General features: G+C 49.7%; 2 protein-coding genes and 1 pseudogene across 2 annotated transcripts; 1 reads left to right on the top strand and 2 right to left on the bottom strand.

Moving 5' to 3' along the window:
- Window positions 1-46,540: 46,540 nt before the first annotated feature.
- Window positions 46,541-192,549, top strand: PHACTR3 (phosphatase and actin regulator 3). The gene is made up of 12 exons (XM_075527683.1): window positions 46,541-46,601; window positions 150,239-150,400; window positions 151,174-151,251; window positions 153,839-154,018; window positions 156,052-156,255; window positions 159,137-159,302; window positions 159,642-159,895; window positions 171,597-171,750; window positions 184,266-184,321; window positions 190,361-190,422; window positions 190,961-191,101; window positions 192,454-192,549. Exons 2-12 carry the CDS (start codon window positions 150,244-150,246, stop codon window positions 192,547-192,549), a joined length of 1,548 nt encoding a protein of 515 aa, XP_075383798.1. The 5' UTR covers window positions 46,541-46,601; window positions 150,239-150,243.
- Window positions 192,550-193,831: 1,282 nt separating this feature from the next.
- SYCP2 (synaptonemal complex protein 2) lies at window positions 193,832-271,114 on the bottom strand. The gene is made up of 30 exons (XM_075527682.1): window positions 271,091-271,114; window positions 269,850-269,993; window positions 268,870-268,998; window positions 266,222-266,326; window positions 265,483-265,507; window positions 262,737-262,822; window positions 261,452-261,537; window positions 260,847-260,881; window positions 258,547-258,689; window positions 258,413-258,465; window positions 256,776-256,821; window positions 256,152-256,244; window positions 248,969-249,029; window positions 242,021-242,169; window positions 241,214-241,288; window positions 233,822-233,947; window positions 232,062-232,161; window positions 229,672-229,829; window positions 226,710-226,770; window positions 226,364-226,421; window positions 225,556-225,689; window positions 224,570-225,009; window positions 223,397-223,523; window positions 222,624-222,661; window positions 218,024-218,094; window positions 217,876-217,933; window positions 217,359-217,414; window positions 216,879-216,946; window positions 216,100-216,249; window positions 193,832-193,935 (listed from the first exon to the last, which is right to left on the bottom strand). Exons 1-30 carry the CDS (start codon window positions 271,112-271,114, stop codon window positions 193,832-193,834), a joined length of 3,003 nt encoding a protein of 1,000 aa, XP_075383797.1.
- A 341-nt stretch (window positions 271,115-271,455) lies between these two features.
- Window positions 271,456-272,525, bottom strand: LOC142422318 (uncharacterized; annotated as a pseudogene).
- Between the last annotated feature and the right edge of the window lie 15,833 nt (window positions 272,526-288,358).

Raw genomic sequence — 288,358 nt, 5'->3', positions numbered from 1 at the left:
GCATGTGAGAATAGGAGGAGAGGCTGGGCAAATGTGGATGAGCAAAGTGAGGTAAGAAACTGCGACAATGGAAGCCCATGCCTTTGAAGAAGAACCTCTCTGTCGGTTGTTTAATCATGGCTGGTGGGTATCAAAGTCATGCTGGCATTGGGGTTTTCTGTTACTTTTTCTTTCCTGTGTTAGCCTTGGCTTACCAGCGAGGTGGGAGGCGTGTTAAGTACTTGTTAGGCCATGAAAGCCGTCCTTTCTGGATGTATTGACAGAGCTCTCTGTAAATAAAGGGCCGTTTGCTCATACCATGTATATATGTTTTACTCTCCAGTAATGTTTGCGTGTGTGCATGCGACTTATCTATGTCATTATCCATGTTTACACAGATCTCTGTCTGTTCTGCCGCATACCTCTCTGCGTTACTCTTCCCTGCATGTTTGCCTAGGTCTACCTGCGTATCTCTTTTTGATGTGTGGTTTTCATTTTAAAAATAATTTCTCCTCCTTTTCTTCCCCTCTCTCTCCCCCTAGTCTCCTATAACTATCAAAGGCTGCTTGTTTGGGTGTCAAAGCCATTTTTGGGGGATTCTTTTCTTTATGAAGGTGGTCCCATACAGCATTAGTTTAGTTGGCTCAGCTAACTCTGCTGAGCACAATGTCTTCTGGACTCACACACGGACACCCACCGTGGTCTCTTCTTTCTCTGCTGTCCCTTTAATGGCCATGGCTGTTCTTCACGCATGATGCTCTCCGAGGGATCCCTCCGCTCCTCTGGTCTTCAGTCCTTGTGTTCCCTTTCTTAAACCTGTGCTTCAGGTGGCCTCTGAATGCAGGTGGGAGAGGCTCGAGGCTGCGTGCTGTCTCTGTGGTCTTCCTTTAGCTGTGTCCAGCTGCATCCTGAACTTCCATGGGAACAATGGGTGCCTGTTCGGCAGTCGGTCCCAGACCTTGTTCTGTATGCCGACACTGAGCTTCTCCATCGTCTCTTCCCACAGATGGGTCCATCAGACCCCCGTACATTCCATCTGGGGAGGTTCGTATGGGCAGTGACTTTGAGGCTGTTGAGAAAGGGTATCTACAACGAAGAAGTCTTACAAAATCCTACCATACGGTCTCCAGCTTCGTTTCTATCACCAAGATCACGTTATCTAAAGACAGCCTTCCTCTTTGTTTCTGGGATTCCTAGAATGGAATGGCTCCAAATCCCAAATCCACGGTTGTGGAGTGAATTCTGACTCATTGAGACCTGTGTAGGGTTTGGAGAGGACAAATCCTGATAGGAGTGAATGGACAGCCTCATCTTTCTCCCCTGGAGTGGCTGAAGGTTCGAACCCATGGCCCCGAGGTTATCAGCTCAGCCCCCAAGGGTAGTCCTTTCTAAAGGGGGGGCTCGTTTGCTTCAACGTACCTTTGTGATATGCACACTCATACTGTCCCCCACTCAATGGGCTTGAAGGGCGGGGGCCTTCAGAATGAATAAAAGAGGTGAGGACTGGACATTGGCTCATGGTCCTGTCTGGGGGCGGGGGGGGGAGGCTTTAAACCCACAGAATGCTGTGAGTTGTCTTTTACCTTGACATTTTGAAGAAAAATAAAAGCAATGATTTTATATTATATAGCACTCTTAAAATGCCTTTAGAACCTAAGGTGTATAATTCCCAAGGAATGTGACAAAGCCAAAGAACCCAGACCTGCAGAGGCATTTCCCCCCACCCAGTGGTGTCGGGTGCCCACCCTGCCACAGGGTCCAGCCTGCAGCTTAAAGAGCCTGGGCGGGGGCTGCAATTTCTCTAGTAGCCACTAGAGGGCCACGGGGTCACTTTCCGGGCTTACAGCTTCCGGGGCTCACAGCCTCCAGGGCTTACAGCTTCCGGGGGACGAGTGGGGTGGGGAGGGAGGTAAAGCCTTTTATTTCTCAGGGACATTTTAAGCAAAAAGAGGTGGGGAAACGGAATAAAAATATCATAGACTTTGTTCCCACAACTTGTTGAGCCTACACACAAGTGTGCGTCCCTGACCGTTCATGATGAACCACAAAAAACGAAACTCCCACCAGAGAGACCCCATAGGACACAGTAGCACTGAGCGGCTGGTGGTTGTGAACTGTTGACCTTGGAGTCAGCAGCCCAGCACACATAACCCACTAGGCCACAAGTTCCTAGGAACTTGGTGGAGGGTTTCTGAGGCTGTAAATGTTTACAGGAGCAGGCAGCCTCGTCTAGCTCCTGGGCAGTGTCTGGTGTGTTTGAACCGCTGAACTAAATAGGATTACATTAAGTCATATGGACGTTGTGTGAACACCACTTGTAAATCAGAGCCCGTTTCTGGTCAGCCTCATGGCTGAGGTGGCAGGCAGAGGTCAAAGGAATGGTCGTGGCAGCAGCTAAAAGAATGGGACGGGGGCAGGGACAGAGGAAGTGGGAGAGTGCAGAGTATGCCAGGCCCTGCTCACGGTTCTGCCCACCTGAGCCACAGGCCACGCTGGAAAGCCCACGTTCAGGACCATGTATTCTGTGCCCCTCTGCCTGCTTCTTCATGGTTGTCCTGTGGGACCAGAGTGAGGCTTGGCGTCTTTAAAACCACCAGGGAAAATCCACAGAAAACAGAACAGCCTGTCCCTTTCAATCAAGCAAATGAATGCTACGGGACCACGGGCACATCAATGTATGTGTGGCAAGATGTGGCTGAAGGGACATGAAGCAGCACAGACCTGCCCACATGAGGAGCCATGGTGACGTAATGGGTTTTCTGTTGGGCTGATCACTGCATGTTCAGCCGTTCAAAACCACCAGCCACTCCATGGGAGAAAGATGAGGCTTTCTAGGCCCATAAAAGGTTTACCGTCTTAGAAAACCACAGGGCAATTCTGCTTTATATTAGGGGGTTGCTATGAGTCAGAATCCACTTGGGGACAGTGAGGCCAGTTCACAGACATGTGCATGTATGCGCACACGTACACACACACACACACACACACTCATAGCAACTCCCTGTGGGTGTCTGAAACTGTTAACTTTAGACGGGAATAGAAAGCCCTGTCTGTCTCCCTCAGAGCTGCGGGTGGTTTTGAACTGCCAACCATATCGATGGCAGCCAGTGGCCCAGCATCTAACAACTACACTACCAAGTTGTTTGTGGGAAGAAAATTCATTGTTTTAATTGTGTTTTAAACCTTTTAAAGCCCGTGTGTGTGTGTGTGTGTGTGTGTGTAATTCCTTATCAGTTTCAAGATATGCCCCCTCCCAGTGGGGGCCACAAACTCACCAATGCCTTCATTTTAAGCCCTGGGAAGGTCCTTTGCACAGCAGACACAGGCCCGACTTGCACCATCTATTGGCGGGGCTCCGTAAGCTGTAGGCCAGTCTCAGACACAGATGATCAGGCCCAACTGCTCACAGCCTGTGGCCGGAACATCTCTGCACCTGGCAACAGAAACAAGCCCCCTGGGGTAGAAAACTCTGGCAAAAGTGACCCCTCGGGGCTTGGGTGAACGGTCTTCTCAAACTTGTCCCCAAGAACTGCGGCCCAGGGCCTGACTGGGGAGCCCATTTCCCAGTACTGTTGCATTTTGTCCCATGCTTTCCGGGTCTCTTGAGATAGTGATGGGCTTTCTAGCCTTTCATCTGCAGATACGGTGACTTAACTCTGTTGTTTAAAAGATTAAACCCAGGTTACGTTCAAGGGATAAGCCCCATTTGTTTACGGAGCATTATAAGTTGGTGGAGTGGATCTGTTAGTGTTTTGATAAGGATTTTGTACTTAGGTACGTGAGAAAGAGGGAGCTGTAATCGCTCGTTGCCATTGGTCTAGTTTGAGTTTTGAATGACCTTTTTCTCCCGTGAAGGGCGACAGTCTCGGAAACCTGCAGGGGCAGTTCTGCCCTGTCCTATAAGGTCGCTATGAGTCAGCATCGACTCAAGGGCAGTGAGTTTGGTTTAGTTTGAGTTTGGTCTTTATTAGACTGTTGGGTTGGGTTCCCTCAATCTGCTGCCTGTAAAAACGTTGTACAATGCCCCTCCCCCAAAACAACAACAACAAAAACTTTGTACAAGGGTGATGTTATATATTGAAAGTGCCCTGGCCTGCCAAAGAAAAACAACCGGATCTGTCCTGGAATAAAAACAGCCAAAATGCTTCCTAGAAGCAAGGACGGTGAGACTTCATCTCATGCACTTTGGGCAGGTTCTCAGGAGAGACCCGTTCCAGGAAAAGCACATCATGCTGGTGGAGTGAGAGACAGCAGGAAAAGAGGAAGGCTCTCCAGGAGCTGGCCTGACACAGCAGGGTGGCTGCAGCCGTGGGCTCACACCTAGACAGCCTGAGGAAAGTGCAGGGCCATATGCAGGGTCACTGCACGTCAGAACCTGACAGCACCCCATAACAGCAGAAACAAGATGGGGTCCTTCTGCACATTGGGCCGCGTCACCCGCCGGGCCATCTGGCCAAGAGTTGTTCTTGGTTTACAACGGGGCAGTTTACAACGTGAAGCTTCATTCCGCATCCTAACTAGAAGAGCCAGCTCCTCTCTGCCTTTAAAATCAGCTGGGACTGTTTTGTCTTTCATGGGAGTTTCGCCTTTGATCTGAGATGTCAAAGGCTGTGGCCTAGAACTGTGGGCCATGTGCCCTGCCACCGACGGGCGGACATCTGTAGCTCTTCTCTCACGTCCCACGCTGCTCATTGAGCTGGTCTTTGTTGTCTTAAGTCTAGCTAGAGAGGGGCCTATCGCATGGACCGTTGCTTGAGGCTTTATTTCTTTTTCACGGCTGTTTTTAGATCCTCTTCTTCTTCGGTATGCTCTTGTTATTTTCCTTTCATCTCTTTACTCTGCGTTTCATTTTCCTTTTATGATTTAAAAGGTCACCATCATACCTTGCTTTCCAGTGTTAGGAAGGTGCATCTTTCACCCCAAGATTTTCAAATATCATATTTAGAGTTAGGTTATGAAAGCTCATTCTTCGCTCCAAGATTTACAATCATCATTTTTATATTTTTAAATGCTTTACCATGTAAAAGCTCCAAATGATCGATGTATTTTAAGATACTAGGTTTGGAATAAATTGGGGGGTGCTGTCTAAACCAAACCTCTTTAGGGTGCCTCATCCAGCATTGGGCTAGCAATGATTCATCAGAAATGAAGAATTAATTTCCAGGAATTTTGTAAGCTGCCTGTTAACCACACATGGGGTTAAATCCCCGCCCCACACCAACTTACAATTGGATACATTGTATTAAAAACAGAGATCATCTCTATTGGAGCAGCATAACCTCCTAATCATTTTACTAGGTTTTCTGATTCTCTCTCCCCTGTGAGCACACGCACGGTACAGAAACCAAGAAGCCGACACTCTGACAGAAGGGAGTGTACGTGGTTTAAAACCCGGAAGGGTGGGCATCAGGATTGCCTGCTTTTGCCCTCCGTATGCAACCTGTGTGCTGAGCAAATCCTCCGCGAAGCTGGAATGTGTGCAGAAGGACAGGGCCTGAGGACGGGACGGAGGCTCATTAGCAGCTGGTGACAGATGGATGAAACGCCGTCGATAGTGGACGTGAAGAAGGCTGGAAGCACGTGCTGGCATGAGCCAAAGACAGTGGCCTTCCGTGTCGATGGCCCCTCAGCGGAAAGGACGCAGACCCTCACCACTGGACCAGAGGCGGCCTCCTGAGGAATGGAAAGAAGTGTCCTTTGACGTGGGCTCACAATAGATGCTCAGGGTGGCAGCATGCAAAGGAAGAAAAGAAATCAAACCCCGAATCACACTGGACGTGGCTGTTGTCCAGTGCTAAAGAGCACACATGTCCCAGGCAGGACAAGGTGCCTGACCTCAGCCAGGGCGCTCTCAAGCACTTCCGATGGTTTCCAAAGCTGGACAATGAGGCACGGAGACCACTGAGCATGCCACGGGGCTGCCTGAAGGGTGAGCAAATCTGTCTCATAAGAAATGCCATGGGGTTGCCCCTTAGAAACAAGAACTGGCAAGGCTTCGTCTCACACGCTTTGGACTTGTGGTCAGCAGGGGACAGTCCCTAGAGAAGGACCTTGCGCTTGGTAAAGCCAGGGACAGTGACCAAGAGGAAGGACTTCGAGAATGTCTTTGTGGTTAAGCTCCCGTTGAGTCTGCTCTGGTGCACAGTGATCCATGCACGACAGGGTGAAACCTTGCTGCGTCCTGTGCCGCCCACGTCATTGTGGGAGCCGCCCTCAGCCCCGCCCATGGAAGGTGTTCTTCTTGTACCTTGTTCCGACCCTCTGCTTCCCAACCAAGATGTCCTTCCAAGGGACTGGTCCCCTCGATACCATGTGCCCAGTGCATGCGATGAAGTTGCCTCATCCCCACCTCTCAGGGGCTTCTGGCTGTCCTGCTTCTAGCGCAGTCTGTTTGTCCCTCTTGGGGGTCCACTGCACGTTCAGTACTCACTGCCAACACCCCGCTCTTCTTGGGTCTTCCTGGCCCACTGCCCAGCTTTCAGCAGCACAGGAGACGATTGAGGAGCCCCTGGCACCTTGAGTCAGGCACGCCTTCGTCCTCCAAAAGGGACATCTGTGCCCCCAGACACTCGACAGAGAGCAGATCGCACTCAGCAGCTGCAAACACTCTGGCGCATTGCTTTCCAATTCCCTGCTTGGTGGCGTCCCATTGGTAGCTGGCGGTCGGCCGCGCTGGGAGGGTTCCCCTGGAAATCAGCCCTCGACACGCTGTTGTGTTGGTTGTCAAGTCGTCTTAGAGCGATGCGGGAGTGTTCTTCATGCAGATGAGCTTTCAACGAGTCTCATGTCTGTAGTGGTTACACGATAAATAGCGCCAAAAATTTCTCGAGGAAACAGTCTTCCAGTATTTGAAAACTACTCTCTAGTTCAGCAAGGAAGTGACGTGCGCACGTCACGGTTGGGGCGTGAAGTTTTGACCCATGTCTCTGTCACTGGGTTTCCATCTCAGTAAATGGAAATATCAACCAACGTTCACGTGGAAACGTGTTTGCCAACAGGCCGAGAGCCAACTTCTTGGCTGAATTGGGTGTCACTCAAGCAGTGTCTCTGCGCCTGGCTTTGTCACACGATTGTTGGCACGGAGCCAGTTGCTAACCAAAAGGGTGGCAGTTCAAGTCTACCAGCCACTCCACGGAAGGACGATGTGTCACAAAAATGCCAGCCTTGGAGAGCTAGTGGAGCGGTCTGCTCTGCCCTCCAGGGCTGGCAGTGAGTGGGCAGGGATGGTTTTATTGTCAGCAAGAGACTTGCCCAACTACGAGTGGGGTTTGTTAAGCAGTGATAGTTTATAAATTATCTTAACCGCGTTATTGACATGTAATTCATCCATCATACACCTCAGTGATTGAAGCATGGAGAAGGAGTTGTAAGATCATCGCCACAGTCAATTTAGAGCATTTTCTTCATTCTTGTCCTCATTGTCATTGGCTTCCTCACTTTGCCCCAACCTCTCCTGCCAGAACCCTGAGAAATGATCACCCGCAGCCAGTAGCTGTCTGTAGAGATCGGCCTCTCCTGGGCGTCATATAAAGAAAGTGGACCAAAATAACAGCAGCAGCAGCAGCAGCGTGGAAGCAGACCTCAGTCGTAATGAAAGTAGCAAATAATAAAACCAGAACAAATTTCAAATGGGTCACAGGGGATTTCAAATGTCAAGGGGTTACACTTTCACTCGCTGCTTCTGCAATGATTCCCAGTACAGTGCACTCGCCCTGAGGGCGAGGCTGTTCACGTCCGGGCCAGTGGTCAGAGCGGATTCCCCAGTGGTGCAAACTGGGTGCTCAGAACGTGAACTCCAATGCCATCCCCTCCTCCGACCTTGGAGTTTATTGGTTACAGTATCACTTTGTCCACGTGGACTTAGCTGTCCTCATGTAGACGGCTGCTTGTTTAGAGACGGGCCTTGGTGACCCCAGATGCCACCTGTTCCGATAGTCAGACGCCATCCGATTTCTTCAACACACTGTGCAGTTGTGATGTATGATGAGACTGCAGGTGTGTGTGGTTTACAAACCAGAAGCATCTCAATGTGAAAAGTAAGTTTCGATGAAAAGGTACATGCAAGGAAGTACCCCCGCCGCCCCCACCCACCAAAGAAAACATAAAATGTAGAGAAGCTATACCGGGCTTTACTATGCTTTCACAGTACACATTTCCCCGCTCGGCGAGCACTGGACAATTGCTCTGAGTTAGTGCGCCCAGTGGCGTCACCTGGGAAGGTTCTGTCTGGACACAGTGATTATTTTGTAAAAGCGGTATTGCTCAAGCCTCGTTTTTGTGTGATGGTTGATTGAAGCAGGCAGCTGTGAGATTTTGCTTCCTGCTCTGGAAAAATGCCTCAGAATCTGTTGTGATGCTGAACGCCGCTGACAAGGACTGCACGATGGGGGACTCTCAAGTGTATGAGTGGTTTCCTCCTTTCAAAAAGGTGAAACGTTGATTGATGATAAGCCTCGCTCAGGATGTCCGTTAACTCCCCAAACTGACAAAAATGCTGAGAAAACTTGTCCCCTGTGCTTGAGGACTGATGATGGACCATTCACGAGACGGGGAAGTTATCTGGATTGTCTTGGAGCTCGGATCAGCAAATTGTAATGGAAGATTTGGGAATGAGAAGGGTCACTGAGAAATGTGTGCCCTGGGCTCTGACCGGCCAGGAAAATGGGCATTGACTGGTCTATGAAAGGGCAGCTCTGAAGTGAACCAGACTTTTCTCCCAAGGTCATTACTGGTGATGAGACATGATGCTATGCTAAACATCCATCACGCTAGTGGACGACACCATTGAAACCTCGCCCCCCACCCCTACCCCCCAAAACTCATCAAGTGAAATCAAAGAGCAAGATGATGCTCATTGATTTCTTTGATGTGAGGGGGATGGTGCCTTTGGAGTCAGTCCACCAGGTCAGACTGTTCATCAAGCTTCCTATTTAGAGGTTGTGAAAAGATAGCGGAACAGTGTGCGACAGCAGAGGCCTGCTTTGTGGCAGATGGGGCCTGGTTTTGCCACCAGGACAAGGCGCCTGCTCGTGCAGCCACCTCAGTGTGACATTTTGGGCAAAAAAATAGGATGCTTCTCTTGCCACATGCACCTGACTCACCTGACCCTGCTCTGTGTGGCTTCTTTTTGTTTCTGCGAATGCAGAGGGACATAAAAGGAGAGCAATTTTATGACAGACGAGGTAAAGAAAAAAACAAAACAAGGGAAGTGCTGTTGGGCATCCAAAATCATTTCCGTGTTTTGGGGGGTACCCCCTTATAGTCTGCGACTGTGGCGTGTCGGAGATTTTAGGACAGCAGTCCGTCTCCGAGAGCCTGGGGCTGCAGAACACTGCTTCCTCTGGTGGAGGGGCCTGGAACAGCCCGGGCAGGAGCAGCAGGGGAGCCAGCTGTGCAACCCCGGCCACTTACAAGCCACAGGGGCTGGGCTGGGTGGCTTGTGAGGGTCCTGCAGTTGCTCGACCAGGGCCATGAAAGCCAGACACAGACTCTGGGTGTTCAAAGCTTCTGTGCCGCCACCACCCCAAGTCCTCTGGGGCATAAGGGAGACAGGTGACAAAGGTGGCCTTTCTGGTCACTTTTCATTGATGTGTTGCTCCCCTCCCTCTTCTTTGTCCTCGTCGCCCATGGTGTCTCAAGAGCTGCAGTATCTTGGTCTCCTCCAGGTCTGGGACTTCAGGGGCATCCCGGTCACCTAGACCCTTTCATGCCATGACCCCTGCACTGTCTTTGCTGCTGGGGTGACGTCACCAGCTCATTCCAGTCTGCCAGGACCTTCCTGGGGCTCTTATCCTCTGTCCCAGGCTGCCCCTCAGTCCTGGGCAGGCCAGCTGGCAGTCCTAGGAGTCAGGCCCATGTAGCATCTGACCTTTCACACCTTCCAGCTCCCTGGCTCCAGCCTCTGGGTGGCATTGTCAAGCCCTGGCTCTGGCCCCAAGCCCAGGGAGTCTGGCTGAGTCACCCAGGGGTGTGGAGGGGAGAGATGGGGTTGCGGGGGGGGGGGCTTGGCTGCTTTTACATTTGTATCTACAGTCAGAGTTGAGGATCTGTCTTCTCAGATCAAAGTGTGCATGCACACCAGCGGCTCCTGGGTCACACACTCTGACATCCCAATGTCACCTATCAGTGTCACCTGTCTGTCCTGTCCCTGCTTGCAGACGCAGGTCATCTGTCGGCGATGCAGGTACAGAAAGGGGCCCCTCGGAGAACGGGCTCCACCACCCCAACCCCCAGGAAGTCTCCGTGAGGAGCTTGGAACTGGAGCGCCCCCCTCCCTCTCTCCTCTCAGCCTTTCGGGGGGATCACACCTGCTCGTCAACCTTCCCCAACACATACACGATGCCTGGTGGAGAAATGGTGTCACAAAGAGGTTCTGCTGTGGCCCAGGGTCCCCAACGGAAGATGACAGATTTACAAAGAAGGTAGAGAATGTGTTTCACCTGGGAAGAGACAGTGCAGCAGAGCCCGTTTGTGTACATACATATGCATGAGCGTGCGCGCACGCGCACACACACACACACACACACACACACTCACACACGACCACTCCCCAACCTGCCGGGCCCTGTGTAACCCCCACAGTGTGCCCAAGGAACAGACCGTCAGGCTGTGAGATGTTCTTGCCACAGTTGGGTTATACCTGGTAGATGGCCGATAGCTAACCTGTCCTTTGAGGCCCCTTTTCCTCCTGGGCCTGCGGATGTCCCCTGTGACCAGGCCAGCCTGGCCAGCACAGGTAGAGAGAATAGTCACAACTTTCAGGAACCCAGGAGCCAACGAACTCTGATCCAGGAGCCAGAATCCACTGGGAGGAGGTCTGCAGACCCACAGGGAAGGCATTTGCAAGTCAGGGGTCCTCAAGACTGACAACCCTGCCCCACCCCAATGCATATTCATGAGCGTGGTTCCTTCCCCCTCCTCCCTGCATGATTCCTTTCAAATCTGCATGACTCCTTCCCTCTCCTCCCTGGTGCACAGGTGTCAAAGCCTAGACCCTCTTTATTGCAGAGCTTGCCTGGGGACACTGGTCCCGGCAGGATCAACCAAAGTAAAGCCTTGCCCTCCCCCCTTCATCCAGAGCGAGGTCTGGGTTGAAAACTGGTCAAGGAAGACTCTCTGGGGGCCCTGTGGGTTGAGAGTAGGCCTGGGAGCTGCCAGGCCAGCAGCTGGAAACCACCAGCCACTCCATGGGGAACGATGAGGCTTTCTGCTCCCATACAGCTGCAGCCTCGGCAATCCAGGCCAATCCATAGAGACCGAGTCACTGTGGGCTCCATGGTCCCCCGGGGCACGGCAGGGGAGGCTGGGAGTGCATTACTGGTGGGGCACATTCTCCCTCCCTGACTACGGGACAGACTCACTTTCTACCCTGGTTCCTGTCTGTGTTGTGGCCAATGTGTGCCGAGGGCAATGTGTGTTGCTCCGCCATCGTGGAAAGCTAATTATCCGCTGCTTCCCTCCCCGGGCCAGTGACCACCCACAGAGAGTGCCAGGGTGCAGGGTCCAGCGCAGAGCCCTCCTTCCACGCAGGACAAAAAGCAGGTGAACTCAAGAGGAGGCCCCACCTCACCTTGGGGTGGGGTACGGGGAGCTGCGGCACAGAGCCAGCCAATGGGGGACTCCTGCCGGATCGATGGGATGAAACACCCCAGACAAACCTGTATCTTCTAACTTGAAACTTCTTCATTTCTAAAGTCGTTGTTTGATACGACAAGACACATGACCAACCATATTAGGTGTAAAAACGTGATGTTTCCCATTAATTTCAAAGCTCCAGGGGACAAAAACATGAAAGTGTCTGAAGGCTTCCATCCTTCCTCCGGAGCTCAGCAGGGTGCCTGGTGTTCCATTGGCTCGGTTAAGGGGGGCTTTGATGGGGAATTGCTACAATTCACCTGCAGCCATTAGAGAGGAGCTCACTCACTCCCAATCCACAGCGCTTGGGGGCAAAAAGTACCACAATCACTGTCTCCAGGCTGCGGCCTGGAGGCTCTCCTCCTCCTCGCTCTCAGGTCTGTTTGGCACCCACTACCCTGGTCCAACTCTCTTTGCTTTCTAGCTTCCTCCATTCAATGCAAGGAGCCCGGTGGCCGTGGGTTCTGAGTAGACTGCTAACCACAAGGTGTGCAGTTCAAACCCGCATGTCACTCTGAGGGAGGAAGATGAGGCTTTCCGCCCCTGTACAGATTTACAACCTTAGAAACCCACAGGGGCAGTTCTGCGCTGTCCTATAGGGTCACCATGAGTCGATGGAGGGTGGGGGCGGGGAGTTGTTAGCTGGCTTGTCTTTGGTATCACTCCATGCAGGAGCCCTGGTGGTATCGTAGGTAAGAACTAAACAGAAATGTTGGTGGTTCAGATCCACCCAAGGGCTCCTTGACAGGGAGATGGGTCTGCTTCTGGGGAGACACAGCCTCACCCGGCTTTCAGCCCAACTACAGCCAGGCAGCTCCACTCTCCCCAAAGCAGCTGGGCCTGTGGGAGCCCAAGGGTGGCGTTGGCCCAGGAATGCAGCTCCAAGACAGGAAGAAGCGGGAAGAGGGATGGAGGGTCCTAGGAAATAGGGAGGAGTGAGTGGGAAAAGTGCGGCTCCCCTTGGGGACAGCAGCGCCTTCACAAAACAAAACGTGGATGAGTGGTTGAGTGGGAGACCCCATTCTCCCTGACTGCGAGGAAGATGGCGCCCGGGAAACCCCTGTGGGCTCAGTCAGGTTGCGCTGACTCACTTCTAGGGCCCAGCTAGCTCACGAGTGTTTACCTGGTCACAGGTGTGGCGAAAACCCAGCTGGCATTGTCCACAGCAGAGAGGCAGGGAGCCAGCAAGGTCCATCTGTACGTTGCTTACTGCTCCATCTGCTCAGAAGGTTGGCGGTTTGAAACCAGCAAACACTTCTCAGGAGAAAGGTCACGCGTTCTACTCCCACAAAGAGGTAGAGTCTCAGAAACCCACACGGGGCAGTTCCACCCTGTCCTCCAGGGCTGCTGGGACTCATAACTGCCCGGAGGCCGACGGGGTTCTGCTTATGATTTGATGACCCATGATGCCTTTTGACCAAGGAGGCTTCTCCCTGGACCAGTGCGTCTTCCCAATCTTTGGCATGGTTGAGTCTGGTGGGACAATATTTATTTGTGATCCTAGGGCTAATTTTCAGAAGGAGATGACAAGACCTAGTCTTTGTCTAGAATAATGGTTCTTCAACCTGTGGGTCGTGACCCCTTTGGGGGTCCAACAACCCTTTCGCAGGGGTCGCCTGATTCATAACAGTAGCAAAATGACAGTGATGAAGCAGTAACAAACATAATGTTCTGGTTGGGGGTCACCACCACATGAGGACCTGTATGAAAGGGTCACGCATTAGGAAGGTTGAGGACCCCTGGTCTAGAAGCTCCGTGGAGACCTGTCCACCCTGGCTGTCCCGGGTTGTATATGAATTGCTGGTGACACAGCATCCCGTGTCACAGCAGTGTGCCAGCCACCACAGGACCACACACTGTGGCACCTCTCCCACGGGATCTCAAAACAAGTGGAGAAGAATTAAAATGCCCTGAGTTCTGGACCTCTCCAGGAACACAGAAGAATCAGGCTGAGACTGCAAATTCAGAAGGAGGAGGTTCGCACAAGAAGCCCCCAAAGGCTGTGAATTTGTGGATGCCCTGATGAGATGCTGCTGGGTGGTCCCTCTGCAGGGTGGTCCCTCCGCAGGGTGGTCCCTCCGCAGGGTGCTATGGACCGCGGCACCAGAAGAATGGAAAAGGTGGACTGACTCCTCGCTCCCCACCCCCTCCTAATCGAGTCCCACAAAGGACAGTGGCTCTTCTCTGCCAACCTGGCCCACTCGGGTAGGGGTGGCAGGGAGAAGAGCGAGCCTGACGGAACTCACTTGGAGGAAATTAGTCGGACAGAGCCTGAAGCTCCTTAACGCTCCGCATCCCCTCTCCGCACACACAGGTTCCCTGGCAGAGAGGATGCGCTCGGCTGACTCTGGGGCCTTGCTCGGACATCCAGCTGCAGCCAAGATGAATTCGTGCAGAGCCTCCCGGACATTGTCTGTCCCCTCCCTGCATGCCCGCTATTTTACTCACTGCCTCCTGGAAACCACAAAGGCTGACCTCGAGGTGGGGCCCTTGACAAGAAATGGTAACTACTTTTGTTTGCCTTCAGGCCGTGCGCAGAATAGGTGACTGCGACACAGGTGCCTCACTTACCATGTGCGCGGCTGCACCCAGCGCACAGGGGGTGTTACTCATGCTCACGCCGCCCGACCAGCAAACAGACACGCAGAAAGGAGTCGCGTCTCAGAAACCACCGGCTCTTTCAGGGCCATCAAGTAAACAAGGAGTGGCACCCAAGGGTGGCCTCTGTGCAGGCGCAGTTTCCCGAGGGAGAAAAGGCCCCAGCGCTACTCACCCGGGTGTTCAGGAGAATGAGACTCCACTGCTTGCAACAGACAGAGGGGGAAATCTGACAGCGCTGCAGGGGGGGCCAGACGAGAAGAGAGATGAGCCCGGACGGCACTACAAGAACACTAACAACACACGCAGAAGAGGAGGCGTCCTTCCGTCCCCCACCCCAACGACTCCCCGTGGAAACCCAGAAGGTAAGGCTTCAGAACTGGCCAAGACGCTGACAGCAAACCCACGGGAAGCACGGAGCCCTGAGCCCCAACTAGAAGGGAAACAGTACGTACGAAACAAACAACCCCCAAAGCCACGGAAAGCCTCATAACTCCGGGACACGATCAAGAGGCACAATTTATGTTTGCTGAACACCCCGGACCCGGAGGAAGAACAAATATCCCCAGAGAAAACAGACCAACAAGCTCTACAAGGAGATCCCCCGCCACCCTGACAGAGTAAAACCTAACAATTTAAGAAGAAGAAAAACCTCATACCCACGAGTGCCATCTAGTCAATTCTGACTCACAGCGACCTTGCAGGTGACTGGGGCTGTAAACTGTTATGGGAGCAGAAAGCCTCGTCTTTCTCTGGCAGAGCGGCTGGTGGGTTCGAACCGTGGATCTCAGGGTTAGTAGTCCAACTTGTACAGCACCAGGGCTCCCACGAAGCTCAAAGAACCCGAAAAGAAGATCACCACGATACATCATAGTTAAACTCTCTAACCTCTAAGAAAAAGGAAAGAGTCCTGAGTGTAACTTGGGAAAGGGGAAGGGGGTGGTGGAAAAATAACCTATAAAGACTAACCAATAAGAATTGGCCTGCATTTTTCTATTAAAATGGTTAGGGAAATAACAGGGAAGCTGGAAATTTCTACAAGACTTCAGCTGATAAACGACACTAAATTTCACTAAGTCAAGGACCCCCCAGGAGCAGAAAACACTCTCCCACCCTGAACATGGTGGTGGGGAAGAAGCTAACCTAACTGGGCCCCGTGGCCCGTGTAATGATGGAAGCAGCGCCCACCAGCGCCACGGCAGTTACCGCCACTGCAGTTGCCATCACAGAAGCCACTTCCAACCTACCAGAGAAGAGAAAGCGAGGGATGGACCCACAGCCTATCGGATGTTCCCCTCAATTCCCTGAACAACCATGTAAAAGTAGGAGCCAGGACTCCACGTGGTACTGCCCTAGGTCAGCCCCCCTCCTCACAGACGGACGCTTCCTCCTTGGGAACGAATGTATGTTCGCTTTGCAATCAGTGCTTGGCTGAGTGGGGGGGGGAGGGTGTGTGTGTGTGTGTATGTGTGTGTTGGGGGTAGGGTGTGTGTGTGTGTGTGTGTGGCTTTCCTGCTGCGGCTGGGCCACTGACTCTGATTCTTCGGAGGTAAGTGGAGCGGGAGGGCGGGGACGTCCAGAGGGGAAGCATCTGGTGCCCACACGCAGCTGCAACTGTAAGGACGGTGCCCTCTCATTGACTCAGGATTTTGGTCGTTTCTCCTTCCTGCTTGCTTCGTCTCCGAGGTCGCCTCTGGCTGTCTCTCAGTCAAGTTGCTGAGTGTACTGTCTTGGCCCCTGGTCCCAGTGCTGCCCAGGCGGACGGGCCCTCCTGGCTCTTGGGCACCATCTGTCTTCCTGTGTTCATGTTTCTGATAGGAGGCTTGGCAGCCCCTGGATCAGGCAGGTGCACAGGCACCAGACTGGGCGCCTCTGACAGTCTGTCCGGCCAGGCATTGCCTTCTGGAAGCTTTACGGTGTGGAAGTCATTTCCAGTAAGCCATGCTGGAAGTTTTAAAGATGCTCGAAGCCGGGCAACCCCGTGGTCCTGGCTGGTGCAGGTGACGCCAGGGACTTTGGAGAGCCAAAGGCTATGAAAAGGAAAGTGGCAGGTGAAGGATGTACAACTGCCAGAGAGGCGGGAGTCCCTCACCCCACCCTAGACAGGCTCCGGGCTGTGGGGCAGTGTGCAGAGACCCGGGGGTGGGGTAGAGGTTGGAATGAGAGGGGCAACCTGGAACACCTACCCGTCTCCCATCACCTGGGCCTCCCGGCCAGGCCAGAGACACTGAGCTGTTTCCTTTCTCTGTACACCTCACGGGACAAGGACATGCCACACCTACCGACTCGTCTTTAGGTCGCCTGCTAAAAACCTGGAAGGGAGTGGGTCCCGTGAGCCTCTGTAAGTGAAACACAAAACACTGATCCTCTTCAGTCCTAACCCTGCCTGCCCGAGTGCCCGCAGGGGGCCAGAGACAGGCCGGTGCATGGCAGTTGAACCATCGTCCCATTTGACAGTGGCTCCATCAAGGGGCCCGGGCACAGGAACAATGGGGGTGGCACGGGACCGGGCAATGTTTCCTTCTACTGGGTGGGGGCGCTGTGGGCTAGAGCCAACCTCATGGTTCCCGACAACCACAGCCCTTTGCAACCAGGTTTGTTTTGTGAAAGAGAAGCAATGTGATCCGGGGCTCCTTGTGCCCAGGCTTCCAGGTGTGAGACACCCCCACGTGGGCGACGGGCATGTGGTGAAATGCTCCCTTGGAAGGAGGCAAGAGGGGGCAGCACCCATTCCAATCAGCCCAGAGATGGAGCGCCCTCCTGCCCATTCTGCTGAGGTAGCACCCCGTCTCCAGCACTCCAAGCGCCCCCAGACTCCGGGAGGGGCCTTTCTCTCCAGCACTCCTTAAGGCCTGCAAAGAAAAGTCTGGAAGGTTCTCAGCTGACCTCTCCTCTTCATTGGAGAACCCAAACGTGTGAACGTGGCCTTTGACTTTGCCCACAAAGACAGAAGAGCAGCCTGATGAGAGAAGCCATCTCTTCATGCTGTGGGGCAGGCTAATGGGGACCACCGCCACACCCCTGGGAATCGAGCGAGGGGACCTCACTCAAGACCCGGAGTGCGGGCCCAACAGGGCCAGCGGAGCCGGTCTGAGGAGCCAGCACAGGCTCACTGTGGGATGGAAGGAAGGCAGGCATCCACATAAAACCCAGGAACTTTGGCGAAGTCTCCGAGGTCGTGCGAGAGGAGCAGGCAGACGTGAATCCCAATTCCCCAGAGGCAGTGCTCGCTGGGGCCTTCCTGAGGAAGTGATCGAAAATGGCACTGGAAAACAGAACGGCACTGCCTTAAACAATACAAGTGGACATACTGCATGGCCCAGCCGCAGTCTCTCTGCCCGGTCCGGTCCGTGCCCTCGCCGAAAGAAAGGCCCAGCGTGGCAGACGCACTCACAGAGCCAGAGGAGGGGAACAGGCAGAGGGCTCCCCTGTGGAGGGTGGCTTACCGGCCTCTGGAACAGTGACCAGAGAGGCTGGGGGAGGCGGGGAGGGGAGCACGGAGAGAAACAAGCCGGGGCTGCCCCCAGGGGCCTTTCTCTGCGCCCTCAGTCTTCTCTCTCTTGGTCCGGGGGGGCGGGTGTGGGGGTGACCCGGGTGGTGCTTTCTAAAACATAAAACAATCGCATTTCAATGTAGAGGATAGTTCTTAAAAACCCAAGGACACAGATTCTCAAAAGAGGAGCCTACTGGTGCAGCAGCTCACCCCCCCGCCCCCTCCCCTGGCTGCTTCCAGGAGGTTGGTGGTTCCAACCCACGCAGCGGCTCCGCAGGAGACAGACCTGCCCCTTGGCTGCCAGAGAGGCCTGGGTGGGGAAAGCCCTGTGGGCGGTTCTCCCAGCCCCGCGCAGCCACCAGGGAGTCTGTGAGCACGGACATCAGAATGTAGGTATGCCCCGCTCTCGGAAGGTGGCATTGATACCATTTCACGACACAAGCCCCACACTAGCAGCCCTTTCTCTAGCTGAAGGAAATTCAAGGAGAACTTCCGCTCTGCCTTATGAAAAGAAGTGGGACAGGAACCCGGCACTGAGCATTCCTTGCAGGCCAGCCGTGAGGAACACCCCCTGCACCCTGAGCACCTGGCGGGGCATCGCCAAGCTTCTTTCCTGCCCACCTGCCTAACTTCCCACCTTCCCGCCAAGCCCCTTCCCACCTTCCCACCTTTCAACCAACCCACCTTCTCACTTTCCTACCTTCCCACTAACCCGCCTTCCACCTTTCAACCAATCCACCTTCCCACCAACCTATTTTCCCACCTTCCCACCTTTCAACCTTCCCACTAACCCACCTTCCCACCAACCTACCTTCCCACCTTCTCTCCTTCCCACCCTCCCACCAACCTACCTTCCCACCTTCCCACCTTCCCAGCAACCCATGTTCTCACCATCCCACCATCCCAGCATCAGACCTCCACACCTGTGAGCTGTGTGAAAGCTGTGTCCATGTGCTTTGGGGCACTCTGGGTGTGTAGTGCTGTTTGGTCAGTGACTTGGGGGCCTGGGAGCACTCAAGCATGCTTCCACGCCAACGAACGGCACATGCTCCTTCACTGTACAGGCTCGGAGCGTTTTGCGGGACACTGCTTCCTGGGAGCAGGGAGGTCTGGACAACGCTCTGCACTCTGAGTGTAGTTCCCGTGCACACAGTAGGGCTGCAACAGAAACGCTTCCACCTGCTAGAACAAGCACCCCTGCCTTGGGTTTTTGGTATGTTTTTTTTTTTTAAGTTTTCAGTCCTAAATGAAAATTTCTTGGGAAGTTAGATGCTGTGGCGTCTTGTGGTTGGGTGGTTCCGGTCAAAGCACGCCTTTGCTGGGGCAGACTAGTGTCCTGCCTCCGATGATGGTCATGTTCGCTTCTCCTGGACCCTGGCCACATGGTGGGCATCACGGCCTGAGGGTCTGGGATGAGGGACACACAGACACAGAGAGAGAGAGAGAGAGAGAGAGAGAGAGAGAGAGAGAGAGAGAGAGAGAGAGAGAGAGAGAGAGAGAGACACGGAGGGTCCCAGGGTCCTCCATGCAGATGGAGCAGGGGAGCGGTCCTTCTCCCTACAAGGGAGGAGCCTGATCAGACTGTGCTGCCACTCCCAGTCTGTGCACCAGCCACGCAGTCCCTGGGGAATGTGGGTGGAGTACGTGTGCAGTGGACAGAGTCCTGGCTCTAGGAGACCTTCCCGGATCGCCGCCATCGCCTGCCCCACCCTGCCCACCGCGGGCTCCCGGGCTGGGAAGGCCGTGAACTGGACTCAGCTGGATGGGGAGGTTTGTGAGGCCTCAGCCCCTGGGCATTCTCCTGGGGCCATGCCCACCTGTGGTATGCAGCATGGGTTTTATAGATGACACAGGCAACCCAGGACTCTGAGTTCATCGTGCTCTATCAAGCATGCCTCTCCAGGGTTAGATACGTAATCACCACACAGAAGGAAAGCACAGTCTTCCCAGGGCATTCGAAAAGGCTCCCTGGTTTTTGAGAAATGGGGTAAAAGCCTCTTCTCATAAGGAGGCCTGGCTATGGTCTCCGCTGGTCCCTGGGAAGTTTCCAGTTCAAACTCACTGAGCAGCTCCGAGGCAGAAAGACCTGGTGGTCTGCTCTCAGCCAGACGGGGCCCTCTCTGTCACTGGGGTCCCAGAGAGCCCCCAGCCTCTGCCCAACCCACTGGGCCACTGGTCCCTAAAATCCCTTCAGTCTGGACACCCGGCCTTCTTCACAGCTGCCACCAGAGGGCAGACTGAGCAAGTCCAGGGTTCAGCGCCCCCAGAATGCATTCCTCCGGGTTCCGGTTCCGGTTTGACCAGGCGTCCCGCTTTTGGCGGGACAGTCCCGATTTTTAACTACTTTTCCCGCGTCCCGCGGCATTTTTAAAAAGTCCCGATTTTTGGAAAGCATGCACGACAAGCTAGAGTAGGCGGTTTCCGGCTGCCGTGTGGCTATTTCCCCAGGATCTGAGCTTTCTCAATGGTGTCCCGCTTTACCAATGTTAAAGTCTGGTCTCCAGTGAACCCCAAGGACCCTTCACCAGCCCCACATTCGACCCGGACTAGCCGGATCACGCCCTTTGTGCCCTCAAGTAAGAGCAGGCTTCTGAAAGTGTGTGTGTGTGGGGGGGGGGGGGGATGGAGTAACAAGTTACCCTTAAAAAAGGTCAATGTTCGTTCTCAAGACACTGCCGATTCCAGACGCTGCTGGAAACACGGGCACATTTAGTTCAGTTCAGCCCGACAGAGCAGGGCGTCCTGGGAATTTCGCCACGTCGGGGCAGTCTCTTTTTACATCATTCATGGAAGAAAATCGGGTGCTCTTTAAAGGTTTTCTTGAAGATTTGCTCACTGCCATCAAGCCTATTCCAAGTCCCGCTACCGGTAGAGCTGCCGCCGTGGGTGCCTGAGACGGAGTGGAGAGCAGAGAGGGAGCAGAAGGCCTCTCGGTCTCCCTCGGAGCAGCTGGTGGTTCTGAACAGCAGACCTTGCGGGTGGCAGCCCTACAGGTAACCACTCCACCAGCGGGGCATTGATTTTTAAGATTAGGAAACAAAAAGAAGCCAAGGAGCCATGTCTGCACTGTCAGGTGGATGCCTGATCATCTTCCATCAAAACTCTCACAATGACGAGTGGGCCCCCGGGCCGGCGCAGCCCTGTGCTTGAGAAGGAAGGTGCCACGCCTTCCTGGGTGTTTTTTCTGAAAATGCTTTGGCTAGCTTTCTCAAACACCCTTATCACATGAGGGGGTACCCCCCCCCAAACAAATTTAAAAACCAGATTTGAGCTGGGTGGAGCAGAGCTTTAGTAGTATGCATTTTCCCCACTAGGCAAGTGTCCAGCAGCTCGTTCTGAGTTAGAGCACCCAGTGGCATCACCTGAGAAGGTTCTCTATGGTCACGGTGAATTTTTTCATGAAAGCAATTTTGCTCGAACCTCATTGTTGTGATGGCCGAGGTAAGAGAACAGCATTGGGCTGGGAAATTTTTTTTCCTGTTTGGGAAAAATGCAGAAATGGTTGTGATGTTGAACGCAGCTTACTAGGACAGCACTATGGGAAAAGCTCGAGTGTACGAGTGTTTTTTTCTCATTTCAATAAAGGTAAAAAGTTGATTGATGACAAACCTTGTTCTGGACATGCATAAACTTCCCAGATAGATGAAAATGTCCACTTCCAGTGTATTTACAATTCATTCCACCAGGTTAAACTGTTAATCAAGCTTTCTCTTTAAAGGTTCTGAAAGATTGTGTAACAGTGTGTGACAAAAGAGGTCTGGTTTGTGGCAGAGGGGACTGGTTTTACCACCACGACAGTGCACCTGCTCATGCGCCATCTCAATGTGCCAGTTTTGGGCACAGCATGCCTCTCTTGCCCCACGCACCTTACTCACCTGACCTCGCTCCGTGTGACTTCTTTTTGTTTCCGAGAACGAAGAGGGACATGAAAGGACAGTGATTTGATGACATAGAAGAGGTGAATATAAAAATGAGGGAGCTGCCGTCAGCCATCCAAACAGATGAGTTTGAAAAAGGTTTCCAAGAATGGAATGGCAGATTTGGCAAATGTATGAAGTGTCATGGAGAGTACTTTGAAGGTGATAGGTTGCTTTTCTTAAAAATCATTTTATTAGAGGCTCATACATCTATTATCACAATCCATACATACATCAGTTGTGTAAAGCACATTTGTACATTCTTTGCCCTCATCATTCTGAAAACATTTGGTCTCCACTTAAGCCCCTGGAATCAGCTCCTCAGTTTTCCCCTCTCTCCCCACTCCCCTCCTTCATGAAACTTTGATAATTTGTAAATTATTATTTTGTCATATCTTGCACTATCCGACGTCTCCCTGCACCCACTTTTCTGTTGTCCATCTACCAGGGAGGTGGTTATATATAGATCCTTGTAATTGGTTCCCCCTTTCCACCTCACCCTCCCTCCACCCTCCCAGTATCACCACTTTCACCACTGGTCCTAAAGGGATCATCCACCTTGGATTCCCTGTGTTTCCAGTTCCTATCTTTACCAGTGCACATCCTCTGGCCTAGCCAGATTTGTAAGTTAGAATTGGGATTATGATAGTGGGGATGGGGGGAGCATTTAGGAATTAGAGGAAAGTTGTATGTTTCATAGTTGCTACCCTGCACCCTGACTGGCTCATCTCCTCCCTGCGACCCTTCCCTAAGGGGATGTCCAATTGCCTACAGATGGACTTTGGGTCTCCACTCCACACTCCCCCTCATTCACCATGATATGATTTTTTTGTTCTGATGATGCCTGATATCTGATCCCTTTACACTTCGTGATCTCACAGGCTGGTGTGCTTCTTCCATGCGCGCATTGTTGCTTCTGAGCTAGATAGCTGCTTGTTTACCTTCAAGCCTTTAAGACCCCAGACGCTATGTCTTTTGATAGCCGGGCACCATCAGCTTTCTTCACCACATTTGCTTATGCACCCATTTGTCTTCAGCGATCGTATCGGGGAGATGTGCACACGGTGATATGATTTTTTGTTCTTTGGTGCCTGATAACGGATCCCTTCGGCTCCTTGTGAGCATGCAGGCTGGCGTGCTTCTTCCATGTGAACTTTGTTGCTGCGATAAGGTTGCTTTGTAGAAAAATGAAAATACAACTTCAAGCCGGCAGTGCTGAGTGAGCGCTCTGGCCCCACCTCCACTTTGAGGGACCCTGTGTTGACACAGGCCCAACCCAGCTCACCCAGAACAATCTCACCCTAAAGTCTGCTGCAGAGACCTGGTGCTCACGCATGGGACTGCTAACCGCAAGGTCAGCAGTTCAAAACCACCCACCTGCTCTGAGGGAGATGGATGAAGCTTTCTCCTGCTGACATGAGTGACCGTCTCAGAAACCCACAGAGCGGTTCTTCTCTGTCCTGTAGCGTTGCTATGAGTCAGCGTCTGCTGGTGGCAGCGGGCTTCTCGGTTTGAGTTTTGAAAGTCAGCTGAACTGTCATTGTTGCTGCTGGAGGCTGTCGAGTCAATTCCCCACCCAGAGCATAGTCTTCTGTGACGGCGTGGAATGCCCCCACTCCAACCCCCAACACTGGTTTCCTAAGCCATCATCTAGACCAGGAGTCCTCAACCTTTTAAAACAGGGGTTAGTTCACTGTCCCTCAGACCATTGGAGGGCCGGACTATAGTTGTTTTTTTTTTAAAACTATGAACAAATTCCTATGCACACTGGACGTTCACTGCTAAGCAGGACAGCCAGTGGTTGCAAAAACACCCAGTGGGCTGGATAAATGGCCTCTGCGGGCTGCATGTGGCCCACGGGTCATAGTTTGAGGACTTCTGATCTAGACCAGCAGTTCTCAACCTGTGGGTGGCGACCCCTTTGGAGGCTGAATGACCCTTTTGCAGGGGTTGTCTGATTCATAGCAGTAGCACAATGACAGTGATGAAATAGCAACGAAAATAATGTTATGGTGGGGGGGGGGTCACCACAACATGAGGAACTGTATGAAAGGGTTGCATCATGAGGAAGGTTGAGAACCTGGTCTAGACGGAACCAGTTCGCCAGGCCTGCCTGCCTTCCTCCGGGTCACCCGTAGTTTGAGCTGCTGATGTTCCAGTGCACCCCATGCAAGCGAACCTCCAAGCTCCTCAAAGTCAGCTGGGTAAAGCGAAGCCTGCGCTAGAGCCGGAGCTCCATTCCCTGGTCTGTGTCCTGGGGAGGCCGGCGCCCAAGGAAGGACAGTACCGTGGCACTCAGCTCTAGGCCAAGAGCCACATATCTGGACACAACCAAAGCTGGGGGAGGGCCAGCGTACCTCATTGCAGCAGGATCTGCCCAGAAGGAGACGGGGTCAGATAAAGGAGGCCATGGGGCATCCTGCCTCCTCCAGGGCCCTGCGCACAGCAGCAGACGCCAGCAGGAGCCGTGGGCGCAGCGTCACCCCCGCGCGCAGCAGGTGAGAGCCCTCATAGCCACATCCTGGACTGGGACACCCAGGCTGGCTTGAGCAGAGAGGGCCTGGCCCAGGGCCCAGGCTGGAGACACCCAGGAGCCATCGCCAGCCTTAAGTCCACCTGGCTCCAACAGGCACAACTGGTATGCTGGGAAGAAAGACAGGGCGCAGGGCAGGGGTGCAGTCGGTACAGGGGGACTGATGGGGGCAGGAGTACATACACACACACACACACACACACACACACACACACGTCACATGACCCCCAGGCTGAGCAACGGAACCTGCAGGGCAACAGGTAAGTTGACTTCCTGAACAACAGGCCTTTCATCATTTAGGTGGGCCCCAAACATTTCAAGGACATTCTTGTCAGGTGCCATCGAGTCGGCTCCGACCCTTAGCGACCCCGTGCACAACAGAACCCAACCCTGTGGGTCCTGCGCCCGCCCCACAGCTGCCCCTCTGCGTGAGCCATGGTTCCAGTCACTGTGTCCATCCGCCTCCCTGAGGGCCCTCCTTCTCCTCGCTGCCCCTCCACTTTAGCAAGCAGGATGTCCTTCTCCAGGGGCTGGTCTCTCCTGACAACGTCACAAAGTCTGTAACAATGAAGTCCCACCATCCTCGCCTCTAAGGGCCAATCGGGCTGCTCTCCTTCCGACACAGATCAGTGTCCTCGTAGCTGTCCCTGGCACTTCCCATACTCTTCGCCAGCACCACAATGCAGGTGCACCGATGCCTCGAAGGTCTCCCTCATTCGGTGTCCAGCCTTCATCTGCGTGTGAGGCAATGGAGAATACAGCCGTTTGGGTCAGGCAACCTTAGTCCTCAAAGTGACAGCCTGGCCTTTCTGGATTCTAACGAGGCCAATCGCTCACATGTCAGTTTAGGATAAGGCTGGAGAAATTTGAAACAAGGCTATATAGGAGCCAAAATATGACCTTGAATCTATCCCGCTTGAATTTTGAGAACGTCTCAAGAACAGATGTTCTTAATATTGGAAAATATCATGACCTGAGTCAGGCGCACCTCCGTCCTCTCAGCACCGTCCTTGCTTTTCAATCCTCCACAGAGGGCTTGTGCAGCAGCTTCACCCAGCGCAACGCGTCTTTTGCTCTCTCACCTGCTGCTTCCATGAGCGTTGCCTGTGGACCGACGTGAGACCCAAGTCCTCGACGACAGCAGCCTTTTCTCCATGCTCAAGGGGACTCCCTGTCGATCTGAAATGCTAACTGAACTGGGCAGCCTGTCTTTGCTACAGTGACTACCTCTCAACCCTAGTCGGGTGCAGGTTCAGTTCTAAGCTCTCCCCAGTCTGGATGTGGTGGCCAAGGGCATAACCCGGGCGTCCCCACCAGACCTAATGATCGCAATCATAACGGAGTACCATGAAGTCCATCGCAACTCATCCCCCCAATGAACCCACTGCCGTCGGGACGATGCTGACTGGGAGCCACCCAATATGATGGAGTAGAACAGACCCATGGGTTTCTCAGACGTTGACTCGTTATGGAAATAGAAAGCCTCATCTTTTCCCCACAGGGCAGCTGGTGGATTCAAACCACTGACCTTGAAGTTAGCAGCTGAATGTGTAACCACCATGCCATTAGGACTCCTGAGAGACCTTACACGCAGTCTTGGGGGCTGTATATCTTTACGGAATCAGAAAGCCTTCTCTTTCTCTCAAGGAGCAGCTAGTGGATTTGAACTTATGACTTTGCGGTTAGCAGTCCGACACAGAACTCACTGCATCTCCAGGGCTCCTTACAGGGGCTGCCGGGCACGGTTTCACAGTTTTCAAATCGCAGCTCTCTTAGGAATTAAAATATGAAACTCATCTGAACAAGGAAGTCTCGGGCTGCTTAGGGACGCCCTTCAGTTGATGCTTTCACGCCCTCCTCCTTAGGGGACCAAGAGGTTAGGCTGCAGTCCTCCCGGCGGCCGCAAGAGGGAGACCTGGCAGCGCTCACGACTCGCGGCTTCCCAGCCGGCAAGAGCAGAGTAATCCACGCGGCCTGGTGCCGCAGAGGTTAAGCACCTACCTGTCGACTGGAAGCCGTGAGTTTGAACCCACCCAGAGGTCCTCCTCTTGAGAAAGACCTAGCGACCGCCCAGGAAACCCTCTGTGTCGGAATGCACCTGGCAGCACCCGGAGTCCCTGCTCCTGAAGGATCAGCCCCTGGCAACGGGGTACAGCGCTGGCACCTGGACTCCACCGAAAGCGGCAGCACCTCCACAGGACGACGTCGAACAACCTGAAGTTTAAAATAGGACGGCGGACCTATTCTCTTGTGGTCAGTCGGCCCTGACCGGCAGTGATCCGGTGCACAACAGAAGGAAATGCTGCCGTGTCCTGCGCCTCCTCACCACTGCCCCTACCCCCGAGCCGGGGATGCAGCCCCGGAGTCCACCCATCTCCCTGAGGGCCTGCCTCTCCTTCGCGGACCCTCTCCAGGGACCGGTCTCTCCTGACAACATGTCCAAAGGATGGAGACAAGTCGGGCCATCCTCCCCTCTGAGGGGCCCTCTGGATGTACTTCTTCCAAGAGGGATCTCTTTGTCCTATCAGCAGTCCACGGCCATGAAATTCCCTCTCTGAGCTCTGTCCTTGTCCCTGAAAGATTTACCGTCTGCGAACCCTCAGAGGCAGTTCTGCCCTGTGCTTTAGGCTGCCCCCGCCCCAGCTCATCAACCATAAAGCTCACCGCTCACAATCCAGTGGTTCTTAGTATGTCACCGCGGCCTCCACTGTCCAACCACGGCACTGCCTAGCACCAAGAAGAACCCCACCCCCCACAGGCTGGCCCTCTCAGCAGCCCCCTCCTGGTCCTTGGGAACCGGGAATCTGTTTCTGTCTCCACAGATGTGCCCCTCCTCCTCCTTCCCTGCAGAGCCGAACCTTCTGCAGCTCAGCCATTGTATTGGTGGTGTCTCGCTTGGCACCATTCTCAGATTCGTTTGTGTTGTCACATGTACCTCATTCTCCGTGTGGCTGGACAGGTTTCACTGTCTGTGTCTATAAGTGTGTGAGCGAGTGTGTGTGTGAGGTCTAAGTATGTTTGTGAGTGTGCATACGTGGGGGTGTCTGTGAATGTGTGTGTGCACACACATGTGTGTGTACCTCATTGTGTCAATCCCTCTGTCCTCTGGCCTGGTCCCATATGGGCAGCCAAGGACATGCTGCTGTGGACGCCGTGGGCCAGCTTCCCAGGGAAGCGGTTTTCTTTTATCTGGGGCTTGGCTCTGTCAGGAACGGCCAGCCTATCTCCCTGAGCTGCTGTGCCAGCCTCCTTCGGGCAAGCAGGCACTAATCTCTTTATCAGTCTCTCCGCCACGTTCTAAAGAGGGTTTGAGACCACGAACGTGGATACCTGAAATACTGCGTGAAGATGGCAGAGCGCGGGGAGGGCAGGGGCACAAGGAGGTTCCAAGCGCGGGGCAGAAGGAGGTCAGACTTGGAACTTGAGGTGCCAGGCAGCTCCAGGCCAGGACCTCATAATGGGGAGGCAGAACCCCACAGGTCTTTGGAAGCAGCCCCCGATCCTAGGGAAATACCATGCATCTTCCTGCAGCACTAACTTTGTTTAAAGATTTGGGGAGTAGGCGCTGACTGCGTGTGGAAGGACACCAGGTCACGCGTGGACAGAAAGCAAACGCACGCCACTAAGGACTCCAACTTTCTGGAGGGAATTCCCGGCTGTCCAGCCGTCCCTGTAGCAGCTGTGTCTGTCTGTTTTGTTTGAGATGAACTCATCAATAAGGCTCCAAGTTCTTTCCCCTTGTTCTTTTCCTCTGTTTCTTCCAAGCCACAGGGACCATTGCTTCGGCGGAGGACAGGGGCTTCAGAGGGAGAAGAAACAGACGGCATCTCTTTCCACAGCCCATTTCAAAAGGGAAACCCACGGCAGAGCCTCTGAAACTCTCCCTAGATGTTTCTTTGTCCACCCCTCCCCCTTCCCGCCCGCATCCCTGGCCTCTCCACGGTCATCGAAGTCTCGTCTATTGGGGTATCAGCCATGTTTCTTCTTTGTTTGCCCTCCCAACAGTGGCGATATTAACTATCTCACCAAGATTGACTGGGTCTGTGTCAGGGTAAGGATCGTAGTAAAGTTATAGAGAGCACGAGAGACAGAAGCGAAGTATTGAAATAAATGGAGTCAGTCACGATTCATGGTAGCATGCTCATCTCAGCCACACATGATGGTCCACATGGAGGGAGAGAGAGATCTTTAATGCTAGCCCAGGCTTTCTATATTCTCCAGGGACATGCAAGCCCCTAATTACAGGTGAGGACATACATCACAGGGAGGGGTGGTGCTATAGGTGATACAGTAATGAGAGGGGGTGGTCTAGGGACGTACATGCAATAATAAGAGGAGGGATTGGGGGTATACATGTGATGAGATGGGCGGATAACTTAACTTTGGATGTCACAGAGCCAGTTTGGCCTGTTGGTAGGGTGAGAACGCTTGGTAGCAGGCCTCAGGGAGGAATAGTTTATTGTCCCCAGTAACAGGGAGTGAGGCCTGCCATACAGTCTGGTGACTAACTGCCCTCAGGGAGGATGTCTGTAAGCGTCTGACCTCTCCCCACAGGTCTGCCCAGCATCACGGTCTCTGGCCGTGTCCGTGTCCTGCGGTGTTTGAGAGAGTTCTCAATGTTTTTATGGATGCACAGTCTCCCGCTGTCTGCGTGCACCAGAGCAGAGCTTGCTGACCCATCCCTCTACACTTGGGGTTCTTATGTCTCCATGGTTTTGCTGTTGGGGACATTGCTACAGTAAACATAGGTGTGCACGTGTGTTCACGTTGAATTCTGGATTTCTTTAGGGCTGACCCCTGGCAGAGAGACTGTGGGATCATAGATTTTTAAAAACCAGGTTTATTATATAAAACGCATATCATTCCCATATAAAACAATTCGATCATTCAATCACACCAAGAAGAGTTGTGCAGTTGTCACCACCATCAGTCTGAGAACATGTTCTTCACTCTTATCCTCGCTGTTACTCACCCCTCCTCTACCCCCAACCTCCCTGCTGCCCCTCCCCCCCAAGAAGCCATTCATCGAGTCACTACCTGTGTTAGTCCGGGTGAACTAAAGAAACACACTCATAGACAGATGTGCACGAGAGAGAGCTTTATCCCAAAGAGCAATTGTATATTGAGAAAGCATCCCAGCCCAGTCCAGATCAAGGCCATAAGGCCGATATTAGCCCCTATGTCTGAGAGCAGTCCATAAATTCCTCTTCAGACTCATGCAGCACAGGCAATGATGCCGAATGCAGGGAGATCACAGGGTGGTGGGTGGAAAGTCTGGTGGATCCAGTGGCGGTGGAAGCATCTCCGTGCTGGTGCGGGTCTCCACCGTGGCTCCTCCAGCTCTCCGAGCGTGGCTCTTCAACAGGCAGGGAAAACACAGAGAGGGGCTCCTCACAGGCCTCTGCTGCTGGGAGGTGAGCACAGAGCTTCCCCCGCTGCGGATGTGGGGCTGCTCACAGGGGCCTAATCCTGTTGGGCCAGGTACACCTGCAGCTTTGAAGACCCTGACCCCCACAGGCAAAGTCGTGGGCGCACCCTGAGCTGTGGGTGGAGGAGGAGTTCTTGGGACCCCACATGGAGGGGTGTAGGTAGCTGATGGCTCAATTCTCATTCTTCCCTATCCAAACCAACTCGCTGCCAGTCAGTGCTGACTCACAGCGACCACTGTGGGTTTGTTTCTGAGACTGCAACTGTTTACCAGAGTAGAAAGCCCAGTCTTTCTCCCGTGGAGCTGCTGTGGTTTCGAACTGCCGACCACGTGGTTCGCAGCCCAGTGCTTGCTTAACCACTGCACCACCAGGTTTGCCCTATAGATAGGCATTAAGCTAAATACATGTTTTCTTTTGCAACAAAGTGGTTAAAAGCCTTCTTCTATCACAAGTGCGACAGCGCGGCCTGGCCTCCAACCCAAAAGGCAGCAGACCCCTCGGGGGTGAGGAACATAGGCCCTCCCCGCGCCCCAAGCCCAGCAGGTGGGCCACCGCGGGTCCCAAGTCAGCGTTCCGCGCTAGACCGCCCGCTCGCATGGGCCCAGCTAGGCGCGGCCACGTGCCGGGGCGGCGCGGCGGAATCCCATCAGTTAGCAGAGGGTGCACTTCACCCAGGTGCCGGCCCCTTTAAGTCCAGGCGGCCCAGAGACATTGGCCACCCCAGGGGGGAGGGGGCGGCCCAGCTGCCCCGCCCCGCCTAGCCAGAGGGTCCTCAGGTCAAGGTCAAGCGGCGCGCCCCCGCCCGGGGCCCAGCGGCCCGCCTCGCGCTACGCCGCGCCCCACCACCCCCGCCCAAGCCCTGGCGCGGTGCGAGAGGCGGGGTCTGCAGGGACAGCGCTCGCAGGAGCCCGAGCCGGCGGCGGTGTCCCTCCGTCTGTCCTCGGCGGGATGGGCGGCCGCGCTGCGGGGCGGCCCGGCTGGCGGGCGCCCGTGCGCTCGCTGCTGCGCGCCTTCCGAGGCCGGTGCGCCCCAGCCGCCCGGGGCCTGCCGCAAGGTGAGCGCGGGCACGGGAGCTGGCGGGCGGCGCGGCTGACACCCGGGGGCTCTGGGTGCCGGGCGGGCGGGAAACTGCCGTCTCCAAACCGAGGTCGCGCGGCGCAGTGGTTGGGGCGCGGGTGAGCGGTTCGCGCGGTGGCTTCCGCGGCGCTAGCCGCAGGACTGCTCTCAAGATGTTGAACCGCACGCGAGTCCCACAATGTCGGTGGCTGCAGAATGGGGAAGACCCAGTGTCTTGGGGGGGTGTCACGTGAGTAGTGCCAACCGCTCATTGAGTAGACAGGTGTGTTCGTGCCTCCACAGCTGGCCTCCTTGTTCCGGAGGGCAGACATCTGGCCTTGGGGCAGGACAGTCACCCTTAAAGCTGAGAGATGGCATGGGGTGTGTGTGTGTGGGGGGGGGGGTCAGGAGTGGTAGGGGAAGCCCCACAGATTGACCAAAGAGGAGGTGGACAGTTTCCTAGACCGTCAAGCAGGGCCCCCTTTGGGGAATCCTTCTGGGGAGCCTGTAAAAACTCGACCTGACTTCGCCCCGACCCTATGCTGCAGCCTGGGCTTTCCAGCAGCCGAGCCAGCGACTAGCCGACCAGCGGGGTCCTGTCCAGCGCAGGGCAGTCCTGTTCGGCCGGCAGTGTGTCGGGGAAGCTGCCCCCGCACCATTTCCGTGAGATAACTCTGTGCACTTGTTCCCACATTAGCATCACGCTTTCGCTTCTAAAGACATCCCGGCTCAGGTGTGACTTCTGAAAACGTGTTTGCGGGGCGGGTTGAAAGGCAAATTCCCACCAGGTGTGGGCCAGCTCCAGGGTGCTTCGTGGATCCTTGTGTAGAAAGGTCAATGGCTCTTTCCAGGGGGTCTCGGCCAATTCTGGTCCCCCTCCCCTGGGACATTTGACAATGCTCAGACACAATGTGGGTGTCACAGTAGTGGGGGGCGCTGGCATCTGGGGGCAGGGACGGGGTGCTGCTCAGCATCAGGATGACCCCACATAGAGGCCCCGCTTCACCGGTCAGCTGTCCCTGCGCTGGGAGATGTGGGGGTTGGGAGGGACCCAAGAGGGCATTGCTTTGCAGAAAACCTCAATCCCTGTGTGGAGCAGCTGCCCCCAGCCAGGGCTCAGGCGGCCCTTTTGGATGCCGAATCCATCCGGCAATGACTGTGGCTCAAAGGAGGCAGTGGCATGGTGGGTATGTGTTGTCCTGATAACCACGAGGGTCACCAGTTTGAAAGCATCCGCCGGCCTCTCTAAGGGAGCAGGCCGGGACTTTCTATTCCCATTAAAGAGTCACCGCCCGCTCTACCCTGCCCTATAGGGTGGCTAGGAATCCACATCGACATGAGGGCATTGAGTTTTGAGGGAGTTGGGGTTCTTGTTTTGTTATTTTGCCCTATGGGTCAGGGAATCTGGGTGGCCCTGAGGTCAAGCACCTGGCTGCTAAATGAAAGGTCACTGGTTGGAACCCACCAGCCAATCAGGTCGGACTCCCTCTTTGGAAACTCTGGGCAGTTCTTCTCTGTCTCTGTAGGCTCTTTGTGAGTGGGAGCCCTGCTGGCATAGAGGGCTATGCTTTGGGCTACTAACACTGAGGTCAGTGGTTTGAACCCACCAGCTGCTCTGAGAGAGAACAAGGAGACTGTTTCCATAAAGCGTTGTTGATGCTTTTGCTGCTCTTGTTAGGTGATATTGTGTCACTTCTGACCCTTGGCAGCCTTTCTATGTGGAAGGAGACACTGCTAAACCCCACACCATCCTCACAATCATCCCTGTGTCAATCCATCTCCTTAAGGACCTTCCTCTATTCCGTTGCCCCTCCACTTTACAAAACACGATGTCCTTCTCCAGGCACTGGTCTCTCCTGACAATATGTCCAAAGTCTGTAAGGCAAGTCTCGGCTTTGCTGCTGCTGAGGGCCAATCTGGCTGCTCTCCTTCCGACACAGATCAGCGTGTCCTTGTAGCTGTCCCTGGCACTTCCCATACTCTTCGCCAGCACCACAATGCAGGTGCACCGATGCCTCGAAGGTCTCCCTCATTCGGTGTCCAGCCTTCATCTGCGTGTGAGGCAATGGAGAATACAGCCGTTTGGGTCAGGCAACCTTAGTCCTCAAAGTGACAGCCTGGCCTTTTGGACTCTAACGAGGCCAATTGCTCACATGTCAGTTCAGGATAAGACATTGGAACAAGTCCACAGGGGTCAAAAATGACCTGGAGTCTATCCCACTTGAATTTTGAGACTATCTGAAGAACAGATTCGGTGCGCTGAACACTGCACAGGAGACCCGAGGCGCGGTGGGCGGGCGGACATCCAGACCGTCATCCATGAAGAAAGTAGAAGGTCCTTAAAGATAGGAAAGGGGAATATTAAACTGGATGTCCGAAGAAACTCTGAAACTTGCCATGAGAGTAGCTAATGCAAATGGAAGAAAGGATGAAGTCAAGACACGGGAAAGGTGGGGAAAGCTGATTGGAACACTTCAAAGGGCAGCCTGAGAATGTGAAGCCAGAAATGATCATGAAATGTGCAAGAGCCTGGAATTCGGAAACTCAGAGGGAAAAACAGCCTCAGTGCATTCGAAACAGCAAGAAACTCGGGAACACATTTAAGTCTTGAATTGCAATTTTGAGAGATTCTATGGGCAAAATATTGAATGACGCAGGAAGCACCCCAAGAGGATGGAAAAGAATGCACGGGGTCACTGTACTCAAAAGAGCTCTCCGGCAGGCCCACCGTTGCAGGGGGGCCATGAGCAGGAACCAGCAGTGCTGCAGGAGGACCCCCACCCGGCGCTCAACGTGTAAGGTTTCCCGAGTGGGTAACACTTGGCCCTTGGCTTCCCACGGGAAAGAATTCACACCAAGAATTTGTAAGCCAAGTGGGTCTGTATGAAGAAGCAGAGCAGTTTCAGGTTTTACAGTCTCCAAAGGGTACCCGCTACTTCAGGAATGTCTGCCAAGTGGCGTGGAAGCTGCGCTGGGGCTCACAACTGGCCAGAGCAACCTCATGGAACAGCGTACCCACACGCGGAACTGGGGGAGGGGTCCCAGGGACCCAGGGGTCTAGGGAGAAAGAGCAAGAGGCCCCAGAGACTGAGCACAGGGCAAGAGGACTGGGGCCAGAGAGAGACAACGCTGGGGGAAGAGAGGCTGTGACTGAGTCACCCTCAGCCCCACCTCCCTGCAGATGACCAGGAGCAGGGGTAAAAGGGCTTAAGAGGAGGTCCCAGAGCGAACTTCCTGCCTTTATTCCAGCCCGCTGGCTGGCTGGGGGAGTGGGGTTGTGGCTGAGGGTACTGATTGACTCCATTGTCTGTGTTAAGCCCAGCCTCCCAAGTGTACCTCCCACCGGACTGGGGGGGCTTGAATTTGAGCATACTCAGTTTGGGAGTCTTCACAGACATCTAATGGTCACCTGACTTCCTTCCAACCTCCTCTAGGGCACCTGTGCAGGCATGGAAGGGACAACACCTCCATTGTCTCTGTATCTAGTTACCTAACAAAAGCATTAGCCAAAAACAAAAATTAGCATTAGCCAGGAATTGATGGTATACTCACTGAAAAGTTCTTCAGAAAACTGAAGCATTGGAAGCACTTGTTGGTCTATGCCAGGATATTTGCAATACTGCTACCTGGCTACCTGACTGGAAGCGATCCAGATGTATGGCAATTCCAAAGAAAGGTGGCCCAACTGAGCACCTCTACCTAATGATGCCAGGGGAGCGCACACAGTAACATTTTGCTGAAGATCATCCAAAAACAGTTGCAGCAGGACATGGACAGGGAGGATAGAAGAGGATGTGGAAGAAGGGATATTGTTGCTGATTTAAATGTATCTTGGCTCAACGCAGAAAATACCAGAAAAATATTTACTTGTGTCTCGTGGATTCTGCAGAGGCATTCAACTAGGTGGGCCAAAATAAACTGTATAGAACCTTGAGAAGAATGGGACTTTCAGAACACTTCATGGTGCTCCTGGGCAGCCTACATGGATCAAGAGGCAGTTGTGAGAACTGAACAAGGGAATCCTGCCTGGTTTAAAACAGGAAAGGTGTGTGTTAGGGTTGTATCTGCTCACCACACCTGTTCAATCTGTGTGCCAAGCAAACCATCAGAGAAGCTAGCTTCTGCAGATGAAACTAAGGAGGACTTGAAGCCCCTGCTGATGAAGATCAAGGGTTGCAGCCTTCAGAGTAGATGACAACTCCATGTAAGCAAGACCCAAGTCCTCACAGCTGGACCAACAGGAAACATCATGATGAACGGAGAAAAGATTGAAGTTGTCCAGGATTTTGTCTTACTTGGATCCACAATCAAGGCTCATGGAAGCAGCAGTGAAGAGATCAACAGACGTACCGCACTGGGTAAACCTGTACAAGAGCGCTTTAGAAATTTGGAAAGCAAGAGAGTTACATTGAGGACTAAGGTGCACCTGGCCCAAGGCATGGTATTTTCAATTGCCTCATATTTGTGTGAAAGTTGGACATCGAATAAGGAAAACCAAGGAAGAATGGGTGCTTGCAAAGAATATTGAAGTACCATGGACTGCTAAAAGGACAGCCAGATGCTCGGTAGACTTAGAGGCAAGGATGCTGAGACTTCTTACCTACTTTGGATACTCTGTCAGGAGAGACCAGTCCCTGAAGGAGGACAGCATGGTAAAGTGGAGGGGCAGCGAAATAGAGGAAGCTCCTTAAGGAGATGGAGTGACGCCATGGCTGCAGCAGTGGTCTCAAGCAGAGGACCGATGGAGGATGGTTCAGGACCGGGCAGTTTCCTTCTGTTGGGCAAGGGGTCGCTCCGGGTCAGAGCCCACTTGGTGGCGCCTGAGAACCACCAAGAGGTGGTCTTGAACTGCTGACCTTACGGCTAGCAGCCCAGTTTGTAACCACACACCATCAGGGCTCCTCAAGGTGTTTGCAGTTCATTAGGTGTCTCTGGGCCTTAAGGACTGGAGACCAGGTGTGCTCCTTTGTGAGGGGTGGGCGCACAGCTGGGGGTTGGTTTCTGGGTTTCAATACCCCCACTTCGGGTAAAACAAGGCCAGAAGCCCTGGGGCAGCCTGGGGGGTAGTCCCTTGGCCACCAGCAGCTTTGGGGTGCTATTTCCAGGCACCCCCTCCAGGACTTCTCAACACCCACCGGGTGGACAAGGAAGTTACCTTGTATTTGGTTTTGCTACATTGTTTCCCTTTGCCATAGTCTCCTGCTAACAATAGTGTCTGTCTTCTACCAGCTGTCAGGTGGGGCCCAACAGCCCGCCTTCCAGGTAGCAGCCAAGCACTTAATGTTTGTACCACCAGGGCCCTTCCATACTCCTCCGTGATGCATGTCTTCAGAGTCGTGATTTTGCCAAACTGGTAGCAGGCAGTGGACCGCCGGGTGACTTCCTCGTGTGTGAGCTGGCTGCTGGGGTCTCAAGGTTTCCAAGTCCCCCTCCCTGTGTCTCCACCATCCTCTCTCGCCGTCGGCCCTGGTCTCACTGGGTCCGCAGAGCTGGTGCCCGATTCCCATCCTTGTCCTTCCAACTTCGATTATGACTCTTTAGGAGCCCTGCTGGAGCGTAGTGGTTACGACTTGAGCTGCTAATCTCAAGGCCAACAGTTCAAAACCACAGGTAGACAGCTCAGGCTTTCTGTCCCTGTAAAGATTTACAGCCTGGGAAATGCACACGGGCAGTTCTACCCTGGCCTGCAATGTGGCCGTGGGTTGCAGTCAGCTTGAGGTTTTGGGTGGAAGAGCAGTTTTTGTTTAGCCCATGCACCTCTGCTCTCTGTGCCATCCCTAAGGTATTAGTCTCTGCTGCAGATTAGGGTGAATGCCCATCCCGTCTGCCTGGAACATTCCTCCTGTGAGTGCTGCAAGCCCCACGGTGAGGGGTGGGGGTTCTCAGTACTGGGCATCTGGGCATACTGAGGTGATTGGTCAGCCTCTTAAATAGGCATTCATCCGTCTGCCCTTGTATCACCTGTTGCAGGGGCAGAAGATGATTGAATGTGGCTCTACTAGCCAGAGTCTCTACGTCCCACCCAATGACCTTTCCCTGCGGGTCTGGTAGGAAGGGTGGGGAAGGTAGGGACAGGATTCACCTGTGAGTAACAACAAACGAGACTCCCTGCAGGCCGGCCTGCGGTGTATAAAATGAGCCCTCTGAGAAGGAGGAGGGGAAATCTCATTACCTGAGAGAGCCAGGAGTGGAGTGCATGCTCTGAACCCGAGATCCCTGCGCAGTGAACCTCCTGGATCCAGATGACAGCTGTGACGTCAGAGGAGCAGCCGCAGAACCAGGAGCCAGAGTGCCGAGCAGAGGGATGGATTTGCCACCCCACGAAGCAGGTAAAGCTGAGTGTTGCAGTGCAGGAGGCTGGCTCAGAGTGGGGCGCCTCCGGGCACTTAATTCAGGGAGCTGGTTGGCTCACCCACCAGTTGGAGCTGACTGCCTCCGGGGTGATGTTTCTAGGTGAGTGGTATACCGTTTGCGCATTGGTTAGCAGACCTGACAGCACGTTGTAGCGTGTCCTGATCAACAGCCCTACCTGAGCGTTGCTCACGGACACATCTTGTTAGCCCCCTCAACAAGCCCTGTGATCAGCAACGTGGGGCTCTGTGAACATGGAGCACCCTGTATGACAATGCACACCTGCATGGCATTTGATTTTGGAACCCCCGCGGTGCGCTGGATTCCGTTGGGTGGCTCCTGGCTGTATGGCCTGTCTCCAGGCGTCTTTTGCAAAGGAAGGTCCGGCAGGTTTCTGGCACCGTTTTTCCCACTGCGTGTGCTCAATCCCAACCCAAGTCTCACGGTGGGAAGCCCCCACAACACAAGGGGCTTCCTAGGTTCATGGAATATTCCATTAGCTTTGCATCCCATTTCCAGACGAACTCTTTGTACTCCCCTGGTGTTTCCAACTTGTTCCCTGGTGGCGTAATGGTTCCATATGGGGCTCTGGGCTGCGCACTGAAGGGTCGGTGGTTCAAAACCACCAGCCACTGCTCAGGAGAAAGATGAGGCTTTCTACTCCCACAGAGCAGAGTGTGGGAAACCCACAGGGGCAGCTCCACCGTGTGAGCCCCCGTGAGTTGGAGTAGACTTGGGGGCAGCAAGTTTGGTTTTGTGTTTCTTCCTGCCAAGGCCCACTTCCGAGATGGATTGTGAATGAGTTTATGTGCACTGGGGAAACAAGAAAAAACTGTTTGCTTGACTGCCAGGGGTGGGGAGTGAAGGCACCTGACCTCCGAGGACTGCCCATTGGTAGAGGGCAGGAGGAGGTGATGGTGGGACTGCGTGTCCCACTCTGAGTTCGCAGTGCAGTGACCGCATGTGACAGTCAATGTACCCTGTAAGGCTTCCTAGACAGGAGCCTTTTGGGGAGGGGCGGCTGGTGGCACCATGGTTAAAGCACTAGTCTACACTGGAATCTGTGGTTTGAGCCCACCAGCTGTTCCCCAGGAGGAAGAAGAGGCCGTCTGCTTCTGTGGAGATGTCGGCCTCGGGAGCCCTGTGGTCAGAACTGACCCGGGGGCTGTGGGCTTTCACCTTTTTTGAGGGGTACAGGTCACCCCCGCAGAGCCACTCTGTGGGTCCAAATGGGGTAGCCTCTGGTGCTTAACCATGAAGCCACCAGAGCATCCCACCAGACGGGGCGGCCCAGCAGCATGTAGCCCAGGGTACTGCCATCCTGTTGGGCATCCCCTCCCCCCAGCCACCACCTCCCCTCTGAGTGCCTGGATGAGGTGGGGGGGGGGGCAATGTTCCTCTTTGTGTATGCCTCCCCACCCCCTGATGAGGGGTCCAGAGCTTCTGAACCCACATGGAGAGTGTGTCCTCTGTGGTCCTGTTTTCTCTCAATGGGCCATCAGGTGTGCGTTGAATGATGCCCCCTGAAGGGGCAGGAATTCCTTGAAGGACCTCAGCTGTGCAGAGACGCGCATCTTCCTCACGGACCCTGTCCTGGGGTGGGGTGGGGGGGGCTTCCTGAGGGGCTGTCAGGAGACTTGGGACAGTCTTTTGTCAGTTTTCTGTGATTTTCTGTCCTTGGGAATGGTGGTCTGTGTGGGGTGAGGGGGTTCCCACACTGGAACTGGTTCTCAGGAGCAACTTTGCAGTTGTGGAAAACGATAAAGACAGATGTACAGACAGCAGGACACGGGCTGCTTGTCCCCATGTCCGGACCAAAAGAGTGACTTCTGTGTTTTCTAGTGGGTGTATAATGGGGTGTACAGATCTTTCAAAAGCATGTGTGTCATACAGCCACGTATTACATAGTTGATGGGGTACTATCATAAGGGGGTAGCCTAATGAACCCGCCGTGAGGTGGGTCATCGTCTTGACCTCGGGCGCCCCGAACCCTGCCCAGGGGGTTGCCACATGTAGGTGGGCTTGGCTCTAGAACCAGCCTGCTCTGATCTACACACATCCTCCACGCACAGGGAGCAGCCAGGCGCAGGTAGGAGATGTCTTTTATGACTGCTCCTTTATGGGGGGCTGTGTTTGGTCATGCGAATGTGTGTTAAGATTTCTATCTCATAACCCTGAGGGTCTTTCTCCATGGGAGTTGGCTTTCCAGACACACAGGTATGACATCTAGGGGTCAGCTGCCTGACGCTCTCATCCAGCCCCTCAGTTGACCACCGGTCGGAACCACCCAGGGCGTGGCCTTTCTGCAGACCCTCCAGGTGCAGTGTAATGAAGCCCAGCTGCAGATCTCCCTAGTCTGGCTGGGTGGGCGGCTGGCGGGAGGGGCGGTAACACCCTTGCACCTTCTTCAAGGGCTTTGGGTATCCCCACCCTTTTTTGCTGGCTGTCTGCTTAGATGTTAAGCACCATTGTAAGTGAAATCGTAGCCCCCACATTTGCTGTAAATCACACACACACACACACACACACACACACACACACACACCATCCCCCCCCCCCTTCTTGGTCTATTGCAGGGGAGCTCTGGAGGTGCAGGAGGTTACACGTTGGGCTGTTAACCACGAAGTGTGTGGTTCAAACCCACCAGTTGCTCCTGGGGAGAGAGATGAGGCTCTCGACTGCAGCAAAGACTTTACTATAGCCTTGCTTGTCCAACTCCCCTCGATGTGGAGGAACTAGAGTTTCAGCCTCAGACCCCCACAGAGGTAGTTCGACTCTGTCCAGCAGAGTCATTGAGGCAGAATCCAGTCTACAGTAGTAGTGACGTTGGGGTCCGCATCCCCCACAAAGTTGTGGTTGGAGCCTTTAGCAACAGGGAGGTTTTACTTGTTATGTGCGTGAGGGGAGGGATCCCTATAGAAGGCAGGACAGTAGGCCACCAGGGGCAAGGGGCTGCTGCTCCGCTATAGTGAACTGAGACCAGAGCTCAGAACCCAGGACCTTCGCCCAGAGAGGGAGGGAGGGGGAGAGCGGGGAGCAAAGCTTTCTCTGGAGCAGGTGCCCCGGATTGAGCCCAGGCCGCCTCAACCATGCGACGATACTTCGTTAAATCAGCCCAGTTGTACTTTGTTAGGCATCCCCAGAGAACCTTGAGGAACCCTGGTGGCAGAGAGGTTATCAGTTGGGCAGCTAATTGCAGGGTCAGCAGTTCAAAGCCACCAGCTGCTCTTCCTCAGGAGTAAGGCAGGATTTTCTACTCCTGAGGGGGTTACAGCCTCGGAAACCCACAGGGCAGTTCTACCTTGTCCTAGCGGTCCCTGTGCATCAGCATCCGCTAGAAGGGACTTTGGGTTTTGGTGGGGAGAGACCTATGACAATTAGGTTTTGTGTCCACTTGACTCGGCCAGGGCTCTCCAAGGTTTGGTGGTTGAGACCGAATCCTCCCCCAGTGCTGTGACCTACAGTGACATTCATCTCTAAAGTGGGATCCGCTGAGAGCAGCCGATCCGGGACTAGAAACTCTCAGATCACAGACCTGATTCAACCAATCCAAAGGGCATTTTTGGGGTGTGTGGCTTGCTTCCAATCTAAGTGGATGCTGTGGAAAACGTTGCTTGCATTTTGCTGGGTCTGGATCTTGCATTTGCACCTTCCAGGCTGCCTTCTGAGGTGCCTCGGGAAGGATTTGAACCCCCGACCTTTTGGGTCCACCAAGCGTGTCTGTCCCCTGTTTGCACCAAGCAGGGCTCCTGGGTGACACGCTTGCCCGGGTGTGAAGGAGCCTCAGTGACAGGGCTGACCTTGTCTTTCTCCCCAAGCACAGTCGGTCACGGGTGATTCACACTGCCGGAAACGGCTCTTCCTGCTCCCCATTTCCGGCCTCTGGAACCAGGGATTCTCTGACTGGTCTCCTGGACGTTGGGGCAGACACACAGAGGGGCAGCCTGCTGACTGCTCACTCCCAGCACGGCCCAGGAGGAGAGAGAACACATGCTCACAGGGACTGTCAGAGTTTGTGTGGCTGTGTCAGCCGACAGCTCAAAGCTGGGGACCCTCCAGGTGCCTCAGAGGGAGAAAGTCCTGGAGAGGGGCTCCTGTCCACATGGCAGCTTAGGACCCTGGAGGAGCAGCCCCCTCGGCCACATGGGGTCACTGATGTGCCTGCAGCGGTTTTGGTTTGTTCTATTGAAAGCGGTGGTGTTTTCTGAGCATGATCCAGCTTCAGTGAACAATTTCCTATTAATTCCTCCTCAATGATAATGGGGCAGCCCCTGGGTATTGGAAGGAGCCGTGGCAGCGGCGCTGTGGGTTAAGCTGCTGGGCTGTTAACCACAAGTTCGCTGGTTCAAACCCACCAGCCCTTGCCGGGCGGGGTGGAGGATGAGTCTGTCTGTCCTGTAATGAGGCAGGAGCCAGGGTCTCTGAGTGGGCGGGACCCTCGAGGCCAGTCCTGGAGTCATTTGTCTTTGCAGTGGCAGCCTTGCAACAGCCTGTTTCTCCCAGCAATCTAAATTAATCTAAAAAATCAACTAGTGTCAATCTTTAAAAAAAAAACTTGTCACACCCCCATATAGGTTTGAAAACATTTGTGGGCCAGCAGAAGGAGAGGAAAGCCAGGAGGGGGGGTTCCCTCTTATGTTCTGAATCCCCGTCCTCCTGCGGGGTGCACTCTGTGCCTCCACCCTCACCCCAGTCTGTTCCACTGGAAGAAGTACGCCCAGCAGCTCCTGAGAGGCAAGGACGGCGAGTCTTCGTCTTCCATCTTTTGTGGATGCTGTCAGGAGAGACCAGGCCCTGGAGAAGGGCATTATATTTGGTAGAGGGGAGGGGCCGTGAGTAAACAAAGGCCCTCAATGAGATGGACGGACGCCGTGGCGGCCTCAGTGGGCTCAGGCACAGGGACAGCTGAGGATGGCGTGGGGCTGTGTTGCCTTCTGCCGTTCACAAGGTACCTGCAGACTGGACACGTCCGGTGAGCTTGCAGGCCTACCTGTGAATGGACTGGCAGGCGCTACCCATAGTTCCTGGTCAGGGGGCTGGGTGTACCCCCAGTGCTTGCTTGCACATCGTCATCTTTGTAGGGGTTTTCCTTTTCCTTGGTTGTGTTGGTGCCGCCCCCGTACTTGGGTCCCCGCCCCTCCAGCCTGTTAGGAAGCGTCTGGGGTGATTTCGCTTTCCTCCCTGGGGACCTTGGAAGCATGCTCCTGGCCCTGGTGTGTGGCCCTCTCCCTGACTGCATGTGGTGGTCTGTCTCCTGCAGTGCCTGACCTGGGGGGCGGCGGGGGTGGGGACTGCTCCCTCTCAGCGCAGCACCTTCAAGGTCACCATGAGTCCCTGTGCTCTGGGCGGAGGTGGCAAGGGGTCTGCAGACTCCTTGTTTGGTGCAGGATTTCATGGGTTTGTCTGCGCACTGCACGAGTGTGTTCCAGCCTTTGCTTGTATGCTGAAACTTGGGGTCCCCACCAGGGTGGAGCCCCGGGGCGCTGTAGGTAAGGCGTCCGTCGGTTGGGCTACTAGCTGTAAGGCCTGTGCTTCGAACCCACCGCCGCTGAGCCTGGGAGAAGGAGCAGGCCCTCCACTCGCATGAAGCTGCGCTTTGGGAGACCTGCACAGGGCCACTAGGTGTTGGAATCCACGCCGTGGTGGTAGGTTTGGGGATTTCCATCTGGAATCGAGGTCACAGGTGAATGCACTCCAGTGGCCTGTAGCCAGGGAGGGCAGGGCAAGGTCCCCCTCTCAGCTCCTCCCACGTGAGTGTAACCTTGGGGGCACAGGGGTCAGCCCAGGCAATGCCGGGTTTACTGATGAGCAAGAGAGGGTCGCAGTGGGCTCACTTGCCCGAGGTCACGCCCAGGTGGAGCTGATTCTGAACTTGAGCCAGGGGCTCTGGGCTCTTAGACCCTTGCTGCTCTTCCTCCGCAAGCCTCGGTTTTTGTGCTCTCGTGAGTAACATGGCGTGAGGGCAGGGGCGCAGGTCCGACCCCCTCTAGCTTTCTGATTGCTAGGAGACAGGTCAGACACACCTCACCCTTCTTGACGCATTCTGACGACTGTCCTTCCCGGGGCACTACGCTTCTTTCCTGGGTTCCTTAATTCATGGCAATGGCTCTACACAGCTCAGAACTCTCGGTGATGGGGGTCTGTCGGGAAGCCAGGAGGTTACAAGTCAGGATCAAGAAACAGGAAGGATATAGTAAGGATAGACATTTCAGTCATGTTGGACAGATCCAAGCATGGCCTCCCAGTGGTCCTGGGATTGTTGTGTGTCCGAGGCGACCCTTATACAGGCTGCGGAATGGCTTTGATGGCGGTGTGGCTTTCATTCAGCAGAGTCTCCCCCCCCCCCCCAAGGACACGGTGTGACTTGGTTCACACCTACTAAGGTGGACGCTAAATCCCACCTCGGTCCTGCCTGTTAGCTTAGCAGAGCACTGCTGCCCAAATAAGATGACTACTGGCTTGTAGTCAGGTGCCACGGAGTCTTTTCTGACCCATGGTGACCCTGTCATGTTCCAGAAGTGACCAGGTGGTGAGGTATGGCAGCGCTCAGCTGCTGGCTGAGAAGTTGGCAGTTCAAAGCCACCCAGAGCAAGGAGAGGGGAAAAGGTCTGGCATCTGAGCCAGTGGGACAGTGGGCATGCACTTCGCTCACATACCCCTTCCAGGTCTGCCCCTCTGTTCTTAAGAACATCATGCCCCCCCCCACACACCTGTCACCTGACTGGTGTGGGGCATCTGTGCACCTGGCAGGGTGGACGGGGGTGCTGTGAGGGCGTGGGGTCAACTGGAAGGCATTGAGGTAGCATGTACTGAAGGGACTGCTGTGAGTGCAGTGCCTTCTATGGCCAGCAGAGGGCGCGCCTGTCCTTCTCACCTGATTTGGCCCAGGTGGGTGGGTTTATCTACACTCTGGGGTGCGCTTGGATCCAGTGCCCACAGGGAGTTCTGAGCTCCAGTCCCTTGTTGGAGGAGCGCTTGACTAGGTAGGGATGGCCGGCTGAGCAAGCAGCACTTTCTCCGGTGCCTAGGTGTGTAGGTGTAAAGTCCTCTTCAGTCAGGGTGAGGAAATGGAAATCAGCCTTTTGGGGGGCTTCCTCCAGACAGGAGCGCAGAAGGAGAAAACCTCAAAGATCAGAATGGAGGGGGTGGGTTGATTGCTTGTGAATCTTCTGTCCTGAGGATCCGTCGGCCAAGGCCCAGCGAGCGGTTCTTGGGTGTTGTGGCATTCCCACCAATTGCGTGCTCTTGGCACATGGCACATGGGTGCTGGGGGCCTGCTCACTGCTGAACAGAGACCCGCTTTGGAGACGGGGAGTCACTGGGTCCCCTCTGCAGCCCTTTGTGCACCCCACCCCCACACAGTGAGGGACTTCTAGCTATACTGCATGTGGGAGAGGGTCCCCTTTGGTGGGCGCCCAGCCTGGTGGCCCCTCATTTGGTTTTACATGTGTATTAAAGGGGACTGTTTTGGCCAGCTCTGCCTTTGTTATGAGGTTCCCTGGAAGGACACACTGCCCGGCCCGCGTGCACTGGCCCCAGGTTGAGCTCATTGCTGCAGCGGCGGTGTGGGGCCACCTCATTGAGGGGGTTCCTCTTATGCCTTTGCCTGCATCTTAGCTGTTCTCTACATCGGGGAGGGGGGACCCTTTTTCTGCTAAGGTCCATGTGTCTCTTCATAACGTTGTTCCACCCTTAGTGTGACAGCTGCAGCTTCTTCTCTGGGGGAGAATGTTGGGGTCCCACTATGTTGGGGTCCCACTATGTTGGGATAATGGTAGCTCCCCACTATGGCTCTGCAAGAGGTTCCGTTGGCATCCTGTCCTGTGGGGAGATCCCAGTGAGTGCCCCATCCATCTCTTGAGGGACCTTGGGCTTCGTCCGTGTGGCTTCGCCCACCCTGCTTGGAGTTTTGCTGAGCGTCCCCATAGCTGAGCCACGGCCTTACCCCTAAGTGGCGACTGTGAGGTTCTCGCCTCCCAGCAGCCACCTGGCTGCTGAATACACGTTCATGCTCACCTAGTAATTGTGGGCACCTAGTCCCTCTCCTGCTCAGTAGTGACTGCCCCCTGTGAGTGGAGCATCTATGGGCTTGTTAGTGGTGCACCCCCCCCCCCCGCCCCCGCAACTGTGTAGTCGTGCCCAGTCCTGGTGCCTTTGTGTAATCAATGAATGAGTAAGTGCTTTCCCTGGAGGGGAGGGGCTGACCCCACCTGGAGCCATGCCCTCCTTAGAGAGAGTCCACTGTATCTATGGCATTCCTATCTGCTTTGGCCCTAACTGGAGTGTCCCCATAGCTTCCAGCGGGGACTCCTGCACCCCTAAGCCCTGGTGGGGACCATAGAGAGCACTCCTAGAGCTGTCGTCTCTGCTGTCACCATGGTGTGGGGTGCCCCACATGCCAACTGTAGAAGGGGATCGAGGAGTGCCCCCTGGGGGGCGCTGTTTGGAGTCTGGCAGTGTGTCCCCTCCCCCTAGCTGGGTCAGGCTATGTGACCCAGCACCAGTCTACTCCCTGCCCCACCTCCAGGCTCTCTGCTTGTGCTGAAGCTTTCACATGTGTGTGCATGTGTGTCTGCGTGTCTGTGGTACACCTGTGTGTATGTACCTGGGGGCTGCACCCTGGGCATCTGAAATTGTGAGAATCTGCTCATTAGCACCTCTGAGGACACCTGCTACTGTTGCAGACCCCTGCCCCCCTCCAGTTCCCAGGGAAGCCACTGGAGGGGGGCTACCAGGAAGATGGGCCCTGCCCCTGGAGGCGGTGCTCCAGGAGGGACCCCTCCCAGTCTGCTGGGGGGTGGGTGTGGGTAAGGGGTAATCCTCTTCTGCATTTCCTACTTTCCCAGAAGGAGGGGGGGGACGGGGGCGGGGCTTGTGAACACCTCCTAACCCTGGATCCAAGCCCAGGCTGCTGGCAGCCCAGGTGCCTGAACCCCTCCCCATCACCGCCCAGCTTCACACTCCCCTCTCCCGTGACGTCATTCTCCTCTCGCGTGGCATGATGGGAGAATCCTAATGTTTTCCAACAGATGCTCCAAGAACCGCTTTCAGATTAAAGCAATTGCGAGAGCAAAGATTCTTCCCTTTCCTTTTCCTCCAGGGGGTGGGGGGTGGGGTGGGGGGAAGGGAGCGCCCCAGACTTTCCGGACAGAACCTCCTGCCCCAAGCCCGCGATACACACTGACCAGAAAAAGTTCTTATTTCCTGGTTCAACTTTTTTTTTTCTTCCCCCTTTTCTGGAATATGGACCGAAGAATGGGAATAAACAGGAATAAATAACAAAGCCAGCCGGGTGCGGGATGCTTCCGGCTGAGGCGCCGCGCCATTGTTCCTGCTCCGGAGCAGCCCCTCAGGCCGCCTCCCGCGCCCATCGCCACCTTTTCTATTCGCCGTCTTTGACCGGAGGCCCCTCTGGCCCGCGCGCCCCGTGCCGGTGACCTTGTCTGCGGCGGACGCGCTGACGCCCCGCGGCGGCACCAAGGGCCCCGTGCGCCTGGCCATGGCCGAGGCCGAGGTCAGCGGCGTCTGCCTTGCGCCCCGCGTCCGCTCGCAGAGTGACCCCAGCGTCCTCACTGACTCCACCACCTCCGCTGACGCCGGCGACAACCCAGGTAATGGGCGCGGGGTGGGGGTGGGGGCGCTGGAGCCAGCTCGGTCCCTGCCTGCTTTGGGAGAAGCCGGAGACAAACTCGCAGGGTGGGGGAGTCTTTGTGCCTTGGAGCGGCCCCAGGCCGCCTTCCTGGCCCCCTCCAGCTCAGGCGCTGGGGGCGGGCCAGGTGCAAACCTGTGGTCGCTGCCTCCCAGAGCTGCCCAGGTGGCCCTTGTGGGCGTCCCTACCGGGCAGGGGGCGTTCCCGTGGTCAGGTGCCCGGGGCTTTCGCCGGTGCCCCACTTGGCAGGGCCTGCACACCTGGGCAGCTGCCTCCGGACAGGTGCAAAGGACAGGTGGGCGGTGGCTAGAAGCTGTCTCAGGCCTTGGAAATCCCTGGGCCCCTTCGGTTCCCCACCCCCAGGGCAGCCTTGATGGTGATAGGTGATCGATCAGGCCACAAAGGCAGCCAAGAGCCTTGTTGATTACTTTCCACCCAGGGAAGAAAGGCCTAATAAAGGGGGTGGGGGGTGGGCTGTGCCTGTCACCATGGAGACAGAGAAAGCAGTGTGGTGATTAGATCCCGTCTCCATTGGAAGGCCATTTTCTCTGGCAGAAGTCAGGGCTGGCATGTGGGGCTGGAAGCAGCAGCAAGCTGGTGCCCTGGCACGGAGCTGCCAGGACTGGGTGTGCATGCTCTGAGGCTCCCATCAAGGTGCTATCAGATTGCAATGGTCCCCCCTCCCATTGAGGCTTCCCTTTGTAAACTGGATTGACCCAGGGGATCCTAGGGTGGGACCAGGGAGCAGGTTGGCTTTGGGGACCTTTCAAACCTGGGAGCATGGGAGCTTGGCCTCCCTCTGCCCAGTGAGCGCCGAGTCTGCCACCAGGGCCCAATGGCAAGTGTGAAACAATAAACCCACCCGAGTGGGGTGCTGGCTCTTTGTCAGCCGGCAAGACTCTGTCATGTGGGTCCTGCTGTGGTGTGGCCACTGGAAGTGGACATGCCGGGTTCGGCTGTGCCTGGGAGGGCCCATGACTGCCCTGGGAGTTTCCAGGGGGATGCAGGACCAAACCCTTCAGGCTTGGATTAATCCCTTGGAGAGGAAGGAGGCCAGGAATCTAGGCTTGTTCCAGTTACAGAAGTTGAAAGGCTCCTCCAGAGAGAGAGAGAGACACCCCTCCCCAAGTCCTTTTGTCTCCTGGCAGAAAAGGAAGCATGAACTTGACATGGAAATTGAGGTTTAGCCTTTTGACTGGCTGTGGCTTGGTGCCTCTCTGGGTGGGCATGGGAGCGTGAACAGTGGGCTGGTGGTAGGTCCATGTGAGAGGTCAGGGGGAGGCTGGGGAGGGCTCAGTGCTGCTTAGGTATGTCCCCCCCACCCTCCACCCAGGTGGTCTCTGGACTAGGTGGTGAACTCCGGCCCTGGACAGCCGGCTTGGCATATGAGGGCACAGTCAGCTTGGCCTCACTGACAGCTTAGAAGTCTTTCTGGGGCCCATGAAGTGGAGGCGTTTTGGAAGCGAAAGACCAGAGCTCTGCCATGGGCAGCCTGAAGCTGGGAGGCCACAAGGATCTGACATGGGCCTTGCTTAGTTGGTACTGCCCCTTGATTGGGGCCTGGCCCCTTCTCAGCTAAAGCAAGTGCAGTTTGGACAGTGCTGTGTGGAGAAGTGTCTGTAGCACTCAGAAAAGTGTCTGCTGTCTTATGAACCAGCTACTGGGTTTGTGCTGGACTTGGTCGGCGGGAGCCTCTGATATCACCCCCTTTCCCTCCTCCTCCAGACTTGATCTGCCAGGAGCTCATGGGGGGGGGCGCGGGTGAAGGGGGTTGAAGGGCGTGTCAGCCAGATCCTTGCTTGCAGGCTTTTCTGTCTATGTTGACTTCTTGGGAGAAGAGTCCTGGTGGCATAGTGGACTGCTAACCGCAATGGTCAGCAGCTCGAGTCTGCCAGCTGCACCATGGGAGAAAGAAGAGGCTCTCTGCCCCGATGAAGTGTTGCAGCCTCAAACTCATGGGGCAGCGCACTCTCCTCTACGATCACTGTGAGTTGGCATCGATCGATGGCTGGTGTGGATTTGGTTTTGAGTTCTTGGACAATGGCATCTAAGGATGCCAGCCCTGGGTGATGCTCCTCACCACACGTCTCTGGGCACTGGGCATTGCAGATCCAGCCACTGGGTCAGGATTGCCTTCAAGACCTGGTGACTGCCAGGAGAAAGTGCTCTGTCGGGTCTTCCCGTCTCTGGGTTAGCAGCCTGGTGGTTTTGCTGTTTGTACCCCCCATGGATTCAGCGTTCAGCCGCTGGACACTAGGAAAAACAGCCATTTTTATGGGAGCAGAAGCATCATCTTGCTCATACAGAACAGCTGGTGGGTTTGAACTGCTGACCTTGTGGTTAGCGGAGTGCTTTACCCACCACATTACCAGGGCTCGGCCTGGGCCTCCATGGCCTGTCCTGCTGGCAGGTGTGGAGAAGTTGCCTCCAGAGCCCCCGGCCCGCCCAGCCGTACTCCTGCTGTGCTCCATCCTGGCTGTGCACCCTTCCTCCTGCTCTGCACTTGACACTCCAAGTCCTCCTTGCAAAATGGAGTTTTCAGAGATGGAGGCAGCTCCTGTGACCTGCTGCCTCCTGGGAGCTCAGTGGCAGGAGTGGGTCCGACCTTCCGTCTTCATTTGCTCTTAGGCTGTGAGGCCGGGCCTCCCCTCTGCCTGTCCTGGGCATTGAACAGGTGACTCCTGACCTCCAGCCTGACTTCCTCAGCCATCTTCATCCACACTTCCCTCAGATCTTTCCCCTGCACATCCCTCCCTTCCCAACCTCCTCTTGGTTTTAGCTATACTACTCCCCCTACGTTATAGTGGGTTGCCCATTGGGCAGTTCAATCCCATCAGCTGCTCCATGGTAGAAAGACGAGGCTGCCTGCTCTCATAAAGATGTGCAGTCTCAGAAACCCTAAGGAACAATTCTACTCTGTCTGTTGGGTTGCTATGAGTTGTAATCGACTCAGTGGGATCTTTATATATTTTTGGCTATTCTTTTGAATAAACACATTGGCAATTAGCTATTCAGAACCTGGTGGTGCAGTGGATAAAACAGCCTCAGATGCTGTTTGCAGGTTTAATGATCTAATCCCACTCCACACCCACGGCAGAAAGGCCTGGTGATCTGCACCCCTACCGCTGGCTGTCTAGGAGCCCTCAAGGCACATTTCGCTCTGTGCCCGAGGGCTGTTCTGAGTCAGAGCTAGTTTGGTGGCCGGAAGGGGGCTGGACCCCTCCTGGCTCTAAGCACCTTGGTGCTTCCTGGGGTACCATCTCTGCTACCTCTGTGTTCCCTCTTCTTGGTCCCCTTGCTGGTTCCCAGGAACCAGGCCACTCTCCCAGGCTGAGAGCCTCTTGGGACAGCCTGAAAAAGTAACTGCAGGGTCTTGGGATTTGCCTTCAAGGGAGACAGCCCTTCTAGGGAGGATCTGTGACCCAGCTGGGGTGGGTGGTCCACCAGGCGGTCAGGCGGGGATTGCCCTGTACCCTGACAGTGCTCAGCCATATCCCTGGTCTCTACCCCCTCACTGTCACCCCTCCATACTAGGGACCACAGTCAAATCCAGTGAGACCTGCAGAAGCCAGAAACCGGGTGAGGCAGACCAGCCTGTGGAAGCCTGAAAATGCCCCAGGGCACCCTGGGATCTGGGGTGGGGGGCTGCCTGAAAGCAGGTGGGATAGATGCATTAGTGGAAAACTCATGTGAGATGGAAACTTGACATAACATGCAACTCTTTCCCCTCAAAGTGAGTGATCCTGGCCTCCCTGGGGGCATCACGGGCTGTGTTGGGCTGCTATCTACCAGATCAGCAGTTCGAAACCACCAGCCTCTCTGAGGGAGAAAGGCGAGGCTTTCTACTCCCATAGAGATTTAGTCTCGGAAACCCACAGGGGCAGTTCTACCCTGTCCTGTAGGGTCGGTCACACAACTCAATGATAGTGAGGGAGGAAGTGATAGCAGAGTGCCCGGCTGCCCCTGTCTAGGTTGGGGGCACTGAGAGGCCCAGAGGAAGAAGGCAGTGAGTGGTACCGTGTTCCATACCCCAGTGTCTCCTCAATGGGTGATACCACCCCCAGGGGCACTGGTAGGACGGGCTGGAGGAGAGGCATTTTTAATTGCCGGGGTGCTGGGTAATTTCTTCTTAAAGGGGGGGCAGTGGGCTGAATGCTCTAGGAAGCACCTGCTGCGCCTCATTTCCACAGCCTTCCTGCATGTGTCTACCCACTCACCGCCATCCACTCCATCCTGGCTTGTCGAGACCCCTGCAGGACAGGGCAGGACTGCTCCGCAGCTTTTCCCAGGCCATGTGTTGTCATGGGAGCAGACGGCCTCAGTTCCCCCCATTGCGTGGCTGCTGGGTGGGGGCTGCCGACCTTTCCGTTAGCAGCCCAGTGCTTAACTGCTGTGCCGTCATGGCAGCACTGTCGTGGCCACGGCACTTCCTGTCTGCATGGGGTGGCCCTGGGTCAGAGTTGACTGGGCAGGAACCATTGACAATCGCCCTTTGGATCAAATGCAGACCTCGGAATGCGGCTTCCAGACTCCGGCCACCGCTGGGCCTCCCTGGGGTGCCCCTGGCCACCGCCTGGCTAGCAGGACCCTGCTGCCTCTCCAGTCGCAGTTCTTGCAGCCTCATTCCTGGAATACTCACCTCATCCTGGAGTTGAGTTTGGGGGCGTCTCCCTCCAGCCCCATGTAGGGTGTCTACATGGCCCAATTAGCCGCAGAGTTATGCAGTAATTACCTGGCCAATTTCCACAGGGTTCTTAAAAATAAATGCTGGGTGCTTTAAAAAAATAACGCATTTTTATTCTCAGGTTATGAAATTGGTACATTTCATTATAGACAGGGGACTGGGTGACTTTAAAATCCCCAGTCCCCGTTCCTGGCTCACCTAAGCCAGTGTGGGGAGCTAGGACAGTGGTAATGTGGACTTTGGGGCCTGTGTAGTCATCAGGACCTCTGACACCATGCGCACAAAGCACGGTCGGCCTGGCCCCACCCACTGCGCCTCCTGTTGCATGCCACCCTCCCTCTTCCTCTTCCTCTTCCTCCCCCTCCCCCTCTTCCTCCCTCAGATGTTGAAATGATCTGTGTGTGCTTACTTGGGTCGGAGTCCTGGTGGCATCGCAGTTAAGCACTCAGCTGCTAGCCAAAAGGTTGATAGTCTGAACCCCCCCTCCCCCACTGTGCCTGGGCCAGCGAAAGGCCTGCCCCACACATCTGTAAAGGTGACAGCCTTGGGGACCCTGCAGGGTCAATTCTCTGCAGTGTGACACCAGCATGAGTCATAGCTAATGACTCATACCATCTCCACCACCACCACCCATGCCCCTGCCACCCATGCCCCTGCACTCACTACCATCACCACCCTAATACCCGCCACCCATACACCCACCACCCATGACCCACGCACTCACTACCATCACTACCCACATACCCACCACCCACACATCCACCACCCACATGCCCACCACCACCACCACCACCCATGTACCCACCACACACCACATAACCCACCATCATCACCCAGGTACCCATCCACCACCACCCACCACCCATCCACACACCAGCAGTTCTTGGACTAGTTGATGCCTAGTTCTAGATCCACACTGTGCTGCACGTGTCTGCGTGAATGTCAGTAAATGACAATGACCGTCTTCTGCAGTTTCGCTATCTGCTACAGTCTCTGTAGCCACATGTGGTTGGTGGCTGCCATATTGAATACTGCCATTCTGGAACATTCCATCCTTGCTTTCACTGTTGGCCTGCGGGGTCCTAGCATGGGTGCTTCCTGAGGGCAGGACCTTGTCTGCTGTGTCCCCACCTGTGTCCTGGGGCAGGGCGCTCGCAGGATGCTTGTTGAGAACAGGGCACTGGGCATTGGTGGCTGGTCTTGGAATGTTCTGGCTGGAGGGCAGCCTCAGTTTTCCCTCTGGAGGGGGGAGGGCGCCTCATTCCAGGTCGATACACCTTCCTCAGACACGCTCCATTGAGTTTTCATTGTCTGCCTCTGTGGCCGCTCTCTGAGGATGCTTCTCTGTCTGGAGTTGGCTGGAGAAGTCCCCACCCTGGCTTGTGTGGGTTGGCCCAGCCCCTCCATGCTCTGAACTGGTTTCCTTCCTGCCCCGCAGCGGTTCACACAGCGCCTCCAGGGAAGAGTGGCAGCTGCTGTCGATCATGGCGACTCCGGCATGGGGGCAATAGTTAGTGCATGGCTGTCCGTGGGTAAACCTTTCCTGAGTCTTTATCACAGTGGCTTGCACCGTGCCTGACCTTTGGTGATGGATGGAGTTCCCTGCTCAGTGTGACGGCGGCCTCGGGTCTGATCGGGTCTGAACTCGGTCCTTGGTGAGGTATGCCGGCCTGTTGTGGTTGTGGCCCTTCCTCCTTTGGCGGGCTCGTGCACTGCCTCCTCCATGACTGGCCAGTGCCGCGGCCACCGCGGGTGCACAGCACCTGTTCACGGCGGGCTGCGTTTCTCCAGCACCGAGTCGAAGCTACTTCTCTCTGAAGATTCACCCACTGCTCTTGAGCCCCTCTGACCCCTAGAGGACAGAGGAGACCTGCCTCAAGGGATTTCTGAGAAAGGAACCTTTATGCCTGCCCACCTCCGTGACCTCCCAACATCTTCCTGTCCATCTACCTGCCCACTGTCTGTCCCACCCACCTCCATGTGCCCACCCATCTCAGTAACCCCCTCCCTACCCACCTAAGTCTGCCTGCCCTGCCCACTCACCATCTGTCCTGCCCACCTCCATGTGCCCACCCATCTCAGTAACGCCCTTCCTACCCACTGACATCTGCTAACTCACTATTGGTCCCGCCCACCTCTGTATACCCCACCTCAGTGCCTTCCCTACTTCCTTCCCACCTACCTCTGCCGGCCCCGTCCACTCACCATCTGGCCTGGCCTAACTGCCCCAACCACCTGTCTGTCCCGCCTACCTCCATAGGCCCAGCTCCCTGCTGTGTCTTGCTCATCCTGTGGGCTGTAGCTCCTCCCTCTTCCTTGCCCACTTTTCTGCCAGCCCAGCTTCTTCCTACCCACCCTCGGTCCCTCATCTGCCCCGCCCACCTCTGCGGGGTCACAGGTCTTAAGGAGTGGTCTTTTCTCAGACGCAGCTGAGCCGTTTCTTCCTTGTTTGGGGGCAGGGGATCCATCCGACAGAGTTGTGTGTCCACTGCCCTTTAAGCAAAACACAGCCATGTCCTCTGCCCCTTGATTCACTTAGCCAGAATGGCTGCCCAGACAAGACATAGGATGGACAGTCAAGCCATGGACAGTATCAGGTCGTCTGTCTGTATAGCCCCTGGAAGGCCCCACCAGTAACAGGAGTGGTTTTGCGGGCATGTCCATCACAACTGGGCAGCTTGGCGGTGCATCTCAGCTAATGGGTGGGGCAGTGACGATTCTGACATTGTTGAGCCTCCAGGCTGGATCAGCAACCCGCTAAATCCAAGATGGCTGGACACTGGCTTACACAGTTCCAGAAGCACATGGATCACACACAGAACCGGGGAGCTGCTGTCTTGAGGACAGGCCCGCTCAGCCTGTTAGTACTAGTTCTTTTGGGTTTTGTTATTTCTTAGAAGCTTGCGGTCAGAGGCAGTGGATTTTCGGCCTGTGATAACCAGCGTGGGGGTTTGATCATGGCTGGGAGGAAGTGCCAGCAAGTGCTTCATGCTTTTCCCTCGCAGGCTGGCTTTGTCCTAGGTGACATGAGCTGAAACGACTATTCTTGAGTCCACGAGCCAAGGAGTTGCCAACCTCCACCAGGTGATACCTGTCTTGGCAGCTGCGTGCCTGCCTGGCTAGGGTTCGCTGCCCCGGCCCCCCTCCCCCCGCCATGCGGTCCTCACACCTCGGCCCTTCTGTTCATGGCTAGGGATGCTGCTTCTCTGGGCATCCATCCTTGAGCATCAATACAGCCGAAAGGATGGCTTGCAATACAGACTCCTTTTCTCTTACCACTCAGGAGGCCGGAAGCTCCAGCTCAGGGCACGGACCCCAGGGGCAGGCTCTTTGTCCTCTCAGGTTAGGAGCTGGGGGGGTGGGGGTGTCCTTGTCGCAGCGTCCAGAGCCCCAAGTGCCTCCGAAACTGGGCAGTTTGCTCGTGATGCTGACTTGCCACCCTTGTGTGGGTGCTGCTCTCTGTGAGTCAGTGGCCCCTGGCTTGTCGGGACGGTTTTCTGCTCGGAGTTGTTTTGTTGGTAGCACGTCTGTTCAGGACTGGAACACGTGCTGAAACCAGGGCAAGATTTCCTTGAGGTCCTGTGGAGTTGGGTACAGGGATACAGACTGGCAGCAAGCTTGGTGGGTGGGGCTTTTTGGGGGGCCCTGCAGTTACAAAGGTCCTCTCCAGGGTGGCAGCACATACCACAAGTGGAACCATGGGTCCCACGAATGTTGGTGGGCACTGTGTGTCCCATGGGGTACAAGAGCGTTAAGACAGAGCAGACACAAATGTGGCACCATTAACCTACAAAGAAGACCCAAATGAGATTCCTAAGTGGGGTCACCTCCGCAGGTTTAGGGGCGAAGAGCCTAGCACATGGTTTCTGAGATGCCCATTCTGCCCCTAACACCCACGTGCAGTGGTGGTTGATGTTCAGTGTAAGCCCTCAGCACAGAAATGGGGGCTTAGGAATAGTAAGCGGTGGTGACCATGCACGGAAGCGGGGGAAATCATGAGTGTGGTGCAGGCAGGCCACACATTGCACCTCCCAGGAAAGAAATTGTGACAACCACTACTGTCGTGAGGTCCCCGGCTGTTCTTTGTACCCATGCTAAGCTCTGATGTGGGAGTCAGGAGGATGTGTCCAGGGGGTACCTGCTGGCAAGGGTCACGTTGTTCTGATTGGTGAAATGACAGCATGTGTGTGTGTAAAAAGTGCTAGACCTGCACCCCAAATCTGTTCTGTATCGTGTTGAGATTTGTTCACGCACTAGTCTGGGCAGGTCTCGTCTACCTAGGTCAGTGGTTCTCAACCTTTCTCATGCCGCGACCCTTTAATACAGTTCCTCATGTGGTGACCCCAAACCATAAAATTATTTTCATTGCTACTTTATCATTGTCATTTTGCTACTGTTATGAATCATCATGTAAATATCTGATCTGCAGGATGTACTTTCATTGGTACACATTGAACATAATTAAAGCATAGTGATTAATCACAAAGCAATCTGTAATTATAATTGTGAAATATTCATTTCTAATTACAAATAAATGAAATTTTGTCTTGAATCATGGTGTAGCATGGGTAACAGTCTTAATACAACATTAAACTGCATTGCTACATTTTGTGACGGTATGCATTAAAAGCCAAGGTGAGTGTGAATGTTGAGATAGCTTCTTTCTCACCAGATCAGCATATTTGCCTGTGGGTGGACCTACCTGGAGACAAAGAGGAGTGATGTCTTGGTTCCTAAGACAATTGGAAATATGTGTCTTCCCATGATCTTAGGCGACCCCTGTGAAAGGTTCATTAGACCCCCAAAAGGGTCGAGACCCACCAGTTGAGAACCGCTGACTTAGAGGCACTTTGGAAGACAGCCCTGGGAGATATACTTCCCAGCACGGGGCCGTTGCAAACACCAGGGAGCACAGGTCTACTCTGAGGCCCCGGGGCTTACTGCGTGTGAGTCAAGGTGCTGAACCAGGTGCTGTCCTATTGCACCTGGCTGGACTGGTGCTGGATTCCTGTTTCTCTACCGAGTATTTCAGGTGACTGCAAAAGCAACTGAGGCCTCAGTGGCAGACCGCAATCGCAGGCCGCCTCTGGCATCTGCTGCTTGGTGGTGTCGGCTCGTCTGGGCTCTGCTGGGCGGTTCTTCCACGCACACCTCTCACCTTCCCAGCAGTCTAGCCTTTTAATGCTCATCTCCTGCAGCCACGGACGTGCTCAGGTCTTCCTGTTCGCAGCTGAGCACGTTCACGCCTTCATCCTATTAGAGGAGGCACGTGGGCCACCTCAGGGTGCTGGGGCAGGGGATTCTATGAGGACAGTCCCATGTGAACACTAGCCTTGCCATCTCCTGCACCTCTCATGTACGGTGCCCGGACATCAGGAGACCAGCGGACTGTCTTGTTGGGCGTCACATTTATGGTATCAGGATTCTTTGATATCAGGCCCAGGGTGGAATTCCAGCTCCACATAGGGGACTCACTCAGGTGATGCCTCTGAGCTTCAGTTTCCTGACCTGTGAAGGGAGGTACTTTCATAATGGCATCCTGCTAGTGATGGGTAGTCATGAGGGCAGGGTAGAAGCCTCAGGGTAGACACCAGTTCCTGTTATGTTGACTGGATCCTGAAGACCCCACATGGGCCAGAGTTGAACTGTCCACTCAGATACCTGGTGAAACCCACATGGCAGAGCCCAGCCCAGCCCAGGCATGCTCTCTGTGCAGGAGGAGAGACCGCCTCGCAGTGGTTGGAGTTCAGTCACTTACTGGGTTCCAGGCACAGGGCTAGGCCTTCGCTGGGCAGTCCCATGCCTAGAAGCTGCCTCTGCACGCTATTTCTAGGTCCCCTCATCCTTGCTAAGTGGCTGATGTTATCCTAGTTGGAAAGAGCCAGGGATTGGGGGCGAATCTATTTCATTTCCTTTATCTCTTGAGAGAGACGTGGGAAAGGGGTGTGTGTGTAAGACGTGTTAGCACACCCTCTGTCTTGGTGTTTTGCTCACCTCAGGGAGGTGTGTTCTGACTTGGGGTGGGGGTGGCACTTGGCCTGTGAGCTCTGTATTCCATTCCTGGGCATGCTGGGAATGAACTCAAATGTGCCATTCTGCATGACAATGGCTTGGGCAGCGTGTCCTCCATGTCCACCCAAGGTCTCTGCGAGTTGCAATCAGTACAGTGGTGCTAAAGTTGGCCTGCACCTGTTTTAATAATTGGTCTCACTTAGCTTTTAATTCACTAGGCCGTTTCTCCCAGGAGGGCGTGCGAGTACAGCGGCTGTTCTGAGCGGGTGATGGTGGTTCCCACTGCTTGGCTCTTGTCTGGCGATCTTCGGGGCGGAGTTGAAGGTTGCATGTTGCTTGGGGGAACTGGTGGTTCCTGGAGCACGTGTGGGGGGTGGGGTCAGGAAAGAAGTCTGGTGAAGTGAGGGCAGTGGAGTAGGAGTGGCCATTGTGCCGACTTAGTAGCCACCTGGCTGCAACAGAGTGGAATGTGCTCGGGTCTGTTAGACTAACTGCTCAGCTGCAGTTAGAGCTCACCCAGCAGCTCGGCAGGGTCCAGAGCCCATGGGCAGTGCTGCTCCGTCTCACAGGGTCCAGATGAGTTGTAGTCAATTGGTGTTTCTCCAACAAGCTTCCCGGAGTGTTAGGGAGGTCCTAAAGGTGAGAGCGGCCACCTGAGAAGCTGACCTGCCTCTCCTCCCCTCTCTTGCCCTTTCTTCATGCCCCCACCCCCCCCCCCGCAAGGAGAAGGACTGGACCTGGGGAAGGGGCTCCGCACCCGAGGGGAGGTTGGGGACCAGGCACCGGGACAGCTGGCTCCATGGACTAGAGTAGAAACCAGTGACAGATTGGAGGCCCTGTGCTTTTTGTCCTCACGGTCTCGGGTAGTGGCTTCGAATGCCCCCTGGATTCTTCTTTGTCTAGCACTACTACTTTGGGGGGCCCTAACTGTCCAGCTTTTCACCCATCCACTTACCCCCACAGCCCCACCATCCATCCATCTACCACTACACGAGTCCATCGGTCTGTCCATCCACCCACCCACCGACCCCCCCCACATCAGTCCATTCACCTAGCCCCCCTCCACCTGGCTTGCATTCCTGCACACCTTCTCTAACCTTCCTGACAAGGTAGGGTCTTCTCTCTGCTGGAGTGCCCATGTCACAGGGAAGACCCCACCACCTCCACCCCAACCAGCCCTGTGGGAGCTCCCCAGTGCCACCGAGCACGTGAGACACTGGGGACTGAATTCCATCCACACTGGCCAGGTCAAAGGTACTGGTGGCTCAGGGGTGGGCGGGCCCTGGGAGCAGGAAGACCAGCCTCATCCCCGAGCGGATGCACCGAGCTCAGCTGTGCAGCCTCCCTGGCTCCGGGCAAAGGCGGCTTTGTGCTGCTTGGGACAGGCTGGCCATTGAGGTGGCCTGGACACGGGGAGAGGACATGGCAGCTAGAGAGGCCGAGTGGGCATTTCGCCGGCGGGCAGCCTCGCGCCCTCTGGGCACAGTCGCTCCCAGAGAGCCCCGTGAATGGCTCTTTTCTCTGAGCATGGCATCCAGCGCTGCTGCTCCCAGGGAGAAAGAGGAGCCTGTTCTGAGCGGTCGGAGGAAATGGTCAGAAACTTGGAGGGTGAGAGGGCAGGGGTGCTTGTCACCTGGCAGGACGTCGGGGGCCTTCCCAACCTGCCTGCTGCTGAGCCAGCTGGGGAGCCCCAGATCTCCCCACCTGGTGCCGACTCATGGGCAGACCGAGGCTCCGCCTGGTTCTCAGGGACTGGTTTTCTGCAGCCATTAAGACTTTTCTTCGGCGGTCCCCCCAGCCTCTGGGTTTGTGGCTGAGTGCGTCAACCATGGGCATCCCCCACATCCCTACACCCACTAGCAACCCCCGGGGCTCCAAGCTCCTACTCAGACAGGCTGGGGGTGGGGGGCGTGGGGAAAGGGCCTGCTGGGCCTCAGGCTGCCCTGCTCAGAATGTGTTTGGACTGATGTGCTTGGGAGTCACGTAGGACTGGATAAAGAGTTACTGCCTCAGCCACCCTAAGCAGCACAGATGTTCTGTCCCAGATGGCCCCTCTGAGTTGGAGTCTACTGATGGCCTGGGGCTTGGGGTCCCCTGTGACACTGACTGACAGTGATCCCAGAAGACAGGGTAGAGCTGTTCCTGTGTGTTCCCGAGACTTGAACTTTTTACAGGAGTAGAGAGCCTCTTTCTCTAAATGGATGGAGCAACTGGTGGGTTCGAACTGGAGACCTGGAGGTTAGTAGCTCAGTGCTTCACCACTGTGCCACCAGGGCTCCAAGCAGGCATTTTAAACGTGTTCCTATCCACGCAGGTGGCTCCTTAAGGCACAGGCCTGGGGAGCTCTGTGCCCAGAGAACCAGCCAGGGGGCCTTGGTGTTGGAGGTAGAGGCATGAGTGGATGAAGGGGTCCCGTCCAGCACACCACAGGTGGAGTGTTGTGGCCAGAGCGAGGGCCAACAGTGCCCCCATTGGAAGCTCCTTGGTGTACTTGGGGCCCCTGGAGAGGGCTGCTTGCCCGGTGTAGTCGGGTGGCAGAGGAAATATGGACCCAGGGATTCGGGATGCAGCGTGACCATGCTGGGCTGGCACACAGTCTAGGCCATTAGTTGAGTGAAAGCTGGGGGTGGGGTGGGTGTGGGGTTCCTGGAGAGCCTCTGGGATCATAATGAACCCTGTGCTAGGGGAGAAGCCACTGCCTGGGCAGGGTGGCTCGGGTCTGCAGGTCTGGGGCAATGCCCATGCCCTCTGGTGGCAGAGTGAGTGGACATTAAAAGGTGCCTGGATCAGGTGTGGCCCTTGCTGCCTCACCTGCAGAAGGGCCCACCAGGGAGCTTGTTAAATGGATAATGAGACTCCCCCAGGCTGGCGGGACTCCCCAGGTGTCACTGCTGAGTTCCCTTTACCCCAGGGACAGTGGCCATTTACTGCTGTCCGCCTGTCCCCTCCCCTCCTCCCTTGAGACTAGGGAAGAGGGCTGTTGAGCAGCTGCAGGGCTTTGGAGGGGTGTGGGGAGGGGATGGGGGGGACACATGCAGCATTGATCCAGAAGTTAGAGGTGGCTGTCGAAAGACAGGAAGGGGACAGGGATGCCAGCTGTGACCTGTCTGATGCCTCCCCACCCGCGGACATCCTGACAGGCAGAGTGATGGGCCTGCCACATAGGGCCTCCCAAGTGGTCATCCCCAGTGGAGCTGCCTCGTCTTTCTCCTGCAGAGCGGCTGGTGGGTCCAACTGTCAGACTTGCAGTGGGCAGCCTGATGTGAACGCCAGGGCCACTGGACCAACCACAGGGATGTTTAAAGATGGAGAAGATGACCCCAAACCTACCTAGTGCGGCCGAATGGATTCTGACCCCGAGCCACCTCTCTATAGGGTTTCGGAAGCGGTAACTCTCTGGGAGCACACAGCCTCTTCTCTCTTCCTGGGAGCGGCTGGTGGATTGGAGCCCCCGACTTTGCAGTGAGCATCCAACAGCTAACTCCAGAGGACACCGAAACCAAATTCACTGCCCCGAGTCGATGCCGGCTCATGGGGACCCCGTTGGAAAGGGTGGACCTGGCCCTGTGGGGTTCCAAGACTGGCACTTTTAAAAAACATTTTATTGGGGGCTCTCACCGCTCTTCTCATTATCCATACATCCATTGTGTCGAGCACACTTGTGCATTTATTGCCATCATCATTCTCAAAACATTTTCTTTCTACTTGAGCCCTTGGTTATAAGTTCCTCTTTCCCCCCTCCTTCCCCACCTCCCATCCTCGTGAACCCATGGTAAATACTGTATTCTCATTGCTTTCATGTCTTAAGCTATCTGCTGCCGAGACCGCAACTCTCGACAGGCATAGAAAGCCCTGCGTCTCTCTCTGCTCAAGCCACCGCTTCTAAATCTACTTATCGACACCGTTTCCTGACGGCGGACTGTCGCCTCCAGAGTCGGGGAGGCTGACCCTGGTGGCGTCTCATGCCGTTCACCCCTGGCGAGTTTGTGCGCAGGGACACAGCACTGACCGTGCTGACCCCTGTGACCTGGTGCTGCTCTGAGCATTGTGACCCACGTACTGGCCACTGGCAGAGTTGCTCAAGTTGGTCCCTAGGCGCTCTCCCTGGTCTCTGAAACCTGTCCAGTCTCTTAGCCTCCTCCCTGGTCTCCCTCTGAACCCTGTCCAGCCTCCCGTGATGCTTGAGGGGGGCTGCATGTGAGGTGGACCGGCCGAGCCAGGGCTCTCAATGAGAGAAGAGTTAGACTCGTCTGCTGGGGCACTGTGGTTGGCCTGGGGCTGCGGGCCACGCCGCCTCTGGAAGTCCTTGCATAGGTGTTCTTAGGAGCTGCCGCCACCACCTGTCATCTTAACGTAGCGCCTTGCCCACAAGTTCTGTGATGTCTGTGACTTTGGCCTGATGCTTCTGGTTAATGGGCAGTGCCATGAATGATTCAGAACACTGTGGCGGGAGGCTCTGATACAGCTCACAGTGTCGTAACGGCTTGATTAATAGGTTCTTAATTATCATCTCGAGTTTCCCAAAGATGCTTACCGAGGCCATTCAACTAGGGGTTAGTGGGAAGTGTCTGACATTTGTTCCTTAGCCAAGTGTAATGGCGGGCATGGTTATTGGGCCTTAGCCATTCGGCTCTAAGCTGTCCCGTCTTTGGTACTGTCGATGATTCAGGGTCGGGGCGTCCCAGGAACGGTGTGCCCACAAGAGGCGGTTTGGAGCTGCTCTACTGTTCCTGCCATGCGGGTGACTGTGACTCACAGCAACCCGAGGGGCACAGCAGAACCGCCTGATTCTGAGGCACTACCTCCTTACAGGAGTAGAAAGCCCCATCTTTCTCCGAGAGCGGCTGGTGGTTTCGAACTGCTAACCTTGAGGTGAGCAGCCCAGCACCTGGCCATGGTACCATCAGGGCATGTTAATGCTGTCATAGATGTTGGGGACACACCCAAACTAACAGCTCCCTGCCATGGTGTCGACCCCAACTCCTAACAGCCCTGCAGGATGGCAGAGCTGCCCCGTGTTTCTGAGGGGAGCCCAAGGCCGCCTCTTTCTCCCACGGAGCAGCTGGTGGGCTTGAACTGCTGGCTTTGCAGTTAGCAGCCCCCTGTGTATCCCCCCCCGTCGGGTCCGTATCCCCCCGTCGGGTCCGACTCTAGGCCCCAGCTCCTCTGGGGTTGGTTCATGTGACTCTTTCCTGGGAGGCACGATGGAAGAAACAGCATTCCTTTGGCCCGGCCATGCTGATGCTGTTGACTCACGGAGACACATGTGACAGGACTGTACCTGTTGGGTTTCTTGTCTGCACTCTGGTTTTGAGTTGTGGTTTTATTACTTTTAATAATTTTATTGGGGGCTCTTACAACATTCCATACATCAATTGTATGAAGCATATTTGTGCATATGTTGCCATCATTAGCTTCTAAATATTTTCTTTCTATTTGCGCTCCTCTGCACCCCACCCCATGACTCCTTGATAAATTACAAATTATTATATCTTACTCTGACCGCTGTCTCCCTTCACCCACGTTTCTGTTCATCTCCCTGGGTGAGGGTGTGTATGTTATCCGTCGGTTGCAATTCCGTCCTCCCTCCCTCCCCTCATCTGCACTCTGCCTCTCCTTCGCCCTGTGGAGTGCATGGGTGGTCTTGAACAGCCAGCGCTGCGGTGTTTCCTTGGTGAGGGTCATGGTTGGTGAGGATTGCAGGAGAAGATGTGGCTGATGAGGTGCGTCACATGGTACCCAGCACAGAAGGATGACGGGAGTGCTCCCTTTAGCGCCGGAACTCAGGCAGCAGCAGATGGTCTAAGGGCTGAAGCTGGTGCACTTGTGGTTTTGTCAATAAAGCTTTATTGGAACAGCCGGTGCTCCCTGCACTGCGTGGCTGGCTAAGCCTGAGGTGCTTACCAGATGTCTTCCCATGTTCTGCCCTTCTCCAGGGACACAGGCAGAAAGACCTGCCCACCTCCCTCCTCAGGGATGGGAGCCCGGGAAACCTCTGGGGCAGTTCCAGCCCATCCTGCAGGGTCGATGAGAGTTGGATGCGACTTGAGAGCAGGGGTTCTGATTGGCTGGTGTTTCGTGCCTATAAATCCACACCGGGGATGAGGATTTGGGTGAGGAATATCAAGTGTACCAGACAGCCAGAAGGACAACCAAGTCTGTCTGGGAAGAGCACAGGGAGGACGAGGGGGCTTTGTCTGATACTCTTGGTCAGGAAGACCAGCCCTGGAGAGGGGCGCCGTGCTTGGTGAAAGGGGGAGTGGACGAGAGCCCCTCAAGGAGATGGAGTGTCCTTGGCTGCAGTCAGGGGCTCCAGCGTAGCCGCCTGTGAAGCTAGCACAGCACTGGGCTGGTTGTACATCAGGCTGCTGTGAGTCGGGACAGGCTGGGTGGCACCTAACTGACAGCCAGGGCTACCAGGCCTGCATCGCTTTGACTTTGAAGGGAATCGGTTCTCGGAGGCCACCGTTCAGAGGGCTCTCTGGTCGATCTTTTGGGCAGATGGTGCGTTCTTGTCTGTGTGTGTGTACAAATGCATACATGTACATACTGTCACACAGTCAGTGTTTATACCCAGGTGTTTTCATCACAGAAACAGAGCCTCTGGCTGCTGTGAGCAGTCCCCACACCTCCTGCCACCCTCTACGAGGAAAGGAGGCCCAGGGGGCGTCGTGGGCTGTGTGTCGGGCTGTGGATGGCAAGGTCAGCAGGTACTCAGGGAGAAAGATGGGGGCTGTCTGCTCCCCTAAAAGTTGAGTCCCAGAAACTCCAGGGCGCTCTGCTCTGCGGGTGCCCGTGGGCCGGTTATTTGTTAAACCACGAACCTGCCTCTGCCTGCTGACACAGCTGTTATGCAGGTGAGTGTGGGAACATGTGACTCCCACCCCCTGCTGCCTGACTGCCTTCCACTCGGTGGGCGTCTCTGTGGTGGGCACTGGCTCTCCCCTGACAGGGTTGGTGGTGTGAGTATGTGGCCCGGTGCCATTCTGCGCTCTGCTCCACGGTGTGTGTTAGTCAATGGCTGGTGCTTGGAATTGGACCTACAGTGGCAGTTGCCTGGGGAGGTGGTGGTGAGGCTGCTCCCCGCAGGGTGGCGGAGGACACAGAGGCCCTCTGTTAGTTAGCTTCTTGGTAGGATACAGTGTATCTTCAGGAAGAGCTCTGGGGGTGCAGGGGGTCGGCATTGGCTGCTGACTCAGATGGGTGGCTCGAATTTGCCCTTCAGCTCTTCGGGAGAGGAGAGAAGGCAGGGGTGACGAGTTCCCACGGGGATTGCAGACAAAGCCGTGTGATCATCACCTAATCTGGTGTCAATTTGAGGATTAAGAGTAGGGGTGGAGTCTAGGCTGTCAATCTGGAGATAACTAATGAGACTTCTGTGTGGGTGTGGCCTTCTCCTGAGAATGCTGGGAAATCTTGTACTTCCTCCTCGGAGGCGGAAGACACCTCTTTCTCTCTGCTACTCCCTGGGAGACATTGCAGAAGACAAGCCACATGGACACAACCAGACCTCGGAAGCCGGAGAACCTACAGAGAGACCCCTGCCAGCACTGAGATGCTTACAGTGCCACTGGACCCAAAGACTTTCTACCCACTGGCGTGTGATCGTCCTGCATTTGGCGTCATTGCATGTGTTTCGTGAGTCTGAAGAGGACTTTATAGATGGGTATTGGACATATGGGCTAATATCAGACGTATGGCCTTGGACTGGACTGGGTTGGGATGTTTTCTTAATGTACAATTGCTCTTGTGTATAAACCTCTTCCTTATACACATGCGTGTGTCTATGAATTTGTTTCTCTAGTCCACCCTGACTAGTACAGTGCCCCTGGCCGGCTGGTCTGCTCTGCTGTCCCCTGGGCCGAGAACAGGCATGTTCTTGTCTTGTAGCACAAGGGGTCACGAGGGCCCGGGCTGTCCACGGGCCCTGACGGGCCCATACTATAGCCCCTGGGCTGTGCTGCTCTTCCAGGTGGGGGCTGTGCTGTCGGAGGCAGACGTGGGAGTGTGTGTGTGTCCTGTGGGGTGTGCCCTGCCGAGATGTACGCGTGTGTAACTGTCTTGTCAAGGCTAACTCACAGCCCAGGGCAGAGGTTAATTCTGACCTGGCGGTTTCCAGTCTCCTTATGTGCAAGTAAATTATGCAGCAACAGTGCCCGGCTCCCTTTTATTAATCTCTCCTCTATTAGCCTGCTTAAAATCAATTAAGTCTGCCGCGCCTCTCACCTTGCTGAGAAGCAGGCCCTGCACATCACCAGGAGGCCACGTGGCGACTGATGCTGCCTCGCTCTTGGGGACTGGTCCCTGCGGCTCTGGCTGCATCTAGGACTGTAGACTTGCCCAGCAGCAGGCATGGGCCGAGGTGTCCTCCTGGAAGCACCGGGAGTCTGGAAGGAAATGGTCCAGATTAAATGGAACCAGGGGTGTGGGCACTGGCCAGCTCCTGCCCAGGCCTCTCATCTTCTACCTCTGGGCCCTGCCTGCTGGGTTTTAGACCACGAGGCTCCTGGTTCAACCCCTGCTGGCTGCATCTTGGAAGAAAAGTGAGGTTGGCCTCTCCTGTCAAGAGGGAGCCTTAGCCCTATAATGCTGAGTGCGATGTTTTGTAACATTTAATTATGACATTTATTATAAATCCATGGATGAATGTCACAATTTGGTTACATTTAAAAAACCATTGCAAATTTTATATTCTTTAAATACATGTTTGTGGTTATAGATAACTATGAAAGTAAATAATAAAAACAAAACAAGTTTCCCCTGAAATTAAAAATTCAGGGCCACAGTGAGTTTTGGGATCAGCTTCGGGGGAGGGGGTGGTTTAGGTTTGGACTGCTCTTTGGTGGGAAATTTAGGCTGAAGCTTTGATTTAACTGTATTAGTGGCACCTCATCTACCTCAACTCCACAGTCAGTGACATCAAGAAGAGTGACACAATCATCACCACACTCGGGTTTAGAACGCTTTCTTCTTTTACTCAGTTATTGGTGCAATTTTATTTTCAGTTGTGGCAAAACGCATACACAGAACACTCTCCAATTCAACCTCTGCCTGTACAGTGCAGTGCCATTGACTCGACTGTGTGTTGTGCAAACCACGATTGCTATCCTTTACCAAATGATTGCACCTCCATTCACATGAACTCGGGGTCCTCTAAGCAAAAACTCTTCCTCCTTCAAACCATCAGGCAAGTGTGTTACTTTTTTGGCTAATACTTTTCTTAATGTAGTCACATGTCATACACTTCCATGGTTAAATCCCCTTTAAAAAGAAATGTGCCATTACACTCAGCTCTGTACTCCGTCTCCACTCTCCCCTTCTGCTCCCCTCCCCGCCCCTTCTCTGAGAAACCATTGCATGTTAAGGCATCAGTGCCTCCACCCTTCTGCGTTCCATTAACTGGAAAACCTAATGAATAATAAACAACATGAAACGGAAGGAAATAATAACAGATAAAACTAAGAAGAAAGAAGAGACCTCCATCGGTATTTAAAAAGCCAGAGTAGAAATTTCTTCATGGAACAATTGAGAAATAATTGATCCTAGAGCAAATTCAAGTTGTGTCAAAGGGAGGTCAGCTGACCAAGTATGTTATACCATGGTTCGATCCACCGTGATCCAGTTTACAGTGATCTCTGTCCGATAGTAAAGCTGTTGGAGGCCCTCCTGTGTGGCCAGCGGGGCTCGGCCAGGGGCTTAACCCGACTAGACCCTCCGCAGAGGGGTCGGGGCGCCCACGTCCTCCAGAGCCGCCTGTAAATTGGGTGTTCACAGTTTAAGCTCTGACGTGTTTCCCTTCACCATATGTGGGTTTGTGACTGTCACCATTGGATCACACAGGCTGGCGTGCTGCTTCCGTGTGGACTTAGTTGATGCCTGGCTTACATGGCTGCTTGTTTGAATGCGAGCCTTTACGAATCCAGACACCATTCCAAGTGATAGCCGGGCACCATCTGCTCTCTTCACCACACTCCGCTGCAGCACCCTCCTCTGCAGCGATCTCTTTGTGAAGGTGCACACTGAGCTAACTAACTGTTGTTGGGCTGGGGCTAGGATTACGTGGGAGCCCAGAATCCAACTGCTTATCCACAGTTATGAATGCTTTTGGTTTACTTTGGCAATCAGATTATAACAAAAACAAAGACCACAACAACACTAACCAAAAGAACACCTCCCCACCTTGCAAAAACAAAACAGAACATCAGTGATCCCCTTGGGGTATAAGGATTTATCCAGTGGCATAGAATTTCAGGCACTGCTGATAGGCATTTATGCAAGTCCCTTCTGCAATCCATGAGTTGCTGCTTTGTACAGATTGATTTCTCAAATGATCAAACTGTTTATACTGAGCATGGGGGTTGGTGTGTGCGGAAAATTTCCTGTATCATTTCTTACAAGGGTTGATCCTTGCCTCTCAGATTAAAACCCGTCTTATTAGTGCCGGAGGAGAATTGAGGTGTGCTGACTGTATGGTGGTTCTGAGTCCCCTTTCATTGGACACCCACTTAGCCAGGATGTCCCACCCAAGGTCCAACCGCCATTGCCGCAGTGTTGGGTGGCCATCCTTGGCTTCCTCTCCCATCAGAGTATTTCAGTCCCAGGGAGTTGAGAGGTTGGACGCAGTCTGTTCAGTTGAGTCCTCTGGTGTGGCCTTTGGTGGTGGGAATGAGGCTTTGTGCTTTGCTAGGAAGTGTTTTCTGTGATGGACCTGGGCTTCACCCACCCTTGGGTACATCTCTGGTCATTTCATGAGATGAAGCTCCTAGAAGTAGGAGCCGTGGGCTCAAGCTTGGGAATGGGAGGTTGCCTTAGACTGCGCTGCACCACCAACCGCTTCAAGCTCCTGCCGGCCGTGTGCATGACCCCACCACAGACCAGACCCACCCCATCGTATGGATGCCAGCTCGTCGCGGGAGCAGACTGCCTCCTATTTCCCTCGAGGAGCAGCAGGTGGATTGGAACTGCTGGCCCAGCAGCAAGCAGCCCAACCCCTCCTCACAGCGTGACCTGGGCGGCTCTGTGTAGGGGGTTGAATCACATGGCCCTAGAGAACCTCATTCCACCCGGTGTCATTGTTACCACGGAAATGCCACCCGTGGGTGACGCTGAAGAAGGTGCTCTTCAGAGCGGCTCTGCTCACTTGCTTGGGTGCTGGGTGCTTGCTGGCAGTCGTTGGCACTCCTGCTGCTCCATGGGCTCTGTCTGCTCTCAAAGCTCGGCCCCCAGAGGGGCTTCGACCCAGGACCCACCTGGAGGACCCCCGGAGCATGACAGGAGCAATCCTCTCTGGGCATGTTCACGGCCAGCAGGCAGAGGAAGCACGCTGCCTGGCATTTTAGGAGCCCTGTAGCACTCAGGAGGCGGCCCCTCGAATCCCTTCCTCATCTTCCGTGTAGCCACGTCCTTGTTCACGGGAGCTGCTTTCTCCGATTTCCTCCTCTCCCTCTGCGGGAGCCCTGGCAGGGGTGGGGTGGGGGGTGTCATCGTGGTTTACTTGGGCTGCTAACCACAAAGCCAGCAGTTTGAAACCACCAGCCACTCCCCAGGAGAAAGATGAGGCTTTCTATTCCCATAAAGATGCACAGACTTGGACATCCACAGGGGCACCTACTGGGTCTGTAGGCTCATGAGATGGAATCGGCTCAAAGACAAGTGGGTGTTTGGGCTCAGTGAAGCAGAGGGGGAATGTCGGGGCACAGGAGGATGCTCTGTTTGGGTGATTATCCTGGGAAGTGGCTTGATGGGAAGCGGTTTGTGTGTCTACCCCTCCCCCCTTCACAGGAGATGTAAACCCTAAAAAGAGAAGGTACACCACAGTGTTTGCACTTCCAGGGTGAACTTGGGCTTCTTGGCTGTGCAGGGGACCCTGGGGTCTGAGGGGCCTCAGAAGTTAGCAGGACTGAACCTGCAGGTAAATGCAGGGCTGGTGCAAGCCCTTCACCTCCAACATAGGAGGTCCAGGGTGGTAGGGGGGCAGGGGGAGGGGAAGACCCCTCTTGGCCACCCTGCTGGTTGCCCGCTGGCCATGTGCCTGTTCTGCCCAGGCAGGATGGAGTCCCACTTGCCCCACTGCCTCTGCTCTGGGACAGGCAGGTCAGTGGCTCTGTGTCCCAGCAGCAGCGGCCAGGCCCCTAAGGTCCCAGGACCACCCCCATCCACCCTGCACTGGCTAACGCAGGATCAGGGTGCTGCCGAGAAGAGTGAGGGGTGGGGGTAGGGCTCTTGTGCCATATCAAGTCAGTATCTACAAGAACCTACTAGGTGCTGGGGATGGGGTGCGAGGCTGAACCCAAGGGCCTTGGCGGAGCCCTGGGCAGCGGTTACCACCAGAACCAACTCACTGCCAGGGACAGTGGCACCGGCACCGTGGGCGTCTGTGTGCATGTTGGTGAGGGTGTGTGTCTGGGAGCTCATGTTTATGTGTGCTATGTCTGTATGGAAGAGGTGAGCACATGAGCTTGCCTGTATAAATTGTGTGAGTGTGCACGTGCTGGTATGTATGTTTTATACAGCTGGGCCACTGAAAGTGCAAATGTGTGTATGCATGCATGTAAGTATCAATGTATGTGTGCTTGACTTGTATGTGGTGAGTCTGTATGAAAATATATGTATATACAGATCTGGAGGGGTAGTGTATGTGAGATCCATGCTGTGGCATATATGTGCATGTGTTTATGTGCCTGAGAATGTGTATGTATCTGTACAGGTGAATTTGTGTATGAAACTCATAACATGTGTGAATGTACATAAGGAGGTACCCCCTCAAAAAATGGAATTTTTTCAAATCTTGTATTTAAATTATTTTACAAAACAATCACCTTCAGAATACTCTGTTACACTTCATACATTTGTCAAATCTGTGATTTCATTCTTAGAAATATTTTTCAAACTGTTTGGAGGGCTGACAGCACCTCCCTCGGTGTTTTTCTTCACGCTTCTACGTCAGCAAATTACTCTCCTTTCATGTCCCTCTTCATTCACTGAAACAAAGTCTCACAGAGTGAGATCAGGTGAGTAAGGTGTGTGGGGCAAGAGAGGCATGCTGCTTCTTGCCCCAAAGTGGCACACGGAGATGGCTGCGGGACCAGGTGCCATGTTGTGGTACAATCAGTCCCCATCTGCCAGAAACCGGGCCTCCTTGCCACACACTGCTCTGCAAGCTTCTCAGAGCCTCTGAATGCAGGAAAGCTTGTGGAGGTGGAGGTCACGTATGCATTCGCTGTGAGGTGCGTGTATATGCGGGTTGCTCTGTGCTACGTATGTGGATGCAGGTACATGTGTGTGTCCCCGAGCTCCCTCGGCCAGGCAGCACCCCTCCTCCTTCCGGGTGTCCCTACTTGGCAGTGAGGTCCAGTTAATGTCTATACTCGGCAGCATCCCTTCACATCACCTGGTCCCCCTGGCCTGGCAGGTGCACCGGCAATTTTTTGCCACTGTCTGTCCTCGGAGATACACTGGGCAAGGTGTGCTAACCTGGAGGCGTCCAGGACACAGGTTTGATGTTCTCAGAGAGGGCAATGACTGACTGCAGGCCCGGGAGGGAGAGGCATCCTCTCAGCTCCCAGGGCTTTTCAGGGTCCGAAAGCGGAACACCAGACACCCAGTGAGAGTCCAACCGAGAGAAGGAAACAGATTTTCGGGCAAAGATTTTCCAAAGCATGTGTTTATATTTGTACGTGGTCACATCCAGCAGACCCCTGGCTTAATGAAGTCAACCCAGCAAAGGGTTAACAGGCAGGTGCCCAGCTGCTGGTTTCCTTTCAATGGCCTTGCCAGGTGCGAGGAAGGGACTGAGGTCTACAGGTGGGTTGTGTCAATGTAATGCATTCTGGACCTATGACTTTCCATTTTTAAACGGAAGTGCATAGAATGTAGCAAGTCTGGCTCAGCTGTTTCAGCTGGGCGGCTCCACCGCCCGTATGGTTCTCATCACATAGGGCCCGACGCTCTCCGCTCCTGAGTCGGTCAGCATCCCAGACAGCCCCTCCCCGGCCCGGGCCCCTTCTCATCCACTGCGCAGGAGGCTGCCCGAGCCGGAGGAGCCTGGTCTCAGCAGGTGCCCTGCAGAGGAAGGGTGGGACCCTCTGCCCTGTGAAGAGGTGGCGCTTTGGAAACCCCTCAGGGTGCGTGGTTCTCCTCCCTCCTGCCGGGCAGAGGGTTGTGTGCCAGGTATTTCCTATCCATGGGGGTCACCGTCTTTGTCATCTGTGCCCGACTGCTTTCACCGCATATCTTCCGGGTTGCTCGGGGCTGTCGGGGGCACATGAGCTTGTTCCATGGGGGAGTCCTTGCCCTCGCACATGGACCCACACTCCGTGTCCCCTGTCCTGGTGCGGGCGCTGGGGCTGCCTCTTGCTGCCCTGGGGAGGTGCAGAGTGCTGAGGCTCAGGCACCTGGGTGAGCCCTTAGCTGGTCCTTTGAGTAGACGAAGGGGCTTCAACAATTCCGTGGGAACGTTCCCCATCTGGCAATTTCATTACCCAGGACACGTTTGGCATCGCTCGCTGGCTTGCACACTTGCGAATGCAGTTGCTGGAGATGCAGACGGGGTTGTGCTGCACTGCTAGCTTAAGGTCGGTGGTTCAAGCCCAGGGTGCATCTGTGGGAGGGAGATGCGGATTTCTGGTTCCCTAAAGATGTCCCATGTTGGAAATCCACACGGGCCATTCTGTCCACCTGACGGAGTGCCAAACGTCAGAATCCATTTGCAGGCAGTGGGCTTGGCTGGGTGTGGTGCTCCTCAGGGCCTGGTGGTGCAGTGTTCCACCCTGGAACTGGAGTGTGTGGCTGGGACCTGGGAGTAGAAAACCTGTGGTCCGGTTTCCATAAAGATGGGGGTCTAGGAGGCCCCCTAGGCCACTTGGCTGTGACCTGTAAGGGGGGCTGTGAGTCGGGACCCTCAAGTCATTACTCATCCTGTGTGACTCTTTCCAAGGACCCCGGCTGGCTTTCCCAGCACCGTCCCCGTTTGCTACCCCCACCAGCAGCAGGGGGGTCCCATTCCTCCAGTTCTCAGGACACAGGCTACTCTCTGCTGTCTTGGCAGGATGGCCCTCCCAGAGGGCCTGTGCATTTTCATGCAGGATGAAAGGACTTCGCCACCGTCCTGTTGGCTTCGAGTCTAGACACGGGTCACCCAGCAGAGAACTGGTGCCAGTGAGGAGCATAGGGGGGAGGACTGAGTCGGGGATGCGTTTGTTTCAGACGCACCCATGGTATGCTAGCACTGTACCCTCATAGCACCTGATGGGCATTGACCTTCACACATTCAGCTTTAAAAAACAAACCCAAACCCCAAACATCCCCGGGGATATTTCTAACTGCAGAGTGTGCACTTTTGCCAGCCAGCCTGCTTGGGGCGAGTTTAGTTGCACCGTGCGCTGGCTGATTGCTAGGTTTAGAATTCTTTTGACTTTGAGACTGATAACTCTGCTCTCTGGTGCTGCTGTAACAGATATGCTGCTGGTGGGGGCTCTGTGGCAGTTACGTACTCTTCTGTCAACTTGAGGAAGGGGTGGAGTGTAGCCTGTCAATCAGGTTGCAGCTTGATGACCTCATTTGGAGGCACAAGGGAGATAAATAACTCATTGGAGGCCGGACACAAACACACTGCTTCATCTTCCTATTGACAAACCAGATGGAGCTACACTGATGGAGCCAGAGCCCTGGAGCTGGAGGAGCCACGTGGAGACCCATGCCAGTGCTGAGATGCCTCCACTGCCACTGGATCCACAAGACTTTCGACCCACTGGCCTGTGATCTTCCTGCACTCGGCATCCTTGCATGTGTTGCCGGAGTCTGGAGAGGAGTTTATAGGCTGCCATTAGACACATGGGCTAGCATCAGATTTAGGGACTTGATCTGGGCTGGGATGTTTTCTTAATATGCAATTACTCTTTGATACAAGTCCTTTATTGCACACACACGAGTGTCTCTGGATTTGTTTTCTAGTCAACCCAGACTTACACAGGCTCTCACAGCCAAGGTGATCTCTTGCTACCATTCAGGGGGCTAAGGTCTGAATTCAGGGCCTGGGCTCTAGGGGAAGTCTCTCCCCCCTTCTCTGTATCTCGACCCCTCCCCCTGGTCACCTGTGTCCCTTCCTCTCCCCATCTCTCCTTTTCCTCTTGCTCCCCTTCTCCCTCCTGCCTTCTCCCCCCTCCCTCTTCCCCATCTCTGCTCCTCAGGAAGGTCCTTGTCCCCTTTCAGCATCGGGGGACTGAGTGTCCCTTTGAGATGGCCTTGTGTCTTGACAGGGACCGTGGGTCCAAATAACATGCTCCATTCTTCTTGCTCAGTGACACAGACCCCTCTGATCTCTGCTCTCCTGTTGTTAGAGGCCAGGTTGACGAGAGAAACAAATACACTAACCCCTCATGTGTGTAAACTCACAGGGAAGTTCTACCCCGTCCTAAAAAGGGTTGCTATGAGTCAGCATTGACTTTATATCAAGAATGAACTATATATCAAGAAAACATCCCAGCCATGTCCCTAAGTCTGATCCTAGTCCGTCAGTCCCTCTTCAGACTCACACAGCCACATGCAGTGATGCAGGGTGCAGGGAGAGCACAGGCTGGTGGGTGCAGAGGCAGGTGGATCCGAGGTTGGTGGAAAATGGCAGGTTTCAGGTGGCCAGCCAGCTGGAAGGTGAAGGCAGAGGGGGTGGGGGCCCGAGGGTTCCCTGGGCCCTCCTTACGAGAAGGCCATGCCCACAGGAGGCACTGCCAGGCGGTGACCTGATTGACAGGTTGAATACCACCACCCTGTTCAATGTCTTCGAGTTGACATGAAGTTGTATGGCTAACACACACATTCTGTATCTCAAAGATGGGGCTTTCTTCGCTTGTAAAGAGCCAGTCTCAGAAACTTGTTAGACAGTTCCACTTCTGTCCTGAAAAGGTTTGCTATGAGTCAGCACAGACTCAATGGCACCTTAGTTATATCTCAAGAGAGGACTCGTCACTCAACCGGACCCTCTGGGCTGCGTCCTTAAGACTGCCACCAATCTTCTTTCTCCTCATCGGGAACCCGCAGCCTCGGCATTGACTCTGACTTAGCAACCCTGGAGGGCAGGGCGGCTCCTGAGGGCTCCCCAAACTAAGGTTTTAGGGGGGCAGCAGGTGCCACCCTTCTGTGGAGTGGCTGGTGGGTTTGAACTGCTGGCCTTGCCCAGTGCATAACCCACGATGCCACTGGGGCGCCCGAGAACATCAAGGGTGGATTTACAGCACACACGACCAGAAAGTCATACTGAGACGCTTAGCCCACCTGAATGGCCACACATTTTCCTCTTGTTTGCTGGGGGTCTGAAGGTGACTCTGGGACAGCCACAGGTGAATCCTGTACTGCTGAGCATGGTTCTACTGTATGGCCTGGGGGAGGGGGGGGACGGGAGCCCCAGCAGCATCCTCTTTGGTAGGTGGCCCCAAGAAAAGCAACTGCAGGAGGAAGTGCTAGGAACCAGTTGTAACATGCGGTGGCGGTGGGGGTTCTCAGACACGTGTTTCTGCTGGGCAGCACGGCAAGCCCCCCTGCACACAGCAAGGCGCCAGTGGTTCCACCGCCCACCAGGGGGAAGACTTGCCGCACCCACGGCGGGACGCCTGCGTCCTTTTCCTAAAGTGTACAAGGCGCGTTGCTTTAGAGAGCCCCAGGGCGGGCTGGGTTGGTGTTGGGCTGCAAACCTCAAGGTCAGCTGCTCAAAACCACCAGCTGTTCCTCTGGAGAAAGATGAGGCTTTCTGTTCCTGTAAAGAGTTAGTCTGGGAAACTATACCACCAGGCCGCTGAGTCAGCGGCCACTGGCTGGCCGGGAGTTGGGTGCCTTACAGATCTGTGCATTTCAGGGAGGGACCCTCAGCTGCTGAAGCGCCCAAGACAGCGCTCTGAGGGGTGATGGTGACTCTCTGTAGTGCTGCCTTGTGTGTTTGGGTTGTCACGGGATGTGTGTGTGTGTGTGTGTGAGAGAGAGAGAGAGAGAGAGTGCGCAATTTGTTACAAGCCAATCGGAAGTAAAATTTCCCATTAAAGGAGACATTGTTTTCCCAGGGGTTCTCACTCAATGCAAATGAAAACTGGGGTCCTGTTTCCCAGTCTGCAGATGGCCAGTGCTGGCGGAAGCATGGGGAAAGAGGAAGTGGTGGGGGTGGATGCCTTCTGCTGACAGCAGCTTGGTGTCTGTCCGGGAGGGGACAGAGCCCCGCTCAGGATGCTTGGCCTCTGTTGCTTGAGAAGTGGACAGAACAGGTAGGAGGGGCGGCAGCAGGGCGGTGGGTGGACACGGGATCACAGGGGTTTGATCTTTGTCATGATTGGTCCCGTCTGTCTCACATCTTCCTGAATTCTGACTGAAGAGGAAGGGGGGTCCTGTGGAGCCGGCCTCCCCTCCACAAATGGTGAGCTGCTGCCACTCTAAGGGGCCCTGGAGGCGCAGTGGTTAAGCATGGGCTGTAAACAGTTAAAACTCCAACCCAAGCTCGCTTCGGTTCAGCCAAGTCTGACTCGTAGTGACCCCATAGGACAGGGTAGAATGTGGATTTCTGGGACTGCAACTCTTTCCGGGAGATGAAGCCTCATTTTTCCCTCCTGGAGCAGCTGGTGGGTTTCAGTGATTGGGGCCCACGGGTGCGTGAGAGAGAGAGAGAGAGAGAGAGAGAGAGAGAGAGAGAGAGAGAGGTGGCCGTGTGCTTCTGTGAAGCCGGCCGCTGTGGGGTCCCGGTGACCAGCTCTGCCCTGAGGGGTCACGAGACTGGGATTTGGTGAGGCTGCTGCCGATTTGGAGTTTGGTTTTATTGCCTCTCTGGTTGTTTGCCAAGATGTCTTCGCAGCGTGTGTGCGTTAATAAAATGTGAAAATAGCAATTTTAAAATTAAAACGCTACTTAACTGCTGTGTAGCCGCAGAAAACCTCATGGAAGGGAATTTTAGCAATATTTAGTAAAAGTTATGTAAGCAGTCACCCATTGCCCCAGTACCCTGCTTCTAGGAATCCGTCCCCAAATATCCTGACAAAAGGTGACGGGCGCTTAGGGAAGCCCCTTCCCTGCATCCTTATCTGTGGCTGCGGATAAGCCCACCTCAGAGACATGCAGACTCTGATCCAGACCACCGAGGTCAAGCCCATGGCCCAGGAAAGCCTCTAGTGTTTTTAATTCTGGTTTCCCGGTGTGTCCAGTCGTTGGGTTTCCACTCTGCTGAAGTCTGGGCACGGGGGGCAGTCCTGTTGGTGCAGTGGCCCGTAGCCGGGCAGCTCACGGCAAGACCAGCAGCAGGAGACCACCAGCGGCTCCGAGGGAGAAAGCCAGGCTTTCTCTTGTAAAGCAACAGTCTCGGAACCCTGCAAGGGCAGTTCCACCCTGACCTGGGTCGCTGTGGAGTCGACACACTGAGGGCAGTGGGTTTGGGTTTGGCAGTGTGACTGAGTGTGAAAGGTGGAAATGCTCCAGGTAGCTGTTCCTCAGGACGCGTCACAAAGCTCCAGGCGCCAGAATGCATCAAGGAGGGAGCAGCAGAACACTGCTGTAAGCCTCCGCCTGCAGGCAGTCAGCTCCAGCTGGTGGGTGAGCCAACCCAGCTCCCTGAATTAAGTGCCCAGAGGCGCCCCACTCCGCAAGCCAGTCTCCTGCTTCGTGGGGTGGCAAGCCCACCCCTCTGCTCTGCACTCTGGCTCCTGGTTCTGCTGCTGCTCCTCTGACGTCACAGCGGTCTTCTGGACCCAGGAGGTTCACTGCTCAGGGATCTCAGGTCCAGAGCATGCGCTCCACTCCTGGCTCTTGCAGGTAATGAGATTCCCCCCTCCTACTTCTCTGGGGCCTCATTTTATGCACAGCAGGATGGCCTGCAGGGAGTCCCGTTTGTCATTACTCACGGGCGATTCCTATCCCTACTTGGTACCAGACCTGTGCAGGGAAAGGTCATTGGGTGGGAGTTAGGGACTCTGGGGAGCACATTCAATCATCCTCTGCCCCTGAAACTTGCTCCTTGTCGGGTGGCCCCCACCTTCCACCCGTGGAAGATGGTGTGTCTGCACTTTCTTCAGCACAGCCCTGTCCCACGAGGGCTGCCCGGGTGCAGGGAGTGAGCCCCATGTGCTGGGCAGTGACCAGCCAGGTGGCTTCTGTCCCCACACACTCTGAATGACAGCAGGGGAACAGGTCTACCCTCTAGGCTATGTTTATATCCACTGCTTATCGTGTCTCATCTCTGTGCAAGAATGAGGGAGGAGACGTGTGTGCGCCCACGCGTGCGCCCAGGTCTGTGCTCACATGCAGGTGTTTCAAGATGAAACACTGGCGCACAGACAGCAGCGGCTGCACCAGGGTAGAGAGGGCATGTGTGAGAGTGGGGCGTCTTTCGTTGTACATAATTCTACGCCGGGATCACAAACATCCTGAGAAAAAAATTAGCCAGGAAAAGTCCTAATAATTAGGAAGAGCGTGATTAAGCACTTGGCTTCCAGCTCAAAGCCACTAGGCAGCCCTTAGGAGAAAGATGAGGCCGTGTCCGCTTCTGCCAGGATGACAGCCCTGGAACATCCCACGGGCAGGTCCACTCTGTCCTGTGGGGTCACCATGATCCCAATGGCCTGGGCAGCCATGGGTTTGGGTTGGCATCAGAACCGAAATCAGATGGAAACAATGAGCATGACTGGCAGGTGAAGGTGGTGCTCCGGGGACCTCGTGGGTACCCTTTGGACTGCTAACCACGAGGTCAGCAGTGTGAACTCCCGGCTGCTCTGGGAGAGAGACGTAAGTCTGCCTCCATCCAGCTCCACAGCTCTGTGAACTACAGGGGACAGAAGCCGAGTTTTTTCAGTATGTTTTTTGTAAAATTAGGTGCCTTGGCTTATACTCGAGTATATACGGTAAGTCAAAATCGACTTGACTAGAGTTTGGCTCTTTGGGGGGTGGGGTGGAGGGATGGGTTCTCAAGTAGGGGCCTAATCCGAGGAGAAACAATTTATTCAAGTGACTTTGGGCTGTACCTGCCTTTACAAATGCAATGGCATCATGCACTGCACCCGTTTGGCTGCTAGCTGTGGTAACGTTGTCACTTTGACATCATGAGAGTGATCATTTTGAAGGTGAATAGGTGATACATTAACACTGTTTACGGAACATGTCACTTTGATGTGCTTTGGTTTCCTCGATGGAAACTACAGAAGCTGTTTACATCTATCTTCAACCATTTATGCTTTGTCCCATCTAATGAGACAAATGTATCCAAATGATTTTTCTTCTAAGCCTTCTAATCTTTACATGCTGTGTGTTAACCTTTCTCTGCAGATATGTGTCAGGTTGATGCAAACAGAGTATTAATCCCAGTAAATCGGTTCCATTCATGAAAGCATTGCTCAGTAATAAACATAAACATAGTCAAATGGTTCTTAGAGATCAAGTGTAAAGACAGTGCAGTGGAGATTATCTTGACCGACCCAAGGGACCCAGCACCTCAAATGTTGTGTAATGTTAAATAGGATGCACTTTTATAACTAGTAGCAGTTTCACTTACACCTTTATAGTGTATAATTGCATTTTAAAAATGATTTTTTTTAAAGAAAATGCAGTTTTGTTCATGTGTCAACTGTCCGTGTGTTCCTAGAGATAGGAAAATAAGTAGTGTCCGTAAACGGAGTGTCAATGCAGTTAGGGACCAGAATTCTTTTGTTTTTATATAATTTTATTGGGGCCTCATACCACTCTTATTACAATCCATACATCTATCCATTGGGCACAGGAATTCTTATGGTATACTGTCTTTGAAAAAAAGCCTCTCCAGCCCTGTGCTCTTAATTTTGGATCGTCATTCGGTGCTGTTGATTGGCTGTGACACACAGTGACTCTGTGCACAGCAGTGAGACTGTCCCATCCTGCACTGTCCTGGTTGTTGCCGTGTCTGAGCCTATTGTTCTAGCCATCTGTCGACCATCCCACTGAGGGTCTTCCTCTTTTTCACGGACCCTCTGCCGCGCACCTTGCCCTTCTCCCAGGACTGGTTGCTCCGGATGGCGTCTCCCACGTACATGGGAGATGACGTCTCCCCATTCTTCAGGGAGCTTTCTGACTGGCCGCCTCCTAAGGAGTTGTGCTCCTGGGAGTCCACGGGACATTCCGTCGTCTTTGCCAGCGCCGCCGTTCAGAGGCATCGATTCGTTCTCTCTGGAAGCTGCTCCGTCCAGCGTCGGCATGCATTGAGGGTGATTGAAGAGACCCTGGCTTAGGTCGGGGTACCTTAGTCCTCAAAGTGACGACTTCATTTTCCTTTGATACTTCAAAGAGGTCTTTAGGAACGGGGTTTTCCAGGGCAATAATTCACCTTCACGACATTCTGTCCGTCATTGATGTTGCTTGTTGGTCTAGTGCTGATTTTTTTAAATTTTATTTTAAACTAGACAGTGTCTCTTTATTCTGTTTGAACAACTGCCCCTTGGTCCAGGCCAGGAGTTGGCAAACTGCAGCTCTCTCAATGTGCACGTGTGGCTCTGAAGTATTTTTATTAAATCCTTTTGGGGGACGGGGACTCTTACGGCTCTTGTAACAATCCGTACGTCGATTATATCAAGTCGTTCGTGCATGTTGTGGTGATGACTTTTGTGTTACTTACGTTGAGTTGTAATCCAAGGCTGTCGTCTCCGATCTTCATCAGGAAGTGCTCGCAGGCCTCTTTGTTGTCAGCTGGCCCGGCTGTGTCATCTGCATATCATGGGTTCTTAATTAGGCTTCCTACAGTCCCTGTGGCCCAGTTTCTTGGGCGATGTGCTGAGCTTACAGATTGAATAAGTACGGTGAAAGGGGGCAGCACTGGTGCGCATCTTTCCCGATGCTGAACCAGGCAGTCTCCCCTGATTCTGTTAGGATGGGAAGTATCAGTAAAAATTAATTCTCGTCTTGGAAAAATACCCACCTGCCTGTAATTGAGGCGTGCTTAGCATATAGTCCATGCTGGGGAATCTCCCATGTGCATGTGGGATGAATTGGACTTAGCTGGGCCATAGCCCATGGGGCTCCCCCACACTCTCGCTGACCACGGAGACGGAACTTCCATGCGATCCCGAGTTCTTTCACATTTCTCTCCCACTCCATGCAGGACTAGACTTCCCAGCGCCATTCCGTTCCAAGCAGCGGCAGTGGTAGCGGGGCACCATGTCATTCTTCTGGGCTCGGGGTGGGGGAGGCGGGGTGTGTGTGGCTGCACCCTCTCCTGAGTCTGCGTTTTCTCACTCTTGCTTGCTGGGGGAGAGGCCGTGCGTTGCACCTTAGACATTTAGATTTCTTTCATTGTTTTTTTAAGTTGTTTTTCTAGTGTTCTGTTGTTAGGTGCCATCGAGTTTGTTCCAACCCATAGCGACCCATGCACAACAATGCAACACTGCCTGGTGCTGCTGCGCCATCCTCTCAGTTGTCCCCACACTTGAGTCCATGGGCGCAGCCAGGTGCGGTGCCCATCCACCTCCTGGAGGCTCCTCCTCTCTTTCGCTGCCCCTGCTTTACCCAGCATGCTGTCCTTCTCCAGGGGCTGGTCTCTCCGACCATTTGTCCATAGTCTGACGTGAAGACTTGCCCTCCTTGCCTCTCCGGAGCACTCTGGCCTGCCTTCTTTCAAGACTGATCGATTTGTTCAGAAGTCCACGGCCCTTTCAATACTCGTCTCCGGCACGACACCACCATTCAAATACATCGATTCTTCAGTCTTCTTTATTTAATATCCAACCTTCACACGCAAATGAAGTAATTGAAAATACCACAGCCTGGGCCCGACTCACCTTACTCCTTAAAGTAACGTCTTTGCTTTTCAACACTCCAAAGGGGTCTCCTGCGGCAGACTCACCCATTGTTTGATCTCTTGGCTGCTGCCGCCATGAGCACTGACTGTGGATCCAAGCAAGATGAAATCCTCGACACTTCAATCTTTTCTCCATTTATCACGACGCGACCTCTTGGTCCGGTTGTGAGGATTTTGGTTTCCTTACCTTGGGTTGTAGTCCACACTGAAGGCTACCATCCTTGATCTTCATCGGCAAGTGCCTCAAGTCTTCCTGCCTGTCAGCAAGTGAGGTTGTGTCCTCTGCATATCACTGGTTGTTAATAAAACTTCCTCCAATCCTGCTGCCCATTCATTACATAACCCAGCTTCTTGGATGATTTGCTTAGTGTACAGATGAAGTATGGTGAGAGGCAGTCTTCCCTTGTTCCCACAACTGCCTCTTATCCCTGTAGAATCCCACAGAACAATGAAGGGTTCCGGAATTCCCATTCTTCTCTGGCTATCCGTAGTTTGTCACGATCCACCCAGTCAATACAACACCTTTCTGGTATTCTCTGCCTTGAGTTGTTGCACGTCCTCTCTTGAATCTGGCCTGACTGTTCTACACACCTTATCAGCATATGCCAGGTTTGCACGGACAGACTGACGGTGCCAATGAAGAACACTGGCAGCACCGTAGGTGGCCAGGAGAAGCAGCCAGTCTGTCTCTGAAGAACAACCAGGATGCTCCTTCCAAGCAAGGACGGCGGGACTTCGTCTCCCATCCTTTGGGCCTGTGATCCAGTCTCTGGAACAGGCCATCTGCTTGGTAAACAGGAGATCTCCCCCGAGACTGACTGACACGGTGACCCTTGGGAGGTGGCACAGGACCAGGGTGTGCGCAGTGCACAAGGTCGCGATGGCTCGGAAGCACCTGCGAACCCCGTCTCCATTGTCATAACCGTTGGTGGGTGTCACTGCGAGTGCTGGGGAACGGGGGTGCTGAGAGGAGCACACGCGCACACGCGCGTCACTTGTCATTGGTCCTCTTCATTTCGGGGTCCCACCTGGGTTCCTTTCCTCTTCGCAGCACCACTCTGCTCCCACTTGCTTGCTGTGCATGGTTACCACCAAACCTCTGTAGCTTGTGGGCCCAGCCTCACCAGTACACACGTGTGCAGTTCGTGTTGTGCACTTACATGTCAAATCCACTAGCAAAATGCAGCCGAAGAAATGTGACTTCAGCTGGCGCTCACGAGCCCTTGCTCCGCTCCACGGTGCGCCTTGCTGCCCCGTGTAGAGAGATTTAAATGACGGTCTGTGCCAGTTGCTTCCCACCTGAGAATTCCCTGAACCTCTTGTACGGCAGGCGCAGTGTGCTTTCTGTTTTGGTCTTGGTTCCTGGGAATGTTTACCTGAATTCTTTAAAGAGGGTTTTGCCAGATGTGAGTCTGGGCTGGCATCTCGTTTCTCCCAGCTCAGCATTTGGGAACGTCACCCTGCTGACTTCCAGCCTCCGTGGTTCCGAGTGAGCAGTCGGCTCTGGGCCCTTGTAAACGAGGAGTCACTTTTGTTGCTGTCGATAGTTTTCTTGTGCTCTCTCAACATCTCGATGACGATGCGTCTGTGTGTGGCTCCCCCTGCATTTTTCCTCCGGGGGTGGGGTTGGGGGGGCTTGAACAGCCCGCATGTGTAGGGTCATGTTGCCTGGGAACTGCAGAGAAGGGCCCTCCTGCTCTTGACCACACCCACCTGAAATGGAATTCCCATCCCACCAACCTCAGGAGCCCTGGTGGTGGTGTCGGTTAAAAGTAAGACTACTCCACATGAAGGTGGGCGGTTCAGTCCCCACCAGCTGCCCCATGGGAGAAAGATGAGGCTGCCTGTTCCCATGGAGACTGACCAAACCTCGGCAGCCCCACCGGGTAGCTGGAATCGATTCCGTGGCAGTGGGCTGTTTGTGGTTTTCTTTTGAGCTCCGGGGTTAGGGAGAGGGTGAGCGGGTTAGCTCTCAGGGCCGTTCTGACAAACAGTAGGTTTTCTTGTGTAAATCATGCTTCCTTTGCTGTTTGCCCACCGGGCTGTTTCCAGAGACTTCTAACTGTAGGAGGGGCTGTGGTTGTGTTTCTGGGTAGAGCCCCCGGGGCCAGTCTGTAAGTCTCCTCCCAGCAGCTGCCCCTGCGCTGCTGAGGAGGGACAGTGCCCTGTACCTTATGTTTTTCAGGGCTGACTCTCCCTGTGTATCGCCTGCGAGGTGTGTGTGCGCGCGCTGGCTCCCTCTCGTCACTGTTGATCTGAAGATGTCCTCTCTCCCTTCTGCACACAAACACCGGCTCAGCGAGGGCACTGCAAGCACTTCTCCCACTCGTGTTCGTAGCCTTGCCTTTTGGTGAACGCCCAGAGCCATCGGGTCGATTGGCACTCAGGGGCCCCAGACATAGGTTCCCAGGTTGTTGGTCTCCATGAGAGCAGCCAGCCTCATCTTTCTCCCTGGGAGTGGCTGGTGGGTTTGAACTACCGACCTTGCTATGTTAGGATGCTCACTCCAGGGTGCCCCGGGCTCCTTTCCTCAATGAGTAGCATATTTGGATGTTCATGTAGTTCACCCTTCTCCCCTGTCCACGGTTAGTGCGTCTGTCTGTCCCAAGATGTGCTGACTACAACGTGACAAAGGTGTTCTGTTTTCTCCTAGCGGCTCCCGGGATTTAGGTATCTGCTTCGTCTCTAATTGTTGTGTATGGAATGAGATAGTGTGTGACATCTGGCCCTCAGACCTCTTGCCCCCGGCTCATCCATAGGACATTTGGCATTATTTAATTAAGACTTCTTGTCCTATCACCAGTTGTCTTATCTTGCTGCTTGGGCTGACTGACTTCACCTGTATATGCGGGGTTGTGTTGTGAATTGGCCCATCCCAGGTGTGTCCTCGCAGGTGATCGACCTAAGCTGTCCCCTCGAACCTGGGCTGGGCTGTTTGAGATGAGTCTGAGCTTCAGCGGGCGAGCTCTCTGTGGTCAGAGGCGTCTTTTGAACTGTGCTGCATGGCCTGGGTGCTCTCTGCCTTCAGCTGGGTGGCCATGATGTGACAGGCCTGCCTCTTGGTGGGGCTTTCAGGGAGCCTGATCAGATGGTGTGTTAGTTAGTCTGGGTAGACTAGAGGAACAAATTTATAGACACTCATATGTGTATAAGAAAGAACTTTATATACAAGAGCAATTAAATATTGAAAAACATCCAGCCTAGTCCAGATCAAGTCTGTAAGTTCGATATTAGCCCATATGTCTGATACCAATCTAAAATCTTCAGACTCATGAAACACATGCAATGATGCCAAATGCAGGAAGCTCACAGGCCAGTGGGTGGGAAGTCTTGTGAATCCAGTGGCGGTGTAAGCATCTCAGCACTGGCAGGAGTCTCCATGTAGCTTCTCCAACTCTGGCTGCCATCAGTCTTTTTCCATGTGTCTTGTCAGCTGCAATGTCTCCCAGGGAGTGAGTCAAGAGAGAGTGGGTGCCTCCCACCTTGAAGGAGGAAGACAGGAGTTCCCAGAATCCTCAGGAGAAGGCCATGCCCACACAGAGACCTCATTGGCTATCACCTGATGGACAGGCTAGACTCCACCCCTTTTCTCTTAATCCTCAAATTGACACCAGGTGATGTAACTACCATGGATGGAAAGCTGGTCTGCATGTAGCCTCGTTGCTGCAGGTCTTTCCTGACTCCTGGACCCACGGCCTCCCAGTCGAATCCCCCAGTTTCCTCCTCGGTAGGATGAAGACGACACGTAGGCGTGGGACTGTGATAAGGATTACCTTAAAGGGGGCCAGTCGGTCACGAGCCTTTTCCTTACTTTCGCTAGGGGAGCCTTCTGTCTGAGAATCACATCCTGTCCTTTACTAAACTCATGGACCGGCGAGCGTCCAAGGTGACGTGACATCGTGCTGTGGGGTTCCTACAAGCTACCACTGGGGCGGATTATTGACAAGTGTTTGTTTTTACTTGTCTTCTCAGCACCAGGGAGATAAGATTTCCCTTGAGGCAAGAGTCTTATTTTCTGAGGATATGTTGGTTTCTTAGGCTGGGGACACAGGGGTCTGCGTAAGAGCTGAGAAACTGGATGAGGAAAGCAATCGTGTTTCCTTACAGGGAGGGGCCAGGAGTGAGCAATTCATGCGAAGACCCTAGATAAGAACCATGTTTGATTTTGAGAGAGATCAGAACTGTGGGCGATCCTGCTTCCGTCAGCTCCTGTCTTCTTCACTGCTGCCGTACAAATAGTCCTACCACAAGCGTCTGGCTTTTAAAAACACACTCATTCTGCCAAGTTGTTGTGGTAGTTACATAATCTCATGTCAACTCGAGGTTAGCAAGAGTGAAGGGGTGGAGTCTAGCCTGTCAATCAGGTCACTGCTTGTTGATGCTTTCTTATGGGCATGGTCTTCTCAGGAAGATTCTGGGAACTTCTTCTTTTCTCTCTCTCTCTCTCTCTCTCTCTCTCTCTCTCTCTCTCTCTCTCTCTCTCTCTCTCTCTCTCTCTCTGTTACCCCTTCCTGTTGGGGACCCATGCTCGGAGAGCTGGAGGAGCCACATGGATGCCTGCATCTGTGCTGAGATGCTTCTACCAACACATGGATCCACAAGACTTCCCACCCACTGGCTGGTGAGCTTCCTGCATTTGGCGTCATTGAGAGTGGCTACGTGAGTTTGAAGAGGAATTTATGGACTAGTATTGGACTTATGGGCTTATATTGGACTTGTGGACTTGATCTGGATTAGACTGGGATGTTTCTTAATATCCAGTTACTCTCTGATATAAATCTCTCTCATGCATATGAGTGTCCCTGGATTTACTTCTCTGGTCAACCTGGCTAGAAGCTGACTGCGGGGCACCAGCTCTAGGGGAAGTCTAGGCTCTCTCCTTGCCTCCTTTCAGCATCTGTAGACCTCTGGTGTTCCTTAGAGATTGGCGTGTGTTTGGCACCAGTCTCTCTCTGGGTCTAGGAGGTTCTCAGCACAGTGACGCTGGAACCAAAGGCTATGCTCTGCACCTGTTTCTTCTTTTAGGAAGGTTGTGAGGTACCCTTTTCTCTGCTTGGTTTCCTGCTCTTTTTTTGTTGTTGTTCTTCGTAAAATGAAAATAAACAAAACAAAAACGGATGCTAGTCATACCCCAAGAAAATTCCCTTCCCTTTGATCAGGACCTGGCCTGATAAGGCAGCACATCCCCTTCCATTCCCCTGACAAGTGATTGATCACATCACCAAGGATGAACACATCATTCTGGAGCTGCCAGATGACGTCATCGCCTAACTGCTAAGCCAATGAGAAACGTTCATGGTCTAGCCAAGGAGCTGACACAGACTTCTGAGGATCACAACTACTCCATGACAGCTTCTCTCCAGCAGCCACCACGACTGTGCCCTTGAGCCTTGCATTACCCAGAATGGCTGGTCTTCAAATTCGACACCCCCACCTGCAACCTGGTCTTGAAGAACCGTCTGATCTCTCTGGTCTTCTGTGACCTCCTTCTCCAACCTGCCTGCTCCCCCCACCCCCGCCCCGGCTCACAGCTCTTTCCTGGCACCGTTCCCCGGCCGACCAGCCGGACTTGCATGGGTCCAGCTTGGCTTCCCTCTCCCCTGGATCTCTGCCCTCCTGCCCTAGCCCCTCTGCCCTGCCTCCTCTGATCCCAGGTCGTGGCTCCTCCTCCCTGGCGGAAATCGCAGAGCTAAACACATCCAGTTCTGCAGTGTAGCCCGGGCTGGGGGGTGGCTTGGTGATCCTGCTGTGTGCCTCAGGGTAACCAAGTTGCTAAAACCTTGGCCCATCTTCCACTGCCACCACATACAAGCACCAGCCGGCTTTCCCCCAAGCTGCCAAGTGCCATTTTCCCCAAGCCAGCCCCTTCCCTCGCCTGCTCCCTGCAGCCCCCACCCTGCCTTGGCAGGGCAGACTGGGCATCGGTCCTCGATCCACTGCCTGGATGCAGCGTTTGCACCCCTCCCTGACTGCGGTCCTGTGGTACAATGCTGACTCTGCACGTCTCGACTGGGTTCTGATTGGTAACCACACCAAAGGCGCTTTCAGGCAGCCCCACTGGAAGTCTCGTGTCCAAATTGCAGGCTTAGGCGGTCTGGTAATAGTCTATCCGTGTTGGATATTTTCAGTGTCAAACATTTCGGTTTAATTCCTAAACTTGCTGTGATCGCTTCATGCCTGTGGTGCTCCGGCTCCACTCTGGCTCCCTCCTTGGGATGGGTCTTGAGACGTGGAAAGGGCTGTGAGGATTGGTCAGGCTGCCAGCAGTGCAGGGGCTGTGGGCTTCATGGCATCCCGGGAGGACTTGGAAACAGATGGAAACCAGCGGGGCTGGGCGAAGAGCCTGGCGGAAGTCCAGTAACGTGAACCCCCAGCAGCTGAGCACTCTGTCCACCCCACCACCCCCAGGTTCTCTGTGATCCTCTTTGGAAGCAGAGATGAAAGGAAGCAGGGCGAGGGACAAGACAGTTCAAGGTGCTGGGTGGTCCCAGAAGTGATTGGGACTTGTGTCAGGTGGGTGCACTGGCCAGGAGAGGGAAGATTGATCTTGATCGATGGAAACCACACCTCCTGAGGAGGGGCTAAGGCAGTGGTTCTCACCCTGTGGGTCGAGACCCCATTGGGGGATCGAACGACCCTTTCATGGGAGTCACCCGATTCATAACAGTAGTACAATGACAGTGATGAAGTAGCAACAAAAATAATTTTATGGTTGGGGGGTGGTCACTACAACATGAGGAACTGTATGAAAGGGTCGCGGCCTGAGGAAGGTTGAGAACCACTGGGCTAAGGACATGAGGGAAACTGGTGTCAACAGAAGACGCCGTAGAAGCCAGGTGGTGGTTTGATTGGAGGGTGAGACACGGGGACAAGACAGCTCCAAGCCACAGCCAAGGGCATGGGTGCCTGGAGGGGGGTTGGTGTTGGGGTGATCAGGAATCTCAGCACCTGGGTGGGTTTCTCCACTGGGCATTGGCACTGCCAAGGGTGGGAGGAGAGAGGAGGCTGAAACCAGGTCTGGGTACTAGTGCACCCGAGGGAGTGGCAGGAGAGAGAGGTGTTATGGGGGGGTGGGGCAGGAAGGAGGGAAGAGGAAGGTTGGGAATGAGAAGAACAGGAGCCAGAGGAGAGGGAAGACACAGCCGTGCGCTGACAAAAGCAGTGGGAAAGGCAAGGATGCTGTAGATCAGCGCTTCTCAACCTGTGGGTCGCGACCCCTTTGGGGGGTCGAATGACCTTTTCACAGGAGTCACCTAAGACCATCAGAAATGTGTTTTCCATTGGTCTTAGGAACCAAGACGGCTCCGCTATCATCTCCAGGTGGGCTCGCCCATGTGCAGGTATGCCCACATACAAGTACCCGGCGTGAAGACTTACCCATGCTGCACCATGCTTCAAGACAACATTTCATTGATTTGTCATTAGAAATATTTCACGATATATAATTACGTATTGCTTTTGTGATGAGTCACTGTGCTTTAATTAGGTTCACTTTGTAACAATGAAAATACATCCTGCCTATCAGATATTTACGTTAAGATTCATAACAGTAGCAAAATGGCATTTACGAAGTAGCAACGAAAATAATGTTACGGTTGGTGGGGCCACCACTACATGAGGGGCTGTATGAAGGGGCCGAGGAAGGTTGAGAACCACTGTGAGCAATTGAGCAAGGGAGGGGGGGCCTGATTCTTGGTGTGACCACACACAGCCCAGCACTGGTTAGGCCCCAGGGAGCCGTGTGGGCCGTCCATTGTCCAGCAGGGGCCAGTGTCGAAGCCCATGATGACTGGTTCCTGAGAGTGCCCGGCAAGGGCAGTACGCAGTGCTGATGGTGCTGAAGAGTCCGAAAGGACCCCGGCCAGTTGGGGGTCTTGCTGTGGGGAAGGCCCCAGGTGCCTCCTTATGGGAGGTTCATTTTAGCCACTTTACCTGTGCAGGCTCCCCTTCTTTCTTCCTCCCCGAGATGGGTTCATCGGGAGATGAGCTAATTATAGAGCGCAGGGTGATGCTGAGGACCCCAGTCAGAAGTAAACCCACAATTTTCGAAAACCTTTGGGCCTTGCCGGCCGACGGATGTGTTTGCTTGGCGGACATACCTATTATGGGAAACCTCTCCCTCCACCTCCTCCACCTCCACCTGAGATGGTTCTCTCTGCAGTGTGTGCCCCAGGGTGCCCTGACCCCCACGCTCCCTGCTGCCACTCGCCCAGCCCCATCTTGCGTTTGTGTCTTGCTTGGCTCCTCCGGGCAGAGCACTTGGCAACCCCAGGTCTAAGCAGAGACCAGTGCCGGAGCTTTCTAGATCCCCAGCATCTCTCGTTTCATTGTGCTGTGAGGACACTGCCACTGTTTTGTTTTTGTTTTCAGACGGGAGGGAGGCTTGTAGCAATCTTGTCTGCCCGCCCATAGGCTCACTTCACGTCTATGTCACGCGTCGGCCGTGCTCGACACACTGCAAGCTTTTCAGTGATTCTGCACACTTCACAGGCGGTGCCATTGTGTAAACAGACCTTTTTGTTGCCCTGGGGGTCGGGGCGGGGCGGGGGGGGCACATCCTGTCCTTCCTTTATGGCGATGCTTGCTTTATTGCGGTGGTCCGGAACGGGGGTTCTGGGAGAGCCTTTGTAACAAGCTGGAGGCCTGACTTCCTATGGACCCCCTGACTGGCTTTCCCTGGGGTTCAGAGCCCGTGGTAACGACAGGAGTGGGGCGGAGGAGCAAAGATGTCCTATGGTGGAGCCAGCGGTATGAGACACTTCTAGGCATGCTTCATCCATCTCGCCTCTCAGGACGACCTTTGTCTGACACACGTGCCCGAAGGACCGTTCAGCCTGCCCAGCCGCCTGCTGTTCTTGCTGAGGGTATGCTGTGTTTCTGGGTGCACCTGACTGGCCGCGTGACGGTCAGTGGTGAGTCCGTGCTGGCTTGTTGTGTAGAGGTGGGCTGTGGGCTGAGCGGGCCTGCTGGGCTCTTCCTGTCCGCATGAGAGATCCTTCATCCGCGCCTTCAGGCTTCTCAAGGACTGCTGGGACCACTGGGCACAGACCACTCCTTGCTCAGCCGCCATTCTGTTACTGGGACACAGCGCTGTCCTTAATGAAGACCCTCTCCTCCCTCTCCCCGCCCCGCCCTCCTTCCTTGTCCCTCTCCCTCTCCCTCACTCTCCATCTTCAAGGAAGAGCCCTCCTGGTATGCAGTTCAGGAAATGTCATTACTTAATGCATGGCAGAGGGAGGAGGCCAATTGAAAAATGTAAGCTTGGGGCCTAGAAACTTAAGCCCAAAGCCCTGGGGGACATCGAGGTCAATTGACACAATAGACCACAAGACAAGGTTTTGCATCCTACTGGTCTCTCCCCACCTGGAGCAAAGAAGGGTGGCAACACAAAACAAAACACCCCAAACAAGTCCAAGATGCAGGGAAACAATGGGTTCCACGGGTTAAGGGACCATGTGGACCTCAACCTGAGACGGGAGGAGCGAGAAGGTGCCCAGCAACCACTAAAGCAAACCAAGACTGTTTGGGCTTGGGGCTAATCCCTCTGGCACCAGAGCTGTGATCCTGGGCTGCTGACTCGGCCTCCCCAAGTGCTTAACTCCAGCCCTGAAACAGGGGCCAAGACTGTCGCCCGCCTTGGCCTGTGGGGAGAGCCCGAGGTGCAGAGAAGGGATTCAGTGCACTTTAATGGCAGCACCTTTGATGACAAGGACGGGATTTCTCAACCCCCCTAGGTCTCACAGTGTTTTTAAAAATAACTGAAATCAATACAAATGAAAATTAACAAACCCAGATCACTTGCTGTTGCGTTGATTCCAACTCACGGTGAGCCTTGGCTGAACTGTGGTCCCAGGGTTTCCGCTGGCTTCCTCTCTCCAGGATGAATCACTAGGCCTTCTGCTAGGCTGACTAGAAACAGAGCAAGCCCGCTGTCCTCGAGTCTATTCTGCAGCGACCCTGCAGGGCTGGGGAGAACCGCTTTGGGTTCCCGAGATTGCAGATTGTTATTGGAGCGGACATATTCACCTTTCTGACAGGGAGCAGCTGGTAGGTTTGAACCATGGACCTTGTGTTTAGCAGCCCAAAGCGAATCCAGAGCACTACTGGGGCTCCTAGGCGTGAGTTGCTGACCACACAGAGACGACCGGAAACCATGATTGCTGGGTTTTATGCTAATTTCTGTGCCCCCATGCATTCTTCAGAACAGGATTCTCTGCCCTGGGATGAGCTGCCTTGACCATCGTTGACCCAAACCCCAGACCATCCAGCTCACAGTGGGGTGTGCAGAGCCTTGCGGCCATCACGGCCAGTTGCAGAGCGGGGTCTTCTCTGCAGAGAGAAAGCTTGGTCCCTTGAACATCACCTTCAGCCCTCCCCGTCCCCTCATCTCCTCCAGTGCGACCCCCGCTGGTCGCCTCTGTGTGTCTGCAAACCGAGCTCCGTGCCGGTGAGTGGATTGTGACTGGTATCGTGACCTGATAGGACAGAAAAGGGGACCCCTCCCCCTTTGGCTTTCCAAGACTGTACATCTTGATGGGCGTAGGCAGTCTCATCGTCCTCATCCCGAGTGGCTGGTGCATCTGAATGGCTGGCCTTAGGGTGGACCATTCCATGTGTCGCCCACTACCCCACGAGGGCTCCTTTACTCTGTGGATACGCTCCTTCCAGGCCCCGGGACACCTCTGCCCCGGACATGGGTGTCCCTCCCAAAGCTGGACACAGTAGTTCCTGCCTGGGTGTGTGCTAGGTGGCCTAAGAGTTCTGATCCAACCATCTCTGCCACCTTGAGCAGCATCCTGCCGACCGTCGGTGGCACTTTGCAGGTGGGCAGGCACAGCTGGCGTGTAGTTCCCGGAGCCAGCTCCCTGGCTTCTCTGCGCAGCCTGCACAGCCCCTCCTGCCTGACTCCTGCTCCTGCCCCGTCTATATTTAACGTGTTTACAGATATTGATGGTCTCGGCCCTGTGTAGGAGGCAGGCAGGAGCTGACAATTGCAGGCTGTGAGCCTGCAGGCTTCTCAGGGAGCTCAGCTCGTCCTCAGGACGGCACGGGGCATCCTATCTCTCGCTGCCTCCTTGCCACTTCCCTCCCGGGGTGCTGGAGGATGAGCCACACCACAGGGGAGATGGGCCCTCCACGCTGGACCACGGTGGCCCTAAGGTGAGGGGTGAGCAGGCGCCTTTAGGGGGGAAGCATACTCTACGGCTTGGAGGGGGCTGTACTGCTGCTGCTGCTGTGTCTTTGGACTTGGTGGCTGTACTGGGTCCCGGTTAGGGACAGGGCAGCTCTCTCCCTAGCCCCAGAGGGCATCCTGTGTGTGCCCTAAGGGGCTGGGGCAGGACAGAGGCAGCAGCCAGGAGCAGCAGGCGGCCTTCAGTTCCAGTTCCAGGTGAGTGCTGGCCTCATCACTACTGCTGAGCTAAAAATACCAATTCCATCCAAATGCCCTTTCATCTTCTGGCTCGGTTACCCCTGGGGCACAGTGGACAGTCGCCACTGCGCCTCCTGACTGCTCGGTGGCCTGCCCTCGGCATGACTGTGTCTACACGGAACACCACTTGCGTGTGTCTGTGTTTTGCTGCCCGTTGTAAAGATCTTAAGTAGGAGATTTTTCTGATCTTGAGGTTTAAGCTTTCCTTTTGCGATGGGAAAGATTTAATGGGAGGGCTTCCCAGAACTCGAGGAAAAACCCCAGCCAGTGTCTCCTAGCTGCAGGTCTCCAAGACCTCTATGGAGCCCCTTTCCCAACTCCCCGTCTAAAGCCTGCCCACTCGGGAGCGGCGAGTGTGAGCTCTACCCTGGAGTTCAGCCAGCCTGCACGCAGCTTCCTGCTCAGGAAGGTGGGTCGCAGGAGTGGTTGGCTGGCAGATGCAATGGACGCAAGTTTCCTGGGCTTCGCGGGGGTGGACTGCACGCATCTCTGGGGAGCACGTTCCTCTGCAGATGGTGCTTCAGTGGGGTGTGCTCCCAGGTGGCAGGTTTGACCCCGCCCTCTGGGCCCAGGACCTGGTGAAGGGCTAGCTGTTTGCTATCCCCACCCCCACCATAAAGGCCTCCTTTCGCAGGCGGCACCAGAAGACATGGTAATTGAGCAGTGACTTTGTGGCGTCGCATGTTTTCTGCTTGGGCGAAGTAAGGAATTACGCAGATGCACCCTGAAGATGATGGTTCTCAGTGTCTGAAAATAGCAAACCAGGGACCAAAATGTGGGGTGCCTCCCATTCAGAATCATCCACGGAGTGTGACTTGACGGGAGAGGTGCCCCAACTCCCAAGGCACATTTGACTGAGCATGCTGTTCCCCCATCTGTATTCCCAGGAGGGTGGGGTGCCCGGTTGGTCCCCGCTGTGCAAGGCATCGCCAGGCCAGGGGAGTGATGCCGACACTCATGGCATCCATTTCCTGAGCCCTGCCCGAAAGTCACCTGGGTGTGCAGTTGGCTCTGTGGTTTACCTGGGCTTCTACATCTTGGCTGTCCCGCAGCAGAGCCCGAAGCAGCGGGGCCACTGGGCCAGCGAGGTGGCCGCTCACCTTCCTGGAGGCTGAGTGTGCTCTCTGGATGAAGGATGAGACACACCTGCCTGCGCCTACATCCCCGGAGCAGGCTGTGCACCCTCATCTTTGTGGGGGCTGGCAGAGGTGTATCCCCACGTGGGTGTTCCTGGGCCTCCCAGTTCTGAATCCTGGGCGGCTATTCTTGGCTCCCTGTCTTCAGGGCCCTCTGACATCACGCGGTGTGTCACAGTGGAGTCCCATCTGCTCTCCCAGGTGATGGTGCTTCTCTTGGGCTGCACTTGTCCTGGTGCGAGTACGGAACACCGCCCCTGTCTGTCCTCTGGGGGTACTTTCAGTCTCATAGGTGAACCCAGAGTATCCAGACAGAGCCTGGCTGTGCTTTCTAGCCATGTCCCCTGCTCCTGGGGCTCCTTCCCCTGCTAAGTGCAACCACCTGGGGACAGGGAGAGAGAGGATCCAGCACACTGCTGGCCAGAAGCACCGAGCCCTGGTTCCCACTTTTGCAGGGTGGAGAGGGATGTTGACATCCCTGGGGTACTAGTTACAGCTGAACCCGACATGCAGAAGCCCACAGGTTTGCAGCAGTGGCTGAAGATCTCTGTCTAGCCTGCTCCCAGGCAAGGCTGTGGGTCCAGGAGCTGCACCAGTGAGAGATGAACTTAGGTGCAGGTGACAGTGGCATCGGTGACCCCTGGGCAGCTGGATGGTGCCTCAGCCGTGTCAGCTCATGGCGAGCCTGGGGGAGCGAAGAGCTGCCCTGTAGGGCTCCCCAGGCAGTTCTCTCTCCCAGGCTGATTGCCTCCTCTCTCCAACAGATCAGTGGTAGGTTGTAGCTGCAGCGCTGAACACACTGCGCCAGGATGTAGGCAGAGCAGGGGGACTCTGTGGGCTCACTGGACAGTACCGTGGTGGAAGAGGAGCTTGAGTTTGAGGTTTTAAGAAAGTGACATAGAGGAGGCTGTCTGCTCCCCCACGGGGCTATAAGTGCGGAAGCCCAGTGGGGCAGCTCCACCTGTCTTACCTGGTCTCTGGAAGTCAGAATCAACCCCCTGGCAGAGCCTTTGGGTTCTTGGCTCTGAGAAGCTGATAAGGAGCCCTGGAGGCACAGAGGGCTGCACCTTTGGGCTGCAAACCTCCCAATGGGCCCTTCAAACCAACTCACAGCTCCAGGAGAGAAAGCTGAGGCTGTCTGCTGCCCTGTCCCAGGCTTCACAGCAGGGGTGATGAGCTGTAATGTCTTGTGGGGAGATGAAGGCTGGAGTATTTAAGAGGTCACTTGTCCCTTAGCCCTGGCTCAGCGTCCCTCCTGGGTGAGGGAAGTCTGACTTGAGCACAGGAAGTCCAGGATCTGTGGGTGCTCAGGGAGGTCCGCCCTCCTGTGCTCACCCCAGAAAATCACAGTAACTTTCTTGCAGCGGTCAGAGCTCTTCTGTGCGGCTAGCGGCCGCCCTGAAGGACCGGGTGTGGTGTGGAGAGCCTGGGTGCCCCAGGACTGTCTGGGATCTGGAGCATGCCGGGGAGGGATAGCCCGGTGTCTCTGCCAGCGCTCAAGCATGATGGGGAGGACCCGAGAGTCCTGTGAAGTCTGATTGTCAGCGGCCACACAGTGTGTCCTCAGGAGCCCTGTCTTCTGCCTGTGACTGTGCTTTTGGGGTAGGCTCACTACGCCGCCAGCATCAGGCACTTTCCAGGGGCTCGATGCTTGCCTGAGGTGTGAGCCCCTAACTATTCTCCCAAGGAGGACTGTGTGTGGGGGGGGTGGGGGCAGAATGCCAGCAGGTAAGGTCTGAGGCATTAGGAAACTGGCCTGGTCCCCTGGGATGCAGGCAGTCCCAGCTGGCAGAGTTCTGCGGAGGAGGGAGCCTCACCTCTGGTGAGGTTGCAGGGCGTGCACTGGGGGTGGGGGAGGTGTATTTTAAGGGCTGTGTGGGAACAGCAGCCCACGGGCACCCTGGAAACGCTGTCTTCATGGCCACTTAGGAAGTTTTCACTTCCTCCCTCCCCCTCCCCTTCTTCCCTTCTCTCCCTCCCCTTCTCTTCCTTATTCTTTCACTCACCCTGTCCCTCCCCTTCTCCTCCCCCATGGCCTCTCTCCTCCTCCTCTTCTCCCCCAGTATCTCCTACTTCCAGTCTTCTGCGGAACCTCCCTTCCAGCTGCTCTCCCACCCCTCTCTGCCTCTCCCCCAACCCCTCTCCCCTCCCTGGCCACCTCCAGCCATGGCACCACTGGCTCAGGAAGAGGTTCTGCTGTGATGGGAGTCCTTGTGCGCTCCCCAGAACTTGCTTCCTGCTCCTTCTGCCAAGGGCGGCCCTGCTGGCCTAGCTTCCAGCCTCACAGCAGCCCCCAGGCCACCCCAGGACTGCAGAGTCCTAGTGGGGTGTGCCTCTCCAGGACCCCTTCTTTTTTTAAAAGTCATTTTATTGGGGGCCTGCACAACTCTTATCACAATCCATACACAAACACACACACACACACACACACACACGTTGCCATCTCCAGGGCTGGTACTAACCAGCATCCTGGCTCACCTCTAGGCACTGGGGTCAGCCCTCACCTCACTGGCACTGGTATTTCTTAGTCGGGGTGGGGGGACGCCTCTCTCCCAAGCCTCCCCTCCCCCTCTGCCTGGGCTATCCCCAAACATCTGGTGACCCTGGTTGGCCTGGCTGTGTTTGATGAAACAGCAGGGTGCTTCTGGGAGTGGGTTTGCTGCAGGGTGACCAGGTCCTGAGAGCAGGTCTCTGCGGTGGGATATTCTGACAGAAGCACTTGTCTGCACAGCCTGGAGACAGGTGAGCAGCATCCTGTGTAGAAGCCAGGGCTGCCCCTATGTCTGTGTCCAGCCTGTGGCAGATGTCAGGTAGAGCCCACCCTCTTGGGGTGTGGGAACAGACTCGAGAAGTCCTGTGAGTTGGGCAGCTTCAGGTTTGTGGGTTTCACTCGTGCAAGCCCCACAGGGGTCCTGAGGATGCTGACCCTGTGCTGGGCAGGTGCCCCTGGGCAGCAGGATCTGAAGACCTTTGTGCCTCTCCACCCAGCAGCAACCCCACGTGTGGGGAGTTCTGGGAATGATGGATGGAAGGAAGATAGCTGCTGCCAATCGTCAGCTTCTCAGGTCAAGGCTGCCCAGCGTGGCACCAGTCCGGCCTGGAGCTGGCCTGGGGCTTTGGTCTGAAAAGATCTCCCCTTCTCACTGGGAATGGCTCTTTTCTTGCCTTTTTCAATTTGAGTTTCTTCACCTGCAGCCTGTGGGTAGTGATGGTACCTGTCTCTTGGGTATTTGGGAGGATTACAGGAGTTTGTGGGTCCAAAGCCGACAGAACCATTCTGTTCTAGAGCCTCCTGAGCACAGAACCAGGAGCGCTGGTGGTGTGGTCGTTACATGCTGGGTGGTGATGCACACGGTCAGCAGTTCAAAACCACCAGCAGCTCTGTGGGAGAAAGACTGGGCTTTCTACTCCCGCAAACAGTGACGCTCTCAGAAACTCATGCCGAGTCGCTCTGAGTCAGCACAGACTCGGTGGCAGTGGAGGGCCATGTGAGCGTTCCCTGGGTGGCGGCGGTGATGGTGATGGTCGTGACATGGTGGTGGTGACGACGGTGGCGACAGTTTCGTTGGTGGCAGTGCTGATGTGGTCACGGTGGCGGTGGTGCCAGCAGTAGTGAAGGGGGCTGCTGATGGCTGTGACAGTGAGGTTTTAGAACAGATTGCAAACACATGAGATGGAGCAGAACTAACGATCCCCTGCGCTCTGTACATGGAGAACTTGTGGGCTTGTGCCTGGTGTGGCAGTGGCTCCCAAGCCTGGCCAATCCCCTTTCTTCACGAGCAGAGCAGCCTCCGCCCGCCCGGGCAGGCTACGGGCGCTCAGCCTCGCCAGAATGTAATTACATCGACTTGTTTCCACTGTATTTACTTTGCAGCCACTTAACGTTTCTGTGCATCGATTCAGCTGCTCCTAGCGGAGCAGAGATGTCAAGTTGGTAAAAATGTGTTTAATAAATGCATTTATGTAGGCACAGCACGCGAGCTGGCGACCCTGTGCGGGGGATGATGCATGTAGGGGGCACCGTCATGGAGCTCCAGAGAGGGCCCCCAACCAGGCATACAGGGGACTCCTTCCTGGGTGCTCCAGGCGGTGGAAGCTTGAGGGTCATTTGGGGGCACATAGCTCCCTCTTTCCCTCCCGGCTGGGACCGTGTCAAGGACTTGACAGGAAACTGGGAAGATGTGGTCATATTATGATGGCTCTTAGATACCGCAAATGCTGTAAATGATCCTGTTTCTCTTTTCACCTGGGCTGCTAGGAAGCTCTACCCTCCAACCCCTGCACCTAGTCCTGTGGTCTGTACTTTGTGTATTGAAGCCATGGGACATTCATCAGGGCTTGGCCATTGCCTTTACTGTTACATGTGTTTTAGCCGCTATCGTCGATTCTCCTGGGACCTGGGGGCGGGCTGATGGATGGATTCCGGCTGCCAGCTGCACTGGGGTTTGCTGGTGTTCACCGCCCGGGGAGGGGGCCTTGTGGGAAGGCAGCCTCTGTTCTCAGTCCCCTGGCTGTGAGATGGGAGGCTTCTCGGCGTGCATTTCCATGATTTGGCAAAGCTGCTTAAGAGAATATAGATTTCTTCAAGGCGCACCCATTTGCATTCTGTGTGGGCTGACGTGCCTGGATCCATCGCTCTATATATACCCGCAGCCGCCTCGGGTATTTTTAAATGTGCGGCCTAAGAGCTGGCTCCTCTGCAGTGGCCCCCTTCTCTGTGCTGGGGGTGGTGGTGGTGTAGAGGGGCCCTGGGTGTCTTTGCCCGGGGATCGCTGAGGGGCTCTGTTCTGGCCTGGAAGTCAACAGGAGTTTGTTTGTCTGGGGTCTTGTCATGGTGGCTGCAGGGAACCCCGGTGGCATCGCAGGTTGCATGCTCACCACTAGGTCATCAGTTCAAATCCACCCGCTCTTCAGGCCCCCTCCCCAGCGTGTGTCCCTTCATCCATTCATGCTTCTCTTCTTGTGGCTGCAACGCCAGCAGCAAGTAGGGGCTGAATTACCATGGCGGAGAGAGAACACTGTCTTGTCCTGCAGGACCCAGGGTCAGGTGTGGGCCAGGGGTTCAGTCCATACTGGGGGGGAGGGGCTGATTGAAAGCACAGCAGCACACATGGGGTTCCTGCAAAGGGGCTCACCGCTCAGGTCTTCCTTCTCACCATCCTCCTACAAACTCCAAACCTGCCGCCTTCTCCCCTGGGTCCCTGAAACATGGGGTTGTGGAGCCTTTGGGCTGCTGGCTGCCACCTGCAGGTCTTGACTGCAGGAGCCCCACCCCCAGTTCTGGAAGGTTCTCAGTGTTCAAACTGATAGCCGTGGATTGTAAACAGATGTTTTGCTTCTGGTCCCCTCTTATGAAGCATAGCTTTTGAAGACCCCTGGAGAGCCTCTGTGTTAGAGAAAGATAGGTTTACCTGGCTGAAACCCTGATGTTAGGTGTTAGGCTGTGAACCACAGGTTGACAGTTCAAAGCCACCAGCCACTTCTTGGGAGAAAGGTGAGGCTGCCAGCTCCCATCGGCTCACAGACTCGGAGACCCGGTGCAGGGGTGACTCAGTGGTTGTGGGTTGGTATTGGAACACGTGATGGAAGAGACTATGCACAAGAGGAACTGGCGCATTTCAGAAGGGGGTGCTGTGAGGGGCTCCTTATAGGGCCCAGGGCTTGAGCTGTTGCTTCTAGCTGCAACTGAGGAGGTAGGGGCGAGATCTAGATTCAGAACACAATCAGTTTGGATTCATAGCAGCCTTGCAGGACAGTGTGGAGCTGCCCCGCTCCGGTGGGTTTCCGAGATGGCAACTGTTTATGGGAGGAGAACGGCACGTGTCCCCCCTGGAACCGCTGGTGGGTTTGAACTGCAGCCCTGTGGCCAGCAGTCCAAAGCCTAACCCGCTCCACCACCAGAGACCCCAGCCTGTGGGTCACGGGCTCAGGAATTCACCCCCCACTCCCTGCCAGTGAGGAATTTACCCCCCACTCCCTGCCAGTGAGGAATTTACCCCCCACTCCCTGCCAGTGAGGAATTCACCCCCCCACTCCCTGCCAGTGAACCCGCCCAGTCACAGCAAGCCTAGAGCACAGAGGGACCCGCCTCTGGGGCGGTTCTGAGACTGTAACTCTCCAGGAGCAGGAGCCGGGAGCCTCATCTGTCTCTCCTGGTGCCGCCCATGGTTTCCAACTGCTGACTTCACAGTGAGCAGCCCGGCACCTGACCCACTGTGCTACCAGGTCTAGATTTCCAAGGTTGTAAATCTTAATAGGAGCAAACAGCCTCATTTTCCACCCATTAGTTAGCTGGTGGTTTCAACTTCCCACCTTGCCTAAGCTACTGTGCCACCTGGGTGTCTGGTTTCAGGACATCCCAGGGCTGCCCCTCAGGTAGATGGGAGGAACAGAGGGCTGAGGGCACAGTGGCTTCCTGGGCTCTTGGACATCTTGCAGCCTCCTGGCGACCTAGTGTGTGCCCCGATGGGCTCTTGGTTGGATTGCCAACAGGTGGCATCCACTTCTCTGTTGCTGGTGTTTCTCCTGTCTCCCCTCTCTCTCAACTATTTCTCTGCATGTGTCTGTGGTGGTGGGTGCCCCGAGTCGATCGCAACTCCTGAGGGCCCTGGGAGAAGAGGCTGTCATGAGGATGTGCACAGGAAGTGGTTCCAATTCGCCCGCCGACCATCTCTCAGCAGAGGGAGGGCCGCCTGCTCCTGGGGAGAGCTGTGTCCTCCAGAGCCCTGGGGAGCAGTTGTCCTCCTCCTTCCAGGGTCACCAGCAGGTGGGATTGGCTCTCCAAGGGTGGGCGGCGGGAATCTTTGTGGGAGCGTTTTACCAGGGTCCTTCTGCCCTGGAGCTGTGTGGTGGGCTCTCGTGGACCCACGTAGGTGACACCGGGACTCGGTTCGGTGTGGGGTGATTCTAGGCTGCGTGTTTGGATAGCAAGGACGTGCCCTCCCCCCATAGGTCTCTCTCGGCCTTGTCTTGGCGGCTCGCCTTCCTTTTTCCTGCGGTGCATCGGCTCAAGCTCCGCCAGCCGTGCCCGGATTCTGCTCATTTTAATCCTGGAAAAGCACTTGGAGAGCTTTCTGCCAGTTTCTTCCTCCTATGTTCCAGAAAGGACGGCCGTTTCGTCCGAGGCATGCTGAGTTAGTGCTGCTGCCGAACCAAAAGCCTACCCCCACTTCTGCTCCCCACCTCCAGCCTCAGTGATTACTCCCGACCCCGTGTCTCCCCTCGTGTCCGGGCCAGTGGAGCCCGAGGGCCGGGCTTGGCCTGGTCCACAGTCATGCATCCTGGACTCCTGGAAAAGGGTAGAGCTGGGACTCCAGGCTTCTTTCCGGCTTTCATTCACTGCCGTGAGAACAGCCGGGGGGTGTCCTGGGAACCCCGTCTTTGTTTTAGTCAACAGATATCGGAAGGAGGCTCTTTTCAAAGGCTTAGCTCTATTGAACCTGTGGGCACAATTGCCAAATGTACCCTGGGCATGGTTTTCGGGAGGAAACGGGCCATGGGGGAATCCAGGCCAGCAACAAAGACCTCGCCGGCAGCACAGCCCGGCGCAGCCACTGGCCTGGAATGGCAATAAACCGCAGTGGGCACAATGGACCCCTCCCTGAGGGACCTGGGTGCTGCTGCGTCTCGCTCGGAATTAGTATCAGCTTATAAATAGCGCTTGCCTGCTGCCCAGTGGTGACGTTGGCTGTCGTTTGCCAAAGGCCTGGATGGGTGGCATGGCTGTGAGTTTCGCAGGGCCGGGTGACCTTAGGCCAGAAGGAGGTGCGCGAGGGGGCACACTGTGCCTGCTGGACGGAGCGGTCCCCTTGTCCGGCTGTCTGCGGGCACCACTTCCACGGGCCAGCCCGCCTAGCCCTCGCTCCCCCAGCCTTCATCGGCAGAGCAGGTACCAGCCCACTCATGTGACCGAGGGCTGGCTAGCGCTTCATCACTGTGCCACCAGGCCTCTGCTGCCCTCCAGGCAGGCTCTTTACTTTGAGGTAAGTTCTTTGGTTTTAAAGTCCTGGGGCAGCCATCGCTTCAGCATCTGTGAGGGTGACTGATTATCGGGGTAACACCCACCACCTTTGGGGGAGTCACCTATCATGCCTGTAGCCTTATGTGATATTTCAGGTGACCTGATGAGCCAATTAGCTGCTTCTAGTCCCCAAATTTCGGTGATTTTATAAAACAGCAACTTATTTGGCTCACAATTTTTATATTAGCATGTCTGGCTGGGCTCAGCTGGGCGCTGCTTCTGATCTTGGCCGGAAGAAGGAAGGAAGGAGAAAAGGGAAGGAGGCAGGAAGGAATCAAAGGGAGCTAGGTGAGCATCTTACGTAGAAAGACTAGGGGCTAGGCCCGGCAGGAGAGAGGGAAGAGAGACCTTCCCAGGAAGGCAGGCAGTCGAGAGGGGATTAAAGTGGTGGGTTGACTGTCTTTCAGAGCGTTCCTGACATCCTCTGTACCCTTGGGGGTGACAAGGACAGCCCTAGCGTGTGGACGTCGTGCACGGGGAGTGTCCAGCGGAGGGCCTGTAGTCACCAGGTGGCTGCTCGGGTCCTTTTCTGAAGCGTGAAACTATCCCGGAGTCAGTTTTAATGGGACTTTTCCTCCGGTAACCACTCAGACCATAGTTAGATCTGGGACAGGGAGCTTGCACAGGGGCTTCGCGGCTGGGACCTTTCTGCTCCCTCCCTCCCTTTGTGGAGCGGAACATGCACAGGGAGCGACAGATGCAGAACGCGGCCCCCACCCCCTTGCGATGGCCGTGAAAAGCTGCTTCTCTTGGTGTGGATGCCGGTTTTCTCGGTAATTTTTCTGGTATTTGTCCTCACGAGTTTGACTCACTGCACCTCACACTGAGCTTGTTGTCTTCCAAATCCGCCCGTGTCATTAGATCTTTGGCAATTCCCTGGTGTGTTTCAGGGGTGCGGACCAGCCCCTTGCATGTGTGCACCGGGCTTGTTGGTCCATTGCGCCCCAGGCCGGCAGTTTGGTCGTTCTACCTTTTGCTCTGTGGACAGCGCTGTGATCAGTGTGTGGGGGTTTGCCGTTTCTTTGGGGTCCCACACTGACTAGAGTCGTGTGATTATTTCTAGTCGCACCATGCTGCCTTCCACAGTGGTTGGACGATCCTTCCATCCCACCAATCTGTGAGTGGTCTGATCCCTCCCTGTCTTCTCCAGCCCTTGCGATGGCCTGATGGTTGTGAACTTTCACTCTCAGGGCTGGGTGGGGTGGTATCTCCTTGTGGTTTCTTTGGCCTTCTCTTGTAGCGAGTGGCTCGGAGACTCTCCTCACACGCTTGCTAGCCGTCTGAATGTCATCCTGGATGAAGTGCCTACTCCTGTCTTCTGCGCCTTTTCATTGGATGATTTGTGCTTTTCTTCCTGTGGTGTCGCGGGAGGCCTTTCTAGATGCGCCCCCTGTGCTCTGGTCAGTGGTGAGGGAGGCGTTGTTGCCTCTTGAAGATGGCGTGTTGGAGATGAGCAGGTTGGTGGAGAGCGCTTGGGAGGGGGCTCCGGAGGAGACCTCGCACTTCCTGGGGGAATCTCTCCAGCAGAAGCTCTGGGCAGTCGGCTGGTCTTTCACAAAACTGAGAAATGTGTGCTCCGAGCTCTCTGAAAGCCACACCCTCTCTCCTATGCAGCCACATCCTCACCTGTGCACTCACCTGTACTGGGTGTTCCCGCTGACCTGGGCGGACCTGCCTGCATCTGTGTCTACATCGCCGCACTGACCACTCACAAGGCCCCTCTTGGATGCAGAGGGGCAAAATTGAAAAGCCCCCCGCACATAAAGCCTCCCTGGCCCGAGAGGGGTGGCTGCTGGCCTCTCGGGCAGTTTCATTCTGTCCATGCGTTTGTAAATACAGCTTCTGTCGACAAAGGTGGGTTCTTGCCTCTCTTGCTGGGTCTTGCTGGTCTACTTGGTGTCGACTGGAGGGCAGTGAGTGTTTTTTAAGTGGTCCAGTCACAACTGGACCCATGGACAAAGAAATTTCCAAGAATTCAATGTTACTTGGGTTCCTAGTGAATGTCCGGGGAAGCAGCAGTCAAGGCTCAAGCCACAGCGGGTTGCAGTGGGACACTCCGCCATGGAAGACTTGTTTATGGTCCAAATGGAACGACGCCCTTTGGAGGACTAAATGGCCCCATAAGAAAAGCCCTGGTCTTCTCAGTAACCCCCTATGTGTGTGAAAGCTGACCAGAGAAGGGATGCCTTGGCACCGTGGCGTTGGCGAAGCATCTTGGGTCACCACCATGGCAAGAAGGAGCAGTTCTGTGCTAGAGGTCCAGCCAGAACACTCCGTGGAAGCTGGGACTGTGAGGCTTGGCGTCGTGTACTTTGGGCGTGTTAGGATGGACGAGGCCCAGGAGGAAGACATGCTTTATAAAGCCAGAGGGGTCAGGGAAGAGGAGCAGACCCCTGGTGAGATGGGCTGACACGGTGGTTGCAGTGGCGTGCCCGGGTTGAGGGTGGTGAGAGTGGGCAGGCGCAGCAGTGGCACTCGGCGTTGCTCTGTTCAGCGGCACCAACAATGACGGCATCCTCTGTATCTCGCTTATTCACGGTTCTTTGGGAAACGTTTTGTGGGAGGGAACATTGGCTAAGGACTGTGCCTTTTTGTCATGTCGCCCGTTGGATGCTCAGTTTCCTGTCTGGAAGAATGGACTCACCGTGATCTGGCTGTCAGTGGCTGCTCACGGAGCCCTCGTGAAAATTGGTTTTGACTGTTTGGGGGGACGATGCGTGAATTGTTCTCTGAATGTTTGCTTGACTTTCGTGGGCATGCATAGACCCTAGAAGACAATGGGCCCCCCACACTTGGTTGTAGGGGAGGGCTGCATGTGTAGATAGTTGGGCCTCAAATGCTCTGGTGTTTGTGCAAAAGTGAATGGAGGGCAAAACAGAGGACCTGTGAGGCCACAGTGTGTCGAGATGGCCATGCTGGTTCCTGATGGGAGGACAGCCGGCAAGGCTGTCCACGGCTTGCTTTAGGTGTGCGTTCAGCACCGGACAGCGCACAGGGCAAAGCGTCAGCAGAAACCTCACCTGTGACAACAGAGAAGGCCACATGGTCCTTTATATGTGGGGTGAGGATGGTCAGGGACACCTCTGCCCCTTCTTCTTCCATGTGGCTGAGCCACGGGCCCTCCTCTGAGCCCCGGGCTGTGGCTGCATCACTGTCCCATGCCGCTCCTGTCTGCAGGTGCAGACGGGGGACGAGGTGTTTGTATTCTAGCCAGCATCCCGAGAAACGGAGAGTGCGCTGCAAGGGACGCTGTGGAACCCTCGTTGTTAGAACTCCACGCCCAGCGCTTTCCTCTCCCTCTGTGACCACCCGATAAATCCCAGCACCGCGTTGAACACTGAAACTGCCCTGTCCCTGTCAGCAGACCCCTCGGTGTCCACACACGGAGAGCTAGAGACCACATCCTAGCACCTCGATTCTGATTCCGATAAAACAAGTGAAGCTGGGGAAGAAAGACATTGACCTTTCTCAGTGCTAGGCTTAGGTGTAGGGATCACGTTAGGCCTGGGTTAGGTTTAGGGTTCAAGTTCAGCCTGAGTTAGGGATAGGGTTAGTACTGGGGGAGTGTTGGAGTTCAGGTTGGTAGCAGGAGGGCTAGGGTCTGGGCCAGGGTACAATTTAGGGTTAGAAGGCAGCATGAACACTAGGAGTGCCTACCACCTTGGCTCTGCTGACACCAGGTTTCATGGGCAGCTGCTCTGAGCATACAAGACCCCAGTCTTCAGTGAGCAGTGCCTGGCACCAGGCATTCTCCTTGAGATTGGCACAGAGAAGCCCTTGACATGTCCAGGCCTGGCTCTGGGAGATGCTGCAAGCTAGTGAATCTTTCCCCAGCCCCGTACTTACATTCTCTGAGTCCGACTTGGGATTCTGGGGTGAAGTCTCTGGCTCTCCAGGTGGGTGCTTGCCGAGTTTATTGGCAGTGGGTCAGTCCCGGTGTTAACCAGGTGCCAGGATTCATCCATGTTTGTGACGGAGCAGTGCATTCCACCCAATGGTGAAGATGCGCAGTGAGCCCGCTGTTGCCCACTTGTCACTGGATTGAGTTGCTGTGCCAGGAAGGGAGGTTGAACTCCCAACTCCTGCTTGCTGTGAACACGACTTTGTGTGGAAATCGAGGCCTGGAAAGTGGTGCAGGTAGCCCCCAGAGTATGAATGAGTTCTCTTCCCATATGTCCTTCCGGTAAATTCATATGTCAATTGGAACAGTTACATGGGCACCCCGGATTTGGACTTCTCTCTTCCAGAATGGTGAGAAGGAGACATTGCTTTCATTTGCACTCACCCACTGTGCGATCGCTTGTTGTGGCAGCTATGGGACACGAATACAGGCACTGTAAGGCAAGTCCCACCCATTTAGCAGGTTATGAGACTAAGGCTCAGAGAATGGAAGGGAATGACTCAGACCTGGTCAGGAACCCAGGCCACCGGCTCCTGGGATCTGAGTGAGCCCCTTCCCGCCCAATCCTCCTCAGTGTGTCATGGTTGTAGAGGCTGCTGGTAGAAGACTGGTCAGACTCGGCACAGGTTCTACTTGTGACTTTAGGGGGAGGAAACGGTTCTGCACTTTCATGGCGGCCACAGCTCTGCTTCTGTGTCCCTGTCCTTGTGCATACAGGCCCTCCACAGATACCAGGGGGGACTAAGGGGACTTTGGAAACAAGGAGGCATCCTTGTAGCCCCCTCCTGTAGTTCTCAGCTGAGGGGCCCTTGGCAAGTCACCCAGACTTCCTCAGTTGCTGGGATCAGGTACCTAAGAACATCAGCAACAGCGGCTTGGATGATGTGGTGTTCTAGGCTCTGCACAGTCCGTGGAAGGAGGAGTGCACAGAGGAGGAGACTAAGGGTGGATAAAGAACAGGACATTTTCAGCCACGAGATGGACCATTTAGAAAAGAATTTTTAGTTTTTCTCATTCTGAGCTGGGAGCCTCCTGGCAGAGTGGGTACATGCTGGGCTGCTAACCACAAGGTCAGCAGTTCAAAACCACCAGCTGTTTGTTGAAAGAGGCGGCTTAAACATGAAAGAAAAGAGGAGGCTTTCTACTTTGGTAAAGAGCTACCGTCTCAGATTGGTAGACAACTTGGCATGACACACTGACTGGTTCTGGGCTGCAGCCCACCCTGTGATGGGTATGGGCCTTGCAGGGATTGGTCAATATATTAGGCAAGTGAAAGATCTGTGGCCTACTGACAGAGGATTGGTCAGTCCACAGCCCTAGTGGGTGGGCCAGTCTCTGTTGTTGACAAGGCATTGTATATATAAGTAGCCGTGGAGGTTTTTCAGCTAGGAGGAGGAAGTGGGGGAGCAGAGAGAAGGAAGGAGAGGGAGCAGGAGGAAGCAGAGAAAAGGCAAGTGGAGAAGTATCAGAGAAAGGAAGCAAGGCACTGTCTACACAGTCTGTGATTCGGGTAGACGCTATGATATGGGCAACAGCAACCAACCTCCAAGATGCCCAGTGATAGAGCGGGCAGCAGAGTCCATGGTGATGCAGGGGCTGCTTGAGTTTCCTGCACAGAAGGGGCGTTTTGCCAACGTTCCTGATCTCAAGTTGCTGCCCGTTGATCCCGTACGTTTTGAAGTCTGAGTTCTGTGTGGCCCCAACAATGGATTTCCGAGCCCAGGAAAGTAGGGGTGCCATGAGGAGGAGGATTGGTGTCAGACTGGGTAAAGAGTTGAGCAAGAAGGGACAGGTCTCGCTATCACTTCCTGGGGATCAGCTCTGTGCTGATTTGATTCTCGTGGTCCCCCTGAAGCGAGACAGGCTCTGATAAGGTGCCTGTCACAGAGGAACCATGGGCAGCAGGGTGGCAGCAATGAACTATATTTCTGAAAACAGGTTGCCAGACAAAAGTCATTTTGTGTTTATACCCCTAACCCCTCTCCCCACCACCAGCAAGGCCATGCTGTGAATATCATACCTTTTGTGAGAGTGTACTGCAAGACATGAGGGGAGGGGGAGCCCGCAGCCTTGAACATGAGACTGCAGACAGACACTCGGTTCACCAGAATTGGTTCTTTGGGGGGAAAGAGGATTTCCCCTTTGTCAGTAATGGCATGCACACGTGCCCCGCACCCCCACGAGCTACAGTTTCAACAAGGGCCAGATTTGTGCACTTGTTAAACTAGTCCCTGTGTCGTTCGTTCACTGTACAAAATTCAGAGAAATTAGGGAAGCAACTAAACGGAATGAGAAGCCAGTTGCTTGGGGAGGACAGCTCTCGGAACTCCTCTCGGGCTGAGGGACAAGTCCTGGCTAGTGGCAGCGTTGGAGTTTCAAAGACAAGGTCCTGTCTGGTGTTAAAAGTGAATTGCAGGCAGCCAGAAGGGAGCAAAACCATCGAAGAAGAACAGGCCCCCAGACTGTTCTTTAGCAGCAAAGGTGAAGCGTTTTCTTCACGTGTTTGGGGCCACGAGGGAGCCTGTTGGGTAACGGTGATGGGAAGGAGTCAGACCCTTAATTAGACGGGTCGGCAGTGCCTGGAACAGCGAGTTTAGACACTAGAGTGGTTGTGGGCTGGCGCAGGACAGGGCAGCTGTGCTCCTTGCCCTTGGGGAGCTGGACTCCCCTTGAGGGGCGCTAGCAAGGGTAAGAACCAGGTGTGCCTGGCTCCCCCATTGCATGCCATCTTCAGTATCTGGCAAGCGTGGTCCTAAGGAGCACGGTGGCTGAGTGCTTGAGCTGCTTACTGACTGACCAGTTGGTCGTTGGATCCCAATCGATGGCTCGGCAGGAGAGAAGGCCCAGTGATCTGCTTCCCTAAAGATGACAACCTTGACACCCCCATGGGTGCTTCTGTCACTTGGAGGGGTGTCTAGGAGCCCGCATGGACTTGGTGGCACCCAACAAAGACAGCGAACCGTGGTGCTGGGTCATGAAGGAGACCGCGTACGTACGAGCTGTCGTGAGACGGTCAGACGTCGGTTCCGACTCCTGGCGGCCCCATCTGTGCACAACAAGCGGGCACTAAGCCTCGCGGCATCCCTACGGCTGTTCTGCCGTCTGAGCCCACAGTTGCAGCCACTGCGCCGCCCCTCTTGGGGAGGGCCTCCTCCTCGTCCCCGAGCCTCTACTCTACCAAGCATGGTGCCCCTCTCTAGGGACTGGTCGCTGCTGACAATAGGTCCAGAGTACGTGAGTTGGAGCCTGGCTCTGAGGAGCAGTCAGGTTGCAGGTCTTCCAGGCAGATTTATTTTCCTTTTGGCAGTCTGTGGACTTTGAGTGTTCTTCCCCCACACACCATAATTCAAGCGCCTTTGATGTTTCTTCGGTCTTCATTACTTGCAGTGTCCAGCTTTCACACACGAATGGAGGCCATTGAAAATACCACGACTTGGGCCTCAAGGTACCGTCTTTGCTGCTCAGCACGTTAAGTAGGTCTTGTCGCGTCATCCGCGTCTTGCAGGTTGTTAACACGCCTTCCCCCAATCTTAGCTCTACATTCTTCTTGTGATCCAGCTTCTCTAATGATTGGCTCATAAAGATCGTGAAAGGCTATTACTCTGATGCACGCCTTTCCTGATTTAAACCATGTGGGATTCCCTGGTTCTCTTCCTACAAACATGCCCGTACAAGTTCTACATGAGCAAACGAAGTGTGGGGGATTCCCTTTCTCCTCAAGGCTGTCTGTGATTTGGTTTCCCCACAGACTTTGCAGAGTCAATAAAAACAAGTAAACGCCTTCCTGGTATTCTCTGCTTTCAGTCCAAATCCATCCGACATCAGCAGTGACATCCCCTCGTGCCGCGTCCTCTTCTGAATCCGACCTGAACCTCCGGCCGCTCCCTGTCAATGCACTGCTGCAACCGTGGTTGGGTGATTTTCAGCACAATGTCATTTGCATCCAATATTACTGCTATTGTTTTGTAGTTTGGGCATTCTGTTGGGTCGCCTTTCTTCGGAATGGGCACCAAGGTGGATCTCTTCCAGTCGTTGGCCAAGTAGCGGTCTTCCACATTTCCTGGCACAGACCCGTGGATGCTTCCGTGCTCCACCAGCTTGTTTGGACATTTCAGCTGGTGCTCCATCAGCTCCTGGGGCATCAATTTGGGTGTAATGCTTTCAGGGCAGCTTGAACTCTTTCCTTCAGAACCATCGGTTCTTGTGTATTCTTTCCATTGTCTTTGGCTGCTTCCTGCACCGTTCGATATTTTGTCCACAGATTTTCAATATTACAACCCGAGGCTTGACTTCTTCCCTGAAGTTCCTTTTTGGCTTCCTGACTCTGTCCTTGCACATCCCATCTGACTGCATCTCTCTCGATGTTCCTGGGCTGCCCTTTGAAATGGTCCATTCGGCTCTTTGACCACATCGTGACTTCCATTCGCTTTGGACACTCTAAAGTTTCAGAGGCTCTTCTGACATGCACTCTTGATCCTTCCTTTCCTGGGTTTTTAATGACCTTTTGCTTTCTTCGTGTGTGGTGTTCTTGACGCCCTCCCACAGCTCGTGTCTTCTCGTCACAGTGGTTCATGCAGCACATCTGTTTTGAGATGTTCTCGAAATTCAAGTGGGATACACTCTAAGTCATATTCTGGCTCTCGTGGACTTGTTTCTATTTTCGTCAGCTTTAACCTGAACTTTCATATGAACAATCAGTGGTCTGTTCCACAGTCAGCCCTCGCCTGGCTTTAGCTGTTGACTTTGAGCTTTTCCATCATCTCTTAATTAGATGTGCTTAATTAGATCTGTGTATTCCATCTGGGGACATCCACAGTCACTGCGTCGTTGAGAAATGTTATCTGCTCTGCAGATGTGATTGTTGGCCTGGCAGAATTCTATCCTGTAATCCCAGCTTTATTTTTATCACCACAACCACATTGTCCAACTACCTGTCTTCCTATTTGTTCCCAAGTTTTGCGTTCCATTCCCAAATAATTATCAGTGCATTTTGATTACATGCTTGATGAAATTCAGACCCAAGATATTGGTAGAATTCTTCGCTTTCTTCAGCATTAGCTTTTGCAGTTGGAACATACATTTCAATAGTAGTACTGATTGAATTTCCTTGAATAAGAATAATATAATTCTATCAGACAAAAATTGTATTTTGATAGATCTTGATATGTCCTTTTTGACAATGAATGTAGCACTATTTCTCTTGAATGTGTCATTCCTAGCATAGGAAACCATGTGATTTTCCGGTTCAAACTGGCCAGGGCCAATTCATTTTTGCTCATGAATGCCTAGGTCATCGGTCTTTGTTCCATTTAGTTTTTCATGTCTTCCAATTCTCCTACAGTCGTACTCTGTACATTCCAAGTTCCAATTATCAGCGGATTTTTGCAGTTGCTGGTTCACAGTTTCAGTCGTGGTCCATCAGCAAACGAAGGTCCCAAAGGCTTCCCTCCATTCCCCTCCTTGTGGCCGTCCCTTCTTTGAGAAGACAGGTCTTTCTCAGCCATGTATTCAGTGCCTCTGACCTGAGGTTGGTCTCTGGTGCGATCCCTGACCATGTTCTGCTTCTCCTCCGGCCTTGGGTAGCGGGCAGGGTGTAGAAGCTATCCATGAGGAGCTCCATGACCAGAGCTCGGACGTGGGCAACCTTCTCAGTCTCGAGGCTCTTTTGAAACCTGCTCATCTTGGGTGACCCTGCTGGCATTTGAAAGACGGGTGACAAAGCTTCCGACAGCACACACACCACCACGGTATGGCACGCCGACATCCAGGTAGCACATGCGAATGCAGCCTTTGGTGAAGCAAGTTCATTTTGAGGACCATTTCTCCGGGTTTGATAGATGTTCAAACTGCAGCACGCAGGCCGATTTCTGCCACCCTCTGTTGGGAGCTGCCCAGCTACGCCTGCATAGAACGTTCGGGAACGCTGCCTCCACTCCCCGCCCCCAGATGTCACAGTGCTGCTGCTGAGCTCCAGATCCCAAAGCCGCAGTGAGTCCACAGGCGGGGTCTGAGCTGTGGAAAAGAAACAGAAAGCTGCCAGAGTATTACATGGAAAAGGATGTCACGTCCCGTGTTTTATGGGCCCAGAGGACTCCGAGGGCAGAAGACACGTTTCATTCGCCGCTGTCTTTATCTGCTTCCAAAGCCCTGGGCTGAAGGGGCATTTTCAAGGAGACCAGAAGAGTCCTTAGTTGCTCTCCTGTTGTCTTTTGACCCCTGGTGACCTTTGTAGGACAGAATGGACACTGCCCAGCCCTGCAACACCCTCCCTTGAGTCCATTGGGTCAGACACTGTATCAGGCCAGTTCATGGAGGGGTTCCCTGCTTCTGCTGACTCTGTTTCCAGACAAGATGCCCTCCTCTAAGCCCAGGTCTGTCCTTGTGATGTGTCTGTCAGTCCTGGTTTTTCCGAACAGTGTTTCTGTCATGGGCTGGGACCCAACTTCAGTGCTGACGCACCTGGATGCCAACTGAAAGAGCGCTGGCTTGAACAGGGAGTCCGGCCCAGTCTAGCTGACAACCGGGGGAAGCCTCCTGGAGCCAGTCGTACTCCCTCCCAGGGTTGCTGTGAACAGCAATCAGCTCGAGGGCAAAAGGCAGCAAATTCAAGGCCGAGTGGGGCAGGAAACCTGGCCCCGAAGCTCTAAGTTCGAACTCAGAGTAAGGTCTTGAGGGATTTGCTGCTCTGTCGTTAACCCCTTGAGCTTACAAAGACACACGCATCTTCTTGTTGCCTGGCATTACACGGAGAGATGGGGCAGCGTGTCTCCTGTGTCGTGGTGGCAGGCACAGAGCGGGTTGATGCATTCTGCAGTGGAGCCAGGGCTGCTCTGACCGCTCGCTGCCATGCACGCCTGCTCGGCAGCCGGGGCGCCGTTGTAGTCGGTGAAGGAGCCCCGCCCGCACAGCTGAGTGTGGGACGCGTTGTGCCCTCACTGAAAGGCAGAGGTTATCTTAACGGTGAGAAATGAAAGTCTGTTCCACTCAAGTTCCCAAACACCCTCATAATTGAACCAGCCAAACGTTTCGCTGTTGTAGATAAGAACTTTGACACCATGTCGAATTAAGCTCACTTTTAACCTTTAAAAGCTCTTGTTCGTGTTAACGTGGTTCTTCGAGTACAACCATTACTTAAATCGGCAAAACTGACTCTCACGACCATGCCTAAACCTGTCTTTTCCTTATGACATAAATAACAGGAGTTTGTAACCTCCATTAGGATGAACAAACGAGCGGGTACCCTCCAAAAAAGCCTGGAATTGCACTGGGCTGTGGGGAGCTTTCTTAGTAACACTGTTCCCACTAGGCGAGCTTCAAGCTACTTGCTCAAGTTCCAGCACCCAGTGGCATCGCCTGGGAAGGTTCTCTCTGCTCAGAGTGACGTTTTTTGTCAAAGCAGTTGTGCTTGAGCCTCATTTTTCGTGATTGTCGATTTTAGAGCCGCCTGAGGCTGTAGAGATTTTATTTCCTGCTTGGGAAAACTGCTGCAGGACCTGTTGTGACGTTGAACACAGCTTACAGGGACAGCGCTGTGAGAAAAAAGTGCGTGATTTTCTCGTTTCTAAACAGGTGAAATGTCGATGGATACAAACCTCATTCTGGACATCCGTCCACTTCCCTGAATGGACAAAACTGTCCACTTGTAGTGCATTTGGAGTTTGTTCCACCAGGTCAGACTGTTAGTCGAGCTTTCTCTTTAGAGGTTCTGACGATTGGGTAGCAGTAAAAGGGCTGATTTGTGGCAGATGGGGGACTGGTTCTGGCACCGCGACAATGCACCTGCTCACGCAGCCATCTCATTGCGCCAATTCTGGGCGGAAACCAGCATGCTTCTCTTGCTCCATGCACCTGGCGCACCTGACGCACCTGACCTCGCTCCATGTGACTTCTTTCTGTTTCCACAAATGAAGAGGGACGTGAAGAGACAGCAATTTGATGACATAAAATAGGTGAAGAGAAAAATGAGGGGGGAGTTTCAGTCATCCAAACAGATGAGTTTTAAAATGTTTCCAAAAATGGAATTGCAAATTTGAAAATTGTATTAAGTGTAATGAAGAGTACTTTGAAGCTGATAAAGTTGTTTTGTTAAAAAAATTAAAATACATAGTTTTGGGGGGATCTGATTGTTGTTATTTTGGTACCCTTCTCATTTATTAACCTATGTGAGATGAGTAAGTTATGTAAAAATCTTAGAAATTAATTTAAGCCTATGTTATAAAACACAATTATGAAGTAAAGGAGAATTTGTTTAAATAATTTGTTTCTATTCTTTTAAAACCATTTCTTATATTTTCTCAATCTAAGATTTGTGCTTGGGACTTTTTTGATGCAAACAATTGTGTGTTCATGTTGCTAATTCATCGAATTTCTGGGAACTCCATGAAGCCAGCATTTTCGTTCCTGGCTTGTTTCAGACCTCATTGGCATCTGCATGGTTTACCCTATTTCTTTTGTTTGTCTTAACACTTGTTTTTTAAACCTGGCCAGGAGGGGTCTTTTCCAAACCACCTATGCAGCTGTGTGGATCTCGGAGGCTCAATATCAAGAAAGAATCATTTCATATCAACCCAGTTCTACATGCTTATGTTGCCCTGGGTATTTTGAAAATGAGTCAAATTATGGTAACTTTGTCTTCTAATTTTTTCTAAAGTTAATTCACAAAAAGTGCACCCCATCAAGAAACAAATACGGGAGAGTTCATTCCGTCTGCTCGTAGGGGCGAGAGTGATTTGCGAAGCCCCTTGTTGAGCTGCTTAACCTGCAAGGTTATCTCCTCCGCCTTCATCATCCCTGGGAGTCAAGCTCCGTCCGTCGTTTGTGGAGGCTTTTCCATATCATTTCAAGTGTCAGCAAAGCCGAGTGGGGCCTGGTCCCGTGGAAGAGTGGTGCCCTCGAGGTTAATGTTCTTTATCTCTGGGCTGTGCTGATACTCGGTTATCTTGGCAGGAACAGTCAACAGTACAGACTAGAAGTCCATTGAAGGCTGCTCACCCCAAGCTTGTCTTTTGCATACTTTATAGGATGCGTAATAGTGCTTTGGAATACAAAAGAGACCTCTCACCTCAAATCTAATATAAGGAGAAAATTTATTAAATCTTAAATGGACACAGACACATCATCTGGATGAAGGAGGCCATTAGCCTGACATCTAAATGGTATGTGAGGATTCAAGCCTGGACACCAGATAAGTGGGGCATGGAACAAAGAGGGGGGAATGGCTGCAAACCCGTGAACAGTGGTAGATCAGGACATCACAATTGCTGGGGGGAGGTACAGAAGCACGAATGGGACCGTGATAGGTACATATGCATTGTTAAATACCAGGGCTGTATAAGATTGTTCCCAGGCCTTTTGACCAACAAAGGCAAAGTGACACTGATAGGGCATGACTCGTGACTAGGTGACCCCTGTCCTATCCCCAGCATGGTGACATCCATCAAGGACACACCTGGCAGTCCCCTTAGACTGTCCCTCTCTGGGCTGCCTGGGGAGGGGAGGGGAGGGGTCGGGTCGGGTCAGGTCAATGTAAACCTACGTTCCAAGGCACTGCTGCCTGAGAGCACGATTACTTCCTTAGATAAGGGCCGGAAAGTGATTCAATGGAGGCTTAATCTGAGGGGACTTTGCAAATTGATTTGGGGACGTCACTCCCATCTGAAGCCCTCTTCAGGCCAAAGTAATCAGAATTTAAGCCTAATCCCAGGGAAGCATTCTAGAACACGTTGCTCCTCTTTCAAGACCTTGTTACAGTTGATGGTAAGCAACTCCGTCTTGCAGTGCCCTTTTCAAATCGACTGATTTCTATCAAAGTTTCTCAGAGTAGTTACTAAAAGCCCAGATACAGTAAGCCGTTTTTCTCAAAAGAGAAAGGAACCGAGATCTCACATTGTTTTATGAAAAATATCAGCCATGACCTTCAACTTGACACAAGACAGCTTAAAACACTAGAGGCAAACTCTCAGAACAAAAGGAAGCAAAGAAATCTTATACACTCAACTGTTTCTGGGGCCTGCTAAAAAATAGGGATGTAAAGTAATGTGTGTAGAATTCTTAGATAATACTGTTCATGTGAAAAATGGGTCTGAGCTAAACTTAAGCTACCAAGGTCTCAAATGAAGAGTGACCAGAGTGTCGGAGAAAACCTTCCTATTTGACCAAAGTTCCACAGAGGACAGAAGACAGTTCAAATGGGAAAGCATTTTCCTAAACCGGAACGGAAAGAGTCCATGGAAACTCATTTTCTAAAAGTGATCACTGAAATTCTAAATTGTCATTAGGTGCCATTGAGCTGGCTCTGACTCATAGCAGCCCAGTGTACAGAAAAACCAAATTCCGAATTACTTCACGTTTAGTTAACTGACAGGGTTTCTGAATACCCCCCAAGCCAGTGTCCCACTGGGTAGGAATCCCAGTTTATTTATCAAGGATGTTCAGAATCGGTTGACACTTTATTCTCCTAGAAGCAAAATTCCCAGCAGGGAGTTTGACCTCTGGGTTTGGTCCAGTGCCTTAGCTTGAAAGACCCAGAGATTCCTTTATGAAAAACGGCAAAACCCTGGTTTTATTCCTAATTCATTCTGCTCGCTACTACAGACAGTTTCCTATTTTAAACACACAAATCTCTCCAATATGTTAATAAGGAGCCCTGGTGGTGCTACTGATTGCTATGATCCCACACGATCAGCGGTTCAAATCTAGCCACCACGCCCGAGTAAGAGGAGGCTCTCTGCCCCATGAACATCTGCAGACTTAGAAACGATGTGGGGTTTCTGTGAATTGGAATGGACTCTGTGACAGTGGGTTAGTGGAGTGTCTTGGCCATTGAGTTTGCAAACTTGTTAAGGAGCTTAAACAAGAATTCAAATAAAAAAAAAAAAGGATTCTGCTGAGCCAGTTGGATCTGGAGCCTCAGCTTTCTAACTTACTGCAGAGAAGAGCAGCAGCATCTTAAAATGGCACCCGGTTTTCTCAGTGATCTGTGGTGAGATGATGCCAATGAGAAAGGAACTGGAAAATTGAAGGACCAGCGAGCCTGTTGCTGTCGTGAAATGGCTTTGCCCTTTCTCAACATGGGTTCTAAGCTCGTTTTCAAGCCCACTTGTGAGAACAACAACCCCCCCTATAATAAAACCCAAAGCTCTGATGCCACACAGCAGAACTTGCTTCAAGCAGTTTGTCTTTGCACGAATCCTGAGGTTCTGGGTGAGCAGAGTCCAGATGCCTGTGTTGGCACCGAGCCCTGGATCCGTGATGTCTTACGAGTCTCTGAAGACACTGAAGTTTAGCAGCACCTCACAAATCAGAGACCAGAAATGCCCAAGGACAAAATTCTTTGTTAGGAGTAGACAGTGAGTTGCATTGAGCAATGGGACGCCTGCATTTGGGGAGCACAGGAGGAGATGGCCAGGCTGCTCTGAAGTATGGAAAATGACAAGGCCTTTTTATGAACAGGAGAAACTTCAGAGAAAGAGGCATCCCCACTGGCCATACGTGAATCTATAGATGTCCCAGGCCATCCAGCATTCGCGTCGGGTGAAGATAATTCCACTTCTCTAGAAAGGTCAAAGTCAGCCGGTTCATGCAAATCCATTCTTCCTCAGACAGCAGGGCACCTGTTTCTGTGGCTTGTCCTGAGCACCTCTCACTTTTCGAGTCTGATCACCTGCTAGCACCCTCCGTAGCACCAAATGATGGGTGCTAACCACAAGGTCAACCGTTGAACTCAACCAGCCCCTCCTTGAGAGAGAGATGTGGCAGTCTCTCTCGTAAGGATGTGCTGTCTTAGAAACCCTTCAGAACAGTTCTGCTGTCTTACAGGCTTGCGACACGTTGGAATTAAGTGGATGACATTGGATGTGTCGGGCTGGTTTGGTTCATTTGGTTTAACACCACGGACAAGCTCTCACCTCAGGTCTAAGTTCACAAGACATCTCTTCCGAGAAGTCCTCGTTGGCTCCATCACCTACGTCTGTCGACAGTGCAGGGACTCTGCATCCCAAGCAAGCTCCCGCTGTGGTGGCTCACTCTCTGAAGTCCCACTTCCTCGTTGCTTTCTGAGACCGTTAAGGTTTATTGTGCCAACCTGGCCGATCAACACGTGTGGGATTGATTGAAGGGCAGAGGGATAAATGACTCGGTGAGCCTGGCCTTCCTGGTTCTCAGGTCTCTTGCTCTCTGATGGTCGGACCAGGGTGTAGCTGCCTTAGTCAGTTCTCTGCTTCAGCTGGCAAGGCTCACTTCCTGTGAGACATCCTGAGGAGAAGCCACATGGACCTACCCCGATGCAGCCCAGGGTGCTGGAGAAGCCACGTGGAGACCCCTGCCACTGATGAGATGCTTACACGTTCACTGGATTCATGGACTTTCTATCCACTGGCCTGTGATCCTCCTGCATTTGGCGTCTTTGTGTGTGTTTTGTGAGGTTGAGGAGGACTTTATAGATCGGTGTTGCACGTATGGGCTAAGTCGTACTTAAGGGCTTGGACTAGACTGGGTTGGGATGCTTTCTGAATGTATACTTTACCCTATTTATAAAACTCTTATACATATATTTCTGTAGCTTTGTTTTTCTAGTTTACCTAGACCAGTGGTTCTCAACCTTCCTAATGCCATGACACTTTAGTACAGCTCCCCATGTTGCGGTGACACCCCCCCACCAACCATAAAATTATTTTGGTTGCTACTTCATAACTGTAATTGTGCTACTGTTATGAATTGGGCAATCCCTCTGAAAGGGTCGTTGGACCCCCTAAAGGGGTTACAACCCATAGGTTGAGAACCACTGACCTGTCCCTCTGATACGCAAGTCCCACATCTAGCTGGTCATGACTGGCCCTCAGCCCAGGCTGGGGCACAAAGGCGGAATGTGTGTTGGGAAGAGTGAATGGCTCATAGGTTCTTCTGACCACCCGTGTGTACCTCAGCTTGGCAGTTCTGTATCCACCGGATAGGGTTCATCCATCAAGAGGAGAAGTACATTTTCATTGACTTGTGTGATTGCTCTGTCCCCGGGGGGTGGGGGGGGCAGCTCACGATTCCTGGCCTGTGTGTGTGTATGGGGGGTGAGCTCTATTTCCATGGAGCTCTTTGCTCGAGGTTCCCCCTCCTTTTGGAATGAGAAGGATGGGAGCTGTCTCTATTGTGTTCTTCTACACAAACATGTCAGGAGAATACGTTTCAAAGAGACCCAGTTTTAAATGTGTCCCTCCCTTCTCCCCACGCCCCTTCTTTTCTCACTTTTGAAAGGTGTTTGTGTTGATTTGGGCCTACCCCTCTCGCGGAGCTGCAGACAGGCATCATAGAGATGTTTGTTTTGGGTAGGGCCGGACATCTACGGACATCATTTCCATTTCCCTTGTCCATGCCCACAAGCACAAATGGCCTCTTATGGGGGTGGGATGATCTCCGTTAGGCAGGGTTTGAAGGTATTCTGGTGAGGACATTGAGTCATTTGGATCCCTTGTTCCTGAGTCACACATTTATTTTAAGGCTCGGTCTTTTGGAAGGTCATTTAGATTTTTCAAATCTGGTAGGCGGGCCCTTGTCTCATCTCCTTTCCACTTCTCACCCATTCTTGGTTCTAACAAGGGAGACTATTTTCAGGAGAAGCAGATTGAGCTGCATGCGCAGCCCCGGCAAGATAGCTATGCTGGCACCCTGGCATGCCCGCGCATCTGTGCATGGGAGAAAGATTGAGCCCATCGTGGGGCGCAGAGAGAGCTATAGCGGTCTATTTAAACAACACTGAAGCGTCTTTCCCCAATCCTGAAACTGAGATGTGCGTATGAGACAGAGATGTCAAAAGGGAAAGCCTAAGGAAAATAAACATTCGCCAGTGCCCCTCTGAAAATACAGGTGTCTCCCAGGTCACGCATGGGACCCATTCCCACGTGTGTCTTCAGTGGGATTGGTGGGTGAGTCTGGACAGCCGTGTAGGGTGCTGCTTTAGCTCGACTTTCGTGGAGGAGAAGGGGGAGCCCTGGTGGTGCCATTGGCTAAGCACTGGTCTGCTAACCGTAAAAGTCAGTGGTTTGAGTCCCCAGCTGCTCAGTAGGAGAAAGATGAGGAGTTGGTCTCCCCAGAAACACGACTGCCGAGAAGGACGAGGAATTGATCCCTGGAAACATGCCCATCCTAGTAACAGAATGGAGTACCTCTCCCTCATATGGGGTCGCCGTGAGTGAAATGTCACGGGACAGTGGCGGGTTTGGTGGTGGTTTTTCAGTGGCAGTCCAGGCTCCAAGCCTTTTCCATGATGAAAATGCTGGTGTCTCAGTCACTTGAAAATGAGCGTCTCAGAGTCAGACCCTGTAGCCTGGTCAGCGGTCATCAACAATTTGACATGGGCACAGAGAGGGGATCTCGAAAGAGGGAGGACGGATTGTAAACTCCAAGTCTATGGATCTGCCTTCCTTGTCCCAGAGCAGTCTCTGCCTTCCGTGTCCCAGAGCAGTCTGCCCCTTAGAAGACGCTCGCTGTGCAAGTTTATGGAACCAATGGAATTTCAGTCTCATTGTCTTTTTATCCCTGAACTTGGTTCTCTTCCACTTGCCCCGTAGCCCTGTTTTGTTTTTTCCATTTATCATTCAGCAAGCAGGGCTTCGTGTGCGCATGTGACTTTGAAGCATGACGCTTCATGGGCAACACCGGTGCATCATTTGTACTGGGATCTGAAAAAATAACTTTCATTTATTTCCTTAAAATAAATCTTCAAAAGTGAAATTCTTTGGTTAAAAGGGTTTGGCTGTTTTCCTTAGGAGAAGATTCCAAGATTCATGTTTACCAGCAGTGAATAAACTGCCCCCCCCCCCCCCCGCGAGCCTCCACAAAAACAGGCCATGGGAGTGGCTCATTGTCTTCTCTTTGCACAGTGTACCCCCTGTGTGTATGTCCATGCCATGGGTCTCCCCCTTGTTGACAGCAGCATTCTAATATTTTTAGTCTAGGAAGCATAAAACTTTAAGCCACATTTTTGCTGTCAGGTTTGCTTTAGGTACAAGAGACCCCGACGTCAAATATAATTTAAAAGGGGCAAAGCCAATACACAGACACGTCATGTGGATGAGGGGAGCCGTTAGCATGGGGTCATAAATGGTCTCTGAGGAGTTAACGCAGGCATGGAAAGAAGGGGACTGTCACAAACTTGATGGGAGGTAGATCAATAGGTCAGTTACAGGTGGAACGAGTGGGCCTTGATTGATAGGGATTTATACTTTATGTTAGATAGAAGAGCTTCCAACATTGGCCTTGGGCCTTCGATGGAGGCAGTCAGAGCATGACTGATGGAGCATGTTCATGACTGTGAGACAACCCCCCTCCCCCAGGGTCATCCCCAGTAAGGGGGTCTCCATTAAGGAGACACCCAGGACAGCCCTTACAAGAGCCCTTCCTGGGCTGGCTGGGCACCAAACTAAACCCCAAAAGCCAACTCACTGACATTGAGTCTATGCTAACTCATTGCAACCCTATGGGATGGGGACCTGCCCCTGTGAGTTTCTGAGGCTGTCACTCTGCAGGAGTAGAAAGCCTTGTCTTTCCCGTCAGTGCCAGTTGGTGGTTTTGAACTGCTGACCTTGCAGTTGGTAGCCCAAGGGGGAAGCATGGGGAGAAGTACTCTCTCCTCATGCACTCTGCCTGGGGCCAAGATGATCTAGCTCCTTATTAAGGAAGGGAAAGAATTCATCGGGGGGTGGGGGGTCGGTTAGTCTATGTGGGACTCTACAGTGGTTGGGGGCTGTCACTACCTGCCGATGGTCATGTGCTAACCCAGGCGCTGAGAATGTAAGCTGTAACACGGGGCTCTGTGAATGTTCTCTGCCAAGTCTTTTATGGGTCCGTTTTCTTTCTACTTAGCCCTGCGTGGTCTTTTCTTTTTTTCAAGTCATTTTATTGGGGACTCGTACAACTCTTACCACAGTCCATGCATACCGCCATCGTGGCAAGCACATTTGTACCTTTGTTGCTGTTGTCATTCTCAAAACATTTGCTTTCTACTTGAGCCCTTGGTATCATTTCCTCATTTTTCTCCTCCCTCCCCCAGGAACCCTTGATAGAGCATAAATTACTATTTTTTCATGTCTTACACTGTCTGATGTCTCCCTTCACCCACTTTTCTTGTCTGTCCCTCGGGAAGGGGGTTATATGTAGATCATTGTGATCGCTTCTCCTTTCTCCCCCACCTTCCCCTTCCCCTCCTGGTATCGCTACTCTCATTATTGGTCCTGATGGGTTCATCTGTCCTGGATTCCCTGTGTTTCCAGCTCTTATCTGTACCAGTGCACATCCTCTGGTCAAGTCGGATTTGTAAGGTAGAATTGGGATCATGACAGTCAGGCGGAGGAAACATTAAAGAACTAGAGGAAAGTTGTACATTTCATTGTTGTTACACTGCACCCTGACTGGCTCATCTCCTCCCTGTGACCCTTTTTAAGGGGGTGTTCAGTTGCCTAGAGATGGACTGTGGGTCCCCACTTCGCACTTCCCCTCATTCACAATGATATAATTTTTTGTTCTTTGATACCTGATATCTGTTCCCATTGACACCTTGTGATCATACAGGCTGATGTCCTTCATCCATATGGACTTTGTTACTTCTCAGCTAGATGGTTGCTTTTTTATCTTTAAGCCTTTAAGACCCCAGATGCTATTATCTTTTGATAGCCAGGTGCCATCAGCTTTCTTCACCACATTTGCTTATGTACCCGCTTAGTCTTCAGTGATCATGCTGGGAAGGTGAGCATCATGGAATGCCAGTTTAATAGAACAAAGTGTTTTTGCATTGAAGGAGTACTTGAGGGGAGGTCCAATGTCTATCTGCTACCTCAATACTAAACCTATCAATATATGTACATAAATCCATTTCCCCATTGTCATATATAAATATATTTGCATATGTACATACCTGTATTTAGAGCTCTGTAAATGCACTTTGCCTCCTAGTTCTTTCCTCTATTTATTTTTACTTTCCTCTTGTCCCACTATCATGCTCAGCCTTCATTTGGGTTTCAGTATTCCTCACGGTTACATTGCCCTTGATCAAGCCCTACCAGACCTCCTACACCCTCCTCGCCATCGATTTTGGATCACTTGTTGTTCCCTTGTCCCTGGGTTTGTTAACACCCACTTCCTTTCCCCTGCCTCCCCATTCTCCCATGTCCCCCTGGAACCCTCAGTCCTGTTTTCTACTCCAGATTGTTTATCCCGCCTATCTTATCTAGATAGATATGCAGAGATAATAATATGCACCAAAAAAGACAGCAAAATAAAGCAACAAAACAAAACAACCAAAAAACCAAGGACATAAAATAAAGCCTGTAAATTGTTCACGGTCTGTTTGTTGACCTCCAGGAGTGTTTTCTGGTCGAGTCTTATCTGGTGCCGTGCCCTGGCCCCAAAGTCTAATTTTGATACTCCCTCAGGACTTCATTGCTCTGTTCCTCTTGCTGTTTTATTGCACACCCTGAGTGTTTTGTTCAGTGTGGTGGGGTCAGATAGGGCACAATTCCCACAGTGTGTCTTCAGTGTGGTCCCCTGTAGGGCTATGGATTGATGAGGGATGTCGTGTCTCATAGTGGGGCCTGCCATATGGTCTTCTCTGTGCATTGTCTGCTCTGAACAGGAATATCATCCTTAAGGTTTGGTGGGCCCGGATGTGCTCCACTCTCTTCCTCTCCCTTTATTTGCTCCCGTGTGCTCTGATCAGACATGTCCCTCTCCCTGAGCTGTAGCTTCAGTGCTGTCCTCTGATGTGAATTCTTCTGCGGGGAGGGGACCTGTCCATGTCCATGTAGTTGGGATTGGGGCTGGCCCCTCAGACCTCTTTTGGTTCCCTGATTCACACAGCTATGTTGCGTTCTGGTCTTGGAGCACCGGGTTGAAGTCTGGTCCCTCTTTCCCTGTGGAGATGTAAACAGTACCTCCCCCTTGCGTGGGTTAATGCCTGGTTCCCCTGCTACCCATGTCTTTTTATTTTTTTCTTTCTTTTTTCACCCTCCTTTTTAGTTGGCCACTATGTATCCCTGGCTTGGTCTGGTCCCTGTCATCCTACCTGGACCTCACCCCAGGAACGTTGGTAGACAGTAGCTTTGTCCCTGTGCCCCTTTTGCAGTTTTAAGCTTACCTCAGCGGGCTCGTGTTGTACTTGATTTTCCTGTGAGCTGTGATTTCCAGACCTCCTCCCCCTCTCCCGAAGAGTTAGCCAGTGACTCAGCGCTGGTGTTCTTTCTTTTGCCGTTTACTTGGGATGTCTTTATGGCATACTCACGTCTTATGTTTATACTTGGCTCTTTTTCTGGGCCTCCCGTGGTATTTTTAGTTAACAACTCTGTATCACCCTCTTTTAATCTCCAGAGCTTGATTATCTTTGTCAATTTCCATCATCATATTCGTCTCCTGCTTTTTGGACCATCTTCTCGAACGAGCACATTTTATCAGAAGAGCCTGAGGGGAATCTCGTGCTGTTTTGACAATGAGGAGCATAATTTTACTTGGGAGAATTGATATCCACACAAAATCGAGTCCTCTTATTCAGGAAACCTTGTTCATCTTTAGAAACCTTGTTCTCTCTCCACGTGTTTCTCAGCTTAAATTCTGTGCTTCCTTCTGAAACCACCACCCTTTCGGATGTCTTTATTTTGATGTGTTCCATGCTTGCCATTTCTGATTGTGGGTTGGATTTATTCTCATCAATGCATAGTTTATTAGGGGAAATGCTGTTTCTGCCATTCTGATTATTTTTTAACGAGTCACTACCTTAGAGGCGTTTTCAGGGTTTGAAGGGACGGTCTCGTTGCTTCTCTGCAGTTCTTTGGCTTGTCAGTCACATGGTGGAGTCACCGGTCACATGATGAAGTCAGTCACGTGACGGAGACATCATCACGTGAGTACTTACTAGAGAAAGGAATGACTCGTTTCTGCTGACCGCCCGTCCATCTCTAACGCCTGGAGCGTACATGCTCTCTCTTCCCTGGACCCTCCCCAATATGCACCCCCCCAAGGACCTTCTCCACCCAGCCCATCCTCCCTTCCATTCATTAAGGCTTAGTGTGCCCTGCCTGCCCTTCCCTCTGGCAGCACAAGCCCTAGAATAAAGGCAGTTAAGAGCCAAGATTGTCTGCTTAATTGGAGGCTGCATGTGATGGCTCCTGAGGTGTGAGGTGGCAGGGAGAGCGCCTTTAGGTCTGAGTCACGTTCTTAGTCTTGGGGTGGAGGGGGACAGGGGGCAGACCCTAGAGGGGATGTTGACTATCTGGCTACAGCCTGAATGGGCAGGAGGGCAGTCTGAAGTCCCAGTTTCCACCAGTGGATCCCCACCCCCCATGCCTGTCCACCCTTGGGAAGAATTGGCTTCAGTGAATCCGATTCGATTGGGCAGGCAAGCTCGTTAGATAAGGTATCGAAAGGCATTTGGGAGAACAACAATGACAGTGTCCACTCGGTGGCAGCCTGTGCGTTTGTTTGCTTGTTAGTTTTCTGGGGTCCTTGTTTAGGAGCCCCGTGGCATGGCGGCTAGCGTGACTGCCCACTGCAAGGTCAGCAGTTCAAACCCACGAGCTGCTCCTCGGCAGAGAGACGGAACTTTCCACTCCCATAGCGAGTTACAGCCTCAGGCCCTCACAGGGCCAGCTCTGCCTCTTCCATAGGCTCTCTGTGCGTTGGAAGGGACTCACATGCAGTGAGTGTGCTCTGGGCCCCTGGCCGCACAGTGCTTAACAGATTGACTGCCCACTGCAAGGTCGGCAGTTCCCACCCACCAGACAGACCTGCCCCTTGCCTACCCTCTTCACTGCCTGCACCTTTGACCTGGGAGAGTGTGTCCCAGCAGGTCCTTACTGTGTCTCCTGGAGCCAATGTCACCTCTCTTTCAGATGGGTTCACCAGCGGCCACCCAGTCAGCTCTGACTCACACGTGTTGTTCAGGACAGCTCATCTCCACGGGATCTTCAGAGATCCATCGCCTGGCCTATCTCCTGAGGCCCCTCTGAGTGGCGCTTCTGGTGGGCAGCTGGCTGGCCCATCTGTGGCCAGTTCCCCGGAATGCCCTCTGTTCGCCTGCCGGGAATTGTGGTCAGGGTGACTTCCTTCCTAGCCCGTCTCGTGGTAATCACGTTTGGGTTCTCTGGTTTTGCCCTTTCCTGTCCCTGCTTCCAGACCCGAAGCTTGTTGTGGCCGGGGGTCTCTCTTGCTTACCAGGACTCCCACACGGGGTGGTGTGTTTGCCTGTGGTTCTGGGTCTTCGTACAGATATGGGGCTGCTGGGTGATGTGATGTCATCACCATGCATGATGTGATAAGTGTGAACTGCCGTCGGGTGAGAGGGGCTGTCCTCCTGAGGGGGGCTCAGTGTCTGTTGGATAAATGGGCATCTGGCCCAAGTCTGCTCACTCCCTCTTGCCCCCTCCCCACCTTCACTCTTCTCCATGACTGACCTCTGGTTCTTGGGGCATAAGCCTGCAAAAATATCCTCCTGATGCCCCTGCAGACGGTGGGGTTTCAGACCTTGCAACCTCACAAGACAGCAGAGGCCTCCATGCGCCCACCTGGCCCACAGGTGTGGGACTTGCCAGCCCCCACAGTTTCGGGGGCTGTTTCTGTGAAGGAATTCTGAGTGTCTCTATTTAAGGAGGCCTGATGGCTTCGTGGGGAATGCATTGAGCTGTTGGTTAGCAGAGGAGGCGGCCAGCTGCTCCCACGGAGAAAGATGAGGCTTTCTTGCCCCGTAAGAGCAACGCCTTTGGAAACGCGGACAGTTCTGTTCTGCCCTGTGGGATGACTAGAAGCCAGAATCGACTTGATGGCCCTGCATTTGGCTGTGAGTCTGTGTGTTGACCCCTGGAGAACCCAGGCTGACATGCGTGTGCAGCTGTGCATACAGTGGGCGACTAGACCGCTGGACCCTGCAGCTTGAGCATGTGCTCACACCAGTGATCCTGCAGCTGCCCACAAGGACCCCTCCCCCGAGTAAGTGGGGGTGCTTCATTGAGCTCAGAATCAAGGCGGAGTTCAGACCTGCAAAGGTGGCTTACCTGGGTCTGCGCCAAAGTAGGTGGTAGAGTCAGGGTTTCAACTTAGGCTGCCCGATTCTCGAGTCTGCGTTCTTCCTTCGCAGCCATGTGGGGTCACAGCAGAGCTGATGGCAGCTGCTTGCTCTTGGGGGCCCGAGGGCCTGAGTCCTGCAGCACCTTTCTTTGATGGTAAGGGGGCCGGGACCACCTGTGGGGGCTGCCCTGCGCTAGCTGTCCCTGTTGCTAACGGTCACTTCATTTCTCGTCTGTGCTTGGATCGTTGCCTGATGGTCTAATCACCGCTGACCCTCTGCAGGCTCCTGGGCCCCTGATAGTGCTCACAAGGCTTCCGTCAGTTTTATTTTGAATGAGCACTCGTGGCCAGGATGCAGGTGTGTGGCTATGCTTGCTGAGTGAGAGGCATGTCTGGAAGGGCGGGCACTCTGTGTTTCTTTTCTTTTAATAATTTTATTGTGGTGCGTGTGTGTGTGTGTCTTACACATCTTATGACAATCCATCATCTGATGGTATTAAGCACACATTGTACATATGTTGCCATCAACATTTCCAAAATAATTTATTTCTACTTGAGCCCTTGGGATCAGCTCTTTCCCCCGCTCCCCCTCCCACCCTTGTGGATCCTCGATCAATCATATATTATTATTGTTATTTTGTGTCTTACACTGCCCATTGTTTCCATTCACCCACTTTTCTGTTATTCGTCTCTCAGGGCAGGGGGCTATATATGTCCATTCTTGTGATGGGTTCCCCCTTTCTCCACCTCCCCCCATCATATCGCTACTCCCACTACTGGTCCTGTGGGTTTTATCTGTCTTGAATCCCATGCTTCAAGAGCTCTTGTCAGTACCGATGTGTGTACTCTGGTCTAGCCCAATTTGTAAGGCAGAACTGGGTAATGGAAGTGGGGGGTGGGTGGGAGGAGGAAACATTCAGGAACTAGAGGAATGATGTGTTTTGTCGGTGCTATACTGCACCCTGGTTGAATCGTCCTCATAACCCTTCTGTGGAGGGAATGTTCAATTGTCTACAGATGGGCTTTGGGTCTCCACTCCAACCCCCCTCTTTTGCATCAATATAATTATTTGATTTAGATCTTTTGATACCTGATACTTGATCCCATTCACACCTTGTGATCACAAAGGCTGGTGTGGTTCTTCCATGTGGGCTTATTTGCTTCCCTGCTAGATGGTTGCTTGTTTACCTTCAAGCCTTTAAGACCCCAGACGCTGTATCTTTTTATAGCCAGGCACCATCTGCTTTCTTCACCACATTGCTTATGCACTCATTTTTTCTTCAGTGATTGTGTGGGGAAGGTGAGTATCAAAGGGTGCCAGGTTGTTAGAACAATGTGTTCTTGTGTTTAGGGAGGCCTTGAGTAGAGGCCCAAAGTCCATCTGCTATCTCAACACTTAACATATAAATATGTATATATTTGCTTCTGTCCCTTTCATTATAAATTAGTATATTTACATCTATACATGCCTATATAGACCTCTATACATAGATTTTGCCTCCCAGTTCTTTCCTCTATTTCCTTTCATCTTCCTCCTGTCCCACTATCAGGCTCATCCCCTATTCAGCTCTCAGTAATTCTTCTCAGCTACATTGCACTTGATCAAACCCCACCAGGCATTATACACCCTCCTCACCATCGTTTTTAGATCTCTTGTTGTTCCCTTATCCCGGGTTTGTGGCTTCCCACTCCCCCTCCCTTCCTCCTCCTGTCCTATGTCCCCCCTGCCCCCCCAGGACTACCAGTCCCATTGTTTTCTCCCCAGGATTGTTTGTCCTGCTTTTCTTATATATAGAGAGAGACATAGAGAGAAAGGGGGGAAAAAGACGTTAGATAGTTGGGGTCTGTCTGCTGACCCTTATGAGTGTTTTCCAATCCGGTCTGATGAGGTGTCAGATGTCTCTTTTCAGGATTCCTTGGGGACTTGGTTACTTTGCTCCCCTTGCTGCCCTCTTGCACTCTCTTCACATTTCACCCCACTGTCCGTGGGGTAGACGGGACACTTTCCACAGTGTCCCAGTGCGGTCCCCTGTAGTGCTCTGGGTCAGTGTGAGGATGTCGTGTCTCATGGTGGCGCAGGCCCTACGGTCCTCTCTGTGCATTGGCTGCTCTGAGCATGGGCGTCGTCCGGGGCTTAGTGGGCCAGGATGCTGTTCTCCCTCTTCCTCTCTTTCCCTCTTGGTTTGCACCCATGTGGTCTGGACAGACTTGCCACTCCCCACAGGCTGTACCTTCAGTGCTGTTCTCTGTAGTGCATTCCTCTGGGGAGGGGCGGGGGTCAACATAGCTTGGCACGGGCCCAGCCCTGTCATCTTCTCTGAGTTCTCGGCTCCGTGCTAGTGTGTTGCCCTCCAGCCTTGGCGGCGCTCCGGGATGAGGTCTGGCCCGTCTCTCCCTTTCCTGTGGAGACATAAGCAACACCCTCCACGTGGGAGTGAGGGATTCCTGTCCTGTTCCTCCTGCACCCTCGTCTTTGGTTTGTTTTCCTCCTTTGTGTGGAGTTTACTCTAGCGCGGAAAGTTTCTCCCAAGGGTGGGGCTATGACCAGATCGCCTGGGAGGGGTTACCTCAAGGGGCCCACTAACAGAGGTAGAAGGTGGCGGGGCTGTACCCTGTCACCAGAGCAACACCTGGGAAACTCCAAGACCCACCACAGGCCTCAAAGTTCCCCTCCCAGGACACTGCGCACGTGACTCTAGATCCTGACCCAGTGGCCTCCCATCGCTCCTCTCTGGCCCCAGGTCCTCAGGGTCCTCCTTCCCTGGGTCCCCATGGTGAGGGCTCCCCGACCTCTCTCAGGATGGCAGCCCCAAGGCAGGAGCACCCGCTTGTCAGGCGCTGGTGGAAGGCTGATTCAGGAGCCTCACGGATGGTGCTGGGGTCCCGGGCACCCAGGTCAGCTGGACTTGGAGACCAGGGCCCGCCCAGCTGCTGACACTGCTCTCTCCATTGGACCTTGTTGCCCAGGGCAGGGCTTTGTGTGGGGTCACACCTGCTCAGCGGGTGACATCTGCTGCTGACAAGGCTGCTCAGAGGAGGAGCAGGGACCGGCTACCCTAGGGGTGGTCCGTCCTTGCCCTGCCAGGGTCTTCTGTGTGGGCATGGCCCCAGCCCAGAGCTGCTTCCCCAGGGCTGAACCCACACCTTCCCCCCCCCCCACAGGCTGCTGCTCAGGTCCCATTAGCAAGAATGGTCTTTCCACTCCAGCCTGGCAGGTAACAGGACCCCCACCCCCTCCCCTGGGGGCGTCTGCTCACTGGGAAGGAAGTGTTTGTTCCACTTTGCTGTTCCAACGGGTCACTGTGAGAACACACACTCACTCCACCACTCAAGTGGAGGCCAGCGGACTGGGGGAGGAAAGCTGGCCCTGGCCTTTGCTGGCTCCTGGGACCCAGCTGCCTTTCACTCTGGCTTCAACTCTCTTGGCTTAAACGCTGAGTCAGGTATCTGGTAGTCACAGGAGCAAGGCCGAGAGTCGACCTCAGGCGAGGGTCCCAGGAAGAAGGCGTGGGGGGTGGAGTGCAGCACCCCCACAGACTCAGACCAGTCTCCGGGATGCCTCCTTGCACCCGTGGCTGGACCCCTTGCTCAGGTCAGGTGCCCACCGGGGTCTTCCTGGGAGGCATGGCACTAGAGGGCTGAGCCCCTGACTCTTCTCAAAAGGTGGTGCCGGACTCTGTGTGTGGGAGGGCAGTGTGCCCCAGGGACAGACAGTCCCAGCTCTGCAGACTGCTTCATGAGGCTTCTGCTCGGCCCTGTGGGTCGTGCTGACTGAGCTACAGTGGCTGCAGTGGCTGGGTTGAGTGCTGTGTTCAGATGCCCTGGGGACCCTCCTCCAGCACCCTGCCGGAAGCACTCTGGGATGACTCCCAGGTTTTTCCCAAGCTGGTAGCCAGGTCTTTCTGAGTGTGGAAACTGCTGCCCCTGTCCAGCACCCGCTAACACACCAGTCTCCCCCAACTGATGGGGAGCTGGGCCAGGAGTCACACCCCAGCCCCTTCCACCACTGACTGACCGACCACCGCCATCAGGTGGTTTCCAAGTCCGAGTGGCCCCATTCCACAGAGGCCAGTGCTGGTGTCCCCTGTGGCGGTGCTGAGTTGAGGGCAGCTTTGAGAGGCATTCCTGATGCGTTCAAGGGCCCTGCGGTGCTTTTTCCTCACCCCAGTTCCCTCTCAGAAGGCATGGACACGAACTCCAGGGGGTCCTGGGGATCTGTGTCTTTGCTTTGTCACAGATCAGGGGCTCCTACAGGACAAGGAATGGTGTCCTCACCTTCCATGTCCCCTCCAGCACAGCCCACTGCCCTGACTGGACTGTGTGTGTGTGTGTGTGTGTGAGAGAGAGAGAGAGAGAGAGAGAGAGAGAGAGAGAGAGAGAGAGAGAGAGACCAAGTATGCCATTTCTTTGGGGGCATGTTTGGGCTTGCTTGTATTTTTCAGGCGACCTGCCATCAGGTGTGTCATTTGCATAAATTTGGCACGCAAATGTATGCTGTGCTTAATCGCTCTTTTTGCTTCTCGCCTCTGACCCAAGTTCATTAACTTTCAGCGCCGCTTGTAATTAGCAGACATTAAGTGCATTAATGAGCAGAGGCTCTTTTTCACCCTAGCAGTGATATGTATGTGTGTGTGTGTGTGTGTGTGTGTGTGTATATATACACACACACACACACGCACACTCTCTCTCAAAAATGTATTTTCTCTGAGTGATCATTCTGATCTTGGCGTCACTTGCTCCCGTCAGCCCAGCCCAAACACACGATGGAAACCGAAGGGAAGGGTGGAGGCAGCAGCAAAGGGGGCATGGATGGGGCGGGCTCAGCCTGCTGGCCGCCCTCTCCCACGCCTGAGCCATGGGTCTGTGTTCCCAGGTCCAACCACGGCAGATGGAAAGTCCCCCAGATATGCTGCTTGTCAGCCTGTTGGTTTGGGGTGAGGGTGTGGAGGATCATCTGCGTGTCCTTTGGAGACACAGGCCAGGCCGTCCATCACCCCTTGAGGTTGTCAGCTCCTCTGTCCCCAGAAGGCCTGCCTCCCTTTTCTGTGCTTCACCAGACACTAGAGAAACTTGCTGCCATCGAGTTGATGCCCACTCTTGGTGACCCTAGAGGACAGGGTAGGAGCGCCCTGTGAGTTTCTACACTGTACATCTTTGGTTTTTCTCCTGTGGAGCGGCTGGTGGTCCTGAACTGCAGACCTTGAGGTTGGCAGCCCAGCTCACACCACTGGGCCCCCGGCCACCTTCGTGTGCTTCATCCTTTCTCACACCACAGCCCTTGACTACGCCCCCCTCATGTGGCGGTGACCCCCAACCATGACGTTATTTTCATTGCTACTTCATAGCCGACATTTTGCTACTGTGATGAGTCGTCGGGTAAATAGCTGATATGCAGGCTGTGTTTTCATTGTTAGAAATGGAACATAAAGCATAGTGAAGAATCACAAAAACAATGTCATCATATATGGTGAAATACTTATTTCTGGTGACAAATCAATGAAATGCTGTCTTGAAGCCTGGTGCAGCATGGGTAACAGTCTTACTCCGGGTAGTCGTAGGTGGGCGTATCTGCATGTGGGCGGACCTGCCTGGAGACTGATAGAGGAGCGTGTCTCGGTTCCTAAGACCATCAGAAAATGTGTGTTTTCTGATGATCTTAGGCGACCCCTGTGAAAGGGCCATTCGACCCCCAAAGCGGTCGAGACCCACAGGTGAGAACACTGCCCTAGACTGAAGGCGTGTGGAAGGAAGCCCTGCGGAGGGCCAGCCTCTTGGCGCCCGCTCTCCACCAGCGCCTGCTCCGTGGTGTCTGTGCCACACTGACCGTTATTGCGACATCCCGCGCTCTCCTTCATGCTACTGCTGCGGCACTGAAACACCCGCCCCCCCCGGCCCCCTGCCGGTGGCGGCACAGTTGGTTCGGATGCATAACAACCTACACAGCTTTCCTGAGATGGTAAATCCTCACGGGAGCAAGACGGCCTCATCTTCCTCCTTTGAAGCAGCAGGTGAGTTTGAACTGCCAACCCTGCGGTGAGCAGTGCTTAACCCACGCTGCCACCAGGACTCCTGGGTAGTCCAGTGTCAACACCGCTGGGCCGGGGAACCAGGAGCACGTGCATCACAGCATGCTCCACACCGCTGTGCTGTGGACCTGAACCCACGGTGCCCGGTGTTGACCTGTGTTGTGAGCAGCTGTGGGTGGTGTGGGCTGCTTGGCGGTCCCTGCCTGGCCCCTCCTTGGCAGGAGGAGGCAGCCGGGCCTCTGATTGAATGCCCCCCGCCCCTTCCCAGCCGCTTCTTATCTTGATAAGAGCCATCAGGCCTCATGAAAGTTTAATGACTGAAAGTGTTGAATGGATGAGTCAGCGGCCCTTGGTGGCACCACATGAATGAGCGAGGGATGCACCTTCCCAGGGGGCGGGGGACGGGGGCTGATGGCACCGGGCAGCGAAAGCCCCTTTCTCTGGGGGTGGCTCCTCATCACGGGGCTTCTCTCTGAGGTGGGTTTCAATGGATCTTGTGCATTTAGCACAAAGGCTTGGAGCAGGAGCCCACCGGGCACAGACCCCCATGGCTGAGTGATAGGTGGGGTGGGGGCAGAAGGCTTTGGGGTGTAAGTCTGGCTTTGCCTGGGCATTCCTCCATTGCCATGTTTCTCTTCCCATTCCATCACCAGATGTTGGCATCGTCATTGTCACATACAATACAGGTGTTATTTAACGTGGCTCCTCTGGCCTTAGACTCTGAAATTCCCCATCAGAGGGTGTTCTGGTGGCTGTGGGTAAGGGAAGGTGGGGGAGACCCTGAGGATTCGGCTAAGTGATTGCGCTTGCCATCTGCTGGGTGTGCATTGGGCCGTCTCCAAAGCGGGAGAAAGGAGAAAGAGGAGGACTCTCACTACCATGCCAGCAAGGTCCAGGCTTGCCCTGTGGACCCTGAGACCCCTGTGCAGTAAACCTTCTGGGCCCGGGAGACAGTGGTGACCGTTGAGGAGTGGCCGAGAAGCAGCAGCAGCAGCAGCACCACGGGACAGCGTGCAGGACGGGTGGACTCCCAGTCCGCAGAGCAAGGAAAGCCCAGGGCTTTGTTCTTGGCAGGAGGCTGGCGGTGGGGTGCGGTGCCGCTGGGTAACTTGGTTCTGGGAACTGGGCAGGCTGAGCCATGGAGCTGGAGTTGAGGGTCCTAGGGCTGAGGCTCACAGTGGAGTGGCATGTCCTTTGGGCATTTGTTAGCAGCCCTGACAGAATTTTGAAATGAGTCCTGACGAACCAACTGTATCCTGAGCATTTCCACCTGAGTTGTAACCTGTTAACTTCTGTAACCTCATAATCATGAGCATCCTTCATGAGCATCCTCCGTGAGTTCTGTGTGGCTGTTGAGGTGATTTCTGGAACAGCGCGTGAGACTGAGCTGGGGGAGTCAAAAGTGCCATGGGAGGAGGCGGAGCATCCCATGGCACAGCGGGACACAGGGGCTAATGCATGTCTTGGGCATGGGGTCCAGTGTGCAGGGCCAGCAGGTGGCAGAGCTGGCCAGAGGTGTCAGGCCTCAGAGCCCAGACTCGGTCCACGCTGTTGAGATGCTGGCAGGTGATGAGTGAGTGGTTTTGAGGAGACGGCGAAGTCCTTGAAGACTGGCCCAGCGCTTTCATTTCTTGGTTTTTCAGAGGCCTCTGGCCACAGCTCTCTCGGGGAGCCCAGCTGTGGTACTGGGCAGAGGCGTCTCGTGCTGAGTGTGCTTCTAAAGACAGGAGGGGGGCTGTGAGACCGGATTTCCCCTGGGCGGTGCCACACCGAAGCCCATTACTGCTTCTCTCCAGACACGGACGCATCTGAGTCAGAAGATAACTGTTTTGTTTTCTGTTGGTCACAGCACAGTGTGGTCTGCCGGCCTCTAGTGGCCGTGTGGCATACACAGAATATAGATCAATAAGCGTTAAGCCACTGCTGTGTTTGGCATGTGTCCCCTTCCAAAATACACGTCAAGTAGGCTGGGCCTTGGTTCTCGATCCCTTGACAACCCTGTGATCATGTAATCGCGCATGCACACACACACACACCCATGATGCCGCCTGATATATATATATATATATTTTAAGAGGACCAGGGTGTCATGTGGCACAGGCCACAGCTTTGCTCCCGTGAAAGGAGCCTTTCCTGGGTTGTGGCTTGCCTCGCCCTCCATCTTAAGGGATAAATGGAGGAGAAGTAAGTGGTGAGAGAGAAGGGGACTTGGTACCTCCAAGAAAGAAGCAGCAGGAATGGAGCTTGTCAGTTGGACCCAGGGATCCTGTGTTGAGAACCTCCTAGACTCAGGGGAAGACTGAAGCCAAGACACAAAGAGGGAGAGAGAGCGAGAGCAAGGGAATACCTTTCCCCAGAGCTCTGAGTCCAGACTGGAGCCTCCTAGACTGTAAGGGTTTAACTTTGAGAAAGGTGTGCCCAGGGCCGTCTCCTTCACCACGTCTGTGCGTGGTTTTTCACAGTGAGTGCCCACTTCTACATCCCCATTCCCGCTCGCATTCGGTGAAGGCTCCCATCCCTCCACATCCTCCCACGGAAGGTCTTTTATACACAAAGTCCCCCCGGCCCTGAGCTGTTCTCTCCCACTTGACGCGATGGGTGCCCAGGGCTTGCACCTGTCCCGTGTCTCGTGCACACGTGAGAGAGGGCGCCCACACTGCCCCTGACCTGTGCCTGTGGGCCAGCGGCTGGCCCCTCCTCCCATCTCTCCCCTCCTCCCACCCTTCTCCCCCACCCTCCTCCTCCCTTCTCCCATCTTCATGATGCCCTGCTGGAAGGCATCAGCTCTCGGGCTTAATTTCATTTGCCTAATGGATGGGGAAGGAAATGATTTCTGAGGCCCGAGTGGTCCCCCGGGACCTTGCCCGGCGATGCGGTTCCCCTCTCGCGGGAGGACTGGCCTGCTCGGCTGCAGAGGGGGTTCGTGGGCCTCAGGCGGGGAGCCAGACAGTCGTGCAGTGAAGAGACCATCGAGGTGGCGGGGCTGCAGGGAGTCATTTGGGGGCCTAACATGCCTTTGACGTCTGCATCCAAGTGGTGGAGAAGGCACTCTGTGTAATACTCTGGACCTGGAGCCTTTGGTGACTAGCCAGCTTGGATGGAGAGAGATTTCAAAGTCCCTGGGAGGGGCAACCAGGTAACATGCTTGGCCAATAGCCCCACCCGCAGGCTATTAGAAGAAAGGCTTGGTGATCCATGGAGAACCCAGCTCCTGAGAACCCACCGGGGCCTGGGTGTACCCTGACACACGGGCGGTCCCTGTGAGCTGTGAGGACCGATAAATCCCCCAGCCTGGCTGAGCACAGGCAGGTCCCTTTGCCTTTCTGGACTGCCTTGCCCTGTGCGTTCCTGAGGGACATGCCAGGCTCCATCAACCAGCGGGCAGGGTTTCTGGAGAACTTGATGGATCTGAGTGCCCAGGCCCTCCCAGGAGACCTTTGCCCGTTGACTCTTCACATGGGCTGTGGTTGGCCTGTCCAAGGTGGCCATCCCACTTGGATTCTCTCTTAGCAAGTCCTCCACTCCGACACACACTCCTGGTGGGGGCCCCTTCCTGCCCCTCTTCAGAGCCGCTGCCCCGTGCCCAGGTAATAGCCATGAGCCCAGCTGTGGAGCTCAGAGTGGGCAGGGCACCGGGCCTGGCATAGAGCAGGCTATGGTCTTAGTTTGGGTCCTTGGGGAGGTGGGGAGGCTGTGGGAGAAGGGTTGGCACATGAGTTGACACAAAGATGCTGTCCGGAGCAGCCCTGGGCAGGGAGGAGGCCACACCAGTTCTCCTCCTGCACCAAGCCGGGCACCTCAGCCTCAGTTGGGGGCTGCAGGGGCCACCTCTGCTGCACTGGCTCCATTCACCTTCCACCCAGGTAGGGAGCTGTCTCTGTCTGTCACGGCTCAGGGCAATCTGGGGGCACGGATACCCAGCAGGAGGATGACTTCGGGGTGTCACAGGTGGGACTGAAGACGGAGGCCTAGAGTCAGAAACTGCTGTGCTCAATTCTTTGTGGCAGCCTCCTTTTCCAAGAGAACTGATCCTTAAGACGTTTGTAAGCCAGGAGTTTGCAAAATCTAGCCTGCGGCCAAGTCCAGCCTGCCACCAGGCTTCGTCAGTACTGTTTGTGTTTTTGTTTTTTAATCATTTTATTGGGGGTTCTGACAGCTCTTATAACCATCCATACATCCATTGTATCAAGCACACTTGTACATATGTTGCCGTCATCATTGTCAATACATTTACTTTCTCCTTAAGTCCTTGCTATCAGCTTCTCCCTCTCCCCTCCTGCCCTTGTGAACCCTTGATAAATGACAGTTAGTTTCCTATCTTACACCATCTGCTGGCTCCCTTCACCCACCTTTCTGTTGTTCGTCTCCCCCGCGGGGTGGGGGATATACGTCCATCATTGTGATCAGTTCCCCCTTTCTACCTCTTCTGCCCTCACTTTCACCATATATGATGACATTGTTTTTGTGATTCACCACTATGCTTTATGTTCCATTTCTAACAATGAAAACACAGCCTGCATATCAGCTACCTCTTCTGCCCTCACTTCCCCCCTACCCTCGTGTTATCGCTACTCCCATCATTTGTTAATAAAGTTTTATTGTAACTCAGGCAGGCTCCTTCCTATTGGCGGACTCGCCTGACTGCTGCAGAGCCACGGGGCCAGGCTTGTGTAGCTGCAACCCCGACCTGGTGGCCTGCAAAGCCTCTGGTGGGGGTTTCCCGGCCCTTCACCAGAAAACACACAGCTGACCCCTGATCTGAGGGACGAGGACGAGGGGACAGAGGGAGTGACAGATGGACACACAGACACGGGCCTCAACCTTCCAATCAGTTTCGTCCCATTCTTCCCACTCCTAGCAATGTTAGAATACAGGTCTTTTAAGCCGAAGATTGAAACTCTTTTCTGCTAAGGGCTGTTCGGTAACACATTGGGCCACTAACACCAAGGGTGTGATTTTGAAGTCACCGGTGGCCCAGTGGGCTACAGAGGTCCAGTCTCGGAGACTCACGGGGGCAGTTCTTCCCTGCCACACAGTCACTGTGAGCCGGCATCAACCTAACTCCAAGGCCGTGGGTTTGGGGTGAATGTGATGTTAGCTGGTGAGGATTTCTCCGGTCTGGACACTGCCCACCTCTGTCGACACGAGCCTTGTCCTTCAACTGTCGCTGAGGTTACCCGAGAGCCTCGGTGTGCTTTAGGAGTGACTCGACGTCAGCACAGGAACTCGGGCTGTGGGGTCATCGGATCGTGCCACCCGGCGCAGCTCAGCCAAATCCCAAAAAAGAACTGTCGACGACAACACAGCCAGTCTGTCAGATGCGCCCTCCGCGACCCTGTCACCTTCACCCTCTGACCTGTGCCTGCAAACTCCATGGGGCATTTTCAGATCCTCCTGACGGACTGGCGAGAGCCAGTTTGCACTGGGAGAACTGGCCATATGTCTGGCAGGCACCGGCTGCCCTGGGCACAGTCATGAGGTTGATACTAAGCAGATGGACCTCCTAGTGAGAGGGGTGGTTTTTCCCTCCAGTGCACATGAAGGGAAAGGAAGCCACCAGAATAATGTCTTAAATCTGCAGCCCCCTTACACACATACACACAGAGACCCTACACACATACACACAGACCCTCCCCCATACATGCACACATACACAAATATGCACACAGACCCCCCATACATACACACACAGACCCTCCCCAATATACACACAGAGACCCTACACACATACACACAGACCCTCCCCCATATACACACATACACATACACACAGACCCTCCCCCATACATGCACACATACAGACCCCCCCATACATACACACAGACCCTCCCCCCTCATACGCACACATATACACAAACCCTCCCCCCATACACACCTACACATAAAGACCCTCCCCCACATACACACAGACCATCACCCCATAGAGACCCTCCCCCACATACATATGCACACATATAGACCCTCCCCCCACACATACACACAGACCCTCCCCCCATACATAAGACCCTCCCCCCATACATAAGACCCTCCCCCCATACACACAGAGACCCTCCCCCTCATACACACACACATGCACATACACACAGACCCTCCCCTCACACACACATACAGATCCTCCCCCACATATACACACAGACCATCTCCCCCCACAGACACCCTTCCCCACATATATATACACACAGACAAACCCTCCCCCCACATACACATACACACAGAACCTCTCCCCCATACACAGAGACCCTCCCCCCCTTACACACACAGACCCTCCCCGACATACATGTACACCCACACGCGCGCTTCATAGGCCCACTTGCTCAGTCTCCATCTCGGCATCACTAGTGTCAGAGCTCCATGGAGCAGAGGAGCTTGGGGAAATTCGATGGCTCACTCTGGCCAAGATGTCTGTGGCCATCAACTTGGCTTCAACTCTTGGTGACATTACGTTGAGCCGATGAAACCTGGCCCAACTGCCGCATCCTCACGTGTGTGTGCATGTGCCTGTATGCGTGTGAGCGTGCACACAGGGTGGCAGCTCTTGAGTCAACCCATCTCCTGGAAGGTTTCCTCTGATCTCATAGAATCCTGTAATTGTTGTGTTGCCAGTCTGGGGTGGCGGAGTTGTTTCATGTTGCCAACAAACGGAGGAACTCCAGGCGTGAAGCTCACATGGCATTTGGCCGCTTGCAGGGCAATGACTTCTGTCTTGGCAGCAAGGAGGGCAGCTGGGGACTGCCGGCCCATCTTCTTCCAGGGACTTTGGGCAGCCTATCAGCAGGGACCAGTCCCTGGAGAAGGACGTCATGCCTGGTATAAAGTTAAGGGCGGCGACAAAGACAGATTGACACAGTGGCTGCCCGGATGAGCTCAGAGGTCCCTGTGTGTGGAGGGTGGGGCGGTTCCTGGCAGCGTCTACTGCACGGGGTGCCTGTGACTCAGGCTCCCTGGCTGCACTCCTGAGGCCCCTCCTGCGTGGCTACAGCTGAAGGACCCAGGAAGATGGCTTAGGAAGCTCATTTATCTTCTCATCCCTTGGGGGGCCCAGGAGTGTGATATAGGGGAGGTTTTCTCTCGGGGGGGCTGGGGGGCATGTGTCTCTCAGCTCCTCTTCCTGGATGACCTTCACGTGACTTGGCATCTCAGCTTGCTAGCCTGAGTGTAATCTCTTTCCTATCTCAAAAGCGATTAAGTCAAGAATCACTCCACAGGGGCCCTGTCTCATTAATGTAGTGAGAGCAACCCATTCCCAACAGGGATTATTACCACGAGCTTAGAAGTGAGGATCGGCAGCACGGCGTTTTGGGGGGACAAAATGTAATCCGTAGCATTCCAACCTGTGCTGCTGCTGTGGTTAGGTGCCCCCCATCGTGACCTACTGTGCACAACAGCCCTCCCCCCAGTTCTCATGCTGAGCCCAGTGCTCCAGCCATGGCGCCATTCCACCTACGGGGGTCTTCCTTCTCCCCACTGCCCTCAGCTTTCACCAAGCAGATGGCCGTCTCCAGGGACTGTTTGTCCTGACAGCAAGTCCAAAGTTGGTATCGTTGCTGCATTCTCCCCGGATCACATTGTCCCCAAACTCTGACATCGATTCCAGGTTCAAAAGATTCATCTTCTGAATCACGTGAAGGAGAGCAGGCGAGATTCTAGGCGTGTTCCATTCCCGGGGCAGCAAACTTCGTCTGCGTCAGTGAAGCTGCTCAATGTCGACTACAGGGTCTGTGTTTACAGAGTGCAGTGCTGGGTCGGACACAAGGGAGACAATGCTGGTGGGAGGAATTGGAACCAAGGAACCATGGGCTGAAAGCGAGTCCCAAACCAACCAGAACAAACGACACTTTCAATCTCGAGGCTTGAAAACCACCCTGCGCTCTGAGACCGCCTGCACAGAGGCTGGTCCTCCGGGCTCGGAGCTGGCTGTGCTCCTGGGGTCTGGGGCCGAGGCCCACAGCCCTGGGCTCGTGTGACCTTCCAGGCCCACTGGGACAGCCACGCAGACCCCTCTCCCATTCTCTCGGTCCATTTAAATGGGGGCCTATATCCTGGGCCCCTGTGGACCTGCTCCTCCTGCCATGGGGCACAGTGGCTGTGCCTGCCCAGCTTTGGGCAGTGGCCCATCCCTCAGGCCATCTGAGTGAAAGCCTTGCATGCTAGAACCAAGGTGGTGACCACCTGATTCTTTGGGACCTTAGGAAACGGACTCCTTCGTCTGAGGTCCGGCAGCCACAACCCCACCCTGTACCACTGAAAGGCCCTGCTTCCGGTGCGCCTTCCAAGAGTTCTGCCGCCCTCGGAGCTGCTCGGGGGCAGCTTGAGCTTGGAGGACGGCGATGTAGTTCCTGATACTGACTGAGCATTCTAAACGGCAGGCGGGCGCTCTCCTTTTTCTGTGCCCTTCCGGTTAAGCGGATGATGTCCTCTTCCTTCTCCTTCCTCTGCCTCCTCCTCCTCTTCCTCCTCCTCCTCCTCCTCTTCCTCCTTTCCCTCCTCCTCTTCCTCCTTTCCCTCCTCCTCTTCATCTTCCTGCTTTTCTTCTTCCTCCTCTGGCGCCTCCTCCTCTTCCTCCTCCTCCTCCTCTTCCTCCTTTCCCTCCTCCTCTTCCTCCTTTTCCTCCTCCTCTTCTTCTTCCTGCTTTTCCTCTTCCTCCTCTGCCTCCTCTTCCTTTTCCTCCTCCTCTTCAACCTCCTGCTTCTCTTCCTCCTCCTCCTTTTCCTGCTTCTCCTCTTCCTCTTCCTCTTCCTGATCCTCTTCCTCCTTCTCCTCTTCTTCCACCTCCTCCTCTTTTTCTTCCCCCCTCCCCCTGCCCCCTCCTCCCACTCCCCCCACCCTTCTCGTGGCTGGTTAGATTCATCCATCTAAGGTCAATCCTCTGAACAAACATTCGTGCCGCTGGTTTCCCAGGGAAGGACGTAGGACCACGTGGCCAGAGTCCCTCAGCTGTGCGACAGCTCTTCCCGAATCTCCAAGTTCTGCTTTCATCTCCTCGGGCCGTGGAATAGTGTCCTCTTTCTCCGTTCCTTTGTGTTAAGAGGCAGGGACAACCCTCTAGGCACCTTCGAGGCCGTGTTTAGAAATCGCATCACTTAGAAGGTCTACCTTCCTCCGAACGCTAGCACATCATTAAGACCAGGTTTGTTGCTGTTGTTGTTGCGTGTGGGCTTGTTTGTTTGCTTGGCCGCTGCGTGGAAAGGCTCACCCTCTTCCAGTGTCCAGACACATGTCCATCAGCCATATTCTGCTCCAGGCGCCGTTGTGTCCTCGGGTGGCAGCGACTCTGCAGCTCCCCTCGCCGCCTCGACACCGCGCTCTCGCGGGGGCTCTTCAAGGCAAGCTCGACGTTCGGTGGCCGCCGCCTCCCTTAGTCTTGTCAGGCGCCCTGGAGAGATGGTTCCCGCTCACAGCCACCGGCCTGCCCCGCCTCACAGTCGCCACCTCTGAGCCCATGGCTGCAGTCACCGTGTCAGTCCATCTTGTCGGTGGTCTTTCTCTTGGTCACTGACATCTTCTACCAAGCGTGGTGTCCCTTTCCAGTTCATCGACCTATGGTAGTGTTTACGCCGCCTACAGCGGCCTTGATCCCGACGCACAGTGGCCCTGCAGGCAGGTAGAACTGCCCCTGTGAGTGTCTGGTCCTGTAACTCTATGGGAGTGGAAAGCGTCTTCATTCCCCCGAGGAGTGGCTGGTAGTTTTGAACTGCTGACCCTGAGGTTAGCAGCCTCACGCAGAACTCACTTCCAAACAACCTCTCTGTTTTGTGCATGTGTTAGAGGACGACACCCTCTCCTGGCACAGCCTCTCTGCCAGTTATCTCATCTGGTTCAACCAGATGCCACGGTGGGACCAGTAACAAACACAGCTCCATCTTCTCGTGGCGGCGGAGGCTGCCCACTCTAGGGCGCTTTCTCTCTGGGTGGCTCTGGGGGAGGGCCGCGTCGCCCCTGAGCTTCTATTCTCAGGCGATCTTCTTGTAGCTTGGCATTTTTCTTTCCCCATCTCCTCGCTAGCTTGTGTTTAACCTCCTTTATTCTCCAGCAATCGACTCAGGATGCGCACTCTATTAATTCTGCATCATTAACATAACAAAGGCACCACGACACCTAACAGCAACATAAAAACAAATCTCTGGGAAGAGCCGGCCACAGAGCACCGACGGGGTCCTTACAGCGGGACTGCACGGAATCTGTATGTTATGCGTCTCCCTCCCCGAAATGTGTGTTGTAAAGTCTGACCCCTATACCTGGTGGGTGCTGTGGATTAGTTGTTGGGATGCCAACTTCGAAGTTGGCGGTTCAAACCCACCGGCGGCTCCTCAAGAGAAAATGGAGGCTGCCTGCTCCGGAACCATTGCCGGTCTTTGGAGGATGGTGTGGCGCAGAAGCTACTCAATGTCAGCAGCATTCTGACCTCCTCCTTTGGGCTTTCTTTGTTCTGTTGAGGGCACGTTCACGTCGGATGTCTCCTACCCATCTCCTCTGAGCTAGGAAGAGCCATTTCTCCTAGAGGTGCGCAGTTGAAATGGGGGGGGGGGGGTAGGTGCCACACCGCACGCATCGCCATGGGACCAAGGAAGGAAGGTGTTTAGGGTCCAAGAACCTTGAGAGAGAGAGAGCGAGCGCGCGAGCGAGCGCACACCTGCCTGCCTGCCTTCCTGGAGAGCCAGCACCCTGAATTCCGATCTCCTGACGTCTCCACGGAGAGCATACATTTACATGTGGAGGCTGGTGCACATAGTCTTTTGGTTTGAGCAGCATGGTCCATGGGGGCTGTGCTGACACAGGGGGGCTCCTGGGGGAAGGCTTTGCATATGTACTGTGCTTCCCCGCCTATTTTTGTCTGGGGAGCATCTCCCTTGGGAACGCACTGTGGGAACGCTGGTGTCGCGTGAAGGTGTGAGCTAAAGAGTTTGGCCCTCTTACCAGCTACTCGACCTTGGACGTGAGCTTCGCTAGCCCAGGTTTCCTCTCTCCATTGGAAAAATGGCGGGACCGTCACAGGCCCCGCCTCCCAGGCCTGTTTCCCTCCAATGATCACTCCCGAGAGTTGGGTGGCCTCCCTGCGGGCGTTCAGAAGTCTGCCTGTTCGCCTGGGCAGAGTCATCGTTCCAGCTCCCAGTTTTCCAGAGGTCAGTTTCAACCCTGAAGCTCAGCTGGACTTGTGTCCTTTCTTCTGGAAGCTTCTTGATTGACACCTCTGATGACAAGTGAGGGGAGAGAATGATGGCATTTGTGTCCTTGGCTGGCAGGAAATGCCAGGGGGAATGGCTGCTGTCGTGAGGTGTGGAGGGTACGTACAAATTGCTGCCATCGCCTCCAGGAAGGGTGTGTTCTTCCAGGTAGACCAGAGAAACAAATTCAGCGACACTCACATGTCTGAGAGAGCTTTATATCTAAAAGAGTAATTGTATATTAGAAAATATTTCAGCCCAGTCCAGATCAAGTCCACAAGTCTCGTACTAGTCCAAATATCCTTTTTTCAGATTCATACAGTCACATGCAGTGATGCCGAAAGCAGGAAGATCAGGTGGGTGCAAAGTCTTGTGGAGCCAAAGATGGTGGAAGCATCTCAGTACTGCTGCGGTCTCCACGTGGTTCCCCCAGCTCTCTGCGTGTGGTTCTTCAACAGGAAGGCGAAGCAGAAAGAGAGAGGGCTCTTACTGGTCTCAGTACGTTTTCTGTGACTTGTCAAAAGGAAGACCAAGACACACACATACACACACACAGAGAGAGAGAGAGAGAGAGAGAGAGAGAGGAAGTTCCTAGAATCCTCATGAGAAGGCCATGCCCACAAGGAAGCATCATCAGGCTGTGACCTGATTGACAGGCTCGACTCCACCCTTCACTCTTCATACCAGTAAATTGACATGAGATTATGTAACTGCCACTAAGGGACACTGGGAGATGGCCCGTACTAGAGTGAGCAATTGTGGGCCTGCATGTAGGCTCCACTTCAGAATTTTTGTTTTTTAATCACAAGGCCAACCTTTCCCTCCTATTATCCCCCCTCTTTTTTCCCTCACTGATATTCATGCACCCATTTACCCACCTGTCTATCCATCTGTGCCCTCATGTGTCACCACCCAATGACCCACCCATGCATCCTCCTTCATCCGCCCATCCATGTATATATTCGCGGATCCACCCACACATCACCCACCCACCCACGTACCAAACCTACTACCCATCTATCACCCATCCATCCACTCACAACCCAGCCCCCATTGATCATTCACCCACCTTCTTATTCCTCCCTGCAGCCAACCATCCTTCCCCACATCATCCACCTTTCACCCATTCCTGCATTTATGTATCTACCTGAACACCCATTCATCCATCTATCTAATCACCCATTTAGGCATTCATGTGTCCACCCATTCTCTATCCATTCACCCACCCATCTATGCATACACGGATGCACCAATCTATCCACTCCGCCACCACTCACCCACCCATCACTCACCTATTCACCCCCACCCCCTTTCCATCCATCTTCCCACCCATCATCCATCTCTACATTCACCTGTTTACCCACCCAGTTACCCATCTTCCAGCGATCTATGCTCAGTGCCAGAGGAGGGGAAGGGGGATCATAAGTTTGGGAATCCTCTCCTGATGCTGTGACCCTGTTTCTTCCCTCCTGGGAAGGACTGCAGTCCCTCAACCACAGGTAGCTCCCAGCAGCTTGCAGAGCTCCGGAGAAAAGCCTGCAGGGTTCCTCTGTCCCTTTACGAAGCGTAGTGTCCTTGTCCAGGGACTGCTCTCTCTGGATGGCACGCCCAAAGTACGCCAGACAAAAGTCACGCCATCCCTGCCTCTTAGGAGCACTCTGGCTGTCCTCCGGAGGCAGGCTGCTGTGGTCCTGGGGCAGCCGTGGGGCTGGAACATGCTTTGCAGCTCCGTCATTCAAGTGCATCTGATCTTCTCCAGTCTTCCTTAGTCGGATGGCGTCCAGTGGTGGTCAGTGGGCCCCAAGCGCCACGTGCCTTGTGACTGAGTGGGGCTTCCAGGAGACACCTCCAGCTGGGACTTTGAGACCCATTCTCATGGTGTCCTTCTGTAGGTTCGTCCTGGTGGGAGATGGCGGACAGCGCGGGGCTCGCTTGCTCAGAGGGACGGGCGCTGTTGATCTCCTCTTCCGCAGCCTTGGCACACATCAGGGCAGGCATTGCTCAGCGGGATGTCTTCACGTGCTGCTTAACTGAGGCGGTCCTTCCTCAGCCACTAACAGGGTGGCTGCCATCTGCTCCATGTCATCCGTCGCAGGGCTGGGGTCATGGATGGAAGGGGCCGACCCTGACGCTGACACCTGGGTTATCCTCATCTGTAACACGGCCGGCGCATCGTCCGGGGCGACCAGTCCCCGAGAAGGGCATCGTGCCCCGTAGAGTAGAGGCCTCAGGACAAAGAGCTCACCCAGGACCATCGTGGGGATGGCGAGGCCACGTGCCCAGGACTCGTCTGTGTTGTGCTATTGTATGCCAGCTCACTGGGGTCAGACCTGATTGGACGCACCAGCCGTGTAAGGCTCTCCACCAAGAACCAGGCTCCCTACTTTCTACTCAGTGGGCCCTAGAGGACGGTTTCCGAGAGTGTGCCTCTTTACAGGAGTGGAAATCATCCCTCTCTTGTGGAGCAGCTGGGGGTTTTGAACTGTTGACCTTGGGGCTGGCATCCCAGGGTGTTACCACTATGCCACCAGGGCTCCTTGAGTTCTCTCTGGCAAGCGAGGGTAGTGCCCTGCCCGGTGGCGATGGAATCAGTGAGTTAGCTCACAGTGGGTGCTTGGGATCCACCTTGTTAATACAGCTGCTGCCCAGTAGGGGCTGCTGCTATTGACCAGGAAACCCAAACCGCTCAACTCACCGCCGAGTCAGTGCTGATGTCCCTCCCAGGCCTTGCACGGTGCTGTATTCACAGGAGATGCCACTTGGCATTGGTGGCTTGTTTCATGGGGTAAGGTGGGACACGAAAGGCTGGTGGAGGAACAGAGGTCCCCCACACACACCCAGGGTCTTGTTTGACTCCTGTCACATTCTGAAAGGCACTTCCGTGCACATTTCTTTGTGACCACGTGGGCCTCCTGCCGCTGGCATGAGAGGGTGTGGGGGTGTGGTATGTCAGGCGTGTGCACGGCTCCCTCTCACATTGAGAAAAGGCCCCACCCAGCAGGGCCCCCACGTCTGCTTGGCGAAGGAGCTTGGAAACACCCACACACAGACGTGTCGCTGAGGCCGGTCACCCAGCACTTGGCCCTTGGTGTGATCCTCCCAGTTCCCCCCAGACTGCTGTCCTCTGGTGTGCTTGCGGGAGGGTGGGCTGGAAAGGGAAGGGAGGTTTCGGGAAGCTGGTTGTGTGGTGCCACTGGAGGGTGACCTGGTGGGGGAGTGGCCGGGGGTGGGCCTGGTGACATCGCCTCCCTGGCCAAGGGGGCACAGGTGTTTCTGCAGGGCTGGTGCTGTGAAGGACAGTAGGAAGGAGCCAGAGGCTCAGCGGGCAGCCTGGTGACTCTCCCGTCCTCATGGGACAATCACCGAAGAGCCCAGGCCATCATGGGAGGATAGCGAAGGTGAAGCTGGCCGCTGCAGTTGGGGTCAGCGGGGAGCTGAGCTGTCCTTCACCAGGGCTCACCTCGGCCCCCAGCCACCACGGGAGGCCTGCAGCCAGCGTGCTCAGAGGGGCTGGAGCCAGGGTCTGGGGCCTGTGCATCGGAGCCTCAGGCAGGATGCCTGCTCTGTGGCAGGGTCACTTCCCAGACGTGCCGACAGGTTTCCGTCATTACCTGCTAACGCCTCCCACTATGCTCTGGGGCAACACCAGGAGCTGTTTGCCGACTGCCGGGGCTGGAGGAGCTGCTAAGGGTTGGCGCCTCTTGATGGAGAGACTGAGGCTCCCAGGCTGGGCGGCTGCGGAGGGGGGCCTTGCCTGCTCCAGGGACACAGGTATGGGTGTCCATGCCCACTCCCCCATGTATACCTGTCCATGCAAACGCCCCCCAACATACACCCCCCCACATACACCCCCCCACATACACCCCCCCACATACACCCCCCCACATACACCCCCCCACATACACCCCCCCACATACACCCCCCCACATACACCCCCCCACATACACCCCCCACATACACCCCCCACATACACCCCCCACATACACCCCCCACATACACCCCCCACACATACCCCCCCACACATACCCCCCACACATACCCCCCCACACATACCCCCCACACATACCCCCCACACATACCCCCCACACATACCCCCCACACATACCCCCCACACATACCCCCCACACATACCCCCCACACATACCCCCCACATACATACCCCCCACATACATACCCCCCACATACATACCCCCCACATACATACCCCCCACATACATACCCCCCACATACATACCCCCCACATACATACCCCCACATACATACCCCCCATACATACCCCCCATACATACCCCCCCACATATGCCCCACATACATACCCCCCCACATACATACCCCCCCACATACATACCCCCCCACATACATACCCCCCCACATACATACCCCCCCACATACATACCCCCCCACATACATACCCCCCCACATACATACCCCCCCACATACATACCCCCCACATACATATCCCCCCACATACATACCCCCCCACATACATACCCCCACATACATACCCCCACATACATACCCCCACATACATACCCCCACATACATACCCCCACATACATACCCCCCATACATACCCCCCACATACATACCTCCCCACATACATACCCCCACATACATACCCCCACAAACATACCCCCCACAAACATACCCCCCACAAACATACCCCCCACAAACATACCCCCCACAAACATACCCCCCACAAACATACCCCCCACAAACATACCCCCCACATATGCCCCCCACATACGCCCCCCACATACACACCCACCCATATACATACCTCCCCATATACATACTTCCCCACATAGACACTTCCCCATATACACACCCACCCACATGCACTCACCCACATGCACTCACCCGCATGCACTCATCCGCATGCACTCATCTGCATGCATTCACCCACCCAGATGCACACTTCCCCATATACACACACACCTACATACATACCCACCCACATACACACCCTCCCACATACATTCACCCTCCCTCCCAAATATACACCCACCCTCCCACATACATTCACCCACCCTCACAGATATACACCCGCCCTCCCACATACATTCACTCACCCTCCCACATACACCCCCACCCTCCCACCTCCTCCATCTATACCTGCGCACATACTCACCACTGGTCCTAGTATGCTCCTACTCAGCCATGGGCACCCGCCACATATATGCCTACCCACCTTCCTATGTGCACACTCACTGATGTGCAGACATCCGCCCATGTCCATTACCCACGTGCAAGTACATGCACTTGCTCATGTACACACTTACACACGCCCATCACTTACATGACCATGTACCCCCAAATTTATATGCACCTGCCTATATGTAGACCCACCTGTGACCTCACCTCCCCATGTGCACACACCTGCCCACATATACACCTGCTCTCCCAGATGCACACATCATACCCCACCCCCGGTGGCCTCAGCTCCGCTGTCTTGGGAGGTTGAGCCGGGTCCATGGGGAGCCCCTGGGAACCCCCTAGATTTTCTTAAACTGACACAAGCTAAACTCAGGCTCATGGTGGTCTCGAGGGCAGCGTGGAAGTGCCCCGTGGGTTTCCAGGACTGTCACTCGGCAGCGTCTTCTGCGGAGTGCGTGAGTGAGTGGCTGGTGGCGTACATCCTCTGGCCTGCGTCAGCCCCCGGGCCTGGCAGTTATGCTTGGCTATAGCCTGGCAGGTCAGAATTCCCCCAGCCCTGGAACTCAGCCTTCATGTTGGTTTCTCAAAGCCCTGCTCAGTCGGAACAGCCTGGACTCTGCTGCTTCCTCCCTCCCTCCTCCCCTCCCTCCCGAGATCGCTGTGGGAGCAGACTCCTGATCCCTGTGGCTAGAACAGCCCCCCATTGTGGGTAGCTCTGCAGGTGGCCACTTCCATCTGTGGGTCTCCAACTAGCTCAACCCTCCACGTCTCTGTACCGTGTTCCTGCTGGGCGACTGTGGCAAGGTACTGTGTCCAGCCGGTCCCTGCTGTCCCCTTGGGGTGAGCACAGTAGCTCTGTCCGTAAAGGGACAGGCCCCAGGCGGGCCCGGGGAAGGGATGGGAGACCATGGCACTGAGGCAGGCGCACTGGTCCTGGCTGTGCGGACAAGGCAAGATGGAGTCTGTGAGTAGCTGGACCAGCAGCCCAGTGGGGCCGGTGCAGAGGCTCTGGTAGGAAGGGCTTGGCAGTGGGCTTAGGCTACAGTTGGGGAGCCCTCTGGGGGACATGGTGTCTCAGAAAGGAAGAAGGCAGGCTCCCCAGCCACCCACTGGCCAGCAGGGGCCCCACAGGGTCTCCCTGTTCTCCTGACCATTTGTGCCCCTGATGTTCGATGCTTGCTGGTGGCCTGGGGGGGCTCGGCCTCCAGAGGAAGTTGGGGGATTGGGACACTGAGGCAGTTGGTTTCCATTGCAGATGAGATGGAGCGGACACCCCCCGTGCGCCCCGAGTGCCTGATCTCAGGGACCCGAACTCCCCCGGCAAGGAGGAACAGCAAGCTGGCCACGCTGGGCAGAATCTTCAAGCCCTGGAAATGGAGGAAGAAGAAAACCGAGAAGCTGAGGCAGACCACGTCTGGTGAGCACGCACAGGGCGGGGCACTGGGGCGGCTCCCCACACCACACAGACAAGCTTACCCACTGCCCCACTGATGGAGCAGGGTAGGCCGTGAGACACACAGGCCACCTGGGTTGGGAGCACCGCTATCACCCAGCTTGGGTAGAACTGGTGGCCTGGCTGACCACACCCTGTTCTGTAGTCTCTGAGGGGTCCTCAGCCTTGGGGCACAGTCTGAGAGGACTCCCCTACCCAGTTCTGGGGTCCAACCCCTAGAGCAGTGGTTCTCACCCTGTGGGTTGTGACCCCCTTGGGGGTTGAATGACCCTTTCACAGGGGTCACCAGATTTATATTGGTAGCAAAATTACAGTTATGACGTAGCAATGAAAATAATGGGGTGTCACCAGCACAGGGTCCTGGCATGAGAAAGGTTGAGAACCACTACCCCAGAGGGTGCAGTGGCTGGTCAGCGTGGGGACCTGGGCCAGCGTGTCTAACTGACCCAAGAGCCCCTGGTCGGCTGGCCTGTGTCCTGAGGGGTTGGAAGGTCCCAGCCAGGCTGCTTCCCTCCAGGTCTGCTTGGGGCACAATTCTGAACAGATGGCTCAGGATTGTTGGGCGCACCCCCCCCATACCCCAGATGTCTGGCCCCCTGCCCCCAAGTCTCCTGCTGCCCACTCCCCGTCGCCGTGTGGGTTTCAATGTGTCTGGGGTGCAGCCTCACCCCCTGTCTCCACCCATGTCTGTGTGGGGTGGCCATCCCTGACACCCCCTGTGTCTGTGTGTCTGGCAGCCTTGGAGAAGAAGATGGCCGGCAGGCAGGGTCGAGAAGAGCTCATTAAGAAGGAGCTGCTGGAGATGATGGAGCAGGGTAGGTAGCCCTCTGCCCCTTGCCCCATGGGCAGCTCCAGAGCTGGAGAAATCCCCACACCCAGTGATGGACCCATCTGTCTACCTCTGAGGACTGGTCAGCAAGTGTTGTGCCTCCCCCTGGTGGACACTGGGAGAACAGCAGCCATCTGTGGGGTCAGCCTCCAGCAGTTCTCCTGGGGCATCTGGGGACCTTGCCTGAAGAGGTCACAGCGCTGGCTCATTTTTCTCACTTCTCACTGTCACGCTTTGGTCCTTGGTTTGGGAAAACCCTCACCACTGCCGTCACCCACATGCTAGCTGCCGCGTGGAGAATCTTCATCAGACACTGGCTCTGTGCTGACAGGCCCCGCCCATCTCTCCCACCTTCGCTGTGGCCCTGGGGGCCGGGCTCAGCTGTCCCCTGACTGACGAGGAGGGGTGGAGGCACTAGAGGGGTGTCTGCCCCCGCACCCCAGGATTTCTGGTTGTATCATCATGTGTACAGAGGGTCCCACAAAGCTCTCGTTTCCCCTGTCCCCGTCTCTTTCCCAGTGGGTCTGCTTGTGGGGGGCCCACTGTGGGTTCCAGTGAGTTCTGATTCCGAGTCTTGGGTGTGGAGGGGGGCTTCACTGGACCTCATGGCCAGGTCTGCCTCCCATGGGAACTGGCCAGACCCCAGCTGTCATCTTTAGGGGATCTGGTTTCCAGGTGGGAGTGCCCTGTTGGTGCAATGGTTGGGCTTCGATCCCCAAGGTCAGCAGTTGGAAACCATCAGCCGCTGCCTTTCCACTCCCATTAACAGTTACCGTCTCGGAAACCCACAGGGGCAGCTCTGCCCTGTGCCACAGGGCCCAGCGAGTGGGCGTCCCCTCCATAGCAGGGAGTCAGATTTGGTTTGGTGTTTCCCAGTGAATGCTCTGAATCCCCGTCCCCCTTTCAGACTTGACACGCGGCAGTGACTTCGTAAGCTGGCTCAAAGTACCCCACCTGGCGTGGAGGCAGAGCGTGGCCCCGGACACTGTGACTCAACCCAGTGTCCATGCTTCACAGTCCCAGCTGGCCTGGCTGCCCTCGCCTCTCCCTTACCATCAGAGTCCCGTCCTTTCAGCTCACGATGGCAGGGCCGGCCTCCGGGAACGGTGACTTTGTGCTCACAATACAAGGGCGCTGCTGAACATCTGAGGTCACAATGGACCCTGCTGTTGGGGTGCAGATGTGTGCTTGGGACTGGGTGCCAGAATGGGTGCTGCACTTGACTTCAGTGCTGCTGACTCTCCTACGCCTCCTGACCCCTCTCCCTCCATGGAGATGCTTCCTGGAGCCCCCATCCGCACCCCAGGGAAGGCCATGTGTTGGCTGGCAGCTTCAGCCCGGGCTTCTGGGCTTTCTTCCTGCGAGCGCTAGTGGTTGTGGTTGGCACTACAGGGACCTGGGATGTACCCTGATCCTCCAGAGCTCAAAATGCACACAGTCATGGCTCACCTGACTCCGTGCATGCCTGCCTGTGGCAGAGCCTGCTCTCCCAGATGAACTGGGAAGAAAGGCGGGAGACTCTCAGAATGTGACCCAGAGCCTGACCTGACCAGGGCCTGTCAAGGGACGTTTCAGTGGGACTCCGAAGTAGCGGGAGGAAAGCCGGTCAGCCCTCAGAGCTGATGCATATTGGGATCATCTCTAGGGTTTTGGGGGGTTGGGGCCCTCCTGTGTGAGGAGCATGCGGAAGGGCCCCATGCATGGTGTGTGGGAGCGGGGTGCAGAGAGGGAACCCAGAGAGCGCTCCCATGGGGAGAAGGGCAGCAGCAAGGCAGGGACAGAAGTATGGCTTAAGCCCAGTTTCTCCTGGAGGCCCACCTCCATGCGTCCTGCACTGTGGACAAAGGGCAGCCCCAGACTGGAGGGCAGGCTGGTCCTGAGGGTCCTCTGTGGGCTGGGAGTACAGACTCCTACTCAGTGTGTGGCCTGGCTGATTGGTGGCATGAGGAACCTTTAAGGGCCCAGGATGGTCCTCAATTTGGATTCAGGAATCATGTAATATGCCCATTGGTGCGCAAGCTACCATCTGTTCGCAGGAGGAGAACCGTCCCTGTGTCAGGCCTGCCCTCCTGTGGCCTGCCGCCGTTACTGCACTGGTGGTGGGGTGCGGCACCAGGGAGGTTGGTGGGTGGGCTTCCCTTGCAGCTGATCTGTCCCTTGGAGCCAGGCAGTGACCTCTCAAGGCTTCCTCCCAGTCTCTCAATGTCACTGGGTGGAGTGCCCCATTATGGGCCGTGAATGTTATCCTTGGTCATATGCGCTCACCGGGCGCTGTGTGAGACCCAAGCCAGCAGGGTGGGGGAGCTGTGGTCTGGTCTCCATCCCACACCCCCACACACAGACGGGCGCCCAAGGGGAGGGACAGGTGGGCCAGCCATTGTGAGCTTCAGGCCTTGGGGGCAGTAGGTGATGGATGGGCCACCGTCCCTCCTAACCAGTGTCAGAGTTGGAGACCCAGAGGCTCAGCGCCGCTTGTTTCCTTGGGGAGGGGGACGGGGAGTAGGCACCTGGGCAGGTGTTTGTTGAGGATGGCAGGCAGGTGTAACCCTGCCTGATGGCTGCTGTCCTTGCAGATGCTGAAAGCAAAGCCAACCCTGCTGGTGGCCCCCAGGGCGTGCAAAGCGACCCACCCTCACCCCCACAGGAAACACAGACCGCTGAAGACGCCCAGCCCAGGAGCCCCTCGGCCACCGGATCAGAGCCCCCATCCCTGGATGAACAGCTTTCTGCAGACACGCACCCTGACGCTGCAGGTATCAGCTGGGACCTACCTGGGCTGAGGTGCCCGCAGGATTGCCTGCACTAGGATGGCTGCTGGGTCCGACTGGACCAGGGGATGGGTCTCAGGGTGGGGCCTGCAGCTCCTTACTCCCCTGGCAGGGAGGCCTGCCATTTGGTGCCTGGGCCTCTGGCCCCACCTGTGAGTTCAGGTGCTCACTGAGGTTCATAGGTGCCTCTCGCCTGATATCCTCTCGCCTGGGGCTTTGCTTTCCAGAGGAGTGGATATCCAGTGGGAGCCAGCCATCAGGACCCGAGACAGGATGATGGGGACAGAGAGGGCCTCCTCTCCGCAGCCCCAGCAGCTGACTGGCTCTTCCCCGGAGCACAGGCTGAGGAGGAACATGCTGGCACCTTTGCCAACTGTGGTTGCCCAGAGCTAGGGTCAGCGTTCAAGCTGAGATGTCCCACCTGTTCATCAGGTATGCCTGGCACGGTGCTTGCGGCCTCAGTTTCCCCTTCCATTAAGTGGGGGTAGCAGTAGTTTCTACTGCGGCCTGTTCTGGGGGGAAGTGCTTGGCAGTGGCGGCCACGTGAGTGGTGGTTCTGGCCGTTCCCACAGCTGCTGCCACTGTTTTCTCAGCAGGGACCCAGACACTTGCTGCCTGGAGTGTGAGACCCCTGACCAAGGTGTAGGGAGAGCCCTGGGGCTTTGACGGAGCTTCCCAGTGAGGCTGGGGATGATGCCACGCGGGGGGGCAGAGGTGTGGCACTGGAGACAGGAAGGGCACAGAGGATAGGAAGCAGGGTTGCAGTAAGCAGATGCTCTAGACTCCCCACTTCTCCACCTGCCCACCTACTTACCCGTTACTCACCTGTGTGCTCTTTTATCCGCCCACCTACACAGCCATCCACTCCCCCTGCAGCTTTCTATCTAGCTCCCTATCCAGCCACCCATTCATTCAGCCAGCTACTCATCTGTCTATCACCCATCTACCTACCATCCGTCTGCTCACCTGTCTATCCTTATGTCCATCTACCTCTCTACCCACCCATTCATGCATGTCTCCAACCATCTGCCTCCCCATCCATCCACTCATTGTGATGTCTATGTTTCCAGCCAGCCAGCCATCCTGCTTCTTACCTGTCTATCCATCTAATTCACCTATTCACGTATCTAATCTATGTGTCTATCCATCCATCCATCCATCCATCCATCCATCCATCCATCCATCCATCTACCCATTCCTCCCCTCCTGCCCTCCTTTCCATCCATTTGAGGGCAGAGCCAAGGGCCTGGGAGGTTCTGCTCCTGCGTGGTGGGGGTCTCCTGAGTCACCCGTCTTTGGCAGGAGCAGGGGTGGAGGGTTAGTCAGTGAGATCTGAGAAGGAGACACTGGGCATGGCTGGTGCTGCAGGGTGAAGTGAGCTGGGGCTGAGCTGGGTACAGATGTGGCCCAGGGCTGGCGCAGTGTGGTGGCACCTGGCTGAGCAGTGTCAAGTGAGGGGGCCCGGCTTCTGAGGGTGACTCTTCCTCAAGGGCCCCTGCCTGCCCCTCCCAGCCCCACCAGCAGTGGGCCAGCGACGTGCAGAATGGACAGGTGGAGTCATTGGAGGGGCCGCCATGTCCCAGGCCCCCATCTTGCTCAAAGCCCACCATGATCCCCCGTTGGTCTGATGCCATACATAAAGGAATGGAGGCAGAGAGAGGCATGGTAACTAACCTCAGGTCGAAGGGGAGTGACAGGCCGGCTTGGGAGCTGCCATGTCTGCCCGTTGTGGGACAGTGTTTACCACCCCTTGGTGCGGGGTTGAGGTGGTGCTGTGGCCCAAAGCTCCTGAGGGTGAACGTGACATGTCGCCCAAACTTGTGGGCCTTCCTTCCTGCACCCCAGTTTTGATGAGGGTGTTGGCTGCTGACACCCTAGGAGGTCCAGGATGTGTGCGAGGGGCCCCTCTGTCTTGCTCGGTGTGAGCAGTGCCACCCAGCCAGCAGGCCCTGAGACCCTCACTCAGGCCCCGTGCTCAGAAGGAGCTGTGCATGGTGAGTTGTGTGCCCTTTACCTAGCCAGGTCACCATCAGCATCCAGTGACGGCGAAGCCGATGACAGCAGCCTCTTGTCCACCTCAGACGAGCCCTCTCAAGCCTTAGCAGACTCCCTGGAGAGTCCTCACAGACCCCCGGAGAGATCTGGGGGGCAGCTTCCCAGCCCCCCACTGGTGCCCACACCACCACCCAAGGCCGGATCCAAACACGTGAAAAACGTCACAGGTGGGTCCACGTGTGTTCTTCCTCCAGTCATCCCCAACTCACCAGCCATCCCTCCCTCCCTCCCTTCCTCCCTCCCTCCCTTCCTCCCTCCCTCCCTTCCTCCTTCCCTTCCTCCTTCCCTTCCTCCCTCCCTCCATCCACCCATCCACCCCTCCATCCACCCATCCATCCACCCCTCCATCCACCCATCCATCCACCCCTCCATCCACCCATCCACCCCTCCATCCACCCATCCATCCATCCACCCATCCACCCATCCCTCCATCCATCCACCCCTCCATCCACCCCTCCATCCACCCCTCCATCCACCCCTCCATCCATCCCTCCATCCATCCACCCCTCTACCCCTCTACCCCTCCACCCATTCCTCCATCCACCCATCCCTCCATCCACCCATCCATCCACCCATCCCTCCATCCATCCCTCCATCTACCCATCCATCCCCCATCTACCCATCCATCTAGCCACCCATCCATTCCTCCCTCCATCCCTCCCTCCATCATTCCCTCCATCCATCCACCCCTCCACCTCTCCATCCATCCTTACATCCCTCCATCTCTCCATCCATCCCTCCATCCACCCATCCCTCCATCTACCCATCCCTCCATCCACCCATCCCTCCACCCACCCATCCCTCCATCCACCCATCCCTCCACCCACCCATTCCAACATCTACCCAACCCTCCATCCACCCCTCTATCCATCCATCCATACATATATCACCCATCCACTCATCCACCCATCCACTCATCCATCCCTCCCTCCATCCACCCATCCCTCCATCCCTCCCTCCATCCACCCATCCCTCCATCCCTCCCTTCCTCCCTCCCTCCATCCACCCATCCCCCCATCCATCCTCCCACGCTCCCACCCACTCATCTGTTTATCCTGTCATCTCTTCCTCCATCCATCTCTCCCCTCATCCATCCAGCACTTAATATGTGCCCGTACTGCCACCTACCCACCCGCCTGCTAACTCATCCATCCATCCACCCTCCCACCCACTCATCTGTTAATCCTCCTGCCATCTCCTCCTCCATCCATCTCTCCCTTCATCCATCCATGCATGCAGCATGTACCCATGCTGCCACCTGCTAACTCATCCATCCATTTCTCCACTCGTCCATCCAAGCATGTACCATGTACCCATCCATCCACTCACACACATACTCATTCACTCACCCATCTGCCCACCTATCTACCCATTCGCCCGTCTGTCCATCCATCCACTCACCCATTTTCCCATCCGTCCTGAATTGGGGACCATTGTGGACCAGTTACTTTGGGGCAGGCAGCCCCTAGGGTCAGGGGCTTTGATCGCCCCAAGCAGATTCCTCCACTCCTCCAGAAAGTGAAGGAGGTGTCTTGTCTGTCTTCCTCTCTCGTTTGTATCGGCCTGTCCGAACGTACAGCTGTCTGTATGTCCATCTGTTTCTGCTTCTCCGAGTCACCGTCTTTGTTTCTCTCCCTCAGTCTTTCTCCCCATCTCTGCGGGACTTCCTTGGTTGATTCTCTCTCCACTGAGCAATGTCCAGTAAGAGAGCCAAGGATGAAGCCAGACTTAGGGTCATGGGCAAAGGGGCCCAGTGCTGGGCAGGGTCCCAGCTCTGGAGGTCTGGTCCCACGGGCCACACGAACACAGGAAGTGCTTGTTTGGAGGTCTGGTCCCACGGGCCACACGAACAACACAGGAAGTGCTTGTTTGCTGCTGGTCCCTGTGCGTTTCTTGTCCTGTCACCACTGACCCTGGTGGAAAGCAGACCCTTCTTGTCAGAAAGGAAAGCCCTTGCTCTGACTTGGATGACAAAGCAGACCCACCGTCATCCAGTCCCCCTGACTCAGTCACCCGTCCCTCTCCGTGAGAGTAGAAAGCCCCAACCTGATTCTGAAGGATGTGGAAGGTGACCCTGAATAGTCATGCTGGGTGCCCCCTCCCATACATGCTACCGACCCTAAGCCCATGAGAGTTGGACCTTCCCCTCGAGGCAGGGGACAGAGCGCCCATTGACAGGCGAGGGTGCCTGAAGTCCGGAAGCTTGCATGGTTTGCCCGGGGTCCCATGGCCGACTGAGGTGGGGGTCCGGTCCCACTGTGTGCACCTCGTAAACCCTGGGCCTGGGGCCTGCCCCTCTTCTGGCATCCTCCCCTCTGTCCGCAGGGCCCGTGGGGGCTGTGGGCAGTGCCAACAGGTCTCAGGTTACGTGGGGCAGAGTTGGCCATGGACAGGAGGCTGTGGCCTCTGGAGCATGGTCTGTGTCTCCCAGGGCTGGGCTTTCTTCTTCCTTTGCTGGCTGCCTCGTCCCGGCCCCCTTGGCAGGACACGTTGGCTCCGGCATACAGACACCAGTGGGCGAGGAGCAGGGCAGGTCTCTCCCTTGGGTTTCATGAGGCGGCTTGGGGCAGGATGGCGGGCACTGTCCGGGTCTCTCCATTTCCCGCTCCCGCTCCCCCCTCCCCTCCAGATGGCAGAGACCCACTCCAGGCTGCCCTTAGTGGGCACCCTGCAGACCATATTGCCTGTGCTTTCAACACAGGGACACGGTACCTGTCTTCAGAGCCCCTGCCTTTTCTTGGGAAGCGGTCATATCTGGCAGCACCTACCCCTCCGCCCCCCACCCTTCCACCCCTCTTCCCCTAGCCCATCCACCCCACACCACTCTACTCTTCACCCCTCCACACCCCCACCTCCCACCTTTCCTTTCCACACCCACTTCTCAACTCACCAGAGCCCCCTGTCCTGGTTGCCTGCCCTCTGGGGCCGGGGTGGGGGGGCGGTCAGGGCCAGCTGGCTGTGCCCAAGCGCATGTTCCCCGGGGGTGGGGTTGGTCTGTCAGCACGCCCCTCAGGGGGAGTCACCTTCCATGGGTTCCTCTCACCCCAGGCCCGACCGCCCTCTTCCAAGGCTCCAGCGGGAAGACCACGGATGCTGCCCTGCATGGTCACCCCTCGGGGTCCCCCCACCTCACCACCGTCCACCGTCCACTGCCCCCCAGCCGCGTCATCGAGGAGCTGCACAGGGCACTGGCCACGAAGCACCGGCAGGACAGGTGAGGCCCTGGGTACCCAGAGACTGGTGCTGGAGAGCACAGAGCCACTTGCTCGATGGCCTGCATGCACCCAGGGGGCACTGTGTGCATAAGAAGGTGGTCACCAGGCTTTTATTCCGAGGTGCCGCTGGGTGGATCCGATCCGAGTGTGTTTAGTTGGCAGCCGTTTTCCCTACACAGGGTCTCCCTCCATGGTGACCAGGGACCAGCATGTTCAGTCCTGCACTGGGCCCCTTGCATCATGCCACTGGCCTCCACCCTCGGGTCCTAACTGTCTAGGGGCACACCTGCGTGCAGGGTTTCTGGGGAGACGCGCTGACTGGGGGACTTGGGGTTCAGTTTTCAGGGAAGGGAGAACAGAGGGTCTCCGAAGAAGCGTGTGGACAGCCGGCCGTCGCGGCCAGCCAGCATGGAGCGGGACCGGGACCGGGACCGGGAGGAGGCCTGGGGCTTCGAGGGGTCGGCCGAGAGCAGGCAGACAGCCGCCCGGGAGTCGGAGGAGAACAAGGAGAACCTGCTGGTGGACACCGAGCTGCCAGACGGCCTGCTCTTATACCAGGACGAGGAGGTGCTCAACGACTCCATCATCTCTGGTGAGGGGGGTCCTCTGGGCACCGGGGGAGGGGGGTGCTGTGTCCACTCGTGGGCAGAGTGGGAGGGAACCCCCAAACTGTCCACAGACCGAACGTCCCTGGAACGCCCCAGGTGCCCTCGGCCGGATGAGGTGACACCGCGTGGATGTGGCCCTGCTTCCTGCGAACTTTCAGGCGAGAAGGAGGGGCGTCCCTCCTCCATGATGAGTCAGTCTCGAGAGCTCATGGGCGGTTTCCCCCTGTCCCTTGGGGTCCTTAGGACTCAGCGTCGACTTGAGGCAGGGGTTTGGTGTTTTGGTGAGAAGCAAAGGAGCCCCGCTGGTGGAGTGGTTACACGTGGGCTGGTAACCACAGGTCAGCAGTCTAGACTCCCAGAGCTCTGTGGGGGAAAGGGGAGGCTTCTACACCTGCAGTCACAGTCTCAGAACCCCCCAGAGGCAGGGCTACCGCACCCTGCCATGTCGACGTGAGTCGGCACCGATCCCATGGCAGTGGGTTTGGGTTTGGGGGAAGAAGCTCTGGTCTTGGTGAGTGACCAGATTATCTGTCTAGGGCAGCGGTTCTCAACTTGTGGGTTGTAACCCCTTTTGGGGTCGAATAAACCCCCAAACCATTAGAAAACACATATTTCCCATGATCTTAGGAACTGAGACACTGCTCCTCTATCCATCTCCAGGCGGGTCCACCCACATGCAGATACACCCACACGAGTACCCAGTGTGGAGACTGTTACCCATGCTACACCATGCTGCTAGACAAAATTTCATTTATTATTAGAAATATTTCACCAAGATATGTCACTATGCTTTAATATGTTCAATTTGTAACAATGAAAATACATCCTACATATCAGATATTTACATGACAATTCATCACAAAATGACAGCTATGAAATAGCAGTGAAAATAATCTTATGGTTGGGGGTCACCACAACATGAGGAACTGTACGAAAGGGTCGCAGCGTGAGGAAGATGGAAAGCTGCTGGTCTAGGGTGAGGCGTGCCAGACCCCAGGGACCTGGCTGGTGCCTGGGCACTGCAGACTCGGCAGGAGGTGGTGGGGGGCTCGGGGCCCCATCCGAGCTTTGGAAAGCACAGAGAAGACCTCCGAGGGTGAGGAGAAGGACTCATGGGGCCATCTCACACCCAGTCCAACCACAAAGCCGGCCCAGCAGTCCTGCCGGCCCTAGGCTAAGAGTGGCCACTGCTTCCTGGCCTCCCCACCTCTGCAGCAGAGGAAGACCACCCTCTGGAGACCCCCGTGTATTGGACAGGGTTCTCTAGAGAGACAAACCAGATTGCTAGTAATTATATATAAATGTATTTATAAAGATATATAATTCAAGAAATAAACTGTTAAATAATATACAGATAGATAATACAAGAAATTAAGAGTTAAATTATAAAGCAGTGAGACACTAGCAGTCCTTCAAGTTTTGAGAGCTGCCAGTTACCAGTCCCCTTCTGCAGAGAGAGTTCTGTGCCTCAGATTAAAGGGGTACACTACCTGTGGGAAGCCTATCCTATGGACTGTGTCGCTGTAAGTTGAGGTCCCTTTAAGCCCAGACGATTGGAATGTTCATCTCTGGAGCTGGGGACTGACAGTTGATGACAGTTGGGGACCTGCCTTGCTGTTTGCTGCCTGGGTATATATAGCCCAGCTCTCTCTGCAGAAGGGGACTGGCAACTGGCAGCTCTCAAAACTTGAAGGACTGCTTGTGTCTCGCTGCTTTATAATTTAACTGTTAATTTCTTGTATTATCTATCTGTATATTATTTAGCTGTTTATTTCTTGAATTATATCTATCTTTATAAATATATTTATATATAATTACTAGCAATCTGGTTTGTCTCTCTAGAGAACCCTGTCCAATACATTTAATATCTCGACATGCCCCACACCACTGGACCCCTAGAAATTTTACTGATGTGGAGGGTACCTGAATCTTTGTTGGGTTAATTTCCCAACCCCTTGTATGCAGATATTGTACCAATGAATCTAGAGTCTTTGATACATCCTCCTTAGTGGGTCCAATAGGCATAATGTCATCAATATAGTGGACCAGTGTGACATCTTGTGGAATAGACAGGTGGTCAAGGTCCCTTCGGACTAAATTATGGCACAGGGCAGAAGAGTTGATGTACCCCTGGGGGAGAGTTGTGAAAGTATATTTTTGCCCCTGCCAGGTGAAGGCAAACTGTTTCTGGTGGTCCTTTGAGACTAGTATGGAGAAGAAGTCATTAGCCAGATCAATAGCTGCATACCATGTGCCAGGAGAAGTATTAATTTGCTCAAGCAATGTAATCACATCTGGGACAGCAGCTGCAATTGGAGTCACCACCTGGTTAAGTTTACGATAATCCACTGTCATTCTCCAGGATCCACCTGTCTTCTTTACAGGCCAAATTGGTGAATTAAATGGGGATGTAGTAGGAATCACCACCCCTGCATCTTTCAAGTCTTGGATGGTGGCACTGATCTCTGCAATCCCTCCGGGAATGCAGTATTGCTTTTGGTTTACCATTTTCCTAGATAATGGCAATTCTAATGGTGTCCACTTGGCCTTTCCTACCATGATAGCCCTTATTCCACATTTTAGGGATACTATATGGGGGTTCTGTCAGTTACTAAGTATGTCTATTCCAATGATGCATTCTGGAACTGGGGAAATAACCACAGGATGGGTCCAGGGGCCCACTGGACCAACAGTGAGGCGTACTTGAGCTAAAACTCCATTGATAACTTGACCTCCATAAGCCCCCACTCTGATTGGTGGGCCTTCAAAACATTTTGGGTCTCCTGGAATTAGTGTCAGTTCTGAGCCGGTGTCTAGTAATCCCCGAAAAGTTTGATTATTTCCTTTCCCCCAATGAACAGTCACTCTTGTGAAAGGCCGCAGGTCCCTTTGGGGAAGGCTAGAAGAAAGACTAACAGTATAAACCTTCAGTGATGTAGCAGGGTCCTCCTTACAAGGGACCCGGCCCCCCTTTCATTCAAGGGGTTGTGGGTCTGTAAACTGGCTCAGGTCTGGGAATTGATTGAGCGATCGTGACTGTCTATTCTGCTGTTCACCTGATCTACCATTCTTTTGCCTGTACAGATCACGTAAATATTTAGTAGGCTTCCCATCTATTTCATTCCTAGGGACACCGTGGCTAAGTAGCCAATGCCATAATTCCACACAAGACAGGTTGCTTTGATTATTATTGAAAACTTGTCTATTATAACCATGCCCACCCTGTCTCTGTTGATTCAGTGCTGACACCTGCCCTCTACCATCACGGGGACCAATCAGCCCCATTGTGGGCAAATGTCGGAGTTTGCTTAGGGCAGTGGCCACTGTTAATACTGGTGCACAGAGAATAGCAATTACAGGAGTCTTAAGAGATGCTGGGGCACACTTTACAAACTTGTTCCTTATGGTTGTGGTAAAGGGTATGTCTTCAGGACACCCCCTTTTTGGATCTATGGGAATATCTTGATAGATCCATTCTAACATACCAATTTCTCTAAGCTTTTGGTTGCCTTCCTCTACAGTGTACCAAGGTAGGTCAGGTACTTCAAGTTGGTCTAATCTAGGCCACCTGGCAGTCCATACTTCATTGAACCAACCAAATAAAGACTTAGATCCTTTTTTAGCCTGTCTCGCAGAGACATTGAAAGAAGAGTCTGTGCTTAGGGGTCCCATATCCAGAAACTCAGACCGGTCTAATATTACATTTCGTGCACCAGTATCCCACACCCTGAGTAACCATTCCCAGGGGTATTCTCCAGGCTTTTGCTTGTACGTATTTGAGAACTCGAGCGGGTCTTTATGTGTGTAGCGCACTTCTTCTTGGATAATCCTCTCAACCTCACCTTTCGGAGGTTTCTGAGACTTAATTTTAGTGACAGGTCTTGCGGAAATAATGGGTGGTGAGGGTGTTTCCTGGGTGCTCTCAGCAATACCTTGCGAGGCATCTTCCTCAGGTAATGCTACTGATGCAGCCCCACCTGGCACATCAACTTGAATAGTTTGGCTAATCTGCTCAGGTGTTTCTAAGGGCTTAATATCCTCTTCTTCTGGATCATCAGCCCATATGTTCCCATCCCATGTCTCAGGGTCCCAACTTTTCCCAATTAATGCCCTTACTTTGGTTTCAGACACTACTCTAGATCTGCAATGCAGCTGCCGTTGTAATTCAGCCACTCGTATAATGAGACTCTGGACCTGGTTCTCAGCAATGTCAGCTCTTTTACTAGAGGAGAGAAGGCTCTCCTTTGTAGCACAGATGAAAGTTTTCAAATCTGTTAGTCTGCACCTGAGGCGTGCTTTTGAGGCTCTGAGATCATCCCTCTCCTTAATGACACTTTCCATTGTACCAAGGACCAGCCAACGAGCTTCCCTATACTTGTCTTATCACAAAACTCCTGGAAAATATCAAATATACGATTGCCTAGAGCATCTCCTTTATCCAGCACGTCATCTACTTTAGGTGCTACTTCAGGTATTATCTTTGCTATTTCACACCATGGATTAGTATGGGTAGTAGACGTATCCCCATCAAGACTAAATAGGTTGGAAAACCAATTTAAGAAATCCATATTTACAGTTTATTTCTCTGGAAGCACTCCTGTACCAAAATGTATTGGACAGGGTTCTCTAGAGAGACAAACCAGATTGCTAGTAATTATATATAAATATATTTATAAAGATAGATATATAATTCAAGAAATAAACCATTAAATTATATACAGATAGGTAATACAAGAAATTAACAGTTAAATTATGAAGCAGTGAGACACTAGCAGTCCTTCAAGTTTTGAGGGCTGCCAGTTGCCAGTCCCCTTCTGTAGAGAGAGCTGGGCTATATATACCCAGGCAGCAAACAGCAAGGCAGGTCCCCAACTGTCTTCAACTCCCCGTGAGCAGGGAGACACAGGATGGGAGGGCATGGGCTGGCCAACTGCCTTGGTGGGGTGGGAGCAGGCAGGGGCAGTGCTCAGGCCTTGCTGTACCGTTGGATGGAGTTGGAGAACTGGGCTGCCCACTGCCCAGCAATTTCTCCCCCCACTCCCGGGTGCTGGAGGACAATGGAGAGAGTGGAGACAGTGCGCGCCTGTGTCCAGTCACAACAGAGAGTGCTCGCATCTGATGACGCAGCAGAGTGTGGATCTTCCGACGCTCAACGTGGGGCAGCCATTCAGAGAGCGGGGCCTGACTGCTTTTAACCCAGGGTTGGCGGGCGGCGGGGTTGTGTCTGCTCCCCCTGCTTCCTGCCTGGGCCCGGTCGGAGACACTGGGCTCCGATCAGAAGGTCTGGGAAGCTGCATCCGTCCACAGTCTTGCCTGCTTGGCAAAGATGAGGGGCACTGGAGCGCCAGCTGATGAAATGAAAGGCTGAGGCCTGGGGTGCGCGGCTCAGTGCGACTCCAGCTGCGTAATGCTCACTTTCTCCCCGCGAGGCTGGCACAGGAGGATACACCAGGCCGCGGTCAAGTTGTCCAGGCTCGCATCTTGCCTGGGTCTCCAAAGCATGCGCGTGGGAGCAGCAGTCGGGGAACCAGGCCACTGCACTGGGCATTTTGCTGCGGATGGCCTGCGTGTCGAAGGGCGATGCTGATGCTTTGGGGACCGTGACGTGCCGGACCCGAGCGTGGTAGTTTTGGTCCACCTGGAGCCCTGAGAGAACTGGGCAGTGGATCAGGAACACGCAGAATCGGTGCCGTGAAACCACAGTGTTGAAGCGTGACACAAGGGCCCCGGACCGCCAGAAGAGCAAACCATCGTGTCTTGGGAGACGTACGGACAAGGATGAGGGCCCTTTGCCCCTGCTCGCCACCTGTGATCAGGAGGAACGGGTTTCTGCACAGGGACGCATGCCAGGCTTGGTCAAGCCGAGGGCCAGAGTAAAGGAAGACGGCTCTCCAGGAGGTGGACGGGCACAGGGGCCGCAACCACGGGCTCCAACACGAGGATTGTGAGTCCGGCGCGGGACCGGTGGTGTCTCCTCTTGGCGTGGCGTCACTGAGTCTGAATCTACGGGTGACTTGTAACCAGGACACCTAACTGGTGACCAGTTCCTCGTTCAGTCTTCTCACCCCGTGCTGGCACCCCTCGACGCTCCCAGCAGTAGATACGGGGCACGGTGTCTCCACACCCTCGCCCCCCCCACTGTTTGGTGTTTTCTGCTTCTGGTTCTGCAGTCATTGCCAGTGTAGGAGGCGCCGGCTGGCATCTCATTTCGCTCTTCATCTCTGATGACCGAGGAGGTTGAGATGACGTCATGGGTTTTGACTGGGTGCACAGTCTCAGGGATGAAGCGTCTCGTTGGAGCCTAGCTTTGGGGCTGGTGGAAAGCTCATATTTGGATCTTAGGTCTCTATATCATCCTGATTTTTTTCTCTCTCCTCCCAATGTGTTGGCTGGTCCTTGTATTCTTGGGATGAAGTCTTCTGATGAGCATACGTATTTAATTTCCATGAGTCCCCGCCCCTCACCCCCCAGCTGTCCACTCTGGTCTTTTGCGCCTACAAGTGTGAGATTTAGGGTCATTGGCGCTCAACAGCGGACTGTCTTGGCATAGAATTACTCGTACTGCTCCCTTGGATCCTTCTGTCGGTGTTGTTGGAGTTGGATGTGGGCTCTAGTTCCTGACGGTGTGCGTGAGCGTCCCTGTCCTCCTGATCCGTTTAGCTCAAGCCTTGCCCATCCCAGAGCTCTCCTTGTAAGTTTGAGAGGTGAACTGCTTCTCAAACTCACACTAGTCACTGTGAAGGGGACAGCCGAGGCACCTGCTCACGTGAAGATGGCAGCCGGGGCATCCCAGGGGGGCAGTCCCACCCCGGCCCAAAGGATCCCTAGGAGGGCTACCGACTGGCGGATTTGGTTTTTGGTCATTTGCTGTCCACCTCCCCAGCTTTCCGCTTTGGCGGCTTCTCGGCTCTGGGTGTTGGTTTCCTTGGTTCCCTCCCCCTTTCCTTCTATGTTCTTTCTTCCGCTTTCTTGGGCTCACCTGGCTCTGCTCATCCAGGTGCTGTCTTCGTCGGCTCTGGGTTCTTAAGACGGACCGTGAGGCCATGGACCTGAGACGTCTCCTGGGGACACAGGCCTCTCAGTTGGCAGGCTTTGCTCTAACTCGGCAGTGCTGGGCGGTGGCTTCCCTTACTTCCCAAGAGCATCTCGTTGCCCTGGGGAATTCTTCCCGGGCCAGTGGGGTGTGTAGATGGTCTCAGTTGGCTTCTCGGGTTTTTAAAGCAATCAACTCTGCGGCACTGCCGTTAGAGAGGCTTGCCTCGCCACAGCAGGTTCAGGGGAGGCTGCTCACCGAAGGGCTAGTGGCTGTCAGTCACTCGTGAGCTGCTCTGTGGGAGGAAGAGGAGGCTGTCCGCTTGGGCAACCCCAGGAACCCAGTGGGCAGTCCACCACGCCCTGTCCGGTCCCGGTGCCTTGGAATCGCCTAGACGGCATGAGGCTTTGGTTTGGTCCAGAGAAGACATTTGGGGCCCATAATGCCTGGAGCCTTGTAAGGCCCACAAGCCCCGTCTGCACCCAAACAGAGTGTGCATTGTGCTGGGTGGCGGTGGGGGGACGGGGTCGCTTCTGTAAATGTCAGTCCGGCCAGGTTGGTGGATGGGATGGCGGGAAGGTCTTTTACAACAAACGTTACTGATTCTCCGTGGGCTTGCCCTCTCTGCAGTCTCTCACCAGAGCCGTGGGTTCATCTGTCTTCCAGTACTGTTGGCTCTTTCACCTCATGTATTTTGAAGCTCTCGACAGGTTCATTAATTCTTAGGATTGACGTGTCCCCAGTTGGTGAGAGCACCTCTTTATCATGACCAGATGGGTCCGTTTACCCTGTACTCTGCCTGGTCCCACCTCAAAACCCCCTCTCCTGTGTCCTTCCCAGCAGCTTCCGCTCAGCGCATCTTTTACTCAGAATCAGCTTGCTCAATGGAACGCTCGCATTGCCAGGCAGCAGGCAGTGTGGGCTTGCTCTGTGGCCCAGCGGCAGGGTGCGCCCTTACACAGGGGACGGCAGACCAGGCACGCTGACCGCGAGGATGTGTGTCTAGGAGTGTAAATCGCTGATCTGTTTTTGTCGAATCCCCCTCAATGGGGGGGGGGGGGGTGATGATGTTTGTTTCCCTTAGATTTTTTTCGGCCTTCCTTTGCATTAATCGAGCACTGTTTGGAAGCCAGCATTTGGATCTGGTTCCTGGGTTTGTTGTAGGAGAACGATGAGGCTCTGCTCCCACAAAGAGGGACCGGGCTCGGAAAGCCACACAGGCAGTTGGGTACATCCAGCACCAGCTGGGAGGCAGGGTGCATGGTGGTGGGTTGGCCGTCAGTCTCCGTCCGCTGGTCGGTGCTTTCTGGACATGTAGAGCAGCGGTTCTCAACCTTCGTCTCACTGCGCCCCTTTCATACAGGTCCTCATGTGGTGGTGACCCCCAACCATGAAATTATTTTTGTTGCTACTTCATAACCATAATTTTGCTACTGTTATGAATCAGGCGACCCCTATGAAAGGGTCCTTTGACCCCCAAAGGGGTCGAGACCCACAAGTTGAGAACTGCTGTCCTAGAGCCTCCAACCTGGCCACTTCACTGCTGGCGGGCTGCTTTGAGAGGACCTTCACGGAGGGCGTCCCTCCCAGCCAGGCCCACAGCTCTGGGCAGCACCTGCCACCTCTCCCGCTTTCCTCTCTGGTGATGCTTGCGGGGTGGGGCCTGAGGGGGCCTTGGGGAGTGTGGGGTGTCAGGAGTGTGTGGGGGGCTATGGAGTGTTAGTGGTGAGGGGTGGTTTAGGGCTGTCTGAGGGGTACTGTGAGTGAGGGTGGGACTGAGTGTGTGGGGTGGGAGGTTTGTGTGGTGTGAGGGAGGGGGTGTGGGGGCATGTGTGTGTGGTGTGTGTGGTGTGTGTGGGGTTGTGTGTGTGTATGTGGGGTGGGAGATTTGTGTGGTGTGAGGGGATGTCTGGTGTGTGAGAGTGAGTGGGTGTGGGGGGTGTAAGGGGACATGGGGTATAAGAGTGCAGGGTGTAAGAGTCGGGGTGTTGACCTGAGTGGGGTTCTGGGGGCAGGGGTGAGAGAGAGACACAGGTCCAGAACCGTCCTTCAGCAGCTGTGGGACCACTTGACAGCAAGTTTGGGAGTTGGGGAGATATGCCACTTTTCTGGTGAAAATGCGATACCGAAACTCAGTGGTGTCAAGTTGAACCTGACTTAGTGACCCTGTAGGCCAGAGAACTGCCCCCTCCCCCTCTGAGTTTCCAAGATGCCACATCCCTGGGGCTGCAGTTGGTTGAGTCTCTCTCCTGCCAAGTGACTGGCAGGTTTGAACGGCCAACCCTTAGCTTGTCAGACCTCTGTGCCCCAGCTCCTTCCTGCAGCGAGATCCAGAGCTGGCAGTGACCCTGTGGACAAACCGAGCTGCTCCTGGGGGTCCCAGGGCTGCCCCCCTCCCTGGGGGCAGTCAGCCTCCTCTTCCTATGGTGGAGCTGCTGGCGGGTCCACCGCCCAGCGCGTGACCCACAGAGCCGTCGTGGATCCTTCACCTGCATGGAAGGAAGGGCCACTCCAATACGTGGCCAGTCCTCATTCTAAGCTCTGCTTCTGGAAGTTTCCTTCAGGTGATGTGTACACAGAGGTGACGTGGCCTCCAGGGACATTGGGTGGGGAGGCCAGCGTGCCGTCCGTCGTTACTGAGGTCTTTCTGTGCCATGTGTACGGAGCAGCCTAAGTGACTCGTGGTCCACATCGGGTCCCCATGGCCCCCATTTGTTAGATGGTCAACGTTGGAGCTGAAGCTTGTGAGGCGCCACAGAGCCGGTGCTGAGTCTGCAGGGACCTGCGTTCCACAAGGGAGACATCGTCAGCCTCCCTCACAGTGGCAGTGGCCCCTTGTCCCTCTTTGTAGTGGACATCAGGCTGCACCATGTCGGAGGCCCTTCCCAAGATGCTGCCCCTCCTCGTCTGGTCCTTGAACTGGGACATTCAAGAGGGTTTGTCCAGAGACCTTTGAGACTCCGTGGGACTCACAGAGGTCACCGATAACTCCCAGTGGCCCCAGTGAAGCCCAGGCATGGCGAATGGGAAAATGCACGCGGCTCCTCCAGTCCTGCTATGGTCAATCACTGGGCTCCCCACGCAGACCAGACCCGGCCAAGTGAGCCAGTGCCTGCTGAACGGATGGCCGCCCACGGTTTCCCCTCTCACGAGGGCCCAGGGGACGCAGCACACACACGTCGGAGGCTTGTCCAGGCATCCGTGCGCTGGCTGGACTGCTGGTCGGGCTTGGCTCTCCCACCTCCCATTCTCAGAGCTGACTCCTGGGGGAGGTGTTTTCCTCCGGAAACCAAGATCCATCTGTAGCAATGACAGGCGAGGGGGAAACTGGTGCCCTTGGGATTTGATCCTGGAGCCCAGTCCGTCAGCACACTCGCAGACCCCTGACTCTTAGGAAAGAGCTGCATTTGTCCTCCCCCTCAGTGCCTGGGGCAGAGGGCACTCTCAGAAGGTCTGTCTGGGCGTCTCTCCTGTAGACATTTGGTAAATCCTTGGCTTCCCTGGGGTCCCCGTCTGCTCTCTCTCAGCTGGAAGTGCAGGGAACAAGCGGCCAGCCTGGGGGATCCAGCCCAGCCGGGCCACTTCCCTACCCCCCATGGTCGCCAGCATTGGTGACGAGAGAGTCAGAGTTGATGCCAACTCACAGTGCCTTTCTGGGTGGTGGCCTGTGGCACTGCCCCGCCTGCCCTTCCCCGTTGTCCTGCGTTTGAGCCCCGCATGGGGGCCCTTGGACCAGCCTTTCCCATGGGGGCTTTCTCTCATGTCGCTGACCCATGACTGACTCCAACAAGAACTCCTCATGTGTCCAAGTTAGGGACTTGGAGGTCCTCCCACCCCCGTTGGATGTCCTCCATGTCTGGCTGGTTTGTCCCCCGGCAGTCTGTGGCATGGCCAGCATTCTCTTCCAAGGCCGCACGTCACCACACGGGTGCCCACCCCTGCCGGTCCCAGGGAGCTGGGGTGAGTGGCCAGATCTCAAGGAACTTGAGTGACAGGGGAGGAGACAGATGATAACTCTGTAGCCACTGTCCGATAGGGCAGCAGGACCTTCCAGGGATGGAGAACAGAGGCCCTTGGAGGGTCAGAGCTGAGCTGTGCAGCGGGGGGAGCCAGCCCTGTGGGGCGTCCCGGTTCTCCAGGGCTGCCGGAACAGAAGGAGGCAGCTATGGCAGAGAGACAGGGGTTGTCTCAGTTCAGGAAGCTGAGGGGTCCAGGCTGAGGGAAGGCCCTGGTCGTTCAGCCCCAGTCCTTGGAACACCCTGTACAGCCGGGCCCCTCTTCCCTAGCCTCTGCCCCCTGGCTCGTCTGTGGACGCTCTCTTCCTCCTGGAGAGCGATGGACTGAGGCCCACTCCTGCCAGTGCTCCCCACAGCACAGGCGGCCCCCACACCAGAGACCACGTGTATGCCCTGTCCTGGAGCTTGTGCCGGCTCCCAGTGCCCCTGTCGGACAGAGGGGCTGCCCCTGTCGGTTTCCGAGACGGTAACTCTCTCTGGGAGTCGCAAGCCTGGCTGCCCGGTGTGGTCCACAGTCAGGGACAGTGATGGTGGTGGAGCACCAGGCCTCTCGGCTCAGGCTCGACCACACTGCTCCAGCACTGCCTGGCTAAGGCCTGTCTCGCTCTCCCCCTGGCCGCTGGCCGCTGCCCGCAGGGACCCTGCCCAGAAAATGTAAGAAGGAGCTGCTGGCAGTGAAGCTGAGGAACCGGCCAAGCAAGCAGGAGCTGGAGGACCGCAACGTGCTGCCCCGGAGGACGGACGAGGAGCGCCAGGAGATCCGGCAGCAGATCGAGACGAAGCTCGCCAAGTAAGTGAGACGGAGCTCAGCCCGTCTGTGGAAGCTGCGGCTGGACCAGGCTGTCCTTCACCCTGGTGCCCCCGGTCCACCCCCGTGGCGTCTCTGAGGCCGGGCAGGCGTCCCTATGTACTGCATAGCATGTTCCAGCTATCCTGAGGTGCTGTGGGGTCCGTCCTGGGAAGGAGATGTAGGGTCCCCCACTGAGAACCAGCTCTGCTTAAGAGGAGTCAGGTGAGGCCCGAGCAGAAATGAGAGCGGTCCCTGACACCTGCTCTGCTCCCCCTCCCCTTTCTGGGCATGCCCATGCAGAGAGGAAGACCCAGTGTGGCCAGACTGGCAGATCATTCCAAAATGGAGAATGTGGTGTTGGGGTTGTCTTGTTTGGCAGTGTGGGTCCCCAGGTCTGGCCCTTACTTTGGTCACAGGCCCGAGAACCTCCTGCCACCAACCCTCTCAGCTGTGCCCGCAGAGCGGCCGGGCACCCTGATTCTGCCAGGGCCATTTGGAGGTTGATACCAACATTCACGGGCCTTACAGACGATCGTTTAAAGGACGAGCCTGCTGGTTTGGTCTGATGTTGCATGGCCTTGGGTGAGGCCTTGGGAGGTTAGCTGCAGTGGTGATTTCCGGGGCCTCCCATGGCCTGTGGTGGGATGTCCCCTACCCCTGGCCAAGGCCGTCCCTCGAGCCAGTGTGGGACGCTGACTGGGTTGGGGGCAAAGCAAGTGGACAGGTGGCTTGGCTGCCACCCAGTGTTGAGTCCTCAGACCTCAGTTTTCCATTCGAGACCCAGGCCGGCAGGGAAGGAACTTGCTCCTGGCTCAGTGCAGAGAAGGGGACCCTTCAGTGTGGCGAGGTTGGCAGCCCGTGGATTCAGCCTCCGTCAGCACCCGGGTGGTCCTCGGGGTCTGTGAGTCTGTGCTGTGGGGTCTCGGGGACCCAGGAACAGGTCCCAGCTCCATGAACTCAGATAATGGACCTCCCTTCCCATGGTCTCGGTTTTCTCTTTGGGTCTGATGTGGGCCCATGCTCCGCGAGGGTCACCGGTGTCTTCGGGGTGACCCCGTGAAGAGTCCTTCACTGAATCACGGGGCTCGCAGCTCTGACTGAGACACCGGGCGTCTGTCTTTGCGTCTGCCTGCAGGACAGACAGTGGGATGTGCAGGAGGGACGGTTGCCCGTTATCCACGGTCTGGAGTAAGCGTGTCTGCAGATTCCCTCTCAGGTTGGCACAGCCAGCAGGGAGGAGCCTGAGGGTTTCCCTGCAGGTTAGCGCGAGGTGTCGCATCACCCCAACGTGTCTCTGTACACTGTGGATGGGGCACCCTGAGCCCGAGAGGGTTCTGAGCCACAGCTCCGTCCGTAGTGGGTTCTGAATAAACCCCCAGACCAACGCCATCACTGTTCCGAATTCCAGCTCCTAGGAATTCTCAGAGAAGAACTGCCCCATGGGGGCAGGGGGGGTCTTTACTCCCAGGGAGCCCCCATGGGTTCTAACCATGGCTCTTCTGGTCAGCATTAACCGCTGCGCCACCAGGTCTCTCCTCTGAGAGACACAGCGGGGGCTTGAGAGAGCAGGCACGGAATGAGACCATCCTGCCATCGGCCTGGTCTACTGTGAAGTAGGTGTCTGTATTGTCCCCTTGGCTGCACCCTGTCTGGCCCCGCATCGGGCATCCTGGGCAGTGGGCACTGTTGGGGGCTGGTTTTGCGATTCTGAGGTTCGAGAGGGGTGGGAAGCAGGCCCTGATGCTGATCTCGGTGCCCATCCGTGTTCGGGGAGCCCTGGGGGAGCCGTGCTTATGAGAGGTTTCTCGGGGGGAAGCACCTCAGTTCTTGGCTTCGTGCGAAAAAGAATTTACGCCAAAGCCTGATTTGTGATCCAAGTGAGTTTTTCTGAAGGACGGGGGAAGTTTTAGGTTTTACAATCTTAAAAGAGTACACGCTATTTCAGGAAAGCGGGCCAAACCATGCCGAAGCCACGTTGGGGCTCCAACTGAACACGGGCAACCTCGGGAGACAGCGCGCCCACACATGCTGAGCTGAGGCCCGAGAACATGGCACTGTGTGAGCAGGCACTGGGGCAGGGTAAAGAGAGAAGAGACCCTCCTCCCGCGGCCATGGTATTTCAGGCATGGTTGAAGGCATTGGTTGACCCCATTGGCCATGTTAAGCCCACCTGGGTGGGATCATGAGCCTGGGCCTAGTTTGGGCAGCCCAGGTGTACCTCCCACCTGGCTGGGGCTTGAATTGGAGCAGGCTCAGTTAAGGGGTCCTCGTAGGTGTTCGATGCTCCCCTGATTCCTTCCCAACCTCCTCTCTGGGGGCCTTCGCAGGCATGGGAGGGACAAAGTGGCTGGCTGACTGGCCAGTTTCTGCCGGATTCCCCGGCTCGAGGGAACCCCGTGGCACCCAGTCCATCAGCTGGATTTTCAGTCATAGAGGGCCTGGCCTTCTGGGCTGCCTCTGTGCAGACTCGACCCCACAGCCTCTCAGTTCATCCTCTGCCCCCAGAGATTCCGGCTGGCTCAGCCACTGGAGCTGGCTCCCGGGACTGCAGGCATTCTGTCGCTCTGGGAATCGGTGTCTAATTTTAAACCTCAGCCAGAACAGAGCAGCTTCCTGGAACCCGTCTCTGTGTTTAAACAACCCCAGAATTAGTCACAGGGAAAACCGCCTAGACCTGTCACACAGAGGGGTCAGACACCGCCTCCTGGCTGCCTGCCTTTGTTTCCCCTTCTGAAGACGGGGTTTAATGGGCCCCTTGTCTCCCGGTGCCCGCCTTCTACCTCCTAGGGCATCTTCAACCACTTCTTGCCAGCTCAAGCACAGACCATAGTTGCCACAGCAACTCGCCCCTCCCCACTGCCCTGGAGAGCTGCCATCGTTTTGTTTTATGTTTGTGTTTTCAGACCCCTGCTGCTTGAGCCCCCAGTCCTCCTGAGGCATTTCTGGGTGAGCAGTCAGTGTTGGTCACAGCGTCCAGCCGGCCCCCCTCCTGTGTGCACCACGCCCCCTTCCAGGTGCCTGTCAGATTCAGAGCCAAGCCTTGTTCCCAGCACCATCACTGTCTGCAAAGTTGGCTTCCTTCATTCCTCTCATTTAATCGGTGGTGGTGGTCAGCGAGGTCCGGGCTGTGCCCCCTCCCTGCCTGCCTCCCTGCACAGTGGAGTAAAGATGCTGCCCGGACCTGCACCACCCAGGCAGGGCTGTTAGCCATGGGAGTTTGCACGGAAGGATGTTCAGAAGCGGATCGCCAGGCCTTTGTTCCTAGTCTGTCATAGCCCTCACTGCTTGCCGGGGGCTGGCCCTCCTGATGGCACCGCAGGTCCAGAATGACTCCGTTGTCGGGGGGGTGTTCTTAAGGGGACAATGCTACTTCCTCAGTGCTTTGTTTTTAGTGCCTGTCACAGAGCTTGGTACAGAGTAGGCCATTAGCAAATATTTACTGGGTGGGAAGATAAGTAGATCGATACTTGGATAAATGGGTGATTGGGAGAGTAGATGGCGGTGGATATTTTCTTAGATGAAGGGTGATGGATGGATGGGTAGATGGGTACCACCATAGGTAAGTGATGATTAGGTTTACAGAGGTGACTGGGTGAGCGGTTGTATGGTTGGATGGATGGGTAGGTGGGTGGAAAGATGGCTGGCTGGATGAGTGTATTCATGAATCGTCAGCTAGATGTGTAGCTGGAGGGATTGTTGGACGGATGTGTTAGTTGTATAGTCGTGTGGATACATCAGGGGAAGGAGAAATGGTTGGATGAGGGGTTAGCGGGCGCGTAGATGGATCGGTAGGATGAGTGTGTAGGTGGGGGTCAGATGGCTGGGCAGATGATCGTGCAGCAGGATGGATGGATTTGATGTGTTAGAGAGACGGTGTGATAGGTGGATAAAACAGATGGAGAGATGGAGGAGTGGCTGAATGGGTAGTTGACTGCTTAGTTGGGTGGTGGCTGGTTGCATTGATTGATGGGTGGTTGGATGGAGAGATGGCACAATCAATGGGTGAGTGATGTGCTAGAGCAGCGGTTCTCAACCTTCCTAATGCTACGACCCTTTAATACAGGTCTTCATGTTGCGGTGACCCTCCCAACCATAACACTTTTTGTTGCTAATTAATAACTGATTTTGCTACTGTTAGGAATTGGGCGATCCCCGTGAAAGGGTCGTTCGACCCCCAGGTTGAGAACCGCTGTGCTAGAGAGATGGTAGAATAGATAAATGGATGGAAATCCGGTTGGAGAAGTGGGTGGATGATTGGGTTGTTGGTTGCTTAGTCGGGTGAATAGCTGGGTGGAGAGATCGTAGGGTTGGTGGATAGGTTGGGTGGTTTGGGTAGATAAATGGATTGAAAGATGGTTGAATGACTAGGTAATGATTTGTTGCTTAGGTGGATAGATAGTTGGGTTGACAGGTGGTCGGAGGGAGAGATGGTGGAGTGGATGGGTGAAAGGATTGTGGCTTGCTAGACGGATGGATAAGCTCAGTGGAGAGGGTGGTGGTGCATTAGGCCAGGCCACTCCCCTGTGTCATTCAGGGAGGACTTGCCATTGCTCTTGAGCAAAACTTTTCTCCAGCCTCCCCCTCCCCCCGCTCACTGCCCTTCCCCTAGCGCACTCTGGGCCCACTTCCGAGCCTTCCTCTCTAGAAGGTGTCTCTCACCTTTTCAGATTTCCTCTGCCTGGGAAACTGCCACAGGGGAGTTTGTGAGCCTGTGACCTTTGGGAGCAGATGGCTAGGCCTGTCTCCCTAGGCACCTGCGGCTGGGTCTGAACGGCCAGCCTGGAGACTAGGAGCTGGGCGCTTAACCTGCATCACCCGGAACCCCGCAGGTCAGGCCTGGTTGGACGGCAGACAACACCACAAGCTCAACCCCGGGTGTTTGTTCACTGACTCCCTGCGCCAGCCCCTGCGTTGCTCCGCTTGACGCCTTCATGACCCTCCACAGCCAGACACTGGGGGCCAGGAGAAGAGTGGCGGGTCCCTGCTCTAACCTGAGCTCACTGTCCAGCTCGGATTGGCTGAGCGTCCCTGGGGGTGGAGTCCAGGCTGTTCCCTGGGGACACCAGCACCACTTACAGTTCCCCGCGCCCATCTCTGATGGGAGTGAGAATTCGAAACTAAATTTAGATTTCTCGCAAATTTCAGAGACCCTCCCATCCATGCACTCTGGCCCGACAGCAGTATTTTTAGCAACTTGCCTTGCCTTACGCTTCCCAAAGCCTCCAACTCCACTTTCATGGAAGTAGGAACTTTTTTCTGTGTTCTTATTAAAACATTCAATCAATGCACACACCATCTAATTAAATCACCTAATTACAGCAACAAGCACACCTGAACAAGTAGGCTTGGGGACAAACATAGCCTGTTCCAGGACAGAGCGCATGGAGTGCGGACTGTGAGTGCTGGCACCCTGTTCACGGTCCTAAGGCGTGTGTCAGCGGGTAATGCAGGGGAGGGGTGGAGACAGTGTTCAACCACCACCAGGGAGGTCCTCGGCTCAAACCTGGCCAGATGCTCTGAGGGAGCAAGACCTGGCTGTTTGCTCCCCACTCCCAAAGATGACAGCCAGGAAAACTTGTGGGGTCACTGTGAGTCAGAATCCACTTGACAAGCTCCAACAACAACAATTCTCCCTGCCAACCATGCCCACTAAACACGAACACGGTCACCTCAGCTCAGCGTGCCCCGTGGGGCAGAGCCAAGGGCTCCTGGAGTCTCAGGCTGTGACTCTCGTATTTGCCCTGCAGAGCCGCTGGAGTTTTGGAACTCCATGCTACCACCAGACGTGTGTGTGACGCGTATGTGAATATCCATACACATGCAGTACAATAGATACATGTGTGTGTATATAATGCACACACAGTACAATAGATACATCTGTAGTATCTAATGCATATACACAGTACAATAGAAATACGTATATGTATATAATTCACACATAATGCATAGATACATGTGTATGTATGTAATGCACACTTACATAGCACAATAGATACACACGTGTGTATATAATGCATATATAGTACAGCAGATACATGTGTGTATATTATGCACACACAAAACAGTAGACACATGTGTATGTATATAATGCACACACATAATACAGTAGATACATGGGTGTATATAATGCACACACACATAGTACAGTATATATGTGCGTGTATAATGCACACACACCATACAATAGATAGATGTGTATATATATACTGCATATACACAGTACAACAGATACATGCATATGTATTAATGCAGACACAATACAATAGAAATGTGTGCGTATATAATGCACACACATCATACAGTAGATACATGTGTGTGTATATAATGCACACAGACATCATACAGTAGATACATGTGTATGTATGTAATGCACACACATAGTATAGTAGAGACATGTGCATGTATACAATGCATAGAGTACAGTAGGTACATATGTATGTATCTAATGCATATACACGGTACAACAGATACATGTTTATGTGTATAATGCACACACACATAGTACAATAGATACGTGTGTATATGATGCACACACATTGTAGTAGATATATGTGCACGTATATAATGCACACACACAGTAGATACGTGTGTGTCTATAATGCACACACAGTACAGTAGATACATGTGTATGTATGATGCACACACATAGTGCAGTAGATATGTATGCGTATATATAATGCACACACAGTACAGTAGGTACATGTGTATGTATCTAATGCGTACACACACTGTACAATAGAAACAACCCCAAACCACAGTCACTGCCACTGCATGGATTCCTGTGTGGAGCACCCTGGGTGCTCAGTCTTTCAGGAGCAGACAGCCTCCTCTTTTATTGGAGAAGCTGGGGGACTCAAATACGTCCCTTTTTAAAAAATCATGTTATTGGGGGCTTGTGTAGCTCTTTGCACCATCCATCCATCCATCCATCCGTCCATCGTGTCGAGCACATTTTACATTTGTTGCCATCATTTCCAAAACATCTTTCTTCTTGATCCCTTGGTATCGGCTCCTCATTTTTTCCCTCCCTTGGTAATTTATAAGTTATTATTGTTTCATGTCTTACACTGACTGCTGTCTCCCTTCACCCACTCTTCTGTTGTTTGTCCCCCTGAGAGGGGGGTTATATGCCGATCATCGTGATCGGTTCTCCCTCTCTCTTCCCACCTTCCCCTTCCCCTCCTGGTATCGCTACTCTCATGATTGGTCCTGAGGAGTTTATCTGTCCTGATTCCCTGTGTTTCCTGCTCTGATCTGTACCTGCAAACACTGGCCTTGCATTTAGCAACCCAGCACATAATCTGTGGCACCCCCAGAGATTTACGCACACACACATTCACATTTATGCACAAATGCTAACGCACACAAATGCCTGCACACATGCGCATATACACACATGCACGCACATGTACATGTCTTGTGCACAGCTGGGCCAGAGGGCTTCGTGCGTGTGGGTGGGCAGGAGTAAAGAGGCCTCGTCAGACTGTATTCATGGGACGGGAAGGGGGCAAGGGAAGGGCCTCGGGTGGGTGGGGGGGCAGTGGCTAAGCCCATGACGACTCGCCGACAGGTAGGCAGTTGCAACCCGTCCAGCGGCTGCGCGGGAGAAAGTACCTGGCTCTCTGCTCCCATGAGGACCCCGGCCTAGGAGACCCCTGGCAGTTGTACTTGTGGGGTTGCCGGGAATCGAAATAGACTCGCCATCACAGCAACACAACAGAGCAGTGAAGAAGCCAGGACCCCGAGTCGGGGAAGGAACCCCCAAGGCAGGAAGGTGGTGGGACTGGAACCCTTGGGTTGGGAAGGCAGTGGGATAGGAGACCCCAAAGCAAGTAAGGTGATGAGGCCCAGACCTTCGAGTTGGGAAGGTGGTGTGGTTGGAACCCCCGAGTTGGGAAGGCCTCTCCACTTGCCCTGGGGTAGCTTCCTTGGGTTCTGACCCCTGTTTTGGGGGACCCAGCACCTGAAGATGAGCAGCAGGCCAGGAGGCCTGGATCTGCCCCAGGGCAGCGGGAGCGAATCGCACCGTGACTTGGTGCTGGGTAGATTTTGCTGTGGTCACTCCCTGTGGAGTCGGCTGGAGGGGCAGTGCAGAGGGGGGCACAAAGGGTGACCCCAGTCCTCCCCGTGAAGGTGGGTGTGTGGGGATGCAGCAGGTAGAAGCCAGCGGGGGTGTCAGGGCTGGCTAGCTTGACGAGGAACGGAATAGGTTTGGGGCAGCCTCGCTGAGTCCAGGCTGAGGGCAGGTGGATCCCAGGGGGTGATGATCACTGAGGGCAAGGAAACACTGGCAGGGATATTTACACCCCTCTGATGTGACCACACTCCCCCTGGGCACATGACCCCACTTGATGCCCCTGCCTGAATCTGGGTGTCTTTATTGGTCCCCTACCTGGATGCCTGCCCCCCATCTTTTTTATGTACTTTATTGGGGGGCTCTTACGAATCTTATGACAATCCATCATTCAGTTGTATTAAGCACACTTGTACATATGTTGCTGTCAACATTTCCAAAACATTTTCTTTCTAGTTGAGCCCTTGGTATCAGCTCCTCTTCCCCCCCTCCCTCCCACCCACATGAATACTTGATCAATTATATATTGTTGCTATTTTGTGTCTTACACTGTCCATTGTCTCCCTTCACCCACATTTCTGTTTTCATCCCCCTGGGGGGTGGGTTATAGATCCAACCTTGTGATGGGCTCCCTCTTGCTCCCCTTCCCCACCACCCCAATGCCCCCCATCTTGACATTGGGGTGTCTCCCAGAATCTGATGTCCTGGATGTGTGCCTGCCCAACCTGGACACTTGGCCTTCACACGGTCGCCTGCCCCTAGGCTGCCCCGATGTCCTGTTGCCCCTGCCCTGGCTCTCCTCTCCCGGAACCTGTCCTTTCTGACTTGGGCCCTGGCCCGTTGCCTCCCTCCAGGGCACACAGGCAACACCACTGTTGGTGACCGGTCACGCTAACCCTGCCCAGGGCTGCCCACCTGGAGCAGTGCGTGAGTCCTGCAGAGGAGGGCCAGGGATGTCCCTGGGGGAGGAGCACCTGGGCGGAGGGAGACTCACGGTATCCCCGGGAAGAGCCTTCCTGAGCGCTGGCCCTGTGGCTGTGGGTGTCTGTCTCCTGAGGCTGTCTCCGAAGGCACTTGCCTTGTTTAGAAATAAATGTTTCTCTGTCCCTCTGGCTGCTGAGTTGTTCAAGAGTCAGACAGACAGACAGGAGGGCAGGCAACAGGGCAGTGGGCTGGGTTTGTCAGGGACACCGAACTTGGGGCTGCAGCCGCCTCTCCTGCCCACCCCCGCAAGCTGGGCCAACCCCTCCTAATGTTTCTCCATGCCACCCTCACCTGCCATCTCTGCCGCTGCGACCAGGGAGGAGGCACAGCCAAGCCGCAGGGACATTACCCACTGCCATCGAGTCGATGCCGGCACCACGCACCTAACTCACAGAACAGGGAGACGCGCCTCTGTTTCTGAGACGAACTGCCTGTCTCCAGAGCTGGGTTTGACATTGAGATTGATCGCAGCCCAAGCAGACCCACCCACAAGGAAGCTCTCAGACATTCCCAAGGTTGCAGCAGCCATGGTTTCGGTGGGGGGGGGGCACTAGGGGAAGCAGAGTCTTGCCCTTGACCACCCCGCTCAGAAATGGCAGCTGCTCTTGCGGGCAAGGCCATTGGCTCTGCTTGCGTCACCCCCATGTGACAGAGCCTCCTAGGCTGTCATCTTGGGGGTGGGGGGCAAAGGCTAGAAATTTCTCCCGCCAACCTGTGGGCGGCAGTGAGTGCTTCTCCGGGTTCCCCTGTGGTATGTGCGCTCCCTGGGCAGAATCTGTTCTTCAGGAAGCACGGGCTGGACTGGCGGAGATGGGAGTGGTCTGAGTCTGATGGAGGGGGCTTGAGACCATGGGGATTCCAAGAGAGTCGCCCGAGCCCAAGAGGGCAGAGGAGTTAGAAGCCGGGAGCAGGGCACCATCAGGCAAGGGTGCCCCTGTGCTTGTGCAGGTAAACATTACTTGTCCAGTGCCCTTGTCGACCCAAAGGCTGAATAACAGACTGCTAACTACAGGTCTGTATTTCAGACCCACCAGTCTCTCCTGGGGAGAACTGTGAAGATTGACGGCGGTAGGAGAGCTCTTTACAGTGTTGCAGGCACTTAGAGTTGACTTGGTGGGTATGGGCTTGGGTTCAGGGTTTCATTTTGAGGGTATATGTGGTAGAGGGTGTACTCACATATGAGGGGGTAGCCTCCAGGGGAAAAGGGGAAAAAAGCTTCGCTGGGCAGGGTTTTCTTTGTATGCATTTTCCCCCACTTGGCGAATATCAAACAACTTGATCTGAGTTAGTGCACCCAGTGGCATTACATGGGAAGGTTCTCTCTGGTCACATTGAATCTTTTCATAAAAGCAGCTTTGCTGGAGCCTCGTTTTTTTTGTTTTGTTTTGTTTTTTTGTGTGTGATGGTCGATTTAAGAGATCAGTGCAGCTCTGAAATTGTTTCCTGCTTGGGAAAAATGCTGCAGAAACTGTTGTGATGTTGAACACAGCTTACAAGAACAGTGCTTTGGGAAAAATTCAAGTGTACGACGAGTGGTTTTCTCGTTTCCAAAAAGTTGAGATGCCAACTGATGACAAACCTTGTTCTGGACACCCAGCCACTTCCCAAACAGTCAAAAATGTTAACTTGTGCATTTGGAGTTTGTTCCACCAGGACAGACTGTTCACTGGCTTTTCTATTTAGAGGTTCTGAAAAGATTGCGTAACGGTGTGCAACAAAAAAGGCCTGATTTGTGGTAAATGGGGGACTGGTCTTGCCACCACAATGCACTTGTTCCTGCAGCCATCTCAGCACACCAGATTCTGACATAGAACAGCATGCCAGTAGTCCCACGCACCTGACTTCGCTCTGTGCAACTTCTTTTGTTTCCACGAATGAAGGGGGCATGAAAGGACAGCAATTCGATGACTTGAAAGAGGTGAAGGAAAAAAGAGGGAGGTGCTGTCAGCCATCCACACACATGAGTTTGAAAAATGTTTCCAAGAACGGAATTGCAGATTTGACAAATGTATTATGTGTATCGGAGAGTACTTTGAAGGCGAATAGGTTGTTTTGTAATAAAACGTAAACATGTAATGTTGTACAACATCCACCTGTTTTTAGGTACCCTCTCGTACATACCTGTGCTGAGGGAATATGTGGCCGAGGGGGATATATTAGCACATACCTGTGCCACAGCAGGTGCTGGCTCGGTTCGACTTGGTGGGGTGGGGTCCTGGACTCGGGAGCTGTCTGTTTCCTGATGCTGCCCTCACAATTACATTTGTTAGCAGAACCTACAACCCAATTCCAAATGGGGTCATGTTTGCAGCAGGTGTGGAGGGTTCACCCCTTTGGGGACCCTCATCTGGTCGGCCCTGGTGTCGTGATGGCTAAGTGTCGGGCTGCTTATCCACAAGGTCAGCGGGTGGAAACCCCCAGGTGCTCGTTGGCAGAACGAGGCGGCTTTCTACTCCTGTACAGAGAGTCTCCACCCTGCCCCGAGGGCCTCTGTGAGCTGGCATTGACTGGGTAGCGGGGGTTTGGTGATGGTGATGGTGTGTGTGGAGGGGGTGGGGCTGGTATTGGGGGTCCTTCGACCAGACTGGATAGTGTGGACAGAGTGCGAGTTCCGGGGGGGGGGCGGTACAGAATAGTAGAGCTGGCATCCCCGAGCCAGAGACTCACGAAGCCTGTTCGAGGGCGGAGCAGCCGCCATGGGGGTCTCTGCTATGAATAGAAGCCGGTTCTGAAGGTCAATTCCGGGGGGCACATAAGGCCTGCCCCGCTGTCTCCCCACGGGGCCTGCAGGTCCCGGAAGTGGGCCGGCTCCTGGCTGGGCCCCAAGGGCGATGCGGAGGCAGGAATGGCAGTCACGGGTGCTGGGTTCCCTGGACTAATTATGCTGCTGCGCCTGACAGCCCAACCAGCCTTTCCTGGCTCCGCGCTGGGGGAGGAGCGGCTGCGCGCGGGGAAGCCTCCATCCACCTGCCCCAGCTGCCGGCGGAGGATTCCCGCTGCTGCCTCCGCAGTGGCGCGGGCGGGCAGGGACTCCGCGGGCCACGCCGCTGCTGCATCTGTCCGTCCTTCTGCACGCAGTCAGCGGCGGGGGCAAGAGCAGCCCCGCTCCCCGCAGGCGGTCTGAGGCGCACACTGGCAGCCCTCTCCAGTCACCGAGAGCCGGGAGAAGGACTGGTCAGCCAGGCGGCCCCAGGGCCCCTGGGGTGCAGACTCCTAGAGGCAGGGTGCTGGCCCCCCAGGCTGCTCCCAGAGGGGGGCCCAGGCTCTCCCACGTGTGGCACACGATGATGAGGATGGCCGGGAGGCCCTGCACGTGCAGAGTTCGGCTGCCCGCAGCTGCCCGGTGACCCCAGGCTGCCGCAGCCCCGTGGGGCTCAAGGTGTCCCCGCTGTAGGACGGCCCCGGGGCGTGGGGCGCCCGCGATGGTGCAGAACGTGATCTTGGTGTTCTTCCGCAGACGGCTGAGCCAGAGACCCGCGGTGGAGGAGCTGGAGCGCAGGAACATCCTGAAACGTGAGTGCCCCCCTCTCGCCGCCCCCCACCCCCCGCAGCAGGGATGCCAGGCTCAGAGCACGGCCTGCGAGAGAGGACCGTCCCTCCGGGAGGCTTGCTGCCCCAGCCCAGATAGTCTCTGCCCGGAGCCCCGAGTTTGGGAGTAGGGTCACTGTGGCGCCCAGCTTACTGCTGGCGGGAGGGGCAGGTGTCTCTGTGGGTACTCGTTAGGCTGTGCAAGGTGCCAGCCGAATAGGGCACAGCACCCCTCTCTCAAAGGGCAGGCTGGATCGCGAACAACCCCCAACCCGGACCTTAGTTTCCGTCCGAGTCGTTTTGCCTGTGAAACATTGTCTCCGGGGGTCACGGGGGCTGTGGGTGTGAGCTGGAACCGCCCTCGCGGTTGCTTCTCTCTAAGTGAGGGCGAGGTAGGTGCCATCCGTGTGGTGGCCGAATGCCATGAAGACCTGCCCGTGAAGCGTTCAGACAGCACCCAGGGCAGGTGTCGTCCGCTTAGGAGACAGAGTCCAGGGCCGGGTGCGCTGCCCCTGGATGCATGCCGCTGGGCCTCTACCTGCTCCCTGTGGTTTGTAAATGAATGGAAACCACCGCCCTAAGATACTAGACGCCTGCTCATGTGGACCAGACACGGAAGCTCAGTTTGAGCCCCGCAGGCGACTTGGACACACAGCGAATGAGGTTGCCTGGCCTTTACTCCGAGGTGCTTCTGGGTAGACTTGCACCTCCAGCCTTTCTGTTGGCAGTGCTCCAACCAGACTAGTGGATGTGGTGAAGCAGGCAGAAAGTGCAGGGTCAATGATCCCCAAGTGTTTGGGTTTCGAACAAGGGAAGCTGCCTATGTAGAAAGCTTGTTGGTCGCCGTGTGGTGCAGGAGCCATTGAATCAGTTCTGACTGCTAACGAGCCAGCCACAACTGAGTGAAACACAGCCTGGTCCTGTGACAGTGCACACCGTTGTCCTGTTTGAGCCCATTGTTGGAGCTGTGCTGTCCGTCCGTCCATCCGTCCATCTTGCGGACGGCCTTCCTCTTTGTTTTGCTGAACCTCCGTTACCAAGCAGGATGTCCTTCAGGCACCAGCTTTTCACGAACAAATGCCAGAAGTACGTGAGCCGAAGTCTCACCATCTTTCTTCCAAGATCAATTTGTTATAGTCTTCCACAAGCCACAGATGGCTCTAAAAATCGCCCACATGGGAACAGGGCAGTGCTCTGCCGGGACCTGGGCAGGGAGGGCTCACACTGCCCGGTGTTTGACCTGGGGACCGCTCCCCTGCTGTCTGGGCAGCAGAATCCTCCCACCAGCAGAACCGAGATCCAACCACTGTTGCGGAGGCCTTTCTAGCTAGTGGTGACCCTGTCAGACAGACCAGAGGCGCCCCCTAGGGTTTCTTGGGTTGTCCTCTTCACAGAAGCAGCGGGCGCAGCTTTGTCCCCTGCCCTGGCTTGTCCCCCGCCCAGGGCTTTTGCCACGGCACCCTCAGGCTCCCCTGCCCACTCCCTGGGCTTCTGACTGTGTGGTCCTTAATACCAGGGCAGTGCTGGGGCTTTGAAATGGAACTGATGCTGCTGCAGAGGGGACTTGCCCTGTAGGACGCTCTTGCCCCTGTGCTTTGTGTCTGAGCCACAGCGCCCCCTGTGCCGACTGACACTCAGGGCCAGCACTGGGAGTGGGAGCCTGGAGAGCTTCCCCGCTCGGCAAGCGTGGCTGTGTGGTTGGTTTGGTTTCACTTTGTTCCGTGGAGATGAAACTAGTGTCACCATCTATGGCCCACTGTGGTGCAGCATCCTGGGGCCCTGGACACATGGACTCCAGTCGTTCCTGCACAGCAGCTCCCACTGAGAAGCAGATCCTGGAATGTAAGCCGTTTGTACCCGCTCACTTGAGTGGGGAGCACATGCCAAAGTGTGGGCCTGTCGGGGACACTCGGATCTGCCTGGGTGTTCATGGGTACAGGAGCCTGGGATGGTAGTGGTGATGCTGCTGCTGATGCAGGGATGGTGTTGTCAGGGGTAATGGTAGTGATGGTTGTGGTGACTGGTGATTGTGGCGGTGGTGGGTAGTGCATGATGGTGGGTGGTGGTGCTGATGATTATGGTGCTCATAGTAGTGGTAAGGATAATAGTGGTGGTGATGGTGATGGTGACGGCAGGGATGGTGGTAGTGATCAGGATGGTGGTGGGGATGATGGTAATGATTGTGGGGGTGGGGAGGGCTGTAATAATGGCGCGGTAGTGAACACGGTGGTAGTGATCTTGGTGGCGATGAGGATGGTAGTAAGGATTGTGGTGATGATGGTAGTGAAGGTGGTGGTGATGGTAATACAAGTGACAGTGGTGGTGATGACGGTGGTGATTGGTGTTCATGGTGATGTGATGATGACGGTGGTGATTGGTGTTCATGGTGATGGTGGTATGGATGACAGTGGTGATTGGTGTTCATGGTGATGGTGGTGATTGGTGTTCATGGTGATGTGATGATGACAGTGGTGATTGGTGTTCATGGTGGTGGTGGTATGGATGACGGTGGTGATTGGTGTTCATGGTGATGGTGGTATGGATGACGGTGGTGATTGGTGTTCATGGTGGTGGTATGGATGACGGTGGTGATTGGTGTTCATGGTGATGTGATGATGACGGTGGTGATTGGTGTTCATGGTGGTGGTGGTATGGATGACGGTGGTGATTGGTGTTCATGGTGATGGTGGTATGGATGACGGTGGTGATTGGTGTTCATGGTGATGTGATGATGACGGTGGTGATTGGTATTCATGGTGATGATGACGGTGGTGATTGGTATTCATGGTGATGTGATGCTGATGGTGATGATTGGTGTTCATGGTGATGGTGGTATGGATGACGGTGGTGATTGGTGTTCTTGGTGATGGCAGTATGGATGACGGTGGTGGAGGTGGTGATTGGCAGTGATGAGGGGTGGTGATGGTGATGAAGGCAGTGGTGGTGATGGTTTATTGAGCCTCCTCCATACCAGACACTGTGGCCTGCATGGTGTGCGTGTCCTCAAGCCCGCGAGGGCTGCATGACTTGACTCTGTCTTGCCCATGAGGAGTTCACAGCTCAGAGCCCGAGCAGGCCTCACAGTGAGCTTTTATGAGGAGCTGGTAGCAGTCCACCCAGGTCTGCCTGGCTCCACGGTCCTGATCCTTAACCACTGCGCCTGATGACTGTGGCTGCTCAGGTGTGAGTGCCCAGCTGCTAGAGCTACGTCCAGAGCATGCGGTGTCCCTGGCTGGCACAAATGGTTAGGCACACAACCACAAGTCCAAAGGTGGGGGGCTGACACCTTGTAGACAGGCCTGGCGATTGCTTCTGAAAGGTCACAGCCCTGAGCACCCCTCGGTGCAGCTGTCCTCCGCACCCACAGGGCTGTTGTGGGTCAGCCTGACTGGGAAGCTGGCCCCAGCTGGGCTCTGGGGTGGGTCTCTTTTGTCAGAGGACAGCATTGACTTAGAGGAGCATCTGGCCGGGTGTGCAGATCACCCCCACCCCACCCCCACCCCAAGAGAGCTTAGTCCTTAGGAAGGACCTCGTGTGGTGGGGCCCCTGGACAGAGGAGGCACTGGCCAGCATTTCTCAAAGAGCTGCTTGTGCCCAGGCCACTCTGCTTGTGTCGATGGCACTGTTTGAGCTACAAACCAGTCTGACTTAGCCTGCATTTTTCGCTCCGGCTGCGCTTGGGAAAGTTGGAGCCATGGTCTCTTCCCGCCTGAGCGACCTTGGGACAGGCCTCCTTGTTGCAGGGCCACCAGCCCCGCTGCACGCAGTGTGCATTGGCTGGCTAACCCAGAGGTCAGAGGTTCAAGCTCGCACCATGGCACCTTGGAAGAAAAGCCTGCTGACCTGCTTCAGATGACATTTGGTTGATCCCGTATCCTGGGGGGAAGCAGGTGGGGGGCTCTATGGGGAATGTCTCTAGGCAGCTCCCTGACCACTACTTACTGACTGTGGATTCCTGGGTGGCAAGGTGGGCTGCCAACTCCAGGGTCGGCTGTTCAAAACCATCAGCCACCCCATGGGAGGAAGACGCAGCTTTCTGCTCCCAGAGTTACGGTCTTGGAAACCCACAGGGACAGGTCTTCCCTGCCCTCTGGGGAGGCTGTGAGCTGGCATTGACTCGGTGGCACTGAGTTTTCAGTGTTCATGGTGTAATGTACCATAACCCAAACCAGACTCGCTGCCATCAAGTCCGTGCTGACTGACTGTGGGTTTCTGGGACTGTGACTGTTGATGGGAGTAGAAAGTCCCGTCGTTCCATCTCGGAGCTGCTGCTGGTTTCGAACTGCCGACCCTGCAGATCACGGGTAGAATAGCATTCTGTAAATGCTCAAAACAGGGTGAGAATGGGACACAGGCCACGTGAGCACATGCAGGTGGAGAAATGGCGTCACAAACGTGGCTCCCTGCAGGGTGACCGAGGACCTTCATTCTGTCAGACACAAAACCGTAGTCCCGGCCTCCCCACAAAGCACACGTGAGGCGCACTTCCCCTTCTAACCCACCCTGGTCCTCGGCAGGGTCCCTGTGGGAGTTTCAGACACTACTGTAGTGGCAGGGACACGGGACCACCCATCCTGCAGCCCCAGCTGCCTGTCAGGCTGGCCGCAGGGCGCCCGCTCCCGGCCTGGAGGTGGTGCAGGGAGGCCTGCTGGTGAAATCCTCTCGAGATGGCCTTGCAGGGACCCGGGCATTATCAAGCAGTCGAAGTTCCAGAAATCTCACATCCATTATCTATCTCATGACCTGGGCTGCATCTACTTCATACTACATCTCTGCACAGAGAGCTGTGTTTAGCTCCTGGATGTAGGTGTGAGCGCAGCATGTGTGCAAGCAGTCACACGCAGCCAGCCCTGCCCTTAGGCTGTCACTCGGGCCTTTGAGAGCCGGAGTCGCCAAAGAGGGTGGCCAGGCAAGCCTGGAGGTGGTGGACAGCGGTGGGTGGGGCCTGGCTAGGTGGGCTGTGGAGACCCAGCTGGGTTCAGGATTGGTGGATGTGAAGCACCAAAGCCACCCTCCCTGCCATCGAGTCGATGCCCACACACAGCGACCCTGTAGTACAGGCTAGAACTGTCTCTGGGATTCTGAGTCTGTGACTCTTCACGGGAGCAGAAACCCCCAGTCTTTCTCCTATGGGTGTGAAAGAGACTCGCAAAGTGGGGATTGGACATGATGGTCTGATGCTGCTGAGAGCCTGGAGAAGGGGTTCCCGGTCTGATGCCGACCCTCTGAGAAGGGTGCTCGCCCACTGGGTGAGAAGGACAAGTATGTGCAGTTGGAAGGGAATCCTCTGCAGTCCAGGCTGAGCTCCTAGAGTCGGCACCGGCTGCTGGCGCCCCTGGTGTGCCAGAGCGGAACTGCATTCCGTGGGCTTTCTGCTCCAGGAGAGTTGGTTACAGGTCTCTGAAGCCCAGGGCGCAGTCCTACCTGCCCAGTACTAGAGGGCGGCTCAGAGCGTTGGAATCGACTCAATGGCAGTGAGTTTGATTTTTGCTTTTGGTGTGTTAGGAGGGAGCCACGACGGCATAGTGGGTGACAAGTTTGGCTGCTAACCGCAAGGGCAGCAGTTTGAAACCAGGGGACACTCCTCAGGAGAAAGATGAGACCCGTAAACAGTTATAGGGGAAAAGACGGGGAGTAAGAGTTAGTGTTTCTGGAACTCACGAGGGCAGTTCTGTTCAATAGTGTTGCTGTGAGTCAGCACTGACTCAATGCAGGGAGAGAGGTGTGCAGCAAGCAAACCAGACCTCCAGCCGGTGGGTTCGCAGACTTCAGCACAGAACCATCTGCCTCCCAGGGAATCCCATCCTGCAGGGAGGAGGCAGGCGCGCACGCGCGCGCGCACACACACACACACACACACACACATCATCATCATCATCATCATCCCCACCCCACCCCGTCCTGAGCAGCGGCAGGTGAAGCAGAGGCTGTGCTGTGGGAAGAGGAGGGAGGAGGTGTCCACGTTCCTGCTCATAGTGCAGTTGTGTCTTGCTGACACCTGTCCCCACCCGTTTCCTTCCACAGAGAGGAACGACCAGACGGAACAGGAGGAGCGGCGTGAGATCAAGCAGAGGCTGACAAGGAAGGTACTGTGCCCACTGGGACGCGGTGCCCGAGGCTGGTAGCAGGATGTGTGCCTTGTGGTCAGCCCCCTTAGGAAGTTAGCAGGCACTAATTGGATCCATCCCTGGTGGTCCTGTGGGTTGCACTGTGAGGGTGGCCGTTTGTGCCCACCAGTGGCTCCTGAGGGGAAAGCTGAGGCCGTCTGCTCGCAGGGGCAGTTCTGCTCTGTCCTGTGCGGTCACTGTCAGTCAGGACCAACTGGATGCCTGGGGCCAGTGGCTGTGTCCTGGTGGACATTAACAGAAGGTCCTTTCTGAGCATTCCTGGAGTGCTAGCAGTTGGCGGGAGAACTTCGCTGTTCGGTTTGAGGTAGTCAGCTGGTGCTGTGGATCAGGATTGCTTGGTTAGGGTACTGTTCTGCCCTTCTCGAGGCCCTCAGCTGCACGGTGCCGGGCAGGGCAGCACATTTACAGCTGTTGGCGAGGGTGAATGTGCTGGCGGGAGCACCTCAGGAGGTTGCTCTGGTGTGCCGTGTCCACCTGCGTCCATCTTTACTTGCAGCTTAATCAGAGGCCCACCGTTGATGAACTGCGGGACAGGAAGATCCTCATCCGATTCAGCGACTACGTGGAAGTGGCAAAAGCGCAGGACTATGACCGGAGGGCTGACAAGCCGTGGACTCGGCTGTCGGCAGCAGATAAGGTATGCGGCAGCCCTGGCCGGGGAGCGGTGTCGCAGAGGGAGGGCCATGCGTGTCCCCTGGGGGGCTTTTCTTAGGGTGAATTCCACCATGGCTTGGCCAGTTGGGGGTCCCCTGACATACATCTGGGATCAGGTGTCGGACACATTCTCAGCAGGGTGACAGTGCTGTCTCCTTGGGACTTGGGCACGGCCTGGGGACATCATTGGTTGTCACAGTTGTGGGTGCTAGTGGTATTTAGCAGGCAGTCAGGGTGGCTGCTCAGTTCCAGGAGAAACCCCACCCGGTGACCCATCCCCTCCCGGACGGATGGCTGCCTGTGAGGAGGCAGGGCCACTGCAGGAGAGGGCAGGCGGTACAGGTGCACATGGCCAGAGGGTGGGAGTCTGCGGTAGGAGGCTCTGGGCTTGTCCTTGGGCACCTCCTAACGAGGAGACAGAGGCTTGCAGAGGCTCCGGGAAGTGAGGGGTGCAGCGCTAGCACTGCATGATTCACCGAGTCTTCAAAACCTGCAGGCAGGGTGACTGATTAGCGGTATCCACGAGGGACACCGGTGTAAGTGGCCCGGGAGGCATTCACGGGTCTGGCGATTTGGCACCGCCGTGTGGCCCACAGGACACCTGTTGGCCAGCATCGAGTAGCCGACAAGGACGCACATGTCTGTGGTCAGCAGTGGTACGGAGTAGCCCACAGGGGGGCCAGCAGTGCAGGTGACCCACAAGGACACACACTTTTTCGTGGTCAGTATGGAGTGGCCCACGGCACACACTTGTCCGAGGTCAGCAGTGTGGTATGGCCTGTGAAGGCGTTCCTTGGCCAGTGTGCAGGCTCCACCCGGGATTACCCTCTGCAGAGAGCCCATCGGGCCTTCTACCTTCTCATGTGCACGGGCAGGTCATGCCCCACCAGCACCCTGGTGGAACGCAGGCTGTGGGGCTCGGGCAGACCTCCCTGACTGCCTATGGGTGCGATGCTGAGCACAGAGGCCCCAGACATGGGCACTTGAGGTATGTCAGCTAAGGAGTGAGCTTCCCATTACAATGTCTGCGTCCCAGCCATTCCTGCTCCGTGCTGCCTGTCTCCCTTGGAGTGACCTGAGAGTGGGGATGCTGACAGTGAGTCACGGGCAGCTGGGAGGACCTGCTCAGGCCAGGTCACCCCCTCTGGCCCCTGTGCCAACCCCAGGGAAGCGTTATTTCTCCGAGACACAAAGGCGGCCTATGTGCCCACTGAAAAGGGGAGTGGCCTTCGCTTTCAGCTGCTCGGGGACGGTCGCATGACTGCCCGGGTAATGCAGGGGCCCTCGGCCAGCCGGTTTCCCGTCCTGACACAGTGCCCTGTGTTCACCTTGCAGGCCGCGATTCGTAAAGAACTCAACGAGTACAAGAGTAATGAGATGGAGGTGCACGCGTCCAGCAAGCATCTGACGAGGTCAGGCTGCTGTTTGTGACAGCTGTGAGGTGCTTCTAAGGGGGACCTTACTTCTTGGAGCAGGGGGTGGGGGAGGGGTGGTCCTAGGATCTTCAAGAGTCACCAAGAGTTGGGTCTAAACAAATGTCACATTTCTTCAGGGCCCTCTGTTGACAGAGAGCCCTCCTGCTGGACCGACACAGCCCTGGCGCTCTCTCCGGGGCTGGGTGGGTTAACACAGAGTGAGTAAAGTGGGCCTCAAAGCAAGGAGAGTCATGCTTCTACCCGTTTTCTTCCCCTTCCTGAAGCGTTCAAAACTCATTTCTCTTAGCTGTCTCTCCTCCCTGCCTCATTGAAATGTTTAGTCAGCTGGCGATCCCCCAAAGGAAACCTAGGGGTGCTGTGGGTGAGGGGGTTGGGCTACTCCAAGGGAGAGATGAGGCTGTCTGCCCTGGAAACCAGTGGTGCTCAACCTTCCTAATACTGCGACCCTTTAATACAGTTCCTCATGGTCTGGGTGACCCCCAACCAACCCAAACTTTATTTTCATTGCTACTTCATAACTGTAATTTTGCTACTGTTATGAATCGGGCGACCCCTGTGACAGGGCCGTTCAATCCCCAAAGGGGTCGAGAACCACTGCAGTGTAAAGGTTTATGAACTTGTAAGCCCTGTGCAGTGTCTTAGGAGTCGGAATCGACTCTGTGAAGTGGGTTGAGCTTGGTCGGAAGCCCCTTCAAAGCTCAGGGACCCCATGCTCTGCTCCCCAACTCGGCACCTTCTGTGAGTGACATGATGCAACATGCTGGGAAAGTGAGAAGAAAAAGGCTTCCGGGTCTCGGGGCTCAGGTCCCAGGAGGGGTGTGATTACTGGCCCCTAACCAGGACTTCCACCACAGGGGGTGATGGTCTTTGCCCACATCATCAGACAGTGCTGACCCTCGGCTGCTTAGAGAGAAATGAGTGTTCAGAATTTCCCTCTTTTCCTGCCTGTGAGTGCAGTCCTCTCCGGAAGTTTTCACGAACCGCTTTCCCAGGAATACTTGCTTGCCTTTGGCCTTTCTCCCTTGCTCTGAAGAGGTTCAGGCCCTAAAAGCAGAGAGCGGGAAGCCTGCATGCAGACACTGCTTTAAATCGTAGACATCTTTTGTTTTTTAGCATCCCATGGCCATTGTAGGAGCTCTGCTGGCACAGTGGGTAACTCAGCTGCTAAGCAAAAAGGCTGTCCAGCGGGAGAAAGACATGCCCTCCACTTCCGTAAAGGAACCACCAGGTGGCGGTCCCACGCTGCCCCGCAGGGTGGCCGTGAGTTGGAGTTGGCTTCATGGGCGTTGTTCTTGTCGCGAGGTGCCATCCAGGTAGTTCTGATTAATAGCTGCCCGGTGGTAGTGTAGCGGGTTACTGTTCTTTAAAGAGAGACTCATGACTGCGGAACAGGCCGGGGACATAGAATCCCATGCTACCAGACAGCGGCAGGCTGAATACATCGAGGGAGGAAGAGGAGCTGGAAGGGCAGGTGAAAACGATGGTTTTCAATGTTTTAAAGGTTTTCCCAGGGCCTCACATACTTTGGAGGAGGTAGCAACCATCTTATGTTGATAAGTGATTATTCCTCCTGACTTGTCACTGCCCTGGTATTTCACTGCCCTTCCAAAGGTTGAACGACCTTCTTTCAAACTACTACTTGCTGCTGTTGGGTGCCTCGGGTTGGTTCCGACTCAGAGTGACCCTGTGCATGGCAGAACAGAACGCTGCCAGGTCTTGCGTCGTCATCCTTACAAGCTGTTAAAGCTTGAGCCCCTTTGTTGCAGCAGCTGTGTCAATCCATCTCCTGGAGGGTCTCCATCCATGCTGCCGTGCATGAGGGTCCTTCTCTAGGGACTGGTGGACGAAGTACGTGAGAAGAAGTCTCGCCAAGCTTGTTTCCAAGGAGCGTTCTGGCTGCACTTCTTCCAAGGCATGGGTTTGTTCTTCTGGCCGTCCGCTGTTTCTCAGTATTCTTTGCCAGCATCATGACTCAGATACAGCCCCGTCTTGTGTAACGTGTCTAGGAGGCAACAAAAAATCACTGGCATAGCTCCTTAGCACAGTCCTCAGAGTGACATTCTCAGATTTGCCCAGTGCGATATGTCGTTTGATTTCTTGGCTGCTGCTTCTATGAGCTTCGATTGTGGATCCAAGTAGAATGAAATCCTTGGCAACTTTCATAAGTGCTTCAAGTCCTCCCGCTCAGCAAGCAAGGTTGTGTCATCTGCATAGCACAAGCAATTTAACAAGGCTTACGCCCATCCTGATATTGGCCCCGTTCTTCTTCATCAAGTCCAGTTCTCGAGGTTACTTGCTCAGCATACAGACTAAGTAAGTTTGTGAGAGGATACCACCTTGACACATTCCGTTCCTTTCAACCATGTAGTATTCGCTTTCTTTTGTTTGAGCAATTGCTTCCTTATCTGTACACAGCAGTGGTTCTCAACCTTCCTAATACCGCGATCCTTTAATACAGTTCCACATGTTGTGGTGAACCCCCCCCAACTATAAAATTATTTTTGTTGCTACTTCATAACTGTAATTTTGCTACTGTTATGAATCAGGCAACCCCTGTGAAAGAGTCATTCGACCCCCAAAGGGGTCATGACCCACAGGTTGAGAACCACTGGTATAGAGGATCCGTGAGCACCAAAACATGTTCTAGAATTCCAATTCTTTGCAATATTATCTGTAGTTTATGAACCATACAGTAAAAAAAAAAACAACACAAGTAAGCATCTTTGTGGTATTCTCTGCATTCAACCAAGAGTCATCTATATCCCTTATCCATGTCCTCTTCTGAATCTGGCCTGAACCGCTGGCAGCTCCCTGCCAATGTACTTCTGCAGCTGTTTTTGAATTCAACAGAAATTTACTTGAGTGTGATAATGTTTGATAAGTTCCATTTTCTGTTGGAGCACCTTTGTGTAGAATGGGTACAAATATGGGTCTCTTCCAGTCAGTAGGTCCGATAATTGTCTTCTAAATTTCTTGGCCTAGATGAGTGAGTGATTCCAGTCCTTCATCAACGTGTGAAACATTTAAATTCGCATCCTCTCAGTACCTGGGGCATTGTTTTATGCAAATGATTTCAGTGCAGCTTGGACTTCTTCCTTCAGTTCTGTGGGTTCTGGATTATACGCGCTGTCTTGGTATCATTGAATGTCAGCCAATTCTTTTTGGTGCAGTGACGCGGTATTCTATTTTCTCATGCTTCTCATATTATTAATGAAGAACTTGAGGCTTGGTGTTTTTCTTCTTTTAGCTTTTGAGATACGTGGAATGTGTTCTCTTTAGCTTTCTAATTTCAGGTTTTTGAACATTTCATTTTAATACTTCCTCTGTCTTCGTAAGCTGATCTTTGAAATTTTCTGTTCAGCTTTTTACGACATTATTTCTTCCATTTGTTCTAGCCACTCTAAACAAGTTTCAGCACCTTTTCTGACATCCATGTTGGTCTTTTCTTTCATTATTGTCTAACGACCTTTTCCTTTTTTCATGAATGATGTTCTTATTGTCATGCTACAGCTTGTCAGGCATCTTGTCATTAGTCTCAGTTGTGTTGTGTTAGTCTGGGTACTTCAGAGAAACAAATCCACAGAAACTCATGTATAAGAGAGAGCTTTATATAAAGGTTAAGTGCACATCAAGAAAACATCCCAACCCAGTGCTGCCCAAGCCCACAAGCCCAACATTAACCCATATGTCCGACACCAATCTACAAAGTCCTCCTCCACCTCACAAAACACCCACTATGATGCCGACTACAGGAGGGAAGCCTAGTCAGTGAATGTGCAAGCATCTCAGCACTGGCAGGGGTCTCCACAAGGCTGCTCCCGCACCCAGGGCTGCATCAGGGTAGGTCCATGTGGCTTCTCCTTGGGGATGTCTTGCAGGAAGTGAGCCTTGCCAGCTGAAGCAGGGAACTGGCTAAGCTAGCTGCACCCTGGTCCGACCATCAGAAAGCAAGAGACCTGAGAACTAGAAAGGCGAGGCTCACTGAGCCATTTATCCCTCCGCCCTTCAATTAACCCATGTGTTTATTGGCCTGGATGGCACAACAAACTTTAATTACCTCAATCCACCCCTTGCCAACGTGGCACCTGTACATCATTCTTTGGCCTCCGAAGTGCAATTAAGTAACACCTACACATTAATCATATAATCCTGTGAAAATGTCCCCCCATCTATGAAAGTTTATACTTCATGTGCCATATCTGTTCTTAAAATGTTCTCTAAATATAGGTGGGGTATCCTCAAGGTTGCAGTTTGCTGTTTACGGACTTGTTTTCATTTTCTTGAGTGACAACCTGAATGAGAAAATTGATGACCTGTTCCCCAGCAGGCCCGCCCTTGTTTTAACTGGTGATACTGAGCTCTCATCATCTCTCCATGGATGTGATCAATTTGATGCCTGTGTATTCCATAGGCCCCGTTTATCTTGAAAAAGAGGCATTTAATGAAGATTTCCAGTTTCGTTTCTATCACCAAGGCTATATTTTACAACTACTGATCTTTCCTGTTTCCAACTTTTCCATGCCAGTGTATGGTAATTCTTAGTGCATCTTGATTGCACACTTGATCAATTTCAGAATGAGGAAGTTGGTAAAGTCAGTTTCTTCATAATTTAGTGGTTGGTACACACATCTGAGTAATAGTTGGATTTACGAGTATTCTGTCCCACACAGGAGTGTACTTCATAATAAATCTTGAGGTGTTATTGATGATATGCTCTTTACCTTGAATTTGTCTTTCCTGACATAGCACATCATGTTTGCCCAGCTCACAATGGTCAATACTGGCCTATTTGGGCTCACTCATGTCTGCGGCAGTGGTCTTTGTGAGTTCCATTTCGTTTTGATGACTTCCATTTTTCCTGGATCTAGCCTTCATACATTGTCTGATTACTGCTGGGTACTTGCAATGTTTCCTCCCCTGTTGAGTCATGCTCCATCAGCAGAAGCCGTATTCTATCCCAGTCAAGGTCACCTCCACTTTGAGGAGGCAGCTCTTCGCTGGTCCTGTTTTGAGTGCCTTCCAATGAGCGGCTCGTCTTCTGGCGGTCTGACGTTCTGCTCTCCCTAAGGTTTTCACTGGCCAGTCTCTCAGAAGGACGTGGCCTACTTCTTTTTCCTGGTTGGTCTGAAAGTTCTGCTGAAACCTGCTGACCGTGTCGGACTGACCCTGCTAGTATTTGAAACACTGGCCGGCAGAACCGTTAGCATCACGCAACATACCAGCCACCACAGGACAACCGGCTGACAGATGACTGGTGGAAACTTAAATCCAGTGTGCTATCTTGAGGTCTGGGGTTGGGGCACACAATTCACAGATGATCCTTCACCCTGAACAGCTCTCTCGCCATGTCTCATATAACGGTCTCCAGGGAGCTTCTAATCACCTATCCCATTTATTTTTGGAAGATTTGGGTACATTTTCACAAATTTATAACAATTTGTCTTTTTTTAATCTAACTTTCAGATTCCATAGGCCATAGAGATTTTCTTCTGAGAAGAATTTGTGTTTAACTTTTGATACCAACACTGAACATTCATCAGGGAATTTTCCTGAAGCTCAAGATCACGCGGTGTGTTTCTGAGAGGCGGATGCCCACACCCCCCGGTGACATCTCTGCACACTTACAGAGGAAACAGAGGATGCGTTTTACTATTTGGTGCCAGGAGAGTATGACCTGAGACCTACTGGGGTCAGTTAAGACCCAAATCATTCAGCCAGAAGAAAACTGTCCTTTGCCATTGAACCTTGTTTTCCACAGCGTGCAGCTGGCCAGACGGACGGGAGACGTGCATGCACAGGATACCACCCCAGGCCTCTGACATGTGATGGTGTCATTCAGTATTACGTGGGAAAAGGCATTTTTATTCTGATCACGATTCATTTGGACGTCTTTTGAGTTCATGTTACACAAAACAGGTTGTTGTATTATACTTTCCCCTTTTTTATATAATGCCTAACAGAAAAATGACAGCTGCAACCTTTTGATTCCTGATCATTTTGTTCTTCAATTAAATGATGACCTATTTCAGGAAATGGACCCAGGCTTTACCTTCTCTTTGGGACTGGGCACGAGAGGCTTGTTAAAATGAGTCTGTGAGACAAGTCACACTTTATTCCATTTGAGCCACCAGAATCCACGTGTGAAAGAGAGCTGCAGCATGTGTGTGTGTGTGTGTGTGTGTTTGAATTCTGTTAGTACATGTTGGTTGTGCCTCGGAAAACCAAGTCATCCTCTTTGAGTTCAGGTAAAAGCCTTTGGTTACCAAGTGTAGAAGAGATCATTCAGCCCCGAGGTAATTTTCTGAAATTGAAAATTAAGTCTTCATAGTTTGAGATCTGTTTAAAGCTCACATTTATAAACATTATGACAACCCCAGTTAAAAGAGAAGCAGTGTTAGCGGGAGAAAGGATTAGAGAGGGCACTGGCCAGGCATGCAGGGGGCATTCACAGGTAATACTACAAAGGGTGGGGTCGGTGAGTTAAGTGACCATAGCTCTGAGGAACATTTCCTCCTGGCCTGTGACTCAGTGTCCTTACAGAAATGAGTCTGCTTCCAGGGCAGGCGAGGGGGTGAGCCCAGCTGAGGGGACTTGCCCCTGAGAGTTTTCAGAGGCAAACCCTGGCGCTCTGCTGTGGCTGCCCGTCTGCAGGATGAGCCTCCCACGCAGCACTGCTGGTGCTGGAGTGAGGTCCACTTGGTGAGTGCCTAAGAAAGGATAGCCACCTATATGGTGGCCTTGATGTGACTGGTGGGTGTCCTCTGAACCTCCTACCTCATCTGCACCTTGTTGCTTCCCACCACCTTAACTTTTCTACCTCGCTGAGAGGTGGAGCAGGGTCTCCTGGAAATGCCTCTCTGTGGCAGCACACCCTTCTATGGGCCTTGTGATCCGTCCTAGGTGCTAGCACACACACTCCTTGAATGGTAGGCTTTTATAAGAAGTGCTTTTCAGGAAAGAAGTACAGCTGGGAAAACTTCTTTGAATCACATGACCACTGAGCATCAATTTCTAGATCCTTTCGAGCGAGAAGTGCTTTAATTGTATAAGCATTAATATATGCACCTTCTATTTTACTCCTCACCCATTGTGGGCGCCATTTGAAAAGTTGTCTACTTGTTTTCTTATTTTAAGCTAATGTATTTGTTCATAGTTCCAATTTAGTATTTTATTCCAATTTAAGTGGTCTCATTTGGAGGTCAAATTATGTAAAGCTAAGATTTCCATCCCCTGGCAGAGCAAGATCCATGTATTTATTACGAGAAAAGGGGAAGGCATGAGTACTGCTATTTTGGAATCTACCCAGCCTGAAACACAAGGGGGACTCAGTCTGCTTGGAACACCTGTGCTGTGACTGATAGGCGTCAGCCTGACCTCTGGCTAGACACTACCTAGCAGGTGGGACTTGTGTTTAAGACACATAATTGTATGGATTAAGCATGTTGTTAGTAAATTTGTGGGGGAATTAAATTTTCTTTAACAGCAACCCAAAATATTTAAGCTAATACGATAGAGGAAGGTATATAATGTTGTATAAAGTACATTAAAAATCTTCAAGGGTCTTGAGACTAGTTGAATCAATTTGAGACAAGTGACTTTGGGAAATACCAAAATCGCCTAGCAACAGGAAGTGTTATCTTTTATGGAAATGTGTGGCAAATTATGAGTAAGTGTATTCAGTTAGCTGAGGGTGCTCCAGCAAGTTGTGGAAAAGGGAATAAAAAGATAATGAAAATTTCCCACAAACTTGAAGTCCCTTCAGATATATTGGATGTAAGTATAAAAATATTTAGCTATATGATTATGTCTCTAAACACAAAATTCAAAATGTAGTACTCAAATTATCAGTCCCACCAGTTTCTAATACCCATTTTACCTATTTGGTTTCCAATGATTTTCTACTCGACTATTTCATATGAAAGAAAATATCTAAAGATCCTTATGAATGATTGTTTAACTGAGCACATGAGTAAGTTTCTAATATTTTATTGATATTAACCACTTAGACAAAAGTAAAATTTGTTAGATGAGCAGTAAGAAAACTGCCGGTTGTCAGTTCCTTAGGTCTGTGAGCACAGAACCATACCTCTGTGTCAAGTAATAAAAAGCATTTTTAGTGTCAATTTCTACTGTAAATATCCTTGACAATGTGAGCAGGGAAATTATATTTGCATCTTAATTCTATCTTTGTAAGAATCTTGATAAACCTGGTGCAGAAGTCTGGACATGGCACACATGCTAAAATTGGTAGACTTATTTTATAGCATCGTTCCTTTCAAAATGAACTTTATTCTCTTTTGGAAGGTACCTGTACTGGAAAAGCTACTGTGACTCAGGTGTATGCCAAGAAAGGCAGGCAGCTCTGTCTGTGCCTGCTTCCCCAAGATGACGCCTGGACTATAGCTGGACAGCCAGGACCACAACTGTCTTGCTCTGGTTCCTGCCTCCCAGGTTAGGCCGGTCAGTCGCTCGTATTTTGTGGCATATGATTTTGCTCAATATCTGACTTGGTTGTTTTTCATTCTGTCCCTGCTTACTCACTTCAGCTTTAATTAGGTATGCTTAGGATGTGCCTAGAAAGTGGTATTAGCAGGTGATGGTGACAAAGTGGCGGCTATGGAGCTTCACACAGAACACAGAGCCTGGCTGTACTAATTCTGTATCCACCCCACCCACCCCCGCACACACACACATACACACCTTACTGTGTGCATTCTGGAACAGTTGTCACCTTGCAGCTGTATTCGGTTGAGAATGTGTAGTGAACCTCTGCCAAGGTGTTGAATCTTGATCAAGCTGAGCATCGCAAGCCCTTGGCAATGCTTTCTCTTTGAAATCCGAAGATCAAGAACTTTTAGCTGCTAGTCACTGCTCAATATGCTTAATAGTCACTGAAAAATTAGCCACCTTTTTCTTTTTAAGTGGCCTGCAAACTAAATATTTGTATGCTATGTTCATATTTCTCTCTTAGCCCACAAAGTCTGAAATGATTTGTGTGGCCCTTTAAGCAAAACATCGTTTCATGTGTTCATCAGCCATTGGTGTGTGTTCTTTAGCGCACCATTCAGTCAAGTCCTTCGTCTGTTGTTATTGTAGGTGTGCTTTTTCTAGTTTGAGACCATTGTAGAAATAGGAGGTGATAATATTGTCTCCTTTTCTGTGGGCAGTCTTTTTACTCTAATATGGTCCTTTGTACAAAAACGTTTTAGATTTTGATGATCAATTTTTAAATTTTTTGTGCTTTTGTTACGTCGAGTCTGTTGCCAAATCAAAGGTCAAAAAGTCTATCACTTAATTTTTCTTCACAGAATTTCAGAGCTGCAGCTTTTTTAGAGCTTTGACCCATTGTGATATGCTTCCTTAAGGCAATGAGGTCTAGTGGCTCTCCCCCTTTCCCAATCTCATTCATTCAAGAGATTCTTCTTCCCTGTGTTAGGCCAGGTTGTGTAAGAAGGAACCTTGTATCAGAGAAGTAACGGAATCTTAATCTGGAGTCTGCCCCACCCAACACATGTGCCCTCCCTGTCACACGGCTGCACATGCAGATGCAGACAGGTGAAGCAGTGTCAGAGGAAGCCAACCTCTAGCAACCGAAGGGTCAGTAGGCACAGCTATACAGCTATCAATATAAAGATCATCGTAAAGTCATAGACAATAGGAAAGACAGGAGAGAGGATAAAATAAAGGAGTCAGATACATTTTATGGTAGCATGCTCACCTCAGCCCCTCTTGGTGGTCCACACGGAGGTGGGGAAAGGGAGAGAGTCTTTACTTTCTTGATATGTTTATAGGTAGCCATAAGACATGCATATTCAGTATTTATTATATGTTATAAGGTGGGTGGAATCTACAGTAAAGTCCCTAATAACTGTATTGGGGGGTAAGATATGAGGGGAGCTGGGTGACATGGTGGGAAAAAGAGATAGCCACAGAATGTCTGCTTCTGTAGGAAGAGAAAGCAAGCATGTACTCACTTTAAGGCAGCATAGCTATCAGGGGAGACTCTGTGGGAATGGTATTTATAGCAGGATAGTGTACTTGGACTTTATCAAAGTGGTGGCTTTCCTACCATGGAATACTCGCTTTCCAGATTCCCTCTGTTAGGGAATATAGTTCTCGTCATATTGCCCTCGGTGGTAGTTTTTCACAAAGCAGGAAGCCAGAGGGTACAGTCAGTTGGATGCAAGGTCAGTGGAATCAGGGCAGGCACAGACAGCTCAGATGTTGGCTCCCAAGGTCAGCAGCCCATGGGGAGCTGTCCCTGGAGGCAGACAGACTCCTAGCGAGGATGAAAGTGAAAGGCAATAGAGGAAGGAGCAGTTCTCACTCCTCAAGGAGAAATTATCAGGCTGTGACCTGGTTGCTAGGTTGAATGTCATTCCTACACTTTAATAAAAATTAAAAAACTAACTTCACTGCCATACAGTCCATACCAACTCATAGAGACTCTATAGGACAGGGTAGAATTGCTCTTGTGAGTTGGAGATGGTAACTCTTTATGGGAGTAAAAAGCTCTCTTTCTTCTTCTCCCCCTCCCCCCTTCTCCCCCTCCCCCCTCTCCTAGCTGGTAGTCTTGAGCTGCTAACCTTGCAGACTGCAGCCCAACTGGTAACCAGCATGCCACTAGGACTGCTATACAAGTTCAAAACAAAAACCAAACTCACTGCTATGGAGTCAATGCTGAGTCCTAAAAGACCCCTCTTAGGTTTCTAAGACGGACTGTTTACAGAGGTAGAAAGCCTCGAGTTTTCCTGAGCTGCTGGTGGTTTCAAACTGCCGACCATGCAGATCACAACCTAATTTGTAACCACTCCACCATCAGGGCTGATAAAATCTTTACTACCACCTTATTGATAACCTTGTTTCAAAGCAATTGACTACAGGTTTTTGATTACTGTAACTTTGGAGTAAAGTTTTGAAACTGAAATGCACACACCCTCCTTTTTAAGATTAAAAAAGATGAGTTGTTTGTATTGCCATTTAAGTTTCAAGAACAGTTTTTCTACTTATGTAACAACCAAAAATTAGCCATTGAGACTTTGATAGATATTGGGCTAAATGTGTAGTTTATTTGGATGGAACGCTGCCATCTTAACATTGTTCTCTAAGCCATGAACCTGGGGCATCTTTGTAAGCTTTAGGGCATTTCTTGCAGCAATGTTTTGTACTTGTATAAATCTTGTACCTCTCCTTGGTCAAATTTATTCCCACTTTGTTTTAATGCTATTGTAAATGTTTCAGATTGCTGTTTGGTAGTGTATAGAAATACAAGTGCCCTTTGCATGCTCATTGGGTGTCCTGTAGGTTTTCTAAATTTGTTTCTTGGCTGAAATAGTTTTGTGTTATGTGTATGTGAATTTCTGTCATCTGCATGCAGGCATCCAGGCACTGTTTTTCTTGCTGCATAAGTAGTCTGCTACAGTGTTGAATAGCGTGGTGAAGTGTTCGTCCTTGTCTTTTTGGTTTTCTTTCACCACTGAGGATGGTTCATATATTCCTTGTCATGTTGAAGTTCCCACTTGATTCCTTCTATAATGAAAGTATGTTGACTTTTGTCAAAAGCTTTTTCCTGCATCAACTGAGATGAGTGGGTATTTTTACCCCTCTTGATTCCATTGATGTGTTTATGTTGAACCATCCAGGAATTCCCACTTAGTCACATGGTGAAGGCGTGGCAGCAACTAACCACGTGCGGGTCATACTTTGGTAATGGGGACTGCAAGACTTTGTTGAGGTATGGAGAAAAAGGATTCTGGAACAGTGTCTAACTTTGGGGTTGAGTGTTTAGGAGGGTAAGATTTGTTACTTTTCTTTGGTGGTAAGGAAGAAGGAGAATTTGAGGTGCTAGTAGTACTGTTGTAATGCATTATTCCAATGTCTAAGGTCAAGTCAGAATTAAGAGGTCTGCTTTGGGGAGTGAACAGCAAGAACACAGAGGGCTCTGACAGGGGCAGAACAAATCTGCCAGAGAAGATTAGCACTACATGTAGGAAAGGGTGAGGGAGGGGCAAGGACTTGCCAGGTAAGTAGTGGAGATAGCACTGAAAAAGCCAAGGTGTTCAATGACCTGGGTAAAAGTTCCTAAGAAACATTCTGTAGAGGAGGGCAGTAGTTAGAGAGGACTTTGAAAAAAATTTAAATAAACATAGGCTACAATTGTCCTTCAATATCCCGACTTACCATTGGCGGGTTGTGGGAGGCCATGATGTTGGAGTGTTTACTGTGAATACTCAACAGGCCTGAGTACCCCAGTTGAAATGTATGGGCCTAAAGCTTGATTGATGTATTTTCTCTTCAGGCAGAAAGGGGGCAGTAGGTAAGTTGGACACAATGGAAATGTATCTCTTTATTTCAACTTAAAATCTATACAATTTGCTAGCATCAAAGTATTATGACAAAGAACACCAGGATTTATCAAACAGCCCGCTTAAAAGACTTCTCCTTGGGCTATTTTGTGCCTTCTAATTGGAGCGATAGCTGAATAAATACTCTTACATAGCTACTAGTGCTGTCCCATATGAGACACTTGCACGGGTGAGACACAGTAACTAGGCTCTTTCATCAGACGTAAATAATGACGACAGCCCTCTGCGTATACGGCGAAGCTCCTCCTCGTGCTATGGTGGTCCACCAAGGGGGAAAAAAATCATCACACTTAGATTTCACCAGTCACTATGAAACTATCACGTGAACTAGTCGGGGAGTCAGTCATTGATTCATTGAAACCACCCTCTGATAGTGTATCAGTGCTCATTCTCTACTATCATCACTGAGATTTAAGGAAGCCAAAAACTCCAGGATGGGGTTTAACAAGGACCAACATGTCTGCCATCTTTGGGTATCTTCTCAAAGCCGCTTCCTTTAAGCCCCAAGGGGATAACAGCTCTTCCCTAGCTTTAAGCCTTTGGGTAACTGTCAGGATACTCCACAGGCCAGCTGCAGTGCTTATGGGTCATTCTTCCTATTTCCATTATTCTAATTTTAATTTTTTCCACAACCCAAAATGAATTTCTCTTCATAAAGACCTATCTATTCAGTTTACCATTTTCTTGAGAAGCCTGTCTTGTATCCGTTTCATGTTTTCTTTCATCATGCACATCTGGAAATAAATAAATGCATTTCCATCATGAAGTATATTAGTATTGTTTTGTTACAGCAACCAATATTGGAGACTGCATATGAGATGTGTACCTCCGAAGTGAATATAGTGTCTTCACCATCAGTGTTGTTGCAGACATTTTCATCAAGAGAGGTTCTCAGAACATGGAGCCTAACAAGGGAAGTCATGAGAGGACTCAGCAGGAATTCCGACCCAGCTGCTAGCATCTGGTATATACACGTATCATCCTATCATTCAAATTATAAACTTGTACTGACCTTTGTTGCTCATTTTTCTGATAGATAGTAAGCTTGTGAATTAGCTTTTCCCAAAAGTCCTGTTTTAAGGGCAGATAAAACTAGTTATATTTTAAATATTAAAACACAGTTCTATATAACTTGGCTCTATGCTCAGTATTCTTTCAGATAAACAAAAACAGGAGGTGGCAATCTCTGATGTATTATCAAAAGTATCATGAATAAAAAACATTTAGAGCATGCTAAAGCAGAGGGAAGGCTTTTCCTTCGTTTGTTAAAAGCACAAACCGTGAATTCCTTCTCCAAAAATGTTAAAGATTCTTCCTCTCTTTCAAAATTTTCCAGCTCTTGTATGATGGTGAATTGGATTTTATCAAGTTTTTTATTCCTAGTAACAAAAATGAAGTGAAATTAATTTCAAAAACTAGCATTCACAAGCTGTCAGAAGAGGTTTTGATTACAGACCTGGACTCTTGAACTTGGTGGTTCACTTTTGCCATATGTTGTTGTATCAATTTCCAAGACTGTTTGATAAAATAATCCATCATCATGCAGTGATTCTGAAAAATATTTAACTTGAAAAAAACATAACCAAAAATATATGGAGCTAAGTAAGATAGGTCTAGGACATTTGAAATCTTAATTTTCCATAAAATTATACTCACTTCTAACTACAGAATGAGGTAGAATTGAAACAACATAAAGCATGTAAAATCCATGGCCAGCCCTTTTCTATGCGCAGCATACTGGAAACTACAGGGGTCCAGAGCTGGTGACAGAACTTGAACTACCCATCCCTGATTCGCTCTCCCACCTGCCTCTCTTCAAATGAGATTCAAAAGGTACAGCAAGGAAACTTTCTTTGTCCAAGAAAAGAAAAATGCTAAGTCAGAGCAGGAAGTAAACCTAATTGTCATTCTTCTGGTTCACACCAGTCTGAGGAAATTTGGGTTCCTGGGCATGTGTATAGCTCCAAAGAATGGAGTTAACGGACAATCTAGTGGAAAGTACAGTATACGTCATAATTAATTAATGATCACTCACTTGGTTCTTCCTCTTATATTCATGACGGAGTTTCTCATACATCATCTCTAAATGTGAATGTTCCACTTTGCAATCCAGTTGAGGGATATACTCATATGATGAAACTGCGGATATGTTTTCAGACAGTACAAAGTGAGGACAACCAGCTAAAGTCTCTAAAGATTATGAACTCAAGGGCAGGTAACATTTTTTTAATTTTAAGATAAAAAAATTGGTAAAACTTGTAATTTCATAACAAATCAGTCAAGGCACACTCTTCTAAGACTGACATGTGGCAATAGGCGAACTATAGATCTAGACTCATTGTGCTAAAGCATCAGCAGCAGTCTCCGTGGGAATGTGTGCAGATGAAGCCCTGAGTGACCTCAGGAGCCACAATCTAAGTAACTGTATGCACCAAGACATCTGCTCTACTTACTTGTACAGCTGTTACGATCTACATCTTCTATTCTAGACCGCTTTTGGGGAAGCAAGTTCTGTCTCTGTTCTTCTTGCTCTTCCATTTCTATGTCATCAGAATTACGTCCATCTTGTATGTACATTCGTTTGCGATTAGGATGCTGAGTGGCACCTTAGGGATGATTAAAAATACCTAGTATTTCCTTGTTTAAAAGCTTTTGTTTCATTTCTTTGCATTATGTTTTAGGAAACTACATTGAAGTCCATCTTGTTTATTTGCATTTGGAAATTCACTAGGCTTTCTAACATCACGATACTTCAGTAAACAGTAACCGTAGAGCAAAGAAAGGACTGCACACCTGATGATGCATGAGCCGTGTCAGAAGATGTGCTACAACCAACCTCCTCTCTTCCCTCACTAGATGAGGACAATGGAGACACGGAATCGCTTTCCTGAAATACACATTAGAAATTTAAAATACTGCAGGTACCTTTGGAATTACACTGACCACTGCACTCAAGCTCTAAAGCCACCAGCTGGTGTTTGTCCCTTCCTCTTCATCTCAACCCAGCCCTCGGTTAACCTCATTCCTGCAAGACAGCAGTTCTGTAGCTGCCTTTGGACTATTTCTCTGTGTTTGAAGGAGCCCTAGTGGCAGTCAGTTATGTGCTGGACTGCAAGGTCAGCTGTTTGAATCCGCTAGCTACTCTTCAAGAGGAAGAGATTTATAGCCTTGGAATTGCTTATAGGGTCTCTAATTGCCAGTTGACTCAATGGCAAGGGGTTTGGCTTTGGGGTGGGGTGAGGGACATGCTTTTAAAATTCTTCCTTAGTAGGATTTTCATTGTTTTGAGTCAGGAAATGAGAAGTCACAGATTAACAAAAAATTTAGATCCCTTTTCCTGCTTTCAATTCATACCTTTACAACACACCTTTCTATCCCCCCTTATTTGTCATTGTTTCCACCACTCTGATTAGCCTCCTTCCTAGTCCATAAGCATGTAGATTACTTCCTTTCCTTTCTTTAAGGAGTTGCTGCTCTTTCTGATCCATGTAGATAAACTAGGTCCAGCTCAGGCCCCAGTGCTCCTCGTCTAGCTGTAAAAGTCTGTTTTGACTTTATCTTATAGATTATTAAAATATTCTTGTTGATGGTAGACTAACTTTTATAGTAGCAGGGTCAACCAAGTTCCTATAGAATGATGAATCCAAAGGTTTAATGCTAAATAGGTCAGTGGGTCAGCAACTATTTACTATCATTCCCCCCATCTTAAACATCAGATGAAAATAACGAACCAATTTTAAAATGTCACACAAGGCGGCTTCTTTATTCCATTTTTTCTAGGCACTTTTGCAATTTCCCTTGTAGTTACTCTTAAAGGCTAATAATCTGATGATTTCACAAACAATCTTAGTTTCAGGCAAGTTTGAAAGGTTTAGTATTACACCTACCTCTGTTTGTGTTTCTGTGTAATTCTCATTGGTATTTGGAAGTTCATTTTCTATAAACTGTTTTTGTGGATTGTAACTGCTTACATCTGAATAACTGCTGGAATTTTGTGTTTCTTGTGGAATTGCTCCAGGACCATTCCCAGTAGTAGTATTCTTAGATACAGGAGTATGGTTGGGCTAAGAATGAAGAAGACAGAAAATTATCTAACAAAATCCCAGAGCATTAAAAACAGTTGACTATGGTTATCTTTCTAGAAAAGCCCAGAAGATTCTAGTCATTCAGTTAAGACAATTCAAAGTTGGAGGAAAAGGAAACTCATTGGGAAGTGACAGCCTTCTCTTTAAAGGACCAAGAACATTTTGAAGTCAAAGGCGGGGCATTGAATGGCCAATGAGTGTGCAACTTCAGGGTCTCCTTGTGGACACAGAGGCCTAGGAGCCCACGGTATAATGACAGCGGAGGAATGTACCATTTGTAACACTGCGTTAACGCGTAGTGAAGGGTAGTGTAACAAAAAATAGGTAAATTTCATTGAATGCTATCTTTTATCAAATGAGTTTCCTACGTAAGTGAAGAGTATATAGTGGAAAAAGAAATTTTGCATTGCGCATAGCAAAAACTCAATATCCAGAATACAAAGGACCTCTATAAATATATCTGAATGGATTTAAAAAAAAACAACTTTGACAATCTAAGGACCCCTGATGCTGAGCTCAGCAAATGATGACAGGAGAGTGACAGCACTGAAACCCAGGGCAAGCTTCCCAGGGCCTGGTCCGCAGTCACGGGAAACAGATCTGGTTCACGTGTCATATTAAAGTGACATCTAGCACCAAGTAACCGTAAGGATTCCATTGATGGGCAGATCCTTGATGTCAAGAAGGGAAAGGTGGGAGTCTGAGGGGAAACTGAGGCAGGTGAGTCAGTACTGACTTAAAGGATCTGAGAGAAAATAGAATGGTGGGAAGTTGGTTTTCAAAATGTAGTATTATAGAAATAGAATATCCCAGAAGTACTTCGCAGGGAGGGGGAGAATAGGGAGGCTAGCTCCCTACCTCTGCTGTCAACAAAAAAAGACATTGGAGTTTTATATAAGCTTTGCAGGATATATATATATATATATATTTATTTTGTGACGCTGCTGGGTTAAAAGAATGTTTGGTTCAAGGTGGTAGGACAAAGGTTAGATGTGGCAGAGGTTTAAGAGCTTGTGCTTAAAAAAAAAACACCCCACACAACCAACCTCACTGTCATTCCATTGAGTTTCCAAATCTGTACACCTACAGGGTCACCAGGACTCAAAACTGACAGAAATGTGTCAATCATATGGCTGGTAGCTGGAAGCAAACCTGCTGTCATCACGCTGCTGCTGAACCTGGGGAAGAGTCGACTGCTCCTCAGAGTCTGGGGCTGTAATTGGTACAGGAGGAGCACTGGTGGCACAGTGGTCACGCACTTGACTGCTAACACAACGGTGTGTGGTTCAAATCCACCAGCTCTACAGAAAAAAAGATGTGGCAGGATGCTACCATAAAGATCACCTTGGAATCCTGTGACTAAAACGCAGGCTGCCACAACTTCCTTCCACAGACGGGCCAGTGGGTTTAAACCACTGTGCCACCAGGGCTCCTAAGTGAGCAATGAAAGGCTACAGACTTTGAGAGTGAAACCTGAAAAGGTGCTTGTGTGTGGCAGGAACGAATGTACTGGAATCTCAAAAAAGGTGCATCCATCTTCTGGTCTGCAGCCATGGCTGTTCCTGTTACAGAATCCTCTGTAGCATGCATGCCACCACCCTTACTCCCACACTGCCATCCACCTAACTCTTGTCTGTAGGCTTCTTGGCAGCTGAGAATGTATCTTTCATTTTCCCCTCAGACCAAAGCCAACAACCTTAAGTACATAAGCAGTGCATGTGCAGATTTGATGATGATAGGCAAATAGATAACAGAACCTTGACAATCAAAGATTACGCCTCAAGTTAAAGGAAATAAATGTCTTCACAACTGGACCAATAAAGAGCATCAGGATAAATGGGGGGAAATTAAAGTTGTTAAGGATTACCCCATACTTGGATTCACAACGAAAGGCGGCATTTCAGGCTGTCACTTTGAAGACTAAGGAGACCTTGATGAAAACTGGACCATGAGTAAGGAATAAGAGCAAGAACTATGCCTTTAAAGTTTGATGTTGGTGAACAAACACTTCTTGGAGAAGGACCAGTTCCTGGAGAAGGCCAGGCTGTCTGCTAGAGTGAAGAACACTGAAGAGTAGGAAGGCCTTCCATGAGAGGGCAGCCACAGTGGACTCCCGCATAACAATTCTGAGGATGGGGCAGGTCAAAGTAACATTTAACTGAGTTGGAACCAACGCGAAAGTACCTCAAGCATACGACTCCCTTCAGATATCTCTGCTAAACAAGAATAATCTCTTACCAAAAATGGATGTGGAATTGGTGAGCAACTTTCTCTTGTACATGAATTTTTCTCACTGCTTTCATTTTTACCATTTAAGGACTCAAGTGATGACTTTTTCTGAGGTATTACACAACCATAATCTTGGATAGACTCCCTCTCAGTTATTTCTTCTAGACCTAGATTGCCACATGGAACAAAACACAGGTAACATTATAATACTGACAACTGCTTTAGAAATCACATAATTTAGTCCTCAAATCCTAGATGAACATTTTAAACAAAAGCACATATAGTGTTAACTAGGGTATAATGATCTGCCTGAGTATTAATTCCCAGTGAGGAAATTTATGGCTGCATTGTCAGTATGAAGAGAGATAAAGGCCATGAATATGATCTATATTTATGTGAAGTATTGAAATTCTGGACTTTGCCTGTGACTATAACCCTACTGTTGACATTCTACAGGACTAAGGGAATGTTTAAACTCTGCTAGAGGGTGTGACTGAAGTCACCATCCATTGTTTCCTTGGAGGTAAGACCTGCAAAAAAGATAAAAACCATACCCCTATCAAAACCATTTCTCTGTGTGTCAGAGCCATCTCAGGCTGAGAAAGCCCACAACCATTGGAAGGGGTACATTCCAGGTCTGTGTCTGAAGTGGCGGAGGCTGAGACTCTGGGACTGAGTAAGGGGTGGCTTCCAGGAAGACATGATAGAGATGGGTGTTGCTATGGGACCATTGCTTCATGGTAACCTATTTCCCTAATAAACGCCCATAATTTTAAGTATTGTTTGAGTTCTGTGGGGCCAATGAGCCTAACTTAGAAGCAGAGAGCATGGGAGGAACGTTTGGAGTCACATCTGCCACCTGCCTGATGGCCACAGGGACGCCAGCTATGACTTCCCATCTATTTGTCCACCATGCTCATCTGAAATGACAGTCAACCTGAGCATTGTGAAAATACCTGAGGCTTCTAAGAATGCTAGTTTCTAAAAAACAAACCTCAATGTATATAATATGTCCAATAAATACACCAGGATATTTCTTAGCTTTGTCCACAAAATGGCAAAAACAACACCCCCAGCCCAATTGTTTGCATGTTTTAAGATAAAAACATAAAAATTACACATTTGTGTTTTCAGTGTTTGGGAATATATTTTTTATTGGTGTGTTTTGACTTCCTACCATGGAAAATTTCATTGCCCTAATAACATTGTCCCAAGTCCACTTAGCAAAAACTAAATAACTGGCATTAACCCATTCAAAGTGATATTTTGACTACCAACCTCCTCAATTACTTTTTTGATTTGTTCATAGGACAGTATTGATTATGCTACTACAGGAGAGCTAATACCTCTCATTACTTCTACTGACGAGGGCATCCCAGACAAAGATGCAGAGGAAACATCAAGACTGCTATCTCTTGTGTCCTTGGGTCTGGATAACTTCTCCCACCCTTTTGGGGGCTCCTCTGGTGCTCCAGTAGTCTGTGATTCCTTGGGAAGCTTTATGGTTTTAGAATGGGTGGTTTCCTCCTAAATGTGTTGACAAAACTTTATACTTGAAATATAAATATTGAATTACGTATCTTATACACAAACAATGTCCCTACAACATACAGGCATAACAAGGACCCAACCATGGGCACGGAAAAACTATTATATATAAGACAGCATAAGACAAATACACAGGAAAATTGGTGGCAAGTATCGGAAACCAGAGCTTTCCTAGATCTTAAGGTTCAATGAGAGGCTCAAGGGCTTGAGAGGAGCAGAGTGTAGGTTCTGGGTACTTACTAGGGAAGAGAAGTACACTTTGCAAAAACATTTTCTTTCTTGGAATGTTGGTCAGAGTTTTCTTTGAATAGGGGAGGGTGGTGTGGGGAGGTTTACCTGTCTGTAAGGTAAGTTTAAACCGACAGAATATGTAGAAATACGTTGAACACGTGGAGATTTATAATTTGTGTAGTAATCAGATATACTGGCTGAGTCCCAAACGCTCCCATCCAGAACTACATGACCACAGACAAGTTCCTTCGCCTCTTTAAGCTCAAGGTTCTCATTTGTAATAGTCTTCCTCACTTCAGTGCTTATGAGAATATAAAAATTAAATCCATAAAGTGCTTAAAGCAGCACCTGGCACCTCATAAATACAATATTATTTTATACTGATTAAAGCCTTTCAGGAATAGGTGGTTGGGGATATATACTAATAGTCAAATGAGCTTTTCAGCACAAATTAATACATTTTTTATGGTAAAATTAGGTGCCTCGGCTGATGTTTGGGTCAGCTTATACTCAAGTATATATGGGATCACACAATTTAGCATTTATATTGCCTAAGGATCAAATTTTAGAATTTGTCTATACATTTTCTCCTGTAGGTGGTCTAAAAAGTGACAATGTATTTATATTTTTATGATCCTACGCTATACACTTATTGTATCTGTTTACCTTTACTGGCATTTTCTCTTTAGATGACAATTCTGCTTCACTCTCCGAGTCTGAATTTGAGAGATCTTTATAATTTATTTTCATTTTTGCTGCTCTTCGTGGAAGTCTGGTTCGTCCATCTGGAACTGTGTCATGTAACTTTCCAGTGGTGTTTTTTCCGGGTGTCTTTAAGAGGAAAAATACCTTAATATTATTTAACCAATGTTTGGGACACCACGAATATAAAATGGCACTGCGACAAGACAAGTAAATGAGAGACGATGTCTAATAACCAGCCGACTTTGTATCATCCCATTTCAAATCTCTTCTTTACCTCCTTTTCACCCTTAGTACAGGAAATCACTAATGAGACATAAAATCTATGGCCATAGAATAAAGTAGTTTCCAAATAAGGTTAGCCTGATTTAAAATGATGAAAAGTGTGAGAAAGTATACAGAGGCAGAAACGATTGTAAGCAACAACTGTTAATGATAATGTTAAAGGAATTGTGAACTTACCATTACTTTCTTATATCTTGGTGGTTCTGTTTCTAAGAATGATCCTGTAAATTAGAAAAATAAAGTTTAACTTTTCAGATAAGAGTTGGCATTAAGGTTTATTAGTGCACCTCTGCATACAGAAGTAAAAACAAGATCACATCTTTACTTATATGATGTTTGGTATGCTATCACTGACCAATTTCCTTTATATTGTAAAACGTTAAACAGACAAAAAGTTAGAGTTAACATCTGTGAACTAGATTATGAGCAACACCACATCTACTTCCGTGTACTCTCTCATACCCCTGACCCCTGCCTGTGCCCGCACACAAGGTAAGACTGTCCTGAAATTTTTGTTTTTCATTCACTTCCTCTAAAAGTAACGTTGCATTCCATATATATATATATCATCCTTAAGCAATACAACAAACTTTATAAAAGATATCACATAAATCCACACTGTGAAGTATAGCTTTGGTCTCTGTTCCTTCTGCATTTCAAACAAAATGTTTTCGACATAGTCTTTGAAGCCTAAGAAATGGGGTTATCAAGCCAGGAAAGAAAAGCAAAAGTATTTACAACACGTTCTAATCTTTCCCTTTGTTTTAAAGGTGCTCCATCTTCCCTCTAGATCATTGAGCTCCTTGAAGACCTCTCCGACTCCCATTAGTTACCCCACTGCTGCTGAGTACACCCTCCCCAGTCACTGCCTTGTCACACACGTCATCTAGATTCCAAAGACTTTAATTACTGTACACCGTCTAGCCGCTGTGCTACACCATACTTCTGCCCCTTTTATATTTGATGGTCTATTTCTCTCTCCACTATTTTTACTTATTTTTAATCTGTCATCTATTCTCATCACATATATGTTACTACTGGTTCTTTCTGTCCTCAATGAAAATCATAGCTGGTTCCCATTTAGAATTTTAGTTGAAATGCTCAGGGTTACCCTAAATCTTCCTTTTGAAATAGACTATATAAAATCTTTGTGCATCAGTAAACAGTGAAATTGATGTTAAGCTAGTGAGGCCATACGTATAGATTCACTACCACAAAGAAAAAGTAGAAATGTATATTGGGAAAATGTTGTCTGGAGAACTTAGGGGAAAATATAAAAAAAACAAAACAGCTTTCAATCACAGAAGGTTAAATCTTATGTGACACCCTTCTATGAAATACCTTGGTAAATGCATAGAGACCCAAGTTTTTCAGCCATCCCCTGGCTGCAAGGAGGGGAGAAAAGGAAGACATTGGCTCGGAAGAGAGTATCTGTGTATGGTCATGGCACTGGGGATGGCTGCACAAAGAATTCATGTCCTCAGTGGCACCAGATTATACATATGCTGGATTAACAAACACTTTACTTTTGGTATATTCTTAATGCATTTATATGCATTCCTAACAGGTTTGCATATGTAATATGAGAGAACTTCAAAAAGGTTTTGGAAAAACGGAATGAAAAGATAATTCCATGAACTTTTTGAAACCTCTACGTAATACATACATGCATTTTCAAACTTGGGTATGGCAGATCCACATACTACTTATGTGGATGCTTAGTTAGATGTATATTAGTGTCCAAATCATGGTTTTGGTTTAGGGCAGTAGTTTCATGAATACTTAATACATTGTTCAGTATTACTAATTAACTAAATGACAAATGCTAAGAGTAGGTAATAAACAAAGGATGATTATGAGAAAGCATACATATATACACATATATATATATATATATATTGTGCTTTGAAGATCTAAATAATAAAGCTCATTATTTTCATTACAAAATAGAACCAGAATCCCCAAACAAGACAACTGCTTTGTGTTCTATTTATAAGGATTGAGCTATAAACACTGTTTATATACAAAAATCTACTTTTAACAAAGCATGTAATATGAGATTGTCATGTGCAGTGGGCATTTCTTGAAAATGCTACTTACTTGTTTTCCCCCTTTTCTGTCTCTTCACATTTCCACTTCTGCTGTAGTCTAGTAGCTGTGGTTTTGATTTTGGTTCTCTTAACCAGCTGATATCGTCATCACACCAGTAATCTGTTTCACTATCACTAAAGAGATGCTGCTTTCCATGGTCTGCTACCTGTAAAAGTTTAGTCTCTTGTAATAAATAAAATACACATTATATGCCTTGCAAGGTGTACTAAGCCCAAACCAGAAGCACCAACCTCTCATTTTTAACCTTCTAATCCATAAAAAATTGACTTAGAGATGGAGATTTGTATTACAAAATAAAAGTTAAATCAGAACAGCTGATTCCTGCAGACAGCCTTACACTGGGAGGATTCTGACACCTGGTGACTCCCTGGGCAGAGCAGTGGCAGCTTTGGGAAGTAGATCGCCAGGCCTTCCTTTGCCAATGACTAACCATTGTGCAGAGCCCAAAAGGGGAGCATGGTTCATCTCATAAACTCCCTGCCGCTGAGTCCTATGGGACTCACAGCAACCATACAGGACAGGGTAGAAGTGCCCCCCCCCCCACCTCACCCCGACCCCGTAGGGTTGTAAGGCTGTAAACCCTCATCTCTCTCCTGTGGCCGTGGCTCTGGTTCTAAAATCTGAACTTGCATTTTGCAACCCAACATAGAACCCACTGAGACTCCAGAGGGGAAAAGGACCCAAATCTGTCTTCAAGTTCATGATCATCTTTGGCATTAAAATGTGATTAAAAAGAAATACTGTTCTTAGTAGACATATTTGGCTACTATAACTTACTCTTTTTTCTTTTGTTTTGAGAGAAGGTTCACGGTCAGCCTTGTTACTGAAGTCTACCCTTAAACAAAAAGTATTATTACACTTTTAAGATACCTTTATATTGATGTTAGGTACCATATACTAGATAATTAGACTTATGTTTCTGCCTGACACTCACTAATTAGCTGTAGAGTTCTAGCCAAATCACTGATCCTCCCTGGCATTAGTTATTTATAAAATCATGAGACTGGATTAAGGGATGAGCAAACCCTTTCAGATTTATGAACTAAAACGTGACATCAACAGTGCAAAAGTCAGCATATTAAGTAACCTTAGAAATACACCCTAAACTAACAGGAAGCATAAAGGCAGCAGTACTTTTAACCACTCTTCTCAAATGGTACAAGTGATCAGACAGACTGTGATGAACTATTTAAGAAATAAGAAATATGTGCATCTTAATTGGAATTTATTATTATTAAAATACTTACAATTTTATTGAATTATCCACACAGGCTTCTCTAGTTGTAGCTTGGAATTCCTGGACCTATGATGCAAATAAACGTTAAACAGAAAACAAGCTTAGTGTCAAAATAAGGGATATAAAAACCTAAATAAGTTAACAAAATCTAGTTTCTATCTATGGGATAAAAATGTTGACAGTAAAATTGTGATTCTTAAAATATATTAAAGTGGTGCTGTATTGAAGAAATCTATTCTATGAAATATACTAGAAACAAAATAGAATAATTCTTTAACATTTATTTCAACAAAAAAGGGTTTCCCTTCATAAACTTCTCTGAGTGAAGTGTCTCCCCCACAATTACACATTTTTCTCTACCTCATTCCAAAGAAATATGACAAGGCAAGTTAACCAAATACACTACTATGTATTGAAAGACTGAAACATGACTATAAGAGAAATATAAATGTATACTTTAAGAACTACACAGTAAACAAAAATACTATTCAGTAACTAAATACAAAATAACTTGATTTCTAGCTTACTCCAAGTTTTATAACTGGTTCCTCGGCTCCATTCAAATTAAAATTGTAAACATCATTCCTGTGAAAATGAAGAAAAGCATTACCTCCACTGTGCCACAGTCTCTTCAAATATGTATGAGAAAAGCAGATTCATAAAAAAATTACTTACAATGGGCATTCAGAAGTAACATTAACAATAGTAGTCTTCAGTTGTCTAAAACTTTTTTTCTGAACCTTTTCCTAAACACAAAAGAGGTTCACATAAAACCATTAAACATTTATGACTACTTGACAAATAACATATGCAATTAATATTTCATATGTATTTCAACTGTTTCTGATAAGTTATCTGTTTTTTAACATTTGAGAGTCTAATATCTGAAATATGATTGAAAGTGTTATAGAATGCAAATAAAAAATTTAAAATCCTTTTCATCATTTTCAGGTATGCAATGCTTAACGCCCATTTAGGCTTGGGCCATATATAAATCTGTGGTCACCTTAGGGCTTTTTTAGAAAGGGATTTGGTTTAGTTTTAAAGACACTTGCAGCACTGGCTCTCAGCTGTTGTGCAGATGAGGCTGAAAGCATGGGTCAGGCTCTTGGGCTCTCTGCAGAGCAGCAACCGAGGAGCGGGGCCCAGGTTGCTCTTGCTGCTCAGGTGAGCAGAGCAACAGGACTAGGCCTGAGTGTGATCCTGTCCCTCGTCACTGGTTTCTAGCTTTTCACCCACCACACTGCTTCATCCACAGCTGGTTTCCACAGACAGCCTTAAACCAGCAGGCCTACCATGGATTCTGACTCCTGGTGACTACCTGGGTCATAGTGCTGTACTCATAGCAGTGTATGAAGCATAGCCAGAAAGGGGCTCCCACAAGATTTTAATTTAACATGGTGTTCACATAAGGTCCTACTTTCACAGGCCAGAGAGTACATGTTAAGTGACATATACCTGTACTAACATCGTTGTACACAGATAAATGTCATTCTCACTGACATTCTCTAAGCAGAAATTCTAGAATCACAAAGCAAATACACTTCCATTTTCAATTTTGGGGTACTCATTTGCTTACATACTTCAGAAGAAATATTTTTGGAGGTTTGAATTTATGTAACATCTCATGTGAGAGTTGGAAATTTATCAAAAAGTATGTGGAATTTTATTCATATATAATCTACACCTCAAATATATTTAACCAGATCAAAAAACAGTGATATAATAAACTTAAATAAATTAATGCTTTACTAAATAAACTTATCTGTAAATACCAAATATTAGTGCAATAGTACTGATCACAAACAACACATTAATATATCACCTCAAAACCAAACCCACTGCCATTAAGTTGATTCAAGCTCATTGCGACCTTATAAAACTGGGCAGAACACCTTCCTAATAAATGTGTGCATAAGCAAATGTGAAGAAAGCTGATGGTGCGTGGCTATCAAAAGATATAGTGTCTGATGTCTTAAAGGCTTGCAGGTAAACAAGTGGTCATCTAGCTCAGAAGCAACAAAGCCCCCATGGAAGAAGCACACCAGCCTGTGTGACCACGAGGTGTCAAAGGGATCAGGTATCAGGCATCAAAGAACAAAAAACCATATCATTGTAAATGAGAGTGAGCACAGAATAGAGACCCAAAGCCTATCTGTAGGCAAGGGACACCCCCTTACAGAAGGGTCACAGGAAGGAGATGCGCCAGTCAGGGTTTAGGGAAGCAATGATGAAACATACAACTTTCCTCTAGTTCTTAAATGCTTCCTCCCCCCACTATCATGATCCTAATTCTACCTTACAAATCTGGTGAGACTAGAGGATGTACATTGATACAGACAGGAACTGGAAACACAGGGAATCCAGAACAGATGACCCCTTCAGGATCATTGGTGAGAGTGGTGATACCTGGTGGGTGGAGGGAAGGTGGGGTAGAAAGGGGGAACCGATTACAAGGACTACATATAACCTCCTCCCTGGGGGATGGACAACAGAAAAGTGGGTGAAGGGAGACGTAAGACAGTGTAAGATATGACAAAATAATAATTTATAAATTATCAAGGGTTCATGAGAGTGGAGAGAGGGGGAAAATGAGGAGCTGATATTAAGGGCTCAAGTAGAAAGCAAATGTTTTGAGAATGATGGCAACAAATGTACATATGTTCTTGACACAATGGATGTATGTGTGGCTTGTGATAAGAATTGTACGAGCCCCCAATAAAATGATTTAAAAAAAATAATTGCTCCATAGGGCTTCTGAGGTACGAGACTTTAGAGAAAACAGACTCGTCTTTCTTCTAAGGAGCAGCCAGTGGATTCAAACTGCCAACCTTTGAGTTTGCAGCTAATATTCTGAGCCCACCTACCCACTCTCATCACATCAATTCTAACTCAAAGTGACACTACAGGCAGAGTAGAACAGCTCTGTTGGTTTCCGAGGCGGTAAATGTACATGAGAGCTGACAGCATCACCTTTCTTGTCGGAGCAGAAGACAGATTCAAACTGCTGACATTGCAGGTGTCAGCTCGAAGGGTGACCCACTACACTACCAGGGCTCACTTAGCCTCTCAGAAATGCCTTATTTTAACATATAAGAAGTTGGGAATACTAAAACCTAAAACATTCATTTGTGCTCCATCTTTACTTTTTTGGGTCTATTTCATATAGATTTGCATTAGACTACAAAGTGCATTTCTCAACATATTATTCCTCTGATCACTTATCTGCTTCTTTGCAACATGATTTTGACCAGTGTTTAGTTGTTTATGTTCAATTCTTCCTTGGTATTCTAGGTGTTATGAAGGATACAAAGATAATTCAACACAGTTTTACTCCAAAAGTGTTCGATACTGAGGATATTTTTAAAAAGAAAAATACAAAGATGTTATCATTCAGACTCAGACCTGTTACCTGTTTCTGTTTGGGGACAACACAGTTTTCAGAGAGAATGTAGAATTAAAGACAGGGTGAGCAAAGATAAAATAAAGCTTTGACTATCTGAAGAGAGGGTGAAAACACCTGTCTCACTCTGTCCAGAGTGCTTTACAGAGGAAAGAAGAAAGGATACACAGGAACTTTGATAGGGAAGACACTTCAGAGAACCTCAGGTTACCATGTTCCAGCGAAACCAGGCATGTCTCAGGAACCAATATTCCTTGGCATAGACAAGGAGGGGGTAAGATTTGAGAGGCATTTACAAATAGAGGTAGCCCTGTCTACATACAAGTTGGGCTGCCAACCACAAGGTTGGCAGTTCAAAACCACAAACCACTCCAGAGAAGAAAAATGAGGTTTTTATAAAGAGATAAAGTCTCAGAAACCCACAGGGATACTACTACTATGTCCTAAAGAGTCGCCATGAGTCAGAATGACTTGATGGCAGTGATTTGGGAATTTCTATTTTTTAGCAATAAGTTGAGATGAGAAGCAATGGCGAGGAGTACATCAAAGGTGACTAGTGTTTTAAGCTGGATGAAGAGTTAATATTTTTAACAGAATCCTAGATGACTTCCAACGGACCGGATGGGCCAGGAGAGTTGAGATCAGTTAGACAAAAATCCACTATCAGGACATGTGCATAAAAGAAAACTCACAATAAGTAAAAAGAAGGAAAGAATTAGGCGGCAAGACATTTACAGAGGAATAAATATAGGCACGTACACATGTAAATATGGCAATATATAATGATAGAGGATATAAGTCTATGCACATATACTTAAGTACTAAGGCATCAGATGGACATAGGACCTCTACTCAGGTACTTCCTCAGTGCAAGATAACCTGGCATTCTGTGACGCTCACCTTCCAGACATGATCTCTGAAGTCAAAATGGGTGCATAAGCAAATGTGGTAAATGAAAGCTGATGGTGCCCAGCTATTAAAAGATTTAGCATCTGGGGTCTTAAAGGCTTGAAGTTAAACAAGTGGCCATCTAGCAGGGAAGCAACAAAGCCCGCATGGAAGAAGAACACTAGAGTCTGTGATCATGAGGTGTCAACGAGATCAGGTATCAGGCATCAGAAGGCCCCAAATAATCATAACCATGCGAACAAAGGGGGACGGAGGGGAGACCCAAAGCCCACCTTCAGACAATTGGATGGACCCTCACAGAAGGATCACAAGGAAAGAATGAGTAAGCCAGGATGCAGTATAGCACTGACGAAACACAACACCCCTCTAGTTCTTTAATGCTTCCTTCCTCCAACTTTCATGACCCCAGTTCTACCTTACAAACTCGGCTAGACCACAGCATGCACAAGGATACAAATAAGAGCTCTCAACACAGAGAAACAGGACAAATGAACCCCTCAGCAACAATGGGGGTTGCATCATAAACACACACACCGCCACCAGCACCCCACAGGACGAACAGCGGAATGTGGGAGACAGCAGATGGTATAAGACATGAAGATAATACTTTGTAATGTATCAAGGTTCATGAAGGCAGAGGGCGAGGGAGAGAAGGAAAAAGGAGGAGCTGAAACCAAAGGCTCAAGTATAAAGAATGTGTTTTGAAAATGATGGCAACATACGTACGAATATGTTTGATACAATTGATGTATGGGTTGCTATAAGAGCTGCTAAGAGCGCCCCCCAATAAAATGATTTCATTAAAAAGAGAAAAAATAAATTTTGCCACTTAACTTACAGGTTGTTGTAATCCATTTGTCAATATTTGAAAATATCAAATCTAGTTGCAGCCTACTGTTCTATTTTACTGTTTACAGTCTAGTATCATTTAGTTTATAATGCAGTAAAATAAATGAAACATACCTTACTGAGTTGTAGATCTGATCTGTTTGAAAAACCACAATCAAAAAGGATTTGTCAAAAATTTTAAAAGCAATTAAATATCAGAACATTTTAAATATAAGCTGTTTTAGATAAAGGGTAACATATTTTGGTCTAAATCGAAATTTGGCATGGCCTAATTATCAAAAAAAGATAGTACTACTTTGACATTTTTGCAACAGAATTTGTAACCATTAGTTCTAAGCTGAATTATCTATGTGTGGCAGGAGGTGCCAAACAAATAGTTCTTTTATGAGAGTAATTTTTTTCTTGCCATACAAAAGGCCAGAATTAATTTAAACCTGAATTACACGGCAGCTTATAAACAGACATTTTTTCATTGAGAAAATAACTGACAGAAATATCACATATGAGGAATATGTATTATAGTATGTAAAAATAACAGTTCAGCTCATTTAAATTTCATTATGCAATAATACATTTCATTTTGCCATGACTATACTCAGTACAATTCTAAAATGTCTACAAAGCTGATTATTTATGAAATGGTAGGCTATATAAATATGGTACTCTGTGAAACATGATCTGACACTAGAATGGCCAACCTAGAATTTCAGATTTAGTTCCCTTCCCAAGTAACTTAAACTGCAACAAGTAATATAACTAGGAATGATGTGCATTTTCCATTGGGAAGATACCATATTTAAATATGGCAAAACGACTAACTTTATTTACAGTACATAAATTTGTTATATGTGACAGAAAATTTCATATATAAAATTTAAGAACATACCTGTTAACCAGAGATCCCTTTAATTTTCTGGTGGATTTTATGCCTTCCTTTGCTTTGTATCGTTTATTAATTTGGTTTATCAGGGATTGTGCTGCATTAGTAAATCCTGTCCCTTTTGAATTTTCTCTCTGAAAGTTTTAAGTTACTTATGTAAAAATCTAGCAGTTAACCTTCAGAGGGGAAAAAAAAGCTAAAAAGATGATTTAATAAAGTTCTAGCTCTATGTATACCCACAAAGGGCAATAATATGGATCAGAAATTGTTGGTACACCTCGGATTGGTTAGGCATGCAAACCATTGCCCAGCACACAACCTGTGAGAGCGTTCTGGCACAGCTACACCACACCTCACAGGAAACAAACAATTCCCTAGAAGATAAATGCAAATGAAAGCCTATTGTGATGTTAACTCAGGGAAACTGTGCAGGGCTGAGAAGAGTTGCTCCACAGGGTCTCTGAGGCTGCAATCCTTACAGCAGCAGACTGGCTCATCTTATGCAGAGCAGCTAGTGGGTTAGAATCCCTGGCCTTTGGGTCAGCAGTCCTATGCTTACCCCACTGTGCCACCAGGGATTGACTCTTCTCTTAGGAAGAGTAAAAATCAAATTACATTTGGTAGTGGAAAGATACTGATTTTATTTTTAAATCTGCACCTTGATAGCAATGACAGAAAAACGATGGGAGCTGTTGTCATAGTAAGAGGTGATGTCCTACAAAGACGGTCTCCTCCCGATTTGCATCCTGTCTCGAAAAGCCTCACCATGGTCCATGACGTTCATGCAAGAACTGCTTGCACTGCCACTGTGTATGAAGCTGTGCTAGGCCAGGCAGAGAACAGAGGCAGAGTCCTGACTGCAGGAAGTACTCTGGACTAGAAAGTACCACGAGAGAGGGCCCAGGACGACGACTCCAGAGAAAGGTGCCTGGGAGCCTGAGATTCCTCTTACCTGTCCCTGTTGAAGAGCCCCTGCCTCTCTGCCAAGCACGCTGCCACCAGGGCTGGACAAGGGGGCTGAGTGAGGAGATGCGGAGAGACACTTCTGAGCCCAGATACTGGATTCAAAAGCACAGTATTGCAAATGGTAGTGGGCAGTACAATCCAACTAGCTTTCTCCCACTTCTTTATGCTATTAAGTATATTATGGGTCTGCAGAAATCAAAACACTGAAGCTCACCTTTTTTTTCTGTTTTAAATCACAGAAATTAAGGTCAGAAGTCAGTTTTTTCCCCGATTTCCTATGACTTTGCACATTGTTTCTAGAAGAGTTTTTGTCACAAACAGTAGTACTGATGTCTTTTGACAATATTAGTTTTTCCCTGTAGATCAGAGATTTTTCAACTGTATTATTATTGTGCAGCACTGATTTAAACGTCGTTTCAGATTCAATGCGCCAATCACTCTGCTTTGTTTGTTGAGTATTTTTCTCATCCACGTGTGGAGAATGCTTTAGTTGTTGTTGACAGCTTCTTTTACAAATTTCGACTTGCATTTGGTTTACTGTGTTATTCACTGCTGGCTCTTTTGTACTTTGCATCTTTTCAGTTTCTTCAAAATTATCATCAGATGTTGAAGAGGCTGACTTTTGTCTAGGAGGTTTTTTGTGGACAACATAATCTAGTGGGAAAATAAATTCTTAGTATATTTAAAAACATGTCTAATTTCTTAAAATCTAAAATGTAAGACAGTTGAGGAAATGACCTTTTACTCAAAAAAACACAAACAAAAGACAAAACAATAAAACCCCTCACTGCCATCAAGTCAGTACTGACTCAAAGCAACCATGTAAGACATGGTAGAACTGCCCCTGTGAGTTTCCAAGACTACAACTGTTGATGTTTGCTTGTATTTTATTGACTATGTAAAGGCATTCATCTTTTTAGCTCCTAACAAAATATAGATAAGCATTGCCAAGAATGGGAATTCTACAATACGTAATAGTGATCATGTAGAATCTACACAAAAACTAAGACAGAGTCAACAGAACAAATAACCACCGCACCAAGACTACAACCGTTTATGGAAGTGAGAAGTCTAGTCTTTCTCCCTCAGAGCTGCTGGTGGGTTTGAACTGTCGACCTTAAGGATTGCTACCCAATGCATAACCACTATACCATAAGGGCTCCTGAACTATTATTACATACAGATAAAACAATGTTTCACCGTGATGAGCTGGAACTTTTGATGAAGTAGTTTCTCTCTGGTTAATGACAAGTGCGATGTTTTTTATAGGTGTCCAGCATGCCCAGTTGGAATGAGCAGTGTTTATACGGATGCCGTGTAAAGCAGCAGGTAATCTAGAAAAGAATTTCATTTACTTGATACGTTACCAAACATTAGCCTCTGACTCTGACATATGTTCTTAGCTTTTATTTTTTAATTTAATGTTTACTTTTTTATAAATCATTTTATAGGGGGCTCTTACAGAACTTCTAACAATCCTTACATCAGTTGTATCAAACACATTTGTACATATGTTGCCATCACCATTTTTAAAACCTTTTATTTCTACTTGAGCCTTTAGTATCAGCTTCTTTTCTTCCCTCCCACCCAGTGCTTACTAACTTTATTGAGTCAAGTATGAACATGAAGAAAGTCAAAATGTATCCTGTAATTGACCAGATTATAGATTAGAAGATACTACCATTGCTGCCACTACACCTTGTTATCCACCTGTATATGCCTCACAGACCCTATTACATACTGTGTATTTGAATGACATTAAATATCTGCTCATTCCCTTTACTATGTAAAACATTGCATCCACTTCATGTGTTTGCCTTTGATGAGTTCAACTGGTTGACAGGAACACCATATGCTCTCATTCTCATTGCACAATCATAATAATGCTTGAGAGAAGATTGAAGTTATAACCAACACTCTATTCTAAAAATATACAGGCCTCTTCATTTAAATCTATTGCATCTAAAAATACAATGATAAATGATTGGGTGGGTTTTTGCATACTTACACAGGTTCATCTATCTTTACCATTGCTTGTGAATCAGAGGCGGGATCCTGGAGTTCATCTAAATAAAACAAAAATCGTGGACTTTCCTTTAGTGGGCGGTTGGTAGAATGGGACAGGTTGGCACGGACGTCTATAAAAGTGTACGTATTGGGATGAAGGGATTCATCAATCTGGACTCGGGATAGACTATGACTCATTCTTCTTGGAGCCACAAAGAAAGTACCTTGCACAATGCTGAACACATTGTCAATCTTTCTTGTCAATGAAAGCTGATGAAGTTAAAATTAAGCAGAGAAAAGTATATACTTTAAAAAGTTGTACCAAGTGTAGACCAAGAAGTACTTACTAAAGTTTGGGTTCAGAAATTCATTTTCCTTGTTTTCCATAACTTTGGCAGTGTTCATGGGCTATAAACATAAATATATAAAATGTAATATAAACCTGAATTAAGGCATCATAGGGAAATAACTTTTTAAAGTTACAGTATTAAGGTTTAAAAGTTCGAAAATAAAATCACCTTGCTAGTAAGATGGACAATATTTGACTGTTTCATAAACATTATCCCCATTATAGAAGACTACACACACACATACACACACAACTTTCTCTGCAGATGAGGAGATTCTGTGCTTATTTTCTGACCCTATCCATAGCTAGTACAACTGTTTGGATTTTTATAATCTCCCTGCGCTGTCACTGTGGCCTTCAGAGCCTTCATCTATTCTGATCACTTTACTTTTGCTTATTGTACAAAAAACTTCTTGCTTGAAGCACGTTTCCCACTTACCACATCGACCTACTTAACTCAGGTTTAAAACGAAAAGAAATAAATCTGCCATTACTATCAGTAAAATGTACCCTCTGGTCTAAGGTGTGTGCCCCACACCCCTTCTGTGTCTGCAAGATTGAGGCTCTCTGCCCTGAGAAAGGAGCAATAGGTAATGTTGGGGACGTTCCTGTGGTTGTCTCAATGGCTGTAAGTAAGGTCCACACCTGGGATACTTACCCTCCCCTTCAATATTCTGGAACATGCCAAACAACTGAAAAATTGGCTCCTTTGAAGAAAACCTTACCTAGACTCTTGAATCACTACTTTGAATTTTAGCCAGTAAATCTTTAAAACTTATACCTTTTATCTTTCTGCCATTGAAAACTACATATAACCTCCTCCCTGGGGGACGGACAGAGGAGAAATGGGTGAAGGGAGACGTCGGATGGTGTAAGATATGACAAAATAATTATAATTTATAAATTATCAAGGGTTCATGGGGATGGGGGAGCAAGGAGGGAGGGTGTAAAAATGAGGAGCTGATACCAAGGGCTCAAGTAGTAAGAAAATGTTTTGAGAATGATGAGGGCAACAAATGTACAAATGTGCTTGACACAACGGATGTATGTGTGGATTGCGATGAGTTAGTTGTACAAGGCCCCAATAAAATGATTTAATTATTTTTAAAAATCCATCATCTACCTTTTTAACTGCCAACACCACTAAGCTTTAACAAAATTGCACACACTTACTAATACCATAAAATTTAGTCTTCAATTTAAACTGGGCCCTCAGTAATGCCTCCCACTTTCAACTTATCCAGTCTTCTCCAGACCTCTCAGTAGCTATTCCAAGTCTCTGCACCCTCATCTTCAACACATTCTCCCTCCCATTTCACGCTTCAGAGAAAACAGGAGATAGGTGTTCCTCATCTACAAACTCCACTGGTATCTCATCCTCTCCTGGATCCCTAGCAAACTTTTCCTTCTGATTCACGCTGTGATACCTAGGTTTTGGGTCACCCTGGCTGAACCAGTATTCTCAGTGGCTTGGCAGTTAAGGCCTGGTAATCCCTTATGATGTGACTTAACACAGCGTAATAAACTCCATATTAGGTTCTGCCATGAACAAGCCTATCAGTATTAAGATTAAGGTGGATGCAACTCAGATTACAGACAGGATGCAATTGTAAGGAAGTTTCCTAGGGGGTATTGCCTGCTTTACATGTAAGTGACAAGGTGGAAAAGCTTTCTTTTCTTTTTGCGGTCAGGACCCTCCATCTGGCTCACTGACCTCTTTGGAACTGAGCCAATAGCCTGCCGATCCTGGGAGCCATCAGCGGCTTGCATTAGACTGCTGGCCTTACATTCATTCACCTCTTCAGTCCTAAATCTAACGTGTTGAGTTTGGATTCATTTGCCTCTGCAACCACCAGCCTCTAATTCCTGCCAATCAAGACAGGAGACGCCTCCAACTTAACAAATGACCCACAGACTTGGAAGCTATTTGAATTGATTAGCTCACTTCTACAACTGTAGGTTATTTTATTGATATAAATACACAAACATTAATTTTTCTTTTCTAGAGAACTCAGCCTAGGACACTCTCTTCAACAACCAGAAATAAATGCCCTCTCCAGATCCAATTTGACAAACTTTTAACATTTCACTTCCTATTACTGTAAATAAGGTTTTCTGATCGTCACCCAGCTGTGGAATTAGGCACCTGCACCTGACATTGCTCCCCCTTCCAAAGGTTCTTATTGTTTTCTTTAATTACTCATTTCTCTAATTCACATGTTAGACTTTGAGACAGTTGAGCACAGAGCCTATTTATATCTTACACTTCTATACCAGAACCTCTCCAAAGCAAACATTACTTTGTGTATTTCCTGAAAGCCAGGTGGCAAGTTCATTTATCCTACCAATTACCATATATCCTTGAGTATAAGCTGACCCGAATATTAGCCAAGGCACCTAATTTTACCACAAAACTGCGTAAAAATGTACTGAAAAAAACGCAGCATATACACAAGTATATGCGATATGTACATCACTTATACCATAAGTACAGTTAAGTTAATCATATTGGGAGAAGGACCCTACTCTTCTTTAAGGCAATAAATGACATCTAGGTAAAGCAGAAACAACAATGAAATTAATGCTTCAACCCTTTCATGACCAACTTAATTTCTGCTTTAACTTTTTTGTTTATCGAACTCTTCAGTGATAGAAGGCATACTGAAATTGAGGAAACTTTTTTTTAGGTAGAGTGGATTTTGAGACAGGACTCCTATGTGCCAAATGGACTATGGGGTGAGGCTACTTTCTTCAGACTCATGTGTTTTATACATATCCCTGCCAGGCAGCATCCTGGGTTAGAACTGAGGTAGCAGCTCCCTAAGAATTTTGAGAGGCTGCAAGTGTTGATGGCTGATATCTGTCCCATGGGTCATGAAAAGGATAAAGATCGTCAATATATATTTCAATAACATCTTGATTAAAAATTAATTTTAAAGATATATTCAAAGTAAAATTACTTTGTCTGTATTGTTGCTTCTAATTTGTTCTTCAGGTGGTTTTAACTTAAGGGGCATAGCATTATTCACTCGAGTTTCACGTATTTGAGAAACACCTGGTCGTTTTGCTGAGCTCATCATTTGCAATGGTGGCTTAATTCTCCCTCTTCCTGGTGTTGCTAGAGAGAGAGAACAAATGAACAAAGGCCAATTAGGTTTCTGTTTTGATGTTATTTTTTAAACTTATAAGCATACGATATAAAGTTTATTGTGCCAACCTGGTCGATAAACACATGTGGGGTTAATTGAAAGGTGGAGCGATAAATGGCTCAGTGAGCCTCGCCTTTCTAGTTCTCGGGTCTCTTGCTTTGTGATGGTCGGACCAGGGTGCAGCTGCCTTAGCCAGTTCCCTGCTCCAGCTGGCAAGGGTCACTCCTGTAAGACATCCTTGAGGAGAAGCCACATGGACCTACCTGGTGCAGCCTGGGTGCTGGAGCAGCCGTGTGGAAACCCCTGCCAGCGCTGAGATGCTTACACGCTCACTGACTCAGCTTTCGTCCTGCAGTTGGTGTCATTGTGTGTGTTTTGTGAGCTGGAGGAGGACTTTGTGCATTGATTTTGGACATATGGGTTAATGTTGGACTTGTGGATTTGAGCAGCACTGGGTTGGGATGTCTTCTTGATGTGCACTTACTTACCTTTTATATAAAACACTCTCTTATACATATGAGTTTCTGTGGATTTGTTTCTCTAAAGTACCCAGGCTAACGTAGCATATAATTCACATATAATACAATTCAACAGTTCAATCATATCAAGTTGTGCTATTATCATCACAATCAATTTTAGAACATTTTTCTTTCTTGTACTCATTGTTATTAGCTTCCTACTTCCCCACAACATTCACTACTACACCCCAATGCATCTTTAATCCAGTTACTGTATCTATAGATTCACATACATAAAAAGAAATCCTTAAACAGCGGAAAAGTGGGTGAGTGGTGACGGAGGATGATGTAAGATATGAAAATAATCTATAATTCATTAAGGATTCTTGAGGAGGGCAGGGGAGGAAGGGGAAATAAATGGGGAGCTGATATCGGGGACTCAGTGGGAAGAGAATGCTTTGAAAATGATGATGGCGGCATATGTGCAAATGTGCTTGACACATTGGATGAATATATAGATTGTGATAAGAGATGTAAGAGCCCCCCCAAAAAAAGTATTAAAAAATTTCAAAGGCATGAAAAATAAATAAAAACACCAAACAATAAGAAACTAACAGTTAAATAATAAAGTAAAACAGAAAAATCTCCATAGAAAAGAAAGTGGAAAATATTTTAAAACTGGAAGAAATTTAAAATGGATCAGAAGGGAGATCAAAAGACAGGGTGTGTGATTTTAATCTAAGTAAATCCACTGTAATCCACTTTCTCATGCTCTCTGCAGGAGAGCACAGCTATTCACCTCCCTGGTTTACATTCAGAAGGTGTTCATCAGAGGCTTAATCCAACACTTACAACAACAACAACAACTCAACTCAACACAACTTTAAAATAGGTCCAAAGGGAGATAGAATGATAAATTACTACATTTTAACCTAACTACATCTGCCATAATCGACTTTGCAACGCTCTCTGTTGGTTTTAATTGAAATTACTTATTAGTATTATTGTGGTACACCACCCACCTGGCATTTTGCTGTGCTGTGGTGGCTTGTATGTTGCTGCGAGTCTGAAAGCTAGGCCACAGATATTTCAAATACCAGCAAGGTCACCAATGGTGGAAAGATTTCTGCAGAGCTTCTGGACTAGGAAAGACTTGGCAGTCTGCTTTCGAATAAAGTTTTCAGCTTTGGGTTTCCCTTTTAAATTAACATTCGCTTTTGACTAGTGAAAGTTAGCCTTCTGACGCTAGTCAATGAAAACCTTATGGATCCCAACAGATGGCTGTCTGCTGTAGTGCTGGAAGATGAGCGGCTTCCATTGGAAGACAGCACACAATAGCTGGACAAGTGGGTTACAGTGTACCAATGACCGTGGCCCAGGAATGGACAATGGTTTGCTCTGTCCTACACAGTCACCATAGCTGAAGCTGACACAGTGGGAACTAGCAACATTGAAGTGCTTTCCAGACATGCTCAGCAGTTCAAAACCACCAGTTGCTCTGTGGGAGAAAGATAGGCTTTCTACTCCCATTAACAGTTCCATTAATATTTTGAACCCTGAATATATGTCAATAGGTAAAATTTCCATTTTCAAATCAGGACACATTTGGTTTATATTCTATTACTTTTCACATCCCTAACTATCTTATAGGTAAATGATGTCCAAAACTTCCCCTCAATTAAAAATTCATACTTTGAAAGATTTCTAACAAGCATTATAGCATTTTAAGACCATGGAACTTACCAATGTTGGTTAATAGTACTGGACTTCTCACAGTGTATCTATCTGTAGCAGGAACAACTAAAGATGCTTCAGATATCTTTATTTTGCTTGGAGCTGTCACCTTAAAACCATAAGTATCCACAGTAATCACACATCCTCTTTAAAATTAAATATTCTGCTTTTTCATACATAACATTTTGCCTTTATTACATGCAAAAATATATATGGTTTTTGATATGCAATATGATGTATATAAATGTGTTTTGGGCAAGTGACTTATAGGATTTTTCCCTCATGTTTGGTCAAAACAAAAAGTACTGTTGAAAAGAATATGTAAAGACTGTGAAATATGATTACTTGTAATGCACTTTCATAAGCAAAGTTGAATAAAAACACAAGTTGCGTTTCTTAACTTCACAATTTTCGATCTGATCTCTTATCTATCTTCATAGATTTTTAAAAACTTCACATTTTCTGAGGATTAAACTGCCTTTTTAGCAATAAGTAGCTACAAGAATTCAGAGACTTAGGTGCACACAAGTTAGTGATTCCAATGACGTTTCTATCCTCCAACATCCTCTCAGAGCGATTGATAAGCGCCATAGCAGCAGTCAGTAAGCAGAACGGGGGGCTTTGGAGGATGCCATAGACAGAGGTGGGCAGAGACATCACTGCAGAGAGGCAGAGGAGGGCTGCTTCAAGTGACACGTGGGACTGTAAGGGAGGGAAAGTATGGGCACATTATCGAGTAGACAGACTTGTTGAATAGACATGCATGTGGAATGCAGGCGAGAGTAGAGAGGATAGGAGGAAAGAAGATTCTAAAGCAATCCAGAAAACAAACTATTAAGTCAGCAGCTGAGATGTGCTTGGTATGTGGAGCAAGATGAAGAGGCTGCAAAAAGAACCACCAGTAGCACTTGGCTCTACCCACTGGAGATGAAACTGGGATCCAGGACATCCCCAGAACCAGGAATGGTGGCATTTTTGAAGCACAGAAGCAAATTCAGTTTTGAGGCAAAAGATAAAGCACTTGAGGTCAGACTTCAATAAAGGATTTGGAAAGCCCTACAAGAGGCTGTGTCAAGAGCAAGTGGAGGGGGACTTACTCACCTATGCACATGCCAGAATCCCTAAGCTAGGAGAGACAGAGATGCTGAGAAAACCGGGACACGTCTGTAGGCAAACCCATCTTTAATGCAAACCTATGTGTAGGAGGTGAAATGCATACTGAGGTGGTAAAAGTAGGAAGAAAATTAAAATGCTAAAAGAATACAATGGAAGGAAAGGCCTCAAGGAAGTCAGGGTGGTCAGCAGTGTCCAGGGCTGCAGGTGGGTGTGCTGAATGAAACGGAGACATTTTCCTTTGCAAGTGGCCCATAGCAGGTCTTCCTTGGAGGAAGGAGAAAAGGAAGCAAAGTAACCTAGTATTTTCTTTTCTCATGTAAGTAAACATGGCATTATATTTATTTGACATTAGTTAAATGCAAAAATGGAACAGATAGACTATAAAAAAGCAATAGTAGTCTCCTATGTATCTTTCATTTGGAATTTATGAGTGTAAAGTATAACTCCAAACCCCAAGCTACACACACACACCCACACACACCCACACACACACCACCACCACCCCCTAAAATGCACTACTTTTATTTGCACAGGTCTAGAAAAAAATGCTAAAATGTCACTAAGGTTTAACATGATTAATAAATCTGAGGTGCTTTTGTCTGTATTTATATAAAACAATAATTTGATTTTTAAGAGTTGATACCATTATTTACCTCAGACTGACTATTTTTATGAGGCTCTTGATTATTATTTGTAACATATTTTGGAGGCTTAACACATTCTTTCACATTAACAGGTTCTTCTTTGACTGATGACAACTGGCTTTCTGGCACTAGAATCTGTTGGGAGATGAAAAAAAAGCACAAAAATCATCAACTATAAAAGGTTCTTAAAACACTGTTATCTTAGTGATGTGCTTGTGTCATATTTGCCAACGCCACCTCGAATTTTGTCAATGCAGTTTTATTTGTTAGCTCTGTGATTACATAGGCATACCTATAGTTACCTAACCAAAAATAGCCACTTTTTCAAATGTTAACACAAACACACACACACAGAAACAGTTTCATAGATATAAGAGTATCCTTTGGCACTGTTGTTAGGTGCCACCAAGTCAGCTGTGACTCACAGCGACTATAGTACAGCAGAACAAAACACTGCCTGCTCCTGAGCTGTCCTCATCACTGTTTAGACCCATCCCATAGATAAAGTTCTGCTCTTCTTGCATCCAAGTAGCATTCTGGTTGTACTTCCTCAAAGATAGGTTTGTTGTTCTGCCAGCTTCTTCCTTTTCCCCCACCCAGAACTGCCGAGACCACTTCCAACCATGGGCCTTGGACAAAGTCAGCGCACGGAGGAGGAGCATTCACAGAAGGAAAGGGAAAAAAACCTTTGGAATTATTGGCCTGATGTCATTATTGATCATTGTAGCTGCTCTCTGGTTCTTGATAATTGTGATCACTTCCCCTTTTAGGAAACTGATGTCAACTGAGGAATATTCCCCAGAAGCTGAGGTTTCTCCCCTTCCCATGGCTTTGAAAGATCCATGTCCTGACTGCGTGCAAAGTGTATTGTATAATTAAAACTAGAAACTGGAAGCCAGAAACCCCCCTTAAGGAATTTATGTTAGATCTTGAGCAGGCTGAGCTATTGAAACCGAAACCCACGGAAATCTCAGAGGCTCCTTTGGAAGCTTTTGTGCAAGACTCTAAAAAAGTTTATCATCCTCTTCCCATGGTTTTTTCCCTTTCCTTATACTGGTTACCACATAGGGGGTGGGTATCTCCCTCCAGGAAATAACCCAAAGAGAAATAGAGTTCCTGGCCCTGATTTACCTTACACGAGGGCTTGAAATAAGAAAGGCACAAGACTGGCTAACAAAGAAAGTGTACAAGTTCCTTTTAGTAGTTTAAGTTTTATGGAAAGGTTAGCAAGAGGAGGGCCTCCATGGTGTTTGAAGTCCACTGGCACAAAGACCTATTGTGAGGCAACTTGAAGACCACGGAAGGAAAGCTACCTATTGTGAGGCAACTCATACCTTGGTACAGAAAGACTTTTGGGAGTTTAATTTATGGGAACTTAGTGGTAAAGTAAGAACAAGAAATGAAAACCCTACAGGAACAGCCCAAGCAGGAACAGAAAGAACAGCCAAAGCCTTTCAACTAATTGTTGTGATTGATAATGAAATGTATTAATGCTTTGATTTCATAGTTAGAACAATGTGCCCTAGTTGGATAAAGTGTGTTGTTATTGTTAGAAGGTTTTAGTTTCAAGATGTACTAATTTTTAACCAAGAATCACGATGTGATTTATGTGACTTGTTACGGTTTTGTGGCCTGAGAATTTCCTGACGTATGACCTCAGGCCATAAGCTTTAAGCCAAGAAAAAGAATATGTAAGTTGAAGCTTTGCATAAATAAAATTGGAACAGTCACCCACAACCTTTGAGTCGTGTGCTTTCTGTCTCCCACTCGCCGACGCCGTGACCCATCTTGAGGGACCCCTGGACCTTGCTGCAGCTGGACTGTGACACAGAACAAGTCATTTGCTTCATATTACAAAGCTTCATTGGTATTTACTTAGCTTTCTGACCCTGTGCTTGTGTCTTTTACACTTTCACAATGATTTTCTGCTCCAAAATAAGAAAGACATACTTGATCCTGTCCTGCACACATGCAGCCACTGTAGGGTCTGCTGACATGTTCGACAACCTCATGAGAACTTTGTCTCACAGCATGGGCCCCTCAAAGTGGGCCTGGGTAACCACCACATACAGATTTGGGTGCTTCGCTTCTTTGTATAAGAGAGAACAATTCTATTACGGGGGTTTGAGATAGCCTGGCTTTGTTAGGAGGGTGTATTGTAGGCCAGATGCGGAACCATTTGAATGTTCCACACAGCATCCCTGGAAGAGGAAGACTTATAGGTGCTTTCAGTGTTTCTTTCCAACAACCTAATTCAAATGAATCAATTCTTCTCTGGTCCTCCTCATGTAGTCAAGCTCTCACATATATGAGACAACTGAAAACACTAAGTGTGTTAGGCTGAATTAATTGACCTGGGAAACAAATCCAGTGATAATTTATGTATGAGAGAGTATATATGAAGAAGACATCTGTAATCGTTTTTTGTGCTAAAATGGAGCCTGTAAGAAGCTATGGGTAGAATTAAGCCTGTCACAGCCTGATGATGATCTCTCTTGGAGGTACAACCGAGATATATGGCTCTCAAGGCCAGCTTCTCTCTCTCTCTCTCTCTCTCTCTCTCTCTCTCTCTCTCTCTCTCTCTCTCTCTCTCTCTCTCCTTGGTTGGACCAGTAGCTGCTTAATCCAATTGACCTGCCTCATCGCTGTGCAGCACTTTCTAACACCTCACGGAGCTGAATGTGGACCGCATCTCTGTGCCATGCTGTGGCACTGCTCCACCTTGCCTTGGCTGCTGCCTGTGGGCCAACTCCAATTGTCTTGCCACCATTGCAGACAGTGCACCTCCAGCCAGCCACCTCGCAGAGTTACACAGTGATGCTCTACCATGACTCACACCAGCACTGGCCTTTGCAATGCCATGCCACCTCGTCTTCCTACTGTCTGCTTCTTTGGCCTTGGGACAGTGGCTGCATGTGTTGGAAAGACCTTCAGTATATTAACTGAGTTATGAAAGTAAGTTGCACTGAGCTCTCTGTACTACTGTGTGGACTGATTTGCTGTGAGATTCTTTTTCACTACATTAAGTATCCATTTATTGATTTATCATTTTACTGGGGGGGGGGGCTCCTAAAACTCTTATCACAATCCATCCATCCATCCATCCATCCATCCATCCGTGTCAAGCACATTTGTACATTTGTTGCCATCATTCTCAAAACATTTGATTTCTACTTGAGCACTTGGTATCAGTTCATTTTTTACCTTCACTCCCTGCCCCCTTCCCTCACAAACCCTTGATAACTTAAATATTATTTTGTCATGTCTTACACTGTCTGACATCTCCCTTCACCCACTTTTCTGTTGTCCATCCCCCAGGGAGGGGGTTATATATGGATCCTTGTGGTCAGTTCCCCCTTTCTACCCCACCACCCTCCACCCCTCTGGTATCCCCACTCTCTCCACTGTCCTGAGGGGTCCATCTGTCCTGGATGCCCCATGTTTCCAGTTCTTATCTGTACCAGTGTACATCCTCTGGTCTAGCCAGATTTGTAAGGTAGAATTGGGATGGAAGCACTTAAGAACTAGAGGAAAGTTGTATGTTTCATTGCTACTATACTGCACCCTCACTGGCTTGTCTCCTCCCCGCGACCCTTCTGTTAGGGGATGTCCAGTTGTCTGATGGGTTTTGGGTCCCCACTCTGCACTCTCCCTCATTCAAAATGATGATTTTTTTTCTTCTTTGATGACTGATACCTGCTCCCATTGACACCTTACAAATCTGCACAGGCTCATGTGCTTCTTCCATGTGGGCTTTGTTGCTTCTGAGCTAGATGGCCATTTGTTTTATTTTCAAGCCTTTAAGACTCCAGACGCTATCTCTTTTGATAGCTGGGCACCATCAGCTTTCTTCACCACATTTGCTTATGCACCTGTCTTCAGTGATCGTGTCGGGAAGGTGAGCATCATGGAATGCCAGTTTAATGGGACAAAATGTTGCACTGAGGGAGTACCTTCAGTGGAGGCCCAATGTTCATCTGCTACTTTAATATTAAACCTATAAATATATGCACATAGATCTATTTCCCCATCATATATATATTTACATATGTACATGCCTGTATTTAGACCTTTATAAATTCCCTTTGCCTCCTAGTTCTTTCTCTATTTCCCTTTACTTTCCTCTTGTCCCACTATCATGCTCAGCCTTCATTTGGGTTTCAGTAATTCCTCTGGATTACAGTCTTTTATCAAGTCCTACCAGGCCTCCTACATCCTCCTCACCACTGATTTTGGATCACTTGTTCCCTTGTCCCTAGGTTTGTTAACACCCACTTCCTTTCACCTGCCACCCTCCTCTCCCATGTCCCCCTGAAACCGTTGATTCCGTTGTTTTCTCCTCCAGATTGTTCATTCCCTCTATCTTATCTAGAAAGACCTGCAGAGATAATAATATGCACAAAACAAGACAGAACTAAACAGAGCAACAAAAGAAAACAAAACAACAACAAAAACAATGACCAAGAAAACCTGTAAATAGTTCAAGGTCTGTTTATTGACCTTTAGGAGTGTTTTCAGGTTGAGTCTGATGGGGTGCCACACCCTGGCCCCAAAGTCTATTTTAAGTATTCCCTGGGAAAGTATCCATTTATATATAATCTTAAGTGTCCTGGTTTTGCTTCTCTAGGAAATTCTGCCTAGTACAACACCCCAACCCACTCAAGCCCTTAAGTCTGACACTAGTCCATAATTCCCTCTTCATACTCATGAAGCCAATGATGCAGAATGCAGGAAGTTCATAGGCTGGTGGGTGCAGAGTTGTGTGGATTCAAGGTTGGTGGAAATATAGCAGAGCTCCAACAGCTCTCAGGGTGGCCAGCAAGCAGGAAGGTGAAGGAAGAGAGAGGCGGGGGGGGGGGGGGGGGGGTTCCTAAGGCCCTACTTATGAGAAGGCTGTGACCTGATTGATGGGTTGGATACCACCCCTACACTATATATACCTTAAAGTTGACATAAACCTAGGTTACTACCACACGTAGGCACCCTTTAATCCTCAAAGTGACATCTTTGCTCTTTAACACCTTAAAAAGGTGCAGATTTGCCCAAAGCAGGAACGCATCACTTGATTTCTTGACTGTTGGATCCATGAGAGTTGATCCAAGTGAAATTCTTGACAACTTGTATCTTTTCTCTTTTTCCTTTTGATATTGTCTATTGGGTCCAGTTGTGAGAATTTTATTGTCTGAGTTATAATCTGTACTGAAGGCTGCAGTTTTTGATGTTCAACAGTAAATGCTTCAAATCCCTTTAGCTTTTCAGTAACCAATGTTGACCTTCCCCCAAACCTGATGCTGCATTCTTCTCCATAGCTGTTTTTCAGACTATTTACTCAGCATACAGATGAGATGTACACCTTTCCTGATCTTAAACCATACAGTATCCCTTTCTTCTATTCAAAGCACTGCCTCTTGATCTATGCACTGGTTCTGCATGAGCACAATTAAGTGTTCTGGAATCCCCGTTCTTTACAAAGTTGTCCACTTGCTTGTAATTCACAGTCAAGTGGCTTTGGATGGCCAATAAAAAACAAGTAAACACCTTTTCTCTACTTTCAGTCAAATTCATCTAACAACCACACAGGTCTCTCCTTCCACATCCTCTTCTGAATCTGGCTTGAATTTCTGGCAGCTCTCTCTCTGCTGCTGTATTACTGAAACCATTTTAAATTATCTTCAAATTTTTACTTGCATTAATTATATTTTCAACAATTTCCACATTTTGTGGGTTCCTTTCCTTGAAATAGGCACAACTATGAGTCTCTCCCAGTTGGTTGGCCAGACAGGTGTCTTCCAAATGTTTGGCATAAAACTGTAAGTGCTTCCAGCACTGCATCAACATGTCCAACCACTGACATTGGTGTTCCATCAAATCCTGGACCCTTGTTTTCATCTAACGCCTTCAGCACAGATCAGAATTTTTCTTCAATACCATCAGTTCTTGACCACATTACCTCTTCAAATGACTGAATGTCGATCAGGTTTTTTTGTTTTAGGTACAGTGACTGTATCTGTATTCCTTCTACCTTGCATCATTCAATATTTTGTCCCTAGAACCCTTTAATATGTCAACTCAAAACTTAAATTGTTTTTGCACATTTCATTCCTTTAATATGTCATCTAAAAACTTGAGTTGTTTTTGCACATTTCATTCTGATCCTTTGTCTTCCCAAACTGTTCTTTGAAATCTTCTGTTTAAGTCTTTTATTTCATCACTTCTTCCTTTTGCTGTAGCTATTCTACATTTGAGAGCAAGTTGTTTTTTGAATCATTTTAATGAGGCTCATACAACTCTTATCACAATCCATACATCCATTGTGTCGAGCACATTCGTACATTTGCTGCCACCATCATTCTCAAAACATTTTCTTTCTACCTGGGCCCTTGGTATCAGCTCATTTCCCCCTTCCTCACGAACCCTTGATAATTTATACATTATTAATTTGTCATGTCTTACACTGTCTGACATCTCCCTTCACCCACTTTTCTGTAGGCCATCCCCCAGGGAGGAGGTTATACATAGATCCTTGTAATTGGTTCCCCGTTTCCACCCCAGCCCTTTGTTTTCTTCATGTATGTTCCCACACTTCTTTACACTTCTGTCATTAGTGTTCAGTGCAGCAAATCTGTTCTTGAAATAGTTGCCAATTTCAGGTGGGACATACGAAAGGTTGTATTTTGACTCCTGAGGACTTCTTTTACTACTTAGCACCTTCAACCTGAGCTTTCATAGGATAAATTGATAGTATGCTCTCTAGTCAGTCTTGGACTTATTCAAGCTGATGGTAACCTTCTCTGTTGCCTTTCCCACACCTGTAGTCAATGTAGTCCACTACGAATTCCAGCAGACCAGGTCCATGCATATGTCCTTGTTGCCGGGTGCCACTGAGTCAGTTCCAATCCATAGCAACCCTATGCACAACAGAATGGAACACTGCAGGTCCTCACAACGGTTCCTATGCTAAGGCCATCATTGCAGCCACCGTTGTTAACCCATTTCACTGAGGGTCTTCCTCTTTTTTGCTGCTTCTCTATTTTACTGAGCACAGTGTCCTTTCCAAGGTTACCACAACTTTCTATTATTTGCTGTACATTCTCTGTAATGAACTGGTCATTAACCAGTTGCCCCCGAGTCAACCTCAACTCACAGCAGACCCATAACTCTCAGAATACAACTGGGTTCCACAGGACTGTCAGTAGCTGAGTGTTCTAAAGTAGATCACCAGGCCTTTCTTCCATGGTGCCTCTGGTGTACTAGAAATAGCATGCTAAAGAATCATATATATTTTATTGTATTAAGTCAAAATTTTGTGAGAGAATTCACTCTACAATATCAGCTTTATTACTTGCCTGTTTTCTAGGACGAGGCTTAGTTCACTGATAAAAAAATGAGCTGGAGACATACCTGTGATCCACTTGCATCAAAAAGTATGTGCACCGATGTTTTGGCAACTGAAGCACTTTGCTTCTTTGCAAATTCCTAAAATTAAATTAAAGTAGTGTCATTTTCTTCTAATTCTTTCTACTTAATGCAATTATTTTATGTTTCTTTTAAAATTCCCAAATTAACTTAAAAATTGTTTTGCACATGTTAATACTATTCTCAACAGACTCCAATGATTCCAATTAACCAGTCTCCTTAGCTTGCTATCTTGGTTGTTTTTCCACAAGCGCTCTTAACCGAGGCATGGGGACACAATGGGCTAAGTATTGGGTGCTAACAACAAGGACCAGCCACTCTGTGGGAGGAAGGGGAAATGGTCTACTCTCTCAACATCGCCACTCGTGGAGACCTCTAGTAGTTCTACTCTGTCCAGAATCAACTAAATGGCAGTGGGGCAAGCGTTCTTTACTAAGTTTTTCTCCAAGTATTTTCTAACAAAAATCCTTTTCAGTAACCAAATTTGTTGACAGAGTATCTCCATAAAGCATCACATAAATTGGCATTACAGCTTCTCAGGTAATTAATTTCTGCCTCCTAATGTCTTCTACAATATTTGATAGTACCTTCTCTAAATCCTCCACAATAATACTTTAAATATGACTCTTTGTAGATCAACAAGCTGATGGTTATTCTAAAATACCTTTAAAAATCTAAAGTTTACATTTAGTTTTAAGAAATTTAAAAAGAAAAATGAAAACAACAACAAAGAAACTTGCAATCCAACTGAAACAGTTTTCAATTATGGATTAAGGGTAACTTAAAACTTACTTTATACTTCTTTGTACCAAAAACTTTTTGAATCACATTGATGATGTCAACTGACTCAGCAAAGGAGAAAAGCAGTTCTTTTCCATCTCTTTTACTAATCTGTATTACATTTTTCAGGATTATTCTAAGTAGCAGCTTCTCCTCTCTCACTGTATACAAAGAAATATTTATTAGTTTACATCTGTGATATGTTCAATAAGTAATTATAAATAAGACAAGCATACAATACTAATTTTAAAGTTAATTGAATCAGCATTAAAATTTTTAAAATTTCTGTTTCAAAATTAAGCACTCTGGACTAAATAGCTACTGAGTCAGTTTACCTTTCAGATTCTCATTTCTAGATCTATAAATTAAGGGAAATATGATAGCTTATGAGATAAAACACAAAATAGATTCTGGAACCTAACAGATTCTTAATATTTCTTGTACTATTGGATATTTAATATTTCTGGAGTGAAATAGCTGTTTCGTTAACTAAAAAGGCTAGTTATATTTCTAGGCATTTGAATCTATTTCAACACGCTATTAAATCCAGTTGCTATACATGTGATTCATAGTAAATAAAAATAACATTTGACAATTCTTGAGTGTCAGGAAATTGTGAGGTTAAAAAAATACTTATTCTCAATTTATCATGAAGGTGGAAACATCATGTATAGTCGGGGCATTCCACTTCTTTCCCTCACTAAACAAGTTACCAAAAAATTACCTGACACCCAGTTATTTAGGGTGTATTATGGAGTGCAGGGCCAGCATCAGGGACCACCACAATCCTTTCCTCCCTCTGGTGGTGCTCTGCTGTTGGCCGAGATTCTGCACGTCTGCTCTGCCCCAGGGCACACAGTTACTTGGAGCAGGAAGAGAGCATCCTGAGGAAGAGGCCCACTCTCAGAAGGAAAATCACTCTGCAAGCAACTCCATGGCCACATTCCGACTAACTGGCTAGAACATCTTCAGATTCTCACTAATGGTCACCAAGAAGGTTTGGGTCTTATTTTTATAAGTGTGGTCATGAAACTTCAGAGTAATAGGAATAACAAGTTCAAGTTTCCAAGATTCAGAGAAAGGTTTAGGTGACTTTGAAGATGATAATGCTTCAGATTTGGAGGTTGGCAATTAGAACATATGTAACAAAATGACAATTAGAATATGGATAGTTTTGCTGATGGTTATATTCCTTTGATAAACATTGTTTTTCTCTGTATCTTGCTGTGAACTGACATGAGGAGCCCTGATGGCTGTGAGTTGACATGAGGAGCCCTGTGGTTACACTTTGGGCTGTAAACTTCAAGGTCATCAGTTTGAAACCACCAGCTGTTCCAAGGGAGAGCCACCAGGCTTTCCACTCCCATCAAGTGACAGTCGAGCAAACCCACAGGGGCCATTCTGGAAACCCTACAAGATCATTATGAGTCAGAATAAATTTGATGGCCGTGAGTTTGTTTGTTTTTTTAATTTGGTACTGACATGATTTTAAGAGTATGCTCCACTCTGCAAAGTCATGTTTAAAATGTAAAATTTTAACACAGTAAAAAATGTATTTTTTAAAATAAAAATATTCTTATAAATTAGGAGTCTGTTGTTAGCAAATAAATCATTAAAATGTCATAAAAATATTAAGTGGATTTTTTTAATCTAACGACGTGCAGCCATGTTTAGGTAGAACCCAATGGCAGAGGATTTAATCAGGAAGTGATGGCAGAGCGCTACATGAGTGGTGATATGAAACCAAAGTAGATAGTCAAAAGGTGTTAAAGAGGCAGAAATGAATACAGAAAATTATTCTTTGAGGCAGAAGGCAAACTCAGGATATTCGGGGAACCAGGTAGCTTATTATTCACCAAGATAGGGAATAGGAGTGATGAGTTTAGTTTCAGACCTGAGTCCTAGGGTAGAGATGTGTACGTGGTTTAGTGTATTATTCATATGTGCACCTACAGCTTGGCTGAAAATTTAAGAAGAAGAGATTTAAGAATTGAAAGTGCAGTCAACAATGTGAAAAGTAGGGAAATCTTAATAAAAAACCCTTAGTCAGTGTACTGACAGAGCGTAACTGTTAAAGGGGAGTCTGAGGCAGCGGTGGCCATTCTCATGTGGACTGGTTCCTCAGAAGCCCCTTGCCAGAACATAGACTAACAACAAAACCAGAATTCCAATGACAATAAAAAGACAACAGAAAAAAAAAATTCATAAAATGTTTATAAATCAATTCTAATGACAATGGAGGGATACTGCTATACAACCACATGGGATTTATCACAGAATGCAGAGCTGAATTAACATTTAAAATCAATGTATTTTATCATATTAAGGGACCACAGAAGGAAAAATATAATAACAAAAATATATAAAGCACTTTCCAAAATCTAACATCTATTTATGATCAAACCAGCAGCTAAATAGTAAGGGAAGGGCATTTCTTCAGCCTGATTAGAGGGCATCTAGGGAAATGAGAGCTGGCTATTTCACAACTTGGTGGAACAAGAATGCATCTTCTCTAATGCTGGATCAGATAAGCACAGAGAGATCACAACACTGCATGGAACATTCCAGCCAACACACTAAATGAAGAAGGTAGGATGACTACAGGAAAGTCATCAAAGATGTGGAACAAATGGAACTCTATCCTAATGGTGAGAAAGTAAAACGGTAAAACTCCTTAGGACAACAGGTTAGCAATTTCTTAAAAAGTGAAATATATCCTCCTGAAAGATATAAGAGCATGTACCCATGAGAATATTCATGATAACTTTTTAAAAAAAGTATCCAAAACACCTGACAACATTCTAAATGTTTATCCATAAATAATTGGATAGACTAATTGAAGGAGGTCCATACAATTGAATCCTACTGAACAGTTTAAAAAAGAATAAACAGTAATAAAATATTGATACATATAACAGGGCTAAATCAAACATTTATAGAGGGGTGAGTCAAAAAGTTATCACTTCTAGGGTTTCAGTTCCTACATGAATAGGTTTATTCCAAACAAGATGTGCTTAAACATATCTCTGCCACCAGCAGATGGCTGCAGAGACCTTCTCTCAGCTGCTATGTTAAGCAAATTATTTGACCTCTACTTATTCAACCTCTATGCGGAGCAAATTATTCAAGAAACTGGACTCTAAGAAGAAGAATGTGGCATAAAGGATTGGAGGAAGGTTCATTAAAAACCTGAGAAACGCAATCTTGCTTGCAGAAAGCAAGGAGAACTTGAAGCAATTACTTCAGATGACGGTCAAAGGCTGTAGCCTTCATCATGGCGACTTTATGTAAAGAGAACAAAATACCCACAATTGAGCCAACAGGTAACAGCATGATGAACTGAGAAAAAATACTGAAGTTGTTAAGGATTTCATTTTATCTGGTGCCACAATTAATAATCATGGAAGCAGCATTCAAATATCAAATGATGCACTGCATGGGTAAATCTGCTGCACAAGATCCTATCAAGTGTGAAGTGCAAAGATGTCACTTTGAGAACTAAGGTATGCCTAACCCATGCCATGCTATTTTCAATCATCTCATGCATGTGAAAGCTGGACAATGAATAAGGAAGGTGGAGAAGAATTAAAGCATTTTAAGCGTGATGTTGGGAAGAATAATACAACTTTGAGTTCTGCCAGAACTAATCCATCTGTACTTGAGGAAGCACAGCCAGAATGCTCCTTAGAGCTGAGGATGGCAGACTTTGTCGTGCATACTTTGAACATATTATCAGGAAAGAATAGTCCTTAAAGAAGGACACCATGCTTGGTGGAAGGTAAGTAAAAATCAAGATCCTCAATTCAATGGATTCATCTGATGGCTGCAGCAATGGGCTCACACACTCCAATGTTGAGGACGGCACAGACCAGGTTGTTTTGCTGTTATACACAGGCTTGCTATGAGTCAGAACTGACTCGACAGGGCTGAACAACAGTCTCATTAGGGCGCATAAATCAATAGAGAGATAAATAAATAAATAATAAATGCCAGTCGATGCAGTGTCTTCTGGGGGGGAGGGGGAATCTGTTGGGCCAGTTAAGTTAAGGACAGAGAACAGCTCAAAAAGTTATAGTGATTGCAATTAAAAGGGGTGACTTCCATTGATTTTCTCAAAGGACATAGGGTGATCATGGGGGCTTATGAAAAATTTGAATAAAAATTGAATTTTTCCAGCAGTGAGAAAAAGGCCAGGGAAATTGGACCAAGGAAATTTTTCCATAACAACAGTGCTCATTCATCAAGGGTAATAGGGCTGTCCTAAGAGAATGCCACTGGAAAACTTTATTCCATCAATTCTGTAACTAAATCTTGGTTCTTCAGACTACTTTTTGTTCTCAAAACACAAAACATTACATAGGAACATTATATGCATCCCTTAAGGATACTCCAACTGTCACTTTGACTTAATGTAAATCGAAGAACACAATTCTTTGGTGTCGGGTTAGAAATATGGAAACAAACTCTTTAGGAGTGTACAGTTCTAGTTAGAGGATATATTGAAAAACAATAGCTTCACAATTAGATATTTTTATTTAATACAGGTTGGCATGATTTTGTAGCACAACCTTTTGACTTACTTGTATATATGATGAAAATATCCAGATAAAAACTAAAACTGTCTGTGTGGTTTGACTTACATAAAATTTTAGAAAATGCAAACTTAAAAGTGAAGGAAAAGGATGGGAAATTGCCTGGGGATGGGTGGAGGAAGTACACTATGAACTTTTAGGGACAACTAATGTGTTTGACTCCAAGGAACAGCTGCATTTAAATTCTGGTGTTGCCAAAGAGTACAGAATACATCACCACAGACTGACAGAAGAAGAAACAGAGCTGTGTTGGCAGGAAGCAGAGCCCAAATGTTCTTCAGAATTGAGTATGAAGAGACCTTGTCTTAATGTCTTAGGTTACAAAAAGGAGCTCTACCTCAAATATAATTTATGGAAAATATTTATTGGGTCTTAAATTAAAAAAAATAATACAAAGACAAGAAACACATCATGTGGATGAGGGAGGCCATTAGCACAAAGTCAAGATGGTTCCTAAGGATTCACAATTGGGACACTAGTTAAGTCCCACTGTCACAAATTCATGATTGGTAGTAGAGCAACACATTGCAGTTACAGGTTAGACTACAGAAGCAGGAACAGGGCCATGATTGGGTCATGTACATCATGTTAGATAGAAGAGCTTACAAGATTGGTCCTGGGCTTACAAAATTCCAACCAAGGTAATCAGGGTGCGTCTAAGAGGGCATGACATATGACTGTGTGACCCTATACTGTTCCTAGTAGAGTGATGTCCATCAGGGACACACCCAAGCAAGCCCTCAAGAGCCTGTAGGCACTCTGCTTGAGGCCACGATGACCTACATTCTTGGTTAATGATCAGAAAGAATGTGAGAGGCTTACTCTATATGGGGACACTCAAATGAATTTTTGGCTGTCACTGCAATCTCTAGCCTTCTGAAAACGGATGCGTGGGATTTAAGCTCTAATACAAACAGAAGGTAATCAAAGAAGAGGAAGATTCGCAATGAGACAGACTGTTATAGTGGCAACAATGACTCAAACGTAGCAACAGTTATGAGGGCGGCAGAAGATTGGACAGGATTTCGTTCTGGAGTTGCTGTGAGTCAGAGCTGCCTAATGGCATCTGACAAAGTCTGTTAACATGACTGTGGTGATGAGGTACACATATATTTAGGTATGTTGACTTTGGCTAATATACATGCCAAGAACTCGGCAAAAATGTCCACACAAACTACTTTTAATATTGAAAACCCCAAGGAACAGAGTTCTTCTCTGAAACACCAGTCATCATGAGTCAAAATCTGTCTGATGGCAAGTTTCTTTTTCCCTTATCCATGTCATTATTGTACTGGAGGTTCCAGTTCATCTCAATAATGCAAGAGAGTGCAATAAAAGGCACGAGCATCAGAGAAGAACAAGACAGAGCACAAAGAAATAGACTCACCCCCAAGAACTCATTTGATTACCATTAAAAGGATCAAACGAAATCCAGCGGGGGAAGGATTTCAATAAACAGAGCTATAATAACCACACATGTATCCATATATTTAAATGAACCTCAACTCCTATCCCATACCATAACCAAACATTTATTTATGATGAATCACAGACTTAAACATATGAAGTTAAAATCACTTATTTCCTATACAAAAATCAGAGACCATTTTAAACACAGCAGTAGGGAAATATTTCTTAGGTTTTAGAAGTAACATAACTATAAAGGAAAATTGACTATATTTTAAAACTTCTGGCTATCAGTGACACTATTAAGAAAATCAGCAAGACCCCGGACACCTTTCTCTATCAAAAGACTGGCACCCAGGACACAAGAGTAGCTAAAAACTTACTCCTTAGAAAAACTCAGTAATAAAAAACACAGTCCCAAAATGGAAAATATGTACAAACTGTAGACACTTCATAAAACATCATGCATGAATTTGCCAATAAATACATGAAAAAGTGTTCAATGTCATTAGTTCTTAGGGAAAGGCAAATAAAAAACAAGCATACCACTATATAATTTATCAAAGTGATCAGAATAGGCTTTAATGTTTGAATTTATAGTAGTACCAATCTACTGAGTTGTAAGATTATGGAGCTACAATTCAAGCAATTGCAGTTACAGAGGTACAGAAACAACCCTTTGGATTAAGTCAACCAAATGGGATGGAAGAAAGAACCTTGAAGGTACTGCCAAAGGAGAGGTCAACGGGCTCAGAGTAGACAGGGAAGAAAATAAGTAGCGTGGGGTCGGGGAGCTGATAATTAGGGTGGGAGTACAGGGTTGGGGAACTCCAGATAATGAACTACCAACTTTGAGTATGAACATAAGAAAATGCTGATTTGGGTTCCAGTTATCTCTTTTGTTATCTTGGAAAGCATGCAATGTCTGTTCCATGTGAAGCGCAGGAAACAAGTGCAGTACCTTCAATACCATAGAGCTGCACTAATTCCTCAGGCACAGTGACTGCTTCCCACTGATGTTCCTTAAATTAAAAAACAAACACAAGATTTGACAATGAATAGGTGGATAAACAGATGCTAATAAGCTATTTCTGACTTAAAAGTTCTTTATACACAGGTTGTGGGTTATATAAACCAAAAGGATTTTTTAAAACTAAATATAATTAATACTCAGTAGACATACACATTTTTTTCTCTGAAAGTCAATGCATAAACTGATGACATGACATGTGTGCATCACAAGTTCACTACATGTTCAAGAAAGTGATGTCACTGACAAATTTTAGTTTTCTATTCTTGAACAAAATTCCTTTCTATGATATTTATGAGGTTATCTTTTAAAAAATTCATAACCCCTATCATTTCTTCCCTTGAAATGTTTTAGGAAGTGATGTTCATCCCCCAATTTCCACTAAACCAGTTCCCAGGGCATGGAACCACAATACTTACAGATTGTCCTTAGATTCAATCCCTGGATGCATGTGAAAAATAACCTAAAATGATTTTCCTTGTATGTTCAAAGTAAAGCAGAGCTCACAAATAAAGTCCTAAAATTAGACACCATGCCTAAAAGATGGGACCCTAAAACCTTTCAGCAAGCTCGAGGAAAACAGATCCAGTTCTTCTGTTATTTAAGTTTAGCTTACTTAAATAAATCATTTTACTGGGGCTCATACAACTCTTATCACAATCCATACATACATCAATTAGAAAAAGCACATTTGTATATTCGTTACGCTCATCATTCTCAAAACATTTGCTCTCCACGTAAGTCCCTGGGCATCAGCTCATTTTCCCCTCCCTTCCCCCTCCCTTATGAACCCTTGATAATTTATATATTATTTTGTCACATCTTACTCTGTCCGACATCTCCCTTCACCCACTTTTCTGTCGAAGGGCCACTTATTCTATAGAAGTCTCCCAAACACCCAATCTTCTCATTAACTCCCTCTAGTCTCCCCCCCACCCCCCATCTGAATTTTAACTACTGTCTCAAGGCTTCGCCATCTTTACAACCCTTATCCTTTAATATACAGGCTTTTCCAAACCTAAAAACCTCAGCAACAGGACGGTTTTGTATTTCCATCCCTTCCCAAAGCTCTCAGCAGTCTATTTATCCCTTCGTGTAAAAGGTGCTCCTTTGAGGTACATGCCTCTGGTATACTCTGCAGCCACTGGTGCTATCGGCTACTAAGATCAAAGTGACACTCAGATATTGAGCCCATTACACCTGTTTCACTGCCCTTGTCTTTAAAAAATTATGGAAAATGTTAGATTAAAAAAAACATATTCCCTTTGCTCCCAGCTGTTTTCAGCTCCACTCACACACCCCTTTCAGCACAGAGCTCCTACTTTGTCTCCTCTCTCCCTCTGAAGGCTCACCAACCGGTTTCAATGCTCTTATTTGTGTGTATGTGTTTAAATCATTTTATTGGGGGCTCATACAACTCTTAGCACAATCCATACATATGATGGGAAACAACTGACAACAGTCCCTCCTCTAGTTACTCCAGGACCCTCCCTTGAGATCTTTACCAAAGAATTCATGTTGCTAGGAGTGCTTGGTACCTCATCACTTAAGTAAAACTGCTCTTTCAGGGGTCAGCCCCCTAAGTTGTACTTGTGGACCATTTTCTTATTAAAACTACACCTCTTTTTAATTAATTCTCTTTAAGCTGATTCTTTAAGTATCCTTGTGGTCTCTTACTTCGCCTATAAAGACCACATCTCAGCATTCATTCAATCCCATAACTTTACTATCATCCCTGTACAGATGGCTTTTAAATTTGCTGTTTGTTGCTTGCTTCTCTCACCTGAGCTTCAGCCCACCAGGTATCTTCAGTTGAATTTCCCACAAGAATCACTGAATCAATACATTCAAAGGAGAACTCATAATTTCTTCCTTACAAAACATATCTTCCTATAAATAACATCTCCATTCATCTCAAACGCCAAACCAAGCCCACTGCCAGTAAGTCATTTCTGACTCACAACAACCCTGAAAGAGGGAGCTGAACTGCTGTATCCAAAGCAAAACTCACTGCCATTGAGTCAATTCTGACCCCCGGTGAGCCTTTAGGACAGGGCAGAACTGCTCATTTTGGGTTTCTGAGGTTGTGATTCTTGCCACAAATAGAATATTTCCTGTCTCCCCTTGGAGCTCCCGGTGGTTTTGAACGGCTGATCTTTCAGTTAGAAAAGCGGTTCTCAACCTGTGGGTAGCAACCCCTTTGGGGATGGAATGACCATTTCACAGGGGTCACCTGATTCACAACAGTAGCAAAATTAGTTATGAAGTAACAATGAAAATAATTTGATGGTTGGGGGTCACAATACCAGGAAGGTCGATGGCATTAAAGGGTCGCAGCACCAGGAAGGGTGAGAACCACTGGGCCAGAAGCAGCCCTGCTGCTTAGTCGTTGGGAGTTGGGCTGCTAAAAGCAAGGTCATCATTTTGGAACCACCAGCTGTTCATCAGGAAAAGACAGGGCATCCACTCCCACAAAGTGTTCCAGTCTCGGAAACTCACAGGCAGCAGTTCCACCCCTGCCTTCCAGGGTTTCTCTGAGTTGGCATTGACTCAGAGGCAGTGAGTTTGTTTGTTCATTTTTTAACTCTAATTTTATGAATCCTCTTTTTTTCTCTAATGAATAGCACACCAAGGCCTGTCAACTCTAACTTAATCTCTAGGTTAAAAAAAAAAAATCCTTTCTTTTCACCTGTTTCCACAATCACTTCCAAACGCAATGGTGCCAGGACACAAACCTGGATCATCACAAGCCATCTGACCCTACTAGATCGAGGAGAAGCTTGTCCACAAATATGGTCACTGTATCCCCAGAAGCCAGAAGACCGTTGGGTACCTAGTAAGGTCATACCAAGTATCTCTTGGATGATGATCCCCAGATTAAAATCCTTCTTTTGTTCCACACTGCCTTGTTACTAATCCCCCTTGAGCAATCCATCCATACTACTAGGTAAAGATACAAGGTATCTCTCAATGAGAATGGCTGGGCTGGTAACTTTACATTGAATGGCCCATTGTTCTGACTCATAGCGATTCTATGTACAACAGAAGAAAGCGCAGCCTGGTCCTGTGTCAACCTCATACTTTTGTGTTTGAAGCTACCATCAGTCCATCTCCTTGAGTGCCTTCCTCTTTTTCTGCTCTTTCCATTTCACCAAGCATAACGTCCTTCTCCAGGGACTGGTCTCTCTTGGTAACATGAGATGAAGTCTTGTCATCTTTGCATCCAAGGAACACTCTGGCCTTCCTTCTTCCCAGACACTTGGTTGTCCATTTGGCAGACCTTGCTGCTCTCCATATTCTTCACCAGCACCACAATGGAAATGAATCCATTCTTCTTGGCTTCCTCAGTCAAGGTCCAACTCTCACATACATATGAGGTAACTGAAAAGACCATGGCCTGGGTCAGGCATGCTGTGGTCCTCAAAGAAACATCTTTGCATTTCAACACTTTAAAGAGGTATTGTGCTGCAGACATACCCAATGCAAGGCGTCATTTGATCTCTTAACAGCTGCTCCCATGAACACTGATTGCAGAACCAAGCAAGATGAAGACCTTGGCAGCTTCAACCCTTTCTATGTTTATCATGATGTTACCTACTGGTCCAGTTGTGAGGATTTCGGATTTCTTTACATTGAGCTGTAATATTGGGTGTTGGTCATTAAGTGCTTCCATCAAGCAAGGCTGTGCTTTTGCTGATCACAGGTGGTTAACAAGCTTTCCTCCAACTCTGATGCTATGTCCTCCCTCATAGAGTCCAGCTTCCTGGATTATTTGCTCATCTTTACTCGGAGGTGACATTTGTGCTGAAAATTCACAGGAATTAAGAGCTAGAAGAGGTGTTTCAAGGCATTAAAACCATCAAATAGGAAAACTTAAGATGAATTAAAGGAAAAGAAAAAAAACTAAAACAACATGGTTGAAGCAGAGTGAATAGAGGGACACTATGTCAGAGAAAGTATCAGGGTCAGTATATAAAGAGCCTTGCATGCCGCATTAAAGAGACAACAGATGTTTGAGTGCACCCAAAAGTGCCTAACAAGAAAGGCCTAGTGATCTATTTCTGAAAACCAACCACTATATATCCTATGGAGCACACAGTTCTACTGACATAGATAGGGTTCACCCATGAGTCAGAATCGATTGGCTGAATGGCAACTAGTTAAATGGAGAATAGTCTCTAGGCTAAGAGGGACCATAAACGAAAACCAAACTCACTGCCACTGAGTCACTACTGACTTATCAGGGCTACTATAGGGCAGGGTAGAACTGTTACTGTGGGTTTATAAGACTCTTTAGACTATTTTAATGCCATTGAAGTCCAAAGGACTCTAAATGCATTTTTGAAGAGTGTCCCAGCATCTACATCAATGCCTACAATACAGCAAGCACTAATAGTTATAACTATATTTTGTATGTTCTGTATCACATGATACTATAGTTTAACTGCTTATTTTCTTGCCTGAATCATCCATTAGACCACATTGTGTGAAAAGTAAGGACCACATCTTTCCTATACTGTATTTTTTACCCCGAAATAAAAATGCAGTTCCTGAAAAAAAAAAAATCCAGTTAAGATTCTCCTACAAACTTCGCAGACATATCTGCACTTAGGAAAGCTGCTGTTAACCCTGAGAAGCAGTACCTGTCATTGAAACTAGATTTTAATCAGGTATTCTAAGAAGGCACTCTAAAATAAAAGGGAATAATGATATTTGGAAATCACAAGGCATCTGATTGTTTATCTACAAAGTTTAACTGGAACAAAAAAGCTTACACAGAAGTAGATTTAAAAGACTAAGATTTTAGAATAACCTAATCAGCCACACCAGATCAGTAAACAGTGCTCAACAAAGACTTTGGCAAACTAATGATGCTGTCTGAGCTAGAAGGAAGCACTCTACTAGATACCAGGGATAGCTATGAGGAAGAAAGATGGAAAGATAACACAGAGTCACTGGACCAAGAAGAACCAACAGTATTGAAGGAAGGTGTTCAGGTTGCATGCACTGAAAGCATTAGCCAAAATCAAGGCTCCAGGAATATCAACTGAAATGTTTCAACAAGCTGATGAAGCACTGGAAACACTCATTCCTCTATGCTGGCAAATTTGGAAGATTGCTAGCTGGACAACTGACTGGAAGAGATCCATATTTGTATGCATTACAAAAGAAAATGACCCAACAGAATGCTCAAATTATAGAACAATATCATTGATATCACATGCATGAAAAATGTTACTGAAGATATTCCAACAGAGTTGCAGGGCATTGACAGACAGCTGCCAGAGAGAGGTTCAAGCCAGAGTCAGAAGCGATTAGATTGTGGAACAAGGGATATTACTGCTGATTTAGATTATTATCTTGGCTCAAAGTAGAGATGTTTACCTGTGGTTTTTTTGTTTGTTTTTTTTTTTTTACTATCCAAGGCATTTGACTCTGTGGATCATAAAAACTATGGGTAACCTTGGGAAGAAAGGGAATTCCAGAGTACTCTATTGTGCTCATGAATAACTTGTACATGGATTAGGAGGCAGCTACGCAAATGGAACGGGAATACTGCAATGTTTAAAATCAGGAAAGATGTATGACAGAGTTGTTCCCTCTCACCATTCTTATTCTATTCGTATGAGGAGCATATAAGATAATTAGGGAAACCAACTTATAAGAAGAATGTAGCATGAGGATTGGAGGAAGGCTTATTAGCAGCCTGCAATATGTAGATTGCACAACCTTCCTTGCTGAAAGTGAGGAGGACTTGAAGCACTCACTGATGACGATCAAGCATTGCAGCCTTCAGTGTGGACAACAACTCAATGTGAAGACTAATATCCTCACAACTGGACCATTAAGTAACATCATGATTAATAGAGGTTGAAGTTGTTAACTTTCTTGGATCCATCACCCATGTTCATGGAAACAGCAGTCAAGAGGTCAAAAGACAAATTTTATTGGGCCAATCTGCTACACAGACCTCTTTTGGAGTGTTGAAAAGCCAGGGTGTTACTTTGAGGACTGAGGTGTGCCTGACCCAAGTCATGGTATTTTCAATGGCCTCATACGCATGTGAAAGTTAGACACTGAATAAAGGAGACAGAAGGATCAATGAATTTGAATCATGGTGCTGGAGCTGAACATTCTAAGTACCATGGACTGCCAAAAGGACAAACCAGTCTGTCTTGGAAGGAGTGCAGCCAGAGTGTTCCATAGAGGCAACACTGGTGAGACTTCTTCTTACATACTTTAAACAGGTTTTCAGCAGCGACTCGTCCTGGAGAAGAACATCATGGTTGGCAAAGTAGAAGGGCAGCAAAAGAGAGTAAGATCTTCAAGGAGATGTATTGACACAGTGGCTGCAACAATAGGTTCAGACCCCTCAAACCCAAGAACAATAGTGAAGCTGGCCCATGATCAGTCAATGTGTCCTTCTGCTGTTCACAGGGCTGCTATGGGTCAGGACCCATTAGATGACACCGAACAGCAGCAGGAGCAGCGAGGAAAACAAATGGCTCAAAGATTTTCCTCAGGTTAAAAATTTCTCAGGAAAAAATATGTTGTCTACTAGGTAGGTTTAAACATAGCATATAATGTAGTATAGAAGGAAAATTACAAAAATTCACTTGCAAATACTACCATCATTGTCAATCCATCACTGATTTTTATTTTTATTAATAAAGTAGTACCAATTATCTATTAGTGCTGTTTATGAGTGACTCTGTATATGTGAGTAACTTGTCTTTTCAAGACAAGTTCATGTGAATGTAAATTTTCATTTGTCATTAATAAGTAATTTATTTCTGACAAAAAGTTTAAGCTCATGTTAAAATGAAAAATAAGAAAACAAAGCTTAAAATGTCCAATATTTTAAAACGAAACAAAATTATGTTAAAAAAGATTAACATGAAAAGTTATCATACAAAGATCCCATAAAATGATTTTAAAAAGTTATCAATAATTTTTGTCATAATGAAACATCAGAAACTAAATTCATTTTTATTTGCTTGATAGGCTAACATCTAAATCTATTAAATAGGTAGAAAAAAATTATAGAGAAATCTACTCTTAAAATTAAAAAAACATACATATATATGTAAAATATAGAGGGACTAAAGCTTACATCATCTCCAGAAACGTAGAATGATATTGTCTGGGTACCCAGGTTAAAGTCAATCCAAAATCCCTCAAGTTTGTCATCCGATGGTATATGTAACTAATAAAAAAATAAGTAAAACTAGTTTTACTATGATTTTTAAAATGATAATAGAAAATTATGACCATGGTTTAGCCATGGCTGAGTTTTTGTTCGTATTTTTAAAGCATAAGTGACAGGTGAACAGAGAGAAAGACCAGAGCAACGTAATATTCCGAGCACTTCAGAAACAACAGAGTAAATGCTACCTTAATTTTATAGAGCAATTAGCTAGCCCTAAGAAATCACAAATCACCTAAGTGTTACAAGAAGATGAAAATGCTAGGTTAAGTCCATCCATATGGACTTGACTAAGAAAACAGAAGAACATTTGGAGAAGTCAATCCCTTCTATTGAAAAGTTTTCCTGGTCTCTTGGTGGTCTCTTTCATAAATGTCTCCTGATGTCACTGTTTGACAGAGCACACTATCCCAGCTGTACTTGTGATCTAATTATGACTATTTTAAATGTTCTACCCATTTGTAATCCTTAATTCTTCAGACACTTTCATTAAAAAAACCCTTAATCGAAAAGTATGTATTTATAACTTACTTCATAGTTATCTAGAAATGCTGATAAACAAGGAAATGTATACACCCTGAAATAAAAAGTAATTTGAGTTAAAGAAAAAAAATAACATAATAAACTTTCACAGCAAAATCATGTCTAGCTACAGAAGTCATGTCTAGGATACAAAGGAAATCAGGCAGAGTTATGCCAGGGTTTAAGTGGTGTACAGTAGAACCCAGACCTCAACGCTAATCCATTCTAGAAGGAACATTGAGGTGTGATGCAGTCGAGTTTCAAATCAAATTTTCCCATAAGAAATAACTGAAAATGGATTAATCTGTTCTCGACAACCAAGTTTTTACCCTAACCTTACCTCTTTTTATACAAAACATTACACAGAAATGTAAAGTAAAAAGTTTGGAGTTAAATAATATAATTTAAATAGGAAATACAACATTTAAAAAGTTTAACAACTATAAGTGTAGCCCATACCTTGAGACTGATGAGGATCTGGATCTGTGGACATGCATGTGAAGAGGAGGGATGGAGAGAGTCATTGTTTGGAAGGAGAATCCCCTTCCATAAAATCAACTGATAGCTGCTTTTCAGGAGTTTTTTTCCCCCTTGTCTTTTTTTTCCCACTAGGACCTGGCTGGTTTTCTCTAAAAAAAAAAAGCTGTCTAATGTGGTCTGTTGTTGACATTTCCTTAACTGTTTTTCTAAAAGCGTTTACTAGATTTTTATCAACAATATTGATAACACGGTTAACCAGCTCCTTATCATGATTTTTTCAAAAAACTCTTAGGACCCACGTTCTTTTTATTTAAAAACAGTACAAAAAGCCACAAAACCTAAAAATTACAGCAAAATGCTTGGAACACAGTCGCAAAAGGTTTAAACAAGACATACTAACAATGCCAACTAACACCCAGTGACTGAAACCCAAACTGCTTTTGTTTACAAAAATCACGTGTGTAGGGTCGGATTCCAATGTTTCATTCTAGTGCTGATGCAAAATTTTCTTGACATTTTCACGTCAAAAGCCGACTATGTCAAGTACTGATGTGGCCGAGCGCTGGGTTCTACTGTACTTAGCACTCATGGAGCTCTTTAATTTCTCTTGTAAGTAAGGTAAATGCGAGCTCACTCATCCATCAATGTTCCTGATGATCTAAAGTGATACTGTGCATTACTTATCCTTCCATGTCCACTCCTAATGTTAAGAAGCCTCAGAAAAAAGCTCGCGACAGTTAATGTGAACTACAAAAGAACATTTTTATGTGCTACGACTCACATAATTTTCTATTCCTGTATGTGGATAAGGCAACTTATGTAATATTTTTGTCTAGATTTTATTAATTCTTAAAAAAGAATATAGTATATACAATTATGAAGTATTCTAAACCAAATTTTGGACCTTAAAAGCTTAATATCAAATAAAAATGAGTTTCTTCCCCTGAAAGAAAAAAGCAAAGCAGGGTAGTGAGGATACCTCAGCCCACTAGTGTAATCATTTACTAAATCATATTGTGGTAATTACTGGTAAATTCTGGTAAATCCATCCACATTCCACATTCTAACATAAAGCAACAGGGCTAAATTTATAAATATTCAATATTGTGTACTTCCTCTTAATTCCTGCTTCTTTATCATTCAATGGTTATATAAGCATGTTTTACCTTCTCTTGTCTCCAAGCATGCCATTTACAAGATTGAGAAATCTCCTGCAATCCTAATTTAAAGAAAAGGAGACTTTTTAAAAACATAATTTTTTTAAACTTTAGGTAATTTATATAATTTTTATATTACTTACTGTTTCAAATTCGGAATCTCTAATATCTTTAAATGCAGTAGCAACAAAATCCATGGAAAACCACCGACACGCCTGTTCCTGTCTTTGTTTTTCTGTGCTCATTCTACATAAAGCTTCTGTGATGCCCACTTGTAAGTCATAATCTATAAAAAAGTATGAATCACAGCATAATTTAAACTAGTGTATAAAAGACCACATATTTTATAGGGTATTAAAACAAGAAAAATGAGCATGTTAGTATAACTTATTATGCTATCTTCATATGGATCAGAAAAGTCTCACATTATAGGTATGAATACAGGACAACTAAGTTTACTAATAGAAGACCTTGAATAATGTCTTCAAAAGTCTGTATGCCGATAGGAGCTAAGACTCAGGCCGCATTACCCCTCCGCCTCACCCCAGGCAGTGCAATAGACTGAAAAAGTCAGAGCTTTTGTGGCTTTGGCTTTGACTGGGTTGTTTAATTGCTGCAAACTCAGTTTACACATTTACAGGGATAATACTCCCTTCAATTCTAGCATACCTGTGAGGAATTAGTGACAAGGTATGTCAACTATCTAAAAGGACTGGCTTCATGGAGGTGCTTAGTATGTTAGTGCTTTTGTGGCCTTCCTAGAATTCATTTTCTTTTTTTAATCATTTTATTGGGGGCTCATACAATTCTTATCACAATCCATACTTACATCAATTGTGTAAAGCACATTTGTACATTCCTTGCCCTCAACATTCTCAAAACATTTGCTCTCCACTTAAGCCCCTAGCATCAGCCTCTCATTTTCCCTTTCCTCCCCCCTCCCTCATAAACCTTTGATAATTTATAAATTATTATTTTGTCATATCTTACACTGTCCAACGTCTCCCTTCACCCACTTTTCCGTTGTCTTTCCCCCAGGGAGGAGGTTATATGTAGATTCCTGTAACCGGTTTCCCCTTTCCACCCCACCCTCCATCCACCCTCCTGGTATCATCACTCTCAAAAAAAAAAAAAAGTCTGTATGCCTCAGAATCCTTGATTTCCTTTTGTTACACAATATTTACAATTATCTAAGAGTACTTTAAGGTATATTCTGAGAAAATCATCAGAGAAGGTGGCTTATATGAAGAAGAATGTGGCATCAGGACTGGAGGCTTATTAACAACCTGAGATATGTAGATGACACAACCTTGCTTGCTGAAACTGAGGAGGACTTGAAACGCTTGCAGATGAAGATCAAGGATCGTAGTCTTTATTATGGATGACAACTCAATGTACAGAAATTGGTCACAAACTGACCAATAGGGACATCATGATAAATAAGAGAAAAAAAGAGACTGACATTATCCAGGACTTTGTCTTGCTTGGATCCAAAGCAGCAGTCGAGATGAAAAAAATGGGTTGCATTAGGTAAACCTGCTGGACAAGCCCTCTTTAGAGTGCTGAAAAGCAAGGGTGTTAGTTTGAGGACTAAGGCACGCAAATCCTGAAGCAAGCCATGCTATTTTAACTGCCTTGTATGCATATGATATTTGGACATTGAAAAAGAAGGACAGAAAAATCAATGCATTCAAATTGTGGTGCTGAAGAATATTCAAAGTAACATGAACTGCCAAACAAGTCTGTCTTGAACTAAGTATCGCCTAGAGAGCTCCTTGGAAGCAAGGATGGCAAGACGGAGTCTTGCATACTTTGGACATGTTTCAGGAACGAACAGTCCATGGAGAAGAACAGTGTGTTTGTAAAGCAGAAGGACAGCGCCAAAGAGGACGGCCTTCAAGGAAGTCGACGGACATTGTAGAACAACACAGGAACAATTGTGAGGATGGTGTAGGACCAGGCAGTGTTTCCTTTTGTTGTGCAATAGATCACTATGGGTTGGAACCAATTCCAAGGTACCTAACAGCAACTTTAAGCCAATAAGTTTATTCTATATACAAATCAATAAATCAAAATTTTCTCAGGAGATTTGAGAAAAGAAATGTTGAGTTCTTTAAGTTAGCATGCTTAAAACAAAGCCTATCAATCGTTATCCCATAAAATACCATTTGAAAAATTTCTTGCCACAAGTAATTAAAATCTATTGCAAAATTATTATTCATTAATATATCATCAGGTATATATTTATCTAATTCCTATTGTCATGCTAAATTATTTTACTCTCAAAGATACTGCTCAATAAAGTAAGTGAATATCCATTAGATTGTACATAAGCAATGTCTGTTTCACCCACATAATCTCAGTACATTTTAGTGCTGATATTTTTATAGATATTCTAGTCATAACATTGAAATAATTGAAATTGAAATATGAAAAAACACACCTCCAATATATAAAATCCTGTCCCCCATACTTCTCCTGTGGAGGGAAATAACATATTATACAGACAACTATTATTAAATAAAAAGCTCGTGTGTTAAAAAACAAACACACACAAAAAACAGTAACAGTAACAATTAGCTAATGCCACTATTTTTAAAGTTTTAAATATTGATTCATTTAGCAACTAGTTACATATTACTATATCACTTTTGTAGAAAAATATATATTTTTCAAAAACAAAAACACAGTAGCGAGAATAATGGCATTGGTTTACATTTTTTTCATAGCTCTTAAACTTCTAATTTAAAGGAAGACAACTGGATTTGCCTCTTTTGCATTTAATCTCTTGTGCTATTTTATTTTTGCTGAATTCCACAAAGGAAAGTTCATATATGTACTCTCTATTCTGAGCAAAGTATGCTTAAACATGTCTCTGTTATCACTTACTTTTGTAAAAGCTATGTGTTTATGTTAATCTTATTAGAAATCTATAACCTTCTATCAACTGTAATTATTGTTATAGAACTACAATTGCCTTACTGTGTAATAACTACTCCTTAAATTATAGGCTTGAATCACTAATAAAAATATAGCATAAATTATTACATGAGAATGAACATCTCTTCAGTAGAGAGTATTTCCCTGGCATCTTGAGGCATTTTGTCAAGTATAGCATTCAGTTTTTTTAGAGTCTAGAAGAGAAAAAATAATCCATCAACTTTATATACTCAGTGGAACATTAAACACTTAAGGAAATATTCTAAGTACATCAACTTAGAGATTTGTTTTTTTCATAAGCACACTTTATGCAGGGAGTAGAGTTGAGGAATAAATATAAACTATAGTGACTACAAAAACAAAAGCTTAAAGCCAGATATCTCAAAAGTAGATTATGAGTCTTATTCTTATACTTAAAGAATACTTAATGTATACTTTCTGCCACATGACATACTTATTATTACTCCATGATAAGAACTAGAGCATTTAAAGAAATGTTTTTGTGACTATTAGAAATTTTGTTCTCCAAGTTATACACATGTGCATATATTATAAAGGTTAGTCTCTGTACTTAAATACTTAACAACTTCTAAGTGCTTGATGGCATGATTTATTTTCATGCGATCTATGCATACATAAACCAATATGGTTATGAATTTTCAATAAGCAACACAAAACTATTCTCTAGTTCTTTAATATTTCCTACCTTTACTATTATGGTCTTAGTTTTAACTAATCTTATGAGACCTACATATGTTCGTTTATATAATTAAGATCGTTTGATGCATGAAATCCAAGATAGATAAACCGTTCAGAAATAGTACTGGGAGTAATGATTTCCTGAGGGTACAGAAAGAGAGGGGTGGGGAAGAAGGGGAAGGGAGAACTGATAGCAATGACTACATAACCGCACTCAAGGGGAACGAATAGCATTGGTAGGTGAAGAGATACAATGGATGGTGTAAGGTATGGCAATATATATACTTGAGTATAAGTTGATGCGAAAATCAGCGGAGGCATCTAATTTTGCCACAAAAACTGCATTTAAAATGTGCTGAAAAACTCGGATTATACACGAGTGTATATAGTATATAAAATAAGATAATAACAAGGGTTCCTGGGGGTTGTGGAGGGAGGGATAAAGGGTATCTCCTGATATCAAAGAGTTCAAAGAGAAAGAAAATGTTTTGAAAATGATGGTGGCAGCAATTCTACAATTATGCTTGATTTAATTTAACTACAGACTGTTATTATCTGTAAGAGCTCCCAATAAAATGTAAAAAAACCAATAAAAATATACAGAATAACTTAGTGTCCAGACACAACAATCATTCAATTTGATTAACTACTAATCAAGTTTTATCTCATTTTTAGATTTAAAAAATGATTTTACCTCCTGCTGAATATAGATGTTCACTCTAGTGTCAATAACCAGGGCACAAATTCGAGGTGCAAAACTTTCCACTACTTGCCTTTTACCTGAATAAAGATGTTAAATTAGTGACAGACACACACTAAAACTCTTTAAATGGCAATTTCTTCTCACATGAGTGTATAGTGTGTGCACTAGTGTAATCAAACACCTAGAGCCTGAGAATGAGGAGGCAACCTGAGGCCTAAGCTAACTATCTCTGTGTCCTACGGCAAACCCCACTCACAGGTGCTGGTGAGAGGGCAGGCCTGGCCCAGCTTCTGGTCTCAGTCACTGAAGGGAATACTACTCTTTTAGATCAAACGTATACAATCAAAAGAGTGGAAACTTCCCTTTTGAGGATTTTAAGGAAGTTGGCCTCATTAAAACAGTTCTACTTCTACTTCAAAAATTCTTACCCTCTTGATGACCATTCAACATGGCTTGTCACTAAGCAGCAAATAACTCATTCTGTTTCTAAAGTTTAAATTCAATCCCCAAAGATGAAGCTTTATCAGCATTAAAAGTATTCAAGGGAGTCTGCTACATGCTATTTCATAAATATAAAAAATAAATTTAAACAACACCAATGCTGTAACAGCAAATACATAACTTCCAGAGTAATAACTATAAGGGGGTGGGAGTGGGGAACAGGGACTAACAAGGTAAAAAGAGATGATTGAAAAAAAATCAGTTGGATCACTTTACAAGCCCCCTAGCACCTTAGGACAGTTGTCTGCCCTAAAAAAAGTAGGAACTGATAACTAACAAACATGTTATATGTTAATTGCCAAAATTAAGAAATCGATAAAATGGCATTTGCTATTTAAATAAGTGGCAATTGATCTTTCTAAGCCTGATGTCATTGAAGGAAGCAAACTACTACTGTCCATGAACAGGATTTATTTTCTCCAATCCTAGCTTACCTTCTTTAACTAATCCAACCATAAAATCACCTGACTACTTGGCACAAGACTGGCCAGTCACAAGTGCACACTACAAAGAACTCTACATTCCCATTCTGAGGATAGAAATTTGTGTTCTATTAGATTGAGAGGTGGCAAACTACATTTAGAGACCAAATTTGACCAGCTGCCTGATTTTATTTGGCTGTGCCTATTTACCATGGGCTTTGGTGTGTGCCAGGTTAACGTGAATGGCAGCGCCTTCTAAAGCTGGTGGTTCTGGTGCAGCCAGCAGGACCTCCAAAGACTGGTGGTTCTGGTGCAGCCAGCAGGACCTCCAAAGACAAGTCTCCAGGGCTGAGAAGCCAGCCACTGGAGTCCCTGTGACAGAGCCCAGTCCCACCCTGACACATGTGGGATTGCTATCCAAATAGAGGCAACTTGATGGCAGCTGTTTCTTTAAATTATGATCAGCATGCTCTGCAGAAAATATATGAACCAGCGGTGTCAACAACCATGACCTTCATTCACTCTCATGAAATTACCCATGGTCAGGAAATTTTTTTCAGAAATAGAAGCTGGTATCCTGAATTGCCCTTTCACACAGCAGGCTGATAACCTAGAACTGGTAAAGTTTGATTGTGATATTTTGAACTCTGGGTCAAAACTGAAATTTTTCTGAACCATTACTATCAAACACAGAATAGTTGTGAAAATTAGCTTTTGCAGAGAACTTCAATAGTTTAATATATCCAACCTAAAATTTCAAGGCAAACTAGAGCTTATATTGAGAAAATTTATATTACAGTAAAGTCATTTTGGAAACATCTATTATTTGAATCACAAGTAACAGCAAGCTGCCGATACACTTCTGTGTAATAGATTGTAACACGTTAAGCAAGTTTCCCACACCAGTTTTTCCAAGCTCCAACTACAGAATCCAGGAGCCTTCTCAACCTCAAAGTAATGCAAAGAAAAATCTGCGTATTTCAAGATCCATTTAACTGTGCAGTCAAGGAGCTTCTACCCAGTCTTCAATTGAAAGTAATCCATCTGTAATGTTAATGGTATTCTCAAAGGCAAATATTAAGAAAATAACCTAATAAAATGCCTTCCCGATGATGAATATGCTGAATTAAATACATATTCTTGTGAAATTATATCGCTATTTGGGAGTACCTGTAATACATAAGGCTTCATTACAGGTGAAAATTTTATAAAACAAACATTTGTAATCAACTTCAGTATCAGTAAATAACTTTGGACCCCAATTAAGTGAAATGCTAGCCCTCAAAAAGAATGCCATTCTTCTCAGAGACTGTATTACAAAAAATTGTAATTTCTTCTTCTATTTTCAACTGTAGCATATTATTTGTGAACTTTTAAAATTTTGTTACATTGTAAAAAAAAAATCAAACCAACTGCCATTGAGACAATTATTATTCATCATGCCCATATAGAACAGAGCAGATTGTCCCTGTGGGATTGCAAGGCTGAAAATCTTTACAGGAGCAGAAAGCCTCATATGTCTACCTCGGAGCTGCTGTTGCTTATGAACTCCTGACCTTGTGCAGTTAGCAGCCCAACTCATAACCCACCCATATGCCATCGTTAAGTACCTACATACTTGATTTGGATTTTTCTTTTGGCTCACAAAACCTAAAATATTTACCCTCTGGCCCTTTATAGAAAACTTGGTCAAATCTGAATTATGTAAATCAGTTCTATTATTCGTTTATGAAATTCTATTTTATATTAGATTATCAAAATTATAAACTATATTTGAACTCTAAAAATAAATTGTTCCAATAAAAATATCATACCTTCATCACTGACACCATGTATGACCTGGAAAAGAATGAATAATGTTTAATTTTTAATTTATTGTTATATTATGAATCATTGCAGATATCAAAAGTAACAGACTATATCTTAACTCACTACATAATTGTTTAACTTTATTTATTAACTGATCACATAATTAAATTAATCAGGACCACTGTAAACTGAACTTCGATCCTCAAAAATACGTGTTGTAAATCCTAAATTCTATGCCTAGATTTATAATCTCATTTGGAAATGGATCAACTTTTGTTATGTTATATTAATGAAAATTTTTTGTATGAGTGTTTTGTTTCATTCTCTTGGGAAGTACAGTATTGGTGATGAAACACAAGGCAGCAAGTTGAGGTGGAACAAGAGAGAAGCTAAGACACATGAAGATCACACAGAAGGAGAAGCTCATATAGACAAGGCCCTTCCTCCACGATCAACTGAAAGAAAGTCTTCCCTTACAGCTGACAGTCGGGATTTGCATATCTAGTCTCCTAAACTGTGAGAAAATAATTTTCTATTTGCTAAAACCATCCACTGGTGATAATTTCTGTTAAAGCAGCACTGAAGAACTAAGAGAAGGATAAATGCTTAGCAGAAACTGATCAATGTAAAATCATTAAACAATCTGTTAGCAACTTTTATATTCAAGGCCTATAGATAGACACATATTGTGTGTTTGTGTGTGTTAATAAGCACATACTTTAATAGATAAATTAATGTTTTTACCATCAAAACATCAAAGAAATCTTCTATCATATTTATAACAGCTTCATCTTTTGAATATCTTCTATTTAAAATGAACTCTTTAGATTTTTCAAACCAGGAAACCATGTAAAAGCAAGGAATATACAAGTTAGTTACTATATTCATCTATATAAACATAAACAGTATAACTTGCATAAACAGCATAACTATGAGTACGGGTACATCAAAAATACAAATTCCAATATGAGGTCAAAATCATATCCTCTTAGATATCCTCTTGTTTCTGTTGCTCATATTTTTTCATAGTTTAGATGAGAGTAGGTATTTTGAAAGCTAAAGTGCTGAACTGCTAACCAAAATGTTGGCAGTGAGAGCCCACCCAGAGAGTCCATGGGAGAAACACCTGGCAACATGTATACATTGAGGCAATTGCCAGGAAAACCCTGAGGTAGTTTGAGTCTGTCACAAGGGGTAAAAAATATGTCACCACCACTAAAAGATTAATTTTGGTTTCAGGTAGGAGACCTTGTTACCTCTTTAAATGTCTATTTTCAGTATATTTGTTTTAATAGATTAAAAACTGTTTTCATCATAATGTAAAGTCTTTGGGCATCTTTACCCTTTCAAAATTGTCGGTATTATGCTAATTAATTCTGACCGCGTGTAGCTGCTGACCTCCAGCTCTGCCCCTCCATGGGAGAGAGGCACAGCAGGCTGCTTCCGTAAAGAGCTTTCCCTGGAAACCAACCACCCAGGCAGCCTTTTCTGTCCTAGAGGGTTGTTGTGAGTCAGAATTGACTCGATGGGATGGAAGGGGGGGGGGTGTGAGGGACTGAGTCCCAGGCACTGAGGATATTATCAGTGAATCAAATACCATCTATACTCGAATATAAGCTGGCCAGCGTATAAGCAGAGGCACCTAATTATTACCTGGGAAACCAGAAAAACTGATTGACTCGAGTATAAGCCTAGGGTGGAAAATGCAGAAGCTATTGGTTGAGTTTCAATAATCAAAACAAATGAAAATAAACTTACTAAAAATTGAGGCATGAGTGGGGTAATGTATTTAAACATTTATTTTAAATAAAAAGCATAGATAAAAGGTCAAGTCATTTAACATTAGTAAACCAGCACACTAAGTGGAAAATAGGTTCAACAAAAACAATAAGGTATCAGCAGTGATACCTTAAGAGTACTATTCTCTGAGCTCAATCAGCAATCAAGCTGAAATGTAGAGTTAAAATCCTTCAAAACTGGATTCCTCATCATCATCATGCGTATCCCAATGCAGAGCTTCAGCTGGTGTGAGGTCATCACAGACGCTGTCCTCTCTGAGATCGCCATCATCACCATCACTGCTGCCATTTTCATACAAAGCGCAGTCTTCACTGCCATCCATAGCATCACTAATACTACATTTCTGGAAGGCACGTCGCACCATGTCTTCTGGAGTGTCTTCCCATGCATCTCGAACCCACTTTGCTGTTAACTATGTCAGGCTTCATGAGATTTCCTCCATTCACGCCACTGACCCTTGTATAAGCTGAACCCAAAAAATGTGCTGAAAAACTCGGCTTATACACGAGTATATGCGGTAGGCAAACTACAATGCACCAAATCCTATTGCAAGAGACAGACTACATGATTTGAAGAAAAAGAAATAATGTTATACAGTGATTAAGAAGAGCTATAAAGAAAACTGGTCAGGAAAACCACCAGCCTGCTCTGAGGGAGAGAGAGGGGGCTTTCTACTTCTGTAAATAGTCTCAGAAACTCATGGGGGCAGTTTTACTCTGTTCTATAGGGTTGTTATGGATCAGCATTGACTCGATGGCAGTTAGGGAAATAAAGCAAGGCATTAGAGTGCCTTGTTATTTTCTATTAGAACTTAAAAAAATCATTTTATTGGGGCTCTTACAGATCTTATAACAATACATCAACTGTATCAAGCATATGTGTAAATATGTTGCCATCATCATTTTCTAAACATTTACTTTCTATTTGAGCCCTTGGTATCAGCTCCTCTTTTTTCCCTTCCTTCCTTCTTCCCTCCTCCCTGTCTCGTGACCCCTTGATAAATTATACATTATTGTTGTTTTCATATCATACACCCACTGCTGTCTCTCTTCACCCACATTTCTGCTGTTCATCCCCCTGGGGCCAGGGGTGGGGGGGAGTTATGGGTCATCATTGTGATCGGTTCCCCCTAAGTTCTTTGTTATTTTAAATCCACATGATTATCAAAGAGCTTGTATAGTTTCTTTGTGGTTTTTATCTGTAACATAAGCCACCAAATATAGGAATACTTATTTTATCATTCACATGATGGGACACATCCTCATAGGTGTGGAACACAAAGGGTACTTTGACTTAAATGTGAAACTCTTTTGGCATTGTTTTCAATGGGAGAAATTACATATGGCTTTCTCATTCATAAAATATATTTGAAACATCCTGCCTTTATAACACAAAGGGTAGTCTATCTATTTATTTAACCTTTTATTGTGCTTTGGGTGAAAGTTTATTGAGCACATTGATTTCCCATTATCCTCAAATTTTTATGTACAACTACCAAATATATTTTTCAATAGTTTGAACTATTTTATTATGAAGTATGCCTTTTACTATATTTCTCTCTCATGAATGACTGTTACATATTCTATACTTATCTTTTGGACTAGTCCTTGTTTTATCATAGTTGGAAGTCCAGCTTGTCCCAATATACTGGTATTTTTCCCACATCTTCCAATAGAAACCAAAATGGTTGAAACGATTTGGATATTCTTTTTTGTAAGTTCCTGAATCAAAAGTACACATTTTAAACTTTAGCAAACACAAACAATATAGAATAGCAAGTAACAGAGCAACGATACTGGGAAACAAGCACGGTGCTGCGTGCTTTGCACAGACTCGTAACCCCCACAAACCCGTGCACGGCGGCTGCTACCGCCATCATGTCACAAAGAAGAAACTGTTTCTCACAAGCAACTTACCCAAAACCGCCCATTACTGAATGACACACTCAGTACAAAACACAGAATTGTGAAAATGCAAGAACCCTTGGACTATTATACAATGAATCCATTATCTTACTTTCTTTAAATGGCCCTGTATTTAACTAAAAAAATTTTTTTTGTTTTTAACTGTACTCTTTAGGATAAAAAAACCTCAGGCACAAGAGAAGACTCTGTATTATAGCTTTTACTCACACGCAAAAATGACTTAGACAGGATAAATCAAACCCAGGTTTGGTTTTGGTGTTTGTTGGTTTTTGTAAACACCTAATAGTGACTATATAACACCAAAAATCGTTTGCAAGGTTCCTTTAAAAAAACAAAAAACAAACAAACAAAAAAACAGATCAAGTTGTTAAAATTTCAGAGCGGTAAATCTCATCCCCACTCAAACCCTGCCATTGCAGGAACAGGAACAGTAACCCAAGGTTAGCCAAGCTTTTTGTATATTCATTTGTGAAGCAGTAGTCCAATATGTTACCCGAGATTCCTCAAAGAAAGCAAAGTAAGCACATGATAAAAATCAGCCTTTACTTATGTAATAATGAGGATGATCACCCAGGTCTTAGTTCTTTACAAAAGTAAAGTACTATGTAATAATTTTAACAATGACTTAGCAAAAAATGAACAATTACCCTGCATATAAGGTCATTCAACTTGTGGACAAACTGTTTGCTGCACTTAATCATCACATCTTCACAAATATCAGTTTGTAAAAGTGTTCTTAAAGGCTTGAAATCATTTTTCCTAAAAGCATCATCGATGTATTTTTCCAACTGCTAGAGAAAGATAATTAATGAAACAAAGATAATTAATGACACATATAGCCATTCAAATCTAAACTGAATTTCCCTATGTGATTTAGTAATTTAAGAATTGCTTTCACACAGAATCTCTTATGTCAATTCACTAATTTTATATACCTGGTCACTCAAATTTAGGATAACTATGTTACAGATTTCATTTTTGGCAATAGTAAGGGCTAAATAGTAAATTTATTGAGCACATTAATTTCCCATTAAAACTATTTTCAGTTTTTTTATTGATAAAATCATTGTTTATCTCAACCAAGAAATTGTGGGTGAACGAAGTAAAGCATCACAGCAACTTCTATCCAGCATATCTGACTACCAATTTCTTACAGGGTTTCCGTAATAGAGGAAAATGAATAAAGACAGCTAAAAGCATCCTTTTTGAAAATATATCAATGATTATAACTCAAGCACTACCCTTATAATACCTGTAATTTTTACAAAATATGGTGTCTGTAATTAAAATACTTCAAAACTAAGGAATTTTCATACTACACTCTGATGACTAAACAGATGGAGTGGCACACTGGCATCGTATTAGAAAGTCTATAAAACCTACTCTTTCCCTAAAATGCAAGCATCTTGTCATTTGAAAAACTCAACATGTGAATATCTATTTTTACGTACACAAATCTGTATTTATATGTAAGCAATATATAGAACCTACATCGCTAATGTTTGTTACATATTCTTAGTATATCTTTCTGAAAACGTGTTAAATAAAGGAAACCATTTTCACGACCCCTTTAGATGAAATCATGTAAGTTGTCATTACTAAAAATAAAGGAATAAGTGTAAGTTAACACAAAAGTGATTTTAAAAATTAAAATGACATTATTTCCTCTTGGTCTAGGGCAGTAGTTCTCAACCTTCCTAATGCCATGACCCTTTAGTACCTCAGGTTGTGGTGACCTCCCAACCATAAAATTATTTTCATTGCTACTTCATAACTGTCATTTTGCTACTGTTATGAATTTCATAGGACAACCCCTGTGAAAGGGTCTTTTGATGCCCAAAGGGGTTGCAACCCACAGGTTGAGAACCGCTGGTGTAGGGCTACATACCTGGATGTCTGGTCTTATTGGCATTTTGGGTTCATCTAAAAACAGCACCTTCAAAAGAAAACATAATTTGTGTACCTTAAAATCTATCCTATATATATATTTTTATGGTTCTGCAAACTCTTTTAATTGTAGAATGCACCATAAACATTTTTTTAATTTCATGCAATGGGTGAAAATCCCCTACTGAAACACAGAGCGCTGTAGTTGGGTCAAAAGGCTATTGGTACCTAGAGGGATGCCGAAAGCCAAGTGTCAGCATAAGGTTAAAGCAGAGCCTGGCAAATGTCTGCCAGGGAAATGCAAGAAAGGAGAGCAGGGTTGATCGTGTTCTAATCAGTCACAACATGAAGTGAAGCTCAAAGGCACTACACATGGGGAATGTCTTCAAAGCCTCTCTGTTGGGCCCTACAGCCACCCCGAAGTTCCCTTGGACCTCTAGGGTGGAAGGGATTCTGCAAGCTTCTTTGCATCCACATAAAGCCCCCCAAATTCTGTTTGGATTTTTTCACCTCATCCTCCACCCTTGCCTTCTCATCGAACTCTCTTATCATCTCCTCATTGCTCAAATGCATATCATGAATGGCTTCCTTATACTCCTTGAGGTACTCAGCCAGCCCTTTATTGGTTTTTCTTTTTGCTTTTCTGGGGACATCATCCTGAGCTGGGTGCTTGGCTGTAGCCTTGGTTTCATCTGCGGGCTTTTCTTCGGGCTTCCCCTCACCCTCAGCCTTTCCTTTATCCTTTGGCATTTCCTCATCTGCCTTTTCCTCATTTCCTAACTTTTCCTTGCCTTCTGTTCCTAAGTTTTCCTTGCCTTCCATTTCTAACTTTCCTTTGTCTCCTGTTCCTAACTTTTCGTTGCCTTCCATTTCTAATTTTCCTTTATCTCCTGTTCCTAACTTTTCCTTGTATTCCATTCCTAACTTTCCTTTGTCTGCTGTTTCTATTTTCTCCTTGCCTTGCATTCCTAACTTTTCTTTGTCATCTCTTCATAACTTTTCCTTGCCTTCTGTTCCTAACTTTTCCTTGTCCTCTGTTCCTAACTTTTCCTTGTCTTCTATTCCTAACTTTTCTTTGTCCTCTGTTCCTAACGTTTCTTTGTCCTCTGTTCCTAACGTTTCTTTGTCTTCTGTTCCTAATTTTTCCTTGTTTTCTGGAGAGCCAGTGGCTTCTGGCTTTTCCTTAGTCAGTGGCAGTTCTTTGTTTTCCACCTTTTCTTGGTTTTCAAGCTTTCCTTCATTTTCAGTGTTGAGTTTTTCCATGTTGAGATTCTCCTTTTCCTGTCCTGCAGGGCTTCTGGACAGGCTTCTCCTCTGTCTCTAGTCTCAGAGTGCTTGGGGTAGCAGACGCACAGACCTGAAGGAAGCTGGGGCGACAGGAAAGAGGCCAGGGGCCTGAACAGAAGGCTCCGGACCGGACGGCTGGAAGGACCGGCGGGCGCCTATCCTATATTTTTACAATAAAAAAATTTTTACACACCTATTATACTGTTGCTTATGTCAAGGACAGTATCATTTCTTCATAATCTCCAATGGATAGCTTTCATGCCTATTTATCAAATGGCTTACTTTATTCTGGCCTAAAATATCTCTACAGGAAACCATGAACACTGTTCATTCATGTCCTTTCTTTTTCCGTATTACTGAAATTAATGCTAAAATCCTAAGGATTTCAACCGTGCCGGCAAACTAGGCAGACGAGCTTCATTAGACCTTACACAACAAAGACATGAGAGACCAGAAAGAAGACAGCCTGGCCACCTGCTGCCAGCTTGATGCAATGAGTGGTGCCATCTTGTACAGACAGCAGCCTGACTTTCACAGATGCATACCAATGGCTATGCCAAGAAAGGGATCCTCTCTTTTGTGACGAGAAGTGTGGCCAACCCCACCTTCACCCACCTAGCAGAATGATACTCCCTCCCCACCCAGCCCCTGCGTTGCCTGAGGTTGGAGCTACAGCTTTGTGGATCGAACTCTGGGTGCACCATGCACCAACGGTGTTTCTGGAGGATTGTGAACTTCCTCCTCATTAGACCAGGGGAGCATACAGTGCCTGGTCCCTGGCCACCCCTTAACAAATAAGACTTCCATCTATAACCAGCAGCTGCCCTCTTGACGCAAAAGAATTACTTCTCCACAGAAGCACCCTGACTTCAGCCACCATCTGAGGAAAAATTACTTTTGGAATAGGTCCCCTGACCCAGACAACATACATGTCAACAAGAACTGTATCTAGAATTGAGGATCCCCCCATTTCTCTCCCCTGCTGACCCCTGTGAGCTCCTTGGCTGGCAGATGGTGCTGACCCATATCAAGTGCCCGCTCCTCCCCATTTTTTTCCTTTTTCATGTTCATTCCCTTTCCCTCTTTAAAAAATTCTTTATCTTTCTGCTTTCCTTGTTTCTTTTCTTTCCTTACCATTTATATTCGTGAATAAGCTGAGCTTTTTCAGCATTTTATGCAGCTTTTGTGGTAAAATTAGGTGCCTTGGCTGATATTTGAGTCAACTTATACGCAAGTATATACGATACTTGCTTTTCCTTTCTTAGTTTTTCTGGACTATTTTCCTTCCCTATCCCTACCCCGTGCCCAGTTTCACTTACTCTATTATATTTTTCCTTATTTTATATTTTTATTTTTAGTTATTAAACCCTTTTTTTCCTTGCTGTTGCATACCTGCTTGTTTGTTTGTTTGTTTGTTTTAAACTTTTTTCAACAGTGCTTGTTTTGTCCTTTTTCTTGCCCCATCAGACAGGAAAAAATAACCTGGCACACTTAGCTTTCCTACAGCACTACCTATTGGGTGAGGGCCACTGTGTTAGTCCAGGCAGACTAGAGAAACAAATTCATAGACACTCATATGTGTATATGGAAGAACTTTACATCAAAGAGCAATTGTACATTAAAAAATATCCCAGCCCAGGCCAGATCAATGTATAAGCTGATATTACCCCACATGTCGATACTAGTCCATAAATTCCTCTTTAGGAATTTATGCAATGATGCTGAATGCAGGAAGATCACAGGCCAGTGGGTACAAAGTATTGTGGATCCAGTGGTGGGGGAAGCATCTCTCCATGTGGCTCCTGCAGCGCCAGGGTTTTCAATCAGCATAGCTCCATGTGGCTTGTCAACAAGAATGTCTCACACGGATAGAGCGTATCTGGCCTCCAATGAGCCTCCTTTATCTCCTTTGCACCTCCAAATGAGGTCATCAAGCTACGACCTGATGGACAGGCTAGACTCCCCACCTTCGCAAGTTGATGGATTAATGGGTTGCACTACCCATTCCAGTGCTACCTGATCACTGACAGACAGCAGCCAATATCAAACCCACCTTCAGACGTATTATACAAATAGCAAACAGAAAACTGCACACACACATATTCCCTATCACACACATGAGGAGACAGGTGTTGAGTGCCCAGGGTAACCAACTAAATACAAATATACCACACAACGTGTCTCAGAAACAACAATTTCAATTTCAGTTCACATGACGAAATGAGACAGAGTGGCTCCAATGTGTAACCCAAACACAGAGCTACAAGACATTTATCACTAAAAATGGGACTGAAACTCTTTGAGAAGGAATTCAAAAGAATGCTATCTAGACTCCCTTAATAGATTCAGAGAGAGAGACTGTCACAAACAAGGAAAAAGCTTTAGAAGAAATCAGGAAAACTACAAGAACATATTGACAAAACAAATGAAAAAATTTTTATACAAAAACAGTGAACAGAAGTCAGAAGACTAATACTAAGTTTTCAGAAATAAGTTGAAAGGGCAAATGAGTAAGAATGAATAAAGTGTAGGTTCAAGTAGTGAGCCTGAAAATAAATCCCTTAACACTTTGCTGATCAGCTATTTCAAGCTGAAACTACAAGGATCTGTATTACTTTGAGGCTTACAAACTACACAAGCCAATATAATTGCAAACACGAGTTACCTCATAACCAGTCAGCAATGTTTGGGCATGGAAACAGGAGTACATGCATTAATGGTCAGCAAAATGTTAATATCTGCTAGAAGTACAGTGAGAAAAAAATAGTACAGCAAAGGTTAATTATGCGGGATACAAGATGAATAACTCGCTGCAATTGGAATTCTCAGAATATTAAGACAAAAGGGGGGTAGGGATAAAGGGGTTGAAGAAAGGGGAGGGAAGGAGGGGGAGAGTAGACAGATGGAACCCCTAGACTATATGGTTCTTGGTCAACCTTCGGGTCTAGAACTAACCTTACTTTTGTGCCTGAATTTTCAGCCAAACAATAGAGAAGTCTATAAGGGGACTAAGAACATTATTTATGTGTGCACACCTGAGAATAACCAACTATTTGTAGTCAAGGGGACAGCATTTACCCAAGGGCAAAGTTCAGAAAAATTAGGGGAAAAAAATGAATGAAGACAAGAAACCCAGGAAGGAGGTGGGATGGACGATATTTCATTGAAATTGAAATGAATGGGATGAAAAATATGCAGGAATTGGTAAAACTGATCATCTGTTCTATAATCTTTCAAAGAAATCAATTAAAGGGACACGTTTTGTTATGCATATTTTCACTATTTAAAAAATAAATTATCTGTATATATGTGGGTCTATTTTTAAACTCCCTTTCCTGTTACGTATTATTCTCGTATTTCTTTAATATCTGTACAGTTAGATGTGTCACCTCTCTCATACCCGATACCGCTAAGATGTACTTCTTGTTATTTACTAATCAGTCTGTCTAGAGGTTTAGCTATTTTATTATCTCTTTAAAATATAGCTTTGATACATTTTCTTTATATTTTTCCTATTTTTCAGTATAATTCACTTTGACGATTTTATTTTCAATATTTTATCTGGGAGTTTGATTTCTCTCTTCCAATTTCTAAAGTAAAAATTGAAGTAATTTATTTTAGGCTTTTCTTCTTTTTTAATACAGGCATTTAGTTCTATAAATTTCCTCCTTAAGTATTACACTATTATGGTCTTCCATTATTTACTGGAAAAGGTTGAGATAGAGTTTTCTTTTTCATTCAATCCAAACTGTCAAATTCCCATTTTCATTTCTACTTTAACCCCTACATTTTTTACAAGTATTGAAATATTCAAATATTTGGAGAGTTTATAGTTATCTTTCTCAAATTTATTTCTAACTTAATTCTACACATGCTGTTTTTTGCTTTGAATCTTCAAAATGTATCAAGTTTTATTTATGGTCCTGGATATAATTTATCTCTATCAATGCTGTATGTATATTTGAGTACAAATATGGATCTGTTCCAATCACTTGGCCATGGAACGGTCTTCCTGGCACAGGCGAGTGTGTCCAGTGCTTTATCAGCTTTTTGAAAACATTTCAATTGGTATTCCATTAATTCCTGGAGCCTTGTTTTTGTCTAATGCTGTCAGTGCAGCTTAAACATCTTACTTCGGTGTCCACTGTTTCTTGCTCAGATGCGATCATCCGAAATGGTGGCATGTCAAACAGTTCTTTTGGGTACAGTGACTATCTTAGATCCATCTTCTTTTGTTACTGCCTGTCTCCTTCAATATTTTGCCCATAGAATCTTTCAATATTGCCACTCGAGGCTTGAATTTTTTTCTTGGGTTCTCTAAGATATCCCGAGTGTGTTTTTTCCTCCCATTTGGTTTTCTAATTCTAGGTCTTTGCACATATCATTATAACATTTTACTTTGTGTTCTCTTGAACTGTCCTTTGAAATTTTCTCCCCTCACAGCAGCGCCATGTTTGAAATGAACTTGTACATCACTTAAAGACTCCAATCCATTTCAATTTTAGTTTTCTTCATTTTTGAAGCCACTTAGAATATTTAGGTCTGAGGGGCAAGAAATCTGGTGGGATGTTTTTCAAGTCTATGACTCTTCACTCCATTAATTTTTTAAATTATAGTTTTTAAAGATGCACACTTGTATATCGCTACACATTCCATCTTAACAAATGAAATCAAACAATATACCATTAACCAATCCCCTCAAACATGGTTCTTTTTCTTCCCTCCTTCATCAATGTCTGATCCCTCCCTTCTTCCTGATCCTTCCCCTCTTCCTGGTCTCATCATCATAGTCTTTATTAAAGTCTTATATTTTGATTTAAAAAATCACATTTATTTTTCCTTACAATAATGTTATTAAATATTTATCTTTGAAAGATGCTTATTAAGCATAATGTTTTTTAGTCTGTGGTGTTTAAGAGAACTGTCATTATTTGTATTGATGCATAATATTCCACTCTATCAATGTACCAAAGTTTGCTACTCATTCCTTTATAATCAGAGTCATTGGTTGTTTCCATGTTTTTCTATTATGAAAATTGCTGTACTAAACGTAGGTGTGCATGTCTGTTCATGTTGTATTCTTTATATCTTTAGGGACTATACCCAGCAGAGAGATTGCTAGGTCCTAAGGTACTTACTTGTATTTGCATTTGTTTAAGGAAGTGTCATACTTATTTCTATAGTGTTTGTCCCACCAGCAACATAAAAGCTTTCCAGGCTCTGCACTCTCCAGCATTTATAATTTTGTTTTATTGAATTTTGCTAAAAGTGTTGATGTGAGGTGGTATTTCATTGCTGTTTTAATTTGTATTTCTCTTGTTGCTAGTAAACACGAACATTTGTTCACAAAGTTGTTGGCTGCCTGGATACTGTCTTTGGTAAATTGTCTATTCATGTCGTATGTCCATTTTTTTATTGGATTATTTGTATTTTGTTGTTAAGATGCTGTAGTTTTCAATAGTTTTTGGGATTAGCTCTTTGATATATTATTACTAAATCTTTTTTGTCTCCAATTTGTGGGTTGTCATTTAACTATTTGATAAAGTCTCTTTGATGTGCATACATGTTTTTGGCAGGTCCTCAGTCACATTTCAAATGCCTTCCAACCCAAGGGGCGCATCCTCTGGCGTATGTCTGAGAAGGTTCTGTTCTTATTCATTAGGCCTTCAGCATCTGACCGTGTTAAAGCTATGCATAAGGTTTTCAGTGGTCAATTCCTCTGAGTGGATAGCTGATTTCTTCTTTGTTGTCTGTCCTTAGTCTGGAAGCTTTGCTGGAATTTGTTCACTTTGGGTCATCCTGCTGGCATTGAAAATACCAGTGACACACCCCAGTACAACAAACTGACAAGTATCAAGGACTGCTACAAGGACAAACAAATCTGTCTTGGAAGAAGGCAGGTAAGACGAGACTTCATCTTACATACTTTGGACATGTTGTCAGGAGAGCCCAGTCCTTGGAGATGGACATCATGCTTGGTAAAGAGGAAGGGCAGTGAAAAAGAGGAAGGCCTTAGACAAGATGGATTGACACAGTGGCTGCAACCAAGAATAGGAACAATTGTGAGGATGGTTGGGGACTGGGCAGTGTTTAGTTCTGTAGTGATAGGGTAGCTGTGGGTCACAACTGACTTGAAAGTAATTGGTATTCTGCTATTGTTAGATGTTCTATAAATGTCAATTAAGAAATTGAACATTTTAAAGCTTCTAACTACTTGTTCTATGAAGTGAGAGGGTAATATTGAAAAATCCCTGACTATGATTGTAGATGTCTTTTTTGTTGTTAACTCAGTCTTTTAAATCCAGGGTGTATTTTATCCTGGCGGCACATCTCTTGAGACATGTCATATTTCAAATGTTAAACACATGTGACTAGGTAAACTAGACAGCACAGCTCTTTCAATAATGCCAAGCTTGTTCTCAAACTGTATAGTAATCAAGCTTGGTTTTCTGGCCCTTCTAAAATTTGTATTACTATATTTTCAAAATAAAAACCTAAAGAAAATTTATACCTTATTATAGAAAAATCCAGGAGAATTTGATAGAATCAAAGGAACAGAAAAAAAAATTGGAAAACTGACTAGTATAGGAGTCAGAGGTCTTTCAGAGAAATAATTGAAGTTATAAAATGAAGAGACACTTGGGTCACATTAAAATCAGCACAAAGATAATAGATGCATGAGAAAATATATGCATATTATAAATCTTCTGATTCACTGAAGATGCCAAGTTGCAATCATAGACGTGTTGTCCCTTTTTCTTTTGTCCATTATTCATTTGCATGAATACTCATGGCTATTAACTCATTTACAAGGGTAAGTGAAAAAGTACTGCTACTAGGTTTTCAGTTCATCCACACATGCTCATTCCAAACAAATGTGTTCCAACATGTCTGGGATCCATTAGTCTCTCTAGCCAAAATATATATAAGTTGAGGGAAGAACTTCCCCCTACAAGATGGGTGTAATAAATATGAGAAATTCCACAAGCAGTAGCAGAAATATCCTCTGACAAAAGAACTGAAAAAGCTCACTCAAGGGCAGGCAAACCCTGTCACTTAATAAAACTCGCACTGAATTCCAGACTGGAGTACTAGAAATGTGAGATTCAAAGAAGAAATGAAGTTGAGCTTGTGAGTGTACTAGATGTACAAGCAAGACATTTCTATCAGAGCTGATAGCTGCGGCCGCCTATTGTCACTGCACATAAGACAGTAATGTCCGCTAGAAAGTGGCATATGCATGGAAACTTACATGGTGCCAAACTCAGCCTCTTGTGAGATTTTACTCACTTCAGTTAAAGTTCCACGAGAGCAGCAGAGATTGCCTGGTATGTATTTTGGAGAACCTTATGAAATGTTTCCGGTCACTCTCTTACCCCATCTCTGTACCATTACTGGCACTTTGCTGAGTCCATATTTGGTAACACTAAGTTTGAGGCAGCAGAGACAAAACTTTTCCCAAAATTACCACAAGAGGGCCAAGCACTGGCCTTTAATTTTTTCCTAAATTATAATAGGGCCAGTGGTAGATTAAGTTTTTGTGTTCTATTGACTTTCTCAAATTTGGCACTGAGTGGATTTATCTTCTAAGAATCTAGAACTATGGTATCACTTAAAAAATCACTCTATTTGGGCTCGTACAACTCTTATCACAATTCATACATACATCGTGTCAAGCACATTTATACATTTGTTGCCATCATCATTCTGAAAACATTTGCTTTCTACTTGAGCCCTGGATACCAGCTCATTTTCCTCCTCCCTCGCTGCTCCCCGCTCCTTTGTATGGAAGACAATTAAACATAAATCTGATAAGAGGAATCTTGACAGTGAAGATGTTGGGGATGGGACCTTAACTAAGAGTGTTGACCTTTGAACTTTTACATTTTAAAAGTGTAATAAAATTTTAGACTTTCTTTTATCCTTGGGCTTTAAAGTACAAAGCATTTTAGTCTTTGAACTCTTAATATTCCCCAAGAATTTTAAAACAGAGCTTGTGTGTTCAAATCTGAACATACTCACACTACCGAAACATCTGTATTTTACCTTGAATGTTATAAAATCTGCCCAATATAGTATAGCCAGCTCAGTGACTAAAGATACCAAAGCTTTATTCCATCCACTTTATTAAAGTCAGCTGTACTTTGAGAAGCTGATCTTCCTCAATCAGATTCTGAATTCTTTCAAACCCGAGGGACTCATTTTCTGACATGATTTATCACATTATGCTCCACTGCTATTCAGCCTTGGAAAAGATTAGTCTTGGAAACTCTATGGGACAATACTACTCTGCCCTACAGGGTCACTATGATTCAGAATCAATAACAAAGGCAACAGGTATATTCTTAATCCCCAAGTGGGCCACTAGGGTAGCCCAGGGTTAAATGCTTGGCTGCTTATTGAAAGGTCAGTGGTTCAAACTCACCAGCAGCTCTGCTAGAGAAAGATATGAATCAGTTTCTGCAGAGATGAAAGTCCTGGAAATTCTATTAGCAACGCTATTCTACTTTAGAGAGTAGCTTTGAATGGTAACTGACTTGATGGAATGGGTTACACAAACGGCAGGAAGCATTACATGGATTCTTTACATTGATGGGAGTAAGGGCTCTTCAAAGTACTTCTGGCTCCTCAAAGAGAAGGGGACTATGTTAAGGTATGGGGCCAGAACTCTATTGTGAATCGAAAGCAGCTTCTTCCTTGAGAATGCAGCTTGTCATTTGTCCCTTGTCACTGTACCCTAGGAAGAGCACTTGGTAAACAAGTACAGAAGAACGTAATTTTGCTTAAGAATACATGCTGCTCAGAAAGCGATTTTCCAAACAGATGTTCACTCAAAATAAAGTGTATTATACATGTCCTCCCTGCGATCATGCAAGGGGGGATGGACTCATGTTGTTCCAAGGCCAGATGCATCCAATTTAACTAGTTTGTGACGTTACAAAACAATCTCAGACTATATAATACAATCCTTTACCCAACACTCTCACCCAATTTGTAACCATTACATGTCAGCCAATCACTGAAGTTTTATTGAAGTACCTTATATTTTCTTTAAAAACACCCTGAATTGTCTCCTTCTCAGACCAACTTAGTTCAAAAGCCTCTGGACCTTGTGGTCTCCAATTTTCAAACTGCCTTGCCTCTCAATAAAAGCTTATTTTTAATTCAAGTGGACGCTGATGTTTTTGCTGTGACAGATGGCAACTAGCATTATGGATTTTTATTAAAAGTTTTAAATAAGTATTTTCTAAAAATTTTAAATTTTATCCCAGCATTATGATTTTAATATTATTCAGTAATTTGTATTTCATTTTAATGTTGTTGGTGTATGCCTTCAAGTCAATTCTGACTCATTGTAACCCTGTAGAACAGAACTGCCTAACAGGGTTCCGCTAAACTAAAACCTTTGTATTTTAACTACAGGAGAGGTTTTTTTTTCCCAGTAATATATTTTTTGTAGTTTTATTATTTATTAATAATTTTCTTGGGGGGCTCTTACAGTCCTTATAACATTCCATATATCAATTGTATCAAGCATATTTGTACATATGTTGGCATCATTTTCTAATACATTTACTCTCTATTTGAGCCCCTTTTCCCCTCCCCCCTGTAAACCCTTGATAAATTATTGTTTTCATATCTTACACCTACCGTTATCTTCCTTTCCCCGCGTTTCTGTTGTTCATTCCCTCAGTGGGGGGGTGGAGGAGGAGGGACAGTTTATGCGTCAATCACTGTGATCGTTTGTCCCTTTCTCCCCTTCTTCCTTCCTGTACCCCCCTACCATCTTGGTATCACTACTCCCATTTCTGTTCCTCAGGGGTTGATCTGACCTGGATTCCACGTGTCGTGAGCTCTTTTCTGTACCAGTGTACATACTAGTCAGTTTTCCAATTTTTTTCCTAACTAGAACTAGGGTCATGATAGTGGGGATGAGGAAGCCTCAAAGAACCAGAGGAATATTCTGTGTTCCATCGGTGCTACACTGCACCGATTCACTCATCCCTTCCTTGTGACCCTTCTTTGAGGGGATGTCCTACTGTCTGCAGATGGGTTTTAGGTCTCTACTCCAACCCTCCTCATTCTCAACAATATAGTTTTTTGTTTTATTTGTTTTGTGTCTTCTGGCGCCTTTTACTGGATTTCATCAACACCTCATGATCGCACAGGCTTCTTCCACGTGTCCTTTGTTGCTTCCATGCTAGAAGCCTTTAAAACCCCAGACACTGTATCTTTTGATAGTCAGACACCATCAGCTTTCTTCACCACATTTGCTTATGCACCCATTTTGTCTTCAGTGCTTGTGTCAGGGAGGTGGGTTTCATACAGTGCCACATTAGAATAAACCATACACGTACAGAGGTAAGACTTAAGCAGAGGCCCAAAGTCTATCTGCTTCCTCGTTGCATTTACATATAGATACAGAAGTAAACATACCCATACCCCTATATGTATATTTATACATAAATACATACACACACACATATATTGAGTTTTGTTTTTTATCTCCTACGCCACAATTATTCTTGCCTGTCATTCACCTCTCAGCAATTCCTCTTAGATACAATATGATTGATCAAACATGTCCAGAAAAGCTACACCATTCTCATGGTCCATTTGAGAATGGACCACTATTCTTACTGTTCCCCTGTACCCATTATTGTTGGCTCCCTGTTCACCCTCTCTTTCTCCCCTACTGTGCCCCACCCAAAGAACCACAGGTCTGACTGCAGTCTACTACAGGGGAATTTCAACATTTTGGAAAAATCTTTTTGGTTTTCTTTTTCCTTTGTAAATTAAAAAAGATCATTTTATTAGGGGCTCATACAACTCTTATCACAATCCATACATACGTCAAGTGTGTAAAGCACATTTGTACATACATTGTCTTCATCACTCTCAGAACATTTGCTATCCACGTAGGCCCCTGGCATCAGCTCTTTTTTCTCCCCCCCTCCCCTGCTCCCCTCCCCCTCATGAGCCCTTGATTTTTACTTTGTACTTAATTTATTTTGATAAAAATATACTCCTATCTGGTAATTTTTAAATAGTTACATGTCATTCTTTAATCCTTAAACCATATTAGTGTCAACAAAACACAAAATAAGCAAAAATCTTAACTATATATGACTAGCAATTTTTTTAGTTGAAAATAAATTTTATGAAATTTATTAACATAAGTCATTTTTATTATTTATCCATGTCACCAGTCTTTCTTTGAACACACAACATTAAAAAATGTATTGCTATCTTTGATATTTTGCCAGTACTGAGTAGTAAAAAGCTTTTCTTTATACACATTTGTTTTGTGGGAGTAAAAGTATTATCTGTGAAACTGGAAGCCAGAACATTTTATTCATCCTGATAGCTTTATTTAAAACTTCAAATTCCTAAAATACATTCTAAGTTAATTTCCATTAAAAATCTTACCTTTTGGCCAATCAACTGATAGACTTGCCTACTATAGTACACATTTTCTGCAATTGCAACCAAAATAATTTGAAATAATATATTTTATAAAGTACTCTGAAGCAGGAAATATAGCACAGAGGAGTTACTTATGTTAACCAGACAGTTTAAGCCTACTTTCTCACCAACATGCAGGAAAGGGAAAATGAAAAGGGTAAAGCAGAAAGAAAATAAACTAGGCCCCAAATCCCCTTTTTTACCACCTTCCTTTCATCTCCAGGCTAAATGAATAGTGGCCACAACAGAATGGGAATGCTCTCACTAAGCACGCCACAGTAGCAATTAAGTCACACTTTTGCAACTGCAAAGGGAAGCTACCTCTGGAAGGAAACAAATGTGGCACACTATTTTTCCCCCCACATTGGGAAACCATTTAACACACCTTTAGAAAGTGAACCACAGAGCAGAACTACCCAGGAAATCCAGCACAGGATAAACATTTTCAAGAGGAGTGTGGACGTTTGTGTGGCCAATAGCAGTCTCTGGGTCCTGGTCTATTTACTCCAAGATGGGTTTTCAGGAGGGGCAAAAAACAAACAAAAAAACAGCCAGTGAGATGATAAATGTGTACAGTAAGCAGATAAAAGGTGTGCTGGTGACACCGTGGGATAAGTACTGGGCTGCTAATCACAAGGTTGGGGGCTCAAATCTACCAACTGCTTGGAGGAAGAACGAGGTGGCTCTGTGTTGGGCCTGGGAACCCCTAGAGAGCTGTTTTACTCTGTCCTACAAGGTACTATCTGTTAGCATCCAGTCGGTGACGGTGGTTAGGTTAGGTAGGTAAATAAAACTCACTGTCATCGAATTGATTCTGACTCACTGGAACTGCTCCTGTGGGTTTCCACGAGTCTCTTCGTGGTTTCAAATTGCTAATCTTCCTGTTCGCAACCGAATACCTAACCACTACACCCCCAGGGCTCCCTAGGTAAATAAGAAGAGGTAGGTTAACGAAGAAATATAAAGAAATCCAGTTAAGGGGATGGTGGTGCTAATATGTTTTGGTGCACCTGCAGCAGATCCAGGCCGTTCCCTCTCAGCGGACTCTGCATTTCCTAATGCAAATTGGACACTAAGCGCGTGCGCGTGTGTGTGGGGGGTGGGGTGGGGGGATTGTTAAGCCATCTTCTCCATCATGACTAACACGTGGCACGTGCTGCTGCGACAGGACACCTGAAATTGATAAAACTGTGCGCAGTCCTGCGGAGGCTGGGGGGTGGGTGTTACCGTAACCATCACTTTGGTGGGCATCGAGCTCCTGACAATGACACCAGCTTCTCCACCGAAGGATGAACACTGGTGACAAAGGCGACAATGCTCCGTCCCTCCTGTTGTGGCTGCCACCCCCCAAACCCACCGCCAACCAGTCGCTTCTGACTTAGAGCGACGCTAACAACAGGGTAGAACGGCCCTGTTGATTTCCGACACTGTAAACCTTTAGAGCAGAGAGCCTCATCTTTCTCAGCAGGAGCAGCTGGTAGCTTCGAACTGCTGACCCTACGGTTAGCAGCCGCACGCCTAACCCGCAGCACCACTAGCGCTCCCCACACCAACCGCGCTGTCATCGAGCGACCCCCCCCCTCCGGCGGGTGTCCGAGTCTGTAAGTGTTCGCGGGCGGGCGTAGAAAGCCCGGTCTTTCTCCCGCGGAGCTGCTGGTTTCGAACTGCCGACCATGCTGGATGGCATCCCGAACCCCAGGGCTCGTACGCCACGTTATCTCCAATGCCCCCAGTGGATAATTCCAGAAGGGGAAAAGCAAAACCCAAACCACCCAGAAGCACCCTGAGGTACCCGCGGCCATCATGGTGACCTCTAAGGCAGGCCGCCCCGCTCGGGGTCAGTGTGGATGGAAAGCGCCCCTGGCCTGGTCGGTAGGCGGCCCCTACAGCGCGAACGTTCTGGCCCAAGTCTCCAGGTTTCCGCCCCACGGCACCGGCCTACGAGGCCCAGCAGCGGTTGGCGCCTCAACTGTCCCCAGACGCCGGCGTCAGACAGGCCTCAAGCACGGGACCCCACAGGCGACGCCCCCTACTCTGTCCGTGGCCGCGCTGGCCTCGTCCCGTCCACCTGGGCCTACAGCCTCCCAGGGCCCCAGGTCTGACAGGCCCCACCGTCCCCCACCGCGCGGCCTTCTGACGGGAAGCCTCGCCGCCATGTCCTGTCAGGAGGCGTCCGGACGCTGCGCCTCCCTCAGAGCTGTTTCCAGAGCAGCCCTTTCCCACCCATCGGGCGCCCCACCCCTGGAGGCCTCAACAGAGGCCACCTGCTCCCCGCTCGCGCCCCCGGACGCCAAGCCTACCTGCTGACTCTGGAAGCCTCCGCTCGCGCTGCCACAGCGGCCGTCAAGACCGCGGGCTTCGAGTGTCGGCCTCGGCGCTGCCTGCACTCTGCGGGCTGCAGCCGGAAGGTGGAAAGAACTCGCCCAATCGGCTTGGCTTCCGGTTGGCGCACAGTCCAATGAGCGCTGCTGGCTGGCCAGGCCCCGCCCCTCGTTGTGGCACCGGCGCCTCAGGCCAGCTGGGGCTCCCGGCCCTCAGGTAAGGGATGGGAGCAGCAGATTAAACTGAGGTCAGCGGCCACACCTGCCTGGCCCGCAGGCCCATCAACACAGACCTGGGCTTTCTGGAATGCCCCAATTAAAAATGTGTCTCTTTAAATGATCAAACCAATTCATGCTTGTGTGAAAATGAGGACATAAAGTTCAGAAATGGGCACAGCTGAGAAGGTGGGGCGCCACGCCTCCTCCGTGGCCATAGTTGAGGGCTCAGCCACCTGGGTGTTCTTGCCACGTTTGTCAGAAACGAAAGGGGCTCTTGCGCCTGCGCGGCTCAGTGTCAGCTCTCTAAGGTCAGAAGGTTGCCTACCGGCTCAGGAAGCAACCCAGCCTTTCAGCAGCTGCACACAGTGGCAGCTTTAGACGACTCCCTGTTCCTGCCAATGGGGGTTTGGGGATGTAAGTTGTCGCGGTCACTTTGCAAACTAGGCGTGTGTATTGGCTACATTTTACCAAAACAAGGGATTTCTTTAGCAAGGGAGATGGAGTTAAAACATGTTTTCTATGTCAAATGGTTTCCAGTTATATTTCAGGTGCTGCTTAATTTCCTATTAAAAAGTCACCAGCTGCTTCAAAATACTGGGCTGATTTACATCTAGTGTGAAGCACTGGAAAGAAAAAAACAAGCACCAAGGGGACAGGATAAAGCCACAGTTGAAGATCAAAGCTCAATGACAGAGCTCAAGAGAAAGTCTCAAGACAGTACTCAATACTGTTTGGTGAGAGCTCTCTGGAACTTCAAATGGCAAAATCTAGACAACGATGTAATTTCACTGAGCTTAGTTTTTGATAGCTTTTTAACAAGTAGTGTGGACAGATTCCACATACAATATGATGTACAGAGGCAAGGATCTGGGGACATTTTAGATGATCAAATGTGTACTGCTAGATTCTTTGCACATTCCAATGCTATCCATGACACAGAAAGTCTACCTATAGGCAGCTTCAGTCTCACTACCTGACAACATTGTGTAATGCCCAATTCTTTCAGTATCTACTTTTTCTCTAATCAATTTAACATTCCTCCTGACAAATGCAGTTCATGAATGCAGTTTATGAAAGCAACTTCTAAAGCTCAAAGTTGTGCTCCCTGCAGAAAGACTTGCTACCTCTTTTAATTTCATACAACCAGAAAACGTAGGGCTATTTAGGAAATATCAGTGCATTAAGACTTGGAAGAAAACAGACATATCATTTATTGAATCCCCTGGGAATGGTTTTCTTCAAACATTTAGATTATGGTGCAAGATGTATAACCTCTAATAGTCCTAATCAAAATCTAGCTTTCAATCAAGCTTAAAGAGAGCTTCCTGGGAAGGTTAGATTCAATAACACCGACAGAGGGGCCATGGACTTCCGTGTCTGGTGAAGGTTTGCATGCTGACTGTTATTTATCAATGGTAGGACTTTAGGCAAATGACAATGCCTGTTTCCTTTTCATCGAAAAAAGTGGGGGTAATTAGCTACCAAGTCGTGTATTTTTCAGAAAGGAAATAAAACATAGTAAGTCCTCCAGGTTACCCATGTCTAACTTACAGATATATTCTTGCCTTTTTATTTTTAACATTATGTAAATGTGCTTTTGCTTTGAAAAGATTGAATCTGACTTGCAATGAATTCACCACAATCACCTTTATTTGCTGCATGTGTAGCTTCTACCTCATTGAGGGCTTCAACCTCTTTCCTGTAATCATACCCACTCACTGCCAGAGTCGTTTTTGACTCATGGTGACCCTATCCAAAGGAGTAGAACAACATCTATAGGGTTTCTCAGATTGTGCGTCCTTACCAGAGCAAACAGCCCCCTCTTTCTCTTGCAGGGGTAGCTAGTAAGTTTGAACCACCAACCTTGAGGTTAACAAGCCAACACTTAAGTTTGGCCAGAGAATTAAAGTAACTATTTTATCGTCTTAACTCCTGAGGTTTTTTTTTTTTTCTTTCTCACATGTCACACTAAGCCG

The sequence above is a fragment of the Tenrec ecaudatus genome, chromosome 12 (assembly GCF_050624435.1).
Source record: "Tenrec ecaudatus isolate mTenEca1 chromosome 12, mTenEca1.hap1, whole genome shotgun sequence".
Lineage (NCBI taxonomy): Eukaryota > Metazoa > Chordata > Mammalia > Afrosoricida > Tenrecidae > Tenrec > Tenrec ecaudatus.
The sequence above is the reverse complement of the archived record's forward strand: the minus strand, read 5'-3'. Positions and strand labels throughout refer to the sequence as shown.

Excerpts from the sequence above, each read along its gene's own strand:
- SYCP2 (XM_075527682.1), bottom strand. The coding sequence starts at position 271,114 with ATGCCAATAAGACCAGACATCCAG. Across the intron at positions 260,882-261,451 it reads GAAGAGATGTTCATTCTCAT|GAGAAGTATGGGGGACAGGA; the intron begins GTAATAATTTAT and ends TTCCCTCCACAG. Across the intron at positions 216,250-216,878 it reads AGAAAAAAGAGTAAGTTATA|ACCATGGAAAGCAGCATCTC; the intron begins GTAGCCAAATAT and ends TACAGGTAGCAG.
- PHACTR3 (XM_075527683.1), top strand. The coding sequence starts at position 150,244 with ATGGAGCGGACACCCCCCGTGCGCCCCGAGTGCCTGATCTCAGGGACC. Across the intron at positions 156,256-159,136 it reads ACACGTGAAAAACGTCACAG|GCCCGACCGCCCTCTTCCAA; the intron begins GTGGGTCCACGT and ends CTCTCACCCCAG. Across the intron at positions 190,423-190,960 it reads AGCAGAGGCTGACAAGGAAG|CTTAATCAGAGGCCCACCGT; the intron begins GTACTGTGCCCA and ends CTTTACTTGCAG.